The sequence below is a fragment of the Erythrolamprus reginae genome, chromosome 2 (assembly GCF_031021105.1).
Source record: "Erythrolamprus reginae isolate rEryReg1 chromosome 2, rEryReg1.hap1, whole genome shotgun sequence".
Classification (NCBI taxonomy): Eukaryota; Metazoa; Chordata; class Lepidosauria; order Squamata; family Dipsadidae; genus Erythrolamprus; species Erythrolamprus reginae.
In genome coordinates this window covers 208,091,537-208,350,272 of record NC_091951.1, presented here as the reverse complement: position 1 = coordinate 208,350,272, position 258,736 = coordinate 208,091,537, and the positions used below count along the sequence as shown (strand labels likewise).

The 258,736-nt window shown below is 41.5% G+C and overlaps 8 protein-coding genes across 25 annotated transcripts; 5 read left to right on the top strand and 3 right to left on the bottom strand.

Moving 5' to 3' along the window:
• The first annotated feature begins 16,601 nt into the window (after positions 1-16,601).
• Positions 16,602-28,928, top strand: TUBB4A (tubulin beta 4A class IVa). The gene is made up of 4 exons (XM_070741565.1): positions 16,602-16,837; positions 25,385-25,493; positions 25,725-25,835; positions 27,196-28,928. Exons 1-4 carry the CDS (start codon positions 16,781-16,783, stop codon positions 28,251-28,253), a joined length of 1,335 nt encoding a protein of 444 aa, XP_070597666.1. The 5' UTR covers positions 16,602-16,780; the 3' UTR covers positions 28,254-28,928.
• Positions 28,929-39,290: 10,362 nt separating this feature from the next.
• Positions 39,291-73,293, top strand: DENND1C (DENN domain containing 1C). 4 transcript variants are annotated; one of them, XM_070741561.1, is made up of 23 exons: positions 39,418-39,504; positions 41,261-41,325; positions 45,912-45,955; positions 48,395-48,444; positions 53,537-53,656; positions 54,951-55,020; positions 55,146-55,226; positions 55,922-56,011; positions 58,867-58,917; positions 59,223-59,333; positions 60,330-60,430; positions 60,962-61,007; positions 61,252-61,353; positions 62,439-62,564; positions 64,745-64,846; positions 65,358-65,445; positions 65,704-65,744; positions 66,846-66,917; positions 67,656-67,706; positions 68,980-69,117; positions 70,952-71,007; positions 72,155-72,353; positions 72,451-73,293. In XM_070741561.1, exons 1-23 carry the CDS (start codon positions 39,488-39,490, stop codon positions 73,018-73,020), a joined length of 2,391 nt encoding a protein of 796 aa, XP_070597662.1. In that variant the 5' UTR covers positions 39,418-39,487; the 3' UTR covers positions 73,021-73,293. The 4 variants fall into 4 exon arrangements, with proteins under 4 accessions (XP_070597665.1, XP_070597663.1, XP_070597662.1 ...); XM_070741564.1 differs by lacking the exon at positions 68,980-69,117 and having other exon boundaries at positions 39,291-39,504; XM_070741562.1 differs by lacking the exon at positions 48,395-48,444 and having other exon boundaries at positions 39,396-39,504.
• Positions 73,294-79,796: 6,503 nt separating this feature from the next.
• Positions 79,797-118,434, bottom strand: CRB3 (crumbs cell polarity complex component 3). The gene is made up of 5 exons (XM_070736815.1): positions 118,377-118,434; positions 103,794-103,952; positions 87,308-87,559; positions 83,511-83,557; positions 79,797-80,535 (listed from the first exon to the last, which is right to left on the bottom strand). The coding sequence occupies exons 1-5, from the start codon at positions 118,432-118,434 to the stop codon at positions 80,332-80,334; spliced, it is 720 nt and encodes a 239-aa protein (XP_070592916.1). The 3' UTR covers positions 79,797-80,331.
• Positions 118,435-118,484: 50 nt separating this feature from the next.
• Positions 118,485-166,144, top strand: LOC139161875 (mitochondrial adenyl nucleotide antiporter SLC25A23-like). Of its 3 annotated transcripts, XM_070741558.1 has the most exons (10): positions 118,485-118,932; positions 126,281-126,407; positions 139,872-139,959; positions 140,627-140,738; positions 154,242-154,400; positions 155,240-155,392; positions 157,200-157,307; positions 161,110-161,277; positions 161,509-161,659; positions 162,604-166,144. In XM_070741558.1, exons 1-10 carry the CDS (start codon positions 118,735-118,737, stop codon positions 162,786-162,788), a joined length of 1,449 nt encoding a protein of 482 aa, XP_070597659.1. In that variant the 5' UTR covers positions 118,485-118,734; the 3' UTR covers positions 162,789-166,144. The 3 variants fall into 3 exon arrangements, with proteins under 3 accessions (XP_070597659.1, XP_070597660.1, XP_070597661.1); XM_070741559.1 differs by lacking the exon at positions 157,200-157,307 and having other exon boundaries at positions 118,502-118,932; XM_070741560.1 differs by lacking the exons at positions 118,485-118,932; positions 126,281-126,407; positions 139,872-139,959; positions 140,627-140,738 and adding an exon at positions 148,212-148,729.
• Positions 166,145-171,456: 5,312 nt separating this feature from the next.
• Positions 171,457-201,645, top strand: KHSRP (KH-type splicing regulatory protein). Of its 6 annotated transcripts, none has more exons than XM_070741543.1 (20): positions 171,491-171,506; positions 178,057-178,153; positions 179,303-179,341; positions 179,479-179,524; positions 180,085-180,134; positions 181,259-181,330; positions 186,520-186,577; positions 187,223-187,394; positions 187,544-187,642; positions 189,639-189,737; positions 190,184-190,286; positions 191,749-191,849; positions 195,511-195,652; positions 195,736-195,896; positions 195,981-196,096; positions 197,744-197,832; positions 197,961-198,158; positions 198,904-198,981; positions 199,130-199,287; positions 200,893-201,645. In XM_070741543.1, the coding sequence occupies exons 3-20, from the start codon at positions 179,323-179,325 to the stop codon at positions 200,899-200,901; spliced, it is 1,770 nt and encodes a 589-aa protein (XP_070597644.1). In that variant the 5' UTR covers positions 171,491-171,506; positions 178,057-178,153; positions 179,303-179,322; the 3' UTR covers positions 200,902-201,645. The 6 variants fall into 6 exon arrangements, with proteins under 6 accessions (XP_070597646.1, XP_070597644.1, XP_070597641.1 ...); XM_070741540.1 differs by lacking the exon at positions 171,491-171,506 and adding an exon at positions 172,107-172,457; XM_070741545.1 differs by lacking the exon at positions 180,085-180,134 and having other exon boundaries at positions 171,457-171,506.
• A 1,464-nt stretch (positions 201,646-203,109) lies between these two features.
• Positions 203,110-217,590, bottom strand: LOC139161873 (adenylate kinase isoenzyme 1-like). Of its 8 annotated transcripts, none has more exons than XM_070741549.1 (6): positions 217,385-217,579; positions 216,326-216,383; positions 208,251-208,450; positions 205,625-205,738; positions 204,520-204,714; positions 203,110-203,243 (listed from the first exon to the last, which is right to left on the bottom strand). In XM_070741549.1, the coding sequence occupies exons 1-6, from the start codon at positions 217,442-217,444 to the stop codon at positions 203,154-203,156; spliced, it is 717 nt and encodes a 238-aa protein (XP_070597650.1). In that variant the 5' UTR covers positions 217,445-217,579; the 3' UTR covers positions 203,110-203,153. The 8 variants fall into 8 exon arrangements, with proteins under 8 accessions (XP_070597650.1, XP_070597651.1, XP_070597652.1 ...); XM_070741550.1 differs by having other exon boundaries at positions 208,251-208,414; XM_070741551.1 differs by having other exon boundaries at positions 217,455-217,576.
• Positions 216,995-230,282, top strand: GTF2F1 (general transcription factor IIF subunit 1). Its single transcript, XM_070741548.1, has 15 exons — positions 216,995-217,619; positions 217,800-217,983; positions 218,474-218,538; positions 219,483-219,529; positions 221,590-221,662; positions 222,863-223,056; positions 223,304-223,474; positions 224,182-224,363; positions 224,591-224,735; positions 224,980-225,038; positions 225,593-225,712; positions 226,242-226,315; positions 227,023-227,161; positions 228,065-228,197; positions 229,759-230,282. The coding sequence occupies exons 3-15, from the start codon at positions 218,527-218,529 to the stop codon at positions 229,961-229,963; spliced, it is 1,554 nt and encodes a 517-aa protein (XP_070597649.1). The 5' UTR covers positions 216,995-217,619; positions 217,800-217,983; positions 218,474-218,526; the 3' UTR covers positions 229,964-230,282.
• A 17,220-nt stretch (positions 230,283-247,502) lies between these two features.
• On the bottom strand, positions 247,503-258,213 carry ALKBH7 (alkB homolog 7). Its single transcript, XM_070741531.1, has 4 exons — positions 257,869-258,213; positions 253,253-253,426; positions 249,562-249,686; positions 247,503-248,488 (listed from the first exon to the last, which is right to left on the bottom strand). Exons 1-4 carry the CDS (start codon positions 258,142-258,144, stop codon positions 248,353-248,355), a joined length of 711 nt encoding a protein of 236 aa, XP_070597632.1. The 5' UTR covers positions 258,145-258,213; the 3' UTR covers positions 247,503-248,352.
• Positions 258,214-258,736: the final 523 nt, after the last annotated feature.

Sequence of the window (258,736 nt, the reverse complement as noted above, 5' to 3'; positions counted from 1 at the left end):
TTCCTCTGCATGGCATCCTTTTCCTAGTAAACTCCTTCTCCTTTCTGGCAATTTTCTGTCACAGGCACCGGAGTCTATGGAGAGGGGCGGCATACAAATCTAAATAATGATGATGATGATGATGATGATGATTATGATGATGATGATGATGATGATTATTATTATTATTATTATTATTATTATTATTATTATTATTATTATTTTGCTTAACCAGAGGGAAGCATCTGCTGTTTTAATTCCAGTGGGGTGGAGAATAAGCTATTGGGAAAAGTGAAATAACCAGATCCTACAAATTCTGATTCTACGCCAGGAAGGAAGTCTCTGCCCTTTTGAATGGGAAGAGCTAGCTATAAAGGAGGCTCAGCTCACAAATGGACAGACCAAGGCTCAACTAACAATACATCTCCTCTCCACACTCTTTCCAAGCTTCTCTTCTGTCCCATTCTCCTTTCTGCCAGCAGTCTGTGCATGCCCAGGGTTGCTCTTCAGACTAAAATGCTTTAGCGCATGAACTCCCTCCCTTCAAGGTCATCCTCCCGCAGCTGTCTTTTCCTTCCTTTTCCCAAATTCTGCAACAAAGTTGGGTTTTTCCCACTTTCGCCCATTGTAGAAATTGTGACTGGGAGAACTAAAAGTGCCTGGGTGGAGAGGATTTGGTCTCCTGCTAGCCAAGGAGCCAGAACAACTGATAAGAGAGCCTCCTCCTTCAGTATTTGGGGGAAAGAACTCTCTCTGTTGTGTGTCTCTCATTCTTTTGTGCAACATGTGATTCCCAGAACCATGTGGCTCAATGTTGATGAGTGTTGATTTCAGTGGTTGAATATTAGAGTGGGGAAGATACCATGTAACCTTTACATTGGGATTATACTGTAAACCAACCAGCATGAAATGCCCCTGTTCCTAACTCAAGGAAACCATGGCTGTACCCACTTTAATGGCATCACTACCAATCCACAGTTGCCCTTAGACTCTTCCACAGGGTTTCTTTTAAATTGCTGCACTTAAATTGTGCTATAATTGGCTACTTAAAGACTTGATGAGAGTTAATGTTATAGCTGCATAATTAACAGGAAGACCACAGCTACTACTGTTCAACTCACAGGACTTGTTCAAGTCAACATCTGTATTTTGTTTCATTGTGCAAGACTGTTTAAGTGCTTCTATGCTGATGTAAGCAGAAAGTGAAGTATTTCTTTTATTATTATTATGATTGGTCCATAGTCAGCCTTATTATTATCATCATCATCAACCCATGCAGTCTGCTCCTTCTAGGATTGGCCTTCCATTCATTTACCTCTTAGGCACAGAGAGCTGCTTGGGATATATCCCTGCGGAGACAGGGAAGACTCATAACTGGGGTGAAGTTGACGCCTTGGGAAAATATTATCTTTGATACCAATAATACAAGTTCTTTGGAATGTCTGAGTAATCACCATTATCCCAGAGCAATTTTAAAAACTTTCTCATTCATTTTAAAGAGGTCTTCTGCAGGGCAGCTTCCTGGGGACATTAATCAGCTCTTGACTTTTCTACTTGGTTCTCATTTTTCCTTTTGGTTTTCATTTTTCCAATGAATGAACATCCCCCAGAAAATATCAAACATAAAACAATGAAATTAAAAGTTATAGAAAGTCTGCAATTTATGCTTCTTTAATGTAAGTTGGTCACTGCTCTACATTTAGAGTATTTTTGGTTCTTTTCTTCCTCCCATTGTCATGTCTTCTCAAACTGGTTTGACAGGCTTTTGTAGTCCTTCAGAAATCTGAAAACCTATTTGCCAGTAATGATGGTGAATGTATATTCACAATATTCAAAATAGAATCCTTTATTGGCCAAGTGTGATTGGACACACAAGGAATTTGTCTTGGTGCATATGCTCTCAGTGTACATAAAAGAAAAAGATACATTTGTCAAGAATCATGTGGTACAACACTTAATGATTGTCATAGGGGTCAAATAAGCAATGAAGAAACAATCAATATTAATAAAAATCTTAGGAAACAAGCAACAAGTTACAGTCATACAGTCCTAAGTGGGAGGAAAAGGATGATAGGAATGATGAGAAAAAACTAGTAGAACTAGAAGTGCAGACTTAGTAAAAAGTTTGACAGTGTTGAGGGAATTATTTGTTTAGTAGAGTGATAGCATTTGGGGAAAAAATGTTCTTGTATCTAGTTGTCTTGATGTGCAGTGCTCTGTAGCGCCGTTTTGAGGGTAGGAGTTGAAACAGTTTATGTCCAGGATGCGAGGGGTCAGTAAATTATTATTATTTATTTATTTATTATTATTATTATTATTATTATTATTATTATTAATTAGATTTGTATGCCGCCCCTCTCCGCAGACTCATGCAGACATATATTCACTGCCCTCTTTTTGACTCATGCATTGTACAGGTCCTCAATGGAAGGCAGGTTGGCAGCAATTGTTTTTTCTGCAGTTCTGATTATCCTCTGAACTGAAGTCTGTGTCGGTCTTGTTGGGTTGCAGAACCAAACCAGACAGTTACAGAGGTGGACATGACAGACTCAGTGATTCCTCTGTAGAACTGTATCAATCCTATTAAATAATTTTCACTTCAATTTTTAAAAAATGCTTTATAGTATGGGTACATTCCCAAGATACCATATAGCCCATGGTTAAAAAATCATAGTTTTAACCAGTTTTCTGAGTTTGCTTGATATATACTAAGTCAAAAACTACAAGACAGCCTAAATTTGTAAAACACACTTGGTTAAAAAGTTAGGTATTATGTGACATCTACACAAGGTTTCTAAATATTTTGATTAGTGGAACATACCATCTTTCTGTGTTAAAAGTTGAGATATGCACCACTGTAAAAGACTCCCCAATTTTTTGCACTCTAGGGCAACTGCATTGCCCACCACCAGCTGTATCAATGAATTGATGTTTTAAGCACTGTTATGGACTAAAAGCATTTTGGCTAAGATATTGATTTTTGCCAAGACGCAAGAGGCAAGGTGATCTTCTTCAACAGCAGGTAGCTCTAATGTACATCTGTCAGTCATTTCCAAGGCAGGCATAGTCAAATTACTTGCCTCACAGAAGCCTGCCTGGAAGGAGCCAAGCCCAGAATTACACAGTAGCTTTTAATTAGTTAATTAATTAACTTCTCATAGCACTTTTATGATTCCCTCTGGAAGAATATCTGGTTTAAACTTTGGATAGAAGCTGTCTGCAAAGACTTGGATGCTGTCTTCTGGTACCACATTGACAGCCATTCTTGTTTTCCTTTAAAAGCACCTAAATTGCTAAAAAGCAGATACATCACCCTGTCTCTGGGTGGCCCCAGAGTGGGGTGGGAATGGAGATTTTGCAATATCCTTTCCCCAGAAGTGGAATGGGGATTTTGCAGTATCCTTCCCTTGCCACACCCACCAAATCACACCCACAGAACTGGTAGTAAAAAAAATTGGAGTTCACCACTGCTCCTAGTCCTTTTTTTCGACAACTAGCCATATCCAATCCCTGCAACTGTTCTTAGCTGACTGGAGAATTCTGGGAGTTGAAGTGCACAAGTCTTAAAATTGCCAAGGTTGGAGACCCCTGTTATAGAGAACAGCAAAACTGAAGAATGTTGGCCCTACACCTGGAAAGGGGCTCTTCTGTGTGCCTCGCTAGCTGTGGATTGCTCCTACTTGAGAGCTAACATTGGCAATCCTTCCCTTAAGTTTTCTGCAAAAGAATTAAAATTTCCTCAATTGTTTCTCTTAAATTGTTTCTTTTTTAATTTGGGGGTGAATGTTTTAGAGTGATTTTCCTATTATTGTTATAAAATGAAGGTTTTTTAGCATTTCCCAACAGAAGGGTGGTAGGGAAGTAAATTATACCATAGAACAAGCTCCTCCCATTCATAAGATCTGTTGCCCAAGAGATAACATGTGGAAACCTGTCTCTGATAGTTCAGGTAGAAGTGTATTTGGCTAGACCTGGAACACGGATAGACCCTCTGACACAATCAAACTGAATGCAGCCAACCAGCATGATAGATACTGGTGGTTTCATAAACCTTCAGGCAGTGTTGGCAACCTGCTATTGCAGAATAAAAGCCTATCAGGCATTTGCTTGATCAAACTATAAGTCTCTTTTTGACTTAATGCTACAATGGGGAACCAGGACTTTCACCTGGAAGATGACACTGAATGGAAAAAAAAACAGAAAAGAGACAAATGCAGAAATTCAAAATTGGAGCAGGGAGAGTCGACTGGGAAAAAAAAGTAAGTAACCCATAACATAGACTTGGGTCCAGATGTTTATTTTTCTTTTCTTATTTTTTCTATTATTGGTCCTTTCGCTGAGCAAAGAATCTCTGTCCTTTGAGGCACTTTTCTCAAGAGAATTGCTGAAAAAAGAGAATAATATTATTCTTATGAGAATAATAATCAGGGAACTTGGGAAAAGAGAGTATGAAATCAAACATGCAAGTTGCCTGGGTTTTGGTCAGAAAGCAGAGAAGCACTTGTGAGAAGCACTTGTGGCACTGTGGTACATTTAAAAGATGTGGTTTTAAATGTGGTACAACAGTGCCCCCTAAAGCATCTGGTAAACTGACCATCTGTTGGCAAATCTTGCTAGCTTTTATTTCCAAGGTAGAAGTGGGTTTCAGCAGGTTCTGACCAGTTATGGAAAACCAGTAGCAGAAATTCAAGTAGTTCAGAGAACTGGTAGTGGAAATTTTGAATAGTTTAGCGAACCAGTAAATATCACTTCTGACTGGTCCTGCCCTCATCTATTCTCTGCCTCCCGAGTCTCAACTGACTGGGAAGAAATGGGGATTTTGCAGTAACCTTCCCCTGGAGTGGGGAGGGAATGGAGATTTTACAGTATCCTTTCCCTGCCACATCCACCAAGCACTGCCCACAGGTAGGAAAAATTTTGAATGACACCAATCCTAGGGCACAACTGGAAAAACTAGACATAAGGAAGGTGACTTCAGTCACTAGATAGTTTCTGATTTTCTGCTTAGATAGCCAATTTGTCTAGTGGGTTAAAGCACCAGTCCTAAAAGTGGAAGACCATGAGTTCACAAGACCCGTGTTAGCCAAGAAAGTCAACATGGACCATTCACTTTCAGCCCAACTCACCTCAGAGTGGTTTTGATGGGAAAAATAGGAGGATGGCATGCTGGATATGTTTGTGACCTTGAATTATTTGTGAAAATTATGAAGGCGGGATATAAATAAATGAATATATAATATTTAAAAAGTCTAAGACATCAGAGATGGAACATGAGCCAGGTGGCGCAGCAGGTAGAGTGCTGCACTGCAAGCCACTGAAGCTGACTGTAGATCTGCAGGTCAGCTGTTCAAATCTCATCACCGGCTCAAGGTTGACTCAGCCTTCCATCCTTACGAGGTGGGTAAAATAAGGACCCAGATTGTGGGGGCAATAGGCTGGCTCTGTTAAACAGTGCTATTGCTAACATGTTGTGAGCCGCCCTGAGTCTGAGGAGAAGGGCGGCATAAAAATTGAATAAATAACTAAATAAATAAACATCTTCATTTACTGGGCAAAGCAAGAGTCTAGAGCAGTGATGGTGAAGCTTTTTGTCCTCGGGTGCCAAAGAGTATGTGTGTGCGGTATTGCACATGCGTGAGTGCCCACAGCCATAATTTAATGCCTGGGGAGGGCCAAAAGATCTTCCCCACCCCACAAAGTAAAATAGATACAGAGAGTCCTCAACTTATGACTGTAATTGGGTCCTTAATTATGGTTGTAAGTTGTGATGATTGAAATGCAGGTCATCATATATGTGCCAAATTTTATGATCTTTTGTGTCAGTTGTTAAGGGAACCTATTGTTTGCAATTTATTTATTTATTTTTATTTTATTATTAGATTTGTATGTCACCCCTCTCCATAGACTCGGGGCGGCTAACAACAATAATAAAACAGCATATAACAAATCTAATATTTAAAATAACTAAAAAACCCTTATTAAAAACCAAACATACACACAAACATACCATGCATAAATTGTATAGGCCTGGGGGGAAGGAATATCTCAATTCCCCCATGCCTGACAACAGAGGTAGGTTTAAAGGAGCTTACGAAAGGCGAGGAGGTTGGGGGCAATTTTGATCTCTGGGGGGAACTAGTTCCAGAGGGTCGGGGCGGCCACAGAGAAGGCTCTTCCCCTGACAACACTGTTTAGTTGAAAGGACCCAGAGAAGGCCAACTCTGTGGGACCTAACCGGTCACTGGGATTCGTGCGGCAGAAGGCGATCCCGGAGGTATTCTGGTCCGGTGCCATGAAGGGCTTTATAGGTCATATAGCTCTATTGTTTGCAATGCATATCTTTTGCTAGAAACTGGAAGTAAATGCCAGTTTTCAGCAAAAGCATTATAAATTGAGGTCCTGTGACTGTGGGATTCTGCAAGAGGCCATAAATTAGGCCAGTGATTGAATATCTCAAATTTGATCATGTTATTCGGGGTGGATTCTGGCTTATCTCGCTGTCGGTTCGCTTCCTCACACGCTGTGCTAAAAACCCATCTTTTGCACATGTGCAGAAGCAAAAACAAGTACTTCTGTACATGCACAGAAGTGAAAAACAAGATGGCGCTGCCTACGGCACCACTGAGTTGGCCATTGCTGCCATTTCAGCAAGCAGGGGGAAATTCCCACTACTAGTTCTACAGAACCGGTCCAGAACCCCCCTTGATTCATGTCAAGCCCCAGATTGCTCTCAGAGGAAGAGTGCTGTCTCTTTCTCCTTTTCCCCATTCTTAAAAATCCTGACTTGTAGTATTGTTAAAATGTATCTAAAATAAATAGTAGCCACACTATATGTGCTTTTATAAAAATAGATTAAAAATAGATTAAAAATGAGTAAAAAATATAAAATGGGGTGCGCACACACACACACACACACACATAAAGAAAAACCTAATGTGCTTTTGGAAGAGCTCTTTACAGCCGGTGCTGCCTGTCCTCCATCTTACCTCCACCCCCTCAAGGGTTAATCAATAAAGACTCATGTCTGGTCACGTCATGTCCCTTCATACTATTATTTTTTAAGTTCCCCAGTAAATCTATTGTCTTTTGTCCTTTTATTTTTCTGTTTCATGGATGCCATGTTCTTTGGAGACTTGTTTAAACCAAGTTAATGGTCTTTAGGTTTCCTCTGAGAGTAAGAATAGTAAGAATTTGGGGGGGGGGGGGTTGTCCGGATTTTAGAGATGTTTGGGTGGGGCATTGCCAAAAAAAAGTTGGGAACCACTGGTTAAGGCACAAGCTAGTAAGCAGGAGGCCATAAGTTCAAATCCTACCTCTCAGGGTTGTTGTGGGGAAAATAGCTGGAGGTAGACATATTGGATATATTCAGTTATTTGTAAAAATAAGCTAGGCTTTCACACTCACTTTGTGCCACATCTCTCCCATCTGTGGGAGCAACGGCTGGCCCAAGCCCAAACACAACACCACCACCACCCCCAGAAGGCCCCTCCTCGGGCTTCCCAACAATGGCCGGGGCTTCTGGGGGAATTGAGCGTGGAAGTCCTGGACAAGCGCAGGAGCATCCACCAAAGCAGCCCCCACCCATGAACAATTGTCCGGGTCGCCGTCCACCCATTGCACCAGGTAATATAAACAGTCCTGCACCCGTCGAGAATCCCGAATGGCATGGACCGTGGCATCAGAGAGATGATCACGGACACAGGGCGCAGGCAACACAGGAACAGGGGGACGAAGCGGGCAGTCAGGACCAACAGGAACCAAGAGGGATTGATGAAAGACAGGGTGGACCGGCAAATTCGCCGGCAAGGTGAGACGGTAGGCCACCAGATTGATCACATGCTCGATCAAAAATGGGCCCAAAAAACGAGGGTCCAATTTCCGGCACGGCAGTTCCGAGGCAATGTGCTTGGTGGAGAGCCATATACGATCCCCCACAACCAGGGGGGGTTCGTCTCTCCGAGACCGGTCAACCACTCTCTTGTAATCATCCTTGGCCTTAATCAGATAGCGCTTGACCATTTCGTGCACTGCATGCAGCTCACTAAGGAAATCCTTTGCTGCAGGCACTGGGGAATCAAGGAGGGTCAAAGGAAAAAAACGGGGGTGAAAACCATAGTTCGCATAAAAAGGTGTAATTCGGATAGACGAATGCCGGGAATTATTAAAGGCGAACTCCACCACTGGGAGGAATCGAGACCAATCGGACTGTCGATAAGAAACAAAACAATGGAGGTACTGTTCTAAAATGCCTATTGTTTTCTCTGTGCCTCCATCCGTCTGCGGGTGTTGGGTTGAGGCAAGACACACTTGTACTTGTAATGCCCCCATCAGCTCCTTCCAAAACCGAGCCGTGAATTGCTGTCCCCGATCTGACACAACCCGATCGGGGAGCCCATGGAGCTGGAAAATGTGTTGCACAAATAATTGGGCTGTGAGCTGCGCTGTGGGCACCTGGCGACAGGGTATAAAATGCACCATTTTGGTTAACGTGTCCACCACCACCATCACCGTGGTGAACCAAGAGGAGGAAGGCAAATGGGTGGCATAATCCATAGAGACCACGCCCCACGGCCTCATGGGCGTTGGCATGGGCTGTAGTAGGCCTGGCGGGGGCCCAGTAGTGGCTTTGGCCATCCAATACTGAGCACAGGTGCCAACATTCAACTGCACATCATCCTGGAGACGTGGCCACCAAAAGGTCGGGATACCAAATCCAACGTTTTAAACAGACCGAAGTGACCCGCCGCCGGATTTTCATGGCACTGATTCATGATGACCCCATGAAGCGGACCGGCTGGAACATAGCACTGCCCCCTATACCGCAGGAAACTATCCTCAACAATCCAGGGGGACCCCGGCCCTATTTCCCGCCCCCGCTGCGCCACATACCCATCCCCCATTGCACTTCACACAGACGTTGGCACAAATCCATGGGGACTTGGGTCGCAGCGAAGGCAGCCAATGGCAGAATCATCTGTAGCAGGGCCAGGTCCTTCAGGTATGTGAATTCGGGTTTCCAGAACAATGCGTCCGCTCGGGGGTTCTGGGCACTGGGGGTGTATCGAATCCAGAAATGAAACCGAGTGAAAAAGAAAGACCAGTGTATCTGCCGCTGGTTTAATTTGCGAGCTGTTTGTAAATATTCCAAATTGTGGTGATCCGTCCGGACTTCGACTTGATGTCAGGCGCCCTCAAGGTGATGCCGCCACGTTTCAAAAGTTTCCTTAACCGCTAGCAGCTCCTTCTCCCATATGGTATAGTTGCGCTCAGAAGACGTGAGCTTTCAGGAAAAATATGCGCACGGAAACAAGGTGTCCTCTGGCGGGCGGGCTTGCAACAGCACGGTGCCAACCACGACATCTGAGGCATCTGTCTCAACGACAAATGGTCGAGAGGGATCAGGATGCTGTAACAAGGGCTCCTGCATGAATGCGTCCTTGAGCAAGTCAAAAGCCCACTGCTTCTCCTCACCCCAACAAAACGGGACGTGCTTTTGCAGTAAGCGAGTGAGGGACGCAGTCAACATGGCAAAACCGGGTATAAAGGTACGGTAATAGTTGGCAAACCCCAACAACCGCTGTACATCCTTTACTTTTCGTGGGGGTTGCCAGGTCTTGAGTGCGGTCATGTTGCCCGGGTCCATGGAGATGCCACCTGGAGAGAGGATATGTCCCAGGAACTCTGGAAGTTGTCTGGAAGAACTGGCACTTCTCCAGTTTGGCATAGAGGCTCTGCTCTCTCAAGCAGTGCAGAACCCGGCGCAAATGGTTCAAATGGCTGGCCTGGGTCGGGGAATACACAAGGATATCGTCCAAGTAGATCAGTGTTTCCCAACCTTTTTTGAGCCGCGGCATATTATTCATGTTTTCAAAATTCTGGGGAACACTGAAGGGGGGCGGGGGGCTAAAGAAAAGTTTGGACAAAAAAAATATCTCTTCCTCCATTTCACTCTATTTCTCCCTCCCTCTTTCTTTCTCTCTCTCTCTTCCTTCCTTCCCTTCTTTCTCTCCATCCCTCTTTCTTTCTTCCTCTCTTTTTTGCTCTCTTTCTCTCTCCCTCCTTCCCTCCCTCTATGTCTTTCCCTCTCCCTCCTTACCCCCTTTCTTTCTCTCTCTCTCTTGCTTTCTTTCCCTCTCTTTCTCTTGCTTTCTTTCTCTCATTCTCTCTCCCCTCCTTTTTCTCTCTCTCTCTTTCTCTCTCGTTCACCACGCCAGCAACAGAGAGAAAAAGAAAGAGTGAGAGAGAGTCGGAGAGAGAGTGGAGTGCGCAGCAGCCATCAGCCTCCTCGCCCTCCCAGATGTCCCCAGCGCCCGGCCTCGCGCCGCCTCCCGTTAGCCCGGCCGAAAGCCACACAGTCCCGGACTCCTGGATCGCTCGCTTCTCCGGCCAGCGCGGCGCTTTCCTGGGCAGATGGCTTTGCTGACCGGAGAAGCGAGCGATCCGGAAGTCCAGGACTGTGTGGCTTTGCGCCATGAAGAGAAAACGGCAGCAGGGAAAAGTCGGCCGTTTTCTCTTCATGGCGCAAAGCCACACAGTCCCGGACTCCCGGATCGCTCGCTTCTCCGGCCAGCGCGGCGCTTTCCTGGGCAGATGGCTTTGCTGACTGGAGAAGCGAGCGATCTGGGAGTCCGGGACTGTGTGGCTTTGCGCCATGAAGAGAAAATGGCAGCAGGGAAAAGTCAGCCGTTTTCTCTTCATGGCGCAAAGCCACACGGTCCCGGACTCCAGGATTGCTCGCCCCAAGGCAGGAGGCAGTGGAGGAGGAGAGTGGGTGGATCGGGCAGGCAATGGGGCAGGGCGGAGAAGCCAGGGGCGCGTTTGGCCGGAGGCACCGTGGGGAGGCAGGGGCAGGGAGGTGCGGCAGTAGGTGCCTCCGGCCAAACGCGCCCCTGGCTTCTCCGCCCTGCCCCATTGCTCGCCCGATCCGCCCACTCTCCTCCGCCGCCTCTCGCCGCGGCACACCTGACGTTGTCTCGCGGCACACTAGTGTGCCGCGGCACACCGGTTGGGAAACGCTGAAGTAGATAACAACAAAATGATCCAACATGTCCCGGAACACATTGTTCATGAGATGTTGGAAAATGGCTGGAGCATTCGTTAGGCCAAAGGGCATCACCGTATACTCGAAATGTCCATAACGGGTGCAAAACGCCGTTTTCCATTCATCTCCTGGCCATATCCACACCAGATTATAGACACTGCACAAGTCTATTTTGAAAAACACAGTGGCCATTCGCAACCTGTCCATCAGTTCCGGTATCAGCGGCAAGGGATACCGGTTGCGCACCATGATGGCATTCAGGCGCCGGTAATCACAACAAAGACGAAGATCTCCCGTTTTCTTTTTTACAAAAAGGACAGGAGCTGACAAGGGCGAGGTTGACGGCCGGATGAAGCCCTTGGCGAGGTTTTTCTCAATGAACTCTTTGAGGGCCACGAGCTCCAGTTCGGACATCGAGTACAACCGTCCAGCCGGGAGCTTGGCGTCTGGAAACAAATCTCTGGCACAGTCATAGGGTCTATGCAGCGGCATCCGATCTGCCTCCTTTTCGTTGAAAACGTCCGTAAACTCAGCAAGGCACTTGGGTAACAGGGCCGCGGGAACTACAGGTCCTTGAGCTGCACACACGTCTATGATGCTCCACGCATGGCAAACCGGGAAAGGTGACAAGGTTCTGGGACCACACCACATGTGGATCATGAGCCCGTAGCCAGGACAACCCCAAAACAATGGGGAAATGGAGACCCCTCGTAACATACAACTGGAGGGTCTCTTCGTGTGTTCCGATGCACATCCGCACCAGCAGGGTCCGGAAACGAATGGGGCCGGACAACAAAACCCTCCCATCAATAGTTTCCACAGTCAACGGAGGGTCCACAGGACAGAGGGGCAGAGAATGTCACCGTGCAAACACCTCATTCATGAAATTCGTGCTTGCCCCCGAATCCATGAGGGCAATAGCAGGAATAATCCCAGAGCGTTGATCAAGAATCAGGTGAGCCAAAATCGTAAGGTGATGAAACAGTCCGGAGTTATGATCCGTAGAATCTTGTGATGGTTGCATCCCAGCCCGACCTAATGTTGCCACCAAGCCGGGCTGCCCTTGTTTCCCGACGGCACTGTCGGATGCGAAACCAAGGACGTGATATCCGCCATCGACGTATCCACAACGGGGACAGGAACACAGGTAGCCATCTCCGGACGCTGGTCAAAGGTACCCAGGGTGACCGCAGGAGAGCTGGGAGGAACAGGGACAACAGCAGCAACCGTTCTCCACCGGTTGTTTGGGCAAACATTGGCAAAATGCTCCGACCCCCCATAGTAGAAACACAGTCCAGCGGCACGACGGCGAGCCCTCTCCTCTGGAGTCTGACGGGGTCTCATGAAATTGACCTCCATGGGCTGAAACACGCTCTGTCATGCGAGGAGGCAGGACTGGCAGGAAGCGACGAGGCGCAGGGACCGGAGTCGAGATAGGCACAGTTGACCCCCCCCGACCGTGGAGCAGGCGTCAGCATGGTGCCAGAAACACGGGGTGAGGACCGTCCTGTCCGACGAACCTCCCGCACCAACAACCTGTCCTCAATAGCCAAGCAGTGCTGTTCCAACTCCTCCAGGGTATCTGGCAAGGTCTCGTGCACCAATTTGTCGAGCATGGTCTTGGAAAGGCCATCCTGGAACGCCTCCAGCAAAGCAGCCTCGTTCCACAACACCTGTCTGCTTAGCGTATGAAAGTCACTGAGGTACTCCACCAGGGGGCACGAGCCTTGTCTCAGCTGCTTGAGCGCTCTCGTGGCAATCTGTTCCCTCACCGGATCCGAAAACTGCCGTCTCAGGTGTGCGCAGAACACGTCATACCGCTGCAGGAGAGGGTCATCTCAGTCCAACAAAGGAGACACCCACGAAGCAGCGAGACCAGCCAAGAGGCTGCACAGAAATGCCACTTTGTCCTCATCGCCAGGAAAATGAACCCTCTGGGCGTTGATGACCAATTGCACCTGGCTGAGGAAAGCCGGGAACAGTCTTCGATCGCCCCAAAACCTTTTGGGCATGGCTACAAAACATTTCCTCCTCAGTTGAGGCACTGGAGGAGGAGCCACAGGGTGCACCTGGGGTGGGACCGCCTGCTGGGTCAACACATTCACCTGGTCCTGCAATGACCCCACCTTTTGATTCAGAGTGTGTATCTCCAAACGCAAAGCTTCAAAAACAGCCTGCATTTCTGCTATCCCCTCAGCCATGGTACTTCCAAAAGGCAGAAAGAGAACAAAAAATAGCAGCAGAGAAGATGAAGGAACAAGCCAAAACAAACCACCCCAAACTGGAATGCGGTGTGTTTGATAGGTGGCTGTTTATTCTGTTCTGCCTGACTGGGCTCAGGCAATTCGTAACAGTCCAAGGAAAAGAAATCAAACACACACATGCTCTTCTAATCAGCAAACTTGTATTAAACAAACAAAAAAGGGTTAACCAAAACAGTCCTTAGTGTCAGAAAATAATGATAGTGCAAGGCGTAATTCAGCCAAATACAAAACACAGGAAAAAGCAAACAAAGACAACCTGCATGGAGCAGAAACGTTTCAGGAGTCCTTTGAATCTTTAGAGCAAACAGCAAGTCCCAGAGGTTTCACCTCCCAGGTGCCTGAAAATGCTGGGTTGAAATCCAAAGGCACGGAACAGAAACTTCAGAGCAGGAACCACAAAGTAACACAGATAAACAGCCACAGTTTGCCTTGTGCCTCTGTTCCCTTTTATACCTTTAGCCCTCATTTAGGGAACCACACCCAGCCCAGGTGCTACTCTGATCACCTGTAATAATCCTTCAAGTGAGCCCTCCTTTGCATGGCTCTTCGGCTACGCATGTCTATGAATTGGTCTGCAGAGGAATCCAAGGAAGAGAGACTGTCTGAGGGACTGCATGTCAAATCCCCTGGGCTGTCTGCTGGGTCCTCCGTGCTGTCTGCCAACTCCTCTGAACCTCATGGCTGTCTGCCACGTCTTCCTGGCTGTCAGCCAGGCTTTCGCACTCACTTTGTGCCGCATCTCTCCCATCTGTTGGAGCAACGGCTGGCCCAAGCCCAAACACAACAGTTAAGGCACAAGCTAGTAAGCAGGAGGTCATAAGGGCATACAAATCCAAATAATAAATAAATAAATAAATAAATAAGTTCAAATCCTACCTCTCAGGGTTGTTGTGAGGAAAATAGCTGGAGGTAGACACATTGGATATATTCAGTTATTTGTAAAAATAAGGTGGGATACAAGCAAACAAATAATATGAAAAAGGAGTATGGTTGGAGCTGCCCTCTGGATTTTTTGGATTCCCTGTACTGTCTAGTCTACTAACCAGGACAACAATGGCTGAATTTTGCTTCTTTCCAAGCAAAATCCCCAGCAAGCAAAAATCAGGTTGGCCAGAACCTGGTTCAATGTGTATAAAAAGCCTTTCCTGAAAAATAAAAGAAGAAAAAGAAGAAGAAGACTGCAATGGGAATACCAGCTGAAAAATAGCAATAGGCCAAGAGTTCCCAATTCTCAGCACCCTTAAGAATATCTAACTGTTCTGCTTCTCTAGCACCACTGTAGTTTTGCTGCAGCGCTTTCAGTGCAGTGTTTCAGAACCATAGTAATAGACACTTCTGGCTAGAGAAGTCACATGGATCTTAAATGATAAATGACTTTAGGGCTATAATCTGTTCTTAGGGAATAAAATCAGTCTGTATGGTCATGTCTCCCAATTTCTATGCTTGGAAATGACATGTCCATATAGCCTCTGTCTTGTGAAGTGAGACAACCTTATTTGTATTTGCCTTTAATACATCACTGTATCCAAATGCTGCTTTAAAAACATCCTGTCTGTAATGTTATTGAAAACAGACCTGAATGTTGGCTATGTATTAAAATTGTCTCATTGCCCAAATTCCTACTAGCTTTGTAAGGATGTTAAAACAACATCATGGGCAAAATATTCTGGACTCTAAAGCACAGGGACCAGGGCCAAACAATGTAATCTCTGTAATGATCTTGGTAAATAAAAAAATAACCTCCTCTGTACCAAATGCACAAAGCAATCTAAAATATTGTGGTCAGCAGTAACAAAAGCTGCTGAAAAATCTAACTGATACAAGGGATTTTTTGTCCTTGGATCCCTCTTCTGCAGAAAGCCAACCAATAGAACAGGGTTTCTTACATTTGGCCACTTGAACCATTCTTCAACCAGCAACATCTTAGGCATAGCTGGACCGGCAGAGGAATTCTGGGAATTGATTCCCACTCTTCAAGTGGCCGAAGTTGAGAAACACTGCAAAACATTGCAACTACTATTAATCTTCTCATCATTCCCATTACTCATCTCCTCCCACTAATGACTGTAACTTTGTGGCTTGTATCCTTACAATTTATATTGACTGGTTCCTAATATGATTTGATTGCTTATATGTAGCCAGACTATCATTGTTATATCTTATGATTATTGATGAATTTACCTTTTATGTACACTGAGAGCATGTGCACCAAGACAAATTTCTTATGTGTCCAATCATGGTTGGTCAATAAAATCCTATTCTATTCTAGAGCAAGCTACATTTGATTGGAGTGAATTCAAACTGAAATGAATCAAGATAATTGGGGCCCTCCAAAGATTTGGGATCCACTTATTTTGTTTGCTAGCAGTGTGCTCCTATCTGCATAAATACCAATCTTTCAAACATTGCCCAAAATAGTTGACTGCAGTTTGGATTACATACATAAAAATATGTAATAATGTTATACATACATATAAATATGTTATACATACAAATATGTAATAATGTTATACATACATACAAATATGTAAATACACTGCCCAGAGTCCGAAAGGAAATGGGTGGCTTACAAATCTAATAAATCAAATCAAATCAAATCAAATCAAATCAAGGGGAGGCTTTTTTTTTCAAAAGTGAATATAATACTGATTTTCCTTAACGCTGCTGACAATCAAATGACCTATATATCCCACTCCTTGCATCCAGGTAGGTATTTTCTCCCAACCATGACCAATAAATTACAAATAAATAAACGGGGGCAAACGACATTAATACACCAGATAAGCATCTTCTCCACGTTCCCAAAACGGAATTCGATCCCCTCCTCGGATGTCTACTTAAGCTTTTTATTCATTTTGTAGCAAGACAGCTCCCTTGGTTTTTTTTTTATCCCCTGCGAAGTGGTTTCATTCTCTGATCCAAAATAAATATCTCACCGCAAAGAGCAGCAGTTAACGCGCGCAGACAAGTAAAGTAAGCGCCACAATAAAGTCACTCCCATCCATTCACCCCCGACCCGAGAAGAGATGGTCTTCGGAGATGCCCCGAAAGCTTCGAGTACTTCTCCTCTATAACAGTACAGTATAAGAACTCCCAGAATTCCCCAGCCAGGGTTCGCTGGCTGGTGAATTCTGGGAGTTGAAGTCCAAATATCTTCAAGTTGCCAAGATTGGGAAACACTGCTCTAGGAGTTGAGCGAACAGGGCCTGACCGTCCACAGAGCAGACCGCAAACAATTCACCTCCTGGAGAGATAGGCCAGACGCACGTGCGGTGCGCTACCACCTGGCAAAGCGCTACGAAAAAGGTGGCGGCGATGGGTATTGGCAGGCAAGCGCAGCCCATGCGCAGTCGCTCCAAGAATAGTCCTGCCCTTCCCGGCGGGGCCCCATTTAAGGCGCATTCCCGGAACAGGCTGAAGCCGGAGAGAAGGACGCGGAGCGGTCAGGCCAAAAGGGGAGCTTAAGTGTCGTTAAGAAGCAGCCGTCAGCAAAGCCATGAGGGAGATCGTGCACCTGCAGGCCGGCCAGTGCGGCAATCAGATCGGGGCCAAGGTTAGGAGGGGGGGAGGGATTCTTTCCAGAAAAAAAAAATAACTTCGCTCTCGGGCGGGGCGCGAGAGACAAAGGAAGGGAAGGGGGTTAATAGTAACTAAACTTAACCGGGAATTTAATAGTAACATTTCGGCGCGTGGGGAGCATCAAGGGCAAGGCGATGGGAATTCGCTTGAGGGGGCGGTGGAGCTTAGCGGGAAATGTCGCTGCTCTCGCTCTCTCTCCTCCTCCTCCTCCTGCCTGTCCGTAATGGCTCCCTACCGAAATATGTGGAGGATGGGGGGTGGGGATTAAGAAATGGCGAGAACGCGTGGCGTGGCAGAGGAAAGAGGGCTGTTCTCGGGGCTCAGAGCCGTTGGGAGAAGCCTTTTTTTTTTTTTTTTGCTTCGTGATTCATTTTCTAACCTGGAGCCTGTGGCGGGAGTGGGCGGATCTCTGCAATGCGGCCGCCAAACATGGCTTCCACCGTCCTCCCCTCTCGTCTGAAGAAATCCCAGCAAAGACGGCGACCATCCATCCGTCGGTTTTCTGCCGGCCGCGAACTGATCCTCTCGGGATTTTCCCGAAGTCTGCCCAGAGGCACATTTGATGCGAAACCAGCCAGCTCGGTATTATCGTGACTGACTTCATTGCACTGAGTTTCCATTACACAGGCTACAATAATCTGAGTTTGTGCAGTAAGAAATTGCCCTGCAGTGGGGTTAACTGCGTATTCTGGTGTATAAATCTGACCATGAAGAACCTCCCAGCGATCTTCCCCAACTTGGTCCCATCCACATATGTTGTTGAGTTGAACCTGGCTAAACAAGGAGTATTCTATAACACAGCAGCTCATTTGTAAGATGCCACATAATGCAAAGCTGGTGCATGGCATATGCTATAGTTATTTAAGACATTTCCTCCTTTGGTACATGTTGTATCTGAATGCCATACACATCTTTTAGGATGCCTCTTAGGTTATGTTCTTCCTTCCAGAACCATTTTAATTGCTTCTGCATTGGGATTCTCCCCCCCCCCCCAGCCTGGCTGCTCTTGATTTCATAATCCCAGTTGTTACAACTAACAATGGGTTGTGTTGTATTTTCTTACCAGAGATAGTCAACCAGGTACCCCCCAGAATATGATCCAGTCAATATAGCTAATGGCAAGATGCGGAAGGAAATGCTCAAAAGCACCCGATATCTACTTTTCCTAAATAATAATAATTATAATAATAATAATAATTAGATTTGTATGCCGCCCCTCTCAGAGGACTCGGGGCGGCTCACAACAATATAAGCAGTGTACAAATCCTATTTTAAAATGCAATTTAAAACCCTTATAATAAAATAAAATAATCACACAACCAATCAAACCATACACCAGCCTTGACAATTGGGGGGGGGGGGTTAGTTTCCCCATGCCTGGCGGCAAAGATGAGTTTTTAATAACTTACGAAAGGTGAGGAGGGGGGGGCAGTCCTAATCTCTGGGGGGATGCCTTAGAATGCCATACAACAGTCCTCATTTAGCAACCACAGTTGGGACTGGCAATTCGGCTGTTACTGAGCAACACCTTGGCTGTGCTTATGATCTTACTTCAGTTTTCCTTCAAAGCTCATAAATGAAGATAGATCATACATTTTTATTACCACAAATAGTCACTTAAATGTACTAATCATAATACAGGGATTGCCTTCTATCTTAATTCTGACAACTTCTAATATATTCTTCCTGGCCACAGTGGGATTTCTGTGCTGAGGTGGAATTTGTAAGGCAATCTGGTCTTTCACACCAGCACTTCTAGAAAGTTAAGCCAGGTCTTAGCTGGAAAGTTGAGCTGCCTGTCTGTTAATTTGTATCTAGAAACTGCTAACTTAACCAACCAGTTCTAAAGAAAGGGGAAGTTGATCAGAAACACAGAACACTTTTCCTCCTCCCCCGCAAAAGTTCTCCGCCCTTCTTAGCAAGGTAATTCCTTCACATCAAGAATTAATGTTATAGATTTATGGATATGCTTGAAAAGCAAACCTTGATATTTCTCCTTCCTGCCCTCACGGAGGGATGGGATTGTTACTAAACCAGTCCTAGAAAATCACTTAATACTTCTGCTGAGGCTGAATTATCACAGAGCAGGTAAAACTGGGCAGTTCCACCTAAGACTGCACCAAAGGGGAGCTCTCCAATTGTGATTGGTGTATTTCTCCTCCTTGCATTAACATTGGGGGGGGTCCTTCCTGGCTGCCTATTCGCTATGTAAACGAGCTTTTCCCCATAGGAGTCTTCCCTGCAGTCTGAAGTAAGGTGAGTCATCATTGCTCAGCTCATTTTACTTTTTCCAAAGCTCCCGGGTTGGATCAGTGTGTGAGTAACCACAAGCTGTTAACTTGTATCTCCCTGAAAAGAGACAGTTACCAATTGAGCTGCTGCTTCAGAAAGCATCCTTGACTTTCTGACACAAGGCTACCATTCCTGGTGTGGTTGATGCATCTCTTTTACAGCTATCTTGCTGCAAAGCCTCTCACAGAATATGCTTGACAGGTTTCTAAACCAAATGAGCAGCCTTTCTCCCTGTCCCTCTCTTAAAGAGAAACTTAATTGTGACTAAATCTTGTGAGGTTTAAAAACACCAGCAGCCCATTCCCTTCACAGAGAACTGGGACTTGTGTCCCATTTTCAGTGTTCTTTCTTGGTAATGGGATTTGTCCCCACCTCTCACATTCCAGTCTGCAAAACCAAGCTGGTTACAGTAGAAGCTTCAGCTTTTGGATCAGCGGCTCTCCAGACTTGGCAACTTTTAAGACTTGCAAACTTCAGTTCTCTAGCCAGCATAGCTGGCAGACAAATTTTAAGAGTTGAAATCCATCAGTGTTAAAAGTTGCCAAGTTTAGAGACCACCACCACCCCGCTTTAGGGCAATGAGGACTGTTCTCCACCTACAAAGGCAGCACTTGAACTCTGCACCTTAAGTTTAAACAGCACCTGGACTTTCTATTGCCACCATAATAAAAGTGACTTCATTTCTCTGACTTGCATGTGACTGCTGTGAATCTTTCTTAATGTTAAGGCTCTGTCAGCCTTAAATCTTGTATTTTGCTATTGAGCCCTCTTTCGGCAACCAGGAGAGTCTAACCTTTGATTTCTCTTCCTAATTTGGGGAGAACAAATGAGAACAAACAGTGGCAGTAAATTCCCAGCCTGAAGGGCAATGAAGTACTGAAGAAGGAGTTTTGCTGAATTGGAAAGTGTCCTTGCTGCTAAGCCTTCCCTGCTGTCTGGCCCATGCCCAAGCACCTGAGGGACATCTTGAGAACTCATCAGCAGTCCAGGCTACTGCTAAGACCTGTCATTTGCTCATGTGCTGGATTTATAATTGCATTATAAAATTAATTTATAATTTCCTTCTCCATACTGCTCTGGTTGTTTTCTCCAAAGTGTGCATGCAGAAGACTTTAAAGCAGTGGTTCTCAACCTTCCTGATGCCACAACCCTTTAATACATTTCCTCATGTTGTGGTGACCCCCCAGCTATAAAATAACAAAATCATTAGGAAACTCAGGGGTGGGTTCTAACTTAATTCGCTGCCTGTTTGCTTCCCCCTGTGCTGCATGGCCACACGTGCGCTTTGCTCGTGTGCACATGCACAGTGCTGGATTTTTAAAAAGCAAAAAAAAAAAGCCCAAAACAAGATGGCGACTCATGCGCAGTGCCAGAAATTTGGCTTTTGCACATGCTCAGAAGTTCCCATGGTACAGATTTTTTTTCCTGCAGTATTATTTGCATGTGGGTGGACCCACCTGGACATGGATAGAGGTTCCTAAGACCATTGGAAATAGGTGTTTTCTGATAGGTGATTCCTGTGAAAGGGTCATTTGACACTACCCCCCCCAAAAAGAGTCAGGGCCCACAGGTTGAGGAATGCTGCTTTAAGGGACATGGTGCAGTGTCTGCATCTCCCTAGTATTCACCCTCAGCGAATGCGTGCTTTCTTCCCCCAGCCCCTCCTGCTTTCCCTGGCAATTGGTATAAATAGAAATTGCCACTCATGCTGCAGCAGAATGTGTGAGAGACAAGTATGACCCAGGGATTCCATTTAAAGCTGAGTTGCAGCAGGCACAAAGTGGTGAGAACTGGCTGCCTGGGCTGCAAAGCCAAGAAGTAGGTCAGACAGAAGTGGGAGCTTCCCTACTTCTGTGTGGGGAAGTGGGCATGCTTGAATGGAAGGCTTCCTAAGTTCTACTGGCAAAAATAAGGCAGGATATAGAATCAGTTTCCAAGTGGGAAAAAATAGATAGATTTTTCTCTTTAATTAAAACAGTCAATTTTGCTATCTGCCGACATAATTTAGGGCAGTATTACAAGCAGCTTAATGTTCTTTAAAAGTCCTGTCCTATGTAGTTAACATAAAGAGTAGTACAGTATTATGAATTCCTCTATTTAAGGTACAATCACAATAATTTTAGATCAAGTTATTTTCAATTTTATGATAGAGGATCCAATAGAATTAAGATTAATACAAGAATTTGAAATAAGAATTAGTATTTTAAGTACAGTACTATGTAGCATCAACATTCCTTGCGCTGGCTGGGAGACAGGATTCCCAGCTAATATGCCAAAAATGGGAAAATACTAGCACTTCAAAGTTTAAACATTTCAAGAGTTCCACAGATCTCTTTGCTTGGCTGCCAATGGAGGAAGGAAGCTTTCCTGTGTTCTTGTTTCAATTGGCTGACTTCATATTTTCTGCTAAGTCCATCAGTTTTGTTTATGATTTGCCTAATTTAATATTGACAACAATTTGGTCAGTTATTCAACATAGCAATGTCTGCAAAATAACATGTCTTACCACTGAGCAACAATTCTTCCTTAAGCTTAAGGGGGAAAGTAATATTTTCTTCTTATGCAAAAGGTGGCTAAAAGAAGACTTCGCAAAAAGACACGTTTCCCTCACCTTCCCAAGTGCCACTGATCTGGGGAAAAAGGCATTTATGATACAAAGAAGCTTATATATGTTTGTGTGTGTCTATCTTTTTTTGTTTATTATTAAAATATTTTTTAAAAAAAAAAGCTTAACTAAATATTTCTACATCTACAAAGCTTTTATATCCCATTGCAGTAGTTTACTGTAGTATCCTAAAATGATGGCCACTGGGTTCCTGCTCAATCAGACCAGGAACCCCAAATACAGATATGCAAAATATTATATAGGAAAAATATATTATGAATCATAAATAATTAATCACTGAACATATCAGATCTAATCTTTAATTTACAGTTGGATTTCTAAGGTTGGTTTAATACTTTAATTGGGTTTTTATATTTTTGATTACACATATAGTTAAGAGTACCCTGTTGCAATCTTCTCAGGTATAGAAGTTAAGTACCTTGAGCATACTGTACATCCCATTCTTGCGGTCATCCACCAGATTTCTCCAAGAAAGGAGGAGAAACAAGTTGGTGCATAGATCCTGCAGTGAGTGGGAGCTCATTCTTGGAGTCTATAGGAGAGTGAACCCACTTTGAACGTTTGGAGGCTAGGATGGAGAAACTGCTTTTAAGATTATAGAAAGTACAGATAGTCCTCGATTTAACAAGCACAGTTGAGCCCACAATTTCTGTTAATAAGTGAAATGTTTGTTAGGAGAGTTTTGCTCCATTTTATTACCTTTCTTACCACAGTTGTTAAGTTAGTAACATGGTTCTTAAGTGAATCTGGCTTCCTTTGTGACTTTGCTTATCAGAAGGTCGCAAAAAGTGATCACATATTCCCAGGATACTGCAATTATCATAAAAACGGGTCAGTTGCATCTGAATTTTGTGTGACCAGGGGGATGCTGCTATGGTCATTGAGTATGAAAAACAATGATAAGTCACTTTTTTCAGTGCTGTTGTGTCTTCAAATGGTCACTAAATGAACTGTTGTAAGTTGAGGACTATTGTGGTTGGATCGCAGCCAGGTCCTCTGGTAACAGACTTCGAGCCAGATGAACCAGGTCCATCTTGGTATGGTCGGCCTGTGTGGCTGTCAGAGAAGTCGAACAGTGAGGAGGAGAGAGAGATAGAGTGTGAGAGTCCTGCAAAGGATATAGAACCTCCAACTGGGGCTTTGCCTGGGTCTGATGAGGAAGAGGAGATGAGGGATCCTATCCTGGATGCAAGAGTCAGAAGGATGCGGGTGAGGAAGAGCAGTTATACAGACTCAAGGGGAGGACTTGAATACAGCTGGGCATAGTCTGTAATCCCAGGGTTATATAAGGGAGAGGAGTTGGGAGGTTCCCTTTGCAGATAATCAATGTTTGATCCTTCAAAGGAAAAGAGAATGTTCAGAGTTTTTGCCTGTTCAAACCTACCTTGCTACAGTTCTGGACAATTATTTCCAAATGTAAAATAATGCACTTGGGGAAAAGGAATCCTCAATTGGAGTATTGGCAGTTGTGTGTTAGCAAAAACTTCAGGAGAGAAGGATTTAGGGGTAGTGATTTCTGACAGTCTCAAAATGGCTGAGCAGTATAGTCGGGCGGTAGGAAAAGCAAGTAGGATGCTTGGCTGCATAGCTAGAGATATAACAAGCAGGAAGAGGGGATTGTGATCCCGCTATATAGAGCACTGGTGAGACCACATTTGGAATACTGTGTTCAGTTCTGGAGACCTCACCTACAAAAAGATATTGACAAAATTGAACGGGTCCAAAGACGGTCTACAAGAAATACATTCCTTGGTTCTAATTTGATTACCTCTAATATATGAGATTTGCATTCGCCCTCTCAATTCCCCAAAAGATTATCTCTTCCCACTGCAGTTTTCAGATAGTGAGGAGGTGAGACATGGGTGTGTTTTATCAGATATATGGCAGTTAAATAAAACATTAAAGCTAAGAATAGACATTTTTTTAAAAATTAGGATAGGATTGGGCTGGAAAGGTCCTTGGAGGTCTTCTACTCCAGTTCCCTGTTCAAGCAGGAGAACCTATTCCAGTGATGCCACAGGTCGCACACGAGGCCATAATGGAGGGCACGTGAGGTGTTGCCCTATGTCAGCTCCAGCTGCTGGTTTTCAGCCTTGGGGAAGGCAATTTTGCCCTCCGGAGGCTTTAGGGAAGCTTCCTGAAGCCCCGGAGTATGAAAAAATGGCCTAATTGAAAAACCAGAAGTTAAGAAAAAATGGACTTCTGGTTTGCCCATTATGCTGCTTTTCTCACTCCAGAGACTTTGGGGAAGCTTTCTGAAGCCTCCAAAGTGCGAAAAACAGCCAAACGCACAAAATGGAAGTCTGATTTTCCAGTCTCCCAGTTTCCCCATTTTTCACCATCCCAGGCTTTATTGAGGCCTGTGCTCATGCACGGGGGGGATTGTGCGTATGTGGGAGAGACGGAATAGGTATGGGCACTTTTGGCTTGCAAACCAAAAAGGTTCACCATCACTGACCGATATCATCTCCAAAAAGTGACTGTCCAGTCTCTTTAAAAACTCCAGTAATGGAGTGCCCACAATTTCTGGAGGCAAGTATTCCACTGATTAATTGTCCTTACTGTTAGGAAGTTTCCCCTTAATTCCAGATTGCTTCTCTATCTAATTAGTTTTCAAAATTATTTCTTGTCCTGCCCTGTGGTATTTTGGAGATTGAAACATTTATTGGCATCCATGGGCTTTAGGGAAAAAATATTTGTTTCTCCCTGGCCAGCTCATGGCTTTTTAAAAAGTTCCTGGAATGCTTCAGATTTATGGCAGCAGACCACAATAAAGCACAAAAGCTTCTGATGATCTGGGTAGAAACATCAGCAGGCAGCAGTAGATGCTTAAATGATAAAGGGCAGGCAGGAAGATCCCGTCTTCCAGAACCTTTCTGGGACCATAGAAGACATCCTCCACATTTCATTTGGATAACTGTCATTGGGAGTACAGAGGAGTGTTGGGTAGGCCGAGTGCCAAAACTGAATTTCTTGTTGCACAAAATGTAGTATGGTCCTGAGGGGTATTTCTTAGATTATCTACTAGACCTTTCAAAAATTCTACCATTAAGGTGGAAAGTTTGAAAGCCGTACTGAATCAGATGACTGGATGATTTCTCTGTGGAACTGGATGATGTCTATTTCACAAATTCATTTGGAGGTCAGGATGATAGATGAGAGCTTGTTGAGTGACGAAGAATTGATACATTTGCATTGCCGGTGCTTCAGGTAATTGGTAGCAGATCCAATCTGCGCTGTTCAACTGGCAGTTCTGCAATTAACCTATCTCTCCCCCTTGATCCAATGTCTGCCCTAGGCAATAAGTGCACTGACAAATGCCATCAGCTGTAAAGAAATATATTTGCCTGCTTTACAAGACTATGCTGGAGGCTCCTGAAAAAGGGCTTTGTGATTTTGGTAACTTTAATGGAAAACCCAGATGGTACCCTCCCTGCTAATGGGCCCAGTCCAGTATTCAAGCTCCTCAGGATAAATTGATGATATGTCACACTGCACTCCCACATAAAAGCTATCCAAGTATGCAGTAAAATTATAACATTAAAATGAGATCAGAAGGATTTGTCTTGTCGCTAATTTTTTGTCTTTTTCCCTGGCATACAGTTCTGGGAAGTCATCAGTGATGAACATGGCATTGATCCCACAGGCACCTACCATGGAGATAGTGACTTACAATTGGAAAGGATCAATGTCTACTACAATGAAGCTTCAGGTCAGCGTCCCTACATTTCTATCTTTGCCACTTTCAATGTTATCTCCTTTCTACCCACCTTTATCCTGAAATCAGATATATTCTGTTTTTTAATGGAAAAAAATAAAACAAACATTCTTTTTTGGTGAAAAACGCTATTTGCTGAGCAAAAGTACAATATGGAGATACAAGGGATACTGGGTTTAATGTATTGAATTTTTTGTGATTGTCAACAATTATTTTTCTATCCAGGTGGCAAATATGTGCCTAGAGCTGTTTTGGTTGACTTGGAACCTGGAACCATGGATTCTGTAAGATCTGGACCTTTTGGACAGATATTCAGACCTGATAACTTTGTCTTTGGTAAGGATCATTATTGAACTACTTTGCAATTATTCTCCAGTCATGTTAAACCAGAAACTTTGTTATTAATTTACAACTAATTTCAAATCTGAAATAATACGTTTTATAGCAAAAACTACAAATTCAGCATTTGTTGTTTAGAAATTAATTATTTCAATGCTGTTGAGTCATATTTGTTTTTACTTCCTGTAGAGAAAGACTCAATTCAGGACTAGTCAGTGAACATGATTTTTGTTACCGCTGTTCCAATGTGTTTGAGTATCTTAGTCTTAATTTTTTCCCTGTGTTGAGCAACTATTCTCTTTTGATCCTATGCATAAGTGTTGTCTGCTAGGAGAACAGACTTCATACATTAAGGATTTCACTTAGTAACATATATATCTTTAACAAGCAATGATCAATGTCACTATGTTTCTACACTCCAGTGACATTGAAACCCAAATGGAACGAAAGTAGGATGAGCCAAGATCACACCAGTATTTCTATATGACGTTCAAGTAAAATACAGTTGCTACTAACTGGTGATGTAGTTATGGTGTCAAATGTGAATTAAGCTCTTGTACAACTCATTGCCCTTGGAGTTATTAGGACACTATTTGCAGGCTGTTTAAAACATTATGTAGATTTTTATATGTATTGACACTGGTATGAAGATGTTCAAAGTATTTTTTTTCCTTTTGCTTTGGTGTAAAGTGGAAGAAGAACATTGAGGTGTTGAATCCAGTTCTAGTAGGCCAAGCTGTGTATTAAGCAGCATTAAGTCTGCAAAGAAACTCTTAATTTAAGCCACTCTCTGTATACGGAGAGGGATGGCATACAAATCTAATTTATTAATAAATAAATAAATAAATAAGGTGTGTCTGGAGAAAGAAACTAAAATAACACAGCAACACCTTCCATTATTGCTGTACTACTTTGCATTTTGCACACGGTACGAAAGATTTCACCATATATAGAATTTGAATTGATTTGACAATAGAGTATCAGTAATGTTCCATAATGTGGCAAACACTTTTATTTATTTATTTATTTATTATTTATTTATTTATTTATTTGTTAGATTTGATGCGGTAAGACACAAGCCATAGAACCCAAATGTTTGTGGATATCTTCTTTGATGCCCACCAAGATCCTGCCCCTAAATCTAATTTTAGAAGCTGGATTCTAGGGCTTGAGTCCAACACATTAGCAGTCTTCTGTTTTACTCATATGGAAGTGATTCGATTCCTGAGGAGGTTTGTCTTTAGGAGAAAAGTGAAAATGTGTCAAAGCATTCATTGAACTCATCATAGCAAATGACAATCAATAAATCAAACATCTTTATCTTGTTTCTTCCCCCTCCCCAATTCCTGCTTCTCAGGTCAAAGCGGTGCTGGGAACAACTGGGCCAAAGGCCACTATACAGAAGGAGCTGAGTTGGTCGATTCTGTCCTAGATGTGGTAAGAAAGGAAGCTGAGAGCTGTGATTGTCTCCAGGGTTTTCAGCTTACCCACTCTCTAGGCGGGGGCACTGGATCAGGGATGGGTACCCTGCTGATCAGCAAGATTCGTGAGGAATATCCAGACCGTATCATGAACACCTTCAGTGTGGTGCCATCGCCCAAAGTTTCAGACACAGTAGTGGAACCCTACAATGCTACCCTCTCAATACACCAACTAGTGGAGAACACGGATGAGACCTTCTGCATTGACAATGAGGCTCTCTATGACATCTGCTTCCGTACCCTCAAGCTAACAACTCCCACTTATGGAGACCTCAATCATTTAGTCTCTGTTACCATGAGTGGTGTAACCACCTGCCTCCGCTTTCCCGGCCAACTCAATGCTGATCTTCGCAAGTTGGCTGTGAACATGGTTCCATTCCCTCGCCTCCATTTCTTCATGCCTGGCTTTGCCCCTCTGACCAGTCGTGGCAGCCAGCAGTACCGGGCCTTGACTGTACCCGAGCTAACACAACAGATGTTTGATTCCAAAAACATGATGGCAGCCTGCGACCCTCGTCATGGACGTTACCTGACAGTAGCAGCTATCTTCCGAGGCAGGATGTCTATGAAGGAAGTGGATGAGCAGATGCTGAATGTTCAGAACAAGAATAGCAGCTATTTTGTGGAATGGATCCCAAACAACGTCAAGACAGCTGTGTGTGATATCCCACCTCGTGGCCTTAAAATGGCAGCTACTTTCATTGGCAACAGCACAGCTATTCAAGAGCTCTTCAAGCGCATCTCGGAGCAATTCACTGCTATGTTCCGTCGCAAGGCCTTTCTCCACTGGTATACGGGTGAGGGCATGGATGAGATGGAGTTCACAGAGGCTGAAAGCAATATGAATGATCTGGTCTCTGAATACCAGCAGTATCAGGATGCTACTGCTGAAGAAGGCGAGTTTGAAGAGGAGGCAGAGGAGGACGTTGCATGAAGATATCTCTACTCTACTCTACTCTAGTCTACTCTTCTCTTGTCTCTCTTCTCTCTTCCTGCCCATTACTACTACTCTTTATTCCAACCAGTCTTAGGAACCATATTGGACCATGTTGCCTGCATTGGCATAGACTTGAAACATTCTAGCCTAGCCTAAAGGATCTTAACAGTGGAATCTTCTAAGACTAACTGCCAGCCTCTCACGAATTCTGCTGGTGGAGTCATGCATATAGGAGAAATGTGTTGGTATGAGGAGGAAGAATAGGCTTCTCAGTTATATTCAGGAATGGCAGCCACTGGTAATGTTTCTAGCTAAAAGCACTAACCAACATATTTTTCTCATCTTGTCCTCTCCCAGTCCCCTCCTCTTTTCTTTTCCCTCTGCCCAATACCTCATGCACATCCCTCTGTGATGTCTGTCTTGAGTGTTCTGTGTGATCATGTTAGTTTTTGTTTCCAAAGATCAGTACATGCTAACTTACATTTGTTTTGCTTTTCTTCATCCATGTTGGGCTTAAAGGAAAGGTTATGGAGCTGGGATGGGGGGGGAGATAGTTGAGTGGAATGGAGCACAGTTCTTTAGCATGAAATATAGTTTCCCTCCTTTGAGTGTATTTGTTATGGAAGAATTGTGTGTCTCCACAATAAACTACTGAAAAATAATTCAAGCTAATGTTGGTTTCAGAGATTGCTTTAACTATACCTTTCAAGTGCATGACTTTCTTACCATCAGTTATTGCACTTATATACTATTCTTTTCCTCCGAGTGTAAAAGGAGGCATACATAATGACCTTTATCACCACAGATCCTTGCATTCTCAGAATCCGGGCTGGGGGGGAAGGTTTTTCAGAATTTAGAAGTCAAGAATTTGATTGGCATTTCATCTTTATCTTTTAAACAAGTTTCTGCCTGTGGGGGAATCTGAGAAAGGATGGAACAGCTCACAGAATTCCTTTCTTAATGTATTCACTATAAATGAAGGCTGGAGTGTACTTACATGGTTTCCAAAACTAGCTTAACCCTGGCATTAAACCTGGTAAATGAGACTCTGCAAATCTACCTTCTTTGGTCATGTCTTTCTATTTGGGGCTTGGCATTGTAAGGTAAGCTGAAGTAAGCTAGAGCAACTGACCCAAATTTATCCAGAGAGTTCAGTGACTGTGTTGGGACTTGAGCATAGGTCTCCCCAGTTCTGGTCCAATCTCATAACCACTCTGCTCTCTCGCCAAATGGAAAATCAGTATAGCCCTCAGAACTGGTAAAGGCATAACTGATTTTTTTTTTTTTGCTTTACACTGAAGATTTAACCTGATTGATGATTATTATATACCATCAATTCACTTTTGACTCCTACCAACCACACAGATTTTTTTTTTCTGTGATTTTCTAAACCTGGTATTTCAAGTGTCCTCAACAGTGTACTCATTGATATCTATGCTTCAAGTCTGGACTGTTATTATGAAGCAAAGGGGATGTTGGTTTATGGGCTTCTGCGAGATGAACTTTGGAGGCACACTATAGTTAACTGGAGTAGCCTGTTGGTACTGTTGATAAATAAAATATATATACCAATACAATTTCACACAAGCATTTGGGGCTACGAAAACCCCACAGCAGATGCAAAGGTGAGAGAACCAGCAGAATGCAAAGCAAGCAGGTTTGAGTAGTGGAACAAGTTATGTCTTTCCTGCTTTGTGTGACTGCTTGATTAATAATGCACTTCTTTTGGGGTAATTACACAGAGTCCCCTGCAGCATTTACTCTTTACCATTTTCAACTCCAGAATCCAATGAAGCCAGTAACTAGGAGCCACAAAATCTTCCCATGCTGACTTTCCTGGGCAACCACAAAACACATATATATAGTTGAGTTTTAAAGATTCTGTTTTCTTCTGATACTTTCCTTTTCTTGGATTTATCCATGGTTGGCCTACCAGGAGTCAAAAAGCTCAATAAATTGTGCATCAATGGGTATCACACATTGGCAATTGTGACACATATGAGGGTCGCCCAGAAAGTAATGCACCACATTTTTTTTCTTCAACAATTATTTATTGAGCACAATGAAATTTACACATAAGAAAGAATGGTGTTTCTTCTACACTCCTTATTTTTTCACGTAATCTCCGTCTCGTTCTATGACCTTCCTCCAGCAAGACACAAGGGCACGTATGCCCTGTCGGTACCACTCCTTGCTCTGGTCATGAAGCCATTTCTGCATTGTGCGAATCACCTCTAATGGCCTCACCCTCTGTGGCCAGTGACTAACCGTACTTCTGCCGACTGCAGATTCTCCATAAACTACACAAACATTTGTGAATGTTCCCAACAGTTTCTTTCTCTGCAGTGAGAAATTCAATGACACGCTGCTTGTAACATACATCACTTAGAGATGCCATTTTGAAACACTGCTGCAGCTCCACTATCTGAAGAAACACAACATTTACGCACACACTCCTGACAATTCAAATAATGTATATCTAAAGTTTTGCATTCGTACTAATCTGTAGGCTGAGAAAAAAAATGTGCATTACTTTCTGGGTGACCCTCGTATTTTGAGTGATACGGAGCCGCAGCAGAAGGGAAAAAGCCACATGAGGCTCCAGAGCTGTAAGTTGCTGACCCCTGGGGTAGGAGCATTTTGCCCCCTCATTTCCTTTTTTCTGAGAATAAAGTTGCAATATCGTGTATTTTCCCTTTAATGATAGTCAAGTTCCTCTGAGTGCTAAATAAGATTTCAACATTCCTTGTCACTTTTATTGTAAATCTTTCCTTTTGATTTTCAGTAACAAGTGGCTGGGTTTGCACTGAGCCTCAAGGCAGTCATATAACTCAAAAGTTTTGTAAGGTGTCCCTGTAAGCACAGAGGGGAAGTGTGTACACTAACCCAGTGGCTTGGATCCTTAATTTTTTTTGTCCCCCATTAATTGGAAGCTACGTAAATGTGATCAGGTTTATATTAAAAATAAAAAGAGAATGGTAGTAACCTGTTTGCATTTCTTGCAAAGTGTCATCATTTCCAATTGTTGCGTTATTACCTCTTATTTACCATTAAAAACTACATATAACTGAAGATGTAACCATGCAAAAATCACTTCGAATCCTTTACCCATTGCACAATAATGCTGGGAAGTAATTGGTAAGCAATAAGGAAAGTAAAATAACAAGGCAATGCTACTCTATCAAGAATGATGCTGGATACAGTAATAAAAGTGCTTTGGGCATGAAAATGTCAGATTTATAACATAAATCGTTAAAAAGGGTAAGGAAGTTAACTAAAGAAGGATAGTTAAAATGCTAAGGAACAACTTGACCATCTAGCTAGCTCTGGCAGCATCACTCTGGATAAAATTAGCAAACCTAAACTTATCCTTAATTCATTTAACCTTTCATTCTAATTGGATTATTCTTGAATGTGTTTCATTTTCCTCCATGTAAATGGTTCACTGCCCTTCATTCCTCCATTCATTGCTGCATTTGTTGAAAAAGCTGCAGTTTAAAAAGAAGAAAATCTGGGCTTTGTGATTTTTCTGGGGGATATGATTGTCCTCTCTTGTGACCTCAAAATATTGGGAGAAGTCTTACTTTTACTGGAGCTTGCAGGGTTGTCAAAGCCTGTCTTAGAAGGGTGGGTATCATTAATATGCCATCACAGGGAGAAATTTAGCAAAAATATTTCACTAGTGTCAGCCACCAAGAAAAGACTAGCTTGGCAACATTTTTCTATCCCTTCAATTAGACCTTCACAACACTGCATCAGGAACGCTGACATTTTTATCAAAACTTCTCGCAACAATCTTCTTTGCTTGGTGGAATCTGGTGTCAGCTGTCCCAATACAAAGAGGTTGCATTGTAATTCACAGCCCCAATGACTGTCAGGCATCACAATGTGCCTCTGTGTGGATTGGAAAGAAGAGAGTGACTGGACGCCACCTGTGCCATTCTTTGGATTTTATTTATGTTCCTTATGTGGCATTGAGTCCTATTTGAATGGCAGGAGCCAGAATGAGAAACAGACATGGCAAGCGCAGTGTTTTGTTACCCAGGTCCAAGTGAACAATGTTGCTGGGGAGAGAAACGGGAGGGGAGCAGACATTTTGACGGGACCCATTGGAGCCCTTGTACCTCAGTTCCAAAAGCTGAAGGCATTCTAGTGGCATTAATGAGGTGCACAGCCACATAGTAGGTAGTAATTCACCCATCCTTTGTGCATGATGGAGCTCAGCAGCCATTACAGCACAATGTTCTTTATTAGAGATTCATTAATTTGTCAGTTTCCGTAATGCTGCTTTCTGATTTTCTATTAGCCATCCAATTGAACAGGCAATTGCACTAGTCATTGTGGTTCACTTACAATAACACAAGTGTTAGGACCTTTCCTCTTCCCAGGGACTTCTTAGTTAGCCGTAACTTCAGAGAAATAGCTGGGCTTTTCCCCCAATGAAAGCCATTAAAATCAAGGAAGCATAAAGATCATTCCCTCTCACTTTTTAAGTATTAGGGTATTGGTTGTAATATAACCAACTACTAACTTTGACAATCGGGTTGTGCTGCAGTGGCGTAATGATGCCCAGGATATTAGAGGGGAGGAATCTGAATAATGTGGTGTGCAAAGGGAGGGTGTAATGGGCTGCCCCAATAACTTGAAAATAGGAGGAAGAGCTGCAGCCTAGGCACAGTGATAAGAGACAACTGAGCCCAAGAGAAAGCTGCTCTGAAGGGATCCTTCCTAGCTTTCTGGAAAGTAAAGGCAAGGAAGAGAGAAAGTGCGCTCTCACACTATTTTGCTTGTGTAAATGGAGTTTGAGCAGAGCTAGCTCAAAATATTTAAATAGGGAATGCCAAATTAGTTGCATAAAACAAGACGTGAAGGGGGGATTTTTTTTCATTTTATTCAAGAATGTAAATTAAGATTCTGTGCTGTCCCAGAGAGAGTGGAGGCCTATTATGCTGCATGCAGGGGTGGGCTCCAGCTGGAATGCTAAATTGGGCTCACCACCATGGCTCATAAGTGCTTGCAGGGCCAGTGCGATTTTGCTTCTGCACCTGTGGAGGTAGCAAAATCGCACATGGACCCACAGGTGCACCCGTGTTTTGGCATGCGCGGAAGCAAAAAAAACCTTGCCAAAAAACAGGTGCAACTGTGGCTCCATGTGCGATTTTGCTACCTCCACAGGTGCAGAAGCAAAATCGCGCTGGCCCCACAAGCACTTACGAGCCATCGCAGTGAGCCCAATTTAGCGTTCCGGCCAGCATCCCACCCCTTGCTACATGTTATTTGATATAACAAAAATTGCTGAGACATCTACCTCTTGTACAATGACTCACTAATCATATACATTTCCTCAATGCAGAAAATGAAATTTTAAAAAAGAGAGAAAGTGCTTTAGACTTGCAAGATTACTGTAACATTACTGTTAGTACTCCCAGTTTTTGTTTCCTGTTTGGACTACCTCAAAGGGCTGGCAGGAGGTGCATTCATGTGCAGCAGCTGAAAAATAACTAAAGGCAGCCTAAGAGTAACTGATCAGAAAGTTCATACTTTATCAAAGACATCTTGTGCTTGCCAATCATCCATGTATTCTTGCACTCATTCCCTGGACGACTATGTTGGTAAATGCCCCCTGCTGAGCACTGGAATAATTTCCTAGGTGAGTCTCTCTCATCACTTTACAAATTCTGATTTTACTGTTAAGGAAAGCAATCTCGCAATTCTGGGAAAGAAAATATAATTTTTGTCTACATGGGATAAATCTATTTTAATGACAGCAGCCCTGAGCATAAAGCTTGTGTGTTTTATAGCTAAAAACATTTTTCATTGGCCCAATATTTTTTTTAATCCTCAAGATTGTTGGGGGGGCGCACATTATATTTTAACAAGTACCATACTCATTTTGACCATACTAAGACCACAAGAGTTTACTAGATGGACTGTGGTATTTTAATATTACTTTTAACACTGAAAAGTTACTAATCTCACAGTTGACACCTTCAACAATCTTATTGCCCAAACCATAAATCTTTACACTATCAAGTGCATGCTGAATCAGAAGTTATTTGCAATTTCAGAAGCCTTCATACATTTACAACAAATGTGTTCCTTAAATCACACCGTTGTTAAATAAGCCTTTGCTTGCCTTATTGTATGTCTTGTTCATATTTCCTCTTTACATTACAAAGGCATTTTTCTACCAATTTTGGAGGCATAATCTATGCTATGCAATTCATTCTCCCTGTGCAATGAATCAGTTTCTGAGAAAGTATGCTAAATAGAAATTTATTCTGTTACTTAGGTAAAAGAAAAATAATCCTAAACAGCTCATCCCTGATAATTTTCCAAACTAACAGTACCCTAGTCTGATAATGTAAACAAAAAATTTAAGAGTAGAAAATATTTAAAATGTTAAAAAGATCCTTATTGAGATTTATATCTAAGCTATCTAACCACTGAAGTACACCATCATTTATCTGAAATAAATTAGGAGCTGGATCATATATGCCTTCAGTAAGTCACAATGTGATATACAGTTTGACATGGGATTTATATAGTGAATCCAGAAGACATTTTAAAATATGATAATTCTTCAAGATAAATTAGAGTGTTTTTAAAACCAGGCATTGCAACTGCTCATCCTGAGTCTGATTCCAGAAAATAAGTAATATGACCCTCCATCCTCATTCCAGAACTATAAAGAATTTAACTCAGAGCCTTCTTCCTCCTCCAGACTCAGCAGCTATGCCCTGCAGGGATATCCACAGAGAACACTTAATTTGGTAATTAGCACACACTTTGGAAGTCTCAACTCATTCCCTGTGAAAGCAACAATCAAGGAGGACCAACAGGTTGAAATTAAAAGACTTCAAGATAATATAGAAGAAACTGCCTGTGGATAATAGCTGCAAATGATGGAACTGGAGATAGTGGGAAAATAGAAGGCCCTCCTTGCTGAAAATTTTCAGATGGGAATTGGGTGGCTAGATATCAAGGATGGTAGGACTGAGCAGGAGGCTGAACTACTATCTCAATAAAATTCTTTTCAACTGACATTGTCAGACTCTGATGTTTACTAATAGTCCTTTCGCTTTCATGTCCTGGGGCAGAAATAAAAAAGCTGACACCAATAATGGATGAAGTGCTGTTCTCTCTTAAAAACAAAAGGAGAAGCTGAACTGAATCAGTGAGAAATGGAGGAATGAGTAAAAATGGGACTCCCCTGCTCTTTTGTCTCTTGTGAGAAAAGCCCGTTGGCCACCTCCAGGCCGGCGGCGGTTGCGGCGGCGCAAGGAGCACCGCAGGACGCCGGCGATCCTGGCGGCAGGGAGGGGGAGCAGGGTGGCGAGCGGGCGCACAGTGAGGAGGCGCCCCCTCCCACTCCCCATGGCCCTAGTATGCTTCGTGTTGGCGCAGGGCTTGACGCACTTCCGGGAGGCGAGCGAACGGCTTCCCCCATTTAAAAGGGGGCGGAGGGCCGCTTGCCTCCCTCTTTTGTTGCGCTGCCACCAGCATGGCCTGGCTGGCACCCACCCGCCCTCCCTCTATGTAACGTGATCGAGAGGTCGCCATAGGAGGCTGAGTAGGAATTTTTGGTGGCTGTAACGCATTTAGTTTGGCCGTTTTTTCGCCTACTCCACACTACGGGAGGGAGGACACGGATAGGGGGTGTCCAGCATACTCTAGTTTTAAATCAGGCTAATTCGGCAATCTATTCGGTATTTAATTTTCCTTGTCCCTCTGGTCACAGGGAAGCGGTAAAAGGCGGAAAATGGGGATTTCAGCAACCGTGTGATCTTCTTTGGGTACCTTTTGGAAGGTGAACAGCCGCTCCCCAACATGGCTACAGGGCTTGGCTGGCTCGGGTATGGAGGGGAGACGCCATTGGGGCTCACCCATCGCACGCCCAAAGTCGAGTATCTGGGTGGGTGAGCCTCCCCACATGCAAGGGCGTGGCAGGGAGCAAATGGAGGAGGTCAAGTTCAAGTTCAAGGGAGGCTTCGCCCAGAGTTGCTCAAGAAATTTTGATTGACGTTTCCGCCCTCTTGGTCTTACCTCTGCAGGTCCTGTTTGATAACCCATTTCTGTGTCCATGTGCTTACTCCGCGTCCACCGCAAACTGGATTGACTTTCCATGTGACACATGGTTTTGGTGCCATGTTTACAAATCAGGCTTAAACCATCAACTGTAATGAGAGAGAGGTTTTGGCTCCTAAATCAGAAACATCTAAGGGTATCATCCTCTCCCCATTATAGTCCCATTTACAACAGGAAGGTGTCAGCTTTGCAAACATTTGCAGGAGTCAAGTCCTGCTTGCCCACAATCTTTCTCTTTCTTCCTTGTCCCTTCCTGGGAGGCCCCGGCTTTGCCATGCATTGCATTTGTCTTTCAAAACCTAGAGGGAAAGGGGGAGACGGGGGGGGAGAGGGAGATCAGAATTTTGGTATCTGACAACTGTGATAAAGTGGGGAGGAGGAATGGAAATTCCCAGATAGATGCTGATTGGACCTGTATTGGGAAACTATGCTAGCTTTCAGGTTTCAAATATTCTGTTCTGTGGGATATTAAGCATTTCCACTGGAAAGAGTAGACCAAGCTACTTCCATGTGAAAAAGATCCCTAGGAGGCAACTCAGGAGCCACATACAGATTTGAATTATTCCTGCAAATCCACTGAGAAACATTTAATGTCCAATAATATAATCTGATTTTTGAAGCCAAGTTTTATTAGACCTACCCTAGTCTACTTTCTACGACAAAATTCTGCTATATAGTTATTTGTAATTAAGAGGTTCTTAGCTCCTGCCTTGAGAAGCTTTGCAATCAGGATACTGATTTAGTGCAATGCTTCTCAATCTCAGCAACTTTAAGATGTGATAATGTGTCTGACAAGAATCATGTAGATGGAGTAAATCAGCTTGACTATATGTAAGTATTATAAAGTTGCCGCAAAAAAGGAATTGAATTGCTTTAACAAAAATGAAAACTTCTACATTCAAAAAGGTATGGATCTTTGGTCTACACTGCTCATACCCCATCTTATGCTCAGTGGACTCAATGGCATGAAAGGCACCATTTAATTCTGATTCCATGAGAATTTCTACTTTTCAATCCCTCTTGACTACAGCCAACATCAGAACTTTAGAACAAGGAGAAAAACAACAAAAATCACATGTCCATCCCAGCTGCTTTTACTCCCAGTCATCTAAAAGAGAAATAAAATAGTTTGCATATACAAATATAATTGTTGGCATATATAACACTTCATCCATGTCCTTCCTCATGTTGTATTGATTTGTTTCTCCATGTGAAAAAAACAGCCAAATGAGGGGAAGTTTGAGGAGAAAGTAAAAATATATCAACTCATCTTTCCTACTGAAAAATACCAACTCAGAAACTGAGAAGTGGGGTGAGGCAAGCCTTTCTGCAAATGAGGAACATGTTGCCAACATATTCAGCTAAGCCATGGTTGTTTAGCCGCTCAGAGTCCATTTCGGAGTGAGTGGCATATAAATGCAATAAACAAACAAATGATGCACAAAGGCGCCAGTTTTGCTTCAGTTTTGAATATAGTGGCACCCCAAACAAACAACATCAGACTGTGTTATCCAACAGATATAAACATGGTTCTGAACTGTGGGCAGAGTCCAGAATGGAAATGCCTCATGATTACCACCTCACCATTCTTACATATCTTTCCTAGCCAATTAAGGTGACAATGGTGACTATGCCAATCTATTTGTTCTCTCAGTGGTAATCCTTAATAAAACCATCATCCTCTCAAAACCTCTATAAATTTATATATGTATATATAAATGGATGGTCAGTGTGTATGTTCCAGCATAACTGGAACCCCCTGGGCAACTTCAGCCAAACTTGGTACATATATGACTTACTACCTGGAAACGAATACTGTGAGGGTACGATACCCCTAGAACACTTAGGGGAGTGTGTGTGTTCCAGCATAACTTGTGCACTGAAATGAAAAGGAATGAATTATATCTATAGTGTCAAATCACAGTACTTTTGAGAGTGATGTTGTGCATTTCAGATTCAAGTTCTGTTCAGATACAGCCTGTTGTACCTTAAAATGGTTTCTACTGTACAGCACAGTGGAGTTGCCATGGTAACGGCTTCACAGTACTCCATAAGGGGGCTCCCTCTGTACAACAAACAGAAAATAAACCACCTAGGGATTGGGTCTTAAACAAACAAACAAAACCAAACAAGCAAACAACAAAAAATAAATAAACCACCTAGGCCCTCAGCTTGAAGCAAAGAGGGCAAATTGTCAGTGAGGTGCCTGCTAATGCAGATAATCACCTCTGGCTGTTCCCTGTTGTCTAATACAGGATTGGGATAAATAAATACCTGGGCAACACCAGGTTATCAGCTAGCTGATAAATAAAATATAGACATTTCTGTAAATACTTCACAAATCATAGGCACACCATCACTGGAAGCTTTTAAGAAGAAACTAGACAGCCACTTATCTGAAATAGTATAAGTTCTCCTGCTTGAGCAGGGGGCTGGACTTGAACACCTCCAAGGTCCCTTCCAGATTCTATTCTATTCTATTCTAATTATCATGAAGAAACACTGCCCTATCCACTGGTCTGATGGAGTTGAATAATCAGGTATTCTAATTTTACAGCATTGCCCATTTCTCAAGTTTAAAAGCATTTTGGTACATCCCAAATTTTATTGCTGTTTCTTTTCAGATGCACAGATTGAAATTGTTTTCATCTTTGTTGCATCTACTAAAATACCCCACCTTTTTCCTCTCCCTTTTTTGCATGCACGCACACATTTTTTAAAGCCCTCTGCTTCCACACAAGCCATCAGCTATTAAAGACTATTGCACCTATCGTATTTAACTGTACAATTTTTTTGAAAGAAGACACTTTTGCTTATTTCAAAGTTTGCTTGGCCTTCAAATCTGTTGCCCTTGCTGAATAACAAGAAAGCAATAATATCCACTAATATAGCAGAAATGGACCAAAAGAGTCACCATACCTCCTTCCGTCCCTTGCTGTAGTTTTCACTCTGCAGTGAAGTAAGGCCGTCACAGGGTACAAACTTCCTCTAACAAAAAGCCACAAGAGGAAATGCTGCTTTTTGAAACCTACCAAACTGAGCTCTGGAACAATTGATAGTTTCCAGAGGTTCAATCTGGAGGAGAAGGAAGATTTTCATTTGGTGCTTCAGTGAAATGATGGTGTTGGAATGAGTCAAGGACAATGGGATCTCGCATCAAGTAAGACCTTGGGACAGGTTCAAGAAGTAGGGTGGTGTTTGGGGTGGCCTGTCATAACAATCCACTCTAAGTGTACTTCAGTTTTACTTTTGCAATGCAGAAGTCAGTTAAGAGTCTACGGAGAGGGGCGGCATACAAATCTAATAAATAAATAAATAATAATAATAATAATAATAATAATAATAATAATAATAATAATAATATCTCTGATCTCCTGATTTGTTGGGAAATAAAAACATTTCGCTCCTCTAAATGTCGCAGGTGACCTGTCTCAACAAGGTCCTTTGCAATACATAAGAGTATGAAATAGAAACTCTTTTATTTTGTTGGCACCTTTGAAAATAGTGTTATCCCAACCTACTTCTTAAAAAGGCTCTTGTTAAGTCAGCCATATGATTAAGGAACACTGAGGAGCTTCCCCAGAGCACTACAGTTGAATTAGATGGCAGATGGCTAGCCCTCAGAGTTTGTTGGCTTGTAAAATATCTGGCTCACAATGATTTTTGAAGATATGGAACTGATTTTTGGAGCTCGGGAGTGGGGATAGATAGCATCACAGAATGGAGATTTGCAGTTACATGTGAAACTGCTTAGGGTTTTTTTCTGCTCTGCTATCTAATTACAATAAAACCGTGTCCTGGAAACTCATTTTTTTCTTAGTCTCCCCCTATGACATTACTTTTATTTAATTTTTTTTAGTGAAAGAGAGTTAAATACCTTTAGCTATTCCAGCTATTAAAATGTCTTCTGTTCTGACCTGGATTGTCTTCACAAAAATTGGGCTTTTTATAGGTTCTTTTCTCCGATTCTCTGATTCTTTTTGCCCCAGGGGACTATATAGAAAACTGGGGGAAATTGGACAGAAAGACATGTAACCCTCCCTCATCATTACGGTGCCAAATCCAATTGAGTCACCTCTGTCTGAGATATTTTTTTTACTTTCTTTTTTCTTTTTGTAAAACACTAACTTTAAAAATTGCAGGAAGTTATGGCCTTAGAGCTGTCTTTCCAGTGGCTAAGGTTCTTACAAATATGGCCATCTGACCAGGGCATCCCAGGTGATTTAAGGGAATGACTTTTTAATCAGGATAACTGCAGACTGGATTAGTTCTGTCTTCACCATGATGCTGTCAACCCCTGAGTGGGAGGAGAAATCACATAGGTTACAATATTAACAGTACAATAGATACTTATTAGCCTGGCTGTGAGGTAATCCGAATAAGAAGCACTACCAGGAATACTATTTCTGTGTTTATTGTAAGGTTACATTAAACAGAATTTTGCAAGACCAAAAACATTTCTCCCCTCCCCTCTTTTTGGTCTCTAGAAAATTGGAGAGGGTCCTTCTGAAATGCTTCCCATGCCCCCCCCCATCTGTGGGCTTAGATACATTTTTACACCCCATTGTCTATTCTGAAGCTCTCCCTCCTGTCTCTCAAGGCCATTCTCACATGCCAATATAGTAACATGCAGCTTTGAGACCTGATTTAAGACGCCACTAAAAGGGCTTTCCCAACTTGATGTCTTCCAAAGACCTTGGCCAATGCTTGTTCTGGCAAGGGGATTATGGGAATTGAAGTTATGAAAGTCTATTTATGAAAGTGTGTAGTCTGGCAAAAGATTATTTCCATTCTATACCCTTTATCTTGTTCTAAGACAGGATTCTCTCTTAGATTCGCAATATAAATAACATATTTTCTAAGTCCATATGGCTTCTGTACTTTGCTACTGAATCCACTGATTCTTATTTTCCCAGAGAAAAACCACAGAAAATATTTGATCTGTTCGTTGAAGTTGCTCGTCCATCACTTGCAGATGATGGTAAGTCTCCATTCTGCTAGATGGCAGTCTTTTGGGGAGATTTAACAATAAGTGAAAATAAAATTATACATATTACTGTGGAAGATTAATAGTACAACCTGGGATAGCCCTTGATTACAGTTGAATTTTAAAAAATGAACCTGCTATTGTATCCTTGTTCTCAACCTGCTATTGTATCCTTGTTCTCCACCGGCGAGGATCTGGAAAGGACGAGGGGAGAGAAAAAGCAGGGTACCAGCAGTCGGGCGGGTGTCTTGAGGGGGCACTCCCATCTGGAAGAAAGGGAAGAAAGGCGAGGGCGAGCTATGAAGGAAGGAAGGAGGAAGGAAGGAAGGAAGGAAGGAATGGTAAAAGGGGCGATCAAGAGAGGAATGGGTGAATGAATGGATGGAGGGTGGGAAGGAATTTTGGGGCCCCATACAGCCTAAGTGTCTGCCCCCCCCCCGCCATTTTAAAACTATTTTAAGTCGCCAAGCCACTCCATCCCCCGGGGATCATTTCCCGCTTCACGCCAAGCGAGGTGGTCCCATAGGCCAGTGTTTCCCAACCTTGGCAACTTGAAGATATCTGGACTTCAACTCCCAGAATTCCCCAGCCAGAGAACTGGCTGTGGAATTCTGGGAGTTGAAGTCCAGATATCTTCAAGTTGTCAAGGTTGGGAAGCACTGCCATAGGCTATTTCAGGAACTGGGTTAAGCCAATTGTGTGGACTCGTCCAGGAGAAAGAAAGAAGCGGGAGCGGCGAGGGAAAGAAAGATCCTCCTGGCATCGGTCAGGCGGAGCGAGGCTTATTTACGGCTCCTTGGCACTTCTCCCTTCTTGGAAGAGGCCTTGTTGACAAAACCATGTGCTTTCTAGCGAGGGGAGAGGGGAGGGGGATCCCACACCTGGCAGCCACCGGCGAGGATCTGGAAAGGACGAGGGGAGAGAAAAAGCAGGGTACCAGCAGTCGGGCGGGTGTCTTGAGGGGGCACTCCCATCTGGAAGGAAGGGAAGAAAGGCGAGGGCAAGCTATGAAGGAAGGAAGGAGGAAGGAAGGAAGGAAGGAAGGAAGGAATGGTAAAAGGGGCGATCAAGAGAGGAATGGGTGAATGAATGGACGGAGGGTGGGAAGGAAGGAAGGAAAGAGGGAAGGGACAGTAACAGAGGAAGGGTGCAAAGCAAGCAAGGAAAGGTGTGAAAGGGGAGAGTAAGAGAGGAAGGAGTGAAAGAAGGGAGTGAGGGAGGAAAGAAGGGAGGAAGGAGAAGGAAAGCAAGAAATGGAGGGAGGGAAGGAAAGAAAGAAAGAAAGGGGGAAGGGACAGGAACAGAGGAAGGAAGGAAGGAAACTTATGAAAGGGGAGAGTAAGAGAGGAAGGACTGAAGGAAGGGAGGGAGGGAAGAAGGTAGGAAGGAGAAAGAAAAAGAGCAAGAAAGAGAAAGAAAGAAAGAGAATGAAAGAGTAATAAAGAGAGGGGGAATGAAAGAAATGGAAGGAGGGAAGGAAGGAAGGAGAGAAAGCAAGAGAGAGAGAGAAAGCAAGAGAAAGAAAAAAGAATGAAAGAGCAAGAGAGAAAGACAGAAAGAGAAAGAAACAAAAAGAAAGAAAGAGAAAGAAAGAGAATGAAAGAGAAATAAAAAGAGAGAGGGGAATGAAAGAAATGGAAGGAGGGAAGGAAGGAGAGAAAGAAAGAAAGAGAAAGAAAGAAAGCAAGAGAAAGAAAAAAAGAATGAAAGAGCAAGAAAGAGAGAAAGAAAGAAAAAGAAACAAAAGAAAGAAGGAAAGAAAGAAGGAAAGAGAAAAGAAAGAAAAAAAATGAAAGAGAAATAAAAATAGAGAAGGGGAATGAAAGAAATGGAAGGAGGGAAGGAAGGAGAGAAAGAAAGAGAAAGAAAGAGAAAGAAAGAAAGAAAGAAAGAGAAAGAAAAAAAGAATGAAAGAGCAAGAGAGCAAGAGAGAAAGAGAGAAAGAAAGGAAGAAAGGAAGGAAGAAAGAAAGAAAGGCAACTCCAAAGAAAGGCTCACTGAGCATGAAAAGAGAGACCGAGATCTCCACTTGCCTCCCCCTCGTGCCTCGCCCTTCCCACCCGGCCGCCCGCACGCGCTTACCTGCTCCCAGCGCCAGCAGCAGGAATTCGAGCGAGTAAGCCCAAAAGAAGCCATTGGCTCCGGGTGGCGGGCGGTGTTCACGCCCCCCCCCCCCGAACCCCCGGCCCAGCACCTCCGGAGGCCGAAAGGCGCGGCTCTCTTGCCCTCGAGTCGCAATCCTCGGGGGGACACAAGGCCGGTGGAGAAGCCGGCCAGGCTCAGCCCTCTCCCAGCTTCCCCAATTCCGCTTCCCCAGCAGCGCTGCTTGGCTTCCGGAGGGCCGAGCTCCTTCCGCGGCTGCCATCGGGGCTCCCTGCCTGTCTGCCGGCCTCCCTGCCTTCTTTCCTCGCGGGGGTGGGAAGAAGGTGCGGGCCACGGTCGGAGAAGCTCCGCAGAGGCAGAGTTCATCGCAATCGGGGTTGGAGAGTTTTTGGCGGGCACCGCCCCGCCCCCCATTATTCAATTTGGCCGGGCCCCTGACACCACTCCCAGTAGTACCGGTCTATCGGCGGCCCTGCTTGTTCTAATTTACAGTATGTTCTTCACACATCTTATTAACCTATTATGTTGCTTTGCTTTGCTTTGCTTTGCTTTGCTTTGCTTTGCTTTGCTTTGCTTTGCTTTGCTTTGCTTTGCTTTGCTTTGCTTTGCTTTGCTTTGCTTTGCTTTGCTTTGCTTTGCTTTGCTTTGCTCTGCTCTGCTCTGCTCTGCTCTGCTCTGCTCTGCTCTGCTCTGCTCTGCTTTCTCATAGGATGATGCGCAAATCCATGTATTATGGTCAATGAAAGCTATTTTTCATGAGGCCAGGAGCCACACTTTAATTTTAAAAATGTAGTCTCTGAACACCCCAGAGAGTGTGGTTGATGATTACAAGACTAAGTAGAGTGGATATCAAGGTTTTATAACCTATTAGATTTAAAAGGTCAGATTAGGGGGCAGATATTCAAGGAGAATGACTTAAATAGCTTTCAAAAATGACTTGATGCATATAAACAAGTATTATTAATTAATATTAGTATTGTCCAATTGTATACTGCAGGGAGATACCAGAAAATGGATAAATAAATTCATTACAGAGGATTAAAAAGCATACAAATACTTTTCTGTCTAAAAGCACCAAGGAATATTTTATGTTGTTATTTGTATGTATTTATTAAAAATATATTTCTATGTTGCCACAATCAAAATCAATTCTCATAGCTCATATAAAAAATATAAAATGAATCACATGAAAAATTAAAAGTACCTTACAAGAATTCAATAAAAAGATGGCAACAGCAACTCAAAATCAGGGAGGGCCCTTGAGGAGGTGGGTGGGGAAGGGTCTTTAGAAACCTGAAGAAAATCAATCAAGAGAGAACCAACCTAATCTATCCTGAATATTGGTGCTGCAACAAAAAGCAGCATCTCTATGCCTCAGCCGTCCTCCCTCCCAGAATCTCCCAAAAGTGTGGGACTTACACAGTGAAGGGCTACCAAAATGTTTACTACCACACTAGGCGTGGCTTATGCAGGACGCCCTGCATTTTCTTTCAACATCTTTCTGTGCAAATTGGGTGCTCTGGGGTGGAGCTCCATTTTCGCTACCCCACTGTGTTCCCCCACATTTGGGCAGTAGCCCACCCTTGGACTTACAGCAGTTTTTCCTTGCTGGATCTAATCAGCAGGCTGAAGTGGGCTAAAGTTAGTCCCACATATTTAATCATGCCTCTCTTTTTTCTACCTTTTCAAGGCAATGGCAATGTGGCTCCTCATTTTCCAGCTTTGAAGCTTTCTGCCAGCTGTCTCTTGCATTTTGATTGGCTTTAGGAGAGCTACAGGGTGGAATTAATGCCTTAAAGCTTGCAGAAGTTTAATCACCCATTTTTTCCTTTAAGCCCCTTCCCCCCTATGGTAGCTCAATGGAAGTTCCAACTGTAGTAGAAATGAATATTTTGGCTGCTTAGGGGAGAAAAAACAGAACAGTAAGAATCAGAGGTGGCCCTAGAATAACTGCTGGCAGTTGGTGACTTAAATTGTGTAGTTCATCTATCCCAAACCTTACAAAATTGTTCTTTTATTTGATTTTCCCTTCACCCCCACCCTCATTGAGCGGGTGTCCTACCTACTTTCCTTGGTATTTTGATATTATGGTTGAAGTGCTGGATTAATATGTAGAGGATTGTGAGTTCTGGGCCTCCCTTGGTCATAAAAGCCAACGGGGCCACTTTAGGTTAGGCACATTCTTGTACAAATTAAAATCACACAACCCCAGATTACTACACCTAATATTTGAATCAAATTCCCATCAAGGCACAGACCTCCTAAGGCAGTGGCTGGGGAAACAGCCAGACCATCCAGGGTCATTTAAAAGACTAATAGGGTTGAGGCAATTTGAATTTCCAAAATGTAGAAATTGAAAGAGAAAACCATAATCTGGATAACATGTTAAAAATAGGACCCAGAACTTGCTTTCATTTACAATAAAATGATTACACCTGGGTTCTGTATATTGACCTCTGTTCTGTTTTTCTGTGCAGATCTTCAAGTGTGTAGACAATTCCCACAGGACTTCGATGACCAGGTCTGCTTCCTTCATAGAATTTTTACATAGCTACTATAGGTCTCCTGCTTTGGCAGGGGGTTGGACTTGATATCCTACAAGTTCCCTTCCAACTCTGTTAATCTAAATCTTTCTTAGCTCTCCACTTTATCTTCCTTGCCTTCCAAAAACCAGCACAAATTTATATGCCACTTTGTTCTGCCTCTCTTTCTGTAGTTCTAAAATCCTGTTTTATCTTGAATAAGGTGAATGCTAATGCATGCCAGCCACTCCCTTCCCCCCCCCCCCCCCCGCCAGCATGAACATCTAAACTCATTGAAGCTCATGATCTCCTCAAACAGCCAGGTTTTATATGGCCCTGATTTGCAATCATGGAATCCTGAATGTGAATCTGTGCACTGTATCTTTACACAGTGTAAATCTCCTACTTGATAGGATAAAGGTCATAAACTTGGAAAATAGTCATTTATATTAGGAGTTAGCTTGCATAGAATCATAAGGAACATGTTCAGGATAAAACTGGAGTTTGGTTGGAATTGTAACATATATAAATTGGATAAACCTTGAGTTGTTAGCGGAGAATGCTGCCCATGAAGTAGGTACAATAAAGATTGTAACTTAGTCAACACCTTCTCTATCTTACTAAACAGCCTGATGTAAAACCTTCAATTGATCCAAGCCAAGCTGGGCAGCAAATTCACTATCAATTAGTATGTAATAGGAGTTAATTAACCAAATACATTAATAATAAATGAGATGAGAGAAATGAAAAGAGATATATTGTGTGTCTATGAAATTAAGAGAAAGGGAAAAGTTGTAACCGGGGTGGAGATGGTCAGGTCATAAAGTGGAGTGAATGAAGATGCAGATTTAATTAGGAAAGGAAGGACTAAACTGTGTGTCAAAAATATGAACTGGTACTATCTAGATTGTTGTGATCTCGTTTATCATTCATTTATCATTCCAGAAAATGATGAAAACAGAGGAACTAGAGAAGAAATACAGGGGACTTTATCCAACACTCTCAATGAGAGAATACAAAAATGTGATTGCACTATTTGGGATCTAAGAATCAATGAGAATAGGGATTATTTGGTATTTGCTTTAAAAGGGATTTGTTTATATGGCTTAAGTATAAACCTGTTCATCTAAACATATACCAAAGCAAATAAATTAAAAATAAACAATTACTTGACTTGATTGTTTATGATTAAATCCTGAGTCATTAATGAAGGATACAAGGGTGATAAGAGGTTCTGGATATGAGATGAGCTGTTCTTTGGCAATGTCAGGAGTGGATCTTTAAAAAGGGAAAGGAAAGGAAATAGAATAAAAATAGAACAAATGCAGGAAGAAAGAGACAAGATTAGTCTCTCAACTGAATGGAATGGAGACAAGAAAAAAGGTTGAAACAAAGTGAAACAAATCTTGTTTCAGACAGACACATAAGTATTTTAAGTTACAGACATTAAAAGGATGGAAAAGAATCCTTGTTTGAAAATTAAATAAAATTGACATATGATATAGAGGAAAGTAAGATATAGGAAAACAGTTCCTGTCAAAATCTATTTGTAAGTCATTAAAAAATTCTTTATCATTTGTTCCTTTAATTTCCATAGTCATTTTGTCTATTTCTACACATTTATAGATTTTATCTATGGTATTATTTATGGGCTCTTTTCATTTTTCCATAATTGGTCATAGGATATTCTGGCTGCAGTTATTATATGCGTCATTAGATATCCGGTTTGCTTAGAATATTTTTCCTCCAAATTCCTAACAACATGCCATCATGGGGGAATTCATTTTCCTCCTTTGTAATTTCTGATAACCACCTATGTATTGTGTTCTCAAAACCTTTAGCTTTGGGGCAGGACCACCACAAGTGAAAGAAGGTGCCAGTCTCTTTGTTGCATTTCCAACATTTTGCATTAGTTTTAGGTACATTTTAACCAATCTGGAGGGGGGGTAGATACCATCTGTAGTATTTTGTAATAATTTTCTTGGTATGCTGCAGATTTTGTATTTTTACAATTAGTGTTCCAAGGTTTCTGCCAATCGGCTAAGTGAATGCTATGTCCAATGTTTTCAGATAATATGTTATGTTTTCAACCATAAATATATGTTCCTAAAGAATAATCACATAAACTTCTGAAACTGGGGTAGTGGAGTAGAATTTTCTTTGTTGTGGGCACAGGTGGATCTCATAACAACCTTGTCCTTAAAAAATGGCAATTTATAAAATATAAAACATTTCTTTGATAAAATCTATAAGATTAACTTGTGGTATTTAAATAATGTAGTCTGAATTAAATTCAGTACAGTAATTGGGAATTCCTTCCGAGTATTCATGGATAACATTCCATATTTTATGCAAGTGATTTTCTGGTTATGCTTTTTTGTGCTTCTGTGAGACAATGTTGAGATATTATGATCAAAGGTATTCCCTATTTCTTATAGGAATCAATTCAGATGCTACCCAAGTTTTGCTTCCCTCTTGATATAGAGAGGTAAGCAATGGTAATTCTCCAATTGATATTCTATTCTGCGAGTCTTCAGAGAAGGGTGACATACAAATCTAATAAATTGAATTGAATTGAATTGAATTGATATGGATATGCATTTTAAAAAGATGAAAGAGATGCTCTATTGCAATTTTAAGTGTGTTGACTTTTAAATCAACCACTGCTTTAATAAAGATTTAATGAGCAATCTTCTGCCACTAGAAAATTTTGCTTTCTGATTTCTGCATGCTAGCCACTCAGCTTTTTCTGATACATAGATTCATTATTTGGTTTCTTTGTCTGTTTATGTGTGAACCGGGGTCAAACTTTAGCAGCCCAGGGCAAAACACAAGGTTTGAATGTTTCATTTACACCCAGCTCTAAATTAACATTATAGGTCAGGAGTGCCAAACTCATGTTGTCACAGTGGCATCACGTGATGTATGGGATTTTTTTCCCCTTCACTAAACCAGGCATGGGTGTGGCCAGTACATGACACTTCTGGCCCATAGGGTGGGAGTTTGACAGCCCTCTGTAGATGGACTCCTGAAAACTCCTGAAAAAAGTGAAGAGGAAAAGGCACAATGTTTTAAAAGTAATAGGCCTTTGTGCTGATAAAATAATCTAGGAACAAAACAGTCCCGCTTACCATGCAATAAAATCCTGATTTGTAAAATGACTTAACCAAATCTATCCACTGACTAACAAAATCAATGATTAGAATCAAGCTACCTGTTGACTATATTACAGCTGTACTGTATTAGCTAAGGCCTGTACACTCAAAAACCCAATTATCCTGATGTCCCCATTAGCTAATAAGGAGCTGTGTAAGTCTATGAATAGATCCATGTGCCCCAAATCCTCATTGATTCAAGCAGGGCTGCCACCAGGAATTTTGAGGCCTCATACAGCCTAAGTGTCTGGGGGCCCCCTCCCTTCTTCCTTCTTTCCTTCCTTCCTTCCTTCCTTCCATTTTTCTTTCTTTTTTCTCTTTTTGTTTTTCTTTTCCTTCCTTCCTTCCTTCCTTCCTTCCTTCTTTCCTCCCTCCCTCCCCATCCCCTTCCTTCCTTCCTTCCTTCCTCTTTCTTTCTTTCTTTCTCTTTCTTTCTTTTTTCTTTTTCTTTCTTTCCTTTTTTCTATTCTCTTTCTTTTCCTCCCTCCCTCCCTCCTTCCTTCCTTCCTTCCTTCCTTCCTTCTTTCCTTCCTTCCCTTTTAAATTTTCAAACTGTCTTCTCCATATTCCTAGCTGAGGAATTCTGAAAACTGCAGTCAACTGGTCTTCAGCCATTGTCCAGCCCTGCACTATGGACCCCTCCCTCCACCCCCTGAAGAGGCCGGGGGCTTCTTTCCAAGCCAGTGGTAGTGATGCCAGAACCCCCTTCCCTGGGGATGGGAACGGGGGGGGGCTCCACTGGTCTCCCTCGACAAGACCTTCAGCAACACACCAGCCCTGCTAGGCAGGCCTCTTAGCCCCGCCAAAGAAATGGGGGTTAAGGAAGACCCCCACCCCCCACCTTACCCCAAACACTGGCACTCTGCATAACCAATGCGGGGACTTTGCAGAACAGAAGCTGGGGACCCCTCCCTCCACATACACCTGATCCCTATGGCCCAACTGAGGGCTGGCAAAATAGGTGTGCCCCCCACCTGCTTTTCTCTTTCTCTCTCTCTTTTTCTCTCCCTTTCTCTCTCTTTCTCTCTCTTTCTCTTTTTATCTCTTTCTCTCCCTCTCTTTCTCTTTTTGTCTCCCTTTCTCTCTCTCTTTCTCTTTATATCTCTTTCTCCCTTTTTTCTCTCTCTCCCCCTCTCTCTTTCTCTCTTTCTCTCTCTCTCCCTCCCTCTCTCTTTCACTTTCTCTATCTCTCCCTCTCTCCCCTTCTCTCTTTCTTTCAGTTTCTCTCTCTTTCTCTCCCTCCCCCTCTCTCTTTCTCTTCCTCTTTTTATCTCCCTTTCTCTCTTTTTCTCTCTCCCTCCCTCTCTTTCTCTTTTTATCTCTCTCTCTTTTCTCTTTTTATCTTCCTTTCTCTCTTTTTTCTCTCTCTTTCTCTCCCCCTCTCTCTTTGTCTCTTTCTATCTCTTTCTCTCCCTCCCTCTCTTCCTCTTTTTATCTCTCTCTCTCTTTTTCTCTTTTTATCTCCCCTTCTCTCTTTTTCTCTCTCTCTTTCTTTCCCCCTCTCTCTTTGTCTCTTTCTATCTCTTTCTCTCCCTCCCTCTCTCTTTCTCTTTTTATCTCTCTCTCTTTTCTCTCTTTTTCTCTCTCCCTTTCTCTCTTTTTCTCTCTCCCTTTCTCTCTTTTTCTCTCTCTCTTTCTCTCCCCCTCTCTCTTTGTCTCTTTCTATCTCTTTCTCTCCCTCCCTCTCTCTTTCTCTTTTTATCTCTCTCTTTTTTCTCTTTTTCTCTCCCTTTCTCTCTTTCTCTCTCTCTTTCTCTCCCCCTCTCTCTTTGTCTCTTTCTACCTCTTTCTCTCCCTCCCTCTCTTCCTCTTTTTATATCTCTCTCTCTCTTCTCTTTTTATCTCCCTTTCTCTCTTTTTCTCTCTCTCTTTCTCTCCCTCCCTCCCTCTCTTTCTCTTTTTATCTCTCTCTCTCTTTTTCTCTTTCTTTCTCCCTTTCTCTCTTTCTCTCTCTCTCTTTCTCTCCCCCTCTTTGTCTCTTTCTATCTCTTTCTCTCTCTCCCTCCCTCTCTCTTCCTCTTTTTATCTCCCTTTCTCTCTTTTTCTCTCTTTCTCTCCCTCCCTCTCTTTCTCTTTTTATCTTTCTCTCTCTTTTTCTCTCCCCCCTTTCTTTCTATCCCTTTCTCTCTCTCTCTTTCTCCCCCCCTCTCTCTGAAGTGGGGGGGGAGTCTCTGAGGATCAGTTATTGCTCTTAGAGCAGTAACTCTTTAAATAGGAAATAAACTAAAATAAAAGGCAAACTGTGAATAGAAAGTTCTCATCCACTGGAAGGCTTTTCCACCTGGCTAGTTAGACCGAGCTTTGTCTATTTTCATTCTGTCTCTACTGAAAATGGACAGTTCTCATGATTAGAATGGATTGTTCAATCACTCCTTGCAGGAAGATATGTGGGCACTTTAGAAAGGGTGCTTCCTCTGTCTCTAATGAGTCATTATTCTGGTTTGAAGACACCCTCCCTCCCCAGGACTGAATGTAGGATAGGAGAAGAAAGAACAAGGCTCCTCCCAGAGTGGGGAAATGTTCATATAGTAACTTAGTATTGTGTCCAGAGGACAGTTGAGTGCTTTTCAATTGAAAGAATGAAGGGAAATCTCCACTTTCAAGCCAGAGTTGGGAAAAATCTACATTAAAGAGTTCAAAGAGAACAGGAGACTGGAAGTACTGTAAGCAAATAAGGGTTCACTGGTGACTTCCTACAACCAACCTTAATGAAACCCTATGAACAACCAGGAAGGGTGAATCCTCATCTGCCAGCAACTAATATTCACTGGCAAGCTGTTTCTACATAGTGTCATCATCACTGATCTTTTAATGTTATTTTAACCATTCACTCTCTACTCATCTTCTACCAATTAATTACACAGCAGCTTGGCCTACAAATGATATCCAGTCATCTTTTGGGATCAGATTTATCAAACCAATTCATTTGATTGCTTGGGGAATTGGTGTGTGTGTGTGTGTGTGTGTGTGTGTGTGTGTGTGTGTATTTTTAAAAGGCAAAACAAGTGTCATTATTTGAAAAGAAAAAGTATCTGTAGATCTCCAGGACCCCCTCACCCCCAACACACACACACACACACACAATCTACCACATTTTTATCTCTTCTCCATCAATATTTACTGAGTCTACCAATTCAGGAAGAAGCGAAACCACTGCAGAACAGTTTCCCCAATTCCCACAGACAGCACAGAAAGATTCCATAATTAGTGGTATTAAACGCTGCTTATTAAAGATCTAATAGGATAAGAATGGGTAGATCCCCTCATCTCCCAATTCCTGTCATCCAGAGATACTATCAGAGTTGTATCTATACCACAGTAGGGAGAAACATTTTTTGTATGTCTTGAATTGCTATTTTTCAAATTTCTTGGTCCTCAACATGATGAGACATTCTTCCCATTATCTTTTTTGTGTGTGTGTGTCATTGTGCATGATTTTATAAATCTCTAACACAGGCATGTCCAACCTTTTGGCTAGTCTGGGTCACCCTGAGTGAATAGGAATTGTCTTGGGCCATATATAAAATATATAACATAGTTAATATATATGTAAATAGTAAACTTCCTTTATTTTATTCTTATATTTTTGTTTTGGTTTTAATCTTGTGGGGCTGCATTACTAGCTATTCGGAGCCACATATTGCCCCTGGGTTGTTCACACTCTAACAAGTTCCGTGTAGGATTCTCATCTTATTCGTCTTAGGTGGAATTGCATCTCCTACTTGAAACTTTGAATTCATGTTTCCATTTCAGCTTTGTTCAGCATTCTCCTAAATTTGTGTAAAACTCAGAGGACAGTATGCATGCTCCTTTTGTTTCTTTCATTCACCAAACTCATTCTCCAACCAAAATTCAGTTATAATTTTGAAAAAGAATGCAAATGCAGATCTCCATGTGAGCTAGGACTTTGTTTACTCTACTGGCATTTCCTTGTGGCCAAAGGCAGCAGAAAAACAAATGGTCAGGGCTACTGGACACGGAGGCTTTACTCCTCCTATTAACCCTGTTGAGCCCTGGTTGGGCGCATCCCTGGGATTGTGCAGGAGAGGATTTCACTAACCACCCCCAGCTTTCCTATTCCAAACTCTACCATGCTTGTCTCAACCTGCTAACCAGGAATTGTCTTTGGCAAAGAATAACTCTCTCCCTGCTCTCTGTAGGGGAAAACGTACATATATGCATGTGTTTATGTGTGTATTTATGTGTTTTCTGTGTATCTATGTAGATGAAAGGGAGAATGGGGGGATTTACCAGCTCTGCATATAATTTACCCATGAATTAAGGAATATAATTAACATAACAAAATAGGCAATGCCTGCAACAATTTATGCTTTGATAAATTGGTCAGTCTTTGTAGGATGTTGGGTTGCTTTCTTCTCCATCATGATATCTCTCATTGATACTATTTCCCCATCTATTTCTAAGGGCTAACGAATGCCCCACAGTCCAGCACTTCACTTTCGCCCTCACCAACATGGAGGGGAAACAGCACTTTGGCTTCTGTCGACTGGCCATCGGCTTCCGAGCCTGCTTGTGTTTACTCAGGTACAAGGGGCTCCTCCTGGGTGGGAGGTCTCAGGTAAATCCCTTCTAGAAGCCATCTTGAACTTCTTGAGCATTGTGGAAATATTCCATTGGCTCGATGGGAAGAAAAGATTCCATTGCAACAATGGAGATGCACCAGATCTTTCTTTCCAATCTTCCTCTTGGTAGGGGAAAAGGGGTCATTTGTCTTCTGGATAAATCCTGAGGTCACTGGCACAAAGGGCTCCAGGTCTCTCCTTTAGCTTTCTGGATTGTTGGCTGCTAATGAAATATACTTTCTCCTTAAATGGAAAAGCACCAGGTGGGTATTAGGCAGAAGAGATTCAGATCATTATCTGCAGACAGTACATAAGGAAATGTTCCAGAAAAAAACAAGTAATAATGCTAAGGTTAAGAGATTATACTATGATCCACAACTTTGCCACCTGAAATCTTATTTTTTGATGGATGCCATGGCGGTGTTCACACAATATTGTTAACCAAGTAGTGTAACAATCATGCCAGTACATGATATGTTTTATTTTCTTAACCTTAGGGATAGAGGCTTGGAAGCTTTAACATGTTGTACAATTCCAGCTCATTTGATTCTCAGAAAATAAATTTAATATACGGCTTAAGCACATTGAGTAAACACAGCCCATCAATGGCCTTTAGCTCAATAACTATTAGCTCTCTTTCCCAACTCCACCTTTTGCAGAATGAGATGATTGTACTGCTTTGAGTGTTTAAAAGTTCTTTCTCTGTGTAATTCTCTGTGTAAAAGTAGCCCATAAGATAGCAGCAAGCCTTCGATCTACAGAACCACAAATGAAATACTTCCTAAAACCATATAGCTTGCCATGGTCAGTAGGAGCTTATGAAGCAGCTTTATACCAAATTGGAATTGTTCCTTTGTTTCTCTAGCCAGTAGTGACTCTAGAGTGCAGAATTACTGTTGAAATCATTACACTGTTTGGTTAACATTATTGTGTGAACACTGCCATTGCATCAACAAACGAACAGAAAATTGTTTTTCTGCCATCTTGCGGTTGTATTTTTGCAGCACAGCTGTAGTACATTAAGGATTAGCAACTCAATACCAGCCTCCTTGATATTTAAATTATAATGTCCATAAACCACACTCAACCTACCCAGTGGTGAGGAGTTATATGACTTATAGTCCAAAACACTTTTTTCTGCCACCTGAAGAGGCTTTGATCTGAAATGGACAGCGATCAAACCAGAAAGTATATGGCTATAAGGCATGCATGTATGATAAAATAATTTTATATACTGCCATTGCTTCTTCCTTCAGTTACTTACCTTGGTTTGAAGTTTTCTACAAGATCCTGAACTACATTGCAGACAACATAGCCAAAGAGCAAGTAAGAATAAGCACTTTGGATCCCTTCCAAGGTTGGAGAGGCCTCCAGAGCCCCTCTTTCCCCTTATTGCTCTTCCTAACATTTTCATTCAAGGATATAACTTCTGCCTTTATCTTCCCTGCCAGTTCAAGGAGTTGGACGAGTTCTTATCTGCACTATATCTCCACCCGGTGCCTAGCCTCTGCAGCCCCATCACCCTTGAATTTGTAAGTAGCATACTCACCTTCAAATCTTAGTTCCAGGATGATAATCTTAACACATTGCCACCAGTTTTAATCACCTTAAACATCCATGTGGGAGTTGCAGCAGTTCAGCAAGTGCAATTACACACACACAAGCCAAATGAGGATGGCACCTCATAAGAAACTAGTAATGAGTCAGTGTATGCATGAGGAAGAAAGGTATCATATGCACACTGAGATTCTAGAATCAGATGGAAGGAGGAATTCCACAACAAGTTTGGGGATTTCATCCTTTCTCTTTGGTCCTGTGGAAAAAACTTGCCATTGATCCTGGAATGATACTAGTAGAGGGTGATCACTTGAATAAATTTCAATATTGAATCCTCTTGCCTATTAAATATCATTGTCCTCCCCAGCCTACCATTGTACTTTTAAAAATCGCTTGCTTTTTAAATGCAAAGATACATTCATCTTTAGAAACCAGGAGGCTATGAGTTCTAGTCTAGCTTTAAACATGAAAGTTGGCTGGGTGACATTGAGCTAGTTACTATCTCCAAGCCCAATCCACCTCGCAGGGTTGCTGTTGTGGGGAAAACAGGTAGAGGAAGAATTATTAGGCATGTTCACTGGCTTCTGTGATCTTCATTTACTAATTATCTGTGACTCAGAATACTAATCCCATCTTTTCTTCATTTTTCAATCACCTTTTCTTCTAAAAGGACTCAAAAGCAACTAAATTGAAAATTTGTACCGAGACAGATCAGAACAGGCAAAACAGAAATAGGGATCTGGACACTGGGAAAGCATTGGTAAGTCACAATCTGATGTCTGCTTCCTTTGTTTATGGAAATTATGTAACTGTTGCTGGGGAGAAATAACTGCAACCTCCAGGTATGTGCAGAATTGACTTTAACAGTTGAAGTTGCACGTGGAAGAAATCTTATTTTAATTTTAAGACTTACCGCAATATAGATTTGTGAATAAAAAAGTAGAACAAAAAGGAGGAACGTTCTAACTCAAGTCCAGACAGTGCTTTGCCACTCCTCTGACTACATTTGTTTTTTTATTTGCATTTTTAACATAACAGGATCTTTTAAAAATGAGCATAATTCAGTTTCCAGATGCAGTGGAATTCAGCTGCTTTGCTTTCTAGCAAGATAGCCTCTTGAGTTATGAGAGTTACATTCCAAAACATCTGGAGACCATCCAGTGGGGGAGGGATCATAATTCTACCATCTTGTTCTCATTTCATTCTATTGTATGCATGGAGGATGCCTAGAACTGTTTCTGCTTTCCATTAAGAAGGATCAAATACTGCCTCTAAATAGGCTGTATTTTATGTAGGCCAGAAGGTGTTGCCTACACATAATGTAGTAAGCTGTTGTGTTGATGACCTCAAGGAAGTGGACTCAAAAACTACAGTTCAGTTTTTTAAAATGCTTGCTTAATTTGTAAGATGCTATTAGCTGTATAAAGCCACTCATTTCCATCAATGTTTCTCTGGGTAGTACAGTTATTTATTTGTTTGTTTGTTTGTTTGTTTCTTGGTTTTTTATTTATTGGATTTGTATGCCGCCCCTCTCCAGAGACTCGGGGCGGCTAACAGCAATAATAAGACAGCGTATAACAATAATCCAATACTAAAAACAATTTAAAACCCATTATAATAAAAAACAAACATACATACAGACATACCATGCATAAAATTGTAAAGGCCTAGGGGGAAAGTGTATCTCAATTCCCCCATGCCTGGCAGCAGAGGTGGGTTTTAAGTAGCTTACGAAAGGCAAGGAGGGTGGGGGCAATTCTAATCTCCGGGGGGAGCTGGTTCCAGAGGACCGGGGCCATCACAGAGAAGGCTCTTCCCCTGGTGGCATTGTTTAGTTGACGGGACCCGGAGAAGACCCACTCTGTGGGACCTCACTGGTCACTGGGATTCGTGCAGCAGAAGGCGGTCCCTGAGATAATCTGGTCCGGTGCCATGAAGGGCTTTATAGGTCATAACCAACACTTTTAATTGTGACCGGAAACTGATCAGCAACCAATGCAGACTGTGGAGTGTTGGTGTAACATAGGCATATAAAAGCCCATGATTACTCTTGCAGCTGCATTCTGCATGATCTGAAGTTTCTGAACACTTTTCAAAGGTAGCCCCATGTAGGGAGCGTTACAGTAGTCAAGCCTCGAGGTGATGAGGGCATGAGTGACTGTGAGCAGTGACTCCCAGTCCAAATAGGGTCGCAACTGGTGCACCAGGAGAACCTGGGCAAACGCCCCCCTCGCCACAGCTGAAAGATGTTTCTCTAATGTGATCAGGAGGACGCCCAAGTTGCAAACCCTCTCTGAGGGGGTCAATGATTCTCCCCCAGGGTAATGGACGGACAGATGGAATTGTCCTTGGAAGGCAAGACCCACAGCCACTCCATCTTGTCTGGGTTGAGTTTGAGTTTGTTGACACCCATCCAGGCCCCAACAGCCTCCAGGCACCAGCACATCACTTCCATTGCTTCGTTTACTGGACACGGGGTGGATATGTATAACTGAGTATCATCAGCATATTGTTGATACCTCACCCCATGCCCTTGGATGATCTCACCCAGCGGGGGGGGGGGGGGGAGGACCGTTATAGAACAAAAAAACCCCAACAACAATATTTCCTCTACTGTAAAAGAAGGAACCTGGAGTGTGAGGCCAGCAGATGTTCTTGGGAGAAGAAAGTCCCTCAAGTAACCCATGCCTATGTCATATAGAGCTTTAAAGGAGATAACCAACCTATTGAATCACAACGAGAAGCCTATTGGAAGCTGCTGCAGTTCACATGGGCATAATGAGATGCATTCATTTGCAATGCTGTGTTTTGGAACAACTGAAACTTCTGGATGATCTTCAAGGACAACCCCATGTAGAGCATGCTGCAATAGTCCAAATGAGTGCCTTATGTGTTATCTTTATCTTTACTTTTTTAAAAACTTCAAAACAATGCTGCTGATAATTAGTTTCACTAACAAATGATGGCAGAGTGTCTTCAGGAGGTTCAGAAATTTCCAGAGTTGGGTCTGGGGAAGCTTATGGGCTGCAAATCATTGTTCCTTATGTTAAAATCTATAATTGGTTTCCATAAATTTAATAAATGTAGTTTTGGGCAAAGATAATCTGATTAATTGCTAATTATATTAGGCAGCCACTATTTCTTCAATTAAAATTATTAGGTACAATTTAAGAATGAGGGAAAATATGCCTGCGATTTCTTATTCTTTTTTCTCTTTCCAACTTTGGATGTCTAGGAAGAAAAAATAAATTGGAAAAGTAATGTACAATACAAAGGAGAAAAATTCAAAACTCCTTATGATGTTTCTCTAAATTACAATGTCCTATGTCTACATTTAATTAAATATGAATATTGTTAGATCAGTCGCAAATATTGTGGTGTAATGTAGCATGCAGCCGAGTCTACGGAGAGGGGCGACATACAAATATAATAAATAAATAAATAATTGGATTCCTTCTATTTACGTATCTAGATTTATGCCACGATTATCACCTCTCTGCTTCTACATATGGTTATCCAGACAGAGTCTTCTAGAGTAGGCTGGAGTCATAACATTACAAATATAAAAGATTAAAGTAGCTTACATTAAATTAATTAATCATTTCTCTGTTCTAGGCTTATTTCATTGCCCCTGATCCTAGCAAACTGCCCACCATCCCTGACAATGTAAGTTAATTTTCTTCTTTAAGTCAGAAGCCCCCAGTTTTGAAAGACCACTTCCATAATTACAAATGTGCAGGGCTGAATGTGATTATGGTATGAAGTAACTGCAGATGTTTCTCTGTACTATTTTTAATTGCATTTCCAAGTTAAGATCTGGCATTAAAAATAGACTCTGAAAGTCAGTTAAAGCCACCACTAAAAATGGTGCAGAAGATTCATTGAGTTGCTGCGGGTGAAACAGAATAAAGAGAAATGGAGGCTAGAGACAATGGTTGCTGAAAACCTAACTAAGTATTGGCTCTCCCCAGAGAAATCTGACCGAGTTTGTTGTGGCAGTGGATGTGAACAACATGCTGCAGCTCTACGCAAGCCTCCTCCATGAGCGTCGGATCCTGCTCACCAGCAGCAAGCTCAGCACGGTGAGGCCAAGCAGCTGGAGGAAAGACAAAGCAAAGAGCTGAGAGCTAAGCTGGACCTGGGTGGAAAGGATTTAGAAATGGCAATTGTTAAGGAATCTGCATTTCTTCCATCTACACAGTGAAAAGGGTTCTCACTTCTCACAAAGGTGGCTCCTCTGATTTGATGTCTTGATTTATCAATTAATTGTATTCACTGACACCACCTCCACGTATTCAACAAAGGTGTAAAGAGAGAATTGATTGTGCTCCTTGGTGGCTGCTCATAGGGCAGTGGTCTGCGGAGTCTGTGGAGAGGGGCGGCATACAAATCTAAATAATAAATAAATAAGTGGTGGCTAACCTATGGCACGCAGGTGGCACATGGAGCCATATCGGAGGGCACGCAAGGCCTTTCTCTAAGTAAGTTCCTGCACACATGTACTCACTTGGCAACTGATATCTGGCTTCCTTTTGGGGCACTTTTGCTCTCTCCAGGTTTCTGGAGACTTTCCTGAACCCTGGGGGGTGGCAAAAAGTCCGGAGGCTTCAGCAAGACTTGTGCGCATGCACAGGGGGACAGGGTGGGCGCTGTGCACATGTGTGCAGGGAGGAGGGCATTACATTATGGTCATGGGGATGTGCAATATCGTGGGTGTGCACCCTTTTGGCACCTGAGCCAAAAATGGTTCGCCATCACTATCATAGGGCCTTTTACTCCCTAATGCCCAAAGCAGGGTTGACAGGAAACAGGAGAGTTTAGCATGTGGAGAGAGTAAACCGCAGATATAAACCTGCTCCCTCCACCTCCATGTTTACTATCCCTGCATGAGTAGTGACTAGGAGGAGGCTGTTTTAAATCTCAGCCTCGGCCTTTAAATCTCTGAGTCCTCTGCATGTCCCAGAAAGTGCTGATCACATTTCACTTTGGGAAGAAGAGTTACATAAATGTCTCCTTATTCAACTTCCGAGAAGGGTCAGTCAACTCTAATGAAAGGTGTGTCTCTCATTTCCCTATAGCTGACAGCCTGTGTCCAGGCTTCCTCCTCCCTGTTGTATCCCATGCACTGGCAGCACATCTTTATCCCTGCACTTCCCCCAAAACTCCTTGAGTACTGCTGGTGAGTATAAATGCACCTTCCTCAGTTGGGAGTCAGTTTCTGCAGGCTGAGCAGCTTTCAATGGATCCCCACCCAATACATTGATTTGGATGTTGTTTATCACCCAAAGGAGGCTACTTTGAGGACATTTTGTATGGCTAGGTTGTAGTTCTTGGGTTTATTCATAGTCAGCGAGGAGGTAACTGAAGAATATACTGGCATGTGAGGACTCTGTCTTCTGTGGCACTCTCATCTGTCTAGAGCTGGCCACATTTAATTTACATCTCAAGGGAAGACTTTCTGAAGGGAAGAATGACTTCGTTTGTGGCAGAGATCTGCATCGAATGGGAACTTAGCCCTTTCTTTCCCCCTCTGCAAATTCCTGTGCTTCTCAAATATATTTTCCTCCTAAGCACTTCTTCAAAGAGGGAAGAAAACTGGGACTAGAAAACTATCATAGTGTATTGTAAGACAGAAACTGGATCGAGGAGGGCCTAACCTGCTAGGAGCCCACAAATAACTAGTTCTAACATTTATCTCTTTTGCCAACAGCGCCCCTATGCCCTATCTCATAGGAGTCCACACAAGCCTTATGGAGGTGAGACTGCAAAACTACCTTGTCCTTAGGATAACTGACCTAAGCTTAGCCTAAGTAAGGTTGCTCCATGGATATTTTTTAGCAGCAGGTTGGAGCATTTCTACATCTTTGGCCTTTTTTATTTCTTCATTTCTGGTGTCTTTGTAATAGCAGTGGACTCTTGTGAGCCAGGCTATCTAAAGGTAAGAAGACTGAGGAAATTTCTATTCTCCTTGTTTCTCAATTCTGCCTTGGCTTTCTCTAGAGTGTGAGGAGCAACGCCCTGGAAGACGTCGTCATTCTCAGCATTGATAACAATACAATGGAATCACCCTTCCAAGATCTGGAAAATCTCCCAAGTGATGTTGTTAGTATTGCTTTCTTGAGACTTCTTTTATTTTTTTTCTTCATAGGAAGCTCTGCCCTCCTTCCAAGCACTCATTTGTCCTGATGTAAAAATTTAAATGTGAACTTTGATTTCAAATGATTCATTTTCATTTTAAATTAACTAAAGCATTTATGAGTAACCCAATGTAGATACATTCCTCACCCCATTCCTGAAAACAACACTGGCATACTGGAATTAGAAGAGGGGACATTTCCCAACTGAAACATTTGAAGGGGGTTTTTTTTGCTGCAAAACTACTTCCTAATTGTTGCCACATTTAGGAAAAACTGAGCTGGTGTCAGCAGTAGGCAAGGTATAGGATTCAAGTTACAGTATTATAACTTTGCTGCAAACATCTGGAAGAGTTAGAGTTCTGTATTCCTCTGCTACCATCTAGTGGTCATGAAGTGTTTTGCTTTGCCTAGATCTGATATCATTGAGGTCCTAAGTGTCATTTTTTACGATTTATTACACTTACACCAACTCTTTCCCCTAGAGTTTAACATGAAGCCCAGGACTATCTTTACAACCAGTCCCATGTGATAGACTTGGCTTAAGTGGAGTAACTTATCCAAAATTACCCAACAAACACCATGATTTAGCCCAATCTGACACATTTAACTTATACTACATTGGTTCACAAATAACTGTAGTAGTAGTAGTAGTAGTAGTAGTAGTAGTAGTAGTAGTAGTAGTAGTAGTAATAATAATAATAATAATAATAATAATAATAATAATAATAATAAAAATAAAAATAAAAATAATAATAGAACAGGTTTTGAGACATAAGATAGGATACTGTTCTAGTGACACATGGAGTACTATGTAGAACTATGATTGCATTAGCAATGACATCTTAGCACATGTAGGTCCACCCATTGTCCATTATAAGCCATTCTTTCTAGCATAGCATTACTTGTGAACTGGACTACTATGGTTTAGAGTCTTAGACACTATAGCTAAAACAAACCATTGTTTAATACAAGTGAATAAGCACAGAAGACATCGTCTTCTAGGTTTAAGGTGAGTGTACAGTATATTATTTTCCTTTTCTCTTTCTCCAGGTCTCCCTACTGAAGTTCCAGCTTAAAAAGCAGTCTACAGCCACTGGGGATGGAGTTGCCCGAGCCTTCCTCAGGGCCCAAGCGCTTCTATTTGGCAGCTATCGTGAGGGCCTTGTTTGCAGCCTGGTGAGATTTCTTTTTATTCCAGCCACCAGCTTGAAGAGGAAGTTCTATACAGCTCCCACAGCAATTTTAGAAATTGTGGGAAAAGGAGAGACATGAGAAAGAAAAATACCTTTCTTTCCCTCTCCGCCTCCCAATTTTCTGGTGGTTTTACAACATGAAATGAATCAAAACACATTAAGTAAGAATCATCCATTAAAAAACTTTAAAAATCACAGGTAAACCTAGGTTGACACAGCCTTCAGTCCTTCCAAGATGGGTAAAATGAGGACCCAAATTGTTGGGAGCAATATGCTGACTCTTTAAACTGCTTAGAGATGGCTGTAAAGCCCTATGAAGCGGTATATAACTCTCAGTGCTATTGCTAGTGCTAAACAAATTTGGGACTGGCCATTTTTGATAGTTGGGAACCACCTTTGTTTGTTTGCTTATTTGTTTAAGCCTCCAAGTTCTTTAGGGGTGATGTCAGCATGGTAGCTTCACAGGTGGAAGAGACTAGGTTTTTATTTTTTTTTATAAAGAAAATATATGTGGCTGCCCAACTCACTCATGGTGACTCTGAGTGGCTTATAGAAATATACCCCCCCTCTGTGGTGGCAACAATCAACAAGTTAAGTAGAGCTAAAACTTTGCCAGAAGTAAATTACCATATTTTTCAGAGTATAAGAGGTACTCTTTTACTCCACAAAACAAGGTGGAAACTTAGGTGCGTCTTATACATGAATGTAGTCCCATCCAGCCACTCCCACCCTTTGGTCTCTGCCTCCAAGCAGTTTACCTCCTTGCAGCCAGCAGCCCAGAGCCTGATTAGAATAAGCAATTGAGTATCAGCCTCCCCACACACAGCTGATTCAGAAACAGGCAAGCCCTGTGCTAGAATTGAAAGTGAAACTAGCTGCAAGGAGTCAAATTGCTGCGAGGTAGGCTGTTGGCAATGTTGGACTGCTGAAACTGCAAGGAGGTAAGTCAATAACTATAAATCTCTATAGAATATTCAAATGTATTTATTTATTCATTTATTCATTTATTTATTAGATTTGTATGCCGCCCCTCTCCGTAGACTTATTTTTTAAAGACTGCTTTATTGTTGTTCTAGACAACTTAACAAAATGAAAAAGCTTTTTAAAATAAGTGCTTGATCTGAAGAGGCCCAGTGTTATTGTATCTTCTTTTAAATAGCAGAGATTAATGTATACTTCTAAAAAGTCACACCCAATTTAAAGATTTATAAAAGTATAATCTGAAGTGTAACAGTGTCCTGTTTAATATTAAGACAAGGCAGCTAGGTTAAATTCTGATTTAGTCATGTTTGGAGTAGATCTATTGGGAGAAGTTAGTGTGACTACATTTAAGAAAACTTTCTGCCATTAATATATTGCTATAATGTACATTTCTCCAATTCTTTGCTATTTCTAAGGGTTAGACACACATACACAGAAATGCACAGTAAACAGTGTATATCATCTGTGCTGTTTGTTGTTTGGCAAATTGCTGAGAGGCAGAGGCCTTTTGTCCTTGTTTTCCTCCCCCAAAACTAAGGTGTGTCTTATACTCCGAAAAAAATATGGTAGTTTGCCCCTGGGGTGTGGGTGAGGTTGGAAAAAATCGTTAATAAAGTTTGGTTAGTCTGTCCCAGGCATGCTTTTCATACTTTGTGAAACACTAAAGGGACAGATATTCATACAAATGAGCCTTTAAAAAATCCAAACCCTTATCTCACGTAACAGTGCCTTTAGGGCTTTTAAATATGAAAAAAGCATACTTAATTATAGAACAGAGAAATGTTTCCTGTGAAGAAAACCTATATCTGGTCAGACACAGAAATGACAGCGCCATTGCAAACACCATTCGGTTAAGTCCCTCTCTAGAACCCCTTTGATCCTGCTGGACAGAGAGAAACTCTTTAGGGTCTGGGATTGTGAGTGAATGCCATTGTTTGGGATAGATCTACAAAGAAATTCTCAAAGCAAATGGGTTCTGTGATTTCCACTGCTGTGTTCATTATCCAGAAGGATATTCCAGGGAGGTTCCTCTTATTCTCACCCCACCTCCACTGGCCGCAGCTCTGATTTTCTCTACCACTTTCTCTTTTCCCAGCCCCCTTAGCCCAGTCTCTGCCCATCCACCCTGGCCACACACTGGCTGTCAATCACCTCTCTTTTCTGTGTCCCACTTTCTCACAGGAAAAGCGCATTTCTTTTTCCCAGGAGAATTTCCTACAGCAGGGATCGAGCACCATGCAGGACTTCTTCCAGCGGGCTGTTCATCTGCAGCTGTTCAAGGAGGTACACATTGGTGACCATGGAGAATTCCCAGTTAGTCCTTCAAGGAAATCCTGAGGGAGGCATAAAATGGGCCGCTATTGTGTTCATCCCACAAAGCAAAAACCTTCACCAGCCAACACCCAGGCAAAGGCAGAAAACATTCAGCCACGTACAGCCGCATGCATGCAAAGAGCCTACAAATTCTATACAAATTGATGAAGTCCATTACTAGAATATTTAATCTGCTCAGATTTCTGATGTATTGGGATGGAAGGCTGAATTGAAAGATAAGATAAAAAGGAGTGGATTTTTTTTTCCTTAACCCTTTTGAGAATTCAGAATCTACTTAATATGACTTCCTTGTCAAATTTCCACATCTCAGAGCAGGAGCAGACCATAAGTGCTTCTCTGCATACTAATCCCAGCCAAACAACTGAAATATTTGGTTTCAAGAGAAATAGAAGATGGTTCTTTCTTCTTTATTCTAATAAGGCCCTTCTTTCTATATCTTCCTAATCTCGGATGCTATCAGTTCATCAATGACCGTTTGGATAAGCTAAATGCAGATGAGGACTTCTCTGACCTCTTTGAGCAGGAGATTGACAGCAGCTTGTCCCCAGGTAAGGTAGACCTTGTTTTGTGTCCTTGTTGAGGGGCCATAGATATGCAAAGACCCTTAAGCTCTTCTTAACATCTTCTCCTTTGTGGGCAACTTTTTAACTTATGTTAAAAATACATACCCAAAAAACCACTACTGAGAGATAGCTGACATTGTAGGTCAGATACATACATTATTGTGAATATGCAGTTCAAGTCCAATTTTCTGCAAGGGTCTGCAGCCAGATTAACAATTTATTTGTTCCTTTCTTCCTTCTTAGGTAGTATGCACTCTTATCAGCTATGGGTGGAGAGCCTCAAGGTAAGGGAATACATTTTCATCTAAGAAGGAAATTTATATTTTAGTATAAGTTATTTATTTATTTATTTATTCATTCATTCATTCATTCATTGATTTGATTTGATTTGATTTGATTTGTATGCCGCCCCTCTCCGTAGTTATGTTTTCACCTAATTATTTTCTCATGTTTATAATGAACCTATTCTTGCATAGGAAGTTATTATAAGGCTCTTTCAATAGACCTATAGTGAGGGTAGATCTGGAAGGCAAAATTCCACATGGCTACTGGATTGGGCAAAGAAGAAGTGTTGTCATTTAGTAGTTGTCTGAATTTTTGCAGCCCACATGCGGTCATTGTAAATAATAAAATAAACACTTTGAAAGACATTCCTTTAGTATGCTCACAAGTACGATATATCAGGGAGTCCTTGTTGCTCTTTGAGCTTTGGTCTTTGCTTGCAGACATTTCATTACCCAACATCATCATCATCATCATCCATGTTAATTGAACACGGATGATGTTACCTAGTTGATTAATGAAATGCCTGCCAACAAACCATCAAGTTCAGAGGACACGAAGAATTCCACAGTTCAAATCCTGAGCTACATATATTCTCTTCTATTGGTGTCATAAGTTCTCAAGAGAAGTCTCCTAAGAATAAAACCAAATTTTAATAATCTTCTAGGATTGGGCTAAAATGTTGCTCTCTGAATTTCTCCAAATACTGCACATTGATCCCCAATCCAACCTACCAACTAAAGTGTGATGCTGTGACATCAGGAGAAATATGAAATTTTGTCATGAACCTGCTCTCCAGGCCCTAAGTCTTTTGGCCATACCGCAAAGATATGCCACATACATTTCCAGTATGGTGATAATTCTGATCTACCTTACAGGGAGTCTCCTTTAAATAGGCTGCTAAGAGGATCTGTTGCAAGTTAGAAATTCAGCACAATTTTACTGAATCAGCTTCCTTGTCCACTTTTCATTTGTAGCAGAACTTCCCATAACTTTCTTTTGCTCAGTCAGACCAGCCAGGAGGCTCCTTGAGTATCTTATTTCAATAGCTGCAGTAGAAAGTGCCTTGCTCTTAATTGTTGTCTCTCATCTTTTCTCCCTAGAAAAGTGGAGGAGCCCTGATTAGTACTATGAAGAATAAGACCAATCCAGCTGTCAAGAATGCATATCAATATGTAAGGCAATTTCTTCTCCTCCTCCTAAAATGGCTTACAAGAATATATTTCTTTGTTTTTAAATACATTCTTTGCAAAATGTTTTTAAAAATTTGGAAAAAAAACCCTAAATGACAAAATTTTAAAAACTGCAATAAAAAGGAAATTGTGTGTGTGTGAGAGAGAGAGAATATATACATATATATATGTAACATATTTTTGCTGATAATGAAAAGGAAGGGAAACAGAGAAATGACAAAAAGGAAGCAGTATGCTCCTTCTCATATTTGATATTTGAGGATACTAGGGTGATCCAACAGAAAAAAAACGTACGTGTGTGTGGGGGGGGGGGGATAATGTTTTTTGTCGAATAACATGGTATATCCAAATATGGTGGGGGGAGCATACTGCATATTTGGGTATGTTAGGTGACTTGACAGAAAAACATTTAATCCCGCCCCTAGCTCAGCTGATAAGGGAGAATGTACACATATAGAGAGAGTATATAGATAAATGTACCATATATATAAATACTGGAGGACTCTGGGCAACAATACAACAAATATTAAAATGAAACAAATGGAAATGCCTTTAAGATCCCTTTGACAAGACAATTGGTGGTAATGGCTGAGGGGGAATGAGGGGAGATGAATACCACCACCACCACAGCTGAACCTTTCTGTGAGATGATCCCTTCCTATCTTCTTCCCTCCCTCTACAGGCTCTTAAATTATACTTATCACTTTGTTTTGCTTCCAGGCCAAGGGCCATGCTAAAAACCGGCTGAAAAACATACGGAGCCGCATAAAAGTAAGACTATTCTTTCCTATTCCAAACTTCTCATTTTAAAAAGTGCTACAAAGGGGGGTGGGAATTGTATGATGCCGGTTGTAGCATATTTTAATGTACAACTGTAGTTATGTCTGCATGTTATATTACCTCTGTTACAAAATCCACAAGGAAGTAGAAAGAACAGGAATAAATTCATTTTTAAAAGTAGGTAGTATATCAGTGTTTTTCAACCTCTGCAATTTGAAGACAAGTGGACTTCAAGCATTCTGGCTGGGAAATTCTGGGAGTTGAAGTCATTCCCTCTTCAAGTGGCCTAGAATAAGAAACACTGCATGTAGTATGCTAACATCCAAGTAGAAGTCAGTGCATTGCTGATGTGGTGAAGTTTAAAAAATTAGCAGCATCTGATTTAGTTAGTACCTTGATGTGAAACTTCCAGGAAATTCCAGGTATATAGGCTAGAGTGGGAAGTAAAAAGGTGAAAAAAATCCACAAAAGAGAATTGCAAACCACCTTCATACTGTTGCCTAGAAAGCGACATAGCTATTATTGTCCCTGACGTCATTGGGGGTCGTCAACCAAAATGATGGTTTGTCTTGTTCTTTACCAAGAGTTTTGCCATTTTTCTCAGGATAAGTATCCCCCATAACTCTTGTGAGCAACTGCATGCAATCCATGGCATCATTGAATAGCTTCCTTTCATATTAGGCATCTTTCCTTGCATGTTGTCTTGTTCATATTACATTTATCTAGTGAGTCATTTGGTCAGAGCAGCAACCATATTTCAGACTTAATGTGTGTGGCTTTTGCCTTGCCCCCAGAAACAATACCAGAGGGAACCAGCTTACGCTCTATAATAGAGGTGTCAAACTCAATTTCATTGAGGACTGCATCAGGGTTGTGTTTGTCCTCAGGGGTCATGGTGGGTGTGGCCATCTTGACACCACTCGTATCAGGGGTATCTGGTAGCTGAATTGCTCTGCCAGTGAAAACAGGCTCCTGAGCTCTGTTTTCAGCCATGACAGCTTCCTGTCGCCCTTGTGCAGCCCCCATGAACTCCATTTTTGCTGGCAGAGGGTGGCAGGAGCCCATTGTGGTTGAAAACAGAGCCTGGAAGGGCCATGTGTGGCCCTCCCAAGCTCCGTTTTTGCTGGTAGAGGCACTGTGGGTTGGTCCTTTGCTGTATCTAGAGTGGCCTTGCAGGCCAGATCTAAGCACCCCATGGGCCGGATTCAGCCCCCGGGGTCTTGAGTTTGACATCCCTGCTCTATAAGATGCTGTTTTCTTCTAGGATTCCACTTTACACCAGTCCAGAGAGCAAGAGCAGTCCCCGAATGACAGTCAGATCTCCAGCCCCATCCTGCCTACTAGAAATAAACAGTCTGAGAACCTTCAAAGGCGACTGCCCATCACTCAGCACTTTGGGAAGGTATTGAGAGAATGGAAGTGTTAGTGGCTTAAAGATGGGAAGAAGCCAGATCAGGGGAGCTTTCGGGGAAGGAAATGAACAAGAGGAGAATAATAGAGCTGGTGCTCATTGCTGCATGGCCCAAATATCAGGAGACCTTTGTAATAAATCTCTGCAGCAATTCCACAAGATTTTTGGATCACTTGCATCAAAATTCAAAAGGAACAGAGAAGGGCATATGTTTTATTAAAAGGTGGGCAGGAAGTTTTTGAATGTGTGCAACTTGTGTAAGCAGTTGTGAGAAGCAGAACATAAGTAAGTAATTGAACAAATTATAAGATATCTTATTGCTATCATGTCTTGTATAGTTCAGTCTTAGTCATACTGTTTGGAGCTTAAAAACAATACTTTTATCGTACTCAGCCAGAGGTTTACAAAGTAGAGCTTAGTAACATTTAATGGACTCCTAACTTCTCATAATTATTCTTAGAATGTAATTTTATGCTTTTGTGCCCTGAGGCTGAGGAGGAGAAAATAGCTGGAATCTAACTACAGTACAAGTAAATTTTGTATATCCTGCAGAAAAAAACTCAGAAGAGCAGCTAGGTGAAGTAAACTCAATTAATGTCCATCTAAGTTCTAATATGCTAAAAGTTAAAACCTCCAATATATTCCTCATAAAGTGGAAAGTAGCAATGCTACAGGATAAAACATTCTGTGTCATGTGAGCTGTTAATGGCTTTGCCTGAATAATCTTGAGATTTATAGCCTGCTATATAGTGCTAGACATTTTGAGACGGACAATGGAGTACAGAACTGGGATTTAATGGGCCACTTTATTTATTTAATCAGGACTTGTAGAGGTGAAATAAATGGGGCAGAAATCAAGTTCAACATACTTGGGCAACTATGGGTGAGGCCCCCTACTGAGCAAAGGAATGAAGACTTGACCTTGACTTTGACCTTGGCCCTGAACTTGGCCAAGAACTTGGCTTTGACCTTCCTTGCTCTTAGCCACACCCAAGGCGTTTGGGAAGGCTCCATCCAGCATGTTGCCTGTAAGCTTGCAGGGGTGAGCCCCAAGGGCATCCCCCCTCCTTCACCCTGACCAGTTGGCACTTGGGATTCCGTAGGTCACTTCCCCCTCCTGTTGCCGCTCCAGCCTAAATCCTCCCGGCAACCCCACGCTGAAGAAGGGGCGCGCGTCCAGGGATTACAACGATCCTGGGCACCAGCCACCCAAAAAACTTTGAGCTGCCCCTGGTGATCGCGGCGATCCCAGGGGCCTGCTTTTGATGACGTTCTTCTGCTTCGATGATGAAGATTGGCTTCAGCGGCTCTTCCACCACCATCAGAGAAGCGCCACATGCACATCCCTTGCTGCCCGGCTCATCGCCCTGCGATCGTGCCAACAAGCCGCATGGCAAAAGATGGAGGGGGACAGCGAGATTGCGCTTAAATACAGCTTGACGCCCCGTCCCTCTACCCATCTCATGCTCCTGCGCCTAGCGCGGGACATGACAGGCAACTGCGCCGTAGCGTGGTTGCCTAGGCAACTTCTGGTGGCATAGTCCATGTTGCCCGTTGCCACTGCAACCGCCGATCAGCCACAACTGGCTGGTCTTCTATTTCTATGGAAGATTCTTCTTAATGTTTATAACAGACAGACCAGCTCAAGGTTCACTCAGCCTTCCATCCTTCTGAGGTGGGTAAAATGAGGACCCGGATTGTGGGGGCAATATGTTGGCTCTGTTAAAAAGTGCTATTGCTAACATTTTGTGAGCTGCCCTAGGTCTAAGGAGAAGGTCAGCATGCATGCATAAACAAACAAACACAGGTTGTCTCCTCTTTTCAGTCTCGCCCGAGACGACCACAAAGAACAAACAGTGAGACAGAACTGGCGACTCAAAGGTAAGACAAGCTAAGCAAATGGAGGGCAGCTGGGCTCCTATACTTCTTCTTCCTCTGACAGCTGCTCTGCTTTATTAGATGAATTATCTGTATGTATCAGTTCTGTCCCAAGAGCAGTTGATACCTGAGGGGGGAGGAAGGGGCTCAGACCCAGAGGAAATGCTTCTGCACAAACAGGATGGACCAAAAAGGGAAGACCTATGTTTTAAAAAACTTTGTTCAATCAGCTCTGGAAAAACTGTTTCTCCCTTACTGGGTACATTCATCATACAGTTACCTTCTTTTCCACAGAGGAAGAGAGAGAGAGAAAATTTAACCAAAAGATTGTCCCTGTAACAAACCATCAATTAATTCTCAGATCCATTGCAAGAGGGGCCACCAACTCTTAACTAGTGGTAAATTAACAAGATAATTGCTCTAGTGAGTGAGTCAAACCTACACTATTTCCCCTGCTAATGCACAACAGCTACATAACTTATTTTAAATGCATTAAAAAAGTGGCAATGTGGAATTTAGATGAGTACCACTTATCAAGGATTCCTCATCTGGTGGACCTCACCCTCCTTGAACAAAACCAAACATATATCTTTAAATGGGGAGAGTTTTCAAAAGAGCATGGAACAAAGTCTATAGAGTGCCTACATACAGCCTGTATGTAGCAACTATAGAAAACCTTGCCACTCAGGGAGCTTTCTAATATACAGTGATAATATGTTCAGAGTCATTTGCAGGATTGGAGGCTTTTTCAAAATGAAGGAAGTGGCATAACCCTGTGGTTTCACAAGTTCCAAAATTTGCATATGTGTAAGGAGCACCATACTACATGAGCATAAGAGGCAGAGACAAAATGCTGATTTTTAAATTTGACTCCTCCTGTTTGACCACTTCTCCTGAATGCCACTAGTGGTGTTGTGCAAACTCATTGCCTTAGACTCTCAGCTTCAAAACATATATCCATCTGCTTTATTAATTAGTTTTCTTGCACCTTTTGTGAGAAGAGTCCTATAGAGAGGAAGAAACGAGACACACACGTTTTAGCAAATCCTTTTACTTAAATCCAATTGCTTAAAAGACAGTTTTCCTTGTATTTTATTAACTAATTTGCTTATACAGAAACGTCAATCTCACTCCTATATTTATTTTCCAGGGAAGTTTCAACACCATCCCCTGACTCCTCTGTGGAACTGGCGGTAGGTGAAAGTTACCCGAATGCAGAGAAATTTGACCTCTTAGGTGAAATTTTTGAGACACTAAACTTGCTGGAGTCAAGCCAAGCTCAACAGCCCCTCTACGGGACCCGCAGCTTGGATTTCTGTAACCTAGAAGAGGAGAACTTCTATACTAAGGTAAGCCCTACCATCTCAGACTCTGGATACCTCTAAAGAGGTGTAACTGCAATAATGGAGCTGAATGTTGATCCTGTTGTCTTCGGACCCATTGCAGAGGAGGCCCAGTAGAGAGGCATTCTACGAAGCCCTATCTGAAGAACAGGATGCTGGTGAAGATTCTCTATCTGAGGACAAAGCGTTCCTGGGCTACATGGATGCAGAGAACAATTTGTTGTTGTCTGCCAGAGTTGCAAGCACAAGTAATGAGATGTTGGTCCATGGCTACCCTGAGCTGAAAGGGTGTCCTGGTCTGGACACCACAACTCTTTCTTTCCAGGAAGCTAGCAATGAGCCATCAGAAGCAGCAGCAACCCAGAAGGCAGATCTTGAAACTGCCTTTCCTAGTCCAGTTACACCAGAGAACCACACTGCTACCAAGTTGCAACAGGAATGTACAACTAACCAGACCCTTCCACCTTCAATCAACGAGAACCCAAAGGTGGAGTCATCGGTTGCTAGTAGTTCCACCATCCAAACAACTGCAGACTTTTTACAAACAAAAGCCAATGACTCTGTGGTAAAGAAGAAAATCCTAGGTAGGGTCACCAGCTTACCGCCTCAGTTAGTTTCTAGGCAGTCGATGCAGCCTAAGGTTCTGGAGCTGAAGAAAAGATTTGAGGCCTGAAAGAGAATTCTGAGAAGAGACTGAATGTTTAAGGGGAAAGAACCATTGTGTTTGAGTCATAATTTAGACCCAGAGGCCTTTTGAGAGGGATCAGCGGTATAGAGGTGCTTCATATGTCCAGGCAAATAAAAATACTGTGAACAGCAGAGGTGGTGGGGGGAGGTGTCTATCAATAGACGAAAGGAAAAGGAGCACGTAGTTCATATACAGCGGACTGGCAAGACTTCACTCCTAGAACCTGTATTTTAATAAATGAATTTGTTGGGCTGGGCAGAGTACCTTTCCTCCTTTCAGTGTAAAAGATTGCTTCCCATGTCAGCCTTTCTCAAGCAGCATATCAGGAAAAGTAGTTTGGCAGAGTGGCATGGTTTGCATATGTAAACAAGTCCTTGAAGTTCAATACCCATAAATAAACACATACACACGGGGCGGGATTTCTTGCATACCCACCCATCCATACACCAACCATCCGCACACCAACCATCCACACATTCCAACACCATACCTCTCTCTTCCATCACAAACACATTCGAAAACTCAGATAATTGCACACCAGCATACTGCGGGCTGCATCAACTATGGGATGGTGCACACCGCCCATCTGCAAACTCAGTCACACTCCATCCATTCACAATCATGCACCAGCATCCACTCATGGATTATCAAACAGTGTCCCTTGGTCAGCTTTTCCTAGGTCTGTTTTCCCAACCTCAGTCTGCTTTAGGCAATGGAGATACAGGGCTACATGCTGGAAATGAGCTGTTCCACTCAGCAAGTCCTCTAGAGCAGTGATTTTCAACCTTTTTTGAGCCGCGGCACATTTTTTACATTTACAAAATCCTGGGGCACACCACCAACCAAAATGACACAAATCTAATAAATAAATAAATAAATAAATAAATAAATACATACATACATACATACATACATACATACATACATACATAACCCCCTTATATATACAATCCCATGTAACATCCTCTTATAAATACAGTCAATCATCAATCATCCCTCCTCTCCTCTATACCGCTCTCTCATTTCTGGGTACTTCTCCTGTCTTTCCCCCTTTTCTCTCTCATGTTTCTCATTTCTCTCTCTTCCTCCCTTTTTCCCTCATTCCTTCTCCCTCTCACTTCTCCTCTTTTTCCATCCCTGTCTCTCTCCCCCCTTTATGCGTGTGTGTGTATACACACTCGAACCATTTCCAAAACCAGTTGAGGGCTGGGTTTTTTTCCTCTTTTATTCTTTTCAAAAACAGGTGTGGGCTGGGGGGGTTTTCTTATTATTTGGGTGCTTTTTACCATATGCTTCAAGAAGCACCTCTCTCTCTCTCTTTTGCTCTCTCTCGTTCTCTCTCTTATTTTCTTTCTCTCTCATGCTTTCTCTCTCTTGTTCTTTGGCGGGATTAGTCATCTGTTGTCCTCCTGATGCTGCCAGGGACAAAACGCCCACCCACTCCTGAGGTAAAAGACGGACTGTTTGGGATGGGAATTAGCATCTCTCCCGCCGCGTTAAGTAGGTAAGGCAAGGCAGAAACTCGCCGGACGCGGAGCCCAAAAAAAGCACCTTAGGAAGGCAGAAGCAAAGCGCCCCCACCGCCCGCTCCCTTTCCAACGCTGCGCCCGTTGCGCCAGGCTCTTTGCCTGAATCCACCTCCTTTCTGAGGCTCGAGCGAACCTCCTTCGCCAGCAGCCAGGGGGTCGGCTTCGCCCCCTGCCCAGCCGAAAGTGTGCGTGTGAGGGGGGAGAGCTTGCTTCTGCAACCGCATGGCCAGAGAGAAGCGGGATAGCAAGGCAGCGGCATTCTTCTGCCTGGCCTGGGGCTCTGCTTGGTTTTCCCGGGCTTCCCGCAGCATGTAGGTGGCCGAGAAGACCGAGCGGAACTGTGAGAGGGGTGGGCGTTCCCACAGCGCTCGGAGCGGCTAGCGGACGGATCGCCAGCGCCGCTGCAGCCACAGCTGTGGGAGGAGCCGAGCCCCAAGAAAGCCGGAGAGAAGGACGGATCGGGCGGGGACAGCCACAAGTGGAAGCCTCAGCCCTGGAGCTCCCACTTGCAGAAGCCGCCCCTCCCCTGGCTATTGCCCGCCGCTTTTAGCGAGGAGAAGCCATGCGCGCGAGGGGGCCGACTTTCAAAACAACCTTTGCTGGCCTCCGCCTCGCGGCACACCTGACCATGTCTCGCGGCACACCAGTGTGCCGCGGCACACCGGTTGGGAAACACTGCTCTAGAGAACCTGCCTTTTCATCCCGTCTCTCCTGTTCCACCATTGGGTTCCTCTGGATTGACTTTAGTTGCCGAAGAAGTTTTCTGTAAGCTGGCAGTCCTTTGCCCGTCTAAGCTATGGATCCTTCAGTCCAATAATACAGAAATAAAACAAGTCCTTTCTAGGCCCAGTTGCTATGTAAATAATTACAGAAGAGAAGCCAGAAATAGCCAGACTTAGCAAGCAGTGTAAAGTGGTATTAGAACCCTAAAATCTTAAAAGAGATAAGAGGTCATAAAAGGAGGTGGTTACTCCTGAAGGGGGAAAAATCTAATGGGTGATTTTGAAGACGATTTCCACTTAGCTTCTAGGTTGCATTGGGTTAATACTAATTATTAAGATCAGAAGTAGAATCCTCCCAGTTTGGACTGTTCTATGGAAACGGTAGCAACTTGGGGACCTGGGTTGCTGGAACCAGCACTGACCTAGGCCTTTCATGCCCCTTCTCTCGGCAGCACTGTCTTGTTTTTGCTTCTACAATGCGCAGCTTTCTTTCAACACTACGTATGTGTGTGCCTGTGTGGCACATCACTGAATGAACCAGCAGTGAAGAAAACCAGACATCACCCTTGGTTAAGATATATCTTTTTAGTAGCCCAGCAAGTGCTTCTTGCTACAGGCAACCTTGCCATTTTAAGTTAAGAAATACATCTACCCCACTGCAGCTTCCATTGTGTGTGCACACATACAATAAAGTTTAAAATTCAGATCAGTTTAAATTCTATTCTATTCTGTTTACAACTGACCCATATTTATGAGGGTTGCCATATCCCATGGTCATGTGAGCATCTTTTCTGACCTTCTGACCAATCAGTGGGGAAGCCAATTCACTTATCAACCATGTTACTAACTTAACAACTGCAGTGATTCACTTAACTGTGGCAAGACATGTCGTAAAATAGAGTGAAACTCACTTAACAAATGCCTCACTAAGCAACAGAAAATTTGGGCTCAGTTGTGGTCAATGTTCCCTCTAATTTTTTTCCGGTGTGGGCGGAACAGTATGGTGTCTGAGCAGCAGCCCCTTTGGGACTGGGCGGCATAGAAGTATAAATAAATAAATAAGTAAATAAATAAGTAAGTAAATAAATAAATAAGAAAAAATTCCCTTCTTTTTTATTAAAAGAAATTAATAATAAAACAAAACCAAAGTCTATTACTATTATTACTATCTTCTCCTCTTTTTCCATCCCTGTCTCCTCCCCCCCCCCCGTGTGTGTGTGTGTGTGAACTCTTGAACTTTTTCCAATAACAGGTGAGTTATTGGAAATGGTTCAAGAGTTCACACAAACACACACACACACACAAACGGCTGTTGGGGGGGTTCTCTGTTATTATTTGGGTGCTTTTTACCACATGCTTTAAATCAAGAGTCATTTCTCTCTTTCTCTCTCCCCCTCTTGCTCTCTCTCTCTTTTTCTCACTTTCTCTCTCCCTCTTTCTATCTCTCTCCCCCTCTTGCTCTCTCTCTCTTTCTCTCTTGTTTTCTTTCTCTCTCTCTATTGCTTTCTTTCTCTCACTCTTTCTTTCTATCTCTCTTGCTTTCTTTCTCTTCTCTCTCTTGCTATCTCTCTCCCCCTCTTTCTCTCTCCCTCTTTTTCACTTACTTTCTCTCTCCCTCTCTCTCCCTCTTTCTCTGTCAGCGAGGGGGCTGTGATAGCGCTTTCTTCGAGCGCTTTGGGAACACCTGTCCTGCCTCTACTGCAGCCCTCTTGCTGAAAGTCCGGGACGAAAGCACTCCCAGCGAAGGGGCTGCGAGAGGGGCGGGGCGGGCATTCCTGAAGCGCGCGGAGAAAACCCTCTCTCGCAGCCCCCTGGCTGGGAGCGCGGATGAGGAGAAGGAGAGGCTGCAGCCACCGCCACGGGAGAAGTCGCGCCCCAAGGCAGGAGGCGGCGGAAGAGGAGAGGGGGCAGATCAGGTGGGGGGGCAGGGCCGAGAGGCCAGGGGCGCAAGGGGGCCAGAGGCACGGTAGGGAGGCAGGGGTGGCCGCAGCTCCCTTTTCTTCTACTGCCGGCGCCTCCCCGCCCCCGCACACACACACCCGTGGGCTGGCAGGGGGATGGGGAGCGCACGCCCATGGAAAAGGGTGCATGGGGTGGTATTCTGGGGCGCATGCACGCAGCTTACGGGGAACGCTGGTTGTGGTTGTAAGTTAAGGGCTATCTTTATATTCAGCAGCTGTCCCCAAACTTTGTGAACCAGGCCATGAGAGCAGTGGGCTGGCGCATGTGCAGATCCACTCAGACAAGAGAGAGGTCTTTGGGGCACAGTTTCGCACTCCTTCAGACTTCTCCCAGGCAAAAACATTTGCAAAGGGACAAAAAGCCTGAAGCAGCGTGAGATTGCTCCCCCGAAGTCTCGTCCATTTGCAAAAGCTTTTGGCAGGGCAAAGCCTTTGGGGGTTTGGTCTCTCACTCCTTCACACTCACCAAGGCTACCCAATGCTCCCAAAGCGGGTCAGGTGTCCTGCAGAAGCAGCCTCAGTGAGTCAGTGAAGCTGAGCAGAGTGTACTCATCCCACTCAGCCTTTCCTATCAATATGGCCTTCCCCATTGACTGCTTGTCAAAAGCTTGAGTGGAAAGGTCACAAAGGTGATCACATTACCCTAGGGTGCTGCAACCACAGGAAATATGCGCTGGTTGCCAAGTGCCTAAATTCTGATCATGTGACAGCAGGGATGCTGTGCTGGTTATAAGTCCATAAAATATGTATGGCTTTTACTAGGGTTATGTAATTATCTTTAAATTGTTCTGAATTGTTTTTATTTGTTGTAAGCCATCCAGTCCTTGAGGAGTTGGGCGGCATATGCAGATGATACCCAGCTCTACATCTCCACCCCTTGTCCAGTCAGCGAAGCAGCGGAAGTGATGTGCCAGTGCCTGGGGGTTGTTGGGGTCTGGATGGGTGTCAACAGACTCAAACTCAACCCTAATAAGACGGAGTGGCTGTGGGTTTTGCCTCCGTCCATCACCCTGGGGGGGGGAATTACTGACCCCCTCAAAGAGGGTTCGCAACTTGGACGTCCTCCTCGATCCACAGCTCACATTAGAGAAACATCTTTCAGCTATGGCGAGGGGGGCGTTCGCCCAGGTTCGCCTGGTGCACCAGTTGCGCCAATATTTGGACCAGGAGTCACTGCTCACAGTCACTCATGCCCTCATCACCTCGAGGCTCGACTACTGTAACGCTCTCTACATGGGGCTACCTTTGAAAACTTCAGATCGTGCAGAATGCAGCTGCGAGAGCAATCATGGGCTTTCCCAAATATGCCCATGTTACACCAACACTCCGCAGTCTGCATTGGTTGCCGATCAATTTCCGGTCACAATTCAAAGTGTTGGTTATGACCTATAAAGCCCTTCATGGCACCGGACCAGATTATCTCAGGGACCGCCTTCTGCTGCACGAATCCCAGCGACCAGTTAGGTCCCATAGAGTGGGCTTTCTCCGGGTCCTGTCAACTAAACAATGTCATTTGGCAGGACCCAGGGGAAGAGCCTTCTCTGTGGTGGCCCCAGCCCTCTGGAACCAACTCCCCCCAGAGATTAGAAATGCCCCCACCCTCCTTGCCTTTCGTAAGCTTCTTAAAACCCACCTTTGCCGCCAGGCATGGGGGCACTGAGATATTCTTTACCCTAGGCCCTTACAATTTTATGCATGGTATGTTTGTATGTGTGTTTGTTTTTATAATAAGGGTTTTTTTTAGTTGTTTTAGTATTGGATTGTTATATGCTGTTTTTATTACTGTTGTTAGCCGCCCCGAGTCTACGGAGAGGGGTGGCATACAAATCCAATAAATAAATAAAATAAATATGAATTAGATTAATAAAATAAAATGAATAAGTGCAAGGACCAGTCAAGTCACTTTTTTCCCAGTGCTGTTGTAACTTTGAACAATCACTAAAAGATAGGCATGAGACTACTACGCTGTTTCCCCCAAACAAACACATTTCCTGATAAGGTCAAGCACCTATTTCAGGGTTCAAAAAAATATAAGATAGGGTCTTATTTTCAGGGAAACATAGTACGTACCTGTATAGAAGCCGGGATGCAATGCACAGAAAAGCAAGCCCTCCCTCATGGAGGAAAGCCAGCTGGGTGCTTTGGGGCCAGCTGCTCTCTCTCTCTCTCTCTCGATCCAACCCACTTCCAGAGTGGTGATTGTGGAGAAAGCAAGAGGCAGGAGCATTAAATAATCAACCGTGAGTTATAGAAATAAAAATAGGATATAAATGGAATGACCCAAAACTTCAAAATGAGACACATGACAGATGGCGACTTTGAAGAGCTTGGAAGAAGGATGACGAAGCAGCACTTGTAACTGAAGAATAAATAAAGGGCATATTTAATAGGTGTGAGGTCTAGCTAAATTTCTAGATTGATCGATGGCTTGCTTCATTTTATTGCTTGGTGTGAGTGATGTCCTCCATTTATGCTTTTAGGTAAGGTTCAAAATAAATTTTCCACCAAGCATTAATGCTCCCCTCCCCACTACACAGTTCACCAAGTGGTGACATTTCTTTTCCCTCATCAAAAAAGGGAGATTGACTTTTATTAGAAAGTGGCATTTCTTAAAGGCAGAGGACAGCCGACACACACCTTAAAAAAAAACACTTGAAAGGCAAAAATCCCCTCCCAGAATCCGCCAGTTGGGCTAAGGCAGCAGCCTCCCAATCCTGAAGCCACCATCCTTCTCTCTTCAGAAAGACCGACCGTTCCCACTGGCTGCACAGTCAATTCTATTTTAGGAAGGAGAACAGCACGGTCTGTTCCCATAGCACCAGGTTGGGCCTTTTCAATCTGGGGGCAGAGAGAAGGATCCCATCTTGCATCTCTACCAATCACAGGTCCTGAGCTGCCTTCTTCTCCACTGACAGCTATTCATAGCTAACCAGTCAGTTGGGAATGCTGTCAACCATATGAGCGATCTTCCAGCTTCACAAGTCCATTCTCAATCTTTTATTATTATTATTATTATTTTTAGTCCAGGGTGCTAAGCAGCTTTTTCCAAGGAGAGACCCCAAAATTGAGTCCTTTTCCCCTGTGTCAGATAAGTCGCTCTTCTGGAGGCAGCTTGAGGTTGGTCTTTGGTTCCGTGCGGGTTCCTGCCTGCTCCTCATTGCTGGGCTGGTAGGTCCCTTCTGTCTGGCGCTTCTCCCGAATTTTGAGTCCCATGAAAACCAAAAGGCCAATTAGCAAGAGTCCTACAAAAACACAAGGCACAGCTATGGCAGCTTCCAGTTCCGCCTTCTGCACAGAGGAAGAGTTGAAGAAAGAGAACAGGGTTAGTTGTGGTTCAACATAAAAACGGCAGGGCAGAGCCCAACATGGAAAAACTACTACCCTCCCTTTTGTGGTCTGTGCTGCACAAATCAACAGTTGTAACATCTCAGTACAGACAGTCCATGAGTTATGAAGGCAATTGGGACTGGAATTACTGTTCATAAGTATAGCATAAACCCAGGAGTCCAGGTTACTGTCAAAACCCCTCAACCACTTGGATCATCGAGTGAGTAGAGGCAGTGGTTCCAGGTAAGGAGTGCACCAGGGTCATGTGGATGATGTGGGTATATTGTGGGTGGATACTAGGGAGCATATTATTATTATTATTATTATTATTATTATTATTATTATTATTAATTAGACTTGTATGCCGCCCCTCTCCGAGGACCTGGAGCAGCTATATAGCAGTGGTTCTCAACCTTTCTAATGCTACGACCCCTTAATACAGTTCCTCATGTTGTGGTGACCCCCAACCATAGGTCTAGCACCAATTCTCCCAACAGAGCTTTAAGCTGATTGGCAGGAAGGTCAGAGGGACACCCCCATTGTAAACGCCTGATTGGTCGGATTGTAAAAATATGTTCCAAGGTGCCAAAATAGAAGCTTAAGTTCCTAACACCATGGGAAATTTTGTCTTTTCCCATGGCTTTAGGTGACCTCTGTGAAAGGGACGTTTGACTCCCAAAGGGGTCCTGACCCCTAGGTTGAGAACCACTGATATATGGGCTGGTGGAACAGTGGTTGGGCACTAGGGAGTGAGGGCAGTCCAGCAAGGACCATGAGCAGGTGGGGAGTGTGAGTGAAAAGCATGATGCTATGGAGCATGGGGGAGAGGGGGATATTGCAGACATGCTCCCTAATGGGGAGTTTTTCAGGAGAAAAAGTGGCAAAAGCAACTTATGGTAGTGGCTTGTGAGTGTCCCTAGTGGCTTCCCCTTGACTTTGATTGTGGGAAGCAACCAGAGAAGTTCACAAATAGTTATTCTTTGACTGAAGGGAATCTGCAATGGGCAAAACATTATGGACTTATCCTAAGTACCCCTCATTCGGCACCTTTTAAATAGTCACTGAATGGTAATTGGAGGACTATCTGTCACTATCCAAAGCGACAGCTTTGCTTATGTGCTAAGTCAGAGCAAGCTATTTGGAAGAGAGATTTGAGATCTCACACAAGCTGAGCACCTCTGCTATCCATAAAACAAACAGATTGTCATTTTTAAAGCTTATGCAAAAGATTCAGTTGCTTTAAGAACCCCATTAAAGACACACTGCTTCATTATTTGCTTCACTAAAGTCCCACAGCTTCTTCCTAGCTCTGAGTCTTTATCAATTATGGCTGGATGGATGGACACACAGATAGAAAGCAGAGAGACTTTGTACAAGATTTTCTATGTTTGTTTGCTTCCAATTCCAAAAGTGCAGCCCAAATCCAATCCCCCCATTGCCAATGCATTCTTATGTTTGTGTGTAATATACTGAAAACAGACTTTTATAAGTACTCATGTGAGAACACAACTATCTTTCAAGATTTGTCTCTTTTAAAAAGCTGAACTCTTTGTGAGTGAAAGGGCACCATCTTGTGGTGATATTCCACATTGCCCCTCTTATAATGGTACATTGCTGCCAATCCGCCTTCCATTGAGGACCTGTATACTGCATGAGTCAAAAAGAGGGCGGGGAAAATATTTACTGAGCCCTCGCATCCTGGACATAAACTGTTTCAACTCCTACCCTCAAAACATCGCTACAGAGCACTGCACACCAAGACAACTAGACACAAGAACATTTTTTCCCCGAACGCCCTCACTCTACTAAACAAATAATTCCCTCAACACTGTCAGACTTTTTACTAAATCTACACTTCCATTCTACTAGTTTTTCTCATCATTCCTATCATCCTTTTCCTCCCACTTAAGACTGTATGACTGTAACTTGTTGCTTGTATCCTAAGATTTTTATTAATAGTGATTGTTTCTTCATTGCTTATTTGACCCCTTTGACAATCATTAAGTGTTGTACCACATGATTCTTGACAAATGTATCTTTTTCTTTTATGTACGCTGAGAGCACATGCGCCAAGACAAATTCTTTGTGTGTCGAATCACACTTGGCCAATAAAAAATTCTATTCTATTCTATTCTATTCTCAATCTTCCAGTCACCCAATAAAAAGCACAAGCATCAATTGTGTTCCTTTCACTCACTGAAAAGAAGGGAAATTGCTCTAAGGCGGTATTTCTCAATTATTTTCTGTTTCACCACTCCCCAGGAAGAAATAAACATTTTATGCACCCCTCAACTCTCCAATCTGGGCCCCAATGAAATTTTAATGTTAATATTTATTATTTTACTTATTATAAGCTGCAAACTATTGGCTGGGAAAGACTGCACTACCCACTTACCTGGAAGTAAGTCACACTAAACTCAGCAGAGCCTGTTTTCAGTTAGGCAGGCATACGCTACCGTGTCCTCTTTTGACATGGGGACAGACCAGCTTAATCAAGCCAATGTTTTGGGGTTGCTGGCCTGGCCCATAAGCACCGCCTCTGCCAGGCACTCACAGCGAATGGTGAGGAAGGAGGCTTTAAGGTGCCTTTTGAAACTTTTGCCCACCTCCAGAGGATGTTCCTCCTTGCCCAACAGCAAGTTCACCATGGCAGCCACCAAGAACAACAAGAACCCACACAGCCACCCCGCTCCACCTGGCTGCCTTCTCTTCCGGGCTCATAGCAGTGTGCAACTGGGAAAACACTCCCCATCCAAGGAAATCGATCGAGAATGACCACACATGTTCCCCAGGGTTATACGCCCCACCCCCGGCATCGCTCCGCGCCCCTCCAAGGGGTCACGCCCCACTATTTGAGAAACCCTGCTCTAGGGTTACTTACTATACCTTTCCCTCAAGAACTATTAGTAACTCAGCTCACATTCTGAGACACCTACCGAGAGGCCTTTGGAAGAAGTGGGTGGCGCGGCAGTACTGTTGTCACCTTAAAGAGATATAAAACAGCATTAGAAAAACAGGAAGAGGACATACAATAGGACATCCAATTGATATGAATATGTGTCAGCAACTATGAGAAAGGAATTATAAGATGACAATGGCTACACATTTTAAAGAAAATAGGTACAAGATGTTTTATAGGTGGCATATGTCTCCAGAGTAAACAGCAAAAATGTTTAAAAATAAATCAATGAAGTGTTGGAAATGTAATGTAAAAACCTGGCTCTTTTTATCATATGCGGTGGACTTGCATGGAAGCTAAGAAATATTAGATAGAGATTCAAACATGGATTGAATTTTTTTAAAAAAAATATTGATTTAAAACCTGAGATATTTCTTTTAGATATATTGCCAGAAAAAAAAAATAAAGAAATATATTTAATTGTCCATATAGTTACTACCGCAAGAATTGCATATGCACAATACTGGAAATTGAATAGAATACCATCAAAAAGACAGGCAATAAGAAAAATAATGGATTGTGTGGAAATGAATTGACTTACAATGAGAATTAAGGAAAAGAAGACTCAGAGTTTTATAAAATCTGGGATAATTTTTATGATTGGGTTGAAATAGAAAATAGATAGAAGCATTAAATATAAGCTTGATATAATTGGAGTAAACAATCTGAGAAATTAGATAATGATGAAATGTATATGGAGAGAAGGAGTCAGAAAATAGGAAATAGAGGTGGAATAAGCATTATAGGTTAAAATTTGTAAATTTAAGTTACTACTTGTTAGAGATATGATTATGTAATGAAGGTATACGTGATATGTTGTATGGTTGTAATGGTGGAGAAAAATATAAATCTTTTGAAAAAACATACAGGAAGAGCTTCTGGCTCTGATGCCATGGAAGAAAATGTGCAGATGATATCGTACACTTCTCCATTACAAACTGCAGCATTCCAGATAGGGCATCACTGAAGCTTTCCCTAATTCCCTCCAGTAAAAATAAGGTCACACTCTATTCAAAATTAGTGTCTATTTGGAAAGTCTTTCTAGTTGGGTCTACACATATAGTTTGTCTTCAGGAATAATTTCTTTTTTGACAATTTACATTGTATCACTCCAATCTTCTCGTCTCAATCCTAAACATACTACATAGTCAATTTTGTCATGGGATTTTTTTGTCACCACCCTGGCTTCCTTCTTTCCACTTGTTACTTTTCTTACAATACCGTTTAGCCATAAATAGCACATGGTATTGTGGATGAAAGCACTGCTGAATGAAAATTAGTCTTGACTATTAGTGGTTCTGCTACATTGCTGGATCATGGCCAGCTTGTTAACAATTATGGCCCTTAGACTTTTAATGCATACTGTTGCCACCTTACTCAGTTGCCTTTGTTCTTGGACCTAAATGCAGGAGCATAAATCAGGCTTTAGATTTCCATTTTGATAAACACTCTATAGAAGCATTTAAATCATGAATAAAAATATGAAACATCCTAGGGCTTAGAACAGAATTTAATGGTACTACATTAATGTCTTTCCTCTAAGATGATTTTTAACAACACACCAGTCAAGAAATCAAATCTATCCAAGGTAATGGGTTATTTTAATTCAGCAATGCACTACTAAATGCAATTCCAACTAGTGACTGTTACGATTTAATATACCCAGGCATCTTTATAATGCAGTAAACAGGTGGTTTTCCAACCTGGTCACTTGGATTGTTTCTTTTTTGTTTGAATAATAGTTCTGTGTGTGAAACAGACAAACATTCATGGAGAATCCAGGGTAGTAGTAGCAGAAAGAAATGCTTGTCAAGGAATAGCTTCAATCATTCACTAATTTCCAATGCTAGTTAGGGTCTGATTGATTAAAATGTTCAGACTCACCACTAGGTCCTTAGATAATCACTAATGCATTGGGAACGCTCTACTGGGACATTACCTGTCCTGTTTATACCCAAGTTAATGTTTTAGGCATTATGATAGCAGAAGGATAGATATACTATTTCTATAAAGTTTATTTCAAATCCTGCCTATATAAATACATTTTCAGACTCAGTGTGGCCAATCTCTTTTTTCCCCTTGCTACAGGGCTCAACAATCTTTTCACCTGAATAGTCCATCCATGAATTTCCTTTTGAAAATGTCCCAAATACCAGCAAGATTGTTAAGAATGCAAGTTTAGGAAAGGACTCCCTTGATTACTGAATTGCTTGTTTTATTTTTTTAAAAGAAGCTTCCGTTGACAAGCTTTCACCTTGCTCTTGGGGCAGGCGTGGCTCATGTTTGGATAGTTTCTGCTCCCAGGCATTCCACTTCTGTCTTGGACTGAGCACTGTTTCAGGTATGAGAAGGAGTCACCAGGTTTCAGCAGTCTTTCCAAGTTTCAGAGAATCCACGCCCAGAGTCATAGGCGGGCACTAAAGATTTAGCCAGATCTCATTACCTCTGGAGGAGTCTGAGTTATACCCTCAAACTGTTTTGCAATTCATAGCTGAGGTCTAGCCAAGAGCCAAAGAATTGAGGGGAAGCCACAGAGGGAAGAAAAGGATTCTGCTTTTAGTTGAGTTGTTATTTTAATGTCTCATTGCATTTCAATGAGCAGAAATTTTAAGGTTAATGGCTTTCTCAACTTGCAGAGAAACTAAAACTACAAGAACAAGGCACCTATATAATTGTGATCTCTTTGAATACAAACCATTTTGCTTCTCCTACCCACCAAAATGGTAGTCAAATATTATATATATTTATAGCTGGCAAATTATGAAAATTAACAATTTAGTAGGTTGCCCATAATGTTGTATAATTTATTTATTAAAACTATTTCTAAGCTACCTTTAGGGACTAAAGATAGCTTGTACAAAAGAATAAACTCAACAAGATAATTGAAATGTTTGTATTCAAACTATCCCAAGTTCTAAAATCCAGTTCAGAGTAAAAGCTATGCAAACTATTCAAACACATTCAAGGGTTAAATTGAATTTAAATTATATTTGAATAAAGAGAGCTTTCCCAAAATAGACAATAAAAGCAGATATTCCAGGTCCTGCACTAAAATTTGCAATCTAATAGGGCCCTTCTCCATGCCTGCTGGGATTGCTTTGCTCAAAATCTGAAGGCTGCTGTGTTTTCAGAAAGCTTGAAGATTTGGCTTTGTTCCATAGGCCTTGGGGCAAAGTGATTTCTGGCCCCATATTTGATTTAATACTGAGTATTTTACTTTTGTTTACATTTATGTTTTATCCCAACATGCCATTTCATGGGTTATTATTGATTTTTCTTTTGGGCTTTTTTTCTCAAATGTTTTTATTAATTTATTGCCTATTTCCTTAAATTTGCTTTAGCATTTGAGATAGTTTATAAATAAAACAAATCAAATACCTGTAAGTATATAGTGATCCCTTGCACGGAGCAATGTTTGAGTATGAAATTGCACTCTTGCTAAATACTTTGCAATCTAAGGCATCATAGGGTGTCTTCCCAAATAAAGCCAATCAGTGAAAGCCAATCATACTCCAACAGGAGATAGAATTCCTAGACTTGGTAGTATAAGCTGGATATTTACTATCAAAACTGTTGCAGATATAGAGTTTTATTTAGGGAGGGAGGATTTAGAGAAGACATTCTGACTGTCGGGCATGATCCATTCTTTGGAGCCATCACTAAGCAGACATGCAACTGTACCAAACACCAACCAGCAGAGATGCCAAATCCCCTCCCCAAAATCTAGCCAGCCCATTCTTCTTTCTTTAATGGCAGCAAAAGAAGCTCACCCACCCTGACCCCATGCAGGATGCAAAACGGATTGGAGACACACTGTCAGAACGAGTGCAAGGTATCCAGAGCCGGCCATTGCCCACCTCTCCAGCCAAGAGAGGGGCAGGATGAGGGGAGGAAATCCCCACTGCCGCAGGAGAAAGGCTGCTGGCACTAACTTCTTTCTGTATTGCAGCAACCTCCCAAATACTCCAGGTAGTTCTTCTGCTGCAAGAAAGTCCTGGGAGAGAGAGAGACCAGACTTCTTTGCCACTGAAAAAGAAAGAGACAAAATGAATGATACTCAAAAGTCTGGGCAACTACAAGTTTGAATCTGGGCCTCCCACAATTTTGGTACAACAACTCAGAAATTGTCTGGAATCATCAGGAGATATTTCTTCCATTGAACAAATGGTCAATTAGATGTTCTTCTGAATGAACAAGTCAGTAAGAGTGTGGAACAGGACTGCAACTGGCTTGGCTCATTCTTTGGTACAGCCATTGAACATTCTGTTCTCCACCAACATGGCAATTCTAATATTTTTTCCACTCCACACCCACACACAAAACCAGGATCATAGATCAGGCATTCTGTCCAGCAGTATAACATTTTCCTCCATAAATATGGGATGATCTATAAATTGTTTCTCATAAACGTATCCCTGGGAGACATTGTGTGCATTTAATTTCTCACAACTGTCTGAAAGTATCCTTTAAAATACTTTTGAATTTTAAAAGATACCCTTCTTGTTGGTATAATGCATTCAACCATTATGGGTTAGAATGATTTTTGATGGCACCAGTGGTAACCCATGGATTGTTTAAGGAAGTAAGCCAAAGTTTGATAGCACTGTTAGCTTATTTATTACAACTATGACTTAACAAGAATATCTGGATTTATGGTTTGCTTGATTACTACTGGATTATTTTAGAGCTCTGCCGAAACATTTTTCTGAATCAAACAGATACAAGCAAGAACACCTAAAATGCGAGAAAAAACAAACCAGCAATGTGACTAATCATGCAGATTATCTATGTGGTTGTTAGAAGTCAAAAATGGTGACACATAATTGATCAATTGGCTAAACAGTATTACTTTTCTCATTCACAGGGCTGATTCTGTCTCATTTCCCATTTAACAGATTGTGGTAAAATGATTTAAATGATATTCAGACCTTAAATATGAACAGCCTAAACCAGAAAACGGAAATATAATCAATGAAATTTTCTTCTGATGTTGCCATTTGGGACACGCATTGGCAGTGCCCAACACCCCTAAATGATTAATATTGTGCAAAAAAGGTTGGAGGTTCCCAAACAACAGTTAATCTTTATGAATAACTGAAAAATAGCACTTAGATAGATATAAGCAACCTGCAAGGAATTTTTTACAAAAGTCTTGGAATATCTTGTTTTAATAAAGCAACCCTGCGTTATAACCTTAAAATGGGATTAACACAACCAAAGATTCTGGGAATTATTAGATACACCATCCTTTACTTGCGTGCACAATTGAGCCAAAACTTCTGTTGCTAAGCAAGACAATTGTTAAGTGAGTTTTGCGCCATTTTATAACCTATCTTATCACAGTTGTTAAGCGAAAGTGGCTTCCCTATTGACTTTGTTTCTTATCAAAAGGTTGCAAAAGGTGATCACATCACGCCAGGACATTGCAACTGTCGTAAATACCTGCCAGTTGTGCAGTGGTTGAATTTGGATCATTTGGCCATAAGGATGCTGCAACAGCCATAAGTCACTTTTTTCAGTCCTGCTGTAACTTCAAATGATTCCGCATACATGGAAGCAAAAAATAGTGTCGAAATCTCACATGCACGTGTGTCCCCTCACAAGATCTTGCTTCCTGCACACCCTTGGCAGCGTTAAGGAGCAACCCCCCGCCTGGATACAACTAAAAATATTGTTTTATTATTTCATACTTGACATAAATCTCTGGAAGGAATATGAGTAGTCCTTGACTTGCAACAGTTGATTTAATGACCATTCAAAGTTATAACAGTCCTGAAAAATGGGATTTAGCGTTCTTCATGGTTACCATCTATGCAGCATCCCAAGGTCATGTGGTCACTTTTTGCGACCTCCTCACAAGCAAAAGCATTTGGGAAGCTACCGTAGATTTGTTGAGCAACCAGGTTACTAAGTTATCAAGTGAGTCACTTAATAACTGTGGCAAGAAAAGTCATAAAATGGGGGGAAACTCACTTAACAAATGCCCTGCTTAACAACAGGAATTTGGGGCTCAATTGTGGTCTTAAGTCAAGGACTATTTGCATGTGTTCATTCTCTACCTATGAACTAGACTGAAGACAGTCATCCAACTGTTCTTATACAGGACGCCCTGCATTTACTTTCAACATCTTTCAGTGCAAATTGGGTGCTCTGGGGTGGAGCTACATTTTCACCACCCCACTGCATCCTCCCACCCACTCTGTCCGGGCAGCAGCCCACCCCTGCATTGTTCTCTCTCAATTCCATTGTTAGTTTATCCATCTGTGCGCATTATAGCATGTATTTTAGAGTGTAAATAATGTAAATTAATATAAAAAATGTATAAAGGAGTAGACAAGATATAAGAATGTTTATGTAAAAAACAATAGGCTTTGCTTACAATAGAAAATGTAGAATTAAGAAAAAATTCAGATATCAGAAAGCTGTATTAGTCATTAGCACTAAAAAAAGCAAAAAACTGGAAACGCAAATAATTTGTTTAAAAAATTGAAAACTACAAAAACAAAAAAGGTTTGATGAGAAATCCCATTCAGATGAAGGTACTGCTCCAGTATTTCACATGAGGCAAGCTGTGCTGCCGGATGCAGATGACTGCAAAAAGATACACTGCTCAAAAAAAAATAAAGGGAACACTCAAAGTACACATCCTAGAGCTGAATGAATGAAATATTCTCATTGAATATTTTGTTCTGTACAAAGTTGGATGTGCACAACAGCATGTGAAATTGATTGCCAATCCTTCCATCCCTCTACCACCCAGTCTTAACTGCCAATCCCTATCCTCCCTCCCTCCCACCTTCCCTCAGAATTGATGAAGCTTCTTGGATGAGAAGTAAAACATTTTCTTTTTCTTCCCTAAAGGGGGGGGGGGGACCAGTCCAGATAAAAAAAGCACCTTTGAGACAACTATGACCTGGATGACTGAGAATCTCCACAGACATCCTTGCTATCCCCACAAAAAAAGCATACAATTGCTCCCCTGGGATGGAAATACTTCACCATTCATGACCTGTATTTGGTTAGTTAGGGCTATTAAGTCAGGCCCAGCCCTGGTGATTATATGAACAAACACCCTTTGCAATTCTTCCAAGGATATCCCAATTATCTCCCTGATCCCATCCATCCATTACATCCGCTCCCTTCCCCTTCCCTGAACTTTGGGACAAGGAGAGATGTTTTCCTTAGTCTGCCATCCCCCAAATTGCACGCCCCAAATATGTGACTTTTTTTGTCGAGTAACAACTCAAGGAAACAGGACCAATTTTGCCTTTCTTGCCATCAGTGGCAGTCTTAGCAAATGACCTCTAATCTGCAACTTTCTTTCACTCTTTCTTTCTCAATACTCAACTACATAAGGTTTTCAAAATTCACCCACCTATATAATCATTAAATACCTATCTGTCTATCTATCTATCTATCTATCTATCCATCCATCCATCCATCCATCCATCCATCCATCCATTTATTTGCTGCTCTCCCTAAAGTGGACCCAACATCAAAAAGCTCCTGCCCTCTCCTCACACATGTAAAAATATAATCTTAATGAACATTTCAATCCCACTCTGGATAGAAAAGAGGAAGGTGCCTAGATCAGTGTTTCCCAATCTTGGCAACTTGAAGATATTTGGACTTCAACTCCCAGAATTCCCCAGCCAGCATTAGCTGGCTGGGGAATTCTGGGAGTTGAAGTCCAAATATCTTCAAGTTGCTAAGGTTGGGAAACACTGGCCTAGATTGATCCCTGGAAGTGAGCCATACTACCTTCTGGGCCAAAAGAAGCAGACAGGTTGGTTCTCAAAGGGCCACGGTTACATTCTTTCACAGGTTCATTTAGAAATTGTTCCACTGAAATCTATGAGCACAGGTAGTTCACAGGGCTTACAACCATCTGCTTAGGGATCATTGGAAGTTACAACAGGAAAAAAAACGACATGGCTGTTTTTCACACTTACAGCCATTGCGGCCTCCCTGTGGTCATATGATCAAAATCCAACGTCTGGCAACTGACCTGTACCTAGGACAATTTCAGTATCCTGGGATTTATGTGATCACCTTTTGTGACCCTTTGACAAGCAAACTCAATCAAGAAGCCAGAGTCACGTAACCACCATGTCACTAACTTAACAACTGCAACAATTCACTTAACAACATAAAGTAGCCTTTATGAGAGGTCATACAATGGGGCAAAATTCACTTAATAATTTTCTTGCTTAGGAACAGAAATTTTGGGCTCGATCGTGATGTTAAGTCGAAGACCACCTGTAACATGAATGAGGTCTAGGATGGAGCTGTATTTAACAAGCACATCGCAAAGGATGAAAGCCTGAGTAGTATCCCAGCAAAGGCCCAATTGAAAATTCACCTCTGGCATGAATTTATTAAGTGGACTTCAAGGAAGCGACCCACTAATTCACATACAATGCAGCTAGTCCTCAACTGGGACCAGAATCTCGAATGCTAAACAAGTGAGTTGTGCCCGATTTCGTGACCTTTTTTTGTCATTGTTTTTAAGCAAATCACGGTACTTGTTAAGTGACTCAGGTGATCGTTAAGCAAATCTGGATTCTCCCCTTGACATTACTTGTCAGAAGCCAGCTAGGAAGTTCACAAATGGCAATCTCATGACCCAGCATGCTGCAACAGCCAAAATTACGTGTTGCCAAGCACCTGAATTTGTTCATGTAATCATGGGGATACTGCAAATGTGGGGACTGCTGTTGCAACTTCCAATGATTGCTAGAACAAATGATGCAAATCTTGGTGCAAATTATGTATAATAATAACAATATTGCTCTCCCTTGAAATCTGTCGTCACGGTGGAATGAAGAGAGATGTATAGACTTAGCATTAAGATTTAACATGGGTTAATAATGTAATTTTTATTTGAGGGGGGGGGCAGTTTTTATATTGTTGGAAGAAATGTCCATCTGGGTTCAGTTCCCAGTGGGGAGAAAGACACTGGAAAAATGGAAGCTGATTGGAAAGATGGTTTTTAATGGTGGACAAGACCACATGGTTTGAGGTCCTGGGAAAAACAGGCACATGGGTGAGAGAGAAAGAGAGAGAGATTTATACCCTCTGTTTGGTTTTGAATTTGAGCTTGTATTCTGATTGTTTATCAGACTCCCATGGGGCCATGCAGGGGTAACTATGTAGGTTGTCTTTTGGGTCCCAAACTTGGTTGACCCTTGCTAGGTGATGCAATCTCCCCAAGTGCCATATGGTGAGTTCTGTTGTTAGATGGTAGAGGACTAATCCTACCTTTATTGGATTTTGGGTAGGGTATTTGCTTATGAATAGACCTAGCCATCTCTTTATATCTTAAGTGCTGACATCTGCTGTAGGCTATTGAGGAGGGTGTGGGCTATTAAGAGTGAGTCTGCTTCTGTGTCTCCATTTCTCATCCAGGGAAATATAATATTCGGCCTTTTAAAATACTGTACAGTATTTCCTATATTTCATTATCGTAGGAGAGGGGTGGGTGCTAACTTCCTACAATGTTTAAGGAATAAGTCAGAAAAATTAATTTGTGCCTTATAAATAAGGCTGGGCTCTTATTATGGGGGCAACAATATTTCTCCACCAACTGGAGAATGCTGAAAGGCTAGATGACCCTGCTGGATCCTCACCCCTATTTTAAATGTTGTTTCTTAGAGACGCAGCACAGTGGAAGCCAGACTGAGACCCAGAAGAAGAGCAATTCACGTAGTCACCCAGCAAGGGCAGATAAAACCAAAAGAAACACAGCAATGGGCGTTCCCCAACTGAACTAGTCAATAATTTACATATAGGTCATAACCAGTATGCCCCCTGGGACTGATAAAGGCATTGTGGAGGACACTGATTCAGGAACAGGATTAGGATGGAGCATTAGATATGAATTACAGTACTTGTAAAGTAATGAAGATTGGATTTTTAAAAAATCTAATAAATACAAGAAATAAATAAATAATTTAGTGAGATCTTTCCTCTGAACTTCAGGATAAGGGGGAATAAAGAGTTAATTCGTATTCACAGGGAGCCAATTAGCCAAGAGGTAAATTAATTCGCATTTCAAAAGTAGATATTGCTCACTCAACATCAAAGGGGAAATGGTTTCAGGGCTTTGTCCAGAAAGGGAGGGGAAGAGCAGTTGGGTTTTGTTTTTGCTTTTTTGATACAAGACCATAATAGGAAGTGGGAGCTCCATATTCTCCAGAAATTGGACATCCAGCCAACAATGGGAAAGTCTAAATAGCTGCTTATGCACAATACTGTACTTACAAATCAATCTTTTAAAGAAAACTCATTGCTGTTTTTATCTTTCCCAGAAGTTTTGCCTTTCTTAATTATTTTAACCCACCGCAACAATTTCAAGTTAAGTTTTTATTTCTTTTCTAAAAAACAGAACAGACTGTTTCCCAATTAGCCAGGTCCATGCATGATTTCTTCACCAGCAGAAACCCCCGTCAATTGCCTGCCAGACTGTTAGCAGAGAACATACCTTCAAGTTGTTAGTTCAGTGGGAGTGCACATCAGCAATTGCTTCACTTCCTGGGCGGAAAGCAAAACCGGATTACTTAATAGTCAGCACACAACACGAGAGGAATTTATTTACCGAGTCGGATCACACATCCATCTCATCTGGCATTCCGCCAGCAAAACGCCCCACAAGATGCTCTGGAAAAGTTCCCAAGCAAGACAAGCCATGAAGCCAACAAAAGACTGTGGCTAGTAGCCACCAATGAATACACCACTAGTCATCTCTCAAAGTCTTACCATGTCCTATGGCAGTGCCTTTCATTGTTTAATGCACAATAGCAGGGACCTAAAGAGCTCTTTTAGAGCTGCACAAAGCACAGCTTTCAGACTTTACCTACACTTTGCCCTTTGAACACCCTTGCACATACGCAAGCACACACACACCCTTTCCTGGGAAGAGAAGTGTAACTTGATCATTCTGAAAGGATCCAAATTAATCTGACCTTATACTTGTAAGACAAGGATCACTCCAGATGCAAGCTGAATTAACAACTCTGAATACATTCCACTAGGGCACGTGCATGCAACATTTACATCTTAGCCTACGTGCTACCAATTGTGGTTTCACCTTCTATGAATGCAAACGTTAAAGCAGCCTCCACACAGTGCATTAAGAGGTTTGCTTGCCTTGTTTTATGCATAGGCAGAGGTGGGCTGCTGAGGTGGGACGGTGATGTGCGCTCGCCCCCATGGCTCTGAGTGCTAGCGGAGTCCAGCCCAATTCTGCTATTGCACCTGGGCAGGGAGCGAAATTGTGCGCGGACATGCAGGGGCACCCGTGGGGCCACGGGGGCGAGCGCACGTCACCGTTCCACCTCTGTGCATAGGTAAAAGTAGATGTAATTTGAAAATATTGAAAATATTTCACCTGCAAAAGGAATGGCATAAGAAAGCTTGCCCAATTATCAAAAGGGCAGCCATATTCAGTAGCCACTTGCAAGCTTGCAAGGTTGCCCACTATCCTCTGCTCTCTTACTTGCTCAGGACACTATGAACTAACAACCATTTGCTCTGAGCAGGTTCATGGGCATGCTTCCAAAAAATACTGGGCTGAAAGAATCCAAGATCCCGGGATTTCAGAGAAACAGGTACCTTGATTTTTTTTTCTTTTAAAGGCTGCCGAGAAGCATGTTAAGACCTCTTTGTCTTGGACAATCTTTATTAAAATTACTTGCTCCTCAGTGCAATTAGCCGCCCCAAATCTAATAAATTGAATTAAACTGAATTGAATTAACAGGGAGGGGAGAAACAGCATCTAAACCAGGACCTCCATGGCAGGAAAGTTTAACCCCTCCCCATAATATCCAGATGCCCACAAATTACTCCTGTTTGGCCTCCTCTCCTTGCTCTTTGCCATCCCACCTGGGAAGGTCCATCAGAGTCACCTCAACCTGATTATTTGTAAAGCAATCCAGCTTCCCAAGAGCTCCTTAGCAGGAACAGAATTATGCCTTTGTCTATGCGGAATGAAAAAAGAAAAGATTGGCTGTTCTTATCTTATTAAACATCGCATTTCTATGGAGCTCATGGTACAATCTCAGTGTACCATTTCAACAAAAGAACAATTGCCATATTGACTTTTTCCATTAGTAAAGAAAGCTGAAAGAGATGAAGGAAGCAGCGGCATTCATTATTGAAAGATTTTTGTCAGAGGACCAAGAGCTACCTAGACAGGCTTCCTCAAATCAGGACTCTTTAAATAGAACCCAGGTCCCCTCAGAGAATGTATTCATCATTACCATCACCAGAAAGGACTCCAGTTGGAGATATTCTCCTGCATTTTGTTTCATAGAAACTAATCAATTGTTTCTGGGATGATTACAAACATATTGATGGTGATAACTGTCATGTTTTCCTCCCTTTGAGGGGTGGGGGATGGGGGGATAGGAATGCCCTCAAGTCCTTGTTGATGTCTCGACTAATTCCTGAAGTTTTCTTGGCAAGATTCCAGAAGTGGTTTGTCCTTCCCTTCTAACTATGACTGAGAAAGAGAAAGAGAGAGAAAACAAGCTGGCTTTGTGTCTAAGGCAGGACTCGCACTCCCAGGCTCCTGGTATTTATCTGCCTTAACCATTATGCCAAACTGGCTATGTCCAGTATCCAGCCTCAAAAATATACAACCTCAGCACAAGGGAAGTCCATGAAGATTATCCCTGCCAATCTTTGCCATTTTTAGTTCCTGCATTTGTTTTCTCTCAGCAAAGCACAGGTGATAGAAATCTGACAGCAGTACTTAAAATGGAGAAACATCTCAAGCACTCTGGCTGGGCCCATGTATCATACTAAAGCCACGGCTTCCCCAAGATTTTTTAAAAAGCCATCATGGCTCAGTTTATTTATATGTTAAGCCATCAATCATAATTTACCAACTCTAGTGGCTCTGTCCACACACCAAATTAAGCAGGAATCATCAACTCTCATCATGGCTTAAATCAATTTGTGATGAGCCCAATTGGTAAATAATTTAAGGCAGCCATTCACAAAGAAGAGAACCAATACAGCAACCTTTATGGCAAAAGGATTGAGCTAAGGTTCCTCAGCAGTTATATGGCTGAAAACCTGAACCAAAACACATTGCTAACAATCAAATTACATTGTAGCTTGCACATATTACCTTCTGGTTTAGTTTAACTCTGGATTATTGAATAAATTGTAATCACTTAGGTTCATGGAACACACTAGATCGAAACCAAACAAACTACACAATATCTTACTGTAACATGTGAATTGAGCCTGAAACTCATAATCAGTTCAGCCACAAATGTTTAATTAGTCCCTTTTAATATGACAGTGATTCGCATCCATAAGCCCACTTTACAGTAATTCTTACTTTACATCAGTGTCACCCTCAGCCAATTCAAATATGCCTACTAGAATAGAACAGAACAGAACCCAGCAGAATTCTTTATTGGTCAAGTGTGATTGGACACACAAATGTTTAGGTACAGTGTTCCCTCGATTTTCGCGGGTTCAAACTTCGCGAATAGCCTATACCACGGTTTTTAAAAAAATATTAATTAAAAAATACTTCGCGGGTTTTTTTCTATACCACGGTTTTTCCCGCCCGATGATGTCATACATCATCACCAAACTAATATTTTTTGCAAATAAATAATAAAAAAATAATTATTGTTAAATAATTATGTTTATAAATATCAGGATCACTAAGTGTCTTGTTTAATGGTGAGTACCAGTAATAATGGTGAGTAGATGGTTGTTAAGGGAATGGGAAATGGTAATTTAGGGGTTTAAAGTGTTAAGGGAAGGCTTGTGATACTGTCCATAGCCAAAAATGGTGTATTTACTTCCGCATCTCTACTTTGCGGAAATTTGACTTTCGCGGGTGGTCTCGGAACGCATCCCCTGCGAAACTCGAGGGAACACTGTACTTCTAATTTCTCTAAATATTTCTGGCATTAAACCGGTTTAACAAATTGTTTAGCCTCTGAGTATCAACTAGATATTTTCCTTGTTCCTTTAACAAATTATCCCACCTAGCTCTTGAAATAATTACATCCTTATTTTGATAAAACTCCCAATGATTTACTTGGGAAGGACTCATCTTGAGCCTTAACTCATGCTGACACACGGCTAGCCAGGAAAAACTCATTTACATGAATGGATCTCAAAAGATAGTAAATGCACCAATAGTTTGGTTCCTGTGGCAACCAAGCTAAAATCACTGACACTTTGAGTTCTTAGGGACTGCTATCAATGAAATAAAGGGTGTTTTTTTGTTTCTTCTATGATGGATCTAGCTCAATGAGGAGGAACCTGTGGCACACAGGGCGATATCTGAGGGCACATGAAGCATTGTCCTATGTCAGCTCCAGCTGATTTCAAAAGCCTTCTTTTTACCTGTTTTTGCAGTCCCTAGGATATAGAAAAGCCTCCTGAAGTCTGAGGATGGTGAAAAATGGGGATAGTGAAACACAGCCCAATGGGTCTACCAGACGTCCGGAGGCTTCAATGAGACCTGTGCACATGTGGGGAGAGGGAGCACAGGAGGGGGGGGTTGTATGCATGCACAGGGGGAGGGCATTGCGTTATAGGTGTGGCCGCGCACGAGCACCCTTTTGGCACCCGAGCCGAAAAAGGTTTGCCATCACTGATCTCGGTTCTCTGAATAATTGTTAAGCCAAATATATTTTTATATAGACAGTTCTTGACTTACAACCTTTCAAAGTTACAATAGCACTGAATGGCACTGACTTACGGCCATTTTTCACACATACAACCATTGCAGCATCCTGGTGGTCATGAGATCAAAATGTGACACGTTGACGGTTGCAATGTCCTAGTGTCATGTGATGACCTTTTGTGACCTTCTGACAAGCCAAGTCAATGGGGAAGCCAGATTCACTTAACAATTGTGTTGCTAATTTAGCTGTAGTTAACTTAACAACTGTGGTAAAAAAAGTTGTAAAGTGGGGTGAAACTCACTTAACAATGGTCTCGCTTAGAAGCAAATGTTGGACCCAATTGTTGTCATAAGCCAATGACTAAAAGATGTTGCTGTTGTTATTATATTATTATTGTTGTTGTTGTTGTTGTTGTTGTATTATTACTGTATTGTTGTTGTTGTTGTTGTTGTTATTATTATTATTATTATTATTATTATTATTATTATTATTATTTAGATTCGCTGCTTTAGATTACACTGGTTTCTTGGAACAGATGCAGGAACTAATTTCTGTGTATTTCCACACAGAAAGTTGGCAACTGTGAACGCCTCTTGACTCAGAAGTTTCCCTCCCCCCAACCCACCCCTCTCCTTCCTTCTGATACCATATTCTAATGCTGGAAGCCCAGAGCAAAAAAGTCAGCTGTGAGACAGACTCATTCCCATGATCTTTAGGAAGTTTTCATGAGTCACTGGTTAAAAGGTGATACCAAATCTCTTGCACTGAGACACGTTTTGATTTCATTCCACTCTGGAATCGTAGAGTGGAGCTCAGCTCCCTTAGAAAGAGACAAGCCCCAAGTTAGCCAACCACATTTTATCTTTATGTCATGTGTGAACCTGTTCATGGACATCAGCCTACAATTCAGAGTACTGCCTGTGTTCTACAAGGGAGTCAAGAGGGCTGCTGCTGCTATTTTCTGTTCAGCAAGGCCTTGAGCCTATCCAGAAGTCCAAGGGGGTAAATCTCTCCTGTTACCTTTGAACTTCTTTTTCCAAGACAAGCATTGCAGGGACTAATCACAGAGTAACTTGCTTACACCAAGGGTTATCTTCAATAGCCATAGTTTCAGCAGTTTTTTGTCTGTGCATTAGACAGAACCTAGAGGTATCCCAAATCATTTCCACTCTAACTTCTCTAACAGCAACCAAGTTCTGAGAATCTGAACCTTGTTATTTCAGAGGTATATTCACATTAATTTTACCACTTCAAAGCATGAGAAAGAGAGAAAACTGGAGTTTTGTTTTGTTCTTTTTCTTAGTGGTTCCTGCACTTTTCACATTTTCAAAAAGAGCAGGATTTATCAGGAGATATTTATGTTTGCTGAGCAGGTAATCATCATGTCATCAGATCTCTGCTTGGCAATTAAGACACAGAAGTCTAGTAGAGAAAGGAGCTTGGGCCATCCTAGATTTCAGATAGGGCAGTTTTTAGACGAAGCATTGTCCAAGCAAAAGTTCCACCCTTATAAAACAGAGTGTAAAGCTGCCAAATCTTTTATGGTTGCATGGTATGAGTAAATCTTCCCTATCCTCTTCCTCTTCCTTTCGATTTGCACCACTGAACAAGTTTCAAGCCTGGTCAAGTCATATGAAGGCCCTACCCATCAGCACACATATAACCACAACAATTTCAAATCTTGGCAATCCATCTGGCCTCTGAACGGTTACAGGTAAACAAGAGGGTGGATTAATAGACTTACACTCTGTTTTGGTAAGTTTCAACAAGTATCACTAGCCTAGTTCGCATATAACCCTAAACCACAAATTATGGTTTACAATCACATGATTGACTCCATGCATCACAGTAAGCCTAAATCAAAACACATTATGGATTTGAGCAGCAGTTCTTACAAGTGTTTAAGCTCAAATATACTGCTCAAAAAAATAAAGGGAAGACTTAAACAAGAGAATATAACTCTAAGTAAATCAAACTTCTGTGATATCAAACTGTCCACTTAGGAAGCAACACTGATTGACAATCAATTTCATTGTGTTGTCAGCACATTCAACTTTGTACAGAACAAAGTATTCAATGAGAATATTTCATTCATTCAGATCTAGGATGTGTTATTTGAGTGTTCCCTTTATTTTTTTGAGCAGTGTACTTTAACATTTCTCAGTTTTAATTTATACTACAGTAAATATCTATTGGTAAAATCCACATAAACCAAAGCTCTTCAGAATAAGTAGTTACTTTAAGAATGTAAAGAGAACTCAAAATCAATCACTTAGTCTTAAGAGCATTGTGTGTATCCAGAGTGAACAAGTACAGATTTCCACCACCCCCAAAAAATTTAATTTGATCTGATGTTTACTTCTGTGTAGCTGAAAGTTTAACATAGACAATTCTGGGAGTCCTGTGCCTGCAACTTCTATGAATATTGTCTTTTCATTGGTTCCCACAACTAAATTTCACAGAATCTTGAATAACTTTAATAGGAAAGTGAACACAAGAACAAGGGGGCACAATCTGATGTTAGTTGGGGGAAAGAACAGAAGCAACGTGGTGAGAAAATATTATTTTACTGAAAGAGCAGTAGATGCTTGGAACAAACTTCCAGCAGACATGGTTGGTAAATCCACAGTAACCCTTGTGGGGTACCTCAGGGGTCGGTCCTCTCCCCCCTACTATTTAATATCTACACGAAACCGATGGGTGAGATCATACAAGGGCAAGGGGTGAGGTATCATCAGTATGCAGATGATACCCAGCTTTACATCTCTATCCCTTGTCCAGTCAGTGAAGCAGTGGAAGTGATGTGCCGGTGCCCGGAGGCTGTTGGGGTCTGGATGGGTGTCAACAGATTCAAACTCAACCCTGATAAGACGGAGTGGCTGTGGGTTTTGCTTCCCAAGGACAATTCCATCTGTCTGTCCATTACCCTGGGAGGGGGGAATTACTGACCCCCTCAGAGAGGGTCCGCAACTTGGGCATCCTCCTTGATCCACAGCTCACATTAGAGAAACATCTTTCAGCTGTGGCGAGGGGGGCATTTGCCCAGGTTCGCCTGGTGCACCAGTTGCGCCCCTATTTGGACCGGGAGTCACTGCTCAGTTACTCGTGCCCTCATCACCTTGAGGCTCGACTACTGTAACGCTCTCTACATGGGGCTACCTTTGAAAAGTGTTCGGAAACTTCAGACCGTGCAGAATGCAGCTGCGAGAGCTATCATGAGCTTTCCTAAATATGCCCATGTTACACCAACACTCCGCAGTCTGCACTGATTGCCGATCGGTTTCCGGTCACAATTCAAAGTGTTGGTTATGACCTATAAAGCCCTTCATGGCACTGGACCAGTATATCTCTGGGACCGCCTTCTGCCGCACGAATCCCAGCAACCAGTTAGGTCCCACAGAGTTGGCCTTCTCCGGGTTCCATCGACTAAACAATGCCGTTTGGCGGGACCCAGGGGAAGAGCCTTCTTTGTGGTGGCCCCAAGCCTCTGGAACCAACTCCCCCCAGAGATCAGAGTTGCCCCCGCCCTCCTTGCCTTTCGTAAGCTCCTTAAAACCCTCTTCTGCTGTCAGGCATGGGGGAACTGAGATATTCTCCTCCCCCTAGGCTTACAAAAAAAAAATTATGCATCATATGTCTGTATTATTGGTTTATTAAATTAGGGTTTTTAAATTAACTTAAATATTAGATTTGTTTATATTGTCTTATTGTTGTTGTTAGCCGCCCCGAGTTTACGGAGAGGGGTGGCATATAAATCTAATAAATAAATAAATAAACTGAATTTAAACATGCCTGGGATAAATATATATATACAATACAGGAAATAATATAAGGGCAGCCTAGATGGACCATGAGGTCTTTTTCTGCCATCAATCTTCTGTGTTTCTAACTTCCCTGGCAAGGCAAGAAAAGTCATTTCCCCCCTCTGCAGAAAACAATCCCCCAGTGACCAGATGCAAAGGGAGCCAAGGCCTCAGTACTTTGTGAAATTTCACCTGCTCAATATTCCACCCCCTATCTATGCCAAAGGCACTGCTTTTATTTATTCAAAAACCTTGTCCTGTGTACTCTAGACAGAGCAGAAAGTAACTCACAGTCTAGGGGGCTGTCTTTCAGTAGGCTACCTGCTGGGATGCTTGCAAGAATGCTAGGCTTTTTCACAAAATCCTTAGGTTCTTAAAGGCACAGGCTTACAGAGAGAGCAGCAGCACAAGGAAACCTGTAGCCCCTTCAAAACAAATGCACAGCAAAAGCTTTACTAGGCTGCACTTCAGTTCATCAGGTTTATAAAAGATGAGGCCAGAAATTAAAAATAGAAAAGGAATGTAAAAGTACATTTCTATACGACATACATTTAAGAATAGAGCTGTAAAATGTGTTGTGGGGGTGAAGGGAAATTCCAGCGTTTTATATAATAACAACAGAGTTGGAAGGGACTTTGGAGGTCTTCTAATCCAACTCCCTGCTCAAGTAGGACAGTGTTTCCCAACCTTGGCAACTTGAAGATATCTGGACTTCAACTCCCAGAATTCTGGGAGTTGAAGTCCAAATATCTTCAAGTTGCCAAGGTTGGGAAACACTGAGGTAGGAGACACCACACCATTTCAGACAAATGATTGTCTAATCTGTTTTTCAAAACTTCACAACTTCTGGAGGCAAACCCTTTTCAGCATTCACAACTTCTGGAGGCAAACCCTTCCACCGACCAATTATTCTAACTGTCAGGAAATTTCTCCTTAGTTCTAAGTTGCTTCTCTCCTTGTTTAGTTTCCACCCATTGCTTCTTTTCCTACCCTCAGGTGCTTTGGAGAACAGGCCGAATTTTCTAAGAAGCCAGGGCAACGCGTTAAAGCACAGGGAGAGATAAAGAGGTCCGCCGCGTCTTCTAATCCCCACAAAGCCCGTCAATTTCTCATCCCCAGTCTTACAAGATTGGGCTCAACTCTCAATTCCGTTCCTGGACGAAATCTCCCTCCGCCCGGTTTCCCAAGGTTGGATTGCGAGGAAATTCAAACAGGTTACTCAATGGTTAACCCATAGGAAGCACACACAAACCCAGCGAAAAGTCGCTCAAAAACAGCGAGCAGCACAACCTGCTCGGCCCTCGGCCCGATCGGATCCCCCCTCAGACAGAAGCTGCCTTTAGTTTCCCTTCCTAGCAGAAGTTCGAGCCCGGGAGAACCCTAAAGGTTCAATCCAAAGTTCAAAGGAGCCGTTTTCCCTTCGCGTTTTTCAGGCACCTGCTTCGCCCGCCCTTTTTTTCCCGGGAAACAGCTGGAAGTTGTAGGGGGAGAACCCACCAAGGGATCTTCGGCGCCGGACTCGGAAGGTCCAATGAAAACTTCGCACAAGCCCCGGCTTAATAATGGGAGAAGACCTCCCCCCCCCCTTCCACACACACAATCACACACACCCAGGTCAGCCCGGCCAAAAAAACAAACCACCCTTGGTTTTTCCGAGGATCGGGAAGGAGAAGCAAACTCGCCTTCCTCCTCTCGGGCATCACTCCAAGCCTTCCCCTTGGCTGGTGGGGATGCCAAAGTCCGCAAGCCCCGAAGAGGAACCCTTCCCCCCGCCGCCGCCCCCCCTTCTTTTACCTGCTTCGCGCTGTCGGCCGGGCACCTTCTGGGCTCGAGAGCTCTCCCGCGACGACGATAGCAGCACCGCCGCCTCCTTCTCCTCCCCTCCCAGGCACGTGATCCCCAAAGCAACAGGTACTTCCCGTCCCGTACCTGAGCGGCCAGGTGAGGCGCCCCCTCCCGCTCACCTGACTGCTCTGAGGAATCAGAAGAAAGCGGCGCGGCCCGGCGGGATCGCTCCCCCTCCCACCGCCCCGAGTTCCCTTCTGCCAGAGCGCGTCTGCTTCCCCCCCCTCCCCCCCCCCACTCTGGTGCTTTTGTCGCCCATAATATTGGTGCCCGCATAATATTGTTAAGCACATTACAGTACTTGACTTCGAGCTTTGCACTTTAAGACGTGTGGACTTCAACTCCCAGAATTCTCCAGCCAGCTGGAGAATGCTGGGAGTTTATTTATTAATTTATTTACTTATTAGATTTCTATGCCGCCCTATTCCTCAGAATCCACAAGTCTTAAAGTTGCCAAGTTTGGGGGGACCCGTGCTTTACAGAATAGTAATAAAAAGAGGAGAGTAAATAAAAGAAGGGGAGATGTGCCCTGAGGAGATTGCAATCTAAGTGCCAGGCTGGGAGTATGGCATCAAAATAATCATAATTGTCACTTGGTTTCTCTCAATTGTCACTTGGTTTCTCCCACCCACCGCATCCCCGCTGTGGTAGGCGCCCTTTCCTAAAAGTAGATGTCACAGAAAACAAAACAAAACAAACTTAATCTGAAGCTTTAATGTGGCACAAGGCAGCACCCCAATCTCAGGTCTCATTAGCATTTTAATAGAAGACCATTAAACCATGCCAGGACTGCTGGAGGCTAGTGTGGAATGAAACAAAAGCCCCAGAATGAATCGGCACTTTTCCGAAACCACTTCCCTTTTGTTGCCAAGAAAACTGTTGGAGAGTCAGGGTTGACTTGGAAGAGGCCTTCATCTTAATGTGTCACTGGTTATTGCTGCTCACCTATGGAATTGCTCCCCCTTGTGGAAGCATTCTGCATTTTCACTGAACAAAGCATTATTCTGATGCACCCATTTTGTGTGTTTGTGTGTGTGAGAGAGAGAGAGAGAGAAAGAATGAAAGAGAGAATTTCAGTGTCTGCAGGCCTTTGCGTAACTCCATCAAACCAGCTGCCTCAAATGAACTTGAGGCTATTTAATATTTAACATAAAATGCATTAAGCTTTTTAAAAGTAAACTAAATATAATAAGCAAATAAAATATTTCAGAAGGAAAAGGGAGTAATGATAGTGACTTTGAGCCAGTTCCTCCCAGACTGATCCACCTTGCAGGGTTATTGTGGGGAAAATAGGAGACAACTATTTCTGCTACTTTGAGTTATATATTAAAAAGGATAAACTAAAAAAATTAAGAAAGGGGCATGCATAAGTGCACCATTGTGCCTACGGTCCCTGTCTTACTGTCCTATTGTCTAAATTTACCTTACTTTGCTTTTGTTTTGTTTATATCAATACCTGGTATCTTGTAAATGTTTTGACAAATAAATAAAAACGAAAGAAAGAAAAAGAGAGAGGAAGAGAGAGAGCGAAAGAAAGAGAGAGAGAGAGAGAAAGAAAGAAAGAAAGAAAGAAAGAAAGAAAGACAAATGTATGTGGAATTAAAGTCTAATAGGGAAGGGTAGGTATGACATAAGGAACAAGAAGAAAACTCTCAAGAAAAAATTGTTTCTTGCAAAGACTTTGGCACATTTGACTGAGGTCAAATTCCACATCATCAGACATGCTCAAACGTGCTAATTGATGGTGGTGGTAGTGGTGGTGATAAAAGCTAGCAAACTAGATGGCTACTTGGAATTTTCCAGAATTTGGAGCATGGTAAGTATTTTTATTTATTTTTATTTATTTTGTGAAACAAATATTAGATAGTACATATGAGTATAAACATGATTTGAATACATGAAATGAATACAGATAAAAATAAAAGGGTATATTAGGACAGGGAGAGTAGGCACGCTGGTGCGCTTATACATGCCCCTTACAGTCCTCTTAGGAATTGGGTGAGGTCCACCGTAGACAGTTTAAGGCAGGGGTCTCCAACTTTGGCAACTTTAAGACTTGTGGACTTCAATTTCCAGAATTGGAAATTGGCTGAGGAATTCTGGAAATTGAAGTGCACAAGTCTTAAAGTTGCCAAGGTTGGAGACCCCTGGCCTAAGATTAAAATTTTTGGAGTTAACTTTCTTTAACTTATTTTCAGCCTCAACTATTTCCCTCAAATAATGTATAGGAATTGCTAGTCAGCATCCCCAAAAAGGCACCAGAGTCAAGGAAGTCCACTTTAAAACTTAATGTATCCAAATCTTGAAATGCTTCCTCCCCACCATTCCTATTTTCTGCCATTCTTCCATCTTTCTTTTGGATGCAGAGCTCCCTTGTTTGACTGTGGAAATAAGGGACTTGTAGAAAAAGGTCATGATGTTGCTCGGTCTCATCAGGGTGCTGCAGTCTCAGGAGACATGATGAGAGAGCTTATACCAGTAATAAACCCCCGCTTTGTAAAACAATCTGGGCTATAGGATGGCTGCCCTTTCCTTGAGCTGCATTCTCTAGCCTCGACATGTAGCCACGTAGGAATTCCTGAAAGCTTCTTATATCCAGAGAAACCACGGCCTGACCCAGCGGATAATTCAGTCTGGGGTCAGTTGAGACAAAAAAAATCCTTTTGCCTTCAAATTAAGCAATTCAATTTGAGCACTTTATGGCATGCATGGTATGCATATAGTTCTTATATACCCACTCAAATAGATTTATTTGGCAATTATACTACCTAGAGCTATAGTACCACATGACATTATGTTGCAGGCAGCAAAAAAAAAAAATCCAAATATTTCTTTATCCTCTTAATCTATTGAAACGATGCATCGGAATTCTCTCTTCTGAAATAAGCAGGATCTAAATAACATGAAGGGTGGGAAGGCATGAAAAAGAAACTTGAATCTTTTACAGCCTTAGACTAAAAGGTGTGAATGTTTAGATTCACATGTATTCAAAAAAGAAAACCCAGCCAAATTACATGATGATTTAGTGTGATTTAAAGTAATCTATTCAGTCAGGAATGATTGATTTTAAAATATCATTCAGCAATGAGGAAAAATAAAATTGAAGAGTTAGGACTTAGGATCAGATATGATAATCAGAAAGATGCTTTCAATCATTTGCCCCAATTAAATAGACTTTTGGTTATTCACAGGCTAAAGTTGTGCTGTCATTAAATGGCCAGTTAGCACCTTACAAATAAGACAAAGGCTAGGATTCCCTTTTTTCAAATAATAGAAGCCAGAGCTCTCATATCCCACTGCTATAACCATTTAAAAACTCTGTAGTATATTAATTTCAAGTTGTTTTATTAGCATTCACTAGCAAAACTGCAAATACTGTATATACATTCCATAATTTAATCTGAAGCCTTTTTTTTTTTTGGCCTTGGCACCCATATTAAAAGATCACCCAAAGCTTGCTTTTCATTTTGGAGCAGGCATGGATTTCTGGTTAAAATATATTATTCATACAGACCCCCTCTTAATTTAAAAGCCTATTTCTTTTGTTTCCACATTAATCAAAACCGATGGGGTCCACTTTTCAGCAATACACGTGACCAGTGGTTGCATTAGGCTAATGCCAAAATTAAACTACAGTAGATGGAATTAGGCATACAATGACTCTCTTCCTTTAGTACATTACACTCAGAAAAATAAGTTAATATTCCAAGTACTATAACTTCCATCAGGTTTGTAGGAGGGTGTGTGGTATAGAGCAAATTTTATAATAGTGTTAAACTAAGATAATATAACAAAAATGAGTAATAGGTTTTATTAGAGCTTGGCATTTTTAAAATGCTTCCTAAAATGCTAGCAAGTAAGAGGTCTATCGCTTGGTATGCACTGCAAGGATTTGCTTTTCTAGGCCCTGGGGATATAGCTCAACATGAATAGGATGATGATGGTATGGGAGATGGGTAAGCTATGCTGCTTCTCATTTTCATTCCTTGAAATATTATTGTAAAGGAAGTTTATATATTTCATTTGCAACAATTCATTCCGAAGTGTTGTTGCAGGATTAAAGGTGTCCTGTATTATTTGAAGAAAAAAGATGCCTCCAAGGAAAGAGAAACCATTTGCATTTTGTTTCAAATTTGATTCATGATCTGAAACTAATTACGTGCTACAGGAGGTAGAAGAGCCTCGGGAAACATTGAGTTGGAATTGTCATATTTCCCTACTGTGTGTTTTCATCCCGAAACACAGCAATTTTTTAAAAAAAATCCTAAACCCAATCTACTGAAACTAAATGCTTAAAATCCCTAACTTGGCTAGGAGCAGCCTCTAGGACTGGAAAGGCAGGAACTGTTGTACATATATAAAGAATGCTCCTACATTCTACCTTTTTCCTACCTGGTTAATGCTGTCCTAATTCTCAAAATTCCCAGCCCATGCAGTCACTGGCCATGCTGACCTGAGACTTCCCTGGAGGGTGTAGATTATGAAAGAAACAGGTTTAAGATGTCTCTTCTACAGAGATATACTCACGAAACTGATGAAGTGGCCTGTGGTACCAAACAACCTATGATCTAATGATCTAAGTTCCAAAGCCCAGATCGCCAAAAATGCATTAAGAGTTGTAAACCTGATCTTGTGTAGCTTCTTCTCTGGTAATATTACACTACTAACCAGAACATACAAAACATTTGCTAAACCAATTCTTGAATACAGCCAGTGATGGGCTCTTACGGGTACGATCAGGTACACAGAACCAGAAGAAAAACTTTGGTCAGGTATGCAGAACTAGTAGGAAAAAAATGATTTTTTTTTCTTTTTTTCCTTTCTGGGCTCTGGGTATGTTTTTCCTATTACAGTAAATGAGGTTGAATGCGTTTAATTTTAGAAGAGGTGTGTGTTTGTGTGTCTGTATGGACATACACATACAGTTTATATAGTAGATAATGTGGCATATATATATAGAATTAAATAGTATATTCTGGATGTTCAGTAATAGTAAATAGATAGGGAAATTGTAACTCTTTGAGGCGAGGAGAGGCCAGGCACCCTAACCTTAACCCAAACCCTTGACGTGAGTGACATCAAGCTGGCCACCTTTAAGCCAGTCACATGATCTTTAAGCCACCCCCTGGTCACATGATCATCAAATCACTCTCACCTGGTCAAATGTCCTGTTGAGTCTATGTAAATAATTGACTGAGGAAAAAGCTGTCTCCGGGCAGAAAATGTAAATAATACAAGGTCGCGTCTGATTGGATCAGACGCATGACAGTTCCTTTTGGCGTGAGCCACAAACAGTATAAATAGAGCTGTATTTTCCACTGACAGCCAGACGCGTTCCATGCTGAAGGTCACTTACAAAAAGAGCTAATAAAGGAACCGTCTATCACAGCGGTCCCCAAACTACGGCCCGCGGGCCGGATGCGGCCCGCTGAGGCTATTTACCCGGCCCGCAGCAGCGTGCAAGATTTTACCATATAATATACTAAGTTCCCGAATCTCCCCTCCACTCTGCTGCTGAGCGTCTGGCGGCGGCAAGGAAGAGGAAAGCCAGGGGGCGGGGAGGAAAGCACCCTATGGCAGAGCAGCAACAGTTCCTCTCCCTAAAGGCGAGAAAGAAATTGGCCAATTGCTTTCCTCCCCGCCCCCTGGCTTTCCGCCTCCTCTCCAGACACTCAGCTGCAGACGGTCTTGGTCCCTCCTGCTTTTTTTTTTTTGCATCGGTGAAGTTTGCGCGCGTTTGGGCACTTTTGGTGTTGGGGGGGTCTGCTGCGGAAAGGGGGAGAGAGAGAGAGAAAGAGGGAGACATAGAAAGGGAGTGAGAGAGAAAAATAAAGCAAGAAAGAGAGGGGGAGAGAGAGCGGGAGAGTGCTGCTTTTTTGCTTCTTCGCTGCCCCGCAGGGAGCCTGGAAGCCCTGCAAGAGCGTCTGGAGGGGGCAGTAAACAATTTAACAGGATCCCCGCGCACTAACTTGTTAATAGCCACACCATCCCGGCCAGGCGACGGGGAGGCCCTCCCGATGCTTGCCCGCCGCCCAGGCCCCGCGCTTGGAGCCGGGGGCGACGGGCCTAGCCTCGGCTTACTTGGCCCCGGCGCGGCCGAAGCGCGGGGTGGAGTAGGCGGCGGCGGCTGCTTCAGGCCTGCCCCCGAGCTGAGCTTCCTTTGGCTTCCTTCGAGGCAAAGCTGCAAAGCTCACCTACCGCCTCGAAGGAAGCCAAAGGAAGCTCAGCTCAACGAGGACCGGCTGTTGGTCCCTTGAAGCTGCCGCTGCCCACTGCAGAGATCCCTTCGCCCGAACGGAGGCGGTGACGGCGGGCTCAAGGGACCACAAGGGGGGAAAGTCAATAAATCATGCAGACGGCCTAAGTAGGTGCCCCATGGCAGAATTAGTTGAAGACCCTGCCCCATCAGAAGATGTATTGATTTTAGATTTTGAAGAAAACCCTCTGACTACAGCCAAAGAGGTGGCTGAGCACACCAAAAAAGACCAAATTCTGCAAAGGGTCATTAATTGTATACAGAAGGGATGGCATGGAGACCCTGAGGAAGCAAGGTTAACAGATTTTAAGACCAAGAGGTTAGAGTTGTCATACATGAAGGGTTGTGTATTATGGGGTGATAGGGTGGTCATCCCTGATAGTCTAAAACAAAAGGTGCTCATTATGTTGCATGCGGGCCATCCTGGTATTGTCAGGATGAAAGGTTTGGCCAGGGGACCTTCAGTATGATCTAACCATTGTTCATAAAATTATCTGCTACAATGTCCTACCCATCAGTGAGTATTTCAGCTTCAATTACAACAATATATGAGCACACAATAGATACAAACTTAGAGTGAACTGCTCCAAACTTGATTGCAGAAAATACAACATTAGCAATAGAGTGATCAATGCCTGGAATACATTACCCGACTGTGGTTTCATCTCCAAACCTCCAAAATGTTAACCTTAGACTGTCTACTGTTGACCGCAACCCATTCTTAAGACTTGGTCTATAGGGGGCATGCATAAGCGTACCAGTGTGCCTACCATCCCTATCCTAATGCACCCATTTATTTATTTATTTATTTATTTATTCATTCATTCATTCATTCAATTTTTATGCTGCCCTTCTCCTTAGACCCAGGGCGGCTTATTATTATTATTATTTTATTTTTATTCATGTACGTTTCATGTATTCAATTCATGTTTATACTTATATGTACTATTTAATATGTGTTTGACTAAATAAATAAACAAACAAACAAACAAGCTCCTTTTAGTTAAAAAAGTCATGCCATGGTTAATTGTTATAATATTTAGCTGCCTGGGTTCTGCTGAATTCATAGCAAGACGTTATTATGGAAACTTTTATAGAATTGGCCCTAAGGCTGCATTCCAATGTACACTAAACTTACTCATCAGTTTGGGTTGTAAAGAGCTTGAATGCAAGTTGTCATGAAAATGACACGGCATAAAATTCATTTCAAAATGAAAAAGAAGTGGGTGGCTGGAAAATCCTGCTTCTTTATCCCAGTGGAAGGAGAATAGAAAGTTAATGCTTCAAATCAAACAGAATGGTGACTTTTTTTATTTAAGAGACCATCCTCCCCCCCCCCCCCCGCGGGAGCATTTGCACTGTTCTCAGATCATTTCCAGAAGGCACCTAAGCCAATTAGTGCCAGTTCATCTCTGGGTCTGCAGGAAACATGCTCAGTGGTTCTACAGTTGAAGTAGTAGAAATATGCAGTGTTAGGGATAGCATCAGTCTCCGATTGGTGGAACAATTTTTTCCAGCTCCTGGTCACCCACCTCCTCCTCCTCCTGGCATGCCACAATACCTCTCGCAGCTCCTTTTAACTGAACCTCTGGGAGATCCTTGCTGCTTGACTGCGCATCCTCTTCATAAGCCATGAGATTTATTAAAATGTGGGACACTGTTTGGAAAAACCAAGAGATTGGTTCATGTTGTGTTTTTAGTATTTCAAGATTAGCATAAGAACATTCCTGAGTCAGTTGCAGGGGCGGGTTCCTTGTTTCCATACCGGTGTGCTGCGCGCACATCGCAAAGTTTTGCACACGTATGTCGCTCTGCTTGCACTCATCCCCTTGTGTGATTTTGCTTCTATGCATGCACAAAAGCAAAAAAAGCACTGAAAATTGCACTGGCATAAGCGTCCTCTCACGCGATTTTGCTTCTGTGCATGCGCGGAAGCAAAAAAGCACTGGAAAATAGTAAAAAAAAATGACGGCGCACACGGACCAGGAAAGACAAATTGCGCAATCGGCAGGCTACTACTGGACTACCGCACTGGGGCTCACCAGTAGGAATGCACTTCTAGTCGGTTGTGAACTATTTGACAGGATTTTTGGTGAAAACAGCAAACTCAGAAAAAAGAACATCAGCTGATATTGAAAAAGTAGAAAATGCTAACTTCTTGGTAAGCTAGAAAAATGTCGAATAGACAACCTCACCACCCAATGGATTTGTAGATGGCTTACAAACCATACTCAAGGAGTAGTTCTTAATGGCACTACATCTACATGGAGAGAAGTAAGCAGTGAGGTACCACAAGGCTCCATCTTAAGCCCAGTACTCTTCAATATCTTCATAAATGATTTAGATGAGGGAATAGAAGGGGAACTCGTCGAATTTTCAGATGACACTAAACTGGCAGGAATAGCCAACACTCCAAAAGACAAGCTCAGGATCCAAAAAGATCTTGACAAACTTGAACAATGGACTGTATTCAACAAAATGAGTTTCAATGTGGAGAAAAGCAAAGTTTTGCATTTAGGCAGGAAAAATCAAAGCAGGTATGGGATCCAGCTAGTTCGGACCAGTTCAGGTGAACTGGTTATGATTTTGCGCAGTCCGGAGAACTGGTAAAATTGACCACTGGCTAGCCCCGCCCATTCCACCCTGCCCAATATGCTATCTTCCCTTCGCCAGGTGGTCCGGCTAATCTCCATGCCTCACCCACTCTGCTCACCAAGGTTAAGAATGTTGCCCACTCGCCCTTCGCCTTGGGTCAGGGCCTAGCCAAGGACACCGCATTCCCCGGCCCATTCAGTATTTTTAGCTGGGGCAAAAGTTTACATTCACACAAGCGTCAGCGTTTATTTGCGTCATTTATTTCCCACATCATTAGCATACATAGTGCCTTATTAACTCATCATTCTTACTTAACAACAGAAGATTCCCGGACATAATTGAAGCTGTTTGTGTATGGAGACTATCAGAGGTTCCAAAGACAACTGGACTTTGTAGGGATAGTCCTTGACTTACAACCACAACTGAGCCCAAAATTTCTGATGTTAAGTGAGATATTTGTTAAGTGAGTTTTGTCCCATTTTACGACATTTCTTGCCATGGTTAATAACCTGGTTGTTAAATGAACCTGGCTTCCCCATTGACTTTGCTTGTCAAAAGATTGCAAAAGGTAATTACATGATCTTGGGACTTAGCAATGGTCATAAGTATGAACCAGTTGCCAAGCATTTGAATTTTGATCACCTGATCATAGGGATGCTATAAAAGTTGTAAGTGTAAAAAAATGGTCATGTTACTTTTTTCTTTGTTACTTTTTCAGTGCCGTTGTAACTTTAAATGGTCACTAAATGACCTGTTGTAAGTCAAGGACTACCTGAATTTCCTTGAATACATTTTGCTTCTCATTCAAGAAGCTTCTTGAATTCTGAAGAAGTGAATTGAAGATGTTTCTTGGATGAGAAGCAAAACATCTTCAATTAAGTACAAAAGAAAGATCAGTTGCCTTTTAGGGTGTATGGGTGTGTGAGGAACGCACCTTTGGAACTATTGAAGGTGTTGTATTTATTACTGCAGAGCCTTTCTTGGTGTAGAAAAAGATTCCTAAAGTATTGCCTTCATTGACACTTCTCTCTTTTTTTAAAAAAAAATGCTTTTTAGTTTTATACAGCAAAGAGCAAATATAGAAGTATATAAAGAAAACAAGAAAGAGAAAAAGTGTAGGAAAGAATACACTTAAAGAAAGAAAAAAGATAGTTGAAAAAGCAATTTCTACTCTTTACAGAAATTATAAATTCATTATTCCCCCCCCCCCATTAACATTAGAAGAATCACTTCGGCCCTTATTCAGTCTTTTTTCACTGCCAAATCAAGAAATCACCATTTTTTCCCCTCCTTTTTCTGCCAATAATCTATAAAAGGTTTTCAGTTTTTTGTATAACTAACCAAACTATTCCTGACCAAACAAGTCAATTTTGCCATCTCTGCTAGTCCTGACATCTTTACAATCCCTTTGCCCATTGTAGGTATATAATCTTTCTGCAGTTACCATACTGTATATAATAAAATCAGTTTTCCCCATCAGGAATTCCAAATGCCAGCTTGGTCTATTGATTCAGGTACTGGCCAACAAAACCAGGAGACTGTGTGTTCTTGTCCCATTTTAGGCATGAAAGTTGGCTAGGTGACTTTGGGCCAGTCACTCTCCCTCAGCCTAAACATAATAAAGGCAGGATTAAAAATCTACTAAACATTTAATAAATGCTACGATGATAGTAGAATGCAAAATGGGCAAGTGTAAAATCAGATAATGTATCAGATAAAAATCATATAGTGATTCCAGACTAAAAACTAAAATGACAAATGGTACAAAAATACTGGCGCTATCAGTTGCATGGAACGGAGCTTTCTGTCCCTGTGCTGGCTTCTCCCTGTTTATGGGCTCCAAAAGGAGTCAAAGCCACCTTGTAGGGGTAGTGAAGCTAATGAGGGGGGCACTGAAAGATCACAGGAGAGATCGCAACTCTCCTGCTAAGCCCTCGGGGGGAGGGGGGTCTCTTCATGCCACTGTGAGAGGAGGCAACCTAAGATGGCTGCCAAAAGCTGGGACAGTCCAACATCTAAGAATTGTGCTGGAGTGGAATTGATGAACAATGTCTGGAACTGAGCCAGAAGAATTATCTTTATTTAAAGCTTAACCCCAAAAGAATATCCAGGAAAAGAGAGATTCTATTTCTAAAATAGCTGCAACTTAGCACCTTGAGTAAAACTTTTTAAACGGAAGGAAATAGAATCAAAGGGAAGAAAGCAGAAAAAATGTCAAAAAAACAGGATATTGGATTTTCAAATTGGACAGGCATAGTTTTGGACAGGTATTTTAAAATGCTGGAACTATTTATGCAAAAAGATAACATCATCTTAATGTTTTGGAATATTATCATTAAAATTGGATAAAAATGGTTAATATTGAAATTTGATTTAAGAGTGCCACCTGCTGTCAAAAGAAGGATACAACACATTCCCCAAATCTTAGAAATACTTCACCATTGGAGATCTAAACATGAAAACAAGAAACATTATTATTAAAACAATCCCTGAAGGTTTTAACGCAAGATTGAATTTGCAGAGGGATTTATGAAGGTTCTATTTTTGGATTACCTAAAAGAACAAGTTGATTAACTTTGGGATATAAAGACTTTTGGACACTGGACATTGAATTTTTTAAATTTTTTAATAGAAAATATCTTTATTTACAAATACATATAACAAACAAAAACATATAAAAACAGTGGATGTTACATGATAGGTATGTTTTACATTTCTCATGACATTTATTTATACTCATTCATTATTATATGGCTAATGTTTACAAATCATTTAGAGTTTTTATACATTGTTCTTTCAAATAGATCTTTTCTTACTTTCCTTTTTTCCCCCAATATTGAATTTTTTGAGAAGTGGCTATAGGTTTGAATACAGTAATCCCTCGCTACTTCACGATTCATCTTTCGCGGATTTGCTATTTCACGGGATTTTTCAAAGGGAAAAGAACGTCAGGGCAGGGACGGTTTGTGTGTGTGGGGGGGACTACAGCAGCAGCCTCCTCCAACCCGCACAGTAGCTGAGAGAAGCTGGTCTCTCAGTGGTCAGCCGTGGTGGGTTGTTAAAAATACAGGGACAGTTTAAAGTCCAAATACTCATTAAATACATAAAAAATATCTTTCCTCTACTTCGTGGAAATTTGTTTTTCGCGGGTGGCTTTGGAACGCATCCCCCGCGAAAAACGAGGAATCACTGTATATGATTTTTGAATTATTGGACAAAAAAGAAACAAATAAAAACAAGAAATGAGTGAAATGTGGGAAGAAATTGCATTGATAACCCAGGCCCCAGACTATTAAGGACACCTTGATAAGAAGTTGCGAGGAGATTATGAATAAAATGCAGAGCATAGATGAAGAGCTGGAAAATATGACACAAAAACAAGGAGAGACCAGGACGCCCAGGAAGAGGAGGAGCCACCTGAAAGAGCAATTGAAAAAAATAGAACAGACATATCAACAAATAAAAAGAAATGACAAGGGGATAAAAATAATAATGATTGATGAAACAAATCAAGGGGAGAGATTCTTAAGCGAAGTAAAAGAGGAACTGGAGTTGCAGGGAGACTTTTTCAGAAGACAGATAGCAGCAAGAATAGACAATGGAATAAGGGAAAAGGGAGAAATATTTAAGATGATTGTCCAAGAAGTGGAAGCAGAGAAAGATCCGAGAAATATGGGAGGCAAGCTAAGAAATGAATAATTATAGCTTTAAAGCGGTCAAGAGATTATGGTTTGAAAAGAAACATTTAAAAAATACAATAGTGGTATAACTAGAAGTTAAAACAGGGATTGGAGTTAAGAGAGAGGGGGATTAATGGAATACATATTTTTATATAACAAGGTGAAGTAATAACAAGAAAGAAACTTAGAATTTCAATGATGGTAGTATTGAATATGGTAGAATAATATGTATAAAAACAACACTGAAAGATAGAATAATTAAATAATGGAAGATTATAATTTAGCATAAATATGTGTATCATTATTAGAGTGATATGTTTGTTAAATGTAATAAATATTAATATTTTATTTGTAGTAAGAGGAATGATACCTAGAAAATGATTGGCATAAAAACATATTTAAGTATTAAAGAATTAAATAATGAAATATTATAATTCAACAAAAATATGTGTATTATCATAACTACATAACTAACTTCGGAGAGGGGTGGCATACAAATCTAATAAATAAATAAATAAGTAAATAAATAAATAAGCTTGTCAAAAATAGTAAATATGGTATTATTTTATTTGTATTAAAATATGGATAGAAATAGAATATTTTTAAATATAAGAGTGGCATAATTAAGTTAGCAAGGGGATGGAAACTAGAGAGGTCAGTGGAATACACATCTTTATATAATAAAGGTAAAATAGTAATAATTTATTTTATTTATTATTATTTATTTGATTTGTATGCCGCCCCTCTCCGTAGACTCGGGGCGGCTCACAACATATAATAAAACAATTCACAACAAATCTAATAAATTTTTTAAAAATTAAAAAAAAACCATTATTAAACCAGACATACACACAGACATACCATACATAAATTGTATAGGCCTGGGGGAGGGAAGAATGCCTCAATTCCCCCATGCCTAACGGCAGAGGTGAGTTTTAAGGAGTTTAAAAGAGTTTATAAGAGGGGAAATCAGATGGTAGTATTGAGAATGCTTGAACAATATGGTGATTGGCATAAAAATAACATACTGAAATATGGAATAATTAAATAATGGAAGATAATTTAACATAAATATGTGTATTACTATTAGAAATATATGTCTGTTAAAAGTAACAAATATTAATATTTCATTTGTAGTAAAAGGAGTGACATTTAGAATATGGTGATTGGCATAAAAATGATACTAAATAATCAAATAATGAAAATTATAATGCAACAAAAAATGTGTACTAACTAGAACTATGAGTGTCAACTGTAGTAAATATAAAGAATATTATTTTATTTGTACTAAAATGTAAGAGACGTAGGTACCACACTGTTCACACAACTATGTTTGGGGGGAAATAAAAACTTGGTTTTAAAAAGAGGAGAGAGGAGGGGGTTTCACCAGCAAATTATACTCATTACACCCCGGAGCTGGATTCTGCACAGGAACACTGTTGTTAATTTATAGCAGCCTCGAGTTTTCTGAACTACTCACAGGGAACTTTCAAGTGAACACATACTGTATATAGCCCATAGCCAACCCTGGCAGGGCAGGGACCAGATTTCATCTGTAGAGCAAAGAAGTACTTTTCATTCCATAGAAAAGGAGATAACACATAGCACCACATCAGAACATGGTTTACTGCTTCTTTGGTGTTTAATTTTTCACTGACCCCTCCGCATTTTGTCATGAATTTAGAAAATCATGGCTAGGTCAAAAGCACCCCAGTTATCTCCCTTTGAGAACAGCGCTATCAGGTCCTCCCAGAGCAGGGTCCGGTTGATAATAAGCAACACAACTCTCAACTCGTGTTCCTCACAATATAGTCTTTCCAACATCTGGTGAAGTGGATTAAGGAAGGAACCAGGTTCAAATCCCAGGATTAAATTCCAAAATAATAGAGGATGTCGGGTGGGCGGAGGGAAGACTTCCCCCCCTCCTCCTCCTCACCGTGGCGGCGAAATTCAAACCGGAGAAGAGACTTCCCGCTATATTTCTCAGCCAGTAAAGCTCACTTGCATCGGTCTTCCTCTTGCAACTGAACTGGCCCGCGGATTGCTTGGATCCCGCCATCTTCTAGGAGCTCCCTGCCTTCTCTAAGCTCTGCTACCTTTGCAGGGAGCTTTTTTTTTTTTTTTTTAAGGGGAGGAGGAAACGGCTGTGGGAGGCGACGTTAAACCAACGCGTTGTTCAATGCCCTTGTACGGGAGGGTGGAACCGATTTCGCAAAGCGAGGGCTGAGCGGGAGCGTCGCAGGGGGCAGCGCGACGCTATGGAGCCCGGCCCAGGCTGCGGGGCGAGAAGCGGTCCCGCCGTGCCGCCTTCGATGCCGCCCTTCGCGGGGGTCTAGCCTAGTGGGCAGAGCCAAGGGTCATGCTCGAGCCCCGCGAAGGCTCTGGGCCCCCGCAGCAGGTGTCCCTCCAAGAGGGGGACCACGATCCCGAGCGGCACCAGCGCTGGGCCAGCCTCTTCGAGCAGCTCGACACCAACAAGGATGGGCGAGTGGACATCAACGAGCTCCGCGAGGGCCTGGCGCGAATGGGCATGGAGGCCGGCCCCCAAGCCGAGCAGGTCAGCTGAGGAGAAGGCAGGGCCGGGTGGTAGAGAAGACAGACGGGGCTTGGTTGCTCGAGGCGCCCCTGGCTTCCTCCCTAATACATCTGCAGTACGGCTTCTGCAGGCTGCAGCCACCATCACCCAGCTCCCTCCACACCGCCCCTCGGCTCGGCTCCCCTTCTTCGGTTTCCTTCAAGCTGCAAAGGCGGCGCCTGCCCACAAAAAGAGCCGTAGAGGGGGCGGGCGAGCTGGTTCCGCGGGGGCCCGATTCCACGTGTGGGTGCTGGGGAAGAACCTCTTCTAGTGCGCCGAAGGAAACCCATAGGATCCCTTCGTGCGCGCTGGTCCCTTGCATACATACAATCCTAAGGTTCGTTTAGGAGTCAATCTGGGGTCAGAAAAGCCCCTTAGCACGCTCCATAATCGGCGGAGAAACAGCCCGTGCATTACAAGGGGGCTTGGTTTTTAGGCTCTTACGTTTTGGAAGCGGGGATTTTAGGTGGCTTCACCTTACCACCCGGGTGATAAATCTAATCCCAGTACTGTGCAGAAGTCCTCCTTTTCCTTCCTCCTGGTCACTCTGAGAAACACATGTTAGTTCATAGTAATTGATATACAGTATTGCAGAGTTTTTATTTGGGCCCTCAGGCCACTCCTGAGAAGTACATTCTTTATATGCATGGGTTTTTTAAACTTTTTATTGTTAATGAATCCCAGCAACTGGTCAGGTCCCATAGAGTCAGCCTTCTCCAGGTTCCCTCAACTAAACAATGTCATTTGGCAGGGCCTGGGGGAGAGCCTTCTCTGTGGGGGGCCCGGCTCTATGGAATCAGCTCCCCCCCTCCCAGAGATTCACACTGCCCCTACCCTCCTTGCCTTCCATAAGAGTCTGAAGACTCACTTATGCCACCAGGCCTGGAGCTATTAGATCTTGCCCCATGGCCAATGAATGTGTTGAGAGACTGTGGAGTGAATGGAATGATTGTTTTTATGGTTTCTTTGAGGGGGGGGGTGTTAGATTTTTAATTAGTTAATTGGATTTAAGATATTGTGTATTATATATTTTATATGTTGTGAGCCGCCCTGAGTCCTTGGAGAGAGGCAGCATAGAAATCCAATTAATAAATAATAAATAAATTAATAAATAATTGTTGGTTGTAATTCTTCTGAACTGTTTTTAAGGGTTTTTTAAATTATATTTTATGTGTATTTGTTGTGAGCCACCCAGAGTCCTTTGGGAGTTGGGTGGCATACAAGTCTAAGTAAGTAAGTAAATCAATCAATCAATCAGTCTTGCAGCAAAAACTGTATATGCTGTCAAATGCCTGCCTTAAGGTAACCCAACCAATACCACATGCTAAGAGTTAGAAGAAGAAGCAAGACTCTGGGATTCGGCTGCTGTTCGCTTTAACCAGGCTTCTTAACAACTGGGCTGTTCTCAGCAAACTTGCACAGTGACAGCAGCGTTATTCCAAAACCAACAAGGTGAATTGTGACAGTGATATTAAAAGTATAAACTGATGTGGATTAGAGCCCATTTCAGCCAAACCACTGAAGTTTGGCTCAGTTGGAGGCCAAGGAAAAAGTTAAGCACTGGGGCTAGTAGCAACAAAATCCAAATAGCATTGCTCACTTAAAATAAATGCAAAGTAGCACAGTAATCATATTCCCTGGATGGTTTTGTGGTTTTTTTGGCTGCTGAGGACAGTAATGACAATCCTCTGCAACCACATGCTAAAAGATATAGCCCAGTCTAGAAGACAAGGAAAAGACTATTTGAAAGAGCTATCCATATACCAGATTATTGGGGTCATCATCACTCTTTGTAAATTAATTAAAATGGCATTAAAGTATCACAAAAGTCAATTAGCTGCAGGAGAAGCAGTTTTAGCAGTGCTGCAAGCAATCCATTGAAAAGGAAATGGCAAAGGGTGCCAGGTTCTTCATGGGGAAAGACTTAACCTTGGTGCAGTTCAGTAACTTAAAACTTCAATTAAAAAAACCACTCAGGATCAGCAGTTAACAAAAGAATAAAAATGTCCAACAGTTTTCACTCTGGACAGTTTTACAGTTTTACCTCTGAACTTGTACAAAGTAACAGAATTGGAAGGGACCTTGTAGGTCATCTAGTCCAACCCCTCCCACCTCAAGCAGGAGTTCCTTTACCATTTCCGACAAATGGCAGTCCAATTTCTTTTTAAAAGTCTCAATTGTTGGAGCTCTCACAACCTCCAAAGACAAGCTGTTCCACTGGTTGATTGCTATCACTGTCAGAAAGTTTCTCCTTATTTCCAGGTTGAATCTCTCCTTGGTTAGTTTCCATCCATTAGTCCTTGTCTGACTTTCTGGTGCCTTGGAAAATAGCCTGACTGTGGCAGCCCCTCAATATTGCAACACTGCTATCATATTTCTTCCGGTTCTTTTCTTCGCTAGACTAGCGATGCCCATTTCTTGTAACCACTCTTTATATGTTTTGGTTTCCAGCCCCTTAATCATCCTGGTTGCTCTCTTTTGCCCTTTCTCTAGAATCTCGACATCTTTTTTTGTAGTGTGGTGACCAAAACTGGATGCAGTACTCTAGATGTGGTCTAACTAAGGCTTTATAGAGTGGTATTAGTACCTCCGTAGACCTAGAATGTATCCCTCTATTAATGCAGTTTAAGATTATATTGGCTTTTTTGGCTGCTGCTGCATATTACTGGCTCATGGTTGTCCATTAGGACTCCAAGATCCTTCTCACAGTCACTGATATTGAGTCTGGTTTCACCCAGTGTATGTATACTTTTGGGTTTTCTTACCTAAGTGTAGGACTTTGCTTTTCTCAGCATTGAATTTCATTTTGTTAGATAGGGTCCAGTGTTCAAGTCTGTCAAGATCCGTCTGGATCTTGAACGTATCCTCTGAGATGTTAGCTATTCCTGCCAGCTTAGTATCATCTGCAAATTTGGTTAGTTCCCCTTCTATTCCTTCATCTAAGTCATTTATGCAGATATTAGTGCTGCTGATGCATGTTTTTTGCTTGATCTGCTGTAGCGCTGTAATGAGATTGTTTAATCATTGGATAGATTTACTTATTTTGATAGGGTTTCATTCAATATGCTTCAGGGGTTGTTTATTCATGCCATTAAACTATATGATGTGATTAACAGAATAACTTGCTTCACATAGCAGGTTTTTTAGATTGGATTTAACAAGTTACTGGAATGCAGCTCTTAGGCTTTCAAATAATAAATTATGGCTTTGCGTATTATGGCTATCAAGCTAATAATGTAGTAATAAATCATATGGGATAAATCAAGCCACAGTTTTTGCCCTCCAATTTTGGTTAAATACCTTAATGATTCACCAATTATAAATCCTGTAGATGGGGTACAGGTTGATTTTTTTTCAAACTAGTCTCAGTCCTGACACTGTAGTGCGAGACAACAAGATAACATTCCACAGAAACTGTTTTGAAGCTACATTGCTGTTGAACAAGTTCATAGTCTATTTTGAATCTAATATTAAAACCAAGCTAAAGTAGGTTGCCAAGGAAACTACCAGCTTAAAAAAGAAAGAAGTCCTAACTAAATATGCTAATCTGGTCAATGCCTAGATTTAGTAAATTATCTGAAGTAAAAGAAAATCAGTTAATAAAATAAGCCATAGTATAAAATCTAAAAACAAACATTTTTCCTTTTTTAAATAGATCATTACCCCAAAATATAGCTATAACCTTATGTGAAAGACTAGTTTTCTCAGTAGATGAATGTGTTAAGGATATGCATGTCTGCAGATTAACGGGTCAGTTTGGATGCTAGTTCAGTTAAACTCAGTGGGATTTACTGTACTTCAAAGTAAATGTATGTAGGATTATAACCTTAAAAATCTTCAGACTACATACACTGCTCAAAAAAATAAAGGGAACACTTAAACAATAGAATATCACTCCAAGTAAATCAAACTTCTGTGAAATCAAACTGTCCACTTAGGAAACAACACTGATGGACAATCAATTTCACATGCTGTTGTGCACATTCAACTTTGTACAGAACAAAGTATTCAATGAGAATATTTCATTCATTCAGATCTAGGATGTGTTATTTGAGTGTTCCCTTTAATTTTTGAGCAGTCTATTTAAGCGTAATATTTTATATATTCATGTACACATCTATGTAGCTTTCCAAAATAATAATCCCATGGGATGTAGAATTTTGTTAGTCCTTATAAAGCATTGTATCCTTGATATACTAATAATGTGGAAAAACTATAAATGATATAATGATTATTCTCATGATGCATTCAGATAACTAAGAACTATTTAGGATGGACCATTAACTCAGCATCCCATTTTTTATTTTTTTTGTAGCCCTTAAATTATAGTGGAGCGGGACATCACTTTGACTAATGACCATTTTAGTTACTGTGCCAGTATTTGATCTCAAATCTACTTGTGCCATTGAGAGGTTTGGCTCAGTAACTGCAGGAAAGACGTCTTTGTGCAACTTTGGGGATTTGTAAGTCATGGTTTGTGTGCTAGCTAAACCAACAATATCTTAGTGTGAGGTAAAATATAATCCCAGACTTACTCTCGTTCCTCAAAAATTTGCTGAGCCAAGCAATTTGATCTATGGCAGACCATTGGGCATTTAAAAAAAAAGAATCCATTCAGAAATTGGGCATAACTAGTGGAAGTCAGGCACTCAACTTGCAGGCTCTTTAGTCATTAGAGCATTTCACAGCTTGTTTAAACCATTTGGCATTGGGCTATTTTCATACTTCTATGTTTACATTCTTTGGTTTGTCTGGCTCCTTTTCCTGCTCAGACTGGTCATGTGAGTGCCCTGGAAGTGTGTGAGAACACCATGCTGCTGTTCAAACCAAAAGAATTGCAAGGAAAGACTCTGGATTCTTTGCTTTATTTACAAAATGGAGTAAAGTAGACATGCCCATTTCCTTTGGATTTCTCTTTGAAAACAGATCCTGGCCCATCTAAGCAAGTATCTGGCTTTCTTAAGAACTCCGACTTTGTGAATCGTAGATATTTATTGGTGTGGAATGAGACCAAAAAAATGATTTAGCCAAATAAGACAGAACTGGCATCATGCCAGTGGTTTATATCTAGAAAATGGTAATTGAATTAAACAGAGTTGGTGGGGGAGGAAAGGTGAGGTGATGAAAAGACAAGGCATGGAATATTAAAAGGAGAAAATGTCTTTTAGTGGCTGCAATAGAATGAATAAGAAAGGGTAGAACTATTTGAAATATATGTACAGGAGTTCCCATCAGTGCATTCAGGATGTTGCAATTATTACAGGAAAACCCATCTAAGTAAAAAATTTGCAAAAATTTTTACATTTCAAGCAGAAACCTGGGTGGTTGTAAAGTGCAAATGGGATTGTTAAATGAAACCATTGTTGCTGTGGTGTGGCTTTTCTGTCGTAATTTTGTATCCAGGTCGTAAATCCCCCTTTTTTAAGACAAGTTGTAATTTCAAATGGTCACTGAGTGAGTGGTCATAAGTCAAGGACTATGTGTATTGCATTTTAACAATTTGGCAAAGAGGAATTGTTAATTCCATCTTTATTCACATCTATATATTTATTCTTAGATTAAGAGAAAACCTTAGAAAGACAGGTTTTTTTAAAAAAAAAAATCTGACTCCCCTTTCTCCAGGGTTTTATATTCACAAAGGTACTATCTTCATGAATAAAGCTGTAGTGAATGTACAACATACTTTGCAATATTTTGAGCTGCCTGAAATTAGAAATTACTTTATGTCTTCTGTCTTCAGACTCACAACAGCAGAAATAATCCTTGTGCTCTGCATGTAGCCTCAAGTCTGGCCTTGTCCAGTGAAATGACTTTGCAGCTCATGTTACACCTAATAAGCCTCTTGGAGATAGAATAGCAGTGGTGGATAAACACTTTGCAAATTAGAATGACGGCCAAAGTTATGCTAACTAGCTTATGAGCAAAGATGGTGTCTCCCCAAGAATTTCTGCCTCCTCAGCCAGATCTTCATCCCCAGGACATTCCCTTCCCATTGCAGGTCTCCACACCAGCCTCCTGTGATCACCTGTAGGAGAAAAAGATGTTCATGTCTTTGGACTGTTTCAGACTCTGGCTATACAAAGAGGGGTTGTGTCTCCTTAGATCGGAGTGTCAAACTCACAATGATACATTATCATGTGACCTATCGTAACTTTTCCCCCCTTTGCTAAACTAGGGGTGATGCATGGCGCATCTAGCCCGCAGGCCATAAGTTTGACACCCCTGTCTTAGATAAAAGCAATGGTGTCAAGAAGAAAAATTTTAGCCTGGCCTTCTCCTGGACATCTTCACCAGGAAATTCTCTTCACAAGCACTGCCTAAAAGACCAAGCTATGAATCGAGAATTTTTTAGGGCAATGCCATGAAATAACTTGGCAGCACTAAGGAAATTGTTCTTTCTCCACCTCACCTATTCATTTGCTAAATATAAATATATTATTTCCTTTGCAGGTCAACAGTAGGGACTATAATTAGGTACTACAAGTGGAACTTGAAACATTTTATAAGTAAGTGTCATATGTAAAGGACATAATTCACTGTAGGATGTTTGGTCTGTGAACTTTTAGAATGTCAACATTTTCTTTCAGGAATCTAAACATATTCTTACAGTGAAATATAGGCATGTACCTCCAGTACAAAATCAAAAGATATGACAGATGTAGGCAGATGACATCCACACTTAAAATATCATATTCACAACCCTTGTACAGAGCTAGGTATGCATATCTTTTGCAATAGGAGAAGTGGATTGTGTAATCCATTAAATCAACTTTTGTTTTCCAGATACGTTAGACTTTCTTTCCTGTTTTCCTGCACTGGCCATGAAACATGAGAAATGTAGTCCATCACAATAGGTTTAGGTTTATTAGATTTATACTCCCCACCCCCTTCTTCTCTCTGACTCAGGGCAGCTTAGAAGAATAAAGACAATTACAATAAACAGAATTTTAAACATTGCAAATAACTAAAAAACCCACAATAGAACAATCAATCATCCTAAAAGTCCCACAATAAAATAATCAATCATCCTTCCCACTACGGTACCGGGCCACTCTAGTAGGAAAATGTGCATTAAAACAATCACTTAGATATATAAATTACGTCTGCAGTATCCAAGATGTTTTGAAACTTTGGTCAGGGGTGTCAAACTGGCAGTCTGCAGACCAGATGTGTCACATGCAGGCCACGCCCACTCCTGCTCCATGAAGGTGAAACCATCACAATATGTCATGTGACAGCAATGTGCCTGTCAAGTTTCACACCCGTGATTTCGGGTGAATTGCAGTTTGCAACTTCTTTCTAAAACTCACTTGGCTTCTACTTTTTTCAGGATATCTTACGGGAGGGTGATACAGATCATGATGGAGAACTCAACTTTGAGGAATTTACTCAGTACCTTCAGGAACGGGAACGGAAGTTGTTGCTGATGTTTCACAGCCTGGATCGCAACAATGATGGTAGGAAACTTCCCCAAATATTAGGATGACTTCAATTCCATCTTGAGTCTAAAGTGGAGTCAGCTTTGCTTTAAACTCTTCTCCAGCTTAACAACATGTAGTGCTTGGTTTATATTTGTGCCATTTTCTTCATCCCCCCCCCCCCATAACAGACCTATTAATAAGCCTACGGAGAGGGGCGGCATACAAATCTAATAAATAATAATACTGTAATAAAGCCATTGGCACCTGTCTTTTAAAATAGCAAGGAGTATTACTTATATATTTATTCTGTATTCTTTGAATAGGATCTAAATTTAAAAAACATTTCATTTCAGTCTTACAGATCATACAGTTTTTAAAGCCAGAATGTAGATTACCTGATTTTGGTTTACCATGTTGTGAACCCAGCCATTGTGGCTTATTCAACAAATCACAATTAAAGTAAGCTACAGGCTAACCTAGTAACCTCATATTGTGATTTGCTAAATTCATGAACACCTTAACCCACTTCACACAATTCTTCCCTTGTCACATCTGCCCAGAAATAATATCTTTCTGTATCTTCACTGATAACAATATATCCTGACTTGTTCTTCTCTGATGCACTTCTAGCCTCATCTTCTTGGGACTCAATTAATACCTGATGCCCAACTGTGAAATTAGAGATCCAGGGCAAAAGAGTCTCAGAGTTTTTGTTCTTTTGGTCATCTGTTCTGTTCTTTTCCTGGGTTGAGTTCCAAAGCCAAGAAGTATCTGCTCTGTTCTATTTACTTTAAAAAAGGATGCCTGGTTAACTTCTACTAGACAGTTATGTGATACAGTACAGGCAAGGTTTCTTATAGCCTTGACCTCTAGCAACATTTTATTACTATCACTATTGCTGCTGTCGTGGTCCTTCCAACTTACACCTGACAATCGCAGAGTCTTTCAGTTGGCTCCTCTTACCTTTCATAGACATCCTTATAAGAAGACACAGGCAGCCACATGCCTCTTTTTAACTGGTGCTGCATTCTGGTCTAGTTAGATCCAATGCACTCTGTCCTGTTATCAGGCACAGTGTTGCTATAGGGCAGCCTGAGATGATCGGTCGAGATTTAAGGGCAAAACTAAGCATTATCTGGCTGAATATATGTTGTATTTAGCCATGAAAACGCAGGATATTACTCCTATATCTCTTGCCCATTTCTCTCTCACACATATGCCTGGAAATAATGGATATTTCTAGGCAAAGCTTTGGTATAAAATATGTTGGACTCATCATTTATATATAATGGCTCCATGGGTTCCTTATGTCATTTTTATACACACACACACGCCAAGCTGGTGAAAAAAAGAAACAAGCCCAAATTTTTTAAATGTGCAGTTGAAAAACCTTTCTTTTCTGTATGGCAGTGGTGGTGTACCTATGTCACGAGTGCCACAGGGGGCAAGCAGAGCCATATATGAGGGCATGCAAGGTGTTGCCATATGTCAACTCCAGTGCGCCAGCTGATTTTCAGCTTTCTTTTCAGCCCTTTTCAGCCCTTTTCACTTTTCCTAGGGGACAGCTAAAAATGGCCCAACTGAAATTGCGTTGGGCCATTTTTCAACATCCCCAAGCTTCAGAAGGCTTTCCTGAAGCCTCGGGATGGGGAAAAATGGCCCAACTAGCCTACCAGAAGTCCAGAGGTTTCAGTGAGGCCTGTGCGCATGTGCAGGGAGGCAGCATGGGAGGGTTGTGTGCATGCATGGAGGGAGGGCATTGCATTATGCATGTGGGCACGCACGCTATGGCACGTGTGTGCATCCTTTTGGCACCTGAGCAAAAAAAGGTTCGCCATCACTGCGGTATGGCCCTCCCTGTTACAGAACTATTTTGTGTTTTGCCAAGCAAGTTATTTCTCTAAACAGACAAAGCAGAGAGAAATCACTGAACACAGCAGCATTTACTGCTAAGTTAATATTGGTATCATCTGGACAGTACGGTTACATAAATATGTCCTATTCATTTATTTTAGAATTTGAAGATGTTCCTGAGCTGCATAGAAACATGCGGTTGTTATTGTACATGAGTTGCATTTTTTTCTCTTTAACGTGAAAGTAAATTTGACAAACAACTAATCAAATTTCACCTTGCCCTTTCCCCCTCCTTTTGAAGAAAGAATACTTGGAAACAATGAACCAACAGTGCAGTAGATGAGAATGCGGCAAACTAGTTTTCCAGTGATCTCTGAAACTGAATAATAATTTTTTAAAATCTGAAACTATCAGTTAGCTTTTTAAATTGGCTTATTCCAAACCAGATTGTTAAAGTGTGCTAAAAGCATTGGTTGCTCTAAAGCAGAGATGGCAAACCTTTTTTCCCCCTGGGTGTCGAAAGTGTGTGTGCATGCGCTCTACGGAGAGGGGCGGCATACAAATTTGAATAATAATAATAATAATAACAACAACAACAACAATAATAATATTATGCATGCATGAGTGCCCACACCCATAGTTCAATGCCTGGGGAGGGCGAAAACAACTTCCCTCACCCCTATGAGGCCCTCTGGAGATCAGAAATGGCCTATTTTCCAACTTCTGGTGGGCCCATAAGGCTCCTGTTTTGCCCTCCCCAGTCTTTAAAGGCTTCCCTGGAGCCAGGGGAGGTTAAAAAGACCCTCCCCCATCTCCCCGAGGCTCACTGGAAGCCAAAAATGTCCTCCCAGAGCCTCTGTGTGAGCCAAAAATCAGCTGGCCGGCACACACATGCACGTTGGAGTTGAGCTAGGGCAACGGTTCACGTGCCAGCAGATATGGCTCTGTGTACCACCTGTGCCATAGGTTTGCCATCACTGCTCTAAAGAATGAAGTCAAGACTCTAGTTGATTTTTCATGACACATTCTTTTTATATTGCTCTTATACTGTGCAGATTTGAATCCCTTTTTGAAGTCTTTGTCAGACAGCCCTGGGGATTATATAGCTTCCTATTACATAAGGGTCTTCCCAGCTGGCTTGCAATTTTATTTTCAGCACTTGGTGTATTCATTTAATGAGCTCAGCTCAAGCTGCAGCCTTATTTCCACATCTTTTGCCATGTCTTTAAACTGCTGCTTACTCAGCAAACATTAAACAAGTGCTGTTTTCCCTTTAGTCAAAGTAAGAGGAAAGGGGTAGGGGAAGCCAATATAAAAAAAATTCTTTATCAACCCTCTTTAAGAATTTAGCACTGGAGATCTAAAACTAATAGTTAAATATGCAGGTTATTGAGGAAAGCTTGGGAGAAGCAGCTTGCTGAATTAGGCCCAAGTCCAACAAATTGGGAGTGAATGCAGAGGTTTCATCCAGGTCTCCTGCATCTTACACCTAGTTTTGGCTGCATGGGTGTGAAACTTGTGACTTGCAAGCCAGATGCATTGTATGCTGGCCCCACCCCCGCCTGGTTTTGCAGAGTGGGGGAAAGTCCCACTATGTCACATGACACCACTATGACGACGCAAGTTTGAAACCCCTGACTTAGTGCAATCAATGGGAAAATGTGCATGTTCTATTCTGACTCCACTCTCAACTACTGCTGGAGAATCATGTTTCCTCTTCTTTGTAACTTTGCTATACATTCTGTCTTCTGGCCCTGAAGGTCTTTGCTTAGCGATAAACCTACTTGAGTAACCAGCTTCTCTAATCAACAATCTGTCCTATGAAAGCCTATGAAAACAGAGATGGCAATTTTCTCACATTCTCAAAAATATATTAAGCTCAAATCAAAGAAACAAGATAATGGCTTAGTACAAAGTAGGAACCTAGCCTTCCTTGGCTGTTTGTAAACCCTAGCTCAGTGATGGCAAACTTTTTTGGTTTGCGTGCCAAAAAAGGATGTGTGTTTGCACTAGCATGTGCATATGTGCCCATACCCATTCCCTCGCTGCACGCATGCGCACACAGAAGCCCCCTGTGTGCCTCACTGAAACCTGGGATGATGAAAAAAAGGCCAAATTGGAAGTTTGGAAAAATGGACTTCCAATTTTGCCCATTGTGCTGTTTTTCGTACTCCGGAGGTTTCAGGGAAGCTTCCTGAAGCCCTGGAGTACAAAAAAACCCAGCACAACGGCTAAACCGGAAGTCCTTTTTTTCGAACTTCCAATGTGTCTCTTGTGCTGTTTTTCACACTCTGGAGGCTTCTGGGAAACGTCCTGAAGCCCGGAGTGCGCAAAACAGCACAATGGGCAAACCAGAAGTCCGTTTTTCCAAACTTCCGGTTTGCCTGTTGGGCCTGTTGCCTGTGAAGCCTCCAGAGAGTGATACTGTCTTCCGCAAGGCTGAGAATCAGCTGGCCAGTGTGGGCATGCACACTGGAGGTGACATAGAGCAACGCCTTGCGTGCCCTCTGATAGGGCTCCACATGCCACCTGTGGCATGCGTGCCAAAGGTTCACCACCATCACTTCCCTAGCTTGCATCTTGGTGCATTTAGTCAAGACAGTCACTTACACTACAATTTAGCATACCAGAGTTGGATACAATGTGAGAGCCAGATCCATAGCAATCTCTTCCCTTTAAAAGAGCTGTCCTACTTGTGAAAAGGAAAAAAAAACCTCTGCTGCTTCAGGTTTTCTGGTTGCTAAGTGTCCAAAAATTAGGATTTCATCCTATAGAGAAGAATATAAAGTTGGCCCAGGAGCAAAAGAAACACTATTTGGAGACAACAGAATCCATGGAATTTGGGAATGCTGCTCTTCTACAAGTCTTGGTTTCTCAAGACTATACACACAGAAAGAAGGATAACTGATTTCCTAAGATAATTTTGAAAATGACCTCCAGTTCCACTCCTTGCCCTCTTTTCTAAAAGGGATGTTCGTTTGGAACCCAGTCAGAAAGCCCTTTTTCGGATGAAATTGTGCTCTTTCTGTAACTCAAACCAATAATAATCATCTCGATGATGCTTGTGAGTGATGCCATCATTTTGTTGCTCAAAGATTAAAGACTAGCTATCATTCTACACCATCAAGTACAATTCTGGATTTTTCCTTGTACAGTGGAACCCCGACATAAGAGCTGCTCTACTTAAGAGCAACTCGAGATAAGAGCTGGGAGGGGAGAGATATTTTTGTTCTACTTACAAGCCCAAATTCGAGATACAAGCGCCAAGGAGCTGTCTCCTGAAGCCAAACGCTAACTTCCGCGTTCGGCTTCAGGAGACAGCTGCGAAGCGGCGCGCGTGTTTTAAAAGGTTGCAGCCGGCCTGGGGGGCTCGGGGGGGTGCTTGCAGCTTTCTTTCTTGCTCTTTTTCTTTCTCTCTTTTACCTTCCCTTCCTCTATTTCTTCTTTTCTTTCTCCTTCCCACCTTCTTCCCTCCCTCCCTCCCTTCACTCATTCCTCTCTTACTCTCCCCTTTCATAAGTTTCCTTGCTTCCTTCCTCTGTTCCTGTCCCTTCCCTCTTTCCTTCCTTCCTTCCCACCCTCCGTCCATTCATTCACCCATTCCTCTCTTGATCGCTTAAAGCCAGTCCCTGGTGCAAAAAGGGTTGGGGACCTCTGTCCTACAGGATTGGGTGGCAGAGAAGTTGAACATATGTAAATTTAAAAGTTTAAGAAAGTTTACAAGTTAAGTGAAAGAAACTTCATTATTCATTTATATGTACATGTACATTTCTTCATTAAAAACATGTCTTTCTGCATAATTTAGACTAACTTTGTGAGTTTTTTGAGGGCTGGAACCAATTAAAATTATTTACATTAATTCCTATGGGGAAAAGTCGTTCGAGATAAGAGCTGCTCGACTTAAGAGCCCAGGTCCGGAACGAATTAAACTCGTATCTCGAGGTACCACTGTATTAGCATACAGAGAACGAAGCAATGTTCTTCTTTTCTTTCTCCTATTAAGAGAGCTGGCTATGTATTTACGTGGGAGCAACTGTGGGTTGAAAAATGCCAAAGAAAGCAAAAATACCTAGGCATGTGTGGTATTGCTTGTTTTAAAAACATAATAAAGCACACAAACAAAATATCTCACTGGTTTTAAACGTAGACTTAGCAACCATCATTTCCAAAATAGATTGCTGCAGTTGGATTTAATGCAGGACTGACCTTGTGGAAGTTTGCTAGAATTTAACTGTGCAAAACTTTGTGGCTATTCTTTGCAGGCTGAATCTAAGCAATTTTCAGACAAAATCAGATATTTTTTATTGGTAGTCACATTCAAGTGATTGACTACTTTGAAGATGACAATAAATAAATATTTTTGTCTATGTAAAATAATTAGGCAATTGGTTTTTTTTAAAATACAATTTTCAATAAAAGTGCATCAGCTGCGACCACAGGGTAGGGGTGGAGGTATAGCAATTATTGCCTGCTGGGGTCTACTTCTTTGCAGGATCTTTGCCTCAGAGATTGTTGGGTGTGAGTCTCTCCTCTTGAAGTTGGATTCAGGGGTTCAGCTGGGCTTATTGCTGACATAGCTTCCTCCCAGCTGCATTATAATGGCCCTGCCTATGCTGCCAGAGGCGGTAGCCAAGTTGGCAGTAGAGTTACCCAGGCTTATGTTGCTGGGCGACTTTGACTTGCCTCACTTGGCCTCGGAAGCTGCTCAGGAGTTCATGGCTTCCATGACAACCATGGACCTGATTCCAGTAGTTCAGGGTCCAACTCATGGGGGGCAGGGGGACACGACACACTTGACCTGGTGTTCCTCTCAGGGCAGTGGAGATATGATCTGGAATTAAGGGGTATAGACACCTTCCCCTTGTTGTGGTCAGATCCTTTCCTGCTCAGGTTAGACTTTAAGGCCCCACTCCCCCATCACAGGGAGGATGAGCCGATTAAGTGGTTCTGCCCCAGATGCCTAATGGACCCTTCAGGGTTCCAGAAAGAGCTTGGGGATGTACTGGACTCCCTTGTCCACAATCTGGCCAAATCCCAGGTAGTTGCCTGGAATAGGACGATACCTGAGGCACTCGACCGGATTGCACCTTGCAACCTCTCCATGGCAGGAGATCCAGGAAAGCTGGATCTGGTCGCACCAGGAGGCTAGTTGTTCAACCTCCCATCTGTATGTTGTTTCATTGTTGTCTTGAGACCAATCACTGTTGTATCATCTGCAAACTTAGTTTAACAGATGGATAGTTTGAGATGCAGTCATTGGTATATAGTGAGAAGAGAAATGGTGAGAGTACACAGACTCAGGGCCCCAGAACTAATTGTACAGGTATCTGATGTGATTTTGCCTAGCTTCACCTGCTGCTTCCTGTCAGGAAGCTTGTGATCCACTTACAACTGTGTTCAGGTACTGCTAGCTGGTTTAGCTTAGTTAGAAGAATATCCGGTATGATGGTGTTGAATGCTGATCCAAAGTCTACAAGAGGACCCTTGCATAGGTCTTTGGAGATTCAAGATTTTATAGGATGTAGTGCAGAGCCATATTAACAGCATCATCTGTCGATCTCTTTGCTCGGTATGCAAATTGCAGTGGATCCGTGATGATTTTCAAGTGGGACATCATTAGCCTTTCAAAGGTTTTCATAACTACAGATGTTAGAACAACTGGTCTGTAATCATTCAGTTCGTTGATGGATTATCAAAGCTGGAAGATGGATTATCCAAACTTCCAGTAAGCCTGTTGGGCACGTTTTTCACCATCCACAGGCTTCAGAGTCTTTCCTGGGGAGAGTGAAAAAAGGCCCAATCAGGTCTTGAGACTTCATTAAGGTCTGCATGCATGCACCGGAGGGGGGCAGCGGGGTGTGTATGTGTGCATGTTCAGGGGGGCACACATGCATTATCGTGCATGTACGCACCTTTTTGACACCCAAGCAAAAAAAGGTTCACCATCACTGGGCTAGGGTATAGGATAGATATGGCATTGCTTCTGCTTTTAGATATCCCTGGTGAGGTGGGATGAGGGTAGTGCATCCATTCTTGCTCTTCTTGACCTCCCAGGCTTTCAGTACATCAAAAATTACCTGGATCTGCTCCAGGTATTGGGGATGACCGCAATGTATTGGGCTGTTCCTCCTTTCTCCAGGTTCTATAACAATCAATAGTGATTGGAGGGGAGAGATTCCCACCTTTGCCCCCTATTTTGTAAAGTCCTGCAGTATTCAGTATTTTATCCTTTTTAACATCTACATGAAGCTACTGGATAGGAACATCAGCCACCAAGGGTATGGTATCATCAGTAGCCCAGATTCAGGGAAGGAGGAAGAGAGAGAGAGAGAGAGAGATCCTTCAGGCTCAATTCAGCATACGGTAATTATGAGAAATAGCTAATAAAACAAATAGCTAATTTGTCTAAGGACCTTTCCACACCACAGCTTTAAGTTATAATAGACTCAACTCAAACATTATGAACGTTGCTTTCTTATTTTAAGCTGTCTTAAAATAAGGAAGGGTGAGGCAATATATTTACAGATCTCAAAACAAATGGTAAAGAGCCACCTACTAATCCTATATTTGCTCACTGAATTCAGAGAAATAGCTAATGGCGTCTTGTCTTAGCCTGGTTGAAATTTCTTATTTTGAACACAGTGAATACATCTTGTGCTTCCAATGTTCTGTTCCTATTTTTATTCTGATAAATCTCTGGGGTAATAAAAAATTCTACATTGAAACTATGCAGTACACCTAATTGCATTGTATTTGCTCCTACAGAGCCAGGCAGTTTTTCCAGTTCTGCCATTTACTGATTTTTCTATAATTGTTCTGATGGAAATGTTTTGTTTTCTAATACACAATTAAAGCAAACTTTCTTGAGCTATGCAAATATACAGAATACAGTTCCCATGAACCCCAAGCAACTTGTTGGGTTACAACAACCTCTTTCTTTCAAGAATTAATTTCCTAGGATTCTTTGCTCTGGGTAAAGGCCAAGGATAGCTTTTCTGCCATTTTCCAATGAATGCAAGCCAAAGGCAGACAGTCAGTGGTTACAAATATGGTAATAACTTCTGGGCTTACAGAATATATCAATCCACAGCTAAATAGACTACCGGTACTTCAAACCTTAGCAGGCTGTGTGATTCAAGTCATGTATTTAAAAACAGTCCTGGGAGAAGAGAGTTTGACCTCTTGTGCTATTCCTCTGTTGTACTAGGTACACAGTCCAACAAACATTACAGAATTAAACTTTAGACAATGAAGAGATGGCAAAACAGCACAACTGACCCTTTTCCCACTTGGACTGAATGAATTACAGGCATGCCCTAACAACATTTTTTAAATGGGCAGGCTGTGCCCAAGGACATTTCTTTCTTTTCATCCTCATCAGCCCATGATTGAGATAGACTTAAGTCATCCTTAGTTCCAATATTATTTATGTTAAGCCTTCATCCAAAATCCATATTGGATGGAACACAGGCAAGAAAACGATAAGCAACACAAGGACTGGTAATGGGTAAGCAGACATCATGCTGGTATGGTTTTATGCTTTTTCAAGTAAAAATGGGGAAATGTTTCAGCTCTCCAAATGGAAAAAACATTATGTAAGTCAGGACTATGTTAGTTTTCCTGTGAGAATGAAAATACTCAGAAATTTCAAATGGAAAAATGGAGGTGATTAAAATGGCTGGTTTCCCTCACTAGTTACTTTCCTGCACTGTCTTGTTGTTTTGCCAACTCTTGGTTGTCTAAAGTTTAATTCTGTTGGACTGCACTGTCCCTCCCAATTCCTATGTAAATGCTCTTCACTCTTCCCAAGTAAAGAATTGCATCAGCTAAGCTGCTTACAGCAGTCAAGGCTAGATTGATATTCTGTGCGAAATATTACCCAGCATGCTGCCCTCTGAAAGGTTATGTTCCTAATTCCATCATTTCCTCCTCATGCTAAGTAGTAGGAGAAAGGAGCTTGCAGCCCAACTTCTGTATGAGATAGCACAGTAATTCTCAACCTGTGATCCGCAGACAACCTGGGTGAGTGCAGTGTTGTCTGCAAAAGTTTGAAGAAATGTTATGATTTAAATCTTGAGTTATGTCTTGATGGTCCATGGCTATGGCCCGTGGCCACAACAGGTATTTAAAGGGGATCCGTGATGAAGAAAAGGTTGAGAACCACTGAGATAGCACTTTGAGAAAATTCTAAGTCCACCAGCAGCTATGTTTATGACTAAGATGAAAAATATGGTCAAAACCCTGGTTGGATAGATTCATACAGAATAGTAAGCTATAATCAGCTAACCACATTATGTGATGTATGAACCTGAAAAGGTGGCCTGTAATCGATACTATTGTCTACCGCTGACCTGTAAACTCTTAATACTATACAAATTTATAAGGCAAAGCCATAGGGCCGTGATGGCGAACCTATGGCACATGTGCCACAGGCGGCACGCGGAGCCATATCCATGGGCACGCGAGGTGTTGCTCTGTCAGCTCCAGCATGCTGGACAGATGATTTCAGCTTTCCGGAGAGGTGAGGCTGTTTTCGCTCTCCCCAGGCTTCAGGAAAGCCTCCTCCAAAAGCTATGCATGTGTGCTGAGCTGCAGAGTGTCACAGCTGGGCTGCTCCGTCAGAGGGATAAAGCAAGGCAATGTGAGCCATTTCCTGGTGCCAGAGACAAAAGGGCCTGGAGAGCAGCTATGAAGGCACGCCAAAGGTAAGGGGCTGGGACGTCAACAGGGCTGGAGTCGGTTTCCAAGGAAGTGACAGGCAAACTCCATTTTGGAGAAACAACAGGTGGTTATTGGAGTCCGGGGATTTTTTTGGCTGGGGGGCACTCGATAAAAATGGTGGAGGTGCAAAGTCAACCACAGGCAGCGCGACTCCTTCACCCAACCCCCTCCACGCCTGCTGCTCTGCCACCAGCCAAGCAGGAAAGGAGCAGCGGGCAGGGCAGATGGCCATCCGTCCAGCAAATGCTGCCCCATGTTCCTGAGCCAGCTCCCAGCGTTCCTCCTGCGCAGCCCCATCACCCCAGAAAAGCAGCAGTAGCTGCAGAGGGAAGGGCAAGAGCTATGGGTCACTCATCCATCTTGCCCTCTCAGGCTTCCCTCGCGCGTCCCATCTTCTTATCCACCTTCGCTACTGCTGCTTCCACAAGTGCAGGCACCCGAGCGGAGGCTGCCAAGCCGGCACTCCAAAAACCTGGGACAGGCAAGTGGGGAGGGCAGCCGGGTTGTCTCCTCCCCTTTGTGGTCATGATGGGCTTTGGTGGCATGTCTCTCACCCTCAGGATGTAGCCTGACTAGCGGCGGAGATGGAGCTGGGGGGAGGAGGAAGGCGGTGGTAGTAGCAGCAACTCTGGCTCCATTTTCAGGCTGTCTTCCACCTCTCCTTCCCTTCCAAGCCACGAGAAGGCGAAGGGCTCCTGAATAGACTAGAATTCTTTTTAAAAAAAATTATTTTATTGCAATTTTTCAATTTTATTTATTTAATTTATAAATCAAAAACAAAACAATAAGACAAACAAACAATACAACATACAAAACAAACTGCCTGTGCTTGCTTGCTTATTTATTTATTCATTCAATCAATCAATCAGACTTCTATGCCGCCCTTCTGGGCTTCCTCTTGCCTCCTGCTTCTTCCCGGTCGCTTCGCCCATAGCCAGGGGCAGGGTTTCCACAAAGGTGTCCCGACACCCAAGGGAAAAAAGGAGCTTGAGTTGAGCCTCCCAGCCATTGCCCGCTGCTGCTCCTTCCTGGAGTGGCGAAGAGAGAAGGAGGGCGAAATCCCAAAGGCAGGCAGGCCTGGCCGGGTTGTAGCCTTCCTGTCCTCCTCCTCTTCCGAAAGGGAGTCGCACCACCCAGGTCCCTCTGAATGGGTCTCCCTACATAGCCTTGCAGCTGATCTACCCCAGTGTTTGCCAACTCAACGGAGCCTGCCTTCCAGTCTCTTGCAAGCTCCCACTCTTCCCTGCATGAACGAGCGTGGAGGCTACCTAGGGAGAACCTTGTGGGGACCTAGGCGGGGTGTGTTCTACCTAATTTGGCTGTTTTTTTCCCAACCAGTTCCAAGCAAGTGGTGCAGGCAGCAGCACTGAAGTGTATGCACCACTTGCTTAGAGCTGATCTGGAAAGGAAAAAAAAGCTTTTGGTGGTGAGGGAGGAAGACCCTAGCCTGCTGATGCTGCTGCCCCCAACCTCTTCCTCCCTGGCAGTGGCAGTTCTCACACTGCCGCTTCTCCGGTGGCTGCAGAAAGTGGTAAGAGGTGCACTGGCCGGGAATGCTTCCTTAGAAGAAGTCTAAGACACCAATATTTGCCGGCACGAACGGCCATGCTGGGTACTGCCCGGAATGTGAGGCTGGCAGGAGGATAAGAAGCAGTGGCAGCTGACCATTCCTGTTGGCAAAGTTTGGTGCAGGACACTTTCCAGGCCCAAAACAAACTGAAGGGGCATGTGTGGAACAGTGCACATGTGCAGGTAGGACATGCATTGCATTGTGGGTGCCGGCATGCATGCACAATATTGCGGGCACGCACACACACTTTTGGCACACAATCAGAAAAACGTTTGCCATCACTGCCACAGAGATTAGAATTATAAGGATAGCTGCCATTACACTCTTGTCTTGTATTGTAGATCTCCAAATGAGTGTTGCTTAGGCATCTTAATCAGTCTCAAATATTTGGTATAAAGTGTGATTTGTTTAAAACAAAATTACTATCCAACTTTTTATTTTGCCTCTTTTTAGGTCTAGTAAGAAAACTTGCTCTCTCCGAGAATACTTGGAGGCATTAATTCATCAATATTTAGATTTACAAAAAGCTCTCAGTGCTAATTTAAACATTAAAACTATAAGGAAAAAACAGTATAGCCAATTAGCATCACTCTTTTCCACTTTGTTCCAAACCTTCTAGGAGGGAGAAAGCTGGTTGAATGTTCAATGATTTGTGGCCAATACATATCCTACCCAGACTTGACAAGGCTTTGCTTGTTCCTAGTTTTAGCAAAGCATTTCCTGGAGCTGGGACCAGATTGATGCCTTTGGGGCATAACATTGAGACAAATGTTAACCACGCCATCCTTTACAAGCATGGGCTTGTATGAAACTAAGCTGATCAATCTCTGACAATGTTGCCAGAGCCCATTTTCCAGCTATGCTTTCTTTTTCACCCAGCACTCATTTATACTGACTAGTCTGTGCTCTCCTTTACATTCATTCCCTCTTCTAATACAAATATCCAACCATCCTTTTGGTCTTTTGCAGAGCCCTGTGAGGTTGTTTGTCCTCTAACTCTTTAAGCATTTGCTCTAACTCCCCATCAGTTCCTCTTCAAGCTGGGAAGATTCACTGAGAACTAAATATTGGCAGTCTAGAAAACAAGGATGGCTGATTTTATAGTCTCTTTCCCTATATAGTACTTACAATTTCCAAGAGGCTACCTGGCATTAATTGCGATCTGTTTAAGGCTTCTCCAAACCCACTAGTCCTTTGTTTCTCTCTCTCTCTTTCTTAGGCCCATGAAAATTTTGAGCACAGCTCACTTCATCCTACTAGAACCCTTCTAGGCTTCTAACCGATCAGCTTCCTGGACTGAGCCCTAATCCCCCAAATGGATAGCCACGCTCCTTGTCTTTGTATTTATGTTGCAGGCCAGATCGATGTCTCTGAGATCCAGCAAACTTTCCAGGGCCTGGGAGTTTACATCTCTCTCCAGCAAGCAGAGAAAATCTTGCACAGGTGAGACTCAAACTGTTCTTGCTTTGCGCTCCTTCTGCCTCCTTATCCTACAAAATCTGAAATGTGGCCCAGAGCTGTTTCATTTTGCTGGGTTAAAATTAAACCTAGCAGTAGTCGCATTCATTTCTGTTGACCAGCTGGATTATCTATCTATCTATCTATCTATCTATCTATCTATCTATCTATCTATCTATCTATCTATCTATCTATCTATCTATTTAGACTTCTATGCTGCCAATCCCAAGGGAGAAGAGGACAGTGCTCAGGAATGATCTGAGGTTTCTGATTTATCCTACCAGCTCTCAGTGCCTTCCCTGAATCTGTCATGTTTATTTCCCTATGTGTTGACATAGAAGAGTGGAAAGTTAAAACGGCCTGTAAAGCCCTGATGTTGATGTCACCAGTTAATAGATTTCCCAAGACTACTTCTCTGAGCATTTTATATAGAGTTTTCACTCTCGGAGCTGGAACTGGTCCTGCTACTAGTTCCACAAAAGACACTGGATTTCTATTCTGCACGCTGTCCTACCATTTGAACAAAGCATCCTCTCTGTTCTAGGTTGCCCCCTTGTTTTTACACTGAACCTTCAGTTTTCCTAAAGAGGGGGGTAGAATCAACCCAATATAGTTCCTTATTCTCTGTACTGTATGGGCTTCTGTTTTGCAGCATCGACAAAGATGGCACTATGACCATTGACTGGAATGAGTGGCGAGACCACTTCATCCTCAATCCATTAGAGAACATGGAAGAGATAGTGCACTATTGGAAGCACGCAATGGTAAGTCATATTCCCCATCTAGCTGGGCCTGGGATTATTATCTGAGCCATCTCTTTCCACTGTTTAGAAAATTGGCAAGCTTGGAATTACAAAAATAGATGAAATCAAACCCAATAGATGAACAGCTCATAGGCAAGTCACATCTCTTTGCTAGAAAGATATTGAATCTAGCATGGATGTAGCTTTGGGGGAAAGAACATATATATCTTTCTTACATTAAACAACTGTATTAGTGGGCTATAAGTTTCCCCAGTTTGAAGTGAATATTACTTGCCAGCTGTAATTATTGCCACATATTTGGTCTGAAATCTGTCTCAAATGAGGGGATCCAAGGCAGTTTCTTGGGTGTCTTAGAAGACCCTGGCTTAGATTTCCACTGGCCATAAAGAGCACTTGATTGGAACTATAAGGCTCTTCTTCACCCACTCATTCTATGGGGGGGGGGAGGAGAACCTTCAGATGTTATTGGGCTACAACTACCATTACTCCTTACCATGGACTGTATGGAGGACATTATCAAAGTTTTTAAAATTGGGGGAGTCTTATAAATAGAATTTACAAATGAGGCCACTTATTAAAGGAAAACTAGAGGAAGAGCTCAGGGAGATTGCTTTATTAGGGAGATGAGTGGTAATAAATGAAATACTTTGCTGACTTTGGGAGGGAAAATATTCTATAGAGCGTACGTTATTTGAGTGAGAACTATCCAAACATGAGTTTTCTTTTGCATTATGTTCCTGCTTCTCTGTTTTTTGTTATGGGTGGAACTGCAGGGTAGCATCCCCACAGTTTGATCCTCTTCAGTGTTTCATTGCAAAGAATCCTGCCATATCCTATCCACACTGCTGGACAAGACATGATGGGAGGTATTCTGACTTATACATATTTAATCCACCCACCTCAGCCTCTTTTTCCTCCCACCCTGCTCCTGATCAAATCTCTGAACACAATTAAGTTGTATATGTAGATGCTTGCACCTTTTAAAAATGTATGAACACAGAATTCTGGAATTGCAAAGTAACCTTTCCATTCTATGTACCTTGTGTGTCCTCATGTCAATCATTATTTCTGTTATTTGTAACAGGCGAAATACACTAATTTCAAGAAACATAAATAAGAAGTTTTGCCTTTGTTTTATGTCCTTATGGCCAGATAGGTCGTCTTTGTTAAGAGAAATAAATTGTAGATTGACTGCTGTAGTTCAGTGGTAGGGTTGTAGGCATTCTCACTAAATTTTAAAATGCATTATTAATGTCCTTTTTTTTTTTGAGGCAGTGTATAGGTGCCACCTGAGATGCTAATGGATGCTCATAAGCATTATGTTGCCTGCACTGAAATAACATTTACTTTACAATCTCCATTTCAAATCTTTAAACCACAAACCTCCTACCTAAAACACAGATTCTAATTTGGGGGATTTTATTTATTCACAAACCTGAGTGGCTGAATTCTGTCATTTAAAAGCACTTACATTTCTTCTAACTGAATTTTAGGAGTTTTTTCCCTACATGGTCATATACACACACCATTAGAAAGTCTGCAATTTTGGCAAATCAATCAAGAAACAAGAAATTTACCTTATATTCTCTGACTTCTTTCATGCTTTCCTGAATGTTGCAGGCATTGGCTGGGACTGAATGAAGTCTGTAAGCGCATGGGGGAAACATGTTAAAGCAGTATCTTTCCCAACTTGGCAACATTAAGATATCCTAGATTTCTGGGAGTTGTAATCTACACATCTTAAGGTTGCCAAGTTTGAAAAATGCTGGTTTAAAATTATCTTTTTGACATAAGCAAGGAATGCATTTATGGAAGTTAGATTTTCTTTTCCCTTTTTTTTCTAGGATGCTGAAATAATATAATTTATTAAAGATGGACATAAAATGCCAGAAAAATGGAACAAGTTTACTCAGTTGGATTTTCTATACAAAAACATACAATGTAAATGAAATCAGGGTGGTTTATTTATTTATTCACAGGATTTATTTATTTATTTATTCATTCATTCATTCATTCATTCAATTTCTATGGCCTCCCATATCAGTGATTATTAATAGAATAATCTTCAACAAAGGAGAATGACTGTTTCATGTGGTTCACTGTTCCACCAGTTTATAGTTTCGAACGTTGAACAAAGTCAAGAGTTTCACCCAATGTCTAGGCTGAATATTTTTTCCTTGTAGTTCTAACATAATGGTTCAGTTCCCACCCTCAGGTAATTTCTACTTGTGGAAGAAATTATGTGACTAGAGGGGAATTAGAATAGAGAAGAAACCGAGGGGGATGCCTTTGCATAGAAGCGTGATGAGGGAGAGAATTGGGTTGCAGCTAGAGTGCCGCGTAGAAAGCAGCAACAGAGAGGCAGAAGCCAAACAGATAATCCTCAACTTACACTTCATTTACTCACTGTTCAAAGTTACAACAGCACTGAAAAATGTGACTTATGACCATTTTTCAGAGTTTCAACCTTTGCAGCATCCCCATAATCGCATGATCAAAATTCAGATGCTTGGCAAATGGTTCATATTTATCACTGATCTCCAACCTTCTGTCAAGCAAAGTCAATGGGGAAATTGGATTAACTTAACAACCCGGTTACTAACTTATCAACTGTAGTGATACACTTAACAACTAAACCTTGGTGGCAATGTGATAAGAGTGCAGTATTGCAGACTATTTCTGCTGACTGCCGGCTGACTGCAATTTGGCAGTTCAAATCTCACCAGGCTCAAAGTTGACTCAGCCTTCCATCCTTCCGAGTTGAGCAAAATGAAGACCAAATTGTTGGGGGCAATATGCTGAGATTCTTTATACACCTTAGAGAGGGCTATAAAGAACTGTAAAACAGTATGTATAAGTCTAATGGGGCAAAACTCACTTAACAAATGTCTCATTTAACAACATAAATTTTGGGCTCAATTGTAGTTGTAATTAAAAGACTACCTATATTTGGGCTGGGAGATATTGCCTTTGATTTAAACCATCTCTTTTCTTCCATCTCCTGCCAATCAGTTTTGTCCCATCTGGAATTCTGGGGTTTTCCTGATCACATGCTTGGAATGTATTCTTTCTTTTCTTTTGGAAAATTTAACAAAGATCCTTTAATAGTGAAGCCATGTGTCTCACTTGCATAGCAGAGGCCATTCTTTGCCGTGGGCAAGCGATTATATTTGGATAGTAGAATTCTCCTGGTATGGGAGGGGCTAGCCTTGATTTTTATCTTTGGCTTTGATTAGTTGGCCCCCTCCATGGAATTAGTGCTATTTGGCTTATGCAATTTTGTGGCCTATTGTGATGGAGCCTGAAAAATCTTTACAATGTGCAAAAACTTCAGTGTATCCATTTCAAAGATTACATTTGCCTTTGATCTGGGTTTCCAAATACACGTTTCCCTCTGAGAATCCTCTAAGAAAAAGAGGATCTGAAATTTTTTTATCTCTGAACTGGCTTTTAGCCAAGTTTCTCTCTTCTCGCTGTGTTAATCTCACCAGTTGATTGAAATAGGGCAGATTAAAGTTTATATTTAAACACAAAGTCATCTTTAGCAGATTTGCTGAGTACAGAGAAAGTAGAAGTTTCCTAGGATATGGCAAGGTAGCCTAGTCAAATCTCAAGAAAAATGTAACCTACCAACCATCATGTATTTTAAATTACAATCAACTTTCTAGATGACTCGATTTCCAAAAGTAAAAACCTTAATGTGTGTGAATGTTTATATTTATTTATTTAATTTGTCAACAAGTGCAAGGAAACAGTACCAATGAAAAAATGGCACAAATAAATCCATATAAAGACGCAAAACATAGCCATGAACACATAAAATTAGTACATACAAATGGGTACAGTAAGACAGGGACAGTAGGCCGTGGATATTGCCTATCTGGACTTCAGCAAAGCCTTTGATACGGTTCCACATAAAGAGCTGATAGATAAATTAGTGAAGATTGGACTTAATCCCTGGATAGTTCAGTGGATTTCAAGCTGGCTGAAGCGTAGACATCAGAGAGTTATTGTTAATGGCGAGTATTCTGAGCAGAGACAGGTTACAAGCGGTGTGCCACAAGGGTCTGTTCTGGGTCCTATTCTTTTTAATATGTTTGTGAGTGACATAGGGGAAGGTTTGGTAGGGAAGGTTTGCCTATTTGCCGATGACTCTAAAGTGTGCAATAGGGTTGATATTCCTGGAGGGGTCTGTAATATGGTAAATGATTTAACTTTACTAGATAAATGGTCAAAGCAATGGAAAATGCAGTTTAATGTTTCCAAATGTAAAATAATGCACTTGGGGAAAAGGAATCCTCAATCTGAGTATTGCATTGGCAGTTCTGTGTTAGCAAAAACTTCAGAAGAGAAGGATTTAGGGGTAGTGATTTCTGACAGTCTCAAAATGGGTGAGCAGTGTGGTCGGGCGGTAGGAAAAGCAAGTAGGATGCTTGGCTGCATAGCTAGAGGTATAACAAGCAAGAAGAGGGAGATTGTGATCCCCTTATATAGAGCGCTGGTGAGACCACATTTGGAATACTGTATTCAGTTCTGGAGACCTCACCTACAAAAAGATATTGACAAAATTGAACGGGTCCAAAGATGGGCTACAAGAATGGTGGAGGGTCTTAAGCATAAAACGTATCAGGAAAGACCTAATGAACTCAATCTGTATAGTCTGGAGCAGTGATTTTCAACCTTTTTTGAGCCACGGCACATTTTGTACATTTACGAAACACTGGGGCACATTGAGCGGGGGGAGGGTGGGGGCTAAAAAAAGTTTGGACAAAAAAATTCTCTCTCTCTCTTCCTCTCTTTTGCTCTATTTCTCTCTCCCTCCCTCTTTCTCACCCTTCCTTCTTTCTCTCTCCATCCCTCTTTCTTTCTCTTCCTCTCTTTTTTGCTCTCTTTCTCTCTCCCTCCCTACCTCCCTCTATGTCTTTCTCTCTCTCTCCTTCCCTCCCTCTCTTTCTCTCTATTGCTTTCTTTCTCTCTCTCTTGCTTTCTTTCTCTTGTTGTTTCTCTCTCTCTTGCTTTCTTTCTCTTGTTCTCTTTCTCTCTTGCTTTCTCTCTCTCTCTTGTTCTCTTTCTCTCTCTTGCTTTCTTTCTCTTGTTTTCTTTCTCTCTCTCTTGCTTTCTCTCTCTCTCTTGTTCTCTTTCTCTCTCTCACTCTTTCTCTCTCTTGCTTTCTTTCTCTCTCTGAGCTTCGCGGCACACCTGACCATGTCTCACGGCACACTAGTGTGCCGCAGCACACTGGTTGAAAAACACTGGTCTGGAGGACAGAAGGAAAAGGGGGGACATGATCGAAACATTTAAATATGTTAAAGGGTTAAATAAGGTTCAGGAGGGAAATGTTTTTAATAGGAAAGTGAACACAAGAACAAGGGGACATAATCTGAAGTTAGTTGGGGGAAAGATCAAAAGCAACATGAGAAAATATTTACTGAAAGAGTAGTAGATCCTTGGAACAAACTTCCAGCAGACGTGGTTGGTAAATCCACAGTAACTGAAATTAAACATGCCTGGGATAAACATATATCCATCCTAAGATAAAAATAGTATAAGGGCAGACTAGATGGACCATGAGGTCTTTTTCTGCCGTCAGTCTTCTATGTTTCTATGCTGGTGCCCTTATGCATGTCCTCTTAGGGACCTCTTAAGAAACGTGTAAGGTCCACGGTAGACAGTTTAAGGTAAAAGGTATGGGGGTTAGAGAAATTAACAATAGGATCAGGTAAAGTGTTCCAGACATTTACTACTCTATTGCAGAAGTTGTATTTTCTGCAATCAAGATTAGAGTGGATTACATTTAGTTTGTATCTATTGATAGCCCTAGTGTTATTGTGGTTTAAATTAAAGTAGTCATTAACAGATAGGGCATTAAGATCTTGTATTCTAAGCTTAGGTCAGAATGTAGATAGTATAGTTCAAGGTTATCCAAGTCTAAAATTTCAAATCTATAAAGAATTTTATTGTGAGCAGAGGAGTTGAATACTCTTATTTTAAAATACCTCTGGACCCTCTCTAATGTAAGTTTTTGAGATGATGGGTCTTCATTTTTCTGCTTTATATCTTTTTTGAGGGATGCTACAGTGGTGTTAAGGGACCTTAATTGTGCTTTAGTCGTGTTGAGGGATGGTAAATGAGATTTAATAGAGTTTACCCTTTCTTGCAGGACATTGACTTTGTCTAGTTTCAGTTTGCAAGATGGGCAGAGAAGTGGGTGTGCGAAATTGGAGGATGGGAGGGAGGCCTCTTGTATGAATTGGGCCATGGCTTCGGTTAATTTTATGCATTTGTGGTGAGCATACAAGCCACATAGGGGAGCACTTTATTGAACTCATGTCTTCCTCGGTGGGATCTAAATAGATGAAGCAGCATAAGCTGGAATTACGTTGCTCTTTAGTAGAGATTTCATTCATTTTGAGGGTAGTTCTGGCAGTTGAGTGCTTGCTAGGCATGATAGTTTAGTATTTGCAATCCAAGCTTTTCCATTTAAGTATTCTATATAGCTGATTAGATTGCCCAATTACAAATCAGTAATCAATCGATAAAGTCTTACTAGTTAGACAGACAATTTAACACTGAAGTATTATTACTGAATGCTAAACTATTTAATTAATAGTGCCTAGTCAGTTGACTAGTTAATCAGTTATTATACAATCAAAAATATCAGTACAGTAATCTCCCGCTGCTTCGCAATTCATCTTTTGCGGATTCGCTACTTCACGGGTTTTCAAAGGGGGCTTAAATCCATTAAATCTATTGAAAAATTTAAATCCATTAAAAATTCATAAAATTCTTCTACAGTACTACTGTACTGGTAGGATATCACATATAGTTCCAGCTGAGAAACATTATAGAATGACTGTTTAATGCAAAGGGTGGGTCCTAAACTCCAAATACTCATAAAAAACAAACAAAAAAATTTCCTCTACTTCACGGAAATTCATTTTTCACGGATAGTCTTGGAACGCATCCCCCGCAAAAAACGAGGGATCACTGTAAATCAATTAAATAGTCAATAATCTAGTCAATTAAACTGAGCAACAAATTAATTGCCCAACCTATAAATCAAAAGGTAAACAATGACTAAGTATTCAAATTGTTTAATTGATAATCAATTAAAAGCCTAATTATTCTATCAATTAACATCATTAAATGCCCAACTAATCAATCAGTTATCAATCTCTCAATCAATAATATATTAATAAATTAAGCAACAATTAATTAATTGATTAGGAAATTAAGGTATAGATGAATCAATGTGGTCAGTTGCAGTAGCCTCGTTGGGAACTGGTTGGTGGTAGCCTCAGTGATAGCCTTGGAAGGGCTCTGTACACAGGGCTCCGTACAGATGAAATGCAAGGGTAGTGGTGTGGTGGACTCACATTAGGTGTCCTCAGACCCCCTCACTTCTGTCAACCTCCTGGTGTTTGCTGAAGTGTCCGGGCTGTAGAGGATGGTTGTTACTCGTTATTCAAGGTGGCAGTAGTGTTTCATTCCTTTCCTTCTTCAATTTCCTGGGCTATGCCAATGGATAAGGGCTGCAGAAGGTGGTTGTTACTCGCTATAGCGAATCACCACTGGTTTCCTCCTTGCTTTCTTTGATCTCCTGGGCAATGCCGATGGATCTGGGCTGCTGAGGGCAGGTGTTTAACTCAGTTCAGGGTGATGCGCTTGAAGTTTCTCTCAGGAATTTTACCACTTGAATCTTTCTCTACTTTCCTCAAGGCCTCTTTTACAACTTTCCCTCTTAGGCCTCTTGGCTTTTAAGAGGCCTCTTGGCTTGTAAAATGTAGTTAAAAACTAATTGGTAGCTTCACTATATGCTCGTGTAAAAAAATCAGATATGGATTAGAAATGGGTCAAATGTGAATTAAAAATGTAAAGGAAAAGGAAATACCTCTTTAAATTATGGAAGAGTTGGTTATAGCTGTTATAACCTGTCCACCATCTTGGATTCCGTTACTTTAGCTACAAAAAAAATGGATCCCTTTCCAAAGGTATGTAACGCTGTAACTGTTTCAGTTACTTAGCTATCAATAGTTTGGAAAGGAGTAGTTGGTCTGTATCTTCCAGTCTTCTTTCTCTACTTTCCTCTCAGGTCTCTTTCACAACTTTTCTTCTTAGGCCTCTTGGCTTTTAAAATGTAGCTAAAAACAAATTGATAGCCTCATTATATATGTTCGTGTAAAAAAAAAATTAGATACAGTTTAGAAATGGGTCAGAAGTGAATTAAAAATGTAAAGGAAATGAAAAGGAAAAAAAATCCTCTAAATTATGGAAGAGTTCGTTACAGCAGTTACAGCCTATCCAGCATCTTGAAAGTGAAGCATATGTTTATTACTGCTTTATTAATCCAAAACATCAAATACTCTAGCAGGCACAATTAAGACTGCAAATATCTAGGCTACAGTATCCACTAAATGGCAGCAGAGATATAAAAAATCACCAGCTGCTACCATCTACTGACCATCCAGGCCAGGGTATAGTATTGTGGAGTGGACAGCCGTAGCAAATTGAATAAATTAAATTCAGACATTTGCTTCCCCCCCCCCCCAAAATAGCTGTAAGCTCAATAAGCAGGGGTGGGCTGCTAGCCGGAATGCTAAATTGGGCTCGCCACTGCGGCTCACGAGTGCTTGCGGGGCCAGCACGATTTTGCTTCTGCACCTGTGGAGATAACAAAATTGCGCATGGAGCCGCAGGTGCACCCATGTTTTGGCTAGGGTTTTTTTGCACTCAAGAGCCGCGGTGGCGAGCCCAATTTAGCGTTCCGGCTGGAGGCCACCCACTGTTAATAAGTGATGAAATGCAAACTATTTCCTGCATTGTGGCTAGTATTAATCATCTGATGGCCTTGCAGCTGAAACCTCCTGCTATTGCTGGATGTATTCCTAGAAACTAACGTTTTCTTAGTTTGGGAGCAGGGAGTTTACTCTAAACCAGGATTGTCTTGGAAAAATTAGGATGTCTGATCATCTGATGTCAGCAGAAATATTATTCTGTTTTCTGTTGTACTTTGAGATTAATAAAGATAGAAGATAGTTGGAATTCCAGTCTTTATTCACAGAAAATAATAAGGAATTCATTGATTGCAATAGAACCGAGACCAAAAGACAGTTCATGTTACCAATAGTATCCCCCATATCTGCTGAGTGGTTTGGGGAGATGTATAGAATCTGTATGCAATCCATGGGAAGATCTCCTGCAAAGCCCCATTTCAATGAATAACATTTTTTGTTCAAATTAAAAAAGAGTGTCATTTCCTTTTACTTAAAAGTTAGGAAAATGTCAAATGAATTATACCTTACATTCTACTGGGTGGAGGCCAGGCTTCACTTGAATTTGCCTTATTCCGCATCAAAATATTTCAGAAGTCCTTCCTTTCCCAAAGATCTGTTTCTTTCTCATCTTCTGATTTTCTGCTTGGATTGGAGCAGATCCATTTCCCATCGTATAATCCACAAATGCTGATAGGATTGACTTTTTCAAGTCCCTCCCCATCCACTTTTAGCTCTTCAATCCCATTAGAAAGTTGCTGGAAGTCTTGGCTGTGTCCCTTCTTCTCACTTTGCCTATCCTTACCCATCATGGAAAAGCTTGTTTCTATCAGGAAGGGCCCCAGTGCCTCAGGGATCCATGGTGATGCAAAGCTGCTGTCCCTGATAGAACTATGGGAGGCTGACCATCAACACTGCAAAGGCTTGGAGTCCATTGTGGAAGACTTAGATCTGGTAGGTCAGGCAGTGCTTCCTTCTGTAGTATTTGTCTTCTTTTGCTCTGCGCGCCAGATTCCTTAGGCTTTTAGTTCTCTTGGCCCCCCTTTGCCTCACTGAGCCCCTTTGATTCTGTTTATTTCTTGTAGCTCATCATAAAAACAGGAATATAGGGACTTTGGCAGGTCTGTTTATAGAAACTGGGTTCCATGCAGCATGAATTTCTGCTTCTGGTGTTGGTATTAAAAAAGCAGCACTTGAGTCTGTTTTGCCCTTAAATAGGGCCCTTAATCAGACCCTACAGACACACAACAAAGGAGCTGATGATCTCTGTACACTACCTATATCCTCTTCATTTTCTGATAAAAACAGAAGCAGCTGGCTTCTTTCTGTAATTCTTTACATAATTTACAACTGATATTGCTTTTATTGTTTCCTAGTATGATTTGATTGCTTATTATTATGCTATGACTATTACAAAGTATTGTATCTTATTATTCTTGATGATTTTTATGTACACTGAGAGTATACACACCAAAGACAAATTCTTTGTGTGTCCAATTACACTTGGTCAATAAAGAATTCTATTCTATTCTATTCTAATGTAACTTTTGCAGTTGATTGGGATAAATTCATTGGTTTGTTATACTATTTTTAGTCTGTCTTTCCTCCAAGGAGCTTAGCATAATAACATTTTATCCTCAAGATAACCCTGGGAACCTGTTCTTGCCCCAGGTCATCTGTGAGCTGCCTGATTGAGCAGATATTTTAATCTGGTGTTTCTGGTCTTTAGTCTTTATATTGCTGGAATTGAATCAATTTACTAGCTTAGTTGCACTGTATCATTCTGTTCCCTTGTAGACCTGTGCATTTCCAGACTCTTTAAAATGAAAAGTAATGTTAAAACTAATTTGGTGGGTTTTTTTCTGCCATTGAAGCTACAGTTAGTGTTTTTAAGGAACATTTTGGATAGGAAGGCGATGTTTTGAATCTGCAGAGTTCACAGCACTGGCTGTATTGTATTTACACAATTCAGTTTATAATCTCATGTTAATTCACTCTCTCATTTCTCTTTTTGGATTACTTTATTTTTCATCCTTAAAAAGAGCAGGTAAAAGACTTTAAACCTATGATGTTGAGAAAGGGAAAAAGTATCACTAAAGAAACCTCTAAGGATTAATGCCAAAACAGAAAGGATCAATGGGCAGAGACCAAGATGTTTTGACTGGATTTTTTCTAGTTTAGATAAGACATTGATGCTTGGGACCATTTTAATATGATAATCCATGCCATTTTAACTATTTTGCCAAATAGTCTTTTGTGTGCTGGACTGATATTTCATTTATTTGAGTTATGTGAGTACTTTTGCACAGTGCTTTCCATATTAACCTCCATGTGCCTTTGAACAGGATTCTCAAAAGGTCACGAGCAAATCAGGCAAGTTTCATTTGTGATTTACAACCCATGATCAGTGTTCCCTCTAATTTTTTTTCGGGGTGGGCGGAAAAGTATAGTGTCTGAGCGGCAGTCCCTTCGGGACTGGGCAGCATAAAAGTATAAATGAATAAACAAATAAAGTAAGTGTGGGCGTGCGCTATCACACATGAGCGAGTTCTTGCAGCCATAATTCTATATTTTCAATAGTTTATTTTCAAATACACAGTAATCATTCAACACTCCAAACTACCTAAGATTAGCCTCTTACAACAGCCATTGCAAATTATAAATCTTTCCCTCTAGAAATATCAAGATGTATTTGAGAACTTTAGGTTTAGTCTGTCAGTCTCAGATTAAAAACATTATCAATATCCAATATATTCATAACTGTATTTAATAAGTCAAAAAAGTCTGTCTCACCTTAGTTTCTCACGTCTGTCTCTCACATTGATGATGACCATTCCATCTTTGTCTTTGTCCATTCTCAAGTACATCTTGGTATTTCTAGAGGGAAAGATTTATAATTTGCAATAGCTGTTGTAAGAGGCTAATCTTAGATAGTTTGCAGTGCTTAAGTGGGTGCTAGAATAAATCAAATATAATAAATTAACTATACATCCAGACTTTCTATCTTTGTCTCCCTGCCTTTCTCCCTCTTTCTCTCCCTTCCTTTTCCCTCTCTCTATCCTATTTCCCCCCTTTCCCTCTTTCCTTTCTCCCTCTTTCCTTTCTATCTTTCTCTCCCTTCCTTTTCCCTCTCTCTATCCTACTTCCCCCCTCTCCCTCCTTTCTATCCCTCCCTCTTCCCTTTCTATCTTTCTATCCCTGCCTTTCTCCCTCTTTCTCTCCCATCCTTTTCCCTCTCTCTATCCTACTTCCCCCTCTCCCTCCTTTCTATCTCATTCTCCCTCTTTCCTTTCTATCTCTCCCTCCCTCTTCCCTTTCTATCTTTCTATCCCTGTCTTTCTCCCTCTTTCTCTCCCTTCCTTTTCCCTCTCTCTATCCTACTTCCCCCTCTTCCTCATTTCTATCTCATCCTCCCTCTTTCCTTTCTCCCTCTTTCCTTTCTAACTTTCTGTCCCTGCCTTTCTCCCTCTTTCCCTTCATCTCTCCCTCTCTCTTTATTCCAATTCCCTCTTTCTCCCTGGGCTGCTGTGCCTGCCCTGCAGCCCCACCATGGACGGACCGCATTCGGATCGCCCCCCCCCCCCCACATTCTGCAGCTCCCAGACAGCCGACGGCACACACACACACCCCGCACACACGCTGCAGCTCCCAGATGGTCGGCGGCACCCCCCCCCCACTACGGATACTTAGAGACCTAGCGGCAGGCCACCGCCAGGCCTCTTACCTTTCTCCTGCTCCCGGTCCGGATAGTCGTCGCCATTCCCCACCCCCATGGACGCTGCGACTCCCAATTGTCACCGGTATCCCGCCCACGGAAGCTTAGAGGCCTAGCACCACGCCGCTAGGCCTCTTAGCTTTCCGCGGCCCCCTGTCATGGCCCCCCACTCCCAGTGCCCCACCCCACGGACACTTAGAGGAGAGTCCCGGCAGCGAGCCGCGCTGCCAGACCCAGGGCCCTCCGGACGATTTTCGTACCCGCCTGCAGCTATACAACCGTTTGGCTGCCATGGGGGGGGAGGGGCGGGAGGAGAAAATCCAGGATTTAAGGGGCGGGGAAGCAAGCGGGCCTGCAATTGGGCCCTTTCTTTCCCACCTTTCCTTAAGGAACTGTTGCTGCCCTATGTTTGTAGAGCAGCAATAGTTCTCATTTCAAATTCCAGCGCGGAGGTCGGTCCTCCGCGCTAAATTTGAAATTCACGGGCTGAGAGGTAAAAACCTCTGCGCCATAGTGCACTGCGCAGCTTAGAGAGAACTATGCCCATGATTTGGCCTGGGAAATTTTTGGAAATACGAGTGTAGGAAGACTCAGAAGCAGTGTGTGATAGGAAGCTTTTATATGTCAGTGCAGAAAAGGAGAGGCCAGATTGTGAGAAGATGAATACATTTCTAGTGACTTAATTTGATTAAAACGTTTAAGGAAATAAAGTGTTCTGTAAATCACCAGGAAGGTGGGAATAGAACTTGTTTTTTGAGCAGTTATGCAGAGTAATGATCCCCAGCATATTCTGACCCTGGGTTCAAGTTCAATTCCAATTTTTAATATTTGATTTGCCCATCCTTACCTGTTTGGATTTTGATGATCAATATAACAACCCAAAATATCAATAGCGTTTGAGTTCAGTATAATGAAACCTGAACATGAGTTCCTTTAGAATATTTGCCCATTACTTTTGACTCTAGGATATTTTACCCAATAGTGCTTGACCTTGTTTTCCTCTCCTTGTTTTGATAGGTCCTTGACATTGGAGAATGCCTCACTGTTCCTGATGAGTTTTCTGAGAAAGAGAAGAAAACTGGGATGTGGTGGAAACAACTTATAGCTGGAGCTATGGCTGGTGCTGTCTCTAGGACTGGAACTGCACCGTTGGATCGATTGAAAGTTTTCATGCAGGCAAAGAACTAACAAGCATTTGTGATTGAGAAAGAAGAGTGAGGTTATGCCTTGCAACAGTACCTGTAATTGCAGCAGCAATTCTTAGGGAGAACACATGCAAAGGAAATGGGGAGTGGGGCTTTGGGGAAAATTATCTTTGTAGGTGTAGTGAATAGTTATCCAAAATACACATTTGTGTGTTGGATGACTTTTCCCATTTCCACTCATCATTGGCACTCTTAGCAAGCTACCTACCTACCTGCCAATCAAAGCAAGATTTTAATATAAAAGAAAGGTACTCTTCTCCATTTGAATTGCATGCTGAATGATAGGTGGGAGCAAAAGTATAACTCAATAAGAGGTTTGAATATTAACAGAATAAAAGAGTTGGAAGGGATCTTGAAGGTCTTCTAGTCCAACCCCCTGATCAGGCAAGAAACCCTACACCATTTCAGACAAATGGTTAAAGACATCTTGTGAATGAACACATGTAGTACTCCCAAAGTGTCATTCCATCCTGTCACTCTTGAATGCAGAAAGACTTATCTGCAGCAAACAAAGCCAGTGTGCTCTTTATATTCTATAATTCAGAGGTTTCTTCAACTTTCTAAATATTTGGAAGTCACTCTCTCTTTTTCAGCTTTAACAATATTGCAGTGAATAAGAATTATTACAGTTACATCATATATGTCTTTCACATTGCCTCCATTTTTAAAGGTCTTTAATAGCCATCCAACTATACAGTGTTTTCACTGCTTCCTCCCCATATAGTACATAGTTATTCTTCTTTATGCCATCAACAAGAGCTCCCCATAGAGGAGGCAGGGACTAACATTGTGTCTGCTTCTTACCTGCAGGTCCATGCATCAAAGAACAATAGCATGAATGTGCTTGGAGGACTGAAAAACATGATTTATGAGGGAGGCATGGGCTCGCTGTGGAGGGGCAATGGAGTTAACGTTCTCAAGATTGCACCCGAATCTGCCATCAAGTTCATGGCTTATGAGCAGGTATGGACTTAAAAGATGTCTGCAGCTCTGCACACTTAATACCCACAAGCAAGCTGCAACCACTGCAGTTCTCAAAGTAAAGGTGTTACAGTATGATAGTGGATGACATTCCTCCTCAGTTGGGATGACATATTTTGTACTAGCCATAACTTGCAAATGTGGCAGCTCCATAATACAAATTGTACGTGTATATCCTTTACAACAAGGCAAAGAATGACAATTACTAGTGTCCCAGAAGTGGTTTCCTCCCGGTTCGGACCAGTTCACCCGAACTGGTAGCTACCCACTGGTGACATCACAATGATGTCATAAAACCAGTTTGGTCAGTGCCTGTTTGTAGGCACCGCCATCTTTTTTAAAAAAAAATTGGGGGTGGGAAATATTTTTTTTTAGATTTTTTTTTTAAATTCTTGGGGTTTTTTCCCCCTTCTACACCTGGACAGAAGCCGAGTTTCCGACACTGCATGCATTTGCCATCTTGTTTACAGCTTTTTTAGGGGAGTGATTCCCCCGCTCCTCTGTTTTTTTTCTTTCTTCTGCACATATGCAGAAGCTGAGTTTCCAGCACTGTGTATGCAGTTGCCATCTTGTTTTTGTCTTTTTTTAAAAAAGTTTTTAAAATGTTTTGCTACTGCACCTGTGCACAGTAGTAAATCGGCAGTGAGGTAAGTTAAAACCCAGCCCTGTCGTTTCTCCTGTTTTTGAAAAGCACCAGCCAAATGTGAGCAAAGTCTTTCTTAACCAGGCTTTTATCTACTCTTCTTAAAGGAAGCATGAATCCAGAATGACCCCCAGATTACAAGCTTGCTGTTACTGATGGACTAGATTTAGAGCCAAATAGAGTGGTACCTCTATTTATGAACTTAATATTGTTCCATGACCAGGTTCTTAAGTAGAAAGGAATCAAAGTAAAAGGAAATAATGAGTGCAAACCCATTAGGAAAAAAATAAAAGCTCGGAATTTGGGTGGGAGGAGGACGAGGAAGAAAAGAGGAGGACAGTCGTTGTCGGAGGAAGAAAATGAGGTGAGGGGAATCAAAAAAATCCAAAACTTTAAGGCTTAAAAAGAAAAAAGAGGGATTCTGAGGCGTCGAGGAGGAGCATGCACCTCCCATACACTGAAAGGCTCCTCTAGCAGCCCAGAAATGCCCAAGATGGCCGGGATTAAAGGGGGAATGGCAGAAACTGGCTGGACTTTCGTGCCGCTCTCAAATTTCCTGGGAAATTTTTCCGGGCTCGGATTCTCAAGTAGAAAATAGTTCTTAAGAAGAGGCAAAAAATTCTTGATCACACGGTTCTTATGTAGAAAAGTTCTTAAGTAGAGGTACCATGCTTTCTGTCTGGCATTCTTCCTTGGTAATCTGTTGCAAAAAGAATAGTAGTTTGATGATTGACTACGAATGGGAGTCCTCCGGTTCAACTCTGCTTTCTGCTATGGGAGCTCACTGGATGCTTTGGGACAAATTGTTAAGTTCAGTCGCTTCTAAGAATAAAACAGGAAAAGGAAGTCTTGAGCTCCTGGGGGGCAGGGGCAGGGAATTGAGAAGCAGACTAATCAAAAGCAAAAATTCTATACCTTCCGACATTGTTCTCCTTTGCATAAATTTCAGCAAAACGAAGCAATAGCCAAGTTACAGTGAAGATTTCATTGCTTATTACTGAACTCTCTACTGAAACTAATATCCTAGTGCAGCAACATACCATTCCCCTGATATAAAATGCAATAATTTCTTATGCATGCTGCCCTCACTCAGTTAATTGAGATGAAAGTGAAGGAGTCTCCAGTCTATCTCTTTTTTTTTTGCAGATAAAGCGAGCAATTCGGGGACAACAGGAAACTTTGAGGGTACAGGAGAGATTTGTTGCTGGCTCACTGGCTGGGGCCACAGCACAGACCATAATCTACCCTATGGAGGTAAAATTGCTCCTCTTTGGTACTAAAAGGCCATACCCTCTACCAACACATGACCTTTTAATCAAAATGTATACTCCTCAAACCATTCCAGGAACATGTCCAAGCCAACCATCACCATAGGGGCAGGTTTAGGCAGGGGTCCCCAAACTTGGCCACTTTAAGCACATAGCTGGCTGGAGAATTCTGGGAGTTGAAGTCCACAAGTCTTAAAGTGGCCAAGTTTGAAGACCTCTGGATTTAGGCTTCAGCTTATTAAAGAGGCCCAGACAGTGTAGTTTTCCCTTGTAACTGCACTTGACACTGCTTGCTACACAAAATGCTCAGTTCTCCTCTTTCCTATGCCAAATTTCTTGCACTAATCTTTCTTCTAATCAGATGCTTCTGGAAAAATGGGGGACTCCATTGAACTAACCCTAACCCTAATGGTTATAAATTTCTTTAACATGTTTTACTGAAATTAAAATATTACTGTACATGAATTTCTGCAATTATTTACAATTTAGTACCTTTATTTCCCAATAATCTTCTTAGATGTCTTCTAAGATATCTTTCTAAAATAATTTTCTTAGTCTTTTTTATCAGCTTGTGAGGAAGTGCTTCTTTTCAGTGATAATGGACAAGTTTGGAAGTTTCAGTTTAAAAAGCATATCTGGAATGCTTATCATTTATTGTGAACTGACCCATCAGAAGAGCATAGAACATTGCTTAGATTTTTAATATGAATGAAATCATTAGAAATATGGTGTATTGTGATGATAATAGGGAAAAAATAGGTAAAATAGATAAATTAGGAGCGTCAGACAAATGTGAACACTATTCAGCAGATGGCACTAAGTAGATTCATTTAAATAAAGGATATGAAAATTGTAGTCTTGCTATAGTACAAATAATGCTGCACTTTACTAAATAACTTTTCCATGATTTATTAGTTAGGATGAATGAGCATTCAGTCTGTTTAACTTTATTATATAGTATTAACAGTGCATGTGCTCCTTTGGGTGATCTATCTATCTATCTATCTATCTATCTATCTATCTATCTATCTATCTATCTATCTATCTAATCTATCTATCTGGATTTATATGCTGCCCCTCTCCGAAGACTAGTGACACAAATCTTATGTTGAAAGTTACTCAAAGGTTGGTAGGGAGGAAAGGGCATTTCCCTAACTGTGGATTCCTTCTTAAAACTGCTGGTAGAGGCTCAGAAATGCAGTTCATTCCAAATATCTCTTCATCCTTTTCCTCCCACTTAGGACTGTATGACTGTAACTTATTGCTTGTATCCTAAGATTTTTATTAATATTGTTTCTTAATTGCTTATTTGACTCCTATGATCATCATTAAGTGTTGTACCACATGATTCTTGACAAATGTATCTTTTTCTTTTATGTACACTGAGAGCATATGCACCAAGACAAATTCCTTGTGTGTCCAATCACACTTGGCCAATAAAGAATTCTATTCTATATAACCATGATCATGGGTGGGGTATATGTGTTCTATTCCTTTCTAGCACCTTTCTTAGTACATTCTTAGTACAGTGATCCCCCGATTATCGCGAGGGTTCCGTTCCAAGACCCCTCGCGATAATCGATATTTCGGGATGTAGTGGTGTGGAAGTAAAAACACCATCTGCGCATGCGCGCCCCTTTTTCCATGGCCGCACATGCGCAGATGGTGGAGTTTGCGTGTGGGCGGCGGGGAAGACCCGGGGAAGACCCAGGGAAGGTTCCTTCGGCCGCCCAACAGCTGATCTGCTCCGCAGCGCGGCAGCAGCGAGGAGCCAAAGATGGGGTTTCCCCGTTGCCCAGGCAACGGGGAAACCCCATCTTCGGCTCCTCGCTGCTGCCGCGCTGCGGAGCAGATCAGCTGTTGGGCGGCCGAAGGAACCTTCCCTGGGTCTTCCCGCCGCCCAGGCAAAGGGGAAACCCCAAGATCGCTTGCCGCTTGCCCGTCACCCGCTCGCCCGGCCGCTCGCTTGCCGCTTGCCCGTTCGCCCGCCCGCCCGGCTTGCCGCTTGCCCGTTCGCCCGCCCGCCCGGCTGCTCGCTTGCCGCTCGAGAGCAAGAGGGGGAGAGATAGAGAAAGAGAGAGGAGGAAAGAAAGAGATGAGAGAGGGAGGAAGAGAGTGTGAGAGAGGAAGAAGCAAGAGAGAGAAAGAGAGAGAGAAAGAAAGATGAGAAAGGAAGGGAGTGACGTCATCGGGTGGAAAAATCGCGATATAGCCTTTCGCAATGATCGGGATCGCGAAACTCGGGGGATCACTGTATATCTTTTTGATATAAAATGAATGCTGTTTGTATGGCCAGTATGCCAATTTGAGATACAATTTTTGAATTGGACTTGTGGTTTATGTAAAGCTAATGTTGATAAGGAGAAAGTTGAGTACTGCAAGAATGGATATGTTAGAGCTGTTCCTTCCCAGCACATCCTTACATTCATGGGAAAATTCGGGCAAATTGATAGTTCAAAAGGCATCTGCTTTCTATCTTGGTTCCATGAATTTGGGAAGGAGAGAGACACAGAGTGATCTTAATACTAATACCAGTGATATATATCATGAGTCTTCATTTCCAATTTATCCTGGATATTAGCTAAATACTATCCAGAAAGTAGCATTAGCAGACCAAAACCCAATTTTTGTTCATTTGTACATATTAAGATTATTTTTAATCTACTATTGGTCATTGTGATTTTCAAGACATGCTACAGTTACAATACCAATAACACAAATAAATAGAAACACCAATAAAATAAAAACAGTTAAAAGAAGCTAACATAAAATAATATCTAACATTTAAGTAAAAGAAGCACAAAATATAAACTGTATTTAAAAAGCCAAGGATGTTGCACTGTGTTAGACATCTGATTCCAACACCCAAATGCTATCATCAAAATGCTTTAACATATACAGTATCTTCAATCAGCAAAACTCATAAAATGTTTATAAGTGTTCTGCAATTAACCTGGCTGCCATAAATTTAGATGGATTATTATTTTCCAAATAACTATTAGAAGCAGCCAATGCAGTAGTTGATTTAGGAGTTTAGGACCTGTGTTCCAATTCCTTCCCCCTCCCCCCCTCCCGCCCCTGGAAGTAGCTAAGTTAGTACCTGAAGTTGATAAGATGTACTCTTGGTCACCATCACAGCCTGACATGCAAAAGACATCCAGTATCCTAAAGTATTCCTGATTGAAAAATTAACCTTTTTTCATGACTCCCAACAGAACTAGGTTATTCCACATTTCACAGGAATTCAGAATGCCTACCGTGGACAACCCTATTGATCTGAAAAGGCATCCCTAATTTCTAAACCCTATATTCATCCAATTCATTATCAATTTCAGATGTTAGCCTAATAAATAATTTGCATCACCAATTTCAGATAGAATAGATTGCTTAATGGTTTCTTTCTAATTAGGAATTCTTAAGTACATGATTTGGGGGACAAAATAAAACAATGGAAAAACACTGTCAGTTTAAGTAGAGACAATTGGATTGACAACTGTTTATCTTGGAAAGGCCATTCCTTTTTTGCAGAGGTAGGGAACCCCATTCACCAAGAGTAGCATGAGATAGATCATAACCAAGATGGTCTGGGCCAGTCTATTTTTTTAAATTGACATCCTACAAGCCACCAGGAAAAAGAAAACATATGCTACATTTTTGAATTAATCACTTGCAGAAGACCCTTGAAAATAGTGCAAGGACAATGTAAAATTGGAAGTACTGTAATTGATGCAGATACGGAGACTGTTTCCTTGTTTAACATCTAATTCATTATTTTTTCTTCCCACTAGGTCATGAAGACACGATTGGCCCTTGGCAAGACAGGCCAGTACTCAGGTGTGGCAGACTGTGCCAGGCAGATCCTACAGAAGGAAGGAATCCCTGCTTTTTACAAGGGCTACCTACCAAATATGTTGGGCATTATCCCCTATGCTGGTATCGACCTGGCTGTTTATGAGGTCAGTGGCTGGGAGTGGGTTCAAAGAATAAGGGAACTATCCAAGGAAAGGGCTAGGCTGACATGCTCTTTATTTAAAACACAGGATTAGTAACTCGTCCTTAGAAGAGAGCTTATTCATGGGTAAAAGGAGGTTTCTATCAGTGGCTTCCCTCCCTTTTCTGCAATTTATTTGTGCTTGGCTTTTGATGCCCAGATCATCTTACCCCCTTTGTCACATTTCTCACCAAAGACACTGAAGAACACCTGGTTACAGAAGTACAGCAAGAACACCGCTGACCCAGGAGTTTTGGTCCTCTTGGGCTGTGGCACCGTCTCCAGTACCTGTGGCCAAATTGCCAGCTATCCCCTAGCCCTGGTTCGAACGCGGATGCAGGCACAAGGTAAGAAAGGAGCATCGTCAATGGAGAAGGTTGACACCCATTATAGGCGGGATAACCATAACAGGGAAGATAATTAAGCATGAAAACTTAGTATTAGAGGAGTGGACATAGGGGAGATTACTAGGAAAGAAACTGAGAAGGAAAATTGGATAGGAAAGGTAAATAAAATTTTCATCCCGGGGCTTAGTCATGTTAAAATTAACAGATCTCCAAACCTGACATGTATGTTCATGGTTGTCTGTTCTTCCAGGAAAAAGGAGGAATCAGTTTTCAACATGAGGGGCTAGAAAAAATAGAAGGCAGGTTGTTTTCTCTGTTGTTTCATATATTTTATTTACAATTTATTATACAATAAATATAATTTATTATACAAACAATGAGGATTGATGCTGAGAATCTAGAAAGTTACTAGGTTCTGCCCAGTGGTGGGAATCAAAAAAATGTTTATTACCATTTCTTTGGGCATGGCTTGGTGGGCAGGCCTGGCAGGGGAAGGATAGTGTAAAATCTCCATTCATTACCCACTCCAGGGGGAAGTTACTGCAAAATCCCCATTTCTTCCCCATCAGCTGGGACTTGGGAGACAGAATAGATGAGAGCGGGGCCAATCAAAGGTGGTATTTACCGGTTCTTTGAACTACTCAAAATTTCCGCTACTAGTTCTGCAGAATTGATCAGAAGCTCTTGAAACCCACCTCTGGTTTTGCCCAATTCTATGAGATTATCTTTAGGTCCTGTTCAAAATCTGGCATGCAATACTTCAAGCCTTGATCTGTCAGTCCTTCTTTCTCTCTACATACTCTCAGACTCTCTCCCATGGGTTTGAGTCTGAGCCATGTAGGACCTGTAATCCTATTCAAACAAGACTCTCTGAACTTCACCTTTATCAGGTATGTTGTGCCAGGTATCCTACTAATCATTTCTTCTTTTTTCCCTCACTGCAGCATCAATTGAAGGTGCACCACAGCTAACCATGCTGGGTCTCTTTAGAAACATCCTTTCCCGTGAAGGGGTCCTTGGTCTCTACCGTGGCATCGCCCCCAATTTTATGAAGGTTATTCCTGCTGTTAGCATCAGCTATGTCGTGTATGAGAACATGAAACAGGCTCTGGGAGTAACATCTAGATGAAGGAGAACCCTGTGTCACCAATGTGCAGGGGGCCTAGTTCACAAGAAAGGTGTTGGAAGGGCAGCAAAGGTGGGGATATTGCTGTGAAATGGAGAGCTAAGAGGGTGTTTGGAATGATTGGGTCCAGGCCACCTTGGTCAAAAGTATAAACCTCTCCATGAATAAGAGCCAATTTGCTCACTAACAACCAAGTTTATCCTGAGAAGGCCTTGGCTGGGGGGAAAAGGTGACCTCTTGGAGGTATTTTTTTTTCTTGCCCATATTCTGGAATTTGCAGAGATGGTCTCATCAAACAGACATGTTTCTGAGCCACCTGCTGCTCCTGCACATGCATTTTGTCCCCAACAACTGAACATGAGAACTATGACATATTAACAGCCAAGTTGACAGTGCTTGCTCTGGATGTGTTGCCAGATTTCAAGAAAATGCTAGTGAAGTGGGTTGACTTTTGATAAATAGCCCTACTAACTCCTGTTAGCAGTTTCCAATACTGGAGGCACTAGCATATCTGTGATTATTCCCTGGAGTCCACCAATTTCTTCTGCAGGTATTCAGAAACAGGAATACAGTGATCCCTCGTTTTTCGCGGGGGATGCGTTCCAAGACCACCCATGAAAAACGAATTTACGTGAAGTAGAGGAAAGATATTTTTTTATGTATTAAACGAGTATTTGGACTTTTAAAACCCACCCTTTGCATTAAACAGTCATTCTATAATGTTTCTCAGCTGGAACTACATGTCATATCCTACCAGTTTCTTTAATAGAGTACAGTAGTAATGTAGAAGATTTTTTTGAATTTTTAATGGATTTAAAACTTTAATGGATTTAAGCCCCCTTTGAAAACCCATGAAATAGCGAATCCGCAAAATATGAACTGTGAAGTAGCAAGCGATTACTGTATCTGAATTTTTGAGGACTCTGGTCAATAGATTCCACTCTTCATTTAGCATTTCTATTTGCAATGATGAATTCCTTTTGACTCTCCCCTCTTCCATTCTTTCTAGAACCTATAGGGGTGCTGGAGCCCCCAGTATTTGCATTTTAGCCCAGATTCCCTTTACTTGTCTCTGTACTATGGAAACTGTCTGTATATTTTGCACATTGGTTGTTTTTAATTTATAAGGCTAGATTGCTGTCTCTACCTGGACCTCTATGGTTGAACTGAAGCCTCTCCCATTTTATCCCCATTCCCTTTCCTTCTATTCTGAGGCAGCAAAAATATTGGAACATTACAAGGGCTACTATTTTGTGGTAACCATCAAAGCACTTTGCTGAGATCCCCTAATATGGTGTGTACATATTTCTACTCATTTTGAGATATTTGCACTAGCTATACTAGCTTCATTGTTGCCATAATTAAGATCCTTGAAACCATGCATTCAGGATTTCTTTGGGCTCTGCTTTGTATTGCTCTCCTCTTTTATCTATGACCAGTTGAATTACATTCATTTTTTCCTTTGTTAGAAAGTTCGAAAAGGCAGAATGGTGGCTATACCTAAATCTATTCACTCTACAGATTATCTTCTCAGAAATTTCCCCTTTACCAGTGTCTCAATAAATGCTTCACTTCATCTTCCCATTCAAAATTGGTAATCTGGTACCAATCCTACTGGAGAAGGCTGTGGAGTCCTGTATTCTGTCACACCCAACATAGTTGGCAAAACCATGTAAGCAAGAGCAACATGGATTTCAGGAATATATCTTTCATATTGTTCTGGGGTGGATACAGAATCCTGAAAGCTTTTAGGGTTGAGTCAATTTGGAAACCTATTTTCCCACATCACTCACATCTTGACATGTTGCCTCTTAGATAAACCAAATCCTTGTCCCCTGTTTCTATGCAATCTCTCACACCATTTGCATTTGGGAGGATCATAGCCATGAATCGGGGAGCAAAGACCTATTCTACTGTCCCTTTTTAAGAGCTGTTGCTGCCTTCTCCAATCTGATGTCCTCCAGAAGTTAATTACAGTTCCCCTTATTTCCAGCAGAATACGTACAGTATGTTGAAGAAAGTCGTAATGGTGGATAAAATAATATAACTGACTCTTGGAATTTGAGTCATATCCTTGAAAGACTATCATCTGAGTGTCTGCCACGATTGTAGCTATACTAGAAGTAGGTTGATGCAGGTGGAGGGAGGGAGGCACTGCAAGAAATGAATGCTCAAAAATGGGAGAGGATTTGTTTTTGTCAGACTAGAATGCTACTTCAGTCTTAGTTTCCTACAAGAGATAATCAGATAGGGAATTGACTCTTTAATTTGAGAAAAGTACCTCATTCAGTAGATAGGAAGGACTTCTTGCAAGTAAAGCCACTCCTGCATCCATTTTACAGGAAAGATTCAGTAAGGACAAGGTGCAGGATTGTCAAGTTCCAAATTGAAAGTGCCTTTTGTGTCTTGATTAGGCCACCAATTGCTATCTCTGCTACCCATCCACATACCTATATTTTGTTCCCCTCCTGATGCCTGTAGGGAAGAAGGTTCTCATTTTTTTGTCTTGTAGAAAACATGAAACAAGATTATAGAGAAAGCAAGTATGAAAGCTGCCATTTGTCTCCTCGCCCCATCCTTTTCAGCTTCATGTACAATCAGAAGAAGAGAATCTCCATTTTGCATGAGATATTTATGTGTGACATATTCCAAGATGTGGGCATTGACACACATCTGGAGAATCCAGGAATGGAAGCAACAGGCTTGATAAGGTGTCCTCAAATGCTTTCCTGGCAAAAGTTGTACCCAAAAGGTAGCAACCAACTTGCATGGCTTTAAACAATTGATAATATCTCTATGACATCTCACTTAGTTGTTGGAATTTTCAGGATTGGAAATGTAATTTCTTTATAAATACTGTTTGCTGGGTGAACAAAATGGGAAAGAGATACTGTAGTCATAGTTTATGAAAGGAATTTTTCAGAGGGATTGGTTACTTACTGAGGAAAGCGGGGTCTTTAATTAAACAAAGGTCTTTCATTTGATCCAGGAGATTATTTTCTTAATGTTAAAAAAGTTGTACAATAACTCAGTGGTAGTTTTGAACTTCTCACTGAAAATCTACTGATCTTTTTAGATGTCAATTGGACTGAATAATAGGAAGATCATTTGATAAATTGGATGACCTCCAATTTAAGTTTTCCCCACAAAAACTAGATACCTAGTTTGCACTTTTATACAGAACCAACTGTCTTGTTTTGGGGAACTGAACAAACACTAACACACTGGTATTATAATATTTTAAGCACTTAACCTTGTCTGAATCTAACTCCAGTGAGATATCTCTATATGTCTGCCACTGCTCCTGATGCATTTTATGTTAAATTTTCAAAGAGAAAAAATAAAACACATTTTCGAAACTTTCTTTCTTAGCATGGTATCTGTGAAATAAATTCAGAAATAACATAAAAACAGTTGAGAAGACATGATACTTTATTTTGTCACTGTTCTCTAACATAGGCTTAATATACTTATTATTTTGAAAAATAAAAAAAACAAATAAAATTTACTCAAAAAGGAGGAGTGCAATCATGAGGGTTTCAGGGTTCCCAGAAAAATGGCTTCATGTAGTCTATAATCATCCACTGCTGTTTTAGAAAGTAAATGTTACAGCAATAAAATCACTAATAAAGATGGAATACATTGATGGAAATCATTATTAAAAATAGTTAATACCATGCAGTGCCATATCCTGTGGAAAAGCAATCAACAGGAGCATGCAAAATGCCATCTCAATAATATTTTAGAGTGTTTTGACAGTTGTCCACAAACATATTTTTAATTTTCAAAAAGACTTTTGACAAAGTTTCTAATCAAAGATGCTTAAGCAAACTTAAAGATCATGGGAATTATTTTATAAACTGAAAGCTGGTTAAAGAACAAAGGAGGAATGATTGTATATTTAATGGCAAATAATAGGATGTACCAAATGTCCAATTTTTTGTTTTGTGCCTTCAAGTCAGTTGTGGCTGATGGTGATGACATGGATTAATCCCTGCAGCATTATTGGCAAGATTTTTAATTGTTTTTCTCTTCTTCCTGGGGCTAAGAGAGTGTGACTGGTCCAAGGTTCCTCAGATAATTTTTGTGCCAAGATCAGAATTAGAACTCATAATCTTCAGATATCTAGCTCTGCATTAGGATAAATATATTTTAACTAGTGATAAATTCATTGAGATGAATGCTGAAAAACATTTGCCGATGGCCTACAGTAATTTTAGAAGGGTAAGAAAACAGATGAAACATGTTCACAGAAAGTGAATAGATATTAAAATGGTACTTAGTAGCAAGTATGAAATGATGCATATTGGGGCAAAGATTATAATCATGTGTGATCTCATTAGACAATGGCCAATTAATAATGGGTTTTTATATTTAGTTGGCTTTTCACATCAGTATAGATTATCACCGATAATCTGATTATGAGGTTATTTTTAACCCTGCTGTTCCCTTCCGGTCCTTTTAGAGCCAAAACAATTTTTGAAACCCTGTAAAAAAAATTTCCTGCATATCTGAAACTTGAAATTCCATGACTTTGTCTCATTTGAGGGATTCTTTCTAAGGGGGGGGGGCTTGGGGGGGATAGTTTTTGCTGGGCAAAAAAAGTTACTGTTGTTACCCTCAGGGTCCTTTTAGACCCGGAGTATAAAAAAGTTAGTTCTAGCTACTGGAATGGTCTTTTTGAATACTTTTTTTGCTAGTATACTAAATTGAACATTTCTGAACACAGCGATATGAAAATTGAAATGAAAAAAATTAATGCTTATTTTGCTCATAACCCCCCCCTCCTCATTTTTGTGAAATTTTGTTAATTTTCATCTAGTTTAGGCTGCAAAACCTGACTTTTTTGACCATCTTTGTAATTGAAATACTAATTTGAACATTTCTGAACACAATGATATGAAAATTGAAATGAAAAAATAGATGCTTATTTATTTTGCTCAGAAAAGGGCCTCCCCCCCCCCCCCCCCACGGCTGTGTGCACTTTTTTCAATTTATAGATTAGCCTGCCAAATCAGAATCTTTTTACCATCTTTGGCATTGGCATACTAATTTGAACCTTTCTAAACATAATGAAATGAAAAAAAAAATTATGTTCTGTTCGCAGAAAATACATTGGAGTCCTCCAGGTCATTTTAGACCTGGAGTTAAAAAAAAGGTTGATTCTAGCTACTGGAATGGGGTTTTTTGAATACTTTTTTTGCTATTATACTAATTTGAACATTTCTAAACACAATGAAATGAAAATTGAAATGACAAAATTAATGCTTATTTGTTTATTTTGCTCAGAAAAGCCCCCCCCCCCGCTGTGTGCAATTATTTCAATTTATAGATAGATTAGCCTGAAAAATCCATTTTTTTTTCATTTCATTTTTCATTTCATTATGTTCATAATGTTCAAATTAGTATGCCAATGCCAAAGATGGTCAAAAGGTTCTAGTTTTGCAGGCTAATCAAGATAAATATGAACAAAATTGCACAAAAACGGGCGGGCTTTTATGAGCAAAATAAACAAATAAGCATTAATTTTTTCACTTCAATTTTCATTTCATTGTGTTCAGAAATGTTCAAATTAGTATACTAAAAACGTGTTCAAAAAAACCATTCCAGTAGCTAGAAACAACCTTGTTTTACTCCGGGTCAAAAATGACCCGGAGAAACCCAAGTGTACAATCTTTGTGAAAATCAATTTTTTTCATTTCATTGTTTTCAGAAATGTTCAAATTATTATGCCAATGCCAAAGATAGTAAAAAAATTCTGATTTTGCAGGCTACTCTAGATAAAAATGAACAAAATTGCACAAAAATAATGGGAAGGCCCTTTTCTGAGCAAAACAAACAAATAAGCATCAATTGTTTTCATTTCAATTTTCATTTCATTATGTTCAGAAATGTTCAAATTAGTTTCCCAATGCCAAAGATGGTCAAAAAAGTCAGATTTTGCAGACTAATCTAGGTGAAAATGAACAAAATTTCACAAAAACGGGGGGCAGGGTTTTCTGAGCAAAATAAACAAATAAGCATTAATTTTTTCACTTCAATTTTCATTTCATTATGTTCAGAAATGTTCAAATTAGTTTCCCAATGCCAAAGATGGTCAAAAAAGTCAGATTTTGCAGACTAATCTAGGTGAAAATGAACAAAATTTCACAAAAACGGGGGGCAGGGTTTTCTGAGCAAAATAAACAAATAAGCATTAATTTTTTCACTTCAATTTTCATTTCATTGTGTTCAGAAATGTTCAAATTAGTATACTAGCGAAAAAAGTATTCAGAAGGACCCAGAGGGTAACAAGTGTTTAGTAAATAGGAGGGGAACAGCAGGTTAAAGATAATTATTAAAGATCTTGGGAATTGTCCCCAATTACATTTGTGCCATCCAAAATCATATATATCCACCATATTGTCCTTCCTACAATGTATGTTATGTGGCTTAGAAGAATGCTAGAAAATAGAAACCTATTATCAAAATTGCTTACTCCAGGAAGAAATTATCTTGGGAGTTATAGCCTAGATAATTTATTGTCATTGTATGTATATGCAGTATACCCATACAACAAAATTCACATAATACCCCAAAACCAGGCCCAACACATAGCAATCCGAAAACACACACCCCACCCACAAATTCCCCACGTGAAACACCTAAACATCCACACAACAGACCAAGAAATGCTGTCCAACAAGTCACTGATGGTGACCCTTTAGTTCATTATTGAGTACAGTCATATCTCTGGGATAAAATCTATTCAGAAAATGTGTGGTCCAAGTTTTAGTTGTTCTGTATTTTCTGCCAGAAGGCAACAGACTAAAAAGATTATAAGCAAGTGAGAAGAATCTCTGAGAATGTTGTGCAACGTCCTCAAACTGAGATGTGAAGATATCATCCAGGGCTGGTAGCTGGACCCTAATGATATCCTGGGCAGTTTTAATAATTCTTGGTAGAGCTTCTTTGCCTCTTGCAGAGATGCTTCTTATGCCATGCAAGAAGGCCATATGTCAGGACACACTCAATGGTCCTGAGGTAGTAGGACAGCAGTAGATGCCAAGATAGATTTATCTTCCTGAGCTCAGACCATGCTAGTAGTTATACAGGGTTATGCTTTGTGCACAGGTTATCTTTAACTTAAGCATTTGTTCAGTCACTGTTTAAAGTTACAACAGCAATGAAAAAATGGCATGACTGATTTTCATATTTATGACCATTGCATTCCCATGGTCACATAATCAAAATTCAAATGCTTGGCAATTGACAGTTACCTGTACATTGTCCCAGAGGGTTAGGTGATCACCATTTGTAACCTTTCAAGCTGGCTTCTGGCAAGCAAAGTCGATGGGAGAGGCCAGATTTGCTTAGCAGCCAGATGATTCACTGAACAACTGCAGTGTTTTGCTTAACAATTGCGATTGTAAACTAGGGCACAACTCACATGTCTTGCTTATCAACAGAAAATTGGTTGTGAGTCAAGTCATGGTCTACCTATACTGTGAGAAGCATGGCTTTTATTAGAGGAAAATCTTCAAAGCACACTATTTCTACTTTGGCAATATATATTGTGGGATAAGTATGCTAATTTTAAGTAAAGCTAAACTTAAAGGTGAATCAGTGAACTCTATTTTTAGTTATTTATATCCTACCTTCACTTTAAAAAAAAAATAAACCCCAAGGCTGCAAAACATCCTAATATGCCTTCCTCCTATTTTCTCTGCAACATCTCCCCAGCGAGGTGATTTGGGCGACTGGGCAAACAAAAGTCACCCAGCCGGTTTCCATACCGAAAAGAACTCATAGCTTGGTTTCCAGTCTGGTGCCTTAATCCAGGGATCTCTAACCTTGGCAACTTTAAGGCTTGTGGACTTCAACTCCCAGAATTCCTCAGCCTGCTTTGCTGGCTGAGGAACTCTGGGAATTGAAGTCTACAAGCCTTAAAGTTGCCAAGGTTTGAGACCTCTGCCTTAATCACTCGTTTCAATCTTTCAAACATTTCAAAAGCCTTTAGGAGGCCCCGTTTACTTATTTATTCATTTGATTTATAAGCCGCCCAACACCTAGACTCTGGGCGCCATACGTTATTCAGTCCTCTTTCGAAACCTTGATACGTAATAAGCGCGCAGACGCAACCGCACAGCAGTTTCTCCTAAACTCCTGTAGGCTCGATTCCCAGTGACGTCGGGCACCTTTTATATACCTGGTGTCACCGACACGCCCGGGGATGGGGGGGTGGGGTGTCGGTTTCCTATCTCTTCGCAAAAGGTCAGGAGTTGGAGCCAAGGCCGCTCTCCTCAAGGTGCCCTTTGGAGGAGTACGGGCTGAGGTCTAACGGTGAGGTGCGCTCGCCCCCGTGGCTCTGAGTGCTAGCGGAGTCCGGCGCAATTCTGCTACCGCACTTGGGCAGGGAGCGAAATCGCGTGCGGTCACGCAGGGGTGCCCAGGTGCGGAAGCAGAATTGCGCCGGACTCCGCTAGCACTCAGAGCCACGGGGGCGAGCACACGTCATCATTCTACCTCAGCAGCCCACCTCTGAATACGGGTAGGGAAACAGAGGCCCCATTCGCCAAAGTCCCCGCGAGCAGCCACCTAAGAAGCGCCTTCCCCCCTCTCTTTCTCTCACCACCTGACTCAGTTTCCGAAGGGGGCGGTGAACGCTCCCTGTGACGCTTCCCGCCGAACGGCGCGTGCGCGAATTCGCGAGACGCCTCAACTGAGTTGTTCTCAACCAATGTGAGTTCAGACTTCCGGGAAAAGTAAACCGGAAGCGTACGCCGCCTTTACTCGGTGGTTTCTAATCTCTTGGCTCGGTCGCAGTTGAGTGCGGCGTTCCTCGCGGTGATTGCTGAAAAGCCCCCTTCGGTTTTCCAGTGGCCCCTTCGCAGTCGGCGTTGAGGGCTTTTAAGAGTTGCCGAGTAGGAGTGGTCAGTTTTTCTGTCAATCATACTTTAATCCCGCCCTTCACCCTTTAGCCGGCGAGAGGAAAGCTCCCCCTCCTCAACCGCAAGATAGATGGGAACTGCCGGATTGGTTGTCTCCATTTGATAGAAATGACGTATTCGCTGTTTTCCAATTGCAGACTCGGCATTGAGCGGCCGTTCTATCGCGATAGGTTCATTCATTCCGCCTCTAAATTTCCAATTGGTAAAGATCCTGCAAAGCGCCATCTTCCACTTTTTCCAATTCGACCAGCCGTCTGACATTCAAAGGGTAGATCTCGCTTGCCGTCGCTTCTGATAGATCGGGCGTCCAAGCCGCCTGCTTTTCTTTACAGTCAGTGGCTGTTTTGCGCTGTCGCTCATCCTGGTCTCGCGGATGATTGGCTTTCACAGGAGGCGGGGATAAGGGCGCGAAGTCCCGCCTGTTGGGCTCCCGGCGTGCAGTGCGGGAGTGCGCGTGAAGTGGGGGGTAGAGTGTTCGGCCTGGTTCCCGCGTTGAGCCCTCGTTGCCGCCGCCGCCGCCGCGTTCGTCTGTGCCGCCATGTCGGACTATAGCACCGGCGGTCCTCCGCCACCTTCCGCTGGGCCGCCGGGCGCGGGTGGAGGAACCGGAACTGCCGGGCCTCCAAATCAAGCCGGAGGAGGCAACGCTGTCGGTAGCGGACCCGCTGGGGGAGCGGGGGGTCCAGGACCAGGCGGGATCCGTAAGGACGCTTTCGCCGATGCTGTACAGCGCGCCCGGCAGGTAAAAGAGCTGAGGCGGATGGGAAGCAGAGAAACCCGATCGCGGGGGGAGGAGGGCGGTTGAGGGCGAGGAGCGTGGCATCCTTCCCCGGCTGCCCTGCGAAAGGCCCGGCGCCTGCGGGGAAGCTGGAGATCGGCCCTAGGCTGAGGTAGTCGGACTCCTCCTGAGGTGACAAGAGTTCTGGACTGTGCTACCCGACACGCCGCGGGGGCTGATGGTGGAAGGAGGCAGAAAAGCCAAGAGCCTTGGGTGAGCAGTTAGTTTCTTCCTGCGGGAAGGTTGCTTTAAAAGGAAGTGGAAACCTCGCGCACGTGGGTCGGTTCTGCCTGGCAAATCAAGCCGGGACTTAGGAACAGAGAAGGCTTGTTTTTTTAAAAAAAAAAGTTTGTGTTTCCCTCAGTTGAAAGTGAGGAGGTAACTGTCTAAATTTGGGGGGAGGGGAGTATTTTTATTTGCCAATCGAAAGCTAACAGAGTGGCCCGCAAGCCCTTCCTGATCTTTAGAATAGAATAGAATAGAATTCTTTATTGGCCAAGTGTGATTGGACACCCAAGGAATTTGTCTTTGGTGCATTTGCTCTCGGGGTACATAAAAGAAAAGATACCTTTGTCAAGAATCATGAGGTACAACACTTAATGATTGTCATAGGGTACAATTTTTTATACAATTTGTATTAAAATCTTAAGGATACAAGCAACAAGTTACAGCCATAGAGTCATAAATGGGAGGAGATGGGTGATAGGAATGATGAGAAAAAAACTAGTGGTAATAGTGCAGACTTAGTTTGATAGTGTTGAGGGAATTATTTGTTTAGCAGAGTGATGGCATTTGGGAAAAACTTGCTCTGGTGTCTAGTTGTTCTGGTGTGCAGTGCAACGTTTTGAGGGTCGGAGTTGAAACAGTTTATGTCCAGGATGCGAGGTGTCAGTAAATATTTTCACTGCCTTCTTTTTGACTTTATTACATGGAGGATGGTTTTTTGAGCTAAACGGAGGGTGGGTTTGGCCAGAATTGCTTCATGTGGCAGCAGAGACCAGTACTTTAAACTGCATTTTGTTATTGGACCAGCACCAAGCTCTCTTGTTTTAATGGGTTAGAGACCTAATATTTCCAGATGTCATGGGTCACTTTTAATGTTTTGGATCACCCTTTAAAAATATCCATCTTGTACCCTGGAATTATAACTGAAGTACATTACATGTTTGTCTGATGCACATTTGTGCATTAGAAAGACTTTGGAGAATGAACTTTTATCTAATTGGGAAGCAGAATTGAAAATTTACATGTTTGTCTAATGCACATTTGTGCATTAGAAAGACATTGGAGAATGAATTTTTATCTAATTGGGAAGCAGAATAATTGAAAAATTATTTGGATTATTTTGAGAAGGGAGAATTGTTTTAGTTTCAAGATTACCCATTACGCCCTCATGCTCTCTTTGCATCGTGTGCTTTTTTGCACAGGACAATAAAGTATGATTCTACTTGCAATCTAGATTACAGTTATGCAATCCATATTTCTAACTCTGAATTTATTAGCTTGTCCTCAAGAAAGAAGGGTGGAGAAATAGTGTCTCAGTGCACAGCCAATATGCAGGATTGAAGATAAATTATAAGATTATTGATGAATCAAATATTTGTGTATTTTTTTGCTTCCTGTAGGAGTGAAATAGTTGGAAACTTCTTGTGATTTAATTGAATTCTTTGATTTTTCACAAAGAATAAGTGATAGGAGTAAGTCTTGCTGTTGTTGCTCTTGTAATTGGATTTTGTTTGTACATTTCTATCATTGATCTATTTTTTTTCCTTAACACATACTTGCAAGTAGAAAGGTTAGCATACCTGTGTGGATTGATTGGGCCTTGTTTATTGCATTGGGAAGGTTGGCTGTTTTTTTTTTTAAATTTTATTTACCCAAAATGTTTTCGGTTATTTGTGGGACAGTGATAAAGATAATGTACCTGAACTAATTCAGTTTATATTGTTACTTTAGGGCTCCACATGTTGTCATCGTGTTCTGGTGCATCTCTAGATCAATTGAAGCTTTTTAAGGCTGAGGAAGAAAACTGATGTTCATAGTTCAACAGAAACAAAATGATTTTATGGAAATTGATTTATTTAAAACCAGTTTCATTCTTGAAATACTTGTATTCTGAGGTTTCTTCCTATTGTTGTATTAAGGCGCTCTTTCTGTACAATGTCTTTTGAATCAAAATTCCCATCTTAGAAAAAAATGTTACCAAATTGTTTTCTGTGCTGCTTGTTCTAAGAAGGAAGGAGAGGGACATTGTGAAGTATTTGAAGAATTATCCATTCATTTATTCATTCAATTTTTCTAGTCACCCATGTCAATGAATGAGTCTGTGCATCTTACAATTCCAAAAGTATAACAACACCCCAAAACATTTTCTTGGCTGCTGTATGTATTTAATAAGTTAACAGTAAAGCCAAACGGGATATGTACCACATTCTGAGCCCCTGGCTCACGTATACAGCCACGTTTTTAAAGCTTTATGAAAGGCCAGCAGAGTTGGGATTAACTTCTAGAGCAGGGACTACTACAGAAAAGGCCTGTCTTCTAGTCCCCACCATCCAATATTCTTTGTAGAGTGTCTGCTAGATTGGGTTGGACAGCTAAAAATTCTTGGAATAAAGTCCCTCGGATATCCCATTCTAAAGCAATGTAGGGTTTTAAAAGTGACAACCAGCACCTTCAGTTGCATCTGGAATCATACTTGTAGCCTGTGCAGCTCACATAATAGTGGTGTTACATCTTCTGTATTCTCACATCATTTATTATCTGCGCAGCTCCATTCTGTCTGCTTCCGAATGCATTTCCAGGGAAGCCCATGTAGAAAACATTGCATTAATCTAAACATGAGGCATGAGTTGGGGTGAGCAGGGCTTCCTGGTCCATGAATGGGTGTAACTGGCATACCACATGAAGGCGTGCAAAGGTTTTCCTAGCCGTACTATCATCTGTCCGCACTTCAAAGAGTCTAGCGGGTGCATATTGGGTGTGTCTCAGGTAATGCAACTCTATCCAGAACTAAAAATCTTGTATCAGGAAGTTTCCAATACACACAGCCACTAAATCTTGCTAGTGTTTCATTGTAGCCCATTTCATCCCATCCTGTCCCCAGCCGCCCCAGACACTGGATCGGGCTTCTTATAATATTGATCACAGGACCGTGGTTTACTCAGGAAATAGAGAATATGGGGGGGGGGGGGGAAAGCTCAAGATCATTACAGCTTATTGAAGAAATGTTAGCCAGAGGGAGAAAGCTTAGCTTGATATCTACTGTGAAGTTCTATGCCCATTTCTGGACTTCCAGTTTTTTTCCCTCTCAGAGCATCCGCATGAACCCTTTACTTACCTAGCATCCAAAACGGGCCACATGGAGACTCCTAAGAGGGGAGGCGTGGCCAACTTAAAATCCAGTGGCAGGCACCTGCACTGGAACTCACCTCGAGCAACGCTGGAGCAGCAGCTCGCGTGCCTGCAGAGATGGCTCCATGTGCCACCTGTGGCATGTGTGCCATAAGTTTGCCATCATGGGTTTAGAAAGTGCATATCAAAACAACTATTTAATGATTTTCAGGATTGAAATAATTATAGCCCATACATGCCGTATTTTCAGAGTATAAGATATACCTTTCCCCCCCAAAAAAGAGGATGAAAATCTGGGTGTATCATATTTATTCATTCATTCATTCATTCAATTTTTATGCCACCCTTCTCCTTAGACTCAGGGCGGCTCACAACATGTTAGCATTAGCACTTTTTAACAGAGCCAGCATGTTGCCCCACAATCCGGGTCCTCATTTTACCCACCTCAGAAGGATGGAAGGCTGAGTCAACCTTGAGCCGGTGATGAGATCTTAAATGGAGCTTCAGAAAAAAAAGCTTCTGAAATGGAGGTTTCAGAGACATGGAAAAAAATAAGGAGCAGAGCTCACAACCAATGAACCTAAAATTCACCTCTGGTAACAGCTGATTGGGGGTGTTCCAGGAGGCTGATCCACCCCCAATCAGCTTTTTTCTTATTTTCCTCCCCAAAATTAAGGTGTGTCGTATACTCCGAAAGATACAGTATATATTCATGAAGTCATTGGAGCTAGTATGGTTATTGTTGAGTTAATTCTCATCTATTTCAAGTGGAGTCATTTTGGCCAATAAAATAACATGCCCATCCCAGAAGAGCTGAGAGCCAAAAAATCTATGGTAAACTTCCATAGTGGGCATTATCTATATTTATTGTAATCACTTCAATAAAACATTGAAAAAAGAAGCAGAAACATCTCAAGAGTTCTGCTCTAGGAGCCTGCTTAATTTAAACCATGTAGTCTACTCCTATAGTTGGCCAACCAAATGTCATATTGTTTCTGATAGTGTACTGTACTGTAAAAATGTTGAAAGTCTTACATGCACAGTCTGTTTTATGAACTTCCCTGTTCCCAGTCTGGTTTTCCACTATTCCTTTTCCTTCTGTCTGAAAAATTCTTTTTTTTTTTTTGGTTAATTTTCTCTGCCATCCTGAATTTCAACTGCCTAGTAGTGATGTGCGAACCTAACAGTGTTCGGGTTCGGCAACTTTGGACGAACTGTACGCAAAATTTCGACGAACTTGAACGGGGAATCCCACCAAGAGATTCCGGGGGCGGAGCTTTGACGTCACGTATACCGGCTGGTCGCTAAGGACGCCAAGGTGATCACTTCCTGGATTCCATGGAATCCAGGAAGTGATCACCTTGGCGTCCTTAGCAACCTGCCGGTGATGTCAAAGCTGCAAACACCGAACGCAACCCTGAATTTTGCCCGAAGTTTCAAAAAAATTCGGGGTCGTGTTTGACATACCGAACACCGCAAAATTCGGTACGGACCTGAATTGTGCGGGTTCGGTTCGCCATCACTACTGCCTAGCTCAACAAAACCCCACAATATTCTCAACCAGGATTGCTTTTAAGCCGATCCTTGAAAGCAATTTTTCTCTTTCAAAAATATGGCTGCAGTGTTGGATGAGCTCAGGCCATTCACTCCGCCAATACAATAGAATTAACAGATCTTTTCTTCAACTGCTATTGTGGGTGATGACTGGACTTTGCCTTCTTTTCAAATTCTTTAGTTTCTGTGCAGCAGTGTTAAAGTCAAAAAGATGATAGCTGCAACTGACCAAAATTGGGAAGGGAAATTCTGGGGACAGGAATGGCTTGAAGTAAGAGGGTGTCTGTAGTAAACTGTCCTTGCTGCAGGGTCAAATAAGTGGGGAGAAGAAAAACTGAGAGGGGCCTTGCCTAGCTACTAAGAATGCCTGTTGTTAGTCAATGTATAAAATGTTGCTGCATAGTTACATTTCTATATTATCAGAGCCATGTAAAGGACATACTTTACAGTAAGAATTAAAAATTTGAATTGTGTCAAGTTTTTTCAGCTTATTTTGTTTAAGACCCTTTGTATTTTATTCAGTAAATAGATTTGTTATATACTGTACTATTAATTACTTGAAGTTTCAAACACTTTTGTTTAAACTGTTATTTTTAATTCTTTCAGTGGCTTACAGCTTATTCTGTTGTAATCATAGTGTCAATTTTACCTTTAGATAGCAGCAAAAATTGGGGGTGATTCAGCCACAACTGTGAATAACACTACACCTGATTTTGGATTTGGTGGTCAGAAGAGACAACTAGAAGATGGAGGTACTGTGTGCATACTCTGAGTAGATCCAAGTCAATGTCTATGGATGTTGGGTAGCTACAAATTTAAATAAATACAATCTTAATTTAATAACAGTAATTGGAACAAGAATTGCTGTCTTTAAGTCCTGTTGTAAGTACCACTTGTTGGTTGCCATTATAAATTCAAATGGTCTCTGGACTAGTGTCATTAAATAAGGTTGTCTGATCCCTTCCGTTAAAGAGTTATTCAGCCTTACATACCATAAGAGACACCATTAAATGGATGCAGGGATCTCCTTATAAATTGTGCAGCAGATTGAGGCAAAGATTCCATAAAAATGGATGGAGGGTGGTAGACAATTACAACTAGTCCACAACTTATTTTGTATTTTATTTATTTTATTTATTATTAGAGTTGAAAGGGACTGCAAGGTCATCAAGTCCAACCCCCTGCCCGAGCAGGAAATCCTATAGTACCCCAGCCAAATGGTAGTCCAATCTCCTCTTGAAAATGTCCAGAGTTGGGGAGTTCACAACCTCCGCAGGAAGGCCGTTCCACTGGTTGATCGCTCTGACCATCAGGAAATTCTTCCTTATTTCCAGGTTGAATCTCTCCTTGGTCAGCTTCCAGCCCTTGAGACCATTCATTTAATGATGGTTCAAAGATAATGGCAGCCACAGAAAATGTTATTTACAACTTGCTCTCACATTTGTGACCTTCGCATCACTGCATGTCTCCACATATTAGATATTCCAAATGGAGAAGGTGCAGGGGAAGTGATGCTTCTCAGTGCAAGGGCATGTTCTGAGCCAAGACTCACCACTTCAACTTGCCAAAGTGTTTGTTGGCTCCTTATGACAGCCTACATAGGAATGCTTTATTCTTGATGATACAGTGGCTGGTTTTCTCAGCCATAAGAAAAAAACATAAATCACATCAAGGATTGGGTTTGTAAGCAGGGACCCCCATTCCATTCTCATCTCCTGAAACATCTGGGCCTGATGAAGTTTCACTTCCCTATCTTTGGTTGATAAGTCATGTGAATGCTACGGCCTCCAGAATGGACTTTCTTGTAGCTGCAATCTTGAAGTTTCATTCTGAATAGTAGAATAGAAAGGAGGTTATCCTAATCCACACCCATTTCTTTTCTTTGTTTTTGTTTTTAATAGATCAACCAGAAAGCAAAAAAATGGCTCCCCAGCCAGAACGTAAGTACAATGTATTTTTTTTAATTGCTAGGGAAAGATTGATGTATTAATTACATACAAAGTTTCTTGAGTTGAGTGGCTTACATATTTCGTTTTAGAATTTGACTTTATGATCAGACTCTTCCTTTCCTTTTCAGCCATGCCTCCACCACCTCAGCTTGGACCGATCCATCCTCCCCCAAGGTAACTTACTTATGGGCCTTTTTTCCTTTCTCCATCAATATTTGAGCTGGAATGCTTAAATCAATATTCAGGGTTGAGATTGTGGGTTCAGATTACCTTTCAGGGGGTAGCATTTCCCTGCCCGAAAGAGAGAAGGCTGTTTTGTTAGGTGGAGATCAGCATCCAAATTAGTGAGAGATGTGAATTCCAGGCACATGGATGCCTTGTTAGGGAGTGAAGCGTTGTGCTCTTTGGCCATGACTGAGTATTACAAGTCTTTGTGTAGCTTCAGTTTCATAGCTTTTGTTTCTGAAACTTGTCTGAAGATCCTTGTTTGAAAATGCTGCTGGAGTGGTCTCTGGGCCACTTAGTTGCTCATGAGTCCTGCCAGGCAGTGCAGGAAAATCACATAGTGATTTCCACAAAGCGGTGCTTAATTGTTCAGCCACCTTCCTTTCTGCTCTTTTGGGAGGAGGAAAGCTCTCCTTTTTTTTGTTTCTTGATGGATGCTGGTGAACCCCAGATCCATTTCTATAACTCTCCCACTCCTTACTTTAAGCTGCTGACCGTTTTCCTTGCAGGTCTACAGTGACTGAAGAGTACAGAGTACCTGATGGCATGGTGGGACTCAGTGAGTATTAGACAGGGAGCAGAGAAACCTGCTGTTGCCATAGTTGAAAGACTGCTACTTCACCTTTACTAACCAGTGCTGCTTTGGCTTCTCGATGCCAGTTGGCTGAGCTTCCTACAGGGAAGGCTCAGGCAGGTTTGTTTCTTTGTAGCGCTATTTGTGTGGGATTTTTTTTGAGAGACGAGAGGCATTTGTGTTTCTTTGTATGCTGCTCAGAGCTATGTGGAAGATTGTTCCAGCAATGCCGGGTGGGTATTCTGTTCGACAAAGTTTCAGCAAGTTTTACATTCATTCAATGGTGAGGGCTGGATTCTAAGGAGAAATTGAGATAGATGTCATGTAAGCATTTCCCATCATAGCAGGAATTGGGATTGGTGGGGGTGGGGTTGCTGTCAATCAGCAATAAAGATTCACTTTGGACACTCAGGCTAGGAGAAAAAAAAGGAATTCAGAATTCCTTGTTGGATTGCTTGTGGCTTTGGCTTTGGATTCATCAACTTTCTATGAGTGATTTATAGTTCCCTTTTGCCAGAAGGAATGGTGGCTGCAAAACACTGCCTGAAGTTGAGTTTTAACTAAGCAAGGGAGAATTGATTCACAGTAGGCAATTTGTTCAAAAGCCCTAGCTTTAAATTGGCCTGGCATTCATGCTCTGAAAGCTAGAGATTGTCTGAATGGGTGCTGAGGTACTTTTTTGGTTATTGTAATTTATCTTTTTTTTTTTGTTGTTGCTTCTGAGACCTTTATTTCAATACTATTGTTTGAATTGAGCATTTAGGAGAATCACTTGTCCTCCATGATTCCTTCTGTAAATTGAAGGAATCTTGAAATAATACTCCATTCAACTACTTTTTCATGCACACAATGCAGTCTTAAGCTTAATTGTGCTAATGCAGTTTGTACAATGAAAAAGTTATATTGCTTAAAATAGAAATATATTTACACTGGGTTTGTCTGTTTCTGCTCAAAATTTGTTTGTTTCTGCTTTTCCAATATATCGGAAAGCTCTTTCCTATCCCTTCGAGGAAGGATGAAAAAGTGTTATATTTAAACCTACCTGCTAGAAGATAAGATTTCTACTTTTATCTCAAGATTTTCTTAGCATCATTCTCCTTGCTTTGCAGTCATAGGAAGAGGTGGAGAGCAGATTAACAAAATACAGCTGGACTCTGGATGCAAAGTACAGATCTCACCAGGTAGGCGTGAAATTGTAGAGCAGAGTACGAGGTGGTTACCACTTTTTTGGTATAGAGCCACAAGTGCAGAGAGATTAATGCCATCTTATCCTTTAGCTTTGTTGCTATCTCATTCCCAATCAATCAAAGAAGGATTTGCAGCTGCAGGGCTTATGGAACACCCAGAAAGTGTTTCCTTTAAGTCTCTTTCATGATAATAACATTTCGAATCAGTCATGAACACTGATCATGTAAATTTCTGAAGACTTGTTTCAGAAATCTGTGGCATGTATAGTCATATGCACATAATTAACCAGCAGCATCGTGCAAATAAATTTTAGTGTCAAAAACAGTATCAGGAGGGGTCAGTTAAAAAGCCAAGAAAGTATATCAAAAGGCTAAAAAATATTTAAAGAGCAAACATCTAAAATGAGGAGAAGACGCATTAGATGGGTGTAGGAGAGCATAAAGTCTAATGTATGACAAAGTAAATCTATCAATACAGAGCATTCTAGAATGAAAAACTGGATGTTCATTAAGACTAGTTTATGGCAGATGTTAAGCATTGCTATGCCGAATCTGGCAACATTATATATTATAGCAGGGTTAGTAGCTGAGAGCTGCGCAGAGATAGAGAATTGTTCTATGAGGCATGGATTTCGATGCAAAAACGGAATGAGGCTGGTGGAAATATTTCTGTATATGCGGAGTCACAAGCATTGTGTCTCTGAATAGAGAATCTTCCTGTATCAGCCTTCATGACAGCTTACGGGAGGGCATGATATCATGCCAGAATAAGCACCCTCCGTTGGTAAGGTTCTCTGAGGTTAATTAAATATGTCATAGGGCAGGCAGAGTCCCTCTTGGATTCACTGGCAATAAAGGTGGAAGCCTGGCTAGATCCAGTTGCTACATGTTGTTTAATGGGTGCTTTAGTGTAATCATGTCCCAGGCTGAGTAGAAGGCCAACGGTGAGATTTTAGTTGCCATTATCATTTTCCATGTGGACTGAAAGTCATCCCTCATAGTTAATGAGACATGGGCCAGGGAGAAGAGTTTGAGCAAATAGTTAATAATAATAATTATTATTATTATTATTATTATTATTATTATTATTATTATTATTTACTAGATTTGTATGCCGCCCCTCTCCGAAGACTTGGAGTATAGTTACCACACTGTAGCTTTCACTTTCAGGAGGCCTGTCTCCAGCCTCAGGATAATATTAGACACACATTTTGGGATTTGAAGAGTCATTTTTAGACATTTGGATTAAGCAAGTTCTAATGGTGAAAAATTGGAAAGGGGCCCAGTTGGGTACCATTAAAAAGTTGCATTAGTCACTTTGGCTTTGAATAATTTGTGTATTGAAGGGAGTATAGCAGTGATGGCAAACATTTTTTTCCTCGATTGGCGAAAGAGCATGGACATGTGTGTGAGTGCCCACACCCATAATTCAATGCCTGGGGAGGACAGCTTCCCTTTCCTCCTGGAGGCTCTCTAGAGGCCAGAAATAGCCTGTTTCCCAACTTCTGGTGGGCCCAGTAGGCTCGTATTTTGCCTTCCCCAGGTTCCAAAGGCTTCCCTGGAGCCAGGGTAGAGTAAAAATGCCCTCCCACATCCCACCAGATGCCTGGAAGCCAAAATCCCCCTCAGCTAGCAGGCACACACATGCACATTGGAGCTAAGCTAACGCAACAGCTCATGTGCCAGCAGATATTGCTCCCTTGCCACCTGTGGCACCCGTGCCATACATTTGCCATCACTGGAGTATAGTGTCCACCACTTATCTTGAGGGATTTGAGGATGGCGGATAAGCTTCTCTCCATTTTTAGAAATGTGGTCTTCATGAAGCTTCCTTTTGTTGGCAGAATGAAGGAGTGCTCTTAGATATTTGAAACGGGATACCTGTTCAATCTTGTTACCATCTGTCTTCCAGGAATGGTTCTACCTTTTGGCAAATGCCATTGGGTTTTCTGATATTTGAATTCTAGTTAGTCTTTCTTAAAATATTGTGTTAGTATAATCAGTGCTTGTTTAAGACCAGAAACAGCAGCAATAGCTGCTACAATTTAAATTAATTGTGGTTTTCCACAGAATTATACAGCTGTCGGGTTATTCTGGGAAAAGATATAGTTGCTTCGAAAAGCTGCAGAAATGGTGCAATGTTCACTTTCTCTCACTGCAAAACAATTTGGGGAAATCAAATATAAACATTGCAGTCAGTGTTCCCTCTAATTTTTTTTCGGTGTGGGAGGAAAAGTATAGTGTCTGAGCAGCAGTCCCTTTGGGACTGGGCGGCATAGAAGTATAAATAAATAAATAAATAAGGGAAAAAATCCCTTCTTTTTTATTAAAAGAGCCTAGTAATTAAAAAAAACAAAAACAAAATCCATTACTATTAAAACTAAAACTACCAGCAAAACTATTAATAAAAACAGGTGAGGACTCGGGGGTTTTTTTTTTTCTGTTATTATTTAAGTGCTTTTACCATATGCTTTAAATCAAGAGTCACTTCTCTCTGTTTCTCTCTCTTTCCTGTCATTTTCTGCCTCAATCATTTTCTCATTTCTGTTTTTTCTCCCCTTTTTTCTATCATCTCTCTCTCTCTCTTGCTTTCTTCCTCTCTCACTCTCACTCTCTTCCTCTCTCATCTCTCACTCTCTTTCTTTCTTGCTCTCTCTCTTTCACTCTCTCACTCTCTTCCTTCCTCTCTCATCTCTCTCTCTTTATTTCTTCCTATCTCACTCTCTCTCTTTCTTCCTCTCTCTTCCTTCCTCTCTCATCTCTCTCTCTCTCTTTCTTCCTCTCTCACTCTTTTCCTTCCTCTCTCATCTCTCTTTCTTTCTTTCTTGCTCTCTCTCTCTCACTCTCTCTCTCACTCTTTCCCTCTCTTGTTCTCTCTCTCTTGCTATCTCTCTTTCTCTCCCCCCTCTTTCTCTCTCTCTCTTATTCTTACTTTCTATCTTGCTCTGTCTGTTGCTCTCACTCTCTCTCGTTCTCTCTCCGTTCTTCTCACAGCGGAGGCAGGCGAAGGTGATTTTCAATGTTGGGTGCGCGCGCTCCCCATCCCCCTGCCAGACCGCCCGGAACATTTAAAATAAGAAAAACCTTCGCCGGCTCTAAGTTCTCATGCTCAAGGAGGGGGTTGGACTATAGGACCGCCAATGTATTTTTCTATATTCTGGTTGCTTCTCTGCTTCCTCGCTGCGGAGGAAATCAAGCAGCCTTTCTTGCTCCCAGCCTCTCCTCCGACCCGTCTTCAACTCACCCACCAGCTGCTGCTGCGACTCTCGGAAGAGCCCAGAAGATACTTGGTGATCCTCCCGTTCTCTCCCCTTTCTAGGAATGCAGCACTTGATGGTTTTAACCCCTTAAAGGTTAAAAAAAAAATAAGGAGGCGAAGCGAAGTGACGTTAAGGGGATGGCTCGAGCCCCCCCCCCCCAGGACACTCGGCAAAGCGGCATTAAGGGGACGGCTCAAGCCCCCCCATGCGCACTTAGCCATGGCGCACTTAGCTGCGTCTTTCAGTTTTTGAACCCTGCCCAGGAGTCAATCACAAAGGTAGGCTTTTGCAAAAGGTAGGCGATTGGCTCCTGGGCAAGGTTAAAAAAACACGCGCTGACAGCTGCAGCTAAGCGCGCTATGGCGCATAACTCAGCTTACAGGGATCTATGATTGCAGTTCTAATAAATAGCAACATAGCTTGTGAAAATCACAGTGAACTGTTAGTTCTTGAAGTTTTGAGTAGTAACATTAAGTAGTCATTTTATCATCTTTGATTTTCATGAAAATTGTCATCAGTTTTGAGACATCTCAAAAGCTTATTTCTTAGCATTTGCCCTTTTTCTAAACTGCATAGAGAATAAGTCACTATATGGTTAAACATAATGTAACACAAGCATACATTTATTCCTTTCCAAGCCTACATTTGAAAATGGAGAGATGTAATGAGTATAACTGTTGTTGGATTGAGCCTATGGTGAGCAGTCATTCACTGGATTGAGGCCACAGTGGTACTTTTCCTGCCAGAGGAATGTTAGTAGATAGAGCAATGATCTAACAGTATCTCTGACTGGAATTTAGCCATGTGTTTGGATCAGGGAATAAATATAGGGCCAAATAATGTGGTGGGAGGAGGTGTTGCATCATGGGAGAGCTTCAGATAAGTGGGAAATTACACCTAAATAAGCATAACTAATTCAGTTTCAGGGACCTTCAAAGACAATGTTCAGAGGCTGTGGGATGTCCTTGTTTGAATGATTGAGAAAGGGTTTCTATTTGCCAGGCTTTTCTGGACTGGAAAGCTGGGCAATCCTTCAGTGGAAGACAATGCTAGTAATATAACTGGAGCTCTGATGATACTCTTAATGTTTACATATTACCAGAAGCAGGACATCTTTGAATGGCAGAACGCTGTACTTAACATTTGGAGAAAAGGAACTGAGGTCTCCAAAATAAGAGGAGCCTCATCACAGATGTGGGAAATAAGGTTTGGAAGTCATGGTTAATTGTGATAGGCCTATTTTTATTTCTCAAGGATCACTTGAGTCTTTGGAGCCATAGAAATGCCATGCCTTGTGTTAAATTATGGTTGTTTAAGCCATTTGGAATATTCACACATGCTAAGTCTTAAAACCGTGGTTTACAAACCATAATAATGAACCATGATATCAGTTTCTACATCATTGCTAAATCAAATCAGACACATTATGGCTTACCATGCTGTATAAATCCATAGGGAAAAACATTGTCAAAATGGAAACATGCTTGCAGTATTCTTGCACAGCACAGCTACAAAGCCGTTGTTGTTGTTATTATTGAGGATTGACTTAATACAGCTTAAATACCGTTGATGCATATGTAAACACGGGAACCACTATGTCTTCTATTCTTTTCACCCAATCAAATTCACGGAAGTATATAATCTTGTGTAACCTGTGAACTGTCTGTAATTATGCAGTAGATTTTTCAGCTGTTAAGAATCCTACATTTTCTGTCCGATTGCTGTTTCCTTTTAACACCAAACTAGTCAAGTACATCTAGAACCCTGTTTGTAGAGCATGCAAGCTGTGTTTTATATATATCCAACAATCCTAGCTCCTTTTCATGATGCATGATTGGTGGAAGGCTCAAATTCTTTGGGAAAATATATTGATATAGAGAGAAGTTGACTACGGTCTGCTAATGGCTTTTCTTTTCCTTACAGACAGTGGAGGACTACCAGAACGGAGTGTCTCTCTGACAGGATCGCCAGAATCTGTGCAGTGAGTAGTTTTTAGTCTTTGTCAGTGTTTTCAGGAAGATCAAAGACAAAAATTGGTTTTGTTTCATGCTGTTGAGGAGGAGGGAGGGAGGAGTTATGCCAACGTCTATTTGAACTGACCAAGTTTTATGTTGTTCTTGCTTTTTTAACAATTCAGGAATTTGTTTTGTAAATAGATGCTGGGTGTTTAATTAAGATGGTTGCCTTTCAGGATGAAGACACAATAATAATTTGGGCATGCAGTACCTAAAAGGCACAAGTGGCTGCTGACTTTGGTCTTGCATATGGAGAAACAATTTACTTACCACAAATGTTTTGCTAGGCTAGCATGGGACTAAAATCGTCATTGAATATTACAATTATATCACATCTGTACTTGCTTAAGAAGCAGAGATAAAACTGCAATATGTAAATTCAAAAACACAAATGATTGCAAAATTAAGTGACTGTGTTTGCAACTGGAATAAATTCTGTCAACCATTATTCAGGAAGCTGTGGAACAGATATGGAACCTGCTGATTTGTAGACTTTTCAGGCTTGAAAGTATTGTTGAGAGTTCCATCTCAAATCTTAGTCATCAGAGATGAAATGTTGAGAATCTTGTAATTTGCTATCACTCAGAGTTGGTTCTTTCTCCTCTTTGTAGAAAGGCAAAGATGATGCTTGATGATATTGTGTCTCGAGGGCGTGGTGGCCCACCCGGTCAGTTCCATGACAATGCCAACGGACAGAATGGTACAGTACAGGAAATCATGATCCCAGCTGGGAAAGCAGGCCTGGTGATCGGCAAAGGAGGAGAGACCATTAAACAGTTACAGGTGAGATTGAAGTATTACGATCATTCATATCACCATCAAAAATCATTTTCTCTGCTTCTTCCTTCTATTATTGGCTTGGTTTAAGTTATATATAAGAGCGTACGGGAATTTTTGACTTGTGCAACCCTTTTCATTCCTTGTTAATATAGGAGCGGGCTGGAGTGAAAATGATTCTAATTCAGGATGGTTCACAAAACACAAATGTAGACAAGCCTCTTCGAATAATTGGCGACCCATACAAAGTGCAGGTAAGTCTGACTCTTTGTTTGGGTTGGGTTGAGAGTAATTTAATATTCCCTTTACTGTGACGGATTTTCAGTAGTTCTCTGTATCACTATTCTTTTTGATTAAAAGGCTACAATTCAGTTAAGAGTTTTCGATTTAATTGATTTGATTTGGAAAAGTATGATCATTCAGTTCATATATACTGTAATTGAAAGCTATGGCTCTCTAGCCAGAAAGTGCACTGAGGAGGAGGGAAGGTCTTTTTTTCATGAGAATCCTGGAAAGCCTACATAAAAATTGTCTGCCCTCCATGGCAATCTCTTTAGTAAGGGGAGAATACATACTGATCTATGAACTTTGTACAACTCAGAGTACAATAAAACATGTGAAATATCTTCGACTTCTCCTTTACCACATATACATGCCCGTTTTGCTGTTCGTGTTCTCTTATACCTGCCCTGGAGGAATGCTGAAGGGAGAATGTTAAATCTGACTCTGAAGAAAGCTGTTCTTTGTTTGAGAAGATCAGATCATTTAGATATCTTGCCAATTCCCATACACCCTGTTCCTACTGTGGAGAGGAAACTTCCATAGTTCTTCCTGGAACTCCATTTCCTTCATTCTATTGATTACTACTTGCTTTGCTTGGTCAAAGCCTAGAGACATTAAGAATGCTGGAGAGACCCCATAAGAGCCAGCTTGTGGTATATTGCCTGTTTCCAGGGGGAGGGGAAGTTATCAGTCAACACTAGTGGGGATAGTCCCAATGAATGATCATCATCTTCCAGGCGCTCACCTAAATTTGAGGCATGGCTTTCTCAATTCTTAATTAAGCACTTGAATTTGGCTTGGAGGAATTTGGTTTCAATGGCTTTTAGCAAGTCTTTCTTTGCAAGGATTCCTCTTTGTGCCCCATATAAAATTTGTGCTAATGGTTTGGCCTCAAAAAGCTTTAAGGCAGCAGGTACTAATAGATCTCTGCCTGTGTAAAAGAAATGTTTAATTGCATTTGAGGACCTATAGGCTGCTTGCAATGTATGATCCTGGTGTGTCTTCCATGTCCCTTGCGAGTGGAAAACCACCCCAAGATATCTAAATGGTCCTAACCTGTTCTAAACTATATCCTTCCATTTTCCAGGAGCATTGGCTTGGTCTTTTAGCAAAAACTAAAATTTTTGATTTATCAAAGTTAAGGAACCATTTATTCTGTTTACAATATCCAAGTGCTGCCGTAATTCAGTCCTGTAGGAGTTTGAAATAATAACAGCATTGTTGCCATATAGGAGAATTGGAATTTTGCATTGTGCTAGATTAGGAAAATGTAGATCAGAGTTCTATAAGAGATCAATCAGAGGATTAATGTAGAAGTTAAAAAAAGGGAGGGGGACCGGATGCAACCCTGCCGTAGCCCTTTTTTGTACCCTTACTGTAATCCCTTGGAGATTACACCTCACTTTCAAGGTGGAATTAGCATACAATTTTTGTATGAGGAAAAGGAAGCATTTATTGATAGTAGTGCATTTTAGTTTCTCCCAGAAGGTGTTCCTGGATATTGAATCGAAGGCCTGCTTAAAATCAAGGAAGGCCACAAAAAGAGGATTTTTTAATACATGTATTTTTAAACTAGTGGTGAAAGAATCCACCAGTGACCCTCCTTTTCTAAAACCAGCTTTTTCAGTGGAGGGTTCAAAGATTGGATCTTGGTCTGGTCTGCACTGGACTGCATTGACCTATCACTCCCTCCTTTTCCATAACGTTTATCTCATGGGTTTGTTCATGTCTAAATCTCTGTCCTTGCCCTTCAGTTTGTACCTTCCTATTATCTTTGTTTCTCAAATTCACAAGATCACTGCCAGTATCATCTACAGCTGTACTCTTCCAGTGATTTGAAATTGCTCAGCTTCCCTGATAACACTTGGGGAAAGGCTTTTTTCTTTGGAAATTCTAACATTTCTTAGGTGAAATGTTCCAGGGCATGTTTCAAATCATCCCCAAATTAATGCTGAATTTTCGTTGCAGCAAGCCTGTGAAATGGTAATGGACATCTTACGAGAGAGAGACCAGGGAGGCTTTGGTGATCGGAATGAATATGGTTCAAGGATTGGCGGAGGAATAGATGTGAGAACATTTTTGGTACTTTGCTGTGGTAATGGAAAAAAGAGCTTCAGTTGGGCGTTAAATCCACCACCACCCCATTTCATTTATTTACTGGGGTTTTTGATTGTGGTATTTATACTTAGGAACAGCTCCCTTACAAGTGAAACTAGCCCTTCCATTTCGAAAGTTGGTAGGTACAGAACTCTTTGCTTGGGGTATTTAGTGATTGATAGGTCATCAGCTGTATTTATTACTTTCATTGGATAATGTACTGTGTATCATTGTAGTTTATGATTGATAGATAGATAGACAGACAGACAGACCTACCTCTGTGCGTGTGTATACACATACACACAAACTTTATTTTTTTAAATTAAATTTTATTGTTATAGATTGCCACAAATCTGAGAAGGTATTTATTGAATAAATGAAGATAAATAAAATAAGATGTTTATTCTTTTGCTTAGGTCCCTGTCCCCCGGCATTCTGTTGGTGTGGTCATTGGGCGAAGTGGAGAGATGATTAAGAAAATACAGAATGATGCTGGAGTTCGAATCCAGTTCAAGCAAGGTGAGAACCCCAAATCTCTCTGTCTCCTTCAGAGCCTGTATTCATATCACAGGGTAAAATGCGCCTTCTGCTGCACGAATCCCAGCGACCAGTTAGGTCCCACAGAGTGGATATTCTCCGGGTCCTGTCAACTAAGCAATGTCGCCTGGCGGGACCCAGGGGAAGAGTCTTCTCTGTGGCGGCCCCGGCCCTCTGGAACCAACTCCCCCCAGAGATTAGAACTGCCCCCACCCTCCTTGCCTTTCATAAACAGCTTAAAACCCACCTCTGCCGCCAGGCATGGGGGAATTGAGATCCTCTTCCAATAAATAAATAAATAAATGTCAGGCTTATGCTTCTGTGCCTTTTTTGTTCTGTCCCAGTGAAGAATATAGCAAAACACACAGTTTGTTCAAACTTATTTTTAACCAATAACCGACTAATAACTGTAAAGACAGTATTTTTTTTGCAAAAGTCAACTGTTAGTCATCATTAACAGTTGGCGTAAATTCAGAAAGTCTTAAATTATAGAATGGCAATTAGTCTTTGATAGCTCATGAAGTTTGGCAAAATGCCCAGGAGTTGTCTTCAATAAACAAACCGAAGCAGGTAAGCAAAGCATAGATTTTCCAGACAGGACAAATTTCAAATCTTGTTTCCTGCAGAGATTCAACTGCCCCAGCTTTCTCTAAGTAGACTAGGGGAGTGGCCAGTTAATCCCCAGGTTTTACTCCCGAGGAGACCACTTGCTTTTTGGCAGCTCTGCATGCACGTTTTTTAAGGAGGAGCCTCTTCTTCCTCACTGCTACGAGGTGTTGGAGGTTCCAGAGGCCCTAGCTGTACCTCTGCCTCTGGCATCAAGTCCTTTCTGTCCACCCTTCTTCAACACAAATTTTTATTTGTTATCATTATTGTTGCTAATTCAAATTTGCTTTTCTTCCTTTGTGTAAAATTATTTTCCCCAGCACTCTTTTCTGAAATGGGTGTGTGTGTGTGTGTGTGTGCAGTTTTCTCCCTTGTGATCTAAGGCAAAATCTCTAAGAAACATTTTAGATAACTGAAAATCTGTAGAACATTTTATTATTTGTTCAAACTTGGGCCCCGTTTGAACAAACGTTGTAACTGAAAATTGACAAATTCCCCTATAAAAACCTGGGTCTATCAAATTTGTTGTAGTTCCACTACTTTGGACTGGGTCTTCTGAATTTTGGACAGAAGTTTTACTTTGCCTGGAACTGTATGCATCCCATATTTTCTTTTCTGTGTATGCATGTATGCGCATTAGTGCAAGTCGTGCATGAATGTTGTACATGTCCCATGAAATCAGGGCCTTTTTGCTGCTGCGGCGGAAATCATTAATTGGATGGATAGCTGTTGAATATGAATGCTGCTTGGTGTATAGACACACACACCAATTCACAGACAAGGGTCCTAACTTTTAAATTCCAGTTGACTATAAAACTTGTTTTGGCTTTCATTTCAGATGATGGCACTGGTCCTGAAAAAGTTGCCCATATCATGGGCCCGCCTGATAGATGTGAACATGCTGCCAGGATTATCAATGACCTTCTCCAGAGTCTTCGGGTATGACCTTCCTTCGGAGTTTAGTTCATCTCTCAGAGTGGTGAAATTGCCATTTATTTGAGTCGATCTAATCTTGGAAACAAAAGAATTGCAAAGAATTAATTAAGCAATAGTACTATAGTTTTTGTAGATTGCTATATAAATTGTTATACAGTGGTACCTCAAGATACGAACCCCTCGTCTTACAAACAACTCGTGATACGAACCCGGGGTTCAGAAAAAATTTGCCTCTTCGTACGAACTTTTTTCGTGTTACGAACGCCAAACCCGAACTTCCGGGTTCAGCGTTCGGAGGCTGCTGGAAAGCCGCCCAGCTGTTTTAAAAGGTGACAGCCAGCCAACCTCTCCGAGGTTGCGAAGGAGCCCACGATCAGTCTCGGCTGCGGGCGGGAGGAAAGCAAATGTCATGGGGCTGGGCTCGGCTCCCCCCCTTACCAGCCCCGCCGCGGAAGGCTCCATTCTGTTCCCTGCCGGCCCGATTGAGCGGCCGGCGGTCTCCATTCAGGGAACAGAATGGAGCCTTCCGCGGCGGGGCTGGTACTGATCGTGGGCTCCCTCGGAGAGCTTCCTGGGCATGAAAGCTCACGAAAACCAGGAAGCTCTCCGAGGTCGGGAAGGAGCCCACGATCAGTCGGCTGCGGGTGGGAGGAAGGCGAATCCCCCGTGGGCTCCGTTACATCTTCCGCTGCCAGCCAGGCCATGCTGGCGGCAGCGGAACAATCGCCTTCCTCCCGCCCGCAGCCGACTGACCGTGGGCTCCTTCCCGAGCTTCCTTCCTGAGCCTCCCGTTCTCTCTCCCCCCCCTGGCCCTTTCGCCTCCCTGTGTTCCTAGGAGAAGTGCTGGGGATTGAGGCAAGACTGACCTTCTGCTCCTCACCAGCACTTCTCCTAGGAACACGAAGGGGCGAGGGGGCGGAGAGAGAATGGGAAGCTCAGCATTCCGTCAGCCGCAGCGCTGGCTGTCAACTTTTCTTTTTAGCACTGGGCAGGAGCTGACTTGCCTCCCCAGTGCTAAAAAGAAAAGTTGACAGCCAGCACTGTGACTGACGGAATGCTGAGCCTCCAGTTGTCCCTCCCCCACCTTGCCCCTTCCGGTTTCGGCGTTCGGGAGACCGCTGGGTTCCCAGCTGTCTCCGAACGCCAAACACCAAAGCCGAACTTCCGCGTTCGGCTTCAGGAGACAGCTGGGAAGCGGCGCGGCTGTTTTAAAAGGTGACAGCCGGCCTGGGGGGCTTCCCAGCACCCCCCCGAACCCGGGTTCAGGGGGGTGCTGGGAAGTCCCCCAGGCCGGCTGTCACCTTTTAAAACAGCCGCGCGGCTTCCCAGCAGTCGCCGAAAGCCGTTTTTTTGTGGGGGGTTTTTTGGTTGCACGGATTAATTGACTTTACATTGTTTCCTATGGGAAACAATGTTTCGTCTTACGAACCTTTCGTCTTACGAACCTCCCCCCGGCACCAATTAAGTTCGTATCTTAAGGTACCACTGTATATCTATTTTAAAAATACTATATAATTTATTTATTATTTAAAATATACTGCTCAAAAAAATGAAGGGAACACTCAACACATCCTAGATCTGAATGAATGAAATATTTTCATTGTACAAAGTTGAATGTGCACAACAGCATGTGAAATTGATTGTCAATCAATGTTGCTTCCTAAGTGGACAGTTCGATTTACTTGCAGTTATATTGTGTTGCTTAAGTGTTCCCTTTATTTTTTTGAGCAGTATATGTAAGTTATATACAGGTAGTTGTCGACTTACAACCTTTTGTGCAGTATCGATTCAAAGTTACAATGGCACTGAAAAAAAGTAACAGCATTTTCCACACTTACAACCATTGCAGCATCTCCATTATGTGATCAAATTTGGACACTTGACAAATGGCTCATATTTATGATGGTTGTGGTGCCTTTGGGTCATGTGATCATCTTTTGCAACCTTCTGAAGCAAAGTCAGTAGGAAAGCCAGATTCTCTTTACAAACGTATTACCCTGTTTCCCCCAAAATAAGAAAAAAACCTGTTAATAAGCCCAATCGGACTTTCGAGTGCATGACAGTAAGGCTAAGCGCTTATTTCAGGGTTCTTATTTTTTGGGGAAATGGTACTAAGTTAACAACTTAGCAACTGTGACAAGAAAGATCATAAAATGGGGCAAAACTCAATTAACAACTGTCTCACTTAGCAATGGGAATTTTGGGCGCAGGTGTGGTCATAAGTAGAGGACTGCCTGTATATAACTTAATACAGTATTACTGAAGGGGTTTGGTTTTAAGTTTTGTGCGCTATCTACAGTCAACTCAGTGAAACTGATGACATTTTATTCATTCATTCATTCATTCATTCATTGGATTAATATGCCGCCCCTCTCTGAGGACCGTTCACATTTTCATTCACTTTGACTAAAGAGATACTAAAACATCTTAAGAAACATAATTAGAACTTTAATAGTACACTTGATAACCTCTGGAATTTAATTTGAACTTGGTTATTAACAGTTTTTTCCATTATGTTTTAATTCTGTCAGAAAGATATACTTCATCAGATTTTCAAACATAATTCTTTCAAGGATTTTCAATTTTTTATGGTTTAGAATTACTGCCCCATTGCATTTTTTTTGATTCGCCATGCCAAGAAGCTTTTGTTGTTGTACAAACAGTGCACCATAGAAAAAAATTGAGCAACAATCTTTAGTGGAAATTTATTGGATCAGTTTGAGGACCTTGCTGTCAGTGAAACTTCCTAAGTGGGTGGAGTTGTATTGTTACAGATATAAATAGAATTATATTCTTTTAAATGGAAGCCTAAATGAACTAATTGTCATCATTACTGAAATTGTATCAGAAGATGAAATTTATTATTGCCAAAATAATGCAAAGTTATTTTAAAACCACTGTTTTGAGCTCAAAAAGTATTGATCTGTGGATTTGGTTGTGATTTTGAGTGAAAGCATGTTGGTTTTGCTCTGCTAAAAGACCAGATTTTTGAACATTCTGAGTGTTGTGATTGTTGGGTTGCCAGTTGCAATTGTTTTGTTTTCTAAAAAGTTTTCAGATTAAGCAGTACAGCACTGGGGACCAGGGCAAAGAACAGGAACTCATCCCAAATTCCTATATTTTCAAATATCTGAAATTTCTATTTTTGTTGTACAGAACATCAAAAACATACTGAATTTTGTCCTGTTGCCACATACCCATGTAGAGTGTTCTGATGGAATATTCTAAGGGGCTGCCTTGTCCTAATCTATGTGCGCATACCTGCTTATTTTAATCATTGGTATTGTTATTATTTTAAGTGAATTCTACTTTAAATTAAAAGGCTGGCATTGCCAGGGTAGTTTAGGAAAGAGCATTGGGAATTCCAGCAAGTTCTAGGGAACACCATGCAGTCCATAGAGCATGTGTCACTATCCATCCTTGTCCCAGAATGTGCTCAAAATCTTTTTGCAGAACACACTGCAGGAGAAATACCAAGCTACCTTTCAGGGCAATTTGAGCACTCTGGTGATCTCATTCAGGAAAATAATATAATTACTGTAATTCTTAAAAGCACCATTTGACAACATAGTGAGAGAGGTCCCCCTTCTGGAAACTCTTCTGGTGAAATATTTTATTCTGCTTTCCCCACGTCATTCAAGTTAATTGTATTCTTGTCTTGCAGAGTGGCCCACCAGGCCCTCCAGGTTCAGGAATGCCTCCTGGAGGCAGAGGTAGGGGCAGAGGGCAGGGCAACTGGGGGCCTCCAGGAGGAGAGATGACCTTCTCTATACCTACGCACAAATGTGGTCTGGTCATTGGCAGAGGTGAGCATCTCCTGTTTTCTTTAGACGTCCTAAGCAGGCGTGCAATCAAGCATTGTGTTGCTACCTTTTCTTCATTTTTTTAGGTGGAGAAAATGTAAAGGCCATAAATCAGCAGACGGGAGCTTTTGTAGAAATATCTCGGCAGCTACCACCGAACGGAGACCCCAATTTCAAATTATTCATTATTCGTGGCTCGCCGCAGCAGATTGATCATGCCAAACAACTGATTGAGGAGAAGATTGAGGTAACTACTCACCTTCAGTTGCACAAAAAATCTCCCGGTTTGATATGACAGCTCTCACTAACGGATTGCATGTTTTTTTCTCAGGGTCCCCTCTGCCCAATTGGGCCAGGGCCTGGGCCTGGTGGGCCACCTGGACCAGCCCCCATGGGCCCCTTCAATCCTGGGCCATTCAATCAAGGACCACCCAGTGCACCCCCCCAGTAAGTTCCACTTCTTTTTATTTGGGGATGCGCTAAGTTGCTGACCTCGGAAGGTAGAAGAGCATCTGTGCTGAGTTGATCCAGGAAGCCCCTTTTGACAAAACTTCCTTTCATGAAAAGCCTGTTTGAGGGTTTTTTCAAGGATTACGTGAATGGAGAAAAAAGAATGTGTTGTGGTTAGCTCTGGCCCAGCTCCTGCCCCAAGGAATGTGGAGTTGGAGGTGGGGGAAACATCCACATGCCACAGGCCTGTTTTGCTCCGGACAGAGTCTGCCAGCAAATTATTCTCTAACGAAGGAAGTGTGGGTGACATGGAAGAGGGGGGTTTGGCAAACAACCCAGGAGATCAGTCATTATCTTCGCTGGATCAGGAATGTATGACAGACCCAGGCATGCGTAGAGTTATGCATAGGAGAGAACTTAAGAAATATTACAGGAGATAAGAGAGGCCACCTGTGTTTGGGTGGGGCTCCAGTAATTAGAGCTGCTGATAAAAATAGCAGCATGCTGGCTTGGCTGTTGTGTAAGATTATCTGATCGTAGTTCCTCAAGGTGAATTGCTGTTTCCTGATTGTATTCAAGACTGTGTTTGGATTCCTGGACTTTGGATTATATTTCATTGTGAGTGTTTATCACTGTTTGGACAACAGTAGCTGTGACCCAATTTCTCAGTTACTGAGTTAATAATTGGGCTTCATTCTTGTATTGTATTTCAACTGTGCCTTGTTGCTACAAGAAATCCCTTTGAAGTTTAAAAGGGAGTTTTTTTCTTTTCTTCTGTTGATAAAGAACATTTATTTGCCTTCTATCGTGTGTGTGTGTGTGTGTGTGTGTGTGTGTGTGTGTGTGTGTGTGTCTGCTTGGACTAATTAACCTGTAATTAAGGGCAGTTGGCACACGCTGGCAGAACAGTTATGTAATGATGCTGTTGAGGGAAAGAAACATGGTTTATGCTGTGCATCCTAATTTTATTGCTTGTTATCTGTATGCAAGTTTTCAAAGGGGATTTGGCCTTTGGAAGATTGTGCCGGCAACCATTCTGACCATAACATATTTTAGACAGAAATAGAAAGAACCATTAAAAAAACCTGCCATTTCATATGGCTGCTTTGTCATGGTCTATTAAAAGTTCTCAAAAAGTAACTTCTCAGCTTCCTTCTAGAAACTTACTTACCTTTAAAGTTTATATATTGCTAAATTTCTATCCTAGCTTTAATTTGTGTAATTCAAGGTGCCGTGCACAATGCTTATGCCTTTTTACCTTACAAAGGGAATGGAATTGGGCTGAAGGACAGGGATTGACCCAGAGTGCCCCAGTCAGCTTTCATGACTAAGGGAGGACTACAACTCTCAGTCCGTTACCTAGAAACCTCACCACTCTTGGCCACTGGCAATTTTTTAAATCCACAATAGCAAATTGGATTAATGACAGTCCAGCACCCTGTTCAGAAAGGGAAGTTGGCTTGAAATCCTGGGCTACGTATATGGGGCAGCAAGGAGAGCTCTCCAGTTTCTCCAAGGCAAGCAGTAGTACTATTTCTCTAGAATAATTTCTTGGGCCATTTGCTAATTAGAAATCCCTATTGTACATCCTTACATTTGATCAATTATGCCCTTTCCCCCCTCCCTCCCTCCTCCTCCTTTCAGCCCTGGGGGACCACCACCACCTCAGTATCCACCTCAAGGCTGGGGAAATACCTACCCACAGTGGCAACCTCCAGCTCCTCATGATCCAAGTAAGAATTTATTAGATTTTTGTTGTTGTTGTTTACTTCATTGTTAGTCCTCATCAGAGTGGATTACAAGTTACAGTTGTGGATTCAGAAATGTCCAGGCTTGTATTCAGACTGTCATCTGATTCCAGGTAAAGCAGCAGCAGCAGCAGACCCCAATGCTGCCTGGGCAGCATATTACTCGCACTACTACCAGCAGCCTCCTGGCCCAGTTCCAGGAGCCCCCCCAGCCCCAACTGCACCACCAGTGCAAGGAGAGCCCCCCCAGCCTCCCCCCACCGGACAGTCAGACTACACGAAAGCATGGGAAGAGTACTACAAAAAGCTAGGTAACTCTACAGGTGCTTCTTCTCTTTTGCTGGGAAAGGGCATTAATAGAATGATTGCATGGGTTATAGGCGGCACCTTGATTCAAAACACTTGAGTTCTTTTCTCTCTGCCTATTAAGTTTTTCATTTTGTTTATCTGTATTCTGGATATTGGGTGCTTTGGATTTAAACTGAAAGAACTGAATTAATTTATGTGTTGCCTTAAACTTCAAGGCTCCTTACTTTCAAGTAAGCAAAGATTTGATAAAGTACACATTAGAAAACAAGGCAAAATAAGTCGGTCCTAAAAACTGGGTATCTTCACCATGTGTTTTCTTTTTAATCAATCATCATAGTTGATTTTGTTCCCAAATATTTTTTTTATTCATCCCATATTTGTTGGAATATCTTATAGGATAATTCTGTCTTGCCTGATGATTCCCCAATATTTTTTATCTTAAGCTGGGCAGTGGATGACTGCATATTAAAACCTCTGCTTAGATGAGTTTATAAATGATGAGCATCTCCCAGAGTTCCAAAAGTGTGATAAAATATAGCTGTCTTGCATTATTTTTTAAAAAATAAGCTGAACACGAAACAAAATTGTTCAAGTCTTCAGCCTTTACTGTTTGGTTCTCACACCTATAATTTTTGGCTGACTGCCGGTAAATAATGCCATTTTAAAGTTCTGGATTCTGTAAGGGAATATGTGGTCAAAATGCTTCTCGGCTGAAACCAAGTCCTATTGTCCGTTGTTTTCCTTCAGGCCAGCAGCCACAGCAGCCCGGAGCTCCTCCCCAGCAGGACTATACAAAAGCCTGGGAGGAGTATTATAAGAAGCAAGGTGAGCTGGAATGCCAGAGGGTTTTTTGTTGTTCTGTGTATTCTTACACAGGAGTAAATTGCACTGAATCAAGATGACGGGATGCGTGCGCGCGTCTGAATAGGCATGGATGGGATAGACTAGAGACTCTTCTTCTTTTTGAAAGCAGCTCAAGTAGCGACCGGTGCAGGGCCAGCAGCACCACCAGGACCTCAACCAGACTATAGCGCGGCGTGGGCAGAATACTACAGACAACAAGCTGCCTATTATGGGCAGACACCTGGTGCTGGTGGACCAGTGCCACCCCCCACACAGCAGGGACAGCAAGTGAGTGAAAAAAGGGCTTGACTTCGCATCTGATTCCTGTAATGTAATCTCTGCTATCTTTAGTGGGGTGGAGGGGGGTTATTATGCATATAAAGTATTAAGTATTTGGGCACTCTTGCTTCATCTGACATACAGGGCAGCCTGTTTTCTATCTGTTAGCACCGGTAACCATCCATTGACAAGAAGGATAGGAATATAAACTTAAATAAAGGTAGGGCTCATATGGAGACAGTAGGATGTAATATTCTTGCCATCAAATTAAGTTGCCAGTGTGGATTGCACCAGAAAAAGAGTGACCGTATGTATCATTTCCTCATGGGCGAGATTACTGAGGAGGAGCTAGATTGGCCTAGTGGTTAAGGCTCCAGGCTAGAAACCAGTAGACTTCTAATCACACCTTAGGAATGAAAGCCTGCTATGGGACTTTTGGTCAGTCACTCAGCCCAACTCACCTCATTGGTTTGTTCTTACAGGGAAAATAAGGAGGAGGAAGGAATATTATATATGTTCACCGCCTTGAGTTACTTATAGAGTAATAAATGTGAGATAAAAATCTAATAAATACAATAATATTGGTTAAATCACAGCCATAAGTTGTCTCCCCTCCCAAGTGTAGCCAAGTATGTACAGATTTCACATACATCAAACATGTTGGCTACAGACACACCTTGCTTCCTTGTCTTCAAAATATCTGAAATGTGTTTACAAATGTATTTTCACAACCATGAAAACTTTATCATTACTTTCATAATAGAAAATAGAAACTTTCTATACTAATTTTTTTTCTCCAGTACTAAATTCTGTGAACATGCTTCTGGTGCACCAGACCATTGCTAGGTTAATGTCACTAGCGTATTCTGTAAGGAAAACCAATGGTAGATGAGCAAAACCATTAAATTGAAGGTTCTGTCTTCAAGCGAGGACCTACAGATAACTAAAGCTATTACTAAAAAGCTAGCATGGGTTTATCAAACAGATCATGCTAGATAATCTAATTGCATTCTGTGCTTAATTAATGGATCAGGTAAATACTGTGGTCGTTGTTTACTTAGAATTCATTTTAAAAAGTGGACAGCAGGCTTCTTGATAAAATAGAAAAGTGTAGGATAGGCAGCAGCATCACCAGATGGGCTTGTAACTGGCTGACCAACCACACTCAACATGTAAGTCCTCAATAGAACTAGATCAACATGCAGGGAAGCATGCATTGGGGTATCCCAAGATTCTGTCTTAGGCCCAATACCTTTCAACATCTTCATAAATGATTTAGACAAGAAGATTGAAGGGTAATTCATCAAATTTGGGGGGAAATAGGCAACACTTTAGAAGATAGACTCAAGATACTGAAGGATCTTGACAGACTTGTTCAAGTTAGTTCAAACTAACTTTGTTGGTTCTATCCAACAAAATGTGATTCCATGACAAAGTGACAATCTCTTATTGTTTTTATTTCTCTATTGTATTACTGTGCCTGGAAAAACAGTAATGTTGAAGGGTGCTCTGAGCTTTAACAAATGAGGTTCCTTACCCGCAACCACGGGATAAACACCTTCTCTTATTTCCTTTCTCAATGACAGACGCCTTCGTGTTTTCTCCTTTCCACAGGCTCAGTGAGCTGAATGTGACCCGCCCCATCTCCGAGAACCTTTTGTTTTGGAGAGAGAGGTGGCGGCTGCTGCTGCTGCCACTGCAGGAAGTGGCAGGGTGGGAAGGGAAGTGGCCTGTTGCTTTGATTGCTGGGTTTCTTCTGGGAATCTTGGCCATGCCGCCTTCACGTCTCTCTTAAAATAAATCCAGATCTCCAAACCTAATGTTGAGCCAGCAGCCATAGAAGATAGCCGACTAAAACCGCCTCCACCAGACCCCATCCTGCCTGACACGCACCTCAGTTTTCAGGGTAACACTTCTTTTACTTTTATGTTTCGTTTCAAAAATAAACTTTACAAGGAAAAGTCACTCTGCTTTTTAGTTAGAGTTGGAACATTCCTCGGACAAAGGTGTTGGTGTTTCAGACAACCCCATCCCTGCCCTTCCATTTTCTCCACTGCTGGGACTGATCGTGTTTTTGTCTGTTCAAGAGGAAATTGGAACAAACAATTATATGCTCAAATTTTTACTTTTTACCGCTCATTTTTAACTTCACAAATAAATGATAACAAAACATCCCCCTATGTCTGCTGGGTGGTGTCTGTCTCTCTCTCTCTCTCTGTCTATAGGGTTTTTTGAAGCTGATGTTTGTTCACAATATAGCTGTTGTAAAAGCCTGGTAATGGTCATAAATTAAGAGCTTCCTGTGTTTTTATAGTTTGAGCAGGCATTTGTGCATTTTTGTTGAATAAAATGCTTTTTTGTTTTAAAGTCTCTGATGCAAATGTGTATGTTTCCAAAAACAGGTCTCAGAAGTTTTGAATGTTGCCAGGGCAGTGGGAAGAGATATTTGATGTGAGCCAGGGGCAGGCTATTTTTCAGTGCAGTTCCATAGATTGAATTGTGGTTTGGCTTGTGATGATCTTGAAATTCCATGTATGTAAAGTTTTAAAACAGCTTCATTCTTCAGTATCAGCATATGGAAGGGATACATTTTAAAAGTGGATTTTCCAGCTTCTTGCACCAATGGCTGGAACCCCCTAGCAGATTATTATTCTTTAAATGCTTTGCAGGATCTGAGAAGGTACTTGGAATGAGGATACTCATTCCAATAAAGAATAATTTTCTTCAGCATTTGATCTCCTTCCCTGGCTCCCATCTCCAGTCATGATGGGTTGGGATAAATTATTTTGTTGAAGTCCAAGTTGGCATTACAGAGGAATTTTAAAAACAAACCAAGGACTGTATACAACTAAAGTCTGTGGCCTACAAGATACATTTTATTTTGAGTTGAAAGGGGAAGAAATATGAAATGTTCTCTAATGAAAGATTTGCATACCTCCTGACATGGGCAATACAGGTGGTCCCTGGCTTAAGACCACAGTTGGGTCCAGAATTTCAGTCACTGAGAGATGTTGTCATTAAGCGAGTCATCATGACCAGACTTGATTTTACAACTATTTCTAACTGCTGTCTTTAAGCAAATCCAACTTCCCCAGTTGAGGTTGTTTGCTGGAAACCTATCAAACTGGCTGGGAAGGTCACAAATTGCAATCACATGACCTCAGGATATTATAGCAGGTAAATGTGAGCCAGTTGCTAAGTGCCAAATGTCACTGCACCTCTTGTTGATACTCATTTGTGACCTCAGATCTGTGAAGAGTATATATTACTGTTCAAAAATGTTGGGCTGGAAAAGTGCCCAATTTGCACAAGTTTTTTTTCATGTTCCTGATACGCATCATCACCAGCTGAAAATCCTTATGACTACTTAGTAATTGCCATAAGGAATGACGTGGAGCCTACCTCAGACATGACGTGGAGATATGACACTTTGAAAATACAAACTGTTCATTCTAGAGATAAATTAAACAAGTGGGAATATATCCTTGACTGAGGAATTCCAGAAAGAGCATCCCAGTTAGGGGAATGAACAAAGACTGTAGATTACAGCTTATATATATATGCTGCAACAGCAATTTCCCCCTTATTCTATGATTTTTCACTTTGAAAATGATATTTCACTCTTACATTTCGGCCTGCAGTAAATTTTGCTCACAGAGAAGCATTTGCAAAATCATGGTTTTTCTTGGGGATTGCAGGATGTAGTTTAACCTAGTTTTTTGAATGCATTGTCATAGACAGGACCACTCACTATGCTTCCGATTATTAGGTGAGGTTGATGCAATTGTAAACCAAACTGGGTTTAAAAAAAAAGTTCTGAGGAAGGCATGGTAATAGACCAGAGCTTATTTTTATTTTTCTGTAGAACTAAATAGCTATACCACAGAGGTAGCTGTTTTTATCACATCATCAACAACACTGCAGCACTTGGCAAAGACTACTTCTGCGGGTTCCTCCCCAAGGATCTGCAAATACAAAAACAGTGATGGGATTCTTAGATAACTCTTCTAAAATGCTCCAGCCTCTTTAAGTTCTGAATAACACCTGGGTTTAGAAACAGGATTGCCTTAGCTCATAGAGTTCCAATTATGGTAATATCTAAACAAGCCTAAATACAGTAAAATGTTCTTAAAGTAACTACTGCTATCTATTCAGGTGCTGCTGGGAAGTATGGAAATAAGCCCTCACCGTCATGAGATACTGACAAATATGTTCCTCTGAACACTCAGATTTTCCCAAGATGTTATAGTCAAACTTTTTTTAAAAAAATCCTATTTTCATCTTATGACAGTTAATTTTCTATGCAAAACGTGATTTCAGTGAAGAAATGTGTTATGCATTTTATTTATTGTGAAGTTATTTTCTGTCCATTTTGTTGGGTGACAGAGGAATAAAAATATAATATGAAAATTGTAAGAGCGAGTTAGCCTGCAATATCAATTAATTCTTCCATATTTCATTTTATGCTAAAATAGCATTTTAGGGTGTACTGTGATAATTTTTGTCTAAGAAATAACGAAATTAACTGATATTGAGATATATTCATGTGGAATGCTATGTTCTCAAGACAAAGCAACATTATGAGACTGGGTAGATTATTTTAGCTATTCTAAGGGAAAAATAAATACTTTTAAGAATTCTATATAGCTCTTTTCCTTTATTGGATCAAAAGCAACATGCTTAAAAAAATAGAACGTAATTTGAACATTTAGAATTCATGCTGCTGGTGAATAGAGGGAGCCAAACTACAAGTTAAATATCTGTAATACTACCACAAATTTCTTAATCCTCTAGGATTAAGTAAATTAGGCATTGCTTCTAATATAATATTCCTAATGCAGCAAATTTAAGTTTTCCCTAAGCAATATTCTCTAATTTCTTGTGTGTATGTGTGTTGGAGGTCATGTTTTGTGAGCTTTACCAAAACCAAATACAAATTTGTTTCCCTTAATAAGAGTAACTTGTATATCTATGTGAAAGCAACATGTTAAAACATTTTCTTAATATACTTTCTCCTTTTTGTATTTTAATTATGTCACATATTCCTCCCCCTTACCACTATAATTATATATCATTTATATTTATCACCTGCTTCATAGGTGAAGCTTAATGGGAAAGAAAGAGCATCTTTGTTGGAAAATGTCACTTTAGTCCACAACAAAATCTGATAGTTCTCACATCCCAAGCAGCTAGGATGCCCAGGATGGGGGGAGGGGGAAGGACAAATGGTAGGAGACCTACATTCCGAAGTATGTTTTTCTGCAGGTAGTAGGTGAGGACAGGGTCACACAGTGTGTAGTAAGTGTCAAGCCGCTGCCGGATCATTCTCTCATGGTCATTCGCTCTTTGGCCCAACTGGCTTTTGATCATCAGCCGCTGGATCATAGTCTCTGAAGAGCAGTCAAACACTATAACAATGTTGGGCAAACGTCCCACCTGCAATGGGAATGACATAAATTGTCAGTTCAATGCTTGATCTGAAACTTTTCTAGTTGGGAATGGAGAAGACATCAATGCTTAAAATATCGGAGCATACTTGTATTTCAGGAGGAAGTTACTATGTGTGGCAAAAGGATATTGAAAAGCAAACCAGTTTGCCTGATTTGAAGAAAAATTACTCAAAACTTCGCAAAAGGCTGTTGGTGTTGAGAAATCTCAAATAATGGGACTATCGTGCTTAAAAATGCAGAACTGGGCAGTATGAAGAAAACTGACCTCAGATCAAAGATACTCCTTGAGTTCATACAAAGCTTAATGTATTAATAACTTAAAATTATGTTAAATATCCAGATGTTTGTGAACAATCAAAATATTACAAGTAAAAGTTTTCAGAAGATTTGTGTCTCAGTTTAAAAATTGAGACTGTTCTCTTTCTAACTTAGCAGTACGAAAATAAGATAGAAGGGGAGAGTAATGTGACAATTGAACTGAACAGAACTACTTTTCTTACTCTAGACTTTCACATATCAGCAACATGATATGCAGGAGCTGCATCTTTTTTAACATCCTTGCTTTACTCTAAGCTTTTCATTAATATCTAACATGGATTTATTTTGGTCTAAACTGGCCATTTCAAGTTCTTCCTAGAGTTAAAACAGAACAGTCCTATGTTGAGCCATCCAATATATTCCCAGTATTTACTTCCATATTCTTCAATGGTTCCTGTTTCAATTCATGACATCCTATGACAACTGTAAGCAAGATAGTCTCAGTTTCTCAATTTACAAACTTCACCAACAGTGAGGAAAGATGCAGACTGAAGTCTGAACACTGGGAAGGCTACAGATTGCATCTGCTGTAAACTAAGCCATTCCTTCACACATGGAGCGAGAGAGAGGCTACTTACAACTTCCTCAAACAGCCTGGCTTGATTGATTTCTCGTGGGAAGCCTTCAATAAAGAATCCTTTGAAATTTCCAGCTTTTAACATCTTGTCAGTCAGCAGTTCCAAGATGTAGCCCTAGAGAGAAAAATGCAATGAATCTCCTGCTTGGTTTTGCAAGTTGTACTGCCCAGTCTTCCATTCAGGATAGGGACAGCTGTTTAACTATCTTGATATCCAAAATTTTATGGCAAGTTAGGAAAAAACTCAGCCCCTTTATTCAAAATGGTAAAGTTCAGCTTTCTTGGATTTTAAGACTCAGCAAAAGGGGATTAAAAAGAAAAGCTAAGAAATGGCTGTTATTACCTCAAAAATGCAATGTTCATATCAATTTTCTCCCAGTATAATCCTAGAAAACCAGAATCAGAAAGTGTCTATAATCACAGAACCAGGTCCTTATCATCTTACAGGGTGCCTACATCCATGACACCACCTGCCTCCCCCCCATCCCCCCCAAAGGTCCTAGAACTAGAACATTTCCAGTTAGCCTTTTTGCAAAACTATAGCAATTTAATGGGGAAATTGAAAAAGTTTTTTTAAATGTATTTTCAGCAATACTCCCATTGTAAGTAGCCAAATCTTCAGAAAATCCACACGATGGGTATGCAAATTATTTCCAATATTGTTCCACAATGGCTCAGCCGTATATTTCTGATTCTAGAAGTTCCATTTGCCCACTGCCTTTCTGAACAGCAAAAGCTGAACAGCAACAACAGTGGAACTGTATGTTTCTTAAAACCTGTTTTGATTTTTAACAAAATGAGATCTCAAATACATCATGATTGTGTCATATTTTGCACATGTACTGTAGTTTGGTGATTATTATAGCAAGAATAGGCATTGCTGGGCTTACGTCTCCTTTTTTGTAATATTCCTTCAGAGTTTGCACCTCTCAAATCCGGTAAAAAGCTACACAATGACAGAGCATAATTTTCTGCTATTCTTCAAACCAAACTGCACAACAATTAGAAGGGACACCGATAATTTAAAGATGTATGGGAATATGTTATCAGTCTGTTAAATATAAAATGAATTAGGATTATAATCACTCAGGGAAAAGGAAAGAGGGAGAAAGGAAGTGGAAAGGTGAAGGGAGGAGAGGTGGAGGGAAGTAGGAAGTGGGAGAGAAGGAGTAAGAAGGTGGAGGAGATGAAGGGGAATGTACAGGAAAAAAATGGCAGACTGATAACATAAAATAGATGTCAAAATAGCATATTGATTTATGATTGATTGCACAAAAATGTATAATTATGTATGTTATTGATAGGTCTTAAGGTATATGCATTGATGTACATATGAAAACTGGAGAATTTTTTTTAAAAAAAACATTAAAAAAAAAACCAACCAAACTACATGTAGGTCATCAGATTGGCTTTCCACAGCTAAAAAGCAGCTTTTAAAAACTCTGCTGTTATAACTCTTGCCACCATGTGACACCATTGTCTCAGTCCCAGCCTTTATTTAAGGCTGGAATATTAAAATGCTTCCATTTAATAACAAAACTTCTGTGGGAGACCCACGTGCTGTGGGAGAACCACAACTATAGCTGGACTGATCGAAAAAATAAAGAAAATTATAATCGGCCATCCTTCGCTAATCCAAATTCTGCCATGGAATATGCTGAATTTCAAAGATTTTATCTAACTCAAAATCTGACATGTCAAGCATTATGGTAAATGATTCTAAATAATCTCTGTTAATATCCAAATAAAAGTAAATTCTCCATGGTAGTAGTGTTCCCTCAATTTTTGCGGGGGATGCGTTCTGAGACCACCCGCGAAAGTCGAATTTCTGCGAAGTAGAGATGTGGAAGTAAATACACTATTTTTGGCTATGAACAGTATCCCAAGCCTTCCCTTAAGACTTTAAACCCCTAAACTGCAATTTCCCATTCCCTTAGCAACCATTTAGATTATTACTCACCATGTTTATTTATTAAAGTTTATTTTAAAAAATATTTATTAAAGGTGGACGAAAGTTTGGCGATGACATAGGACGTCATCGGGCGGGAAAAACCGTGGTATAGGGAAAAAACCCGCAAAGTATTTTTTTAATTAATATTTTTGAAAAACCCTGGTATAGCCGTTTCGCGAAGTTTGAACCCGCGAAAATCGAGGGATCACTGTAATTGAATTTAAAGCAGTAGAAAAAAATAAACTCGATAGCAATAATAGAACTGAAGAAGCTTCTTGGATAAGAAAAGAGACAGCTTCGAGGAAAAACACAGTCCAGTTGCCTTTTGAATGCCACTGAAGCCATCAAAACACCCCTCCATCTTCAAGATGAGAATGAAAGGATGATCTGAATATTAGCTCAGATATATTGCTTCTGTAACTATAATCATGTTGTCAGTTATTATTTCAGAAATCAGTTTCTTCCTCTGGAAATTCTGAGCTGCTTTAAAATACAACACACAGAATGGACTGAATCCACAATATATCAATCTCATTAAAATAACCCTTAATTTAATAATCAGTAACTTGTATTCATTTCCATAGGAAGAACATACAACCTACATTTAGTCCAGGGTTTTTAAATGCTCTTGATAAAAATAGATTCTGCCCAGGACAGTTACACAGTAGGGCCTTACCGAGGGCACCAGCGCCCCTTTCAGCAGGATCTCCCTAATGGCTTTGCCTTTGCTAGTATTTCTGTTGGCTTCTTCCCGCAGCAGCTCTCCAATAGCCATGTGGGAGAAGTCGTACTTGCTAGCTAGCCGGATACTCTGCACGTCTTTACCAGATCCAGGGCCTCCTATCATAAAGATGATGACAGAGTCTTTCAACTTTTCTGCAGCAAAAGAAATGACAGTCACATGGAAGGATGTGTTCCTCAGGCAGTTTCTATTAAACAATTGCACTTTGCAAAGTGGGACTTGTAACAGCTTACCAAGGACAGAGAGTCTTATAGGTTTTCAATACAATTAAATGTAGATACACGTGAACAATCTGGTGGAATGTCTTTTTTGCACATAAAGCTACCTTAAAGTGAGGTAATCTGTCAGTCACTCTCATCTAGTTATTTATATTCCCACAAAAGCAATTCCTAAAGGTTTTGGGTGTAGCTGCTGTTACTGGGTATGCAAGCCATCGTCCTGAGCAAGATATATCAGGTTTTTTTTACCTCAATGCTAAATGAAATCTTACTAAACACTGAACTACTAAACCCAGTCTTATATCGGGGTTTAAATTTCAACTCCGAATCTCAATGGTGGAACATCTGGTCTAATTTTAGGACTTTGTTACTTCTTCTATCCTGAATTTCACAGTTTCTGACAATGAATTCTGAGGAGTCTGAATATAAGCACATTCTGGTGTAATTTTGGTTAATTACAAGTTGACCATAAAGTTGATTTAAAAGCTCCGTGGAAGGGGGAGAATTGGTTGCTGTTAGTTTGCAGGCTTTTTTGTTTTCTTCTTTCTTCACCTGTCATTAAGCATATGGAACAGAGCTGTTCCAAAACAGCCTTTATGATAATGGCTGGGAATGATCTGAGTCCTTCTCTAACCAGAGAAATTCAGATCCAGTTCTCTCCCTCAATATACTGTGTCACACTCCACCATGCTATGTATTTTGAATGAGAGGTGACACACAGGCATTTACTTCACACATAAATTGACATTTGCTAAAGAACCAATGCTGGAGAGGCAGCAGCATCAACTAACAGACTGAAAACCCAAATGAGAGACAGACCAGCTTCACCCAGGTGTATGTGTTCAGCCGGCGTATGCCACACACCTTCAATTAAAGGGAAATTTAGCCAAGCAGACACACACACGAGAGAATGCAATTAAATGTTCTTTATCCAAACAAAAAAGAAGCAAAACTCCCTTTTAAACTTCAAAGGGATTTCTGGAACAAACAAGGCACTCTTGAATACAGACAGATAACGGAGTCCAGTAATAAAATCCAAGCAATAAACCAGTAACTGTGAAGTTCGTCACAGCTACTGTTGTTCAGACGTCATAAACACTCACAATATCTGTATATTCCAAAGTCCGGGAATCCAAACACAGTCCTGAACACAATCCAGAAACAGCAAGGCACGATCCAAACCAATACGATCCGATAATCTTCCACACTGCGAGGCCGGTACACTGCCAATTTAACAGCAGCCCTAATTACTTGAACCCCACCCAAACACAGGTGGACTCAATTATCTTCTGTAATACTTTTGAAGCTGTTCTCCTATGCATAGTTCTACACATGTGTGGGTCTATCATTATTTCCTCATCCGAATCTAACGAAGATAAGGAGGATTGGCTTCTTCCTGGGCTGTCTGCCAAGCCCCCCTCATCCATTCCACCAACACTTCCTTCTTCAGAGGATAATTCACTGGCCGACTCTGTCGGCAGCAAAACAGGCCTGTGACATCTGGATGTTTCCCCCACCTCCACCTCCACCGTCCTTGTAGCAGGAGCTGGGCCAGAGCTCACCATAACAGTATGAGTGCACGAGATTCCCTGAAAGTTTATCAAGCCCTATTGAATGAACTAGAACTTGCATATTTATTCTGCTGAAGCTTACAGAAATTCCTTGTATATTGGGCGTTGTGGGTGAGGGTTTCAAGCCAATAGCCCTCCCCATCCCAAAGCCAGGAAATGGAGTCAAAGGATTCCTGATGACTAGAAGCTTGCTGGTATACTATTCTAAATATTACAGGATATGCAGAAAGGGAGAAACTGGATACCTTTTAGTTCATGCTTCAAGGGCTTAGTGGATTTTGGGAGACTGCCCTGGCAAATCCCCATTCTGAAGACTCATCCCAGGATCACAAGGCATCACAGGATCACAGTCCAGCAGACTGCAGACTGATGTACGAAACTATTTTGGCTATTTCAGCTTAGCTGGCATGTGACTCCCCTGGGGTCTCTTTCTGATGTCATAGACATCTGAGGTCATGACTAACCAAGGCTGGAGCAAGAAAGCTGGAAGGGGCAGACTGCTTTCATGGTTGGTAATGGTTATCATCTTTCATGGTTACAACTAAACTGTCCACAAAAGGCCTCTCTTCTTGGCTCAACTCTCAAGAAACAAAGGGTGTCAACTACAGAGTCCTTTAATTTCTATTTGCAGGTCTTTGTTGTTTTGTGATTTTCTCCAGTTCCCTCTCTTCCGCTGTCTCCAGGTAGTGCCACACCACTTGCCTTGAACAGTTAAGTCCCAGATGTTATGTGTGTTCTTCTGTTTGAAGTCACAGAGCACTTTAGAATCATAGAATCATAGATTCTATGAAGGAACCTCCAGGGTCATCAGGTCCAACTCCCTGCTCAATGCAGGATTCATTAAACCATCCCAGAAAGATGACGGTCCAGTCTCTGTTTGGAGACCTCCAGTGAAGGCGAGCCCACCACATCCTGTGGCAAACAGTTCCACTAGTTTATCACCCTTACTGTTAGAAAGGTTTTTCTGATATCTAATCTAAATTTACTCCCTTGAAGTTTAATTCAATTGTTTCTAGTCCTTCCATGTGCTAATGAGAACAATGCTGATCCCTCTTCTCTGTGACAGCCCTTCAGATATTTGTACACAGTTATCAAGTCTCATCAGTCTTCTCCTTTGCAGACTAAACATCCCTAGATCCTTTAACCGTTCCTCATAGGACATGGTTTCCAGACCACTCACCATCCTTGTAACTCTCCTTTGAACTTGCTCTAGTTTATCAATGTCCTTTTTAAATTGGGGCCCACAGAACCGAACACAGTATTCCAAGTGTGGTTGCACCAAAGTACTGTAGAGAGGAATAATTACTTCACGTCAGCTGCCTTTTTTGCAGCTGCTTCACACTGTCGACATGTTTAATCAGCCGCCCCGAGTCTTCGGAGAGGGGCAGCATACAAATCTATTGTAATTAATAATAATAATAATAATAATAATAATAATAATAATAATAATAATAATCTACCAATACACCCAGGTCCTTCTCACCTGTGCTGCTGCTCAGACATACAGTATTCCTCTCATTCTATATGTGCTATTTTCATTATTTTTGCCCAGATGCAGGATCTTGCATTTCTCTCTGTTAAATACCATTCTGTTAGTTTCAGCCCATTGTTCAAGCTTGTCTAGATCTTTTTGAATCCTATCTCTATCTTGTTTAGTATTAACAACATCACCTAGCTTTGTTTCATCAGCAAATTTGATACGTTTACCTTCAATTCCTTCATCTAGATAATTTATAAATATGTTAAATAGCACTGGGCCTAGGAGAGACCCTTGTGGTACTCCACTTGAAACATTCTTCCAATTGGATGTGCAACCATTTATTAGCACTCTTTGAATACGATCACTAAGCCAGTTTTGAATCCATCTAACTCTTCTTTTGTCAATCCCATACTTGACCATTTTTTCAATAAGGATGGAATTAGATACTTTGTCAAATGCTTTACTGAAGTCAAGATATACCACATCTACTACATTTCCCTGATCAACCCATTTGGTAATTCTATCACAGAAAGAAATTAGATTAGTCTGGCATGACTTGTTTGTTTCAAATCCATGTTAGCTCTGGTTAATTACTGCATTCCTATTCAAGTGCGGGCACACATGCTGCTTTATAACTTGTTCAAAGAGCTTTCCTGGTATTGAAGTCACACTCACAGGCCTGCACTTTCCTGGTTCCACCTTTTTACCCTTTTTGAAGATAGGGACATTTGCCCTTTTCCATTCTACAGGGACTTCTCCTGCTGTCCATGAATTTTGAAAGATCACTGCAAGTGGTTCCGCTATTACCTCTGCTAGTTCTTTCAGTAACCTGGGATGTAGTTCATCTGGGCCTGGAGATTTGAATTCATTTAAATTAGCTAAGAGTTCTCTCACCTTTTCTCTGTCTATTAAGTGTTTTGATTCTTTTGTTCTTTCAATAGGAGAATGAAGGCCAGTTATTCTATGTCCTTTTTCAGAAAAAAACCGATGCAAAATTAGTGTTCAGAAGTTCAGCTTTTTCAGTATTGTTTTTGATTAACTCACCATTTTCCCTCTGTAGAACTCCTATAGCACCTTAAGGGTTTCTTTTTCTTTTGACGTACCCCCCCAAAACTTTTATTATTGCTTTTTACATTCCTTGCGAGACTCAGTTCATGTTTAGCTTTAGCTTTTCTGACACTTGCCCTACAGTTGCTGCAGACTGCCTTATTTTCTTCCTTAGAAATGTCCACCTTCTTCCATTTAATAAACAATGGGGTTCTTTTCCTTTTTAGTAAGTTATTAAGATTTGGGTTCAACCACAGTAGCCTCCTTAGATGCTTCCCGTGTTTTCTTCTTTTGGGAATTGTTGAAGATTGTGCTTCTAGAATATCATTTCGCAAGATTTCCCATCCTTCTTGGACATTTTTGTCCTTTAAGACTTCCAACCATTGGATTCTTCCTACCCTCCTTCTGAGTCCATCAAAATCTGCTCTTCTGAAATCCAGTCTTGAAGTCTGAGTCCTCTCAGGTCTTCCTCCCTTTGTTATGTAGAATTCAATTATTGCATGGTCACTGCAGCCCAGTCCCAGCTACCCTTACTTCCTCAACTATTTCTTCCTTGTTGGTAAGAATTAGATCCAGGATAGCAGATCCTCTTGTTTTTTCTTTTACTTTTTGGCAGATAAAATTATCAGCTAGAGAAGATAAAAAATTAGTAGACCCGTATGTTTTACCCGAGATATAGTTAAAATCTCCCATAATCACTTTATCATGTTTATTTGAGACCATAGTCATCTGTTGTAGGAAGAGTTCATCCACATCTTCTGTTTGTCCAGGAGGCCTATAATAAACTCCCACAAAGGTGCCTTTCTGTTTTTCTCACCTTGTATTCTTACACAGACGGTTTCTCCAGAGCTTCCATTTTCTGAAACTTGAATCTCTGAGGAGGTATATGTTTCCCTAACATACAGTGCAACATCACGTCCCCTTTTGTTAAGTCTGTTTCTTTTAAATAAGTTGTAACCTCCAAGCTTTATATTCCAATCATGTGTCTCCTCCCACCAAGTTTCAATGATACCTATGACATAATATTTATTATCTTGTGTTAGGATCTCCAGTTCCTTTTTGTTTCCTGTGCTATGTGCGTTAGTGTAGAAGCATTTTAATTTGTGATTTAGCTTGCCTTCTCTGGGTCTCTCCCAAATGTTATGCCTTTTTTCTTTTTTATTTGGCCAGTATGATTGTCCTCTGCATTCATTGGCTGTGCATGTTTGCCTGCCTTTTTACTTCCCTTCCCCTTCTGCTTTAGTTTAAAGCTCTCCTGATGAGTGATGTAAGACGCCTTCCAAAAATATTCTTTCTCATTCTTGTAAGATGGAACCCATCCCTTGCCAAGAGTCCATCATATAAGTAGCTCACTCCATGGTCTAGAAATCCAAATCCCTGTTGGTAGCACCATCGACATAGCCAGTTGTTTACCTTCAAAATCTTTTTCCATCTTCTTCTTCCGTGACCATCCACTGGAAGGATAGATGAGAAGACTACCTGTGCTCCCAGTTCCTTCACTTTCCTGCCTAGGTCCTCAAAGTCTCTGCAGATAGTTTCAAAATCCTGTGTTGCAGTGTCATTTGTCCCTATATGTATCAATAGAAATAGATAGTGATCTGTAGGACAAAAAAGTCTTGGCAGCCTCTCAGACACGTCTTTGATTTGTGCTCCTGGAAGACAACATACCTCTTGTGAAGTTATGTCAGGTTCTGCACACAGCCACTTCTGTTCCTCCCAATAGGGAATCCCCCATAACCACCACTCTCCTTCTTCTTCTCTGGGGCTGTTCATTTCCTCAGTTCAAGAGGTTTCTGAGTGCTAACCAGACTGCTCCTCATGGGTGATCCAGATGTGCAATTCTGCTCCTCTTCATTGTTTTCTTGCATGAGAAACTGGTATTGGTCCTTAAGCTGTTCTTAAGCTGTATAGGTGCTGACATCCTTCTACCCCTCCTTGTCTGAGACACGTTTCCATTCCATTGCTTCAACTGGTATGCTAGGATTTTCTTTCTCTTCATGAAACAGAAGGGGCTCTTCTGTTTGGCCCTCTGCATCCTTAATGAGTTTCAGAGTGGACACTCTCTCCTCGAGACTTTCTAGCTTTTCCTCCAACAGCGACACAAGGTTGCATTTGTCTTCTCTTCTGGCAATACTGTAAACATATTACATTCACTGCAGAAGACCATGGGGTCACTCTTCTCTTCCATGCTGCTCTTGTCTTCCATGTTTGTAACTTTCTAGGTCTAGGTCTTTACTTTATTTTCTATTATATTTGTGTATTTTCTGGTGCAACCAGTTCTTATATATGAACTATTTTGTATATGTCTGTAACCAATTAGGAGATATGTCTAGAAACCCAACAGTGACACAAGGTTGCATTTGTGGCAGGTAAAGTTAAAATGTAAGTCCAGAGTTCAGTTCTCTACTGATTTGGGGATTAGACTCAGTGGAGTCAAAAAATGTGTGTCCACCACCACACTCCTTTGAAAGGGAGCTACTCTTGAGCTACCGGTATATATAACGAATTTCTATTACAAGGCATGCAATTTCAACGCCATGTTTTAAATACAGTAAATCACTCCCACCTGGCTTGCCAAACGAGGCTACCCCACGCTAAACTCAAAGAGCTTGTAAGACCCACCCCGCAAAAGGAACAGGCATTTCCACTCGTACTCCGAGAACAGGTGGAAACCAAAGAGATTTTCTTTCCAACCGGAAAACTGAAGCTTCAGGCTGCAAACCTCCACGGAAGAAGAGCAGAGTGGCTGTACATAGAAATTGAAAGGTATGGAAAAGGCAAAACTGCAGCTTCTCGATCTTTGAAGCGAACCGTATATATTTGTGTTGCTGATCTGGAAACCGTTGTATAAAATCTCAATTAGGAGACCAGGATAACACTGTTAGAAGCAAAGGGTTGAATCCCACCCTGCCAAGGCGTATTTCTCTATTTGCTTAAGAGGCTTCCTCGTCTTATACCAGGCTAGAAAAGGAGAGTTATGCCTTGGGCATAATAAAGCTAACGTGGGCGGCGCTGGGACAGTTGCTGTCAGCTTTAGGAAGAAGGCAAAGGCAAACCACTGCAAATTGCAATCGCCGGGAATCAACACTGACTTGAAGCCCCTTAAACCCAGATTGCATTCCTAGGTTGGCTTCTAATATGACTCGGATATGAAAGTGTTTTTAGAAAGCTGTGAAGACACACCCGACATTTGACTCCAACCCTTCATGTTTACATTCTCCCACCAAATCAAACATCTTGCAAGAACCTCATCTTGGCAACTATCGTGATTTGGGTTAAGACTGCCAAGGCTCCTCTTTTGACTTTTCCCCGGCAAGTATAGGGATTCCCAATTAAACCTCCCTCCCCACCAAGAGAGAAGCTCTGTCATTTCATACTTTTTCTTTAAATCAGATCGGATCGGATCTTTCCCGAGCTGCCAGTTCTTAGGCTTTGCAAGTCAAATTCTTAAGAGTGCAGCATTGAAAGCTGCTTCTGCTGACTGCGGGCTGCCTACAATTTGGCAGTCTGAATCTCACCAGGCTCAAGGTTGACTCAGCCTTCCATCCTTCCGAGGTGGGTAAAATGAGGACCCAGATTGTTGGGGGGCAATATGCTGACTCTGTAAACCGCTTAGAGAGGGCTGTAAAGAACTGTGAAGCGGTATATAAGTCTAAGTGCTAGTGCTATTATTTCTGAATACTATTTCCTCACCGGGCCAGAGACATTTTCTCGCACTGTTCTGCTCAAGCATCCATAAAGCTGGACATGACTGGAGTATGCAGGAAATTTAGATTTAGATTTAATTGGATTTGTATGCTGCCCCTCTCCAAGGACTTGGGGCGGCTCACAGCATGTACAAAAAAACAGAAAACAGTAATGACAATCCAATTAATAATACATTAAAACAATCTTTAAAATTCTAATTTAAAAACTATCAATACCATTCATTCGACAATCATACTAAATCCAAGGGGAGACATTTTCTGCCCTTCTGGCTCAAACTATACCGCTCAAAAAAATAAAGGGAACACTCAACACATCCTAGGTATGAATGAATATTCCCATTGAATATTTCATTTGCACAACTTATTCCATTTGCACAACAACATGTGAAATTGATTGTCAGTGTTGCTTCCTTGGAAGACAGTTTGATTTCACAGAAGTTTGATTTACTTGGAGTTACATTCTGTTGTTTAAGTGTTCCCTTTATATATATATATTTTGAGCATTGTACAACTCCTCCTGTCTAGGCCTCCCCTAAAAACTAGGCTGGTCAGGTATCGGGGCTCAGGTTTCACCTGTCCTGGGGAAACCCGAGCCTTGTAGCGCAGCTCCACCCCTTGACTTTCTGTAAGTGGGGTGTCCTGGCTTTTTCTTACTGCCCTTAAAAGGAGCGATGCGGCAACTGCCACGTTTCTTTCGCAAAGATAAGAGAGAGAGCAATCCCTTTTCTAGTCCTTGCTTCTCTCTGGCCCGCAAGAGGTCTCTTTGCCCCCTGGCGTGTCGGGACTCGGTACCCCTTAACCCAGAGGACTTCAAACTCGGCAACTATTCTTTCATTGATATACTTTGTGAAGAATTCTGGGGGTTGAAGTCCACAAGTCTTCAGGTTGCCAAGTTTGGGGACCCCTGCCTTAACCAGAGGTGGGCTACTAAGGTGGAACGGTGACGGGTGCTCGCCCCCGTGGCTCTGAGTGCTAGCGGAGTGCAGCGCAATTCTGCCACTGCACCAGGGCAGGTAGCAGAATCGCGACGCGGTTAGCAGCCCACCTCTGCCCTTAACCCTCGGCCAGCTTCGTTGACAATCCCTGTTACTCCGGAGACCAACATCGAAACGGACACAACAAACGCTCAGAGAGCCTGCTGGGCTTCCCACCGGAAGACTCGTCCCGTAAACCGCGATGCGACGCCGGAAGTTTATTAGGCAACCACAGCGTTTACTTCCTTCTTAGCCGCCGCCAGGGTTTGCGCATGCGAGTTTGAGTCTCCAGCTGACACCGCTTAGGTAAGAAGGAAGCATCCGCGGAGGTGGGAAGGGAGACTCCGAGGAGGTGGAGGGGATGAACGCCGGCGGCCGATCCTGTCTTCGGCCGCCATCGCTTCTGCCGATCGAGCGAGACATTCTGGATCCTGGATCTCTTTTTCTCTGCGGGATGGATCCCAGCATCCTTTCTGTCTCTAGCAGCTCCGGAGTCGAGCCGGCTTAGCGGGAGCTTAAGACGTCCGCGCTCGGAGGTCTCCCCGTCTTCTGTTGCTCCAGTTGCCAGTTAGATTTTGGTATCCTAGTTCCCAGCTCCTCCAGGGAGGAAAGATCTTATCCGGGAAGAGCTTCTGGCTAAGAGGAAGGAGGGTCCCCTAGCTGGGTTTTGGTTCGTATAATTTATTTTCAATTATTTCCTTCTCAACGAAAATGATCCCTAAAAGAAAAAAATGGAAATGTTATCGTTCAGTGCAAGAAGCTTTCTACACACGATTAATGGTCATCTGTGATATGTAACCTTAGAGTAGGAGTCTCCAAACTCTGTCACTTTAAAACTTGTGGACTTCAATTCCCAGAATTCCCCAGCCAGCAAATTCTGGGAGTTGAAGTCCACAAGTCTTAAAGTGACAGAGTTTGGAGACCCCTGCAGGAAAAGAAAAACCAGAAGCTCTGGGTTGCTTTGCTTCCTTTTTAAGAGCTTTTTTTCCCTGCATGAAGGCCCTCTGCCTCTATTTAAAGGAGCCCCCCCCCCCAGGCAATTGCAGCAAAAGCATCCCTCTGTTTTTCTTTGCTCACTTGGCAATTTGGACTTTTTTTTTTGATACTGCAGTTGACTTCTCTCAGGTTTTGTAATAAAACTGTGCCTCTTTCCTCTATAGAATCTGCAGTTGTGGGGAAAAAACGTGGTTGAATACCTGTTCAAACATCAGAAATGGCTTCTCTGGTAAGTTCTTATTTGCAAGAGTCAGATATGGCTAAACTATATTTGAGGCTAGGGGTTATCTTGATTTTTTCTTATATTACTTTTGAGAAGCCTTGGGAGAGAGGGTTGGAATCCTGAATGGAATCCTGAATACCGTAAAGCCACATAGGTCATTCATAATTAGGATGACACTGTCCAAAATTCCACTAGGAACTTCATCTGGTTTAGCCTTCCCAACCAGTGGTCTTCAGATGTTTTATACTGCAGTGCCATGACCCACAGCCCTTGGCCATTTCATTGAAAAAGTATGAGGATCATTGCTCAAAGCACCTGGAGGATATTAGGTTAGGGAAACTGAACAAATCTTTTGCTCACCTATCTGATGTATCCTGACAGGTAACAAGATAAGAAGTAGCTGTCTGTATTATTCCTGTTATTTGTTGTTTTCATTTCTTGACTTGATGTCAGCCTTCATTTTCTCACATTTTTGATGTGGGGAAAATAGGAGGAGAAGATGTGTTGGATACGTTCACCCCTTTGAGTTATTTAATAAAGATGGGATACAAATAAGTAAATAATATTTCACGATGAATCCAGATCTATTGTCTATGAGGTGGGCTGCAGACCTTCCTTGGCACAAGTCTGTTTCTCTTTCCATGCATTTCTGAGATTGTCAAAACCAGCCATCGTGTTAATCTTGATAAGTGGGTGTTGGATGGGAATATACTCTGTCTAAATCTTTGGAAATGTTATATTATTTTTGAATCATGATCTTCAATGCTGTTTACTTTCTATAGGACAGAATATATTGAGTAAATAATCACATATTTTATATTCACAATGCTAAACTCTATAACTTTAATACCTATGTATCAGTCCTGTTGATATGCAGTGACGTAACTTGGCCAGCGACTTTATCTGCTTCATCTTGTATTTATGTAGTTTATTTTCTTCCTCTTTCCTAGGGAACCAGCAACCAGGGAGCATCCGAATTTGTTGTCCGGGTTCCCAAGTCAGTACACTTTTCTCTCACACACATTTAATTTCATTTCCATTCAACTTTTTAAATAATTTTAATATTTTGTAATAATCCAGTCAGATACAACTTAACATTAAACAAGACTGCAAGTAATAGAAGAGTTGCTTGCTACTTTTGCCATTTCAGGTATAAATGTATTTGGCCAATTAATTAAGCAAATATGCAACCTTGAACAAACAGAACTACTGGCAGCTCTGGTTTTGAAATAATGAGAGGTTGGGGTGATGAAAAGTCAGACTCAGGATAGAAAAGGATTCTGCAATGTGGAGCAATTAAATGAATTGGAAGGCATGCATCACATAACAGCTTATGATAAAGGAATCTCAAACTCATATATGACAGTGAGAGGCATACAGGTGTACTAAGAAGTTTCCTTTGACTGGCATCTTAGCTAGAAGCTGTGACCCGTATGCTCAGGTCACAAAAACACATAATTGACAAGCCAAATTGTTATTTCCAAAAGGCTTTCTCTTACAGCCTGCAATATTATTTTGTAACACGTTTGGTACTCAGAGCTTTTGATGGTCTTTTATACTTTGTCTTACAACACAGTACAGGTGACCCTTAATTTACAACAGTTTGTTTAGTGACCTTTCAAAGTTACAATGGTACTGAAAAAAGTGACATGACCATTTTTTTATATAATTGTTGTAGCAACCCAGTGGTCACATGGTCAAAATTCAGTTGCTTGCCCACTGACTCATATTTGTGCAATAGCCCAAGGTCATGTGATTACGTTTTGTGACCTTCTGACAAGCATAATCAATGGAGAACCCAAATGTACTGAACAACTGGATTGATTCACTTACAATGATGTCAAGAAAGATCGTAAAATGGGGCAAAACTGTCATTTAACAATAGAAATGTTGGGCTCAATTGTGTCAAGTACTTATACTAAAAAGTTTCTAGTTTCAATACATGGCATGTAGGGACAATAGGTCCTCAGCAGTCTGATGATCATTATGACCACACAAAGCTCTCCCTCAGTACAGGATGCCATATGACACATTTGTTTGACATCCTCAAACCACTCCAGATTCAAGTAGAAGTGCTAGGTTTTAACCATAGTCTGGAACTATGACTGATAGGAAAGTTATTTACTTCACATATCTTCCCCTTCTGGTGTACTGCAGATACAAATCAGAATAGTTCTGTCCCAACTACCAGCTCAGCTACACCTGTGGCTATCCAGTGGATTCTGTAAAGTAAAAATGGGTGTTGTATGTCGGTATTGCAAATAACAGCCAGTCAGCCAGCTCCTGCAGTGTTTGCTTGGCAGTGTTAAGCACAGTTTGCTGCTGGCTTCTTCCGGATTGTGTTCTGACTTTCCCTCTCTAGCCATAATCAGGACCAGCTCTGCTGAGCTTCTGGGAGATCAACCATGATCTGCTCATTAAAAACTCCACCAGACAAACCTTTGCCCAAAGCAGCTTTTTAGAGAAGTAGAACATAGATAAGTGTCTTACATTTGGTGGTAAACACCCTGCAAACGCCAGATCCAGTGGCCTTTACTGTATATATAACAATTGGGCTGTTAAGAAGTATTGTGTTGGGTAAGACCAAGGATGAATTAGTCCACATTTGCCCCTTATGATTAGCTGGATGTCTTTGGGAAGCCCATAACCAAGACATAAAATGCAACATTGACGTGTCTCCCATAAATTATCAGAGATACTATATAACTATCAAAACCTTAGTAATCTTATTGTTTATTGATTTAAATCTTGGCCCATTATTCACCCCTACATCCTGTTGGAGGAGGCTTATCAATTATATGATCTGTATATAAACTGAAATATATAAGAGGCTGGGGTGGGTGGGTTAAGTTTCTTTTTTGCAAGAAGTCAAGAGAAAATTATGTAGCATTTCCTTCTACAGTTCTGTCCCCATAACAGTTTTGTTAGATGGGCAGAGCTAAGAGACCATTATTAGCTCAAAGTCATCAAAGTGAGTCCATGTGACTGAATGAAGAAGTTGCATTTGGACACCACCAATCTCAATCTAACATTCATTTTCCTTTTCTATTTCCAAAGAAGCACCTCCAAGAAATATAATATTATGGCCTTCAATGCTGCCGACAAGGTCAACTTCGCCACCTGGCACCAGGTAGGAACCTGTATTCAGTGCATAAAGTTTTTACAGTAAGAAACAGCACCTTGCATGTTGCTTTCCAGAAAGCCCAGCGTTAAGGTTTTGGCCACAATTACTGATTACCTGTCTTTGCCTTTAGTGCCTCATGCATGTTTCTATGGTATATGGCTTGGAGCCTCTGAGACTTTACTGATAGAAATGATCAAAGTCTGTACTAGAAGGTGCTCTTTCAGTAGTGGGTCTCCCTCTTGTGATCATTTAAATTATTTTAAATGAAAATGTGAGGGCTTGGTATATTTAATACTTGCAAATAATAGATGCCTGACAACCCATTATTTGACCTTGAGAGGCGATTAAGGCAGTCTTCCCAAACCTGGGCAAATTGCCCAAAAACTTTTCTTTGGGTAATGACATGGAATCACAACAGAAACATTTCTGATAAGAGATAAAAGGAATTTTCTGATACAGAGTTTTGGGTAATGGAAGAAAAAATTTGGGAAGCACTGGGTTAGGACATCTTGTTATAAACCAGAAGAGTGAGAGTTCTGATCCTGTCTAGGGCACAAAGCAAACTGAGTGATCTTGAGCCACTCACTTCCTTTTAACCTTAGGAAGAATGCCCAGGAAACCCACTTCTGAAAATCTTGTCAAGAAAATGGCAAATATTACCAAGCAGCCACCAAAACAAAACCACTTTCATTTTGCATGTATTATTTTCTGAATTTGGCAAGTCTCCTGTAGAAGATTGACAGAGGCCGATGAATGTTCCTTCAATGGAATACTATTCATCATTTTCAGAATTAACCTATCACAGCTGAATTGACATAAGATATAATATACTTCTTTAAAATACATATATATTTCAGGAAACTACTAAAGTTTTGGGAAATCCATACATAAAGAGAAAATGCTATTAATATGCTGAGGAACAGTTTTATCCTTCTATTTCCTTTGAGGAAATTGTATTTCCCTGGTCCCTTTACTTCCTGATCTTCCCAATGGGTGTCCAAGTGCCGCCTCTATGTTGGTTGAGGCAAGTAGGATTCCCTTGAGTACCATTTGTTGGTGGGTCAGGGGAAAGGGAGGGTCTTGCCTTCTCTTTCAGCTCAAGATCCCCATGGACAATTGGTGGGCCACTGTGTGACACAGAATGCTGGACTCAGTGGGCTTTGGCCCGATTCAGCCTGGCTCTTCTTATGTTCTTATGTTCCTCAGGCAAAGATGGAGCGAGATCTCAGCAATAAGAAGATCTATCAGGAAGAAGAAATGCCAGAATCTGGAGCTGGCAGTGAGTTCAACCGCAAGCTGCGTGAGGAAGCAAGGCGCAAGAAATATGGCATTGTCCTGAAGGAGTTTAAACTTGAGGATCAGCCTTGGATCCTAAAAGTCAATGGCAAGGCTGGCCGCAAGTGAGTGGCTGATATTAGTAGCCTTGGGCTTGGCTTTCAAATGTGGGCTATTTTTTTTACCACTACTCCTTCCTGGGAAAATGGTTAGGACCACTCCAGACTATGAGTAGGGAATTACTCAGGGAAGATGAAAGAATGCATGACGTTTTCTGTACAAAACAATTATCTACCCCTCTTCATGACCTTCTCATACTGTTTCAACTTTAAATCCTGAAGTTACCGAGTGTGGATTCTTTTTTCCACTCAGGTTCAAAGGAGTGAAAAAGGGTGGTGTGACTGAAAACACATCCTATTACATCTTTACTCAGTGTCCAGATGGTGCTTTTGAAGCCTTCCCAGTCAACAATTGGTATAATTTTACACCTATAGCCAAGCATCGCACCTTGACTGCAGAGGAAGCTGAGGAGGAATGGGAAAGGTGAGAGTTGGAAGATGATATTCCTGCCCGTGCTCCATCAGGAACTAATCCCAGAAAGGCCTGCAAGCCTCATACAGACTTCCTCAACCTGATTCCCACATGTAAAATAGGCCTTCCTGTTCTAGCAAGGGATTGTTATAGTGAGAAACCTTACTTAAAGTTAAGTGCTGTGATTATGGCAGGTAAATTTAAATCAGCTTTTGCTTTTAGTGAAGTGCAACACCAGCTTTTTGCCATGCAGTTCTTTGAAGGCCATCACTCCTTCTGGCCTGGAATGCTGAGAGTTGCATTTTCAGAATATCTAGAGAACATCATGTAGAGAAAAGCTACTTGTAAACAAATCAGTATTATAGTCGAACACCAAGAATTTATAGGATACTTTTGTATAGATTTATATACAATTTGTAAACCAATCAGAGTCACTTAAATAGTGAGATGGGTATACATTTGATTAATAAATTTTAAAAACAATAACCATTACTAGAGATCTTCCTTCTATTGCATGGAGTAAAATTAAGGGTGCCAGTTTCATTTTTCATCTACAAGTTTATTTTTTCTTAAAAAGCCGAAACAGAACTAGTTCCCTCACACTCAGGCTGCCCTATAACTAGCTGGAATCTTAAGGCTTCAAACAAGTTTTGTGCAAGAGCTTTTGCAAATAGTTCTTCTCTCCCTAGTACGTTTTAACAGACCCTCTTCATCTCCAGGAGAAACAAAGTCCTAAACCACTTCAGCATCATGCAGCAACGGCGGCTGAAGTACCAGGGGGAGGAAGAAGAGGAGGAGAAAGAGAAGAAAGGCAAAAAGAAAGGCAACGATCTAAAAATCCATGACCTGGAAGATGAACTGGAGATGAGTTCAGATGACAGCGAGTTCAGTGACGCTGATGGTGCGGCATGTGGGAGAGGGTGGGTGGAGGGAGGTTGGCATTGAGAAAAGTAGTTCCTATCACAGTTGAGTGTTCTTCAGTCTTGTGCCATTGTTGATCATCTCTCTACAATAGCTTGCAATTTGTGTTTGCTGCTGTTTTCCCTTTGGGCAAAATGGTTTATAGATTTTGGCTTTGAAATGTTTTTAATAAGAAACTAAGTCGATCATATGGGCACCCTTCCATAGGTGAAAAGCCTGCCAAAACCAAGAAAAAAGCACCGCTCACCAAAAAAAAGAAAAAGAAGAAAGGATCCGATGATGAAGCCTTTGAAGATAGTGATGATGGAGATTTTGAGGGCCAGGAAGTAGATTACATGTCTGATGGATCAAGGTACATGTCACTAACAGGGACAAACAATTTCTGCCCAATTGCACAGTTTCTATTCTCGTGGCTTAGCTGCTGCTATTCCAGAATCTGTTTTTGCTGTGTTGGAAGTCCCATCCATCTGGAAGATGCCTTATTGGACATGTTGCTAATGCATGATCTTTTTCTGGGAATAGGTTGTGTTCTCTACTGTCAATTTATAGGGCATATTGTTTTGCTCAGAATTGGGTTTTCTTCTGTCACTTAACAGCAGCTCAGCAGAGGAAGCAGTCGGCAAGCCCAAAGTCGCCAAAGAAGACACCCCGAAAGGTACGTGGCTGAAGATCAGCAGCAGATCAGCAAAATTAATGAGATGGCCAGAAACAGTCACTGTTCTCAAGGTGTTATATCTTGGAAACCATTCTGTGGGTACCTTGTTACATTTGACTTGTTAGCATTTGGGAGTTATTGTGTACTTTGCACATATGCCTGTTATACACATTAAGTTAGCTGATGATTCCCTTTTGGGGGGGGGGGGGCTTGAGGATTGGATAAAGGTTGCCTAGGATCCATTATTTAAAGATCCTTATATTTCTAATTCTATGTCTTAAATTATGTTTCCCTAGAAAATCTCAGGGAAGTAGCAGCATTCCCATTACTGACCTGTAAGGCTTATGCTTCATGTTGGCCAGATGTGTGGTGGAGAGCTACTCTATTGCCAAAAGAGGCCACCCATACTAATGAATGGAGATGTGCATTTCTCATCCTGGGCAAAGGAAACCAACGGGGGGGGGGGGGGTGCTCTTAAATTTAATGAAAAAAATGAAAAGCTGAAGTCAAGAAAAGCCTGATTCCTCCGTGATCCAAGCCATGTTGTTTTTCAGGTATAGATGAAGCAAGTGAGAGCAGTGAAGAGAGTGAGGAGGAGAAGCCTGCAGAGGAGAAAGAGGAGGAGGAGGAAGAGAAGAAGGTCCCTACTACACAGGAGAAAAAGAAAAAGAAAGGTGATGAAGCCTGACTCTGGATGGGATAGGAGCTTGGGAAAGGGAAGTGTAAATCAAGCTTGGGAAAGGGAAAATACAATTATTTGTGGTGTGGCTTGATAGAAATCCAGAATACTGTATGAAAAATGCAGTTCAGGTTTCCAAAAGCCTAACACTTTGACAAGAAAAAGAGGCTAGCTTGCATAGCAGAGCAAATTATGGCAGTCTTTTTTAATTGCCTGATTTTATATCCGCTGTCAAATTCTGTTTTTCTTGTGGCATTCAACTCTTTTACCACGCAGGGCCACTGAAACATTTGCTCCAGCGACATTTGCCCTAGAAGTTGGAGCAGCCGGATGGTTTCTCTGGTCTTGTTAGCTTGAGGAAAAGTGAAATGTTTTGGAGCACAGCAGTTTTTGCAGCAGCTATGAAAGTTGCTTGAGGCAGGCTTGATGAGCCAGTAGCAGCTCACTACCCTCGTGTCAGTATGGTTGGTGACCTTGAAAACAGGAGAGAAAGCACCCACTGATTTCTTGACTATGCTTTGCAGACAGCAGTGATGAGTCGGAGACGTCAGAGGACAGTGACATTGACAGCGAAGCATCTTCAGCTCTCTTCATGACGGTAATTTCAGACGCAGCTTCTTTTGCCCAGAGAAGAGGAGGGAGCTAGAATTGAATTTGCCACCTATAGGAAGGCTAGCTGTTGTTCCTGGCATCTCCCAAGAACCCACCACATCTCTTCGCTGCTTCTCTTACTTGGTTTGTCAACCCCAGAATACTCCCAGTATGCTTGTAGTTAGAACAGAGCTTTTGTCAAGGACAAAGGCCAGAGCAAAAGTTCCCTTTCTGTTTCTACCACTGCAGCTCAGCTGGATGGGCAACTGTATTTGTGTATTGTGAACTAGGCACATATCCTATCTTCCTTGAATAGTTGGTAACCCTGAAAATTATTTTCCCAGCTTTATACTTCCACTCATTTGTCTGGTTTGTTGATAGCCTTGCAAATTAATGGAGATAAACCATTCCCCTATAAAACCTTTTGCCTGGCTTATGTTTTTGGCTCTGGGGTTAAAAATAAAGTGTCCTAGTAGTAGCTATTTGACAAACCTAAATTGGCCTCTGGATTCCACAGCACAAGGTTATTTTGCTGCTACTTCCTTACATGTCTGAGGTGAAGTGCTTCTTCCAGCAGCAACTTCATTTTGCTGATGTCCTTGCTGATGTTCTGTCTACTCAGGAGGCTTTTTAGCATAGTAGGAGGCTCAGTCTCAGGAAGGTCGGGGTAGAACAATGGCGTCTAACTGAGCCCAGGCTCTGACATCTTCACAGAAAAAGAAGACTCCTCCCAAGAAGGAGCGCAAGGGCTCAGCCAGTAGCTCCCAAGGGAACAGCCGTCCAGGGACCCCCTTGGTGGATGCCGGCAGCACCTCCTCCATGCTGCGAGCTGCAGCCAACAAGTTGGAGCAAGGTAGGGCCACGTGTGGGAATTTCACTTGATCTGTCTCTTTGCTGGTATATATACCCTCCAAACTCAGCGTGTTTTTGGGACGCCATGGTGAAGGATTCCTTTTCAAAGCAAGTATTTCAAATGCTTGCCTACAGAGACACAGTTTGAAAATGCGCAGACTGTCTACAGTCATTTTAATAAAGTTGCCCTTTAAGAGGAAAAAAATCCAAATCTGCTTCTTTTCAAAACAACAAAAACAAAGAGTATCAATTCATATCAGCTATTTCATGTTTTTAAATCTAATTATGGCAATAACAATATAGAGGGGGAAAGAAAAACAGAAATATCAAGAGTTCAAATTGCATTATCTTCTCTCTGTACTTATACTTAACCTCTTTTTAGGCTTACATCAAACCCTGAACTCTGGTGTAAGCCTAAAAAGAGGTTTTTTAATTAAATTTCTTATTAAAATTAACATAACTCTGACGACATTGCCAGCAATTTTTTAATTGCGTGGAAGCTTTTTTACTTTATTGAATCTCACAAGATGCTTCACTTGTGTAAGGTCCAAAGTATTCCTTCAGAATGGTTTTCAGAGCATGTATAATTGAACCAAAGTTTAAAAATCTTAATTCTGCAACTGTTCAGATACTAGGGTAGGAAAACAAATTTGTCTCTAGCTGTGAAGTTTCTTCTATGGTAATGAGTTTTCAAGATCTCTGGCACTGAACAGAGTCATATCTTGAGACTGAATTAAAGCTAGTGCAAGAATCCAGGTGGTTTGTTCCTTCTACAGCAACTCTCTCCCACTTAGTCCTTACACGGGCCAGGTTCCTTGGAATTGTTTTCCAGGAGAGAATGGACCAGAAGGTGCTTCTGAACTGTAGCTCTGAAGTTTTATCTGGCTTTGTTTGCCTTGGACAGGCAAGCGACAGGCAGGGTCCAGTGAACTCCCAGCAGCAAAGAGGTTGAAAATGGATGCTGGAGCCCAGGCTGCCACCACATCTGGGAAATCTACCCCACAGCCACAGTCAGGCAAATCAACGCCTAGTAGTGGGTAAGTATATGAATAGCTACTAGGGAGAAGAAATGGGAAGTGAGGCTACTAGGTGGTGTGTGTGTGTGTGTGTGTGTGTGTGTGTGTGTATATCCATGTGTATAAAATGTTAAAAACTACTAAACTTCATTAAATGTAGGTTAGGCATTTATAGTAAATATTTAAATATTGCTTATGTTATTATTTGGTGATTTGACAGTATGCATTGTTTTAAAACATAATAAATAATGGGAGGGGATACCTAGCATTTTGCTCAAACTTAATAATTCATACTAGGATCAAATCTAAGAACAGCAAAGATAAATCCTTTTGTTTGAATCCTACCTTAATGACCAACATAGACAAATCTCAAATTCTGTTCAATCACCATCTACTTCGCAGCACCATGATTAATCTGTTTCCCTGGGATTTTTCTAGAGATTTGTTTCTACAACATTGCTGAAAATTAACAGTATGATTTCCTTGCCATACTGAAGCAGGAAATATAAAAACTGATGTGTAAACTTTCCCCAAAATCCTCTATAAAACCAATTCTCCAACTGTCATTGCATGGATTAAAACAAAATCCCCAGCTTTGCCTTCTTGTATGATACTGAACTATCTGCTTTATATCAAAACATGTAACATCTCAGCATCAATTGCCTATTAATGTTTCTTAAGTGAAATAGTATCGGTAGTGAAAATATTCATATTTTAAATATGGCATTAAAAACATGAGAGAACATGGTATGCATGTCATATTCAGAAATAAACATTCTCTTTTTTAAAAATCCAGTAACTTTTTAAGGCAAAATAATTTAAAAAATATTGTCAACAATACTGAATGACTGGCTACTGCCTCCTTTCAAGATATTTTTTCCAATTTCTCAGTCTTGTCTAGAGCTCTGGCTTCCATGGAAGTCTCCCAACCAAGTGCTAGCCAGACCTGATTATATTCAGCTTGGTGAGAAACAGCATATTGTAAAAACATATTTGATAAGTTTCTCTCCCACCCCAAGAAAGTGGTACAGGTTAAGGTATTCTTTTGGAATATATTTTATTTATATTCCTAAAGTGTTAAGATCAGATTTTAATAAAATAACCATTATCTGAAAGATTTTTATAAATTTGTGTTAAGCCAGTGCAATTTCTCTCCTTTTTAAGTTCTGTCATTCTAAACAAAGATGTATATTAGTTTTTCCAGTGTTTCACAGTGTGCCTTGTTGGTACTTTGCCCCACCATCAAAAGACTACTTAAACCTAGATTATTGATATACAGATATATGAAACACCAACAATATTTAAATGGCAATTGTTTGGTTTCTTTGTGCATAAAGCTACATGAAGTATTTAATAAGGTTTAGAATAGGTTTTTTTAACTTGGTGCCTTCCTGATTTTTGCAACTCAGATTTGATTGTCTTGGAGCTATGCACGAATTGCCATATATAGTTCTTCACACAATAAGGTGTTTGACTTCCCAAAGTGAGTGATACAGAGAAAGGATCTTCTGTGAATTTCTTCCCAAAGTTAGAACTATAGCTAGTGTTTGTATTGGTCCATTAACTTGCTTCCTGTTTGCAGTGATGTACAGCTGACGGAGGACGCTGTGCGCCGGTATCTAACTCGCAAGCCCATGACCACTAAGGATCTCCTAAAGAAATTCCAAACCAAGAAGACTGGACTAAGCAGTGAACAGACAGTCAATGTACTGGCACAGATTCTTAAACGCCTCAACCCTGAGCGCAAGAACATCAATGAAAAGATGCACTTCTTCCTCAAGGAATGAACCAGGCCAGGTCCAGTACTAGTCAGCACCTTGCTAGTCAGCTGGCTTTGAGCTTCTTGTGGTTCTCCACTGGCTCTGGTGGCTGGAAGCTTGAAACCATGGGATTGGCATCTGACCTTCTGGGGAGAGGAAGATGCCCGTGCTCTGCTTTCACCTGGAAATCTTCTGGAAATTGGGAGTGGTAGATGTGGGGGAAGGGTTTGGCATAACCTGTTACAGGGTATGGAAGATACCATTTTTCTGAATGAAATGTAGGGATGTATGGGAAAGAGAATTAACAGACACTGCCATTTTTGGAAATAAACCCGAACACCTTTTACACTTTGTTCCCTGTATTTATTTATTTTTCTGGAAGACCTAGAAATTACAGCCTGTGTCCCTGCACACCGTACTCATTGTTCACACACAGAACCTGCCTTGAACCTTGGCATGGCATGAAAACAACCATTTAACGCTTGCAGCTACAATGAAACCTATTGCTAAAGCCAGTCCAAGATGTTCCAGCATTATTGTAGTGGTTTCCCTGGAAAACACGAGACAATTTCCAATCTGAAAAATGAGAAGAGGCAGTTCGGAAGAAGGCCCACACATAAGGGGTTTGGGTGGCTTGCAGTCTGTTCTATCCCGGCCTGAAAACAAAGGAGGAATCCACTCATTGATATTTTCAAATCAGACTTTTTATATATAAAGTCCCACTGTTAAAGCCAAAGTCATGCATGAGATAATCTCAGCAAGGATAATTAAGATTTAACATTTCCGCAGAAAGGCTGCTATCAAAGATCAAAGCTACCGGTGCATTCCTTTCATGAGATAAGAACTCTACAGTTTCACAGACTTACTAACTACAGCTTCCCAGCCTCTCAGCAGACAGGGCATTTTTAGCAAGAGGTATAATTCGAGACCAAGCTATAAAGAATAAATTAGAATCACTTTATAATATGTAAATTAGATATATTGCTCTTGAGTTAAAATGGTATATACAAAATATGCCCCCATTTTGGTTGAGGGTATGAATGTTGTCTGGTGGTGGGAACTTAAACACTGAATACATTGTTATATGTTGTGTGCTGTGTGGATGTTCTATATTATAAAAATTAATAAAAATATTTTTAAAAAAGGATTTTTAGCAGGAAAATATCAAATGGCTAGCAGTAACCTGGCTGAGACCTCAAATCATCATCCGACTCCATTGCAAAATGTTGTAACTCCAACCTGAATTACTGATACGCCACCCTTAAATACCTATAGGAAGTGGTGAACAATTCCCTAGAGTTAACAAACTACAGACTATTTTTTTCCATACAAGTATTCTTGTCTTTCTTAATTTTCTAAAGCAGCCATCTAGCAAAGGCTCCAGATCTTCCTCCTCCTCTAAGTCAGACTCTCCTGTCTGCCACCTCTGGTGCTCCTTCAGGTTCCTCCAGGTCTATTTCTCCCTCACTCTCACTCTCTGCATCAGCTGGCAACATCACTGGCCCAAGGTACCAAGATGGGCCTGGTTGGCTCATCCTCCTCAAAATCTATCAATAACAGAGGTGGACAAGGAGCACATCATAACTCAGTCACTCAAGATAGAAGCTGCTACATAATCTGGGGCAATTTCCATTGAACTTTGGGTGGAAACTGTAATGATCTAATGTAGGCCAGCATAGAACAAAAGGAGACTTTGTCTTTCTGTCCCTACCTTTATATCCAATAATTTATTCTAAGGTGCCCAATGTTGTGAAAAGGGAGAGAGAAAGGATTGGTCTATAGGCTAGCAGCACGCAGGCTGCAACCATGAAATTAAAAGCTGATCAGAAGAGTGAAGGTGGAGGACAGCATCACCTCATTTATATTCTAGGATTATCAAGAAGTAGCTTTTAGCCATAGGAACAACTACACTTGATATTATTCAGCTGGAACTTTTAAAAACATTCTAATCAACCCCAACTCTTGTTGAGCCATCCCTCTTTGGTTTTCAAGAGTGCAATTCACGGAGATGCAACATGAAGGAGAAACAGTGGTGGATTCTTTGCCTTGAAATGACCACACATTGAACTGTGTGCAGAGAACATCACTGAGCCATCTCAATGCCAAGGTGTAATTAGGCTTAGGCTGAGGGGGCGCTTTATGATATTGGCATGGATGAGCCCTAAGAATCCTGCTAATCCCCTCGCCTCTTCTAAAAGCAAGCGACTTGGAGAGAAAGTCATTAGGTTAAAAACATACTTTTCCATTTAATATTTTTGGCAGGGTCTAAAATTATATATTCAGGCAACTGGAGACAGGACTTTGCACACAACACACCCTGCTGTGATCGGTTTCCTGCTGCATGATTGTTTTCAGTCTAGCAGAAAAAAACAACTTAAATTTCAAAGACTAGGGCAGTTGCGAATAATTGCTGCAGATTGTTCACATAAATTCTAAAGTTTTATATTTTAAAGGAATTTATAACTCTTTATATTGTTATAACTACTTTGGAAGAAGGTAAATACAAAAATAAAGAATTTGTAATTAGTGGAATATTTGGGAAGAGGGGAAATAATTTGTACAGGCATCTGAAAATGCTTTTTCCACTTCACCTGGCCTACCAGACTCTCATACAATTTGAGTTGGAATGCAAGTGCAGTATTATTTTTGTGCATCCTCCTAGACTGCACTTTTCAAGTGTAAAGGATATGGATGCAGTGAAGGTGGACTCTTCCTGCATAGCTATGTGTGGAAGATCTAACAGGCAGAAATGTATGGATTGCTAGGCTGGGAGGCAGTATTGGTTATATTTACTGTCTCTTCCATTTCCTATGGAGTAGTTGCAATGCAAATGAGGTCTGGGTGCATTCAGTGTACATGCAGCCTATCCAGATCTGATGATGTGAGGCTCATCTGCCCAAAATGCGGAGAGGGGCGGCATACAAATCCAATAAAATAAATAAATAAATAAATAAATAAATAAATAAATAGAGCCGGGAGGAGTGAAGATGCAAGGCTAAACATAACCATCCCTGCTTATATGATAGCAGTATACAGGTACTTGAGGGGTTGCCATGGAGGGGAGGGGGTCACACTATTTTCCAGGGCACCAGTGGACCATAAAAGGAACAACAGATGGAAACTGACCAAGGAGAGATTCAACCTGGAAATAAGGAAGAACTTCCTGATGGTCAGAATGATCAACCAATGGAACGGCCTGCCAGCAGAGTTTGTGAATGCCCCAACTCTCGAAATATTCAAGAGGAGATTGGATCTGGCTGGGGAGGTGTAGGATTCCCGGCTTGAGCAGGGGGTTGGACTTGATGACCTGCAAGGTCCCTTTCAACTCTAATAAATAAATAAATAAATTTGTTTTCAAAGATTGGATTTCTTTTCTGATCTAGTCATCTAGTCTGTAAAGATCACATACATTACTAAATCAAGCCAGCAAGTCTTTGTTTTTTTCATCCTTTTGATGAGCTCATAAACAATTAGTAGCAATAACTTCGTTTGCACAAGCAGAGGGAACAAAATATGTAGGGCCTCTTATGTGAATTGCACCTTGGCTTCCCAAAAAACCCCTTAAAATGCTGCTGCTTAAGAAATTCTATACTTCTAAAAGTATACTTCTACAACGTTATTTGGCAGTTGGTACAGCTACTGCTTAAGAGCAATTAGTTTGATTCTTGCAGATTGCAGCTCTATGTTTATGCACAATAGGTATTAAGGAGAATCACTCAAGATAGCAAATTCCCAAATTGACCTGAAGCCTTTTTACAGTTGTGTTTTTTCTTTCCTCTCCCCCCCCCTTCATATAAACAGCAGCGGTAATTCCTCTAAAATGGTTTACTGCCATTTTAATATCAATTCTTCATCCATCATCACTTCAGCAGCATCATGTGTCCTAGGTTTGATTTATGTTAGGAAATCACTATCTCCCAGCCTGGAACAGCAGCAGCATTCCTCACATTGTTCCTTACATGCAAATACCTACTGGCAATAGAACAACTTTATAGATGTCCAGGCTAAAAATAACTGGCTTGGGATAATACCTGCACAGAGACAAGTGTTTCTAGCTGCTTCAGGCCTACGGACGAATGTCAGTCAGTAGGCCACTGTGCCTGCAAATAGAGTAGTTTTTATGGTATTTCATAGACAGAATTTATATAAAGTCTCCTTCTGTATTAAAGTCAGTAGAATTAATCTGCAAGCATGCAGCCTTTTCTAGGACAAATCCACAACTGCAACTGACCAACCCTGCAAAGATTCTTTCAAAACTTAAGTTGAACTTCACTATTACTCTTCTAAGTGTAAAGAAACAACCTAAAATAGTGCAAATATGTTTGTAGGTCTTAGCACTCAGAGCACCTGAACCAGGCTTCTTTTTTTGTATAAAGTGCAGTCTATATTGTTACTATAATCTAAATGTCAAATGAAAAAAATCTAAACAAAAGGAACATGGGGCTCTATGCACAGTGAGGTCTTAACTGGACAATAATGATGGTGAGTTATTAAGTAATATTGCTTGTCTTGCTTGTCCACTACACAATATAACTACCTAGATTTATATGTAGATCCATGCTTAGTTTTCAGTGATGAACAATATGCCATACTTAGTTTTCAGTTATGAAACTAAGAGCTTCTCAAATTCATAAAAGCACTTTATAAAATATTACATGTTTCTTAAGATCAATTCATTCATTCATTCATTCGTCCGTATCAATTCAAAACATGTAAATCATAATCAAGGTAAAAGCAAACTCACTGACACCAAATCAGCAAAACCACTGTTGAGGCTCAGTCATACCTTCTGATTCTCAGGCCCACTGACCACACTTGCAGAGGTTGAGGCTGAGCAATGACTCTTTTATGCCAGGCCCCACTCATGAATGCTGAAATAACTGCCCACCTGCTCCTCAGCTACTCTTTCTGGAATTCAGTGTCTCCCTAAACCAATATTTTAAGAGGATTTAGAAAACAATGCACTGAATAAATATAAAAGGAAATACGTTATATTGTTCTGTGTTCTGTGTTGCGTTGCATCCTGTTGTTATTTTATGTTACGTTTATATGTTATGTGATATTGTTTGTTATATGATGTTGTATTACATAGAAACATAGAAGATTGATGGCAGAAAAAGACCTGACGGTCCATCTAGTCTGCCCTTATACTGTTTCTTGTATTTTATCTTAGGATGGATATGTTTATCCCAGGCATATTTAAATTCAGTTAGTGTGGATTTACCGACCACATCTGCTGGAAGTTTGTTCCAAACATCTACTACTCTTTCAGTAAAATAATATTTTCTCACATTACTTCTAATCTTTCCCCCAGCTAACCTCAGATTGTGTCCCCTTGTTCTTGTGTTCACTTTCCTATTGAAAACACTTCCCTCCTGAACCTTATTTAACCCTTTAACATATTTAAATGTTTTGATCAATTCCCCCCTTTCCCTTCTGTCCTCCAGACTATACAGATTGAGTTCATTAAGTCTTTCCTGATACGTTTTATGCTTAAGACCTTCCACCATTCTTGTAGCCCATCTTTGGACCCATTCAATTTTGTCAATATCTTTTTGTAGGTGAGGTCTCCAGAACTGAACACAGTATTCAAAATGTGGTCTCGCCAGCGCTCTATATAGTGGGATCACTGTCTCCCTCTTCCTGCTTGTTATACCTCTAGCTATGTGTTGTTATATGTTAGATGTTGTGTTCTGTTGTTATGAATATAAAGATAAATATCAGTTCAAAGTCTCCTGCTAAATGTAAATGCTTTGAGCAACAAATTTGTTTCTACAACGACCATTCACTGAACTTCAGAAGGTGGGAGCAGTTAGAGAATGCCTTGCTTTGTGGGAAAACAGCCTTACAGGTAGTCCTCGATTTAAAATTATCCAGTGATTCACTTAATAACTGTGGCAAGAAAGGTTGTAAAATGGGGCAAAACTCACTTAGCTTAGCAAGAGAAATTTGGCTCAATTGTGGTGGTAAGTTGAGGGCTACCTTTTCAGCAGCATGTCATATGGTAAAAGCATCTTCAGACATCCTTGTCTGCAAAGTTTACATGACCTTGGCAAAAAACAACAAGAGCCAAGAAGCAAGTCATTGTATTTAAGAAGCATACACAATATTTCAGGGTTCACACGAATACTTAGAAACAGCTACCACTTTGTAGCCAAGCACCAGGGAGAAGCAAGAAAGGAAATTTTCTTGCTCATTTACTTGCTGCAACCCATTCTTCTGAAAGTAGCAAGCTTCTTACGTTTAAGTTTTAAAATGGGGAGTGGATGAATGGAAATAAAACCAGGATATGTTGTTCAGAAACTAGAGGAGGCCAAGCACATACTCACAATGGAAAAGACATTTTGATTTTAAAAAACAAAGGGCTTCCCTTCTTTCAAGCATTTCTTCATGCACTATTTATGGGTTTCCAAGAAGACCTCTGCTGGAAATGGGTTGGATTTTTTTAAACACACACACACACACTCCCAAATTCCTATGGACAGCATCAGAAATTTGAATTAGATAAAATTATGCCTTTTTATCTATTAACTGTTACTAACTAAAATAATTAAAATAATATATATCCTTCATACCAAATGGTACAGACAAACAAGCGAAGGAGAAAGGTGCCACATAATGAGACTTGCTTATTAAAAATATCTGTTTTGGACCAAAAGAAAAACACTAAGGTAATTCTTGTAATCTGATTTAAGTTGATAAGATGCAGGTAAAGTTACAATCCGCTATTAAGAGGATTACGGTAATAAAATTGCAAATCAATGAAATGTTGTTTGGGCAAGTAGCTGCTTATCACAACTCCTTCTTTCTTACACAAACTGCTTTATAACAAGTCCACTCTGGAAACCAAAGACTGTCCATGCTAGATTTCAACCAGCCTTCAACCAATACAGTAAACTACTGCCAAGGTAATGGAATTTGTAACAGAAAATATATAGGCAACATCTAATTTCAAGTGACTTGAGGAATCATTCTCCCTCATTCCCATTGAATCAATCCTCTCCCAAAACAACAGAGTAGCAAAAACTGAAAAATGTAATCTGTCTCTGTTCATCCTCTGAATATGTACATTAAATAGAAATATAAGAAAAAGCTAAATGCTACACAAATTGCTGTGCTACATTTCAAGGAACTTCAAGGACACACCTGCTTCTAAGAACATAAAAATTTGATAGATTTGACTGTCATTTCAAGATATCCTTTGGGAAAGTCAGATTCTGAATCTTATTATTTTTGTAGGCCTAACTGAATCAGACCAAACCTTTGGGTCCCAAAGGCCACATTTCCTGGGAGCTAACAGGTTTCCACCCTTTCCTTATTTTATATTAATTTTAAAAATAATGAAGAGGAAACTATCATCCTGCAAAACAAAGTACCAGCTCAAGCATAATTTATATCCGAAATTACATCTGGATCCCATATAGATCCAAGAGGCATCTTTAGGGGGGGGAAATGATAATGGTTTGAACCTGAATGATTTGTTATAAAGTGTACCCATCTGTCATTTTCTCTAAAGAGAAACAAATGTGAACTGTGCCGGTAGGAAGCATTTTGAGAGGATGAAAGCATAGGGTCTTTGATAAATGTGTTCTTACAATTGGCAATACCCACAATAGCAGACATTTTGTGGAACATCCATAGCATATTTTCAAAATTCCAAATGAGCCCATTGGCCCAAAAGATTGGGGTCCCTTGGCCTAACCATAGGAATCCACCTAACCTCCAGTCTGTTCTTCCGTTCTTATGATCCTCCAGACTGTTTCCACTCCTGCTAAGCCTCCATTGGGTCCTGTTGTGGTATGTGCAATGCCAAGTGGAAGGAATGTACTGCTTGGAGAGACCAAAAGGCAGACAGCAGAGATCTCTCTTGTGTCAGCCTGATGATGATTTATTGGCTCTATCATGCCACATACAAGCCCTCCTAGCCTCACTAAGGCTGAAGGAGATGTTCCACACACCACAGAGCTAAGCCGACAACCAGACGACAGCTCGCCTACCCCAAATTCCTCTTCTTCTTTTGCTGACCTTTACCTCGGCATCTCAGGAACGCTAGCAGACATGGGGGCACAGATTCAGAAATGTAAAAGAAGTCCAAAAGTATCAAATATGCCAAAAGGAAACTCTTCAAGATACAGCAGCCATTGACCAATAGCAACCACTGCTTAAGTGACAATGGGCCAGTTCTAAACTTAGTGACTGGAGAATTTCAGCTCAAAGCAGAATTGCGCACAAAAGCCTTAGAGCACCTGTAGCTTCAGTAGCTGCCTTTCAATTGTGATCATGTCTCTCTCTCCCTCTCTGGACATGTTACATCTCCCAAGAACATTGACAGAGATCACCATTATTCTACTCTTTATTTGCATGGCACAAATTGAATGTTCTGAGCAGAAACCAACATTATTTATTGTTTTATAAATAATAAAAAGAGCTAAATGAAATAGTTTTCATTGCTTCCCTGAAACTCAGGAGATTAGGAATAGACCCAGTCTCCACAGGGAGGCGGTTCCAAAGCATCAAAGTAGCAGTTGAGAATCTCTTTAATGTCCTCTCAGACGACTTTCTCAGTTAGATTGGAGTGTTGATCCTATTAATCTGATCAGAGTTTTAAAAATACAGGAAAATGTGGTTCTGCAATTTACCAGGTAGCATTTTGGCATCAGAACGCTTTCTACGAACTTCTCTAAAAATAAATATTAGAAAACAGTTGTCCAAAATAATTGGACTTAGTGAAGGCTTCTTGAGCAAGAGACACAGAAGAGGGAAATGTGGGGTCCACATCTGTTGAAACAGCCATGGAGCCCACATTGGAAAGATCACTAATGATTTTTATATTATCAGCAAAACAATAATCAATCATAATGATCAACATAATAATCATAGAGTTCACTTTGGAAAAATCTTTGATGGATTCCATATTGATAATATATTAATCAGCCAATCATTAGAGGATTTTTATAAGGTGGAGTCCATGACTTTTCTGGTCTGAATTCCATAGCTGATTATTATGTGAATGTGAAAACCATCTATTTTTAATTTTTCCAATGTGGACAGTTTAAGGACATTCAGGATATATAAAAAGAGCAATAAAGTGTATTTTATTTTTGCAGACCTCACATGAAGGAGGAGGAGCCATTTGTCCATTTTGTGCTATTTACTATGCTGTGGGCAGTCTGCAGACACCATATCTGATACATCCCTCCAATTCACTCATTCAGAGAGCTGAAAGAATATGTATATTTCCCTTAATGAACTAAGGATGAAAGAATTAAGGTGCAAATTTGTATATGATGTTAGGCAATGTCCCCAACAGGTTGTCTCCATTATGTTGTAGCCAGGGAAGTGTTAATAGCAGGGTAATAAATAGAGTAGCTCTACTCAGGGCTTGAGGTAGAGTACACAGTATTGCTCTAGCCTCAAAAATAGCAAAAACACTCAGCACACATGTATCTGCCCAAAACAGATAAACATTAAAACATAGGTTCTGAGAAATGTCATTTGAATGAAATGGAGCGCAATGGGATTTGCTGGTATATTCCTATTCAGGTATGCCTGAATGTTATATAAGATTTTAGAAGCCATATCAGAGGTGGAGAGGATAGCATTTTCTTATTTATTGGAAACATTATTTATATTATGTACATTTCATTAAAGGAAATAGCTCTAAGTACATTTTATTCTACTTATGAAATTTACTCACCCCTAATTCTAGGAAAGTTCTAGACGGTTTCTATTCTATCTTGATTTTTTTCTTCCCACATCCTGCTTTTTTATGTTAATGGTGAGAGGACATTGGAGGCCAACCAGCTTCAAATATGAAACAAAAAAATGAAATGTAAATAAAAGGGGGGGGAAGTCTTAGGGATATTAGGAAGAAGCTAAAAAGGAAAATATGGGAGAAAATTAAATCTGAAAATGTCTGGGAATGCATTTTGAACAGTATTCAGAAGAGTTCTGAAACTTTACAGAGAAAGTGTTTATTATAGCAGGTTATCTAATTTAATTATTGCATAAGTGTATAGGATGATTTCTGTTGGACCATATCTGACCAACATATTTTTAACCCACAAGTCACCCATATATCCTTCTTGTATGTTCCTGGTATTTAGTACTCAGAGATGGTGCATCAGAACACAAGTTTTTGTTGAAATCTAAGGGATCTGAAAGTTATATTTTTCAATGGTCCTATAACTGTCAAGGAACAACTGCTCTGCAACCTATTTAACAGCTGGATACATTTCCCTCCCAAACCTTGTGGCTTCCCTTCATTGTCCCTTCAGTTCAATAACCTGTCATGTGCACAGCAGGAAGCAAAAATCATCACTATCTTCAAATTCTCTCAAGAGGAAGGCTTAGACCCATCTCTTCATCAACCATCTGTGGATGAAAAGGAAATCCCTCTTTCCGTCTATCTCACAAAAGCTGTTATCTCTAAAGCCAGGGCCAAGAAAGTAAGTTCAGCATGTTCCATATATGTATAATTTATGGAGTAGTCTTTCTTTCCTCCACACGCACCTCAACTCCTTTCAAAGGCATTTCACCACAGCAGGTCTGGGCATAATCAACTCCAGGAATTTCCATTCAAGGATTCAGGTTTTTTTTTAGAGATTTAACTGTTTCAGAATAGAATAGAACCGGAATATCTGGCGAAGACATGGAGGGCTGTGTATGACTTCAAATTGGTGGGCATCACTTTTTTTAATGTGCCCTCAGGATATTAATGATGTCAGCATTACCAGGTATACTAGTGATGGTGAACCTTTTGGCCTCAGCATGTCAAACACTGGGAAAACACTTAACCTGACTGCTGGCATGTCACACATTCCACCTTCTGAACAAAAGAGAAACAATTATTTGTATATTCAGGTTTTTTAAACATTTTTAAAACATATTCAGGTTTTTAAAACATTTTTTAAACAAATGTTGTGCTACATATTTGTTCTGTCTGGGTGCCCCCAGACTTCAACACCAACTGGAAAAAACAGCCAGACACGCTGGTAAAAGCAAAGGTACTTTATAGTTTGAAAAATAAACACAGAGAAAAACCTGTTCTTCCCAACAGGCAGGCTATGAGGCTTCACAGCAGAGTCCTGATGGCCAGACAGTACAGCAGACCTCTTGCTGGCACACACACACCTGTAGATAATAAGATCCACGCCTTTCCCCCCAAGGTTTCAGCCTTCAAGGCCACAAGCCAGAATCAGAGACGCCAAAGATCACAGCCAGGTCCCAGGACTCCCAAAGATAATACTCCACAAGACAGGAAGGGTGGGTCTGCCTTTTCAGCCTTTCTGGGGAGAACCACACCCAAACCCAGCTGTTGCCTATTTAGGGCTGGAAATACCTGGCTAATTGTCCCCGTCGTTGTGCTGCTCTTCTCTGCCTGAGATCGATGATGGCTTGTGCATTTTCATCTAAGGACTCCAGGCTGCTTGCTGGGGAGAGCTCCACCCCGGGGGACTCAGGCTGTTCTCCCTCTCCCTCGGCCTGATATTCCTCCTCCCCGTCTGCCTGGGCCTCCTCCTCCTCCTCCTGTTCCTCATCCTCCCCCTCTGAGCATGGAGCCGGCAGAGGTTCAGCCGTTCCCTGAGAAGCCTCAGAGGGAATCACAACACATATTATATAAAGAAACACTAGGTAATTATAAAAATGAAATACAAGTAAATCAGATGTAAAACAAATTCATTTTCGGAGGAAGCCTGAGAGCATCTTCCTCTTGCGCAACCTCTAGAGGGTCCAGAGCCTGTGAGAAGCAAACTATTCTTGCAGTCACTAAAAATTGTGTGGAAATGTGGCTGCCAGGTGTTGGTGAACACTGGCATGTCATTCAAACTATTGTGGCATATCACATTTGTCATGGATGTCATAGGTTTGCAATCACACAGGAAACATGGCCAAGTAATAATTACAAAGTTACATTAACAGAACCTTGCAAGTTTGAAAATAGCATTCTCCAACTGCAGGGTTTTCCAAATGGGAGTGCGAGACGATACTCCAGAGGTGCAATAGGTTTGAAATTATAGGGTATATACGGTATATAATTATAGGCATATAATTATTTACTTTTGTAAGGGGTGTGAGAATATATCAGAAGCCGCTTGGTCTTCATGCTCCCTCTGATCCGACCATACCCTAGACAGCATCTCTCTGACAGGACATAGCATTATGTCTGCTGCCATTTCAGGTGACCACTAGGGTTTTGCACATTATAAGGCTGGCTCAATCTTTTTCTTGGCAAGGACACTGCAGTGGATGTTTGGCATGTTCAAGAATGGCTATCAATTGTTTCTTGGTTGAGAGATTCTTGCAGTGATCTAGAGGAAAGGTTAACAGACTGTTGGAAAGCTTGTCCTGCATATAGATCTCATCAAAGCGGTTATGATTTATGTATTGACCGTCTAAGCCTGCTGTGGTGGAAACGCCTTGCATGATCTATAACAGTTTAAAGGTGCAGGGGTTAATACATTTGTTCCAACCAGTCTATTCCTCCTCCCACCCACTCTTTCAAAGAAGATATAAAGGAAGGGAAAGATTTATCTTCCCTATGGAACTTGGCCTTGCTCACTGGGGAAGGGATGGGCGCACCTCAGCTTGTCTTCGGCCTGTCTCTCATCCTGTTGATCCAAACAACTCCTTCCCAACTCACTGATGGCAACATGGTGCAAAAGTCAGACACCTGGATCAGAGATGTATTACAGAGACAACTAGGTATGACAACAATTGTTTGGAAATTGGTTAAAGACTCCTACTATTGCTGACTTGATTTGCCAAGACATGGATTAGCCATGCAGTAGGGCACCAGCAACGGTGATAAAAGCCTATTCATTTGACAGACTATAGCTCACTAATCCTATATTTAAGCAGCCTAGGTTTAATACTTACCGTACTCTTCTCAAGCTTCCAGGCTGGTTTGGTATATCATGTTAAGTCAGGTCAAAAGACAAGCAAGAGGCTGCATTTCCCTAATTTACAGTTTTTTAAAATCTTAATTATAGTTTTCTGTAATAGAATTCATTGGGCAAATTCAGCTTACAGTGTATTTAATGTACAGTATTGCGTGTACATAGAAATGGGTTAATTTAGTAACCAAGGTAAGTACATCATGCAAAACCAATTCCTATGATGTTACAAATATTACAGAAGTCTATCTACATTAGCAGTTGCATAGAAATTTTTTGAAATCCTAATATGAGTATAAAATCCAAAAAGCATATTCTATTTGTAAGTTACAGAAAATGCTGAGAGGTTCCTGAAAAAAAGAGAGTGGCAGGGAGAGGTAAACAGTGGGCATAAATAGTAATATCAACTATCTAAGTGCTGCATTAATTGAAAGCAGAAGGGAGTTTCATAAGAGGAAGGAGGAAGGAAAGTCAAGTAAAAATGGAATAGAATCAAGAAAATTAAGAGATTGGGGACATCGTGAGTGGCTAGGTGTGAGGAGATAATGTAAATGGAACAAAAACAGCATGAATGAAAGGAAAGGTTATGAATTGACAACTTTCATCATCAGGATATCAATAACTAGCATTTTATAAAAACAACATTATTAAATGGTCTTAGGCATCTAACACCTGGGTCTTAAGTCAACCCTACACCAAGATTTCTATTTTATCATGGTAATTAGAAGATGAGAGGGGAAAAGATCTCTCACTTTTTTCCTTTTTGTTAAACAATCTTACACTAGTCTTCATCTCAGGAACAGAAGTATATGAAATCTCCAACACTCTCAGCAAGCTGCAATTTTTATGAGCAAAGTACGTATCACAATGAAGATTATATATAGCAGAGAATGCCTACACACAGAGATACACAGACATACACACCCCAAGCTTTGCTGAGTTACAATTAGAATTAGCTGTCATGGGATAGCCAAAAGTAAGTAATGATGAAAACTATAATTTAATATCGGAGGGACCAGTGGTTTCTCGAAATGTGACAAAGGGATGTCTTTTGTTTTTTGCCTTTTTCATTAGTTTTAGGCAAAGTGCTTTGGGTTTGGATACACTGGATGCACTGTATGATATTTTCTCTATTTGGTAGATGTGCATAGATCTATCCATTATTCTCAGTTCGGAATATAGTACATGCATTTTATAAGATGTGATATGTATTATAAATAGGATAACTTGACAGTTTTTGATATATAAAGTGACTATTGCTAAAATGGTAGAAATGTAGACCAGTCCAATGACATGAAAACTGAGATAGTGTGGATTTTCAAAACAACAAAAGCTCTTTGTCCATCACCATCCTTTTCTTCTAGGCACTATTCTTTTAGACACTGTCTACTGGAAAACAGGCTGAAAAAACTATGGTGTTTCTTTTTACCAAACTTGATTCACTCATATTCCCTGTTTTACATGTCTGAGTACCTTCCTTTTTAAATACCTGGAACTATTGTTGCCATACTAGCCTTGGTTCAGGTAGAATAATGTTTGTACTCCTTGTTTCAATTTTATCTTAGCCTGGAAAGAGCGTTCCATGAACTGAGCCATGAAATGGAGATAGGTGATGACCTATCCCTCCACCTCTGTTGAGAGCTGACAGCCCTCTTTCAACAGAAGAGGAAGGATACTCATCATCCAGTCTACAACACAGTTCTTTCAGCAGTTCCAAAGAAGACTCTACACCTATTTGTACCACTCAGGTGACTCTGAGGGCACAGAGAAGCCTCCAAGTGGCCTCAATGACTCTCTAAAAGAATGCAAATGACTGCAAGGAATATAAATCCTTCCATTCCCCACCATGCAGTCAGAGCCGAAAAAGCTTCTTGGATAAGAAGCAAAATATCTTCAAAGCAATAAGAAAGTCCAGTAGCCTCTTGGAAAAGCATCTTTGGGACAGCCCTGACCCGGATGACTGAGACTCTCCATAGACATCTTTATTAGCAATTCTAAACCAGTGTGGGCATATGTATTAATCCACTGAATATTTCTACTTTGGGGCATGTAAACCACATTACCCTAGGTCAGGGATAGGCAAAGTTGGCTCTTCTATGACTTGTGAACTTCAACTCCCAGAATTCCTGAGCCAATCATGCTAGCTCAAGAATTCTGGAAGTTGAAGTCCACATGTCATAGAAGAGCCAACTTTGCCTACCCCAGCCCTAAGTGAGATAAGTGGACCACACAGACTACTACTGGGCATTGGTTCTTCATAATCTTTTTTGGCTACTCTCTATTTTTTTCCTATTTTATTTAGAGATACCAGAAATTCATCACAGATTGAGATAGCACTAACTATATTAAGCTATGACTGCAAAAACATTAATAGGAAAATGTCTGGTGTTGCCAGATGTTATTTATTATGCAATCACACTGCTTTATGTTGTTCCTGACTACATGTTCTATTTGTAAGATTCTTTTTTCCCTCTAGCTCTTTTTCTATAGTTTTCTTTTCCACAAAACAGACAATAATAAAAAGATAAATCAGATGCACAATACTTAGAACTACTAACTTTAGGAGTACTGTACATGATAATGTCTTATTCCATTTCTTATTGATATTTAATGTGCAAAGGGAAGAGAATTTGGATTTTATAATTGGAAGCATCAATGAGTTTGAGTCTATCCACCAACCTGAAATAGATTTCTTTTTGTTATTCTAATCTAACCAAGCAAGGGCTAAATACTGATGTATTATATACAAGAAAGATGAATCATTTATTTCCAATTCTCAAACTTAATCACACACAAAACAATACACATACAATCCTTTCTTGGCAGAATATAAGGTCTAAGCATTCCAGATGCTTAAATCTACTAATGACTAGTGCTCGTAATCAAGGTTGATCCAACAAAGAATTATGTAAGATAATGCCCATTTTCCTTTGATTCTACTTCTTCCTCTTCTTCTCATTACAGAAACACAGCCCTCTAAAGAAACATTCACCAGTGCCACAGCTCTCCAGAACAAGCCTTCAAATCACCCAACCCCATTATTCTCTGGCCCAACCAGGGTCCGACCAAAGAGGCATACATGGGAGAGACCCGAGGAACAAGAATGTCAATTACGAAATCTGTTGGTTCGTATCAAAGATCTACGTTTGGGCTACAACTCTGAAGAGACCATCCTTTTCAAGTATTGTAGTGGGTCCTGTCCCAAGGCACATAGTAATCATGACTTGACCCTCTCAATTCTGTTGCAGAAGAGCGATATCCCAGCATTGGCAAACCCCTGCTGTCGTCCTATACACTATGAGAATGTAGCTTTTCTGGACGACAGCCACCAGTGGCATGAAGTGGAGAAACTCTCAGCCTCTGCCTGCAGTTGTGTGGGCTGATGGTTATGGAGGGGGCAACAGATGCAGACTTATAAGGCAGCAACAAAGCATAATTGTATAATTTAGCTATAGAACAAAACTCTGTTATTTTATCTCATCCTCAGCACTTACACAAGTTTTTAAGAGAAAGATTTGGAAGAAACCCCACCATGTGATGTCTATATCCTTCTCTTCAAGCACAGAACAACTCTATACAATGATCCCCACTTAGCAAGAAGTAAGATGTACCTTCTTGAACTGGGCATAAAATCTATCAGCCTTTCACACTCTTCCCAGATATACTTCATTTAACACATTGCTGGCTTGATGGAATCCTGTCTAAATTAGATCTGAAAGACTCGGGCAACCATTCAAAATATTTAAATATTTATGGGTTATTTCTAATTTCTTTCTTTCTTGAATTCATGGCATTTGCCATGTTCCTTCCCAATTCGACCTCCCCCTTGTTGTTTTTAATTTATTTGTCTATTTCTTCACTTGGAAGGCTGAAGTTATTAGTTCAAAACTTACATTATGGATTATTGATTGATATGTACATACCGGTGTCAATAAAATAAAAGTAAAGCAAGGACAAAAATAGTGTCTCCTGTTTCTGGGGTCAAGATTGTTCATTGGGAGTTGTTTTTGTTGTTGTTTTGCATTATTTGCATTACTGATGCCCCAAACATCTTAATGTTGATTACTTAAAGTCATTCAAAACTTTATGAAAATAAGCAGTCAAGATCAGACTAAAGTGCTGGTTCCCAACATGGGGCCCACACCCCACAGGGGAGCAATTTCATTTTTAATGGGGGCAATTGGAACCTTGTTTAAATCTAGTTAATGGCCTTTTAGGCTTCCTCCATGTGAGTACAGTAGTTCGCTTTTTGAATAATTAGAATTATATGTCATGGGGGGAAGGCCTCAGGATTTTAGGGATGTTTAGGTGGGACATGGTCAAAAAAGGTTAGGGACTGGACTAAAAACACATGCCTATATTTTTAGCAAAAGACAAAGTATTCTTTGTAAAAACAAAATATCGCTCGATAATCCAAAAAAAGCTATCTCAGCCATTTATTTTATTTAGCAACATAAAGGTGCACCACAGATATTGTCAAGAGCACTGCAGAGATATAACTTAGGATTTCAAAAGGTTTATTTTTAGGAAATGGAGGGAAGAATTAAAGAAAACACAGAGAGGAGATAGGGCCATACAGACTAAGCTGTTGAAATGTGGAAATTTCTCCTATTCTCACTCATTGAATACGCACTGCAGTGAAAACCTCACTTAGAGATACAGTACTCCAATTTAGCTTTTTTATTTATTTATTTTTAGATTCATACATGTTAAAGGTAATCTTGTGCTTATGATACTTATCAGAATCATTCTGAAATTATTTAAGTCACAGAAATGACAACATATTCAGTTGCAGCATCAATTGTGAGAAAAGTAAAAATTCAAATATTTTTTTTACCATCTGAAAAATTGGCAATACATTTCTAAATAAATAATGGTGCAATTAGCTTAGGCCCTGTTCGCATCTACATATTTGATGGTTATAAGCGTCAAAGATGTAATTCTCTTTTTCAGCCAACCTCTTTTATACAAAGAATTCATAGCACTGAAGAACATCTGTCTAGCTGCTTTGCCAACTTCACTATTTTGAATGTCAGTATGTGTGATACATTTGAATACTGAGCAGAAAAGACAACAATGTTCAATAGTTCAGTAACTGGAAAAGCAATTAAAGGATAATTTAAAAATCATAATACACTGATTATCCCCCTGTATATTTTAATTTTTAATTTAACCTCTACATATGTTTGCAGCAACACACATTACAGAAAAATTTTATTCCCTAAGATTAACAGTGTTGTGATTCATTGTAGTTAGATCTACTTGCCAAAATGTTGCAGATTTCCTTCTTGTTACCTGTTAAGTGCAAAAGGCAGAACACTTTTTTAGACTATGTACACTTTTAGGCTCCCTTTAGTGCATGGAGGAAAGATTCCATCGCTTACTGTTAGACAGAAAACCAAAGCTCTGTGGAACAATAGGTCTAAGCAACTTCTTTAGAAAGGGCACCATGTCAATTAGACGAAAAAACTAATTTTCACTGGCAGCAACAGTTAGCCTTCACAGTATCCCCTGGCAGTTCTAGGATGGTTCTGCTGGTAAGGGCAGGTTTCGACAGATGACAGAGATCCTTCGTTCCCTGGTGATCTTCCTTCCATCGAAAAAGGACTCTTCATCTTTGAGAATTTCATGAGTGAATTCATAACGAGCAGGGCCCCTTTATTTGAAGAAGGCATTAGAGAAGACATCAGTAAGTTACCGTAACATGGAAAAGAGTTTTGTCCCAATTGAAGCCATACACAATTAACAGTCTAAAAAGAAGGCTCATGATTCAGAAACAGAATTCTAAAAAGAATCTCTAGTTCTGATCTCAGTGAATACCCAGACTATTTCATGCATATGAATAGCTGCTCATTAATTTCTGTAATCAATAATTACAGAATGTATAATTTGATTATTATCTAATAATCAAATTAAATATTTCCTACTTCATGGACAAGTCTTAACTACCAAGCACCTGCAAGGAAACCATACAAACTCCTCCTTATTAAACAGAGTACCATGATTTATTAACAACAGAAATAGACATTTCCAATTTTATATTGACCGTAAAGGAGGGAAATATGAAGTGTATAAGATCAAGACTCATGAAGCTGCATACATATGTGGGTTTTTCTGCAAAAACATGTGACATATATATATAAAACCATACATACATATATACATACATACATTCCTGCAATGTAGTGCCCTCTGAGTTGACTGAACATTACTCCTATTAAACATAACTAATATAATGAGTTATGAGGGCTGATAGAACTTGCAATCTAAAATATTAGAAAGTGCCAGGTTCAATAAGATATTTTACAACTATGGCAATGTTAGAAACTATAACTGAAATTTATGGAGAAAAATCAGTACATCTGACTCATTATTCTTAAGTGAAATCTCTATTTAATGTCAGTGTGTCTCAAACTGATGGACAAATAGGCATTGCTCAATGAATTTATTTGAGCCAATAAAAGGTAGAAGTTGTGTTTTTAGTAGTTGCAGCATATAATATATATTGAGCCCAGGTCTGGTTCTGGGAACAGAATATACTCCAAAAGTGACAATGAAGGATACCAAGGGCTACTAAATACAGTAATTGCACAGGACTCTATATATAGAAAGGGTGTATCTCTGAAAACCATTACCACTGAAGCATCAACTTAGTCACTATCAGGGAAACAAGATGCTAGACTAGATAGCCACTTAACCTGATTATTTAACAAAGCAATTTTTAATTACCTAAGAATGTAGAGTGATCGCCGCTCCAGCAGAAGATCCAGCCAGTCTTGTGGATTCTGCTGACTAACCAGGTGCATTACACTTGTGGACAAGAGGGACAGGCCTGCAATGGTGCAGCCACAGAACTAAGCAAAGGAAATATAAACACTATGGGATTAGAATAATACAGATTATCTACCACTTATTAACTAATATTAGGATATCAAGTTGCAAGATGTCAAGTAAAATCTCGTGTTGCAACTGGACACAGACATTCTGTTTCTATCACCTAGAAAAAAACAATATTAGGGCATTTTGGAGTAGAAAGATTTGTCATCAGATTCATGACATAAATACTAGGAGCAAGATATTAAATTCAAACAGATTTTTTCCAGTGACTGAAGCACATTATGCTATCAAAGATGGGGCATACTATGTGTAGGTATGTGTAGGACTGCACAGTTGATTTATTATAGAAGAAGACTTGATAGACAACAATCTCCTTATCAGAACAATCAATGTTCTGATAGGAACCAATAAGTCCACAGAGGAATAGATGAATCTAATTGTCAATGAGATTTGTTCAAGTTTATAAAACATTGACTACATTGAATTTGCATATGGAAGTTTACACTACCAAATTCTGTAGATATAGATACACTGATAGATATGGAATACAGTGATCCCCCGCTCGTTGCGAGGGTTCCGTTCCAGGACCCCCCGCAACGAGCGGGTTTTCGCAAAGTAGCGCTGCGGAAGTAAAAACACCATCTGCGCATGTGCAGATGGTGTTTTAAACTTCCGCAGCGCTAGCGAGGAGCCGAAGATTGGGGGGCGGCGCGGCTATTTTAAAACATCGCCGCCGACATGGGGGGCTCGCTAGCACCCCCCCGAACCCCCAACCCGGGTTTGGGGGGGTGCTAGCAAGCCCCCTATGTCGGCGGCGATGTTTTAAAAGAGCCGCGCCGCCCCCAATCTTCGGCTCCTCAGCGGCGAGCGAGCGAGCGAAGCCAAGCCGGCTCAGTCACGGAAGGCAGTCGCTTGGCCCGGGATGCTGGGCCGAGAGGAGCCGGGCTTGATCCGCTGAGCCTGGCTGGCCCGGAAGATCGTAGCGTGCGTTGGCTGCAGCGGTGGCGACATTGCTGCCGGCTTGGCTTCGCTCGCCGCGCCGCCCCCCAATCTTCGGCTCCTCAGCGGCGAGCGAGCGAAGCCAAGCCGGCAGCAATGTCGCCACCGCTGCAGCCAACGCGCGCTACGATCTTCTGGGCCAGCCAGGCTCAGCGGATCAAGCCCGGCTCCTCTCGGCCCAGCATCCCGGGCCAAGCGACTGCCTTCCGTGACTGAGCCTGGCTGGCCCGGAAGATCGTAGCGCGCGTTGGCTGCAGCGGTGGCGACATTGCTGCCGGCTTGGCTTCGCTCGCCGCGCCGCCCCCCAATCTTCGGCTCCTCAGCGGCGAGCGAGCGAAGCCAAGCCGGCAGCAATGTCGCCACCGCTGCAGCCAACGCGCGCTACGATCTTCCGGGCCAGCCAGGCTCAGCGGATCAAGCCCGGCTCCTCTCGGCCCAGCATCCCGGGCCAAGCGACTGCCTTCCGTGACTGAGCCTGGCTGGCCCGGAAGATCGTAGCGCGCGTTGGCTGCAGCAGCGGCGACATTGCTGCCGGCTTGGCTTCGCTCGCCGCTGCAGCCAACGCGCGCTACGATCTTCCGGGCCAGCCAGGCTCAGTCACGGAAGGCAGCCGCTTGGCCCGGGATGCTGGGCCGAAAGGAGCCGGGCTTGAAGATCGCAGCGCGCGTTGGCTGCGGTGGCGAGGGCTTGCGATGGAGGGTGGAGGAAGCGGCCATGGGAGGGCGAGCTGCCTCAGGGAGGAGGATCGGGCGGGACCAGGTGGGGGCTGGCATTTCTCCGCCAGGGCGAAGGGCGGGCGAGCGGCGAAGGGCGGGCGAGCGGGTGCTGGGGAGGGCTTCTCGCCCTCCCGCCAGCAAGAGGGGGAGCGAATGGCGTGGGCAGGCGAAGGGCGGGCGAGCGGCAGCGAGGAGTTTGCGTGGGCGGTGAGGAAACTCCTCGCTGATGCCAGCAAGAGGGGAAGACACAGGGAAGCCGCCCAGCAGCTGATCTCCCGGTTGCCATCTACGCATGCGTGCCCATAGAAAAAAAAAAGGGCATGCATGCGTAGATGGTATTTTGACTTCTGGGTTGAAAAATCGCGAAGTACCCTGTTCGCAATGGTCGGGGACACAATAAACGGGGGATCACTGTATAAGGAAGACTACCAGCTCGAATCTTTCTAAGGGCCATTAGGACATTATATATGGATATCATTACAAAGTCAACTGCAAAGTCATTAAAAAGCAAACTGAATTAAGTCCGAAAGATGCTTTTTCAAAAGGCAACTGGACTTTGTTTTTCCTTGAAAGCATTTCGCTTCTCATCACTTCTTCAGTTCTGACTGAACTGAGGACAAAGGATTTATATTCCTTGCAATCATTTGGTTGGTAGCATTCTTAATGAGAGTCATTGAGGCCACTTGGAGGGTCTTGTGAATAATGCAAATGGGTGTGGAACTTTCTTAGAACTACTGAAAGAATTGTTATAAAGAAAGTGTTGAAATAAAAGGTCACTTTTTTGAAAATAACATTCCAGATCAGAGGATCGCTGGATTGAAATGGGTCAAAGAGACCATATACAACAGCGGGTAGGGATATAACACCACATATCTGTTTACAATACAGTCATTTCAAATGACCTCCAAATGACCTTAATGACTCTCAGAAAGAGTGCTAATGACCAGATGACTACAAGGAATATAAATTCTTCCATCCTCTACCATTCAAATCAAAATTGAATGAACCTCTTGGATGAGAAGCAAAATGTCTTCAAAGAAAAACAAAGCCCAGTTGCCTTTGAAAACTTTGGGGCCTCCTGGATGACTGAGAATCTCCATAGACAAACTTAATTTAAGGTCACTACTAAAAATTAATAGATTCTTTCTCTATCTTCAAGAATCACTTCTTATTTTTTTAGCCCATTTCTGGGATCTCTTCTTTTTAATCTGATTAATTGCTAAAACTGCTGCTGCCTTCATTTTGCATTTGTTTTTCTGATCAAGGTTAAAATACACGTTTCCACTAGCAAGCAAATTGATAAAACAATCTTCCAACCTGAAGAGATCAAGCTGTATTGATGCTGGCCAGAGATTATAAAAACTAAAGTCCATCAGAATAAGGACAGCAAGTCTATACCACTATGCTGAATTGACTACTATGATTAAAACAGCAGTAATGGCATCTCAGCTAAATATTATTTCTGAAAGAGCAGATGCCTACTGTATATATGCTTCAGGGGAAACAGTTTTGCTTATTCTGAAGTCTACTAGGGTTACAGAAAAAATGTTTGACCCTTAATATTGGAGGACGTTCCAGAAATTCAGCCACAACATTCTTATTATGTAATTTTTCCAAAAGTAACGGATTCACCTTTTTCCAATTAGATTTTTTTCTTAACAATCAACCATTCAAGTTAAAGATCAAAACCAAATTTCACAGCAATAGTAAAAAAAAAGTCATTTTGAAATAAATTGCAATAAGATTTTATTGTATGTGCAACAATTTATCAAGTCTTCTTCCAAGGTCTATCATGCAATTCTATGAAACTACCAGAAAAACTACAAAATAACACTTCCTAGCCATCTATAGAACCTATGCTATCTTACCTTGACACTGTCTACATGAGGCTTTATGTGGCCACTTTTATCCAAATCCAGAACATGGACTTGAGTGAGCTGCGGCACACCTGGGGGAAAAGCAGCATTCCGGACTCGTTGTAAGACCTCATGACATTCTTTGCTCCAGTTTGATTTTTCTGTCTCCCGATACTTATGAATAGCCTACAGGGATGAAAAGAGATGGCATGAATATTTAGAAAGAAAATGTGACAGCCATCCACAAGTTTGATCACCCATATATGTGCAATCCTGCGATGACTACAGAATCTCAGCACTGGGCTTTCCACGAACCAAGTTTTATTTATTTATTTATTTATTTATTATTTATTACTTAGATTTGTATGCCGCCCCTCTCCGAAGACTCGGGGCGGCTCACAACATGTAAAAAACAAATCATAAGCAATCAGATAAATTTAAAATATTTAAATATTTAAAAAACCCCATATGCTAACAGTCACACACACAGACATACCATGCATAAATTAAACGTGCCCAGGGGGAGATGTTTCAGTTCCCCCATGCCTGACGGCAAAGGTGGGTTTTAAGGAGTTTACGGAAGGCAGGAAGAGTAGGGGCAGTCCTAATCTCCGGGGGGAGTTGGTTCCAGAGGGCCGGGGCCGCCACAGAGAAGGCTCTTCCCCTGGGGCCCGCCAACCGACATTGTTTAGTTGACGGGACCCGGAGAAGGCCCACTCTGTGGGACCTAATCGGTCGCTGGGATTCGTGCGGCAGGAGGCGGTCTCGGAGATATTCTGGTCCGATGCCATGAAGGGCTTTAAAGGTCATAACCAACACTTTGAATTGTGACCGGAAATTGATCGGCAACCAATGCAGACTGCGGAGTGATGGTGAAACATGGGCATACCTAGGTAGGCCCATGACTGCTCTCGCAGCTGCATTTTGCACGATCTGAAGTTTCCGAACACTTTTCAAAGGTAGCCCCATGTAGAGAGCATTACAGTAGTCGAACCTCGAGGTGATGAGGGCATGAGTGACTGTGAGCAATGAGTCCCGGTCCAGATAGGGCCGCAACTGGTGCACCAGGCGAACCTGGGCAAACGCCCCCCTCGCCACAGCTGAAAGATGTTGTTCTAATGTGAGCTGTGGATCGAGGAGGACGCCCAAGTTGCGGACCCTCTCCGAGGGGGTCAATAATTCCCCCCCCAGGGTGATGGACGGACAGATGGGATTGTCCTTGGGAGGCAGAACCCACAGCCACTCCGTCTTATCCGGGTTGAGCTTGAGTCTGTTGACACCCATCCAGGCCCCAACAGCCTCCAGGCACCGGCACATCACTTCCACCGCTTCGTTGACTGGGCATGGGGTGGAGATGTAAAGCTGGGTATCATCCGCATATTGATGATACCTCACCCCATGTCCTTGGATGATCTCGCCCAGCGGTTTCATGTAGATGTTGAATAGCAGGGGGGAGAGGACCGACCCCTGAGGTACCCCACAAGGGAGAAACCTAGGAGTCGACCTCTGGCCCCCCACTAACACCGACTGCGACCGGCCAGAGAGGTAGGAAGAGAACCACTGAAGGACAGTGCCTCCCACTCCCAACCCCTCCAGCCGGTGCAGAAGGATACCATGGTCGATGGTATCGAAAGCCGCTGAGAGGTCGAGGAGCACCAGGACAGAGGATAAACCCCTGTCCCGGGCCCGCCAGAGATCATCCATCAACGCGACCAAAGCGGTTTCCGTGCTGTAACCGGCCCTGAAACCCGACTGCTGGGGACCTAGATAATCGGCTTCTTCCAAGGACCGCTGGAGCTGGAGTGCCACCACCTTCTCGACAACCTTCCCCATAAAGGGAAGGTTGGAGACTGGACGATAGTTGTTAAGTACGGCTGGGTCCAGGGAGGGCTTCTTGAGGAGGGGGCGCACAAGCGCTTCTTTATAGAGTGATGGAAAAACTCCCCTCCCCAAGGAGGCGTTGGTAATCTCCTGGGCCCAGCTCCGTGTCACCTCCCTGCTGGCCGAAACCAACCAGGAGGGACACGGATCCAGTAAACAGGTGGCGGAACTCACAGCTCCAATGGCCTTGTCCACTTCATCAGGTGTCACCAGATCAAACTCTTCCCAGACAGGTGGACAAGTACGTGCCCCAGTCACCTCGACTGACTCGTTGTCAGTCGACTCTGTTTTACAATTTCATCTTTAGCCAGCAGTTTGAGGAATATAGAAAAGAATAATCCTTGCTGAAGAAATTATCTGCATCAAAGCTATCACACTATCAGGTTCAAATGGCAATAGACTTATATACTACTTCACAGTGCTTTACAGCCCACTCTAAGCAGTTTACAAAATCAGCATATTGCCCCCAACAATCTGGGTCCTCATTTTACCAACCTCGGAAGGCTGGAAGGCTGAGTCAACCCTGGTGAGATTCGATCTGCAAACTGCTGGCAGCTGGTGATCAGCAGAAGTAGCCGGCAGTACTGCACTCTAACCACTGTGCCACCGAGGCTCAGATAAGCAGTGGTGGGTTGTAAATAATTTGGCTGCCAGTTCGCGTGCATACTCATGTGCAACACTTCACGTCCGAACCAGGAGCAACCCACCACTGCAGATAAGAGAAAGGGAGAATACAGATTTTTAACAATGATCTGCACATACTTATTTGCAGATGAACATTAAAACAATAAATTTCCAATAAAGAAGTTTAGATTTAATACAAGATTTAGATCCAATATTCACATTCTCATTTATTAGTAAAGAGCTAGTTTACACCAGTAAGATATAGCCCAGATCTATTTTATTTAATAGTTTGTATAAAATTGCTCAATTTGCATTTTCAAAATACAGGTAATCTTCAACTTACAACCACAATTGAGCCCAAACTTTATGTTGCTAAGTGAGAAATGTGTTCACTGTAGTTGTTGAATTAGTAACATGATTGTTAAGTGAATCTGCTTTCCCCATTAACTTTGTCAGGAGGTCACAAAAGGTGATCACATGACCCTGGGACACAGTAACGGTCATAAATGTGAGTCAATTGTCAAGCATCCGAATATAAATGTTGTCACTAGGCAGATGCTGCGATTGTCATAAGTGAAAAACAGTCATAAGACACTTTTTTCAGTGCCATTGTAACTTCTAAATTAAGTGCTGTAAGTTAAGGACTACCTGTACTTCACATAAAAAGGATTAATGAAATAAACATTAAAGTAGGATGAAAATATTTCATCAGGTTAAAACTATATTCATTGACTTCAAATATACTCCACTTTACAAATGAATGGCCATTAAATATCTGAGCCAAATTCATTTAAAAGGACACTTAAAAGAAAAGTATAGAATTTTATCCATCACTAATCAAGCAATGAAGAAACTTATCACATTGGGTGCAATAGCTAATATGTTGGATCTTCCTATATTCCATCCTTTCAGTTGATACTTATATTTCTAATCCAGGAACAGCACAATATCTGGACTGGATATACTTATGATTATTCTGAATGACTGAACCTTCAGTAAACTATTATTTCTACTGTCCAAGTCTCGTCACAAATGATAAGGAAACATTAACCCAAGCAAAATTAAAAACTTTCAGAATGTTGAGTGCAGTTTCCCCGTATTATAACCTCAGGAACCCTTGGAAAGTCCACAAGATATATACTTTCCTGCTGTATCATCTTGACAATCAGCATCAAAAACGTAGTTGTTAGCATATTGCATCAAAGCGAATAGCTTTCAGTAGCTTGACCAAGCTGCAGCTCTTGGGCGGGGGATGAATGCAAGAAATCAAAATTCAGAGGAAGTACACATGCCCAGGCTACAAATGTCTTCAAACTCAATCCTACCATTTCCAGTCAGAAAAGAAACAAGTAAAGGCAATATCAGGCTAGAATGGCTATATAATAGTAGAGTACAACTGTTTGCATCACATTTGAGATACAAAGCATACTATTTGGGGGGTGGGGGTGGCACAAGATATCTTCTTTATAAGTTGTTCCACACAGTAATATTGTCCATTAATCTTACAAAAACTAGAAGGCCCATCTTCCCATCTTGTGACAATAAACACCAAATATTCATTGTCTGTACAAGACACAATAAATTACAAACCAGCTAGCATTATTTTAACCTAATGCATTGGGCATAGTAGCCCAAAGGGCTTGTTTATGGTTTATCATACCGTAGTATGTTGTGTAAGCCCACAGCATGCGCTTAGTTAACATGAAGTCTAATTGGTCTCTCCAAATATGTTCTGAACTAGGAAGCCTGTGTATGTATGTGTGTGTGTATATATATATGTATATAATTATACATATATATAAAATTAAATATATATACAAATAAAATGTAATAATTTTATGATGTAAAATTTTATAAAAATAAAATGTAATAATTTTATACACTGCTCAAAAAAATAAAGGGAACACTTAACACAATATAACTCCAAGTAAATCAAACTTCTGTGAAAACAAACTGTCCACTTAGGAAGCAACACTGACTGACAATCAATTTCACATGCTGTTGTGCACATTCAACTTTGTATAGAACAATGTATTCAATGAGAATATTTCACTCATTTAGATCTAGGATGTGTTTGGGAGCCCCCAATTGAGTTTCCCTCGAAGCCACGCAGAGGCACCCACCCCGTCCCAATGGTCGTCTTGATAGCGGTGTCGGCGCAGCTGCGGTTCCAGCTCTTGCGCCAGCAACGCCTCCTCTGCCTCGCTAATGAAGTCCGGCGTCACCGAAGCGCCACCAGCCTGCAACTTCCGCCAGAGAGCCTCGCTCGAGGCACGGACCTCGGCCGGCCACGGCCGCACCTGCGCCTCCTCCGCCACGCAGAAGGCCCGAGGCGATGGCGCGAGTGGCCACAGAAGCCGCAGCAACCGTCGCCCGGCAATCTGACCGCGCGACGGCATCGCAGGCAGGTAGGGCGTCGGGAAATTAAAGGCGCCCGCGGTGCATCATGGGCCGACCTCCGTTCATTTGCATACTCTGACGTTCTGCCTTGGCACACAAGGGAAGGAGGCCGCGTGGTGGAAAACGTCCTTCAAGGTGCCTTTTCTGCCTGGACTCAGAAGGGAGACTGGAAACTTATCTGCGATTGTGTATTACGTATCATATTAAAGACGGTACTTGGCCTATTAAACCTGGCACTTGGAACAATTAGAGGTCTTGGTAAATCATTGCTAGTTCATGTATGTATGGTATGTATGTTGGCATGTTAGAGGGGACCTTGTAGGTCATCTAGTCCAGTGTTTCCCAACCTTGGCAACTTGAAGATATTTGGACTTCAACTCCCAGAATTCCCCAGCCAGCTGGCTGGGGACTTCTGGGAGTTGAAGTCCAGATATCTTCAAGTTGCCAAGGTTGGGAAACACTGATCTAGTCCAACCCTCTGCCCAAGCAGGAGACCCTACACCACTTGGGACAAATGGCAGTCCAGACTCCCTTTGAAAGTTTCAACTGTTGGATCACTCACAATCTCCCCAGGCAAGCTGTTCCACTGGC

What these genes read in the sequence shown, in the direction of transcription:
- LOC139161873 (XM_070741549.1), bottom strand. Translation starts at nt 217,444, where the DNA reads ATGTTGGTCTCCGGAGTAACAGGGATTGTCAACGAAGCTGGCCGAGGG. An exon ending in GCCGAGGGTTAAGGGCAGAG is followed by an intron (nt 216,384 to 217,384) that starts GTGGGCTGCTAA and finishes TGCATACTCCAG; the next exon opens with TCATGTCCAGCTTTATGGAT. An exon ending in AGAAAAACATACTTCGGAAT is followed by an intron (nt 203,244 to 204,519) that starts GTAGGTCTCCTA and finishes TTGTATTTGCAG; the next exon opens with ATCCTTGGGGAGGAACCCGC.
- DENND1C (XM_070741561.1), top strand. An exon ending in ACAACATAGCCAAAGAGCAA is followed by an intron (nt 55,021 to 55,145) that starts GTAAGAATAAGC and finishes CTTCCCTGCCAG; the next exon opens with TTCAAGGAGTTGGACGAGTT. An exon ending in TGGACACTGGGAAAGCATTG is followed by an intron (nt 56,012 to 58,866) that starts GTAAGTCACAAT and finishes TCTCTGTTCTAG; the next exon opens with GCTTATTTCATTGCCCCTGA.
- CRB3 (XM_070736815.1), bottom strand. Translation starts at nt 118,434, where the DNA reads ATGGCGGGATCCAAGCAATCCGCGGGCCAGTTCAGTTGCAAGAGGAAG. An exon ending in CAAGAGGAAGACCGATGCAA is followed by an intron (nt 103,953 to 118,376) that starts GTGAGCTTTACT and finishes GGTGAGCGGGAG; the next exon opens with GGGGCGCCTCACCTGGCCGC. An exon ending in CGGCCGACAGCGCGAAGCAG is followed by an intron (nt 87,560 to 103,793) that starts GTAAAAGAAGGG and finishes TTTCTTTTTCAG; the next exon opens with TGGCAAAGAAGTCTGGTCTC.
- ALKBH7 (XM_070741531.1), bottom strand. Translation starts at nt 258,144, where the DNA reads ATGCCGTCGCGCGGTCAGATTGCCGGGCGACGGTTGCTGCGGCTTCTG. An exon ending in AAGACGACCATTGGGACGGG is followed by an intron (nt 253,427 to 257,868) that starts GTGGGTGCCTCT and finishes TCATCCCTGTAG; the next exon opens with GCTATTCATAAGTATCGGGA. An exon ending in CTCATGTAGACAGTGTCAAG is followed by an intron (nt 249,687 to 253,252) that starts GTAAGATAGCAT and finishes TCCTTTGCTTAG; the next exon opens with TTCTGTGGCTGCACCATTGC.
- LOC139161875 (XM_070741558.1), top strand. Translation starts at nt 118,735, where the DNA reads ATGCTCGAGCCCCGCGAAGGCTCTGGGCCCCCGCAGCAGGTGTCCCTC. An exon ending in CCGGCCCCCAAGCCGAGCAG is followed by an intron (nt 118,933 to 126,280) that starts GTCAGCTGAGGA and finishes TACTTTTTTCAG; the next exon opens with GATATCTTACGGGAGGGTGA. An exon ending in ACTATTGGAAGCACGCAATG is followed by an intron (nt 140,739 to 154,241) that starts GTAAGTCATATT and finishes TTGTTTTGATAG; the next exon opens with GTCCTTGACATTGGAGAATG.
- GTF2F1 (XM_070741548.1), top strand. An exon ending in GCTGAGGAGGAATGGGAAAG is followed by an intron (nt 223,475 to 224,181) that starts GTGAGAGTTGGA and finishes CTTCATCTCCAG; the next exon opens with GAGAAACAAAGTCCTAAACC. An exon ending in GGAGAAAAAGAAAAAGAAAG is followed by an intron (nt 225,713 to 226,241) that starts GTGATGAAGCCT and finishes TATGCTTTGCAG; the next exon opens with ACAGCAGTGATGAGTCGGAG.
- TUBB4A (XM_070741565.1), top strand. Translation starts at nt 16,781, where the DNA reads ATGAGGGAGATCGTGCACCTGCAGGCCGGCCAGTGCGGCAATCAGATC. An exon ending in GCAATCAGATCGGGGCCAAG is followed by an intron (nt 16,838 to 25,384) that starts GTTAGGAGGGGG and finishes CCTGGCATACAG; the next exon opens with TTCTGGGAAGTCATCAGTGA. An exon ending in ACCTGATAACTTTGTCTTTG is followed by an intron (nt 25,836 to 27,195) that starts GTAAGGATCATT and finishes CCTGCTTCTCAG; the next exon opens with GTCAAAGCGGTGCTGGGAAC.
- KHSRP (XM_070741540.1), top strand. Translation starts at nt 172,254, where the DNA reads ATGTCGGACTATAGCACCGGCGGTCCTCCGCCACCTTCCGCTGGGCCG. An exon ending in GGATCGCCAGAATCTGTGCA is followed by an intron (nt 186,578 to 187,222) that starts GTGAGTAGTTTT and finishes TCCTCTTTGTAG; the next exon opens with AAAGGCAAAGATGATGCTTG. An exon ending in TGATTGAGGAGAAGATTGAG is followed by an intron (nt 195,897 to 195,980) that starts GTAACTACTCAC and finishes TTTTTTTCTCAG; the next exon opens with GGTCCCCTCTGCCCAATTGG.